Genomic DNA, 237,348 nt, shown 5'->3' on the forward strand with positions numbered 1-237,348 from the left:
GATCAGTGCAGTTGACAATAGTGGAGAAAAACAGTGGTCTGTGAGAAGAGTGGCCCAGGAGAGTAGTATCTAGTCTTCAGACCACCTCAGCTCCAGCTCCAGTCCCTGCCTGCCTGGGTTTACATCAGCGCTTTGAGATGGGCTCTGAACAAAAAGGGTATGAGAAACTGGGAAGCTAGATGGAACAGCTGGGAAAAGGATGTGCAAACTGGCTGACTCGGTGCTGTGCAAGGGAAAGAAAAGATGCAAAGCGACCCGTGGGGGTAATGTAGTTGACAGGATCTGCTGCAGTAGGCTGTTCAGTGTGAACTGCCTCCTCTATCACCCCTAAGTATCTTTGGAAAGCTTTGCTTCTCACACAGATGCTTTTGTGGGTCTGGGCTGTTAGTAGGGAGATTGAGGTGGGTGAAGAGACAGCTGACATCCCGAGTATACTCCATCTGTCTCCCGTCTGGTTTCCTAAAGAGCCCTGACTGGTTTTTGAGGTGACATTGTGTGCGTGCTTGCATGTTTGACCACATGTCCAATTGTGTAACCATGTCACGTGGCTGTTCTAATGTACATATTGAGAAAGCATGCATGTGTGGGGGAAATGTATTAATATGGTCTCTGTGTTTTCTGTGTGCTGACTGTGGAGGCTGAGGCCACCAGAACAGGTAGTTGTGTAAGAGGGAAGGGCCTGTGACAGTCTTTCTGTCAGGTAGATGCCTAATGTAACTCATCCTTCACGTTCTCTTTACTGTGTGATGTTAGATTGTGCTGTTTTCCCTCCTCCTTGATGATGGGCAGACTACTGTGTTTCCCTTCATTAGAGAAGGTAACACAGGAATGCTAACTCAGTTCTGAGGCATGCACCCTCATGCCTCCTTCTCCAAGGCTGCTTATTCTTAGAAATCGGCTCCCAAGTGGTAAGCAGGGGGATAGTGTAGTGGTGCAGAGGGTTAAGCTGCTGCTTGTTAAGGTGCATACAGTTTGTGCTTGTGCCTCTAATCGAGCTCTCTGCTAGCGTACCTGGGAGGCAGTGGAAAATGGCCCAAGCACTTGGGTTCCTGCCACACACGTGGGAGGCCAATTCCTGTCCCTTGGCTTTTGCTTGGTTCAATGCTGGCTGTTGTAGCATTTAGGGAGTAAACCAGTGACTCTATTTATGTCTCTTACTCTCTGTCACTATGATTTTTAGATGAATAAGTTTTTTCTTTCTTTTTGAAGCAAATCTGTAAGGAGGCTGCTAAAATTTGTCATTGTAACAGTTTTAACAGATGTGACCTGTAAAAAGTGATGAGATACAGGGAGCTCTGCTTGGATAAATGGATTAGTGCTGTTACTGCAGGGATGGATTAGCTATCATGCAATCTGGTTGTTACAAAGCTATTCTGGCCCTTCCTCTGCTTTGCTCTTTTACATACTTGCCTGCCCTTCTGCCCTGCTGCTGTGAGAGAATGCAACCCAAAAGCCCTCACCAACATAGCCTCTTTTTCTCTTGGTCTTCTAGCCTCCATCCAGAATCATGAACTAAATAATTTTGTGTTCAAAAGCTAAATAAATTTTTTTCCCATTATAACTTTCCCAGTCCATGATATTTTGTTGTGGCATCAGAAAATGGACTAAAACAGAGGCTAACCAGCTACTTGGAGAGGCCACTTGTCAGTGTCCTGGCTGAGAGCACAGCTGAGGGGCCAGTCACCAGCTGGCATCCACTGACACCATGCAAGGAGCCATCCCAGCCAAGGGTACATGGAGGAGAGAGTCAGTTCTTCCCTGCCAAGCTCTACCCAACCTGCTAAATAAATGATTATTTTTATTTTAAGCTACTAAGTTTGGCGATGCTTTGCTCTGCAGCAGTAGACAATCAGAACAGGGCCTGGGCTGTGTGTATAGTCCTGTGGCTCTGTGGGTGCCTGCAGGCAGGACATTTGCGTCAGATGTCTGCACATATGAATAGGTCTGGGCCAGAAGATGTTCCCCGAGACAGGGTCATGGTTCTTGGGCTTTGCTTTGGCCTCAGTGGGAAGCTGTTGGTGAGAATACTTTGAAGTCTTGTCTGTCTTCTGCATCTTTTCTTTTGAGTGCTTTTCCTTTGAACTGCAAAGTTCTGCTTAGCTGAGAACATATGCAGCTTTAATTTGCTGACCTTCTTCCCACTTAAGCCTCCTGGAGCTGTCAAGAGCTCCTAACAGGTGGGAGACCACTGTCTAGAGTCCTCACATTGCTTTCATAGGGTCTGTTTTTAAACTTTTTGTTTTATTTATTTTTCCATTTCTGCTTTTAGAGATGAGCCAGAGTCAGAGAAAAACACCCTCACTGTGGTCCTGGAAGTCTCTTGTGGTGGACAGACCCACAATTCTTTTTTTTTTTTTTAGACCCAGAATTCTTGACGGGTGCCAAGGAAACGGTTGATGCAGGCTTAGGTGTCCCTGGGTTTTTGGTCCCTGGACAGAAATCATCAGCTCTTGGCTGGGTCCAGGCTGTTACAGCGTACCCCATCTGAGGGCAGCCAGGCACCAGAGGGTCCTTGCTCAGAAGATGAACAATTTCCCTTGGCTCCTCTTAGATGCCCTTTAGCTTTTCTCTTCCTCCACATTGGCAGCTTGACTTAGCTTTTCTGGGAATGCTGCAAGCTCCAGCCTCACGTTCCTGCCTTTGCACAGGCTCCCGGGACCTCTAAAGCACTGTTGCCCCATACTGCCTTCTGTGTTGATGGAAATGTTCTCTAATCCTCACTGCCCAATATGCTAGACATTAGCCACATGCGGTGATTGTCTGGAAATATGGCTGGTGTGAACAAGCAGTTGAGCTTTAATTCTAATTAATTTAAATCTAAGTATTCATCCCCAGATTGGACAGCACAGCTCTGAAGAGTTCAGGGGGAAGAGTTTGTATCTATAAAAACAGGGATAAAAAACTACCCTGCCTATTTCACAGGCTTATCTGCAACAAACACGATGATGAATTTGAAAGGGCTTTGCTCACAAGAGGGATCTGGAAAGACAGCAATGTGAGCTGAGTGAGCCTATTCTTGTAGCTCTACATTAATATCTCTGTTTATGGGCATTGGCTGGGCTGTTCAGATTCGGGGTGCCTGCAGGCAGTGCATTTGTGGTCAGATGTTTGCCTACACAAGTCGGTATATAGCTGAAGATGCTTTTGGAGAGAGATTCACTTTGACCTTGGTAGAAATTTGTTTGGTTGAAGACATTTTGAAATGTCATCTGCCTTCATGGTCTCCCCTTTTAAGCATTTACATTTCTGTCTGTCCTATTTGACCCTGACCCCTGCATGGGTAAGAATCCAGTAGCACTGTTTCACAGCTTGTATTCACAGTGGCTGGCAGGCAGCTGGGGGCTCTGGTGATTAAAATGCTTTGGAGTCCAGGAGAGATTCTCAGCAGCAGGATGTGAGGTGCCTGGGGGGGCAAGCTGAGTGGGCAGGTAAGAAGAGGCAAGATGGTACAGTGGTGAGACAGAGAGCAGGGGCTCAGCCTGAGAGAGCATGGAGCAATTCCTGAATCCAAGAAAACTTTCACCTAGTAGTGCATGTGGTTGAGGGAGATGAACTGAGAAAGATTGACCACAGAAGGAATGATGCAATCAACACATTTCTGCCATGATGAGGAAGGCCACAACAGTTGTATAGAGTTCAGCCGCCCCACATTCTGGTGGCTGCTGCAGTCTCCTTTGATTTGATGGATGGTGGCCAGGTTGAAGGGGATTGCTCAGCCTTCCTTAAAGCTTGCAAATGGGGAGAGGGAGAGAGAAGCCAGAGCGTTCTTACTGAGTCACAAGGGGCAGATGGCTTTTTGGTGGTTGACTAGTTGAAAGGAAAATTCAAATTTGCATTTACTCAATTACAAGAGTGATGCAGGGCAACAAGGAAAACTTTCATGATCCCACCATTCACTCTGAGCCCTAGAGTCCCAACTTCATGTCCCTCCTTGTTGCGGGCCATGTCAGTAGAGCCTGCCTGCTTAGGCTCACACTGGCTTAAACAGCTTAGCAGGCTGAACTTTGAGAACTTTCTCCTCAGGAGAACTAGCTCTGAGTTTTGTATGTTTTTTTTCCCCCCACTACTGAAGCAAAAATATTTTAGACTCAGTAATTTACAAACAACAGAAATTTACTGCTCACAGCTCTAGAAGCCGAGAAATCCAAGGGTAAGGTGCTAACAGATTCACTGTCTGGTGATGGAATGTTTTCCTTTTTTAAATTAGATGGTGCCTTGTTGGAGCCTCACATGGCAGGAGGGGCCAGGCAGCTCTCAACCCCCTTTATAAAGACACTAGTCTTACTTTAGTTTTAATTTATTTTAAAGGCAGAGAGACAGGGAGATCTTTCATCCACTGGTTCACTTCCCAAATGGCCAGAGCTGGGCAAGGCCAAATCCAGAAGCCCAGAATTACAAACTATATCCAGGAATCCCACAGGGAGGCAGGGGTTAGAGTACTTGGATCATCTGCTGCTGCTTTCCCAGGGTGGAAAATTGCCCCACCTATCTACTCAAGACAAGGAATAAGACACAGGAAGTGCAATGAAAGTGAGACTATTGTTATTGGTCTTGTAAAATCTGGTGTCTGATGAGCTGACACTCCAGGAGCAGTTATAGAGAGCAGTTTTTGTATCCTAGAATGTAGATACTTCCCATAGTTCTTCATTGGCTGAATACTTTGGAATGTACAATCTTCCTGACCATCAGCTAAGTTACTAAATTACCTTCCTTCTTCCTTTTCTGTGTTTGTTTCTTCTTGTGATTTGGTTACTCCATAACTTCCTATTTGCCTAGCGAGCTTTGCCACCTGTTTACCTAGTGAGTTTTGCCACGTCTGTAAGTCAGCTCACAGTAATTTTCCATTCTGCATTGATAATGGATCACCAGACATTTTCTTACAAATCTCTCCTCTTTTTAATATCTTTTAGTCCCAGTTTTTCCAACCTAGTTTTGCTCTCAAATCATTACCCTTTCGATTCTCAAAGTACTCTTCCAGACAACCTGTAAAATGGTCATCAATTCCAACATTCTAAGATCATTTCTAGCTCGATTCTGTTTTCCCAGTCTATTTGACTAACAGCATTGAGCTGGCCAGCCTTTCCATGTGGAGCCTCAGGGGTCTATATTCAGGCACCGTTTTGCAGCCCCATCCCAGTTACCCTACTAAATTCCACAGCTTCCAATAGAGGGAGGAGTTGAAATCCTTTTTAAAGCCATTTTCAAGGGTCCTTTACATGGCTCACACACTTTGTATTGGTCCCTTCTCTTTGTTCCAGAGTTGATTTACTAGTCCTTGAACCCAAGTGTAACAGGCCTACCCTTTTTCTGCTGTTTGTATGGCTGATTCAGTAGTCAGAAACCTTGGTATAGGCCCTCCCAATGTATTGGGAGCCTGTCTTCCTCTCAGGTCTTAATTAGCACCAGGTTGCTATGTTAAAAGTGATTAACCATGAAATTGAAAGGCAGAGTTTGGGCAAGGATTCCTTGTGAACCTTAGGGATAATAAAATAGAGGATGTGGACAGAACATAGTTTTTTAGAAACTGATCTTTGGTTTCCATGGTCCTACCTAGGAGAGCCCATGTAAGAATTCACAGGGGAGGCCCGGCACAGTAGCTTGGTGGCTAAAGTCCTCGCCTTACACATGCTGGGATCCTGTATGGGTGCAGGTTCTAATCCCAGTGGCCCCACTTCCCATCCAGCTCCTTGCTTGTGGCCTGAGAAAGCATGGAGGACAGCCCAAACGCTTGGGACCCTGCACCCTCATGGGATACCCCGAAGAAGCTCCTGGCTTCAGATCAGTTCAGCTCTGGCTGTTGCGGCCACTTGGGGAGTGAATCATCGGGTGGAAGATCTTCCTCTCTCCTCCTCTATATATCTGACATGCCAATAAAAATTAAAATAAAATAAATAAATAAAATAATCCACAGGGAACAATGCCTCATTCCTCCTTGAAGCCATTTTGATCCTAAGGAGTGCTCTGAGGAGTCATTTTGTCTCCAAGATTAGTTTAGCAGTCCAATTTTTAAGAGGGAGGACACCTGGAAGTGTGGTCATCTCATTTAATATTTGAGCTTTCTATACCCCCTTCAGTACTGTTGATGTAAAATGACTCCCATCATCTGAATCAATATTATCTACAAGGACAAATCGAGGTATAATTTGTTCTAATTTTATCTTGACGATAGGTATATAGCAATGGCATTTAAGAGGGAGAAAGCTTTCACTGAGCTGGAAAAATGATCTATCATGAGCAAGAGTTTTAGTTTTTCCCCCTTAGGCATTTGTGTAAAGTCTATTTGGATAACTTTGAAATGACCTATGACAAGGAGGTCTTCTTCCTATGGTTTGTTTTTCTAATTACCTTTTTATTTATCCTTTGACAAGTTACACAACCTCCATGTTCCTGCATAGTCATGGTATAGATTCTCATACTCGTAGTCTCTAAGTATTGCATCACACATAATGTGGGGACACAGAGAATGTAACATGAACATGAATTCCCTCATCATGAGCTTACTTATCACTTTTCTCCCACCAGAGAGCACCAATTTTTCATCTTCAGTCTGAGTGGCCTCTATTCTGTGTTTTTTCCTCTGCAGTAAACAGGGCCTTATTGTTACTCTCGGGATGTGTAGTATTAGATTGAAGAATGTAATTCTTTCTTCAAGAGAGTGTTGCTTAACAGCTTAATCTGCAAGTCTGTTTCCTGTATCTTCAAGATACAAGAATTGATTTCCCCTTTGATGACCATATACATATATATTCCATTTCTGTTGGAAGTTAGAGGCATTCTAGAACTTGTTTCGTTAGGTTCCAATGTACCAGTTCATTTCCTCTGCTATTTTTTTAAAAGATTTATTTATTTTTATTACAAAGTCAGATATACAGAGAGGAGGAGAGAAAGAGAGGAAGATCTTCCACCCGCTGATTGACTCCCCAACTGACGGCAACAGCCAGAGCTGCACTGATCTGAAGCCAGGAACCAGGAGCTCTTCCAGTTTTCCCATGCGGGTGCAGGGTTCCAGGGCCTTGGGCTGTCCTCCACTGCTTTCCCAGGCCACAAGCATGGAGCTGGATGGGAAGCGGGGCCGCTGGGATTAGAACCTGCACCCATATGGGATCCCAGCACATTCAGGGTGAGGACTTTAGCCATAGGCCACCATGCGGGGCCTGTCCTCTGCTATTTATAAGGCTCATTTGTGTCCAGATGTCCCCCAAAGTATTTATTACCCCATACACATTTTTTTAAAGAATTATTCATTTTGATTATAAAGTCAGATATAAACAGAGGAGGAGAGACAGAGAGGAATATCTTCTGTTCACTGACTAACTCCCCAAGTGGCTGTAATGGCTGTAATTGAGCTGATTGGAAGCCAAGGGCCAGGAGCCAGGAGCTTCCTCTTCTGGGTCATCCACGCAGGTACAGGGTCCCAAGGTCTTGGTCCATCCTCGACTGCTTTCTGAAACCATAAGCAGGGAACTGGAAGGGAAGTGGAGTGGCTGGAAAATGAATCAGCATCCACATGGGATCTCGATGCGTGCAAGTCAAGGACTTTAGCCACTAGGCTACTGCACTGGGCCCCCATAAGCATATTTTAGAGTCCATTAATAGTGTCCCTTCTGTGTGCCTGTGGAGTTTTCAAGCTTCTTTGAGAGCACACAGTTCACAAGGCTAACCACCTGTGATGTGATTGTCCTCCCTCATATAAGGATTAGTTATTGCTATTGATGGTAGCATAACTTTTTTTTCTCTATCAATTACTTGGGATGAATTATCCCATCATGTAGTGGTGCTTCCCTGAAGTCTGGCCTGACCATTTTCTGGTGTTTGATAATATCTAAGCAGTGGTGTTTTGATGTTCCCTGACTCTCCTTTCCTTTGCATAAGGAACTGGATTCAGGCCTGTGTCTGCTATTTCTGACAATGTGGAGTGCTCATTGTCAGGGCCCCACCAGAGGCTAGTTTTCTGCTGCATCCCACTAACAGGGCAGTGGCAGCTGCTGCTTCCCTCGTTCCTCCCCACCTCTGGGTGAGTACCTTAAGAGCAGCACCTTGGTCTGTTGTTACCAACAGCAGGAGTGGCTTTTCAGAACGGACAGGAGTGGGGCTGCCATAATGGCCTCTTTTCAGTTTTCTATAGCTTGACTTCCTAATAGAAGAGGATCAGGTTATCACTCTAACAGCTTGTGATAGAGAGCCTCTGTCTCCTGAACCTAAGAATCAATCCACAATCTGCAATAACCGGTGGGTCTCCTAAGCTTTCTAAGCTCCCTTTTTGTTGTGGGCAAAGATAGACTCACTATCCCTGATGTCTTCTCTGGGTTGATTTTCTGCTTTCCTTCACTGATTTAATGTTCCAAGTATTTTACTTCTTTTTCTACAAACTATTAGAAAATCTACTTTAGCAGATTTGTTAACTTTTCTTTCCCAGAAAGTTAGAATGGTCTCTGACACTCCACTTCCCTTCTTTCCAGAGATAAGAAGATCATATACTATGGTAGCAACTGAGTTGCTTCAGAAACTTGGAGCTGTTCGAAGACTTTTCCCAACACTTCACCAAATGGACTTGGGACTACTGTCAGAACTCATGGTAACCCAGGCCAGTGGTGGCACTGTTTCCCTCCATTTTCTGGGTGTTCCCACTCAAAAACAAAATGATCTCTGCTTCCTTTGGCTCAAGGCACAAGCCCGAAATGCATGTTTTAAATCCACCACACCAAACCATTTGTGTTCATGTGGGATTTTACTGAAGAGGATATAAGGATTTGGCCTATGGTGTGTCAAGCCTGGACAACTTGATTCACAACTCTTATAAGTCCTATATTAGCCTGTAGGACCCATCAGGCTTCTTAACTGGGAGAAGGGAATATTGCACTGTGACATGCAAGATTCCAGTAATCCATCTCTGATCAACCTCTTCATTACTGGCTGTAAGCCCTTCTTTTCTTCAGTAGGAATGGGGTATAATCTATAAAATGTCTCTCTTGGTTGCTTAATTTCTAATGGCACAATGATAATCCCCATTATCCTTTCTTACCTGTACAGGGGATAAACCTTTTCTCTTCTCCCTCCTCAGTTAGGATAACCATTAGTACTTGTATTTGTCCCTTGTTTACTCCTAATCCTAAACCTAATTTCACAATCAGGTCTCATCCCAGGAGATTAATTTCTGCCTCAGATACCTATAAAAAGGACCCCTCAGTTTGTTCTGATTGCAGTCTGATTAGCATTAAAAAAAATACGTTGTTGGGCTGCTTCAAATGGCTCTCTCCCCTTCTCTTTCCACATTCCCCAGATATAGGAAGAAAAAAGGAGATTGGATGAAGTTCTCATCCATTTTCCCCCATTCCTCGATCCTCCCCATCCTAACCGGTGGTCCACATGGGTGTGCATCCCTCTCAACTATGTAAATGTCATCCAAAATAAAATGATTTATTATTAAAAATAAATCAATAAGTAAGATATTGGAACATGGAATCCCTTCCCCTTAACCCCCAATACTTTATATTTTCCCCTGGGGAATTCTGTGTCCTTGGGGTTGTTGTGTCAGGGAAGAAGGAGCAGCTCCTCTGTCAAGCAAAAATGTTGCCTCTTTCTTTCAGTCCCCACCACTCAGTTTACTACAGGATCCACTCAGAAAGAATGTCTGACCCCTAATCTTCACCAACCTTTATGAGGGGCTCAACCTGTCGTCTTTTTTTTTTTTCCTTCATTCTGGGCATTCTCTCTTGAGATGTCCAATCTGTTCACACCTGTAAGATTCACTTGCAGTTTTAGGAGCTCCCCCCTGCATTTCTATCCTTGCTGTTTATTGAAATTTGGGTTTTCCCCAACTGTTGTGAGGGGATTCTGATCCATTGTCTCTAACTATTTCTACATAGAAACTGGGACTTTTCCTTTTTGTTTTTGTTTTCTTCTTTTCTCTTAGACACTTTTTGTGCCTCCTTTAATAGTTCATAAGCTTCTCATTCCACCTGCAAACTTTTGCAATTTCTTTGTGATATCAGGCCAGTTTTTAATTACAAAATTATCTTTTAAAAGTCGTTGCCCCTCTGGATCCAGCTCAGAGTATTTCTTCTTTCAATCTCTAATCTCTGTAGAAAAGCATAGGGGGTTCCTCTTTCTTCATGTTGAGATTCAAATGCTTCAGAGGCATTGTGTGACTTGGGAGCAGATTCTTTGATTTCTTTCATTATTGGCTCTCCAATATCCTGCATTTGTGCTTGATACCTGGGGTCATTATTATTCCACTCAGGATCAACACTCTAGCATTTTTGTTCAGCTCTTTAGACCCCATGCCCAGGAGGCTCCTTTCTGCAGATGGCCATAGCTATCCTAATCATTTCTCCCTCCTCTGTAAACCTGATCTTCATTTTAGATATTGTTTCCATCCAAACAAAGAAACTGGGTCCTAACGAATGGTCAAGTTGGGTGTCTAGTCCCAAAGGATCCTCTAGGAGTGGTTATATTTCTCTTGAAATGTCTGGCCTGTGTATTAGTAAGGGATGGACTAACAGATCTGACTTCTCCTTGTTCTACAGAAACTTCCTGGAGAGGGAGGACATCCCCAAAGGACCTCAACATTTTCCCTACTGGACCTACCAGGGGGGATATCAGAAGCGGCCTCTTCACCTCCCTCTTCTCTAGGCTTAGAATTCTGATTTCCTATTTTGACTACTCTCTGTTGCTTGTATAGTTGTGCAATCAATCTTAAATAATGGAGAGTTCTTATGAGGTTTCTTGTCCACTCTGGGACCATTTTTTTCATCTTCTGCTATTTCCTTTCTGAGAGAATAGAACTGCAGATTGGGATTCAACATTCACTTCCTATCTTGGATCCATCTTGGTCACACATACTCAACCTCTGAAAATATCCAACCACCTGTGCAGTGCTTACACTACACATTTTTCAATCTTGGCTCCTGCACAAGGTTGCCTGTTTGCTGCAGTGCCTGCTTTTTTCTTGTCTTTGTCACCTCTGCTGTCTTCTGAATGACAATCTCTAGCTTTTCTGTAGGAAGTCAGGGTGCCCTGACAGGCAAGCCACCTGGATTCGAGTGCAAGGAGTCTCTCCTTCTGCCAAAGTCCTACTTGGTGCAGGTACACAGAACCCAGGTGAGCCTCCAAGTGTGGACTTAGGAAGTACAGTGAAAGCAAGACGTTACTATAGATCTTGCAGGACTGTTTATCTGATGAGCTGGCACACTGGCAGCAGTTATGGCAAGTGATGTATATTATAGAGTATAGGTCCCTTCCCTAATTCCTCAATGGCTGAGTACTGTGGGGTATGGAATCTTCCCAGATTTGCCTAAATTGCCTAAGTTACAAAGTTACTTTCTGCCTTTCTTCTCTGTTCTTTAATTCCCCTCTTGTGAGTTGGCTACTCTATAACATCTTGTATGCCTAATGCATTTTTGCTACATCTGCTAGTCAGCTAGCAGCACTTTTCTTTGTGTGCTGAACATGAGCCACCAGACATTTTGTTACAGCAGAGCACTAACAGGAAGCTAGATCAGAAATGGAGCAGCCAGGACTTTAAGCAGTACTCCGATACAGGATACAGGATGCCAGTGTCATAAACAGTGGCTTAACCTGCAATACTGGCTGTCACTAATCTTATAAGATGGAGGCTTCATGATGTAATAATTTCTCCAAAGGCCTTGTTAGTGCTATATTCATATTAATTTTAGGGAGACTCGAGCATTCAGATCACAGCAGGGTTATTCAAGGTCTGGGGACTAGAGGGCACAGGATATCCTTTCTCCAAGTAACCAGAGTGGTTAGATAAATCCTAAGGTGCCTATAGGTGTTGTCGGCTCAGTACTCCATTTCAATTTTCTTTTTGGCCCACAGATCTATTGATTCATTTCAAGATTTGAGATTATTCTTACTCTTATAGTAATTTATTCATATATATATTTAATACCTCATACCAGGGCTTGGTCACAATTTGTTAATTCTGTAATTTCTCACTCTTACAATAGATATTTATTGAGCATCTTATTACCCATATTTCTAGTATATAGTAGTCAGTGACACAGCTAGATTATAACATGCCCTGTTATTTACATGGGTCTCTGGGTTGTGAAATGGGAAGAATGAGCCATTCCCTATTCTGTCCCACTCCCAGTCCCCAGGGAGTGTTTTATCTAGAGCTTTCTCAAACTGTTTCCACTCACTCCACTATTGCCCAGGGACTTGTTGTTCCTCCCCAGGCGACCACTCATCTACGTGTGCCCAACAGCTGTGAAGTCAATTTCCCACCATAGTTAGGGAATCAAGAAGGTGAAGGTCCTGCTAGAAGCTCACCTAACTACCAGAAACAGAAAGGAACTGCAGATCTGGGATCTAAGCTAAGTGTGGTCTTGCAGGGAGGTTCTGGTTTCTGTTGCCCTCTACCCCCTCTGTCCACTTAGGAATGACCAGAAATTACCGTGTGGCTCTTTTCCTTCTAGGTAAGGGTGGAAAAGGGGAAAGAAAACAGCTCTTTCCAAGTACCAAATCTAGCTTGAGTTCTCAGTTCTTCCACTTCCCGACCATATGACCTTAATTTCTGTGAACCTCTGCTTCCCCAGTTAAAAAAGAGATGACAGTTCCCATCTTGGGAAATTATGCTAAGTAAATAGAGTGTATTTGCAGCACCTGGCACACACAAAATTAGCTATTCAGCAGTAGAGCTGAATTAGAACTGCAGGTGACCTTTTTTATTTTTAAAATAATTGGTTGTCAAAAACTTACACAATACTCGGGTATATACAGCGGGTGACACAGGTGGCCTACTTGGCTTGAGTCTCAATTGCTGTCCCAAACTGAGTCATAACAGCTTGATTTATTTTTACTCTCTATCTCGTCTGGCTTCTTTCTGAGGATTCTTCCTCTAGAAAGAAATTAGGCTGTTGGGAAATGGGAGAAGAAACTTGTAAATAAAACCAGGGTCATGGGGCCGTTCTTGGATTTCTCTTACTCTGGTGGACAGATACAAGGCGGGAAGGGGGTGGGGGACTGGTGCAACAGGTGGCAGCGGGGAAGGCAAAAGGGGCGGGGCTTAACAAAGGGGCGGGAGTAACAGCGCCTGGGGGCGCCAACGGAGCGAAGCGGCCGCCCATCCGGGCCAGCTGCCATTGGACGAGGCTGAGGCGACGTAATAGCCGCGCGCGCATGGGTCCGGACAGTCGCCACGGCGTCTGCGCACGGGGAAGCTGGTTGCCGCCGCGGCCGCCTGGAATTGTGGGGTTTGTGTTTGCCCCTCGGCTGCTTTGCGGGAGGCCCAAGGTAGGGGCTGTGAGGGCCACTCGGCCCTGGAACGGAGCGCGGGGCTCAGGGCGGCCTCGGCGCTTTCCCGACAGTGGTCCCGGGTTCTACACGCTCCCTTCTCGTGTCTCCAAAGCGGGACGTCCAAGTCAGCCGTGGTCTGTCAGCCCGAGGGCTGCCGTCTCCAAGTCGGTCTCCACTCACCCTTGCGTGTCCAGGAGATGAGGCTGTGGGAGTGCGAGCTCGGCTCCTGCTCCCCACGTCTGCTGGGGTGTCCTGTCTTGCCCCCTCCTCCCTCCTTCAGTTTCCGCACCTGCTTTGCGTTAAATCCCTGGGTGGTTGAGGTGTTGGTCTCTGACGCCCCCCCAGTGTTGACAGGCTGCCTGTCTTGGCCGTGAGGAGTTGTGTGCTCTCTGCTTTCGGCTTCTGTTTGGGCGTTTTGTGGCGGCCTTAGTCCTAGCAAGTCAGAGACTTCTGTGGGTCTCAGGTCATATGCCCCTCTCGGGGATTTTGGATAAAGTAATTATTAGCACCTGAGTTCTAAGACAGATGATTCTCATTTTGGTCCTGGGACTACCCATTTGAGAAGCTCTGCTTGATGAGGCAGGAGAGAAATGACTTGGAGGAGCACCTGGGAAGGGGTGCCATTTGGGAAGAGCCCAGCGGATGAGGGGGACAGCCAGCAGTCAGGAGCTGCTCAGCAGCTGAGAGGCCAGTGAGGCTTCCTTGGCACTGTTGGAAGTGGAGGGGCGTTTGTTGCCTTTTAAAATATACAACGTTACTCAAGGAAGATCAGTTTTCTAATAACTACATGCTTTTAAAGATTTGCTTATTATGAAAGGTAGAGTTAAAGAGGGAGGGGGCGTTTCTGTCTACTGGTTCACTCCCCAAATGACCTCAAGGCCAGTGCTAGGTCAGGTTGTAGTCAGGAGCTTGGAGTTTTATCCTGCAATTTCACAGGGATGGCAGGGGCCCAAGCACCTGGCCGTTTTCTGTTGTTTTCCCCGGGGTATAAGCAGGAAGCTGGATTGATAATGAAACACCCAGAGTTCCAACCAGGACTTGAACCAGGTGCTCACGTGGCATGATGGCATCGTAAGCAGTGGTTTAACCCATTGTGCCAATAAAGCTGACTCCCACTAATAAATATTGCCGGATGCTTGTCTTTGATTTATGCCCAGCTGGTTTTCTCAGTAAGACAAAACGAACTACTTTGAGAGAAGGAAATGATTAGATTAATCATGACTGGGTAGGCAGGAGAATATCAATATTTGCTATGGTAAACAGGTTCTTAAATACTGTGGGAAATATCCTCATCTGTCTACTCAAGAGATGGCCTTGGCCTCGTGAGATGCAGTAAAGTCAAGACTTGATTATCATTCCTGAGCCATCTAATGTCTGATGGTCAGGCACCCTGGGGGCAAGCAATTTATATACTAGCATGTAGATTCATTCCCTGGTTCCTCATTGGCTGAGTTCTATATGATATGCATCTTACCAGACTTGCCTATGCTGCCTAAGTTACAAAGTTTCTGCCTTCCTTCACTGTTCTTTAAATGCCTCTTCCGAGTTGGCTGCTCTCTAACACCTTACATGCCTAGTGAGTTTTGCTACATTGGTAGCAGTAATTTTCCTTCTGTGTTGAACATAGACTACCAGATATTTTCTTAACAATACTAACAGTATTTGTTTTAACAGAGGAAACTGTATTGTGTTGGGGATGGGTGGATGTGTGTGTGTGTGTGTGTGTGTCTGTGTGTTTTATTGTTGTTTTCACCCTACCCAAGCTTTTTTCTTTTCTGATAAAAGCTTAACCAGATTGGGAATTTCTTAAGCTTTTGCTGGTAGCCGTGGTATAACCAGGTTAGGATTGGTATTTGTATAACCTGAGTCAGAACTTGGCTTATGGTTTCAATTGAGAACATGGCCACCACACCAGGTTTATTTTAACTTTTCTTTCACATGTTTAGTGAATGTAATATGCTAATTGCTATGAATGCTGTTCTGATGAAGTTAGCAAGCAAAAAAGCTATTTGCCCTCATTTTCCAGATGATGGGAAAGGGGAAGATGTGAGGAGGCATGTGGCAGCTTTGGGGGAGGCAATGGGGAGGAGTACCTGCTTGCTACTTGGGTCCTGTTTTCCTCATTCCCGTTGTTAACTGGAAGGCCAGTTACTACTTCTCTACAGAGGCCAATTTTGAGCTTTAGTATGTTTCATTGGCAGAAAGAACAAATAAGTAAAAATGAAAAATACCAAAATTGACTTTAAAATAACAAATATGCTAGTACTTAACCCTCCAGTGAGAATTGTCCTTTGGAGTGATGTGTGATAGGAGTAGGAGGGGAGGTAAGAGTTTATAATAGCATCACCAAGGTGATACAACCGTTGTCGAAGGCAGATTTGGTTTTTGAACCATATGTGATATCAGTCTCAGTAATACATGGTACGATACAGTATTTTCACAAATGTCAAATGACATAGTTTGGCTAGTTATTTTCAGGTGCAAGTCATGAATTTTCGAGTGAGGTCTGATCTGTGTCTGATCAATGTGTCTGATCAGCCATGTGGCTTTGGAAAAGATGCTTTATCTCTTAGATTTTGCTGCATATAAATGGGAATAATACTTCCAAGAATTATTAAATGAGGTAATACCCATGAAAGCTCTTGGGATACGGGAAATCAGTGTTTTCAGTCTCAATGAATGAAGAATTTTGTGTCAATGAGATTATTCAAGAGAACATGGTGGTGTCTAAAGGAGAGTGTTCCTTTTAGCAAATGTGTTCATGCCTTCCGGTTCTCTTTCTCACGTTGGTGGATTTGTATTCTCACTCTGCCTCCTTATTCATTTCTGGTACTTCCTGGGTAAAGCTGTACGGCAGAGTCTGCCTGGCAGTCTCTTGGAATAAGCCTCTTTGCAGGAGAGCTAATCTCAACATTCTTAAAATGCTGGCTCCTGGTTGTCTGTTCCTGGGGATTTTTCTCTGGGGCCTTAGCTGGTGCTTAGAGCACGCTCTATAGCACAGGCATCTCTAACTCCTGGATTTGGTGTCAATTTGAATATCTGTCCTTGTGGAGCTAATCTTTTCCTCTTTGTGATGAGGATGAATACTTCATCCTTCTCTGAATCGGCCTTAAGCTGTGAGCTTTAGTCTTCTACAGCAGAGAGCTTTGTATTTTAATTATATGTGGTCTAAAGAGGGACTATCCTACCTTTCCTTTTCTGCATTTACTTTCTTTAAGGATTTTGGTGCTGAGTAGGGGGGAGGAGGAGGAGAGCCTGTTGCTGCTGTTTAGGTGAGACTGTGGGTAACTTTTAGCTCTCACATCAACACTGAGTTTGGGATAAAACTTGTGTTAAAAAATTCAAGCTGCTCAGACACATTTGGAGAACCCCATGGAATCTTCCTGACTTTTGGGGAGTTTACATTTGACTTTCTGAGTTGTTCCAATTTCTACCCTGGACACAGAATCCAGTGGCAACAGAACTATGTAATTCCTCCAGGTCTACTAAACCGCTCACAGACAAGGCTATGGTTGTACTGTCAGGCATGTCCACTTTGGTCTTCCTTAATACTATCCTGAGCTTTGGGGTTGAGAAGGAAGAGGCATAATTTATGCATGAGTAACGTTCTTTTGTCAAAGCCTTGGTGGAGGTCAGGGGCCAAGAGCTCTGAGCATAGGGCTGGGCAAATGGAAAATGCCAGTCATCTCAATTATGTTGCTGGGATCATTGTGAATTCCTCCTGGGCTAGTGTGAATTCCTCCTGATAGCTGCTATTCACGAAATGGGAATGTCTTCATGAAGCTCACCTGAAGAAAGGAGGCACATTTTTCCCAGAACAGAGGGATTTCCCAGGTGTGAGACTTTGGATCCCCCAAACCAGTAAAGTCCAGGGCAAACCAGGACGAGTTGTTCACTCTGCCCACAGTGCATGCAAATCAGTGGATACATTTTCCTTTGGGAACTGTGTCAGCCATTTAGGTCCATATAATCACTTGGACCTTCTCAGCCTTTTGTTCTTGACCACATTATGAGACCTTCTGTCTGCAATTATCTATTTCATAATGGGATTTTAATGCCACAGATGCACCCTTTACACAGAGACACCAAGTCCCAGGAATGTTTGACCCCCTTTGGGTGATATTGCATCCATTGAGAATGCTCGATCTCATTCTAGATCCTTTTTGTCATGTTGTCATCAAAGTTCATTTTCTAACTACAACTGTTTCAGTGCCTCAAATACCACACTGTAGAAATAGTGAATGTTATTTCATCTAATCCTAAGATCAAGTTTATAAGCTAATTCACTTGATTCTCTCTTACTGATAAAGCACAAGCTTTGTGAGCTTAAGTGACTTGACCAATATTTGATGCAACTGGGATTTAAAGCAAGCTCTGCAAAGTTTCATTGTGCCGTGTTGTCCTGCCACTGCCTCTTCCCCACACTCCATGAATCTGTAGTCATAAGCCGGACTTTGTACCAGAAAACTCACTTTTCTCCAGGCTTTATGAAAAATGTAGGAATGCCTGGCGATGTGGTAAAGTGGATAAAACCACTGCATAGATCCCATATGAGCTCTGGTTTGAGTTCAGGCTGTTCTACTTCTAAATAAATCCTTTACTGATATGCCTGGGAAAGCAACAGAGGATAGCCTATGTGCCTAGGCCCCTGTACCCAAGTGTAAGACCTGAAATAGGATCCTGGTTCTTGGCTTAAGACAAGCCCAGTAGCAGGCTAATCCACCTGTAGCACCAACTCCCACTCATGTCTCACTTCTGGCCTGGGGAAGCAATGAATGATGGTCCAAGTACTTGGGTCCCTATGCCCGTGTGGGAACACAGAAGAAGCTCCAGGCTCCACTTCAGGACCAGTCCAGCTCTGGCCTCAGCTGCCTTTTGTTGATTGAATCAGCTGGTGGAAAGTCTTTGTTTCTGTAACTCTGACTTCTAAGTAAAATAAATAAATCTATTTGGGAATGAACCAGAAGACGAAAGGTATCTTTCCCTGATTCTTCCTTTGAAATTAATAAATAAACCCTAGAAAAGAAAGGTGTGGGGGAGATGATGAACTGAAAAAGAGGTCCTGATATTGAGATTTTCACTGGGTTTTTCAAGGGGGTGAAGGCCTTAGGGTTAGTGGCTCTCTCCTATTTGTAGAATGTCCCTTCTGTTTGGGCCTCTTGTGAGATGGCTGGCTATAACTAGAATCATCATGGAAAGAGTTAAGCCCCTTGTGCCTGGCACAATGACTCAATTGGCTAAATCTTGACCTTGCAAGTGCTGGGATCCCGTATGGGCCCCAGTTCATGTCTCGGTTGCTCTACTTTCCATCCAGCTCCTGCTTGTGGCCTGGGAAAGCAGTCGAGGATGGCCCAAGGCCTTGGGACCCTATACCCGCGTGGGAGACCCGGAGGAAGTTCCAGGCTTCTGCCTTTGGATTGGCACAGCACAGGCTGTTGTGGTAATTTGGGGAGTGAATCATCGGACGGAAGATCTTCCTCAGTGTCTCTCCTCCTCTCTATATATCTGACTTTTCAATAATAATAAAAAAAAGAATTAAGCCCCGTGGCCTTTAGAAGCATTAGAACTGTGTATAGGTCTCTATTTGCTCCATATCCATCCAGCTGAACATGTTTCTTATCTCTGAACATGTTCCTACAGAATGTTGTCAAAAGGGTGTAGTAGGCCTGGGAAATTAGCCTTTTGATGCTTGTGAGCACAAGAGTTACTTTTTAAAATAAAAGTGCCTATTTGCTTCCATGGAGTTGGAAAGCAAAGTGAGAGAGAGACATGTTCCACCCCCTGGTCTATTTTCTAGATGCCTGCAATAACAAAGGCTGGGCCAGGTTGAACCAGATGCCTGGAACTTCATCGATATCCTGTGTGAGTGGCAGGGGCCCAAACATTTGAGCCATCATCTTCTGCATCCCAGGTTGCATGAGCAGTAAGTTAGATTGAAAGCAAAGTATTGGGGACTTGAACTAGGCACTCTACTGTGGGATGGAGTTGTTTCAAATGGCCACCTAACTTGCTGTGTCACAACACTTGCCCTGAACACATGGTTTAGTAAGGATATTTCTGCTTTATTCGCTGACATTAATACATTTGGAGCAGAAGTTGTGTATGTCTGAAGTTACTGCATATTGTCTTCCTCAAAGCCTGCACTGCTATAAGAGTTGGAGAAGAAAAGGATAGAGGATGAAGAAGCAAGAGGTGATTTCTACCTTTACTGCTCTAAAGAGAATGGAGTTATATTTATCCTTTACTTATTTGTTTTTGTCTTATAAATTTTGACCTTTTGAGGTGTCCTATTCATTGCTTCCCTGGTGTTTAGCGAACTCAACATTTTCATAGCTGTGTTGGTCCAGTTGTTCCCAGAGTGGACACTGGAACCTTTAGACAGTGTCTCATGTGGTACATTTCTTTCTTTTTTTTTTTTCTAAGATTTGTTTTTATGGAAAGGCAGATGTACAGAGAAGAGGAGAGACAGAGAGCAAGATCTTCCATCCGATGATTCACTCCCCAAATGGCTGCAACAGCTGGTGCTGCGCCGATCTGAAGCCAGGAACTTCCTTCTAGGTCTCCCACATGGGTTCAGGGTCCTAATACTCTGGGCCATCCTTGACTGCTTTCCCAGGCCAAAGCAGGGAGCTGGATGAGAAGTGGAGCTGCTGGGATTAGAACCGGCATTCATATGGGATCCTGGCATGTTAAAGGTGAGAGGACCTTAACCACTACGCTATCGCACCAGGCCCACATTTCTTATAAAGAACTGGGGAGGAGTACGTTTCTGAGATCTGTTTGTTGACTAGGGAACTTTTTGATCATGCCTTTGAATCACCAGTTCTAGTACAGACAAACATCCTGGCAGTTAGTGATGCTTATTGAACCTCTTTTCTATATAGTGTGCCATCTATTCTTGTGATGGCAGAAGGATTCTGTTAATTAAAAGAAGAATCTGAGATGCATTCAAAAGATCTGGTGAGGAAGGCTGATACCACTGAACTTCACCATTGGCCTTTGTCTCGTGATTTAATGCCTCTAATTTCTGTGAGACCCCCAAGGGGGCAGCAGCTGTCTGACCCAATACCAGAAAGTCAACACGCTTCAGTCCAGCAAGAGTAACATAAAGTAGGACAGTCAATAAGACAACTTTGATTGGTCATGGCTTGAGTCCAGTGCGTAGCAGATATTGAGAACTTAAGGGGCGAGCCCAAGCAAGTCATTCAAGATTGGATTTTTACCTCTTCTCCATCTCGTACTTAGGGTTGAATGGGTTTCTGAACTTGGACCCTGCTGCTGAAATCTCAGACCCTGGTTGTTTTGGGCTGGGAATGATCATCTTAGAGGTCTTTATTTCCTTGCAAACATCAGGACTGTATTTGGTTTAGCTCTAAGGAATGGTTGTTCCTTGGTGGCTCCTTGTGTCGACTGAAGTGTCTTGACAACTGCTTGTTCTGTCTGTACCATGCCTCAGTTTTACATTTGATGCGTTCTGATTTTGCTGCTGATAATACTGAGCCCCAGAGAAGTGGAGTAGGCCATCTGTCTGTTAGGACCATCTGTGTATTAGTAGACCTCTGGTTTAATGAGGGCTGGGTGAATAAGCAAAGGGGCTCCCCATGGGTGGCCGTAGAAATTGTTAAAGAGTTGTGTAAAGCATTATAAAGATACAAGATGTTTCTGGGTTAAAAATTCTGAGGAGAGGAGAAGATCTATTCTCGACTGAATGACTTCATAAATGACCTTAACTCTTAATTGTTGAGGGTTTTGGCTATTATGCCATTTTCTTCTATTCAGATTGAAGTGTTTCCTCCTGCACAGAGGAAACATATCTGAGAAATTTTGTTGTTGTTGTTATTTTTGTTTTATTTGAAAAGCAAAGTGTTAGAGAAAGATCTTCCATCTACTGTTTTACTTCCCACAGGCTTGTGGAGCCTAGACTTGAACCCAGGCACTCTGATATGCTCCAGGCAACATTTCCACTGCTGTCCAGCCAGGAAAGGATTCGAAGTCTTCCCTCTATTAGAAACAAATTGTGCTCATGCCAGACTTCTGTGTGATCAAAAAAAAAAAAAAAAACCAAAAAAAAAACCATTAGTGTATCCCTAGGAGAAAAGAGAAGAAATGACTCTGTCAGGTTGTTTATAAACACATGTTTGGAGTCAGGCTCAGTTGGGTTCATATTCCATCAGGTCATGGGCACTTAATTTACTTCTTTTGGGTTAGTTTCATGACCTGTAGAGTGGAAATAGTAGTACTTATAGTAATACTTATTATGGAAGTTCCTTAAGAATTCAGAGGTTATAAACAAGGTACTTCCTCTGGCAAAAGGGAATTTAGGGCTCTAAATTGTCAACAGTAGTGTCAATAGTAGTACTTTCTAGTTCTTGACCCAAGACTTAATTCAAAGAAAGGTTATGTTGACCAAGCAGACTTTCTCTTAACCATCACTTCAGTGTTATCTTTGAGGGTCAATTTATCATTCATATCAACATAGTTATAGGTTACTCATGCCGTGAAACTAAATTGTGAGTAGCAGGGAGCTTCATGGCTTCCCTACAGTCTCTTCCCTTCTTTTGTCCAGTTCTTGCCTTTCTCAGGCTCATGCTAACAGGATCCCAAGCTGGCTTGCCCTGTCTCCTGTTCAATGTCTGACTTGAGGATTTTATTGAAGCAGGGCTGCCTCTTTCTGCCAGGGGCCCTCTTGACACTCTCCTTTGGTTTCTGCTCTTCAGCTCAGTGTAAAGCAGTTAGCTCATTAGGGGAACTTTGACTTCTGTCATGGCTTTGCTCTGATTTGTATGCCCATTTCTGGGCCTTGTACAGGGTCAGGGAGACCCAGTCAAATACAGTGACTTGGATTTTGTGCTCAAATTGACTGCTTTTACCTTTTGATTTACAGCAGGTTCATTGCAGCAATGGGAATGGGTAGGGGAAATTGTCTCTGAAGCTACTCCCATGACATGAGCCTGAAGTTGAGCTTCTGAAACTTATGAATAATACAACTTTATAGCCTCTGCCTCTCTGAATGAAAGAAGTAAGGTGAAGGCTCAGTTTTTTGAATGAAGGCCAGTCTGCATTATAAAACAATTTAGAAACTAGAGGATTTTTAATGAATGAAAGTTTTGACAGCCTTCTGTCGTATTCCTTGCTGAGTCTTCCTGTTTTACCTGTTTTCTTTTACTTCTGAGTTACTACAGAAGCTCCCTCCTGTTGTTTTGCTTCTGTTTCTTTTTGGACTTTGTATACCAGTGCCCCTTTGGGACTTCCTGTATGCAGTCCTGATGAGAGAGAGACAGGGGGAGGGAGGGAGAAAGAGAGGTACGGATGGAAGGAAGGAGCAAGGGAAAACAGAAGAGAGAGTGGACCATCTTCCACTGCTTTCCCAGTGTCATTATCAGGGAACTCTGGGTCAGGAACCTCAGAGCAGCCAGGATTCAAACTGGCACTCATATGGGATGCCAACTTCCCAAACTGTGGCTTTACCTGCTATACCATGGTGCCAGTCCCTCCACCCTATTTTTTACATGAGCAAACATGAGCAAACATCTGTCTGCTTGCCTGGTTGGGATCCATTCTGCCCTCACAAGTGTGGGTTTCTCTACAAACTGGTTCTAGTCACTATAGTCCACCTTTTGGTTTTCAGTTTTGCCTCTCTGCTCCCAAGGAGCTAAAGGTATCTCTCCCAAGAATATTTGAAACAAATATCTGGCTGAAAGTGTGTTCAGTAGTTTGCTGTTTTCAAATTTTACTGCTTAATGTTTTCTGAGGGCTTTCAGATACATGATTTTAGACTATCCTGACAATATCCCCATTTTATGGTGGTCAAAAATTGGTCTTGGGAGAGTGCTGATGACTCCTTGAAGGCCATTAGGCCAGCCAGGCGAGTGCTATGGTCAATCCAGATACCTTTGCCTCATGTTCCTGTCCTTAGCTTACAGTTTGTTCTGGTAGTGAATAAGTCCTCTCTTTTGATTTCGTCTCAACTGGGACGAGAGCTGTTTCACCTGAGGCATTAGTAGGGCTGTGGTGTCCCTTTTTTCTCTTTTGGTTTTCCTTTCACTGCTTGGCAATCATAGTTCTGAGACTATTATCTGGAGTAAAGGAGTTGAGTAGGTCTCTGCATTTTGTTGGTTGGGTAAACGAAGGCGTGCTGGGGCTGTATTTTTCATAGAGCTTGAATTGACAGCTTGGTTTCCTATTCTTTGCTGAAAATTAGGCCCTCTGTTAGGCAGAGAAGGCTTTGTTTCCAGGTTACAAATCTTTTTAGCAAGGAAGTAAGTATGGAATAGAATTGGAAGGACACATGTAGTCCTTGGATTATAATTTAATGTGCCCCATCCCAAAGAGAGTAAACAATGTAAAATGTGCAAGATGGGCCTGGATTTATATCCTGACAGCATATGGCCTGGTCTGTAGCGTGTTCCTTGGAGACCCTTCTCACTACACACAGCCTGCCTTTGCCGGGTGGCCACTTCCCACAGGTCTTTGCAGCATCTGTCTTGCACCTGAGTGAATCATCAACTTTGAAAAAAAGCATTTTGTCTGATGGAGTCCCCATACAGGAGGCAAAATGAATAGATCTCCCAAGAAACAGCATGTTTTACTACTGCTTAGTGTCTTCTGAGTTGAGCCACCTTTTTAGGGGGGCACTGTCTGCTCTTCGCCTCTGATCTCTTGAGAGCATAACACTGCTGCCCTTGACATCACGGGATGTTCCAGGGTGCAGCAAGTGGCATGGATGGAAAGGCTCATTTATTCCCAAGGACCAAAAAGAGATTCTTGGCATGCACTTATATTGTTTCTACTTAAAGAGAATATAAAGCCTTCAGAGAGAACTCTGTGTATTATTGACACAGATCAAAGTAGGGGGAAGCTCCTTTGCCGCAGTCTTTCAAGAGATTGTTGTGAGCATATGGAAGTCATGTTTGGGTTTTTTCCTTACCCAATTTTAACCTGTAGTGTGCTCTTTGAGGTACCAGCTTATTCAGGGTCTCATTAGTGGGCAGCTTTACTGCTCTGAGAACTTGGCTAGTTCACACAAATTTAAGTTCCTGGGTGTTGTCTCAGGCACATGAAGTTTACGAGACAGTCGAGACACAGCTCCGGTTAGCTATATCCAGGAACCATGACCACTAAGTTGATTTGTGCTCATGGGTAAGAGCATTCTCTTGTCTGTAGGAAAGGCTAGTTGCAAGCTGGCTGTCCTCTGGAAAAAAAAAAAAAAAGAGTGGTAAAAAGGTTCCGGGTAATAGCATTAGATACACTCGGAGTTCAACCTGGACCAGGTGTGAGACTTCAAAGGTGCCATTTAACCTTTCTGTTACTATTTCCTTATCTGTAACCCCAGTCCTGGGGCTTTCAGATATATACACGCTAAGCAGTCAATTAAGTTTATTTTACTTGTTTCTGTCCTTTCTCTTTTCCTCCCCATCATCCTTACATAATGTGGCTATTTATGACCAAAATATACTTGTCAGCCTATGAAGACATCAGGTATTAGAGGCAGGTAAATGTACATTTATTCTCTAGATTTCCCTCCCTTTAAAATGAGAGAAAGAAAAAACACATGTATTTTTCAGTCATTGTATTAGAGTTGAACTCAGTCAGTCTCCATTGTGGTTGGCAGGTACATAAGTACTTGAACTATCACTAATACATCCTAGGGTGTGCAATAGCAGCAAGCTTGGACTGAAAGCAGAGCCAGGACTTGAACACAGACACTCTAAGTGGACATTGCTTAACTACTGTGCCAAATGCCTACCTACTTATTTTCATATTATTTGAAAGTGCACATGTGTGTGCAAGAGGAAGAATTTGGATGATTCAGAATGAGAGAAACGGATATGTGAGTTATATAGATAGATAAGTTTCATTCTCCAAAAGACTGAAGTAGATGAGGCTAGACCAGGCAGAACCCTGGAACTCCATTGAGGTCTTTGAAGTAGGCAGCAAGGTTGCAGCTACCCAGTCCATTACCGCTGTCTTTCAGGGTGTGCTTCAACAGGAAACTGGAATTGGATGTGGAACTGGAACTTGATGGGGAGTGCAGGCATCTCAAGTGGCATCACAGCTGCTATGCCAAGTATCAGCTCCTGTAGTTACCCTTTTATGAATCTCTGCAATCCTATAGATTATTACAGTGGGAACAGCTAGATCCCTACTCAGGGCAGTTGGTTCCAGCCTGAGGATCTCTTTGTGGTTACTGCTCAGTTCAGTTACTTGCTGAGTATCTAGCATGTGCTGGGTCCTGTGTGGCCATCTTGATGATAGTGGTGAAGGGGGCTGATGTCCTTACCCTCAGCACAGCTTCTCAAGAGCCCCTGCTTAGATGAGTGACTGCTGTGGATGGCTGGTCTTGTTCACTGTATGCTGCTTTATAGTCATTTCCTTTTGAGAGGGCAAACCTCCCTGGACTTAGGGGAAAATTCCTCTTTGTGCTGCATGGGCCTTGCCTGCTTGCTTATCTGCCCTTAAGTGATGACAGCAGTATGCTGAGGCTGAAGGAGAAGGCCCTATAGGCTACTTCTGCCTCAGCCACACATGTCCTAAGAGCCTGTGCTTGGCACTCCTGAATGCTGCTTTTCTCCTTGGACACAGATTATAGTGTTCACTGGTAATTTAAATTCAAATAACCTCTGTTCCCTCTCTGCCTTGAAAAAAACAAAAGCAAAACCCTATGTATTACATGATAGGGAACAAAACAGGCCAGCCCTGGTCTCTTGGTGTGGTTTGTTTTATCGTGTGTGTTCTTTATGTAGCTTCCCTATGGTTGCCTTCACATTAATGTGACTAATGTGTAATTCATTTGATTAATACTTTCTACTTTTGTTAGAACAAGGGCTTTGGCTAAGAAAAGTGGGACTTGCTTTTCTGCTTTGGGCTCTGGGCTACCTCCTGGCCAGTAGTGAGGAGTGGCCAGCAGTCAGAAAGGTGATTTTTGTCTCAGAGGAGTGGCTTGAGGGTAGCCTTCTGCTTCCCTTCCCTCCTTGCTGCTGATTTGGCAGCAGTTGCCAAAAAGTGTGTGTGTGTGTGTGGGCGAAGCAAGCTGAATGGCTCTCTGGGAGCCATTTATTTGAGAACTCCCAGTGGAGAAATGTATTTTCTTCTCCCTTTTCTCTTGCTGTGGTGTAGGTTCTTGTGATTTGGTACTGCTTGTATTTCTGCAATATTGTAACCTGTGGGTGACTCCTCTAGCTTTGTTGGGGGTTTGCATAGTGGTGTTTCCCACAAGTGTCATCACCTTGTTGGGAGGGTGGCAGAGTATATTAACAGTGAGGAGCCAGTTGAGCCATTGTTTCTGACGCTGTGGCCTCTGAAGGTGTGATGAGATGAGCTGCATTTCCTACTGGGTCTGGGACTGGGCAGTTGCTGCAGTTGTATTTAGCAGTAAGAGTCATACTAGAGGCTTGGTTGGAAAGGAGAGAGCACTGTGTAATTACTGCTTATGTACCGGTTAAACCTATCAGCCAACAGATGTCAAGTGCAAGAAAAAGTGCAGTAATGTTATTATAATGGTATAATAGTTATCATTATAATAATCAGCTGGCATAGCTTTTGATAAGAGGCAGATCCTGAGATGAGTACGGGGGAAGGGTTAACCTTGAACTGCAGCACAGTGAATGGATGCTTTAGCTTGAGATGATGCTCAGTAGATGTGATGATTCAGGTATGGAGCTGCTACCCTCTGCATAAAGTGTGGAGACTGCAGCTATGGAGTCGGCCCTGCAGGAAATGTGAAGGAGCATACCCTCATTTGGCTTAAGGTCTCAGAATTTTAGAATTACCACCCACTGCCCAGCAGCAGTGGATACTGGAACAGGTAGAGCCTTCGTCTGTGTGGGCTCACTTGGGATTGTCACATAGTCATCCAGTCATCCTCTAGCTGTAAATGCTGAATGCTGCTCCTCTTAGCTATCTGTGCCTAGGAAGTAGGGTTCATTTACTTTTGCACACAGGGGGTCGTTGTGGCTGTTCTCAGGGAAGACAGGCTTTTCTTTGCCTGAGACTTGCTGGGGGTGTCATTCCCAGTTCTGGTTTGAAGGTAATAGTGAAGGGTGAGGAGCAGATAGTAGGGGAAAAGAGTCTTTGGATTTGGTGTCTGCCCTGGGCATTAAGTGGCTGTTGGACAAGTGCTCATCTATGTCTCATTTGGTTTGCACTAACAATCTGTTTATAAGGTTTCTGGCACTGTGCCTGGCACCAATTTGTGCTCAGCAAATATTTCCACCTTCTCTCATTCTTCTTCCATTTGCTCAAAAGGACTGAAGGGTGGAGAGACGTTCCTCCTGCTTCTACAGGGGGAATTTGGGCTTCATGTATTTTATAAGGTCTTATTTATTTTAATTGCAAAGTCAGACATACAGAGAGAAGGAAAGACAGAGAGGAAGATCTTGCATCCGATGATTTACTTCCCAAGTGACTGCAACGGCCAGTGGGAACCTCCAGGTCTCCTATGTGGGTGCAGGGTCCCAAGGCTTTGGGCCGTCCTTGACGGCTTTCCCAGGCCACAAGCAGGGAGTTGGATGGGAAGTGGAGCTGCTGGGATTAGAACCGGTGCCCATATGGGATCCTGGTGTGTTCAAGACGAGGACTTTAGCCACTAGACCACACCGCCAGGCCTGAATTTTGGCTTCAATTAGAGCTTTATATGAACTTCTGTATGCACTAAGAACGCTTTTCTGAGCTGTGATCTATAGACCTCCTTTGAACCTGGGAAATTTTGAGGGTTAATGTTTGGATGCATCTCTTTTAAGAGAAAAATAGTATTTAAAATCCCTTACAGGGGGAACAAGGAGAATGGTTATTTGGGTTATCTGTTAGGATGCCCACATCCCATTCTGGAGTGCCTGAGTTTAATATGTGACTCTCAGCTTGTTGTTAATGCAGACCTTAGGCAGCAATAGTGATGACTCAAGTAACAGGAGTCCTGCCAATCACATAGAAAACATGGATTGAGTTCCTAACTCCAGGCTTTTACCTGGTATAGTCCTGACCGTCGTGGGCATTTAGGGAGTGAATGGGAACACCCACTTTCCCCTCCTTTCCATTCCCCTTCGCTACCCTCCTCCTATCTGTCTGTCTCATTAAAACAACAAAAAGAAAAAAATTCCTTGGGGCCAGTGTTGTAATGGCAGCAGGATAGACCGCTGCCTGCAATGCCAGTATCCCATAGGAGTGCTACTTTGAGTCCCTGCTGCTGCATTTATGATCCGACTCCCTGCTAGTGTGCAGGGGAAAGCAGCAGAAGATGGCCCAAGTTCTTGAGTTCTTGCACCCATGTGGGAGACCCAGTGGAGTTCCAAATTTTTGCTTTTAGCCTGGCCCAGTCCTGGCCATTGTGGCCATTTGGGCATTAAATCTGCTGATACAAGATTGTCTTTGTAACTACTTATCGAATAAAATAATTCAGCCTTAAAAGAAAAAAGCTTTAAGTCCTTACTTCTGCTTCAGACCCCTCCCCTTTTCCTTTGGGTGGGTCACTTGAGGGCACTGCCTACACAAGGATCACTCATTTCTGGCATGGGCTGCTGGCTGTTTGGTTCATTGTCTTTCCTAGCTACAGGTTTCTGTGTTAATATCTGGGTGGGTTTTTTGCTGTGGGCTTTTATTTTGAAAGCCTAGAGCCCTGACAGGGTGATATCTTTTTAGATTGTTTTTGGCAGTAGGCCAACTTATCACTATGACTACCACCTGCCTGCATATTGGTAGGACGTGGAAGGTAACTTCTATAAAGAATTTGGCCAACAGGGTGAGTGCAGGAGAAAGACTAGTTTGCCTTATGTTCACATGGAGAGAATAGCTTCTCTAAGTAGGACCTTTTGATTTGGACAGAGCCTCATTTCCCTTTCCTTTGAAATGTTGTTGTTTTAGCAAAATTTGTATGTAAATATATAACATTTTTGTATTCATATAAGGTATATTTTATAAATATATATTTATAAAAAGATGTAATTACATTCCAGAAACTGTCTAGGTTCAGATATGATTCCTGCTTAGAGTAAGTATATAGATACTTATAACCATCAAATTAGGATCACACCCATAAATGTAAAACTGCAGCTGTGATAAGTGGATAGAAAGGAATATGGTATAATGTACACATCAGACAGGGATTTGGCCTGGTCCTGGGGTTATTAGGGAGGCTTCCTGGAGGAAATGATGTTTGAGTTAAGTTGTGAAGAGCAAATAAATATTTATTGTGCAAGGCAACATGAGGTTGAAGAGCTTTTTAGCTCAGGGCCCAAGCTTTTTGCAAAGGTTTCAGGGGTGGACTTGGGCAGGAGTATGCTGATGGACTCAGTGTGTAGCTGGGACCTAGAAAATGCAGGGAGATGAGCTATGGGATCTCAAGAGGCTGAAAGGGTTAGCAAGGGCAGGTTTGGGCAGCCAGCCATGCCAGGGCCTGTTGTGCCTACTCGAAACACAGGGGAAGGCTCTAGAGAGTCATTGGTGGTTGCTGTGAATTTGCAGTAGTAGCAACACATAGTACATAGATGGGTTTTGGTGAGCGAGTGAGAATGATGATCAGAAAAGAAGCAGTAACAGATGGTTTGTTCTCCTTCAGTCAGTTGAGAGGTAATCTTAAGACTGACCCCCAGAAGTGTTGCCTAGCTCCTCCTGGTTTCTCACTCAGGGCCTGTCGTCAGTTTATTGTTAAGGCTGTTTGGCAACTCAGGAGCGACAGCCCAGGTTGTCAACATCTGGCATTTTCCACCTGCCTAGAAAGGGTCCTGGAGGTTTCAGGCTGGTCACTTGTTAATGTCCGACAGCTACAGAGCCCTTTCTAAATTGCCATGTCACCATCCCTCCAATATCTGTCCTGCTGAATGGGGGCTACCCCTTTGATCTTGGGCTGCTCAAATTGTTGACACTGGTGATTCAGTGGCCAAGTTAGCAAAGCCAGAGCCTATGATCTGTCTAACGTTAGGTTCTGGTTGCTGTAGGTATGCACATGTTCTGTCTTAGCAACAGCCAGTGTCCGTAGGGCTGGAGTTTTTCTTCCACTGTATAGCCAGAAACACTGAGTTCAAGAGGGATTAGGGCTAGAGTCTATGCTGTCAGTCCATGTGTTAGTGCTATTTCAGACTCTGTATCAGAGTGCAGCCTCAGTCAGTGGTACTATGGTTCCTTTCACGTATCTGTGGAAAGTCTTGCTGTGTAGCTGAAAGAAGCATGGCCTTTAGCTGGAGACTCAGCTTTACCAATTAGATGCTGTGTGAATTTTCACAAACCCCTAATTTTCTCAGCTCTAAATAGGAGATAATGATAATGCCATGGTCTTGAGTGTGTGTCTCCCCCAACCTTCACATTCACATATTAAATCCTAATCTCCACAGTAGTTGTATTAATTGGTAGAATCTTGGGGCTGGTGTTGTGGCACAGGGGGTGAAGCTGCTGCCTGTGATTCTTTTTTTTTTATTTATTTAAAGAGACTTATTGATTTTTTATTGCAAAGTCAGATATACAGAAAGGAGGAGAGACAGACAGGAAGATCTTCCATCTGATGATTCACTCCCCAAGTGACTGCAACGGCTGGTGCTGCACCGATTCAAAGTCAGGAGCCAGGAACCTCTTCCAGATCTCCCACATGGGTGCAGGGTACCAAGGCTTTTGGCTGTCCTTGACTGCCTTCCCAGGCCACAAATCAGGGAGTTGGATGGGAAATGGAACTGCCGGGATTAGAACCGGTGCCCATATGAGATCCTGTTGTGTGCAGGGTGAAAATTTTTAGTCACTAGGCTACCACGCTGGACCCCTGCATTCATTTTTAAGAGTGAATATTTTCAATTAGCAATAATCACCCCTCAAGTAAACCTTATTGGCTACGATACTGCCACTGCGCAAAGATAAGAGTGAATATTGAACTCTTTTAATTCTGTTAATATTTGCTTCATGGATTTTGATAGTCTGTTGTTAAATGTTTATAATTATTGTATACTGCTGTATTGATATTTTTACATATGATCTAAGCTAAAAGGCTGAGAAGCAATTTTTATCAATATGTAAGGTTCTCATTTATATCTTACTACTAAAAAACTTAAATCTATTTTGTCTGATTTTTTTTAAGATTATTTTTTGTTTGTTTGTTTCAGTTGGAAAGACAATATATATTGGGGAGGAGAGACAGAGAGGAAGATCTTCCATCTGATGGTTCATTCCCCAAGCGGCCACAATGGCTGGTGCTGAGCCAATCTAAAGCGAGGAGAGCCAGGAGCCTCCTCCAGGTCTCCCACGCGGGTTCAGGGTCCCAAAGCTTTGGGTCGTCCTTGACTGCTTTCCCAGGCCACAGGCAGGGAGCTGTATGGGAAGTGAAGCTGCCGGGATTAGAACTAGTTCCCATATGGGATCCCGGCGCATTCAAGGCGAGGACTTTAACTGCTGCACTATTGTGCTGGACTCTATTTTGTCTGATGTTAGTATAGCCACCCTACTTTCTTTTGGTTATCATTTGCTTGAAATAGCCTGTTTCGTTCTATAACTTTTGACCTGTTCATGTGTTTGTATCTAAAGTGAGTCTCTTTGCCAGTGTTGTGACAGTGAGTTAAGCTGTCATGTATGGCATTGGTACAGCAGCTGGTGCACTCATCCAGCTTCCTCCTCATATGCCTGGAAAAACAATAGAAGATGGCCCAAGTACTTGGGCAACTACCAGCTGGGTGTAGTTCCTGTTCTTAGTTCCTGACATTGCCTGGCCTAGCCCGTGTTGTTATTGCTGTTAGGGAAGAGAACCAGAAGATGGAAACTTCTTTTCTCCTTCTCTCCCTCCTCCCTCCTCCCTCCTCCTCTTCTCTCCTTTCCTCCCTCTTTCCCTCCCTCTCTGTTTCCCTCTGTCACTGTGCCTTTGAAATAGATTCTCACAGGCACATAGTTGGAGCTCCTTAAAAAATCCATTCTGCCTGTTTCTGTTTTTTGATAGGAGAGTTTAATACATTTACATTGAAAGTAATTACTGATAAGGAGGAAGTTACTTTTCTCATTTTGCAATGTGTTTTCTATATGACTTGTTTTTTCTTTCATTTGCTGTATTTTTGTGTTGTGTTCAGTTGATTTTTTTGTAGTGAAGCTTTTAAATTCCTTTCTCATTTTCTTTTGTGTATATTCTTTGTGATTCCATGGGGATTACTTTTAACATCCTAAAGTTATAGCACTGTGGTTTGAATTTATGCCATATTAACTTAATTGATACACAAAAGTGGCTCATTCAACAGCTGTTTCTCAATCCTTTCGGTTGTTGTTATAATATTACATCTTATATATCGTATGCCTAAAAGAATGCATTAGTCTCATAATCCATGTAGAAAACAAAATGTTATAAACCAAAATTACAATAATCCTAGCTTTTATGCTTTATCCTAGCCCGTGCATTTATCTTTACTGGTGTTGGTATTTCTTCATATAACTTCAGGTTACTCTACAGTGCCCTTTACTTTCAACCTATGCTGGGTAATAACCAACTTGTTAAGGTTTTGTTCATTTCTTCTTTGCTTTTTAAGGACAGTTTTCTAGATATAGGAATCGTGGTTGGCAGTTTTTGCTTTTAGCATTTTGAACATACTATCCTGCCGTCTTCTGGTTTCCAAAGTTTCTAATGAGAAATTTGCTTATGAGTTTACTGAGGATCCTTTGTAACATTTTGCTTCTTTCTTGCTCTTAAGATTCTGTCATTTAATTATAATATATTTTGGTGTGAATCTCTTTGAGTTCATCTTAGTTATAGTTTGTTTAGCATATTGGATACTTATATTGTATATCAACTTTGAGAAGTTTTTGAATGTTTTTTTTTAAAAAGATTTATTTATTCTTCTTCTTCTTTTTTTTTTTTTTTTTGCAAAGTCAGATACACAGAAAGGAGGAGAGACAGAAAGGAAGATCTTCCATCTGATGATTTACCCCCAAGTGACTGTAACAGCCAGAGCTGCGCCGATCTGAAGCCAGGGACCAGGAGCTCTTTTGGGCCTCCCACATGGGTGCAGGGTCCCAAGGCCTTGGGCTGTCCTTGACTGCCTTCCCAGGCCACAATCAGGGAGTTGGATGGGAAGTGGAACTGCCGGGATTAGAACCGGTGCCCATATGGGATTGTGATGCATGCAAGGTGTCCTTGGCTGTTATTTCTTAAGGTGTTTTCTGTCCCTTCTGTTTGCTTCTGTTTCTGTGACTATGGACCATGGATATTGGACTTTTTGCACAGATTCCTTAGTCTCTTTCATATTTGTTCAGTCTTTTTCTTAAACTTGATCATTTCCATTATTCTACCTTCAAGTTCACCGATTCTTCTGCCTGTCTAAATATGCCTTAGAAGTGTTTTAGTGAATTTTTCGTTTCAGTGATTGTACTTTTCAGACTCTGAATTTCTTTTTTTAAAAAATATTTATTTATTTATTTTTTTTACAATCTTGACATCATTAGGGTAAAAAAGTTCAGGCACTACAGGAAGATGCACAAGACAATTAGTTCTGTATTGTTTCCTTAATATATCTGATGTAAAAGGGGATTTTAAGGGAGAAGCCTCACCCAGTCTCCCACCCACCCCAGGTCCCCGATGTGGGGCTTGCTCCAAGGGTCCTGTTCAAATGGTTTTGATAGTTCAGTAGTTCTGAATTGCTGCCTGAATCTTAAATTTTATTTAAATTTAGATCGTTTCTTGGTTGATTTTTTCCACTTAAAAAACATTATTGATTTTCTGCATACATTTCTTTAATTCTTTGAGATCATCATCTTTCATACACCTGTCTTGAATTCTTTGTTCAGTAGACTTGCCATCAGGTACTTTCTTTCTTTTTTTTTTTTTAAATAAACTTACTTTTTTTTTTTTAAGATTTATTTTTATTTTTATTGGAAAGGCAGATATACAGAGAGGAGAGACAGAGAGGAAGATCTTCCGTCCGATGATTCACTCCCCAAGTGAGCGCAATGGCCGATGCTATGCCGATCCGAAGCCAGGAACTTCTTTTGGGTCTCCCATGCAGGTGCAGGGTCCCAAAGCTTTGAGCCGTCCTCAACTGCTTTCCTGGGCCATAGACAGGGAGCTGGAAGGGAAGCGGGGCTGCAGGGATCAGAACCGGCTCCCATATGGGATCCTGGTGTGTGCAAGGCAAGGGCGTTAGCTGCTAGGCTACGATGCTGGGCTCTATTTCCTGTTTTCTTATATGTTTTGGTTTTGTTGTTGGGAACAAAACATTTGAATCTCCTACAGGGCTAACTCTGGAAATCAGGTTATCTACCTTCTCCAGAGTTTGCCTTTTTAAAAATTGTTGTAGTCTGCCACTGCCTATTTTCTGGGGATCATCTGCAGGTATAAAATGAGGTTGTGTCATGTCTTTTTGAGCCCATACCTGGATATGTAAGATAACTTTGAGTTTTCCTTATATATATTTGCTTTGTGATCAGAAGTAGCAGTCGGTGATCATGTCACAGATCTCCAGTATTAGGAAGGTAGGATTCTATTTGCATGCCCTGGCTTTTACAAGCTATGTGCAAGCTGCCATAGTATGTATTGTATCTACCCTGCTATGAAGGCAGGGATGGATAACTGCTTATGTGTTAAGATTTGAGACTGACAGGAATTAACTGCAATTTACCATCCAAGCCTTATGCTAGAAGTTGCAAACCTCTGATAGCATCCAAATATCCAAAGTAGTTAAGTAAGACAGATTCTGTTTGGATAACTTATTTTGGTGGGGAGATCAATTCCTTGTACTTCCTGTTTTACAGTCTCCAATGCAGTTCCTTATTAACTTTTTAACCTTGTCTCAGTTCTGTGACTCAATTTCTTCATTGGAGTAAGAGTACTTTCTCCTGTCTTCACCCCCATCCCCCAAGATTTATTTATTTATTTGAAAGGCACAGTTACAGAGAGAAAAAGGGAAAGAGACATCTTCCATGTGCTGATTCCCTCTCAAATGATGTTAACAGAGCCAGGCCAGTCCAAAGCCAGGAGTTACAGGAGTTAAATGACAGTTTTGGCTCACCAAAGCCAGGAGTTCCTATCTGGGATGCTGGTACTAAATGGCTTGTAGGTTTACCTACCATGCCATAGTGCTGGCCCCAAGGGTGTTTTGATGCCCACTTCTTGGGGTTATTATAATGAAATGAAATAATACATGTCACGTGAATGACATGTTGTTGATACTCACTGAATGGTGAAGATTATGATGCCTTGAAAGAATACAGTTTCAGAGTGAGACGAATTTCAGAATGGACTGTAGGGGCTGCAATTGACCAAGAGCTTGGGACTGTGGGGTTGGGTTTGCCTTGTCAGGGAAGTTCCTTGGGGAATGTGTTTGCAGTTAAGATTCTCTCTGGGGAAGATGAGTAACTGCTTTGAGTGAAACCTTTGCTCTCCCTGGAGAGCTGTCATGTTTTTTCTCTTTCAGGGGGATGGTGATGTCCTTAAAGCAAAAGGACTGAGATCCTTGTATCTTTTTAGTTGGATAGATCTAGGTCCCAGTTCCAGCTCTGGCATATGTGTGTTCTGTGGCCTTGGAGAAGTTACTTCCCTTCTCTCTGACCTTTGAGGACCTTGTCTGTGAAGTGGAAATGACATCTACTCATAATATTGAGTGAGGATTAAATATAACAATGAATGCTAAGCAGCTAAGTGCCCTTCACATAGTGCATATTAAGAAACTGATAAACTGCTCTGAATGTCTATGACCTGATAACATTTTTGAAAAGCCACCATGTATGTTGGTGTAAATTATCATCTCCCTCAATAAGTTTCTAAGGAATCTGTCCTTTCCCTTCCTCCATCCTATGATGGCTCATTATCACACTTAGAATCGACCCAAGTGCCTTACCTGTTGTTGAGCTTACACGTTCTGATTCCTGCCTGCCTTCTTCTTAGCAGCCTCCTTTTTCTGCATTCTAACCCTTGCCTTCTATATTCTGGCCATTGGTTTTGTCTCTGTTTCTTGAACAGTGTGGGTTTGTTCTAATGTACCCTCTGCTGGACTTTTCTTTCCTGTTCTTCGTCATACACATCTCAGTGTTTTTCTGACTTACAAGGGAGGCCCTTGCTTTAGCCTGATGGAATGTGACTCTCTAAGTTACCATGACATAGTTGTCTTTGTTTTTTGTTGGTATTACAAAATACCTGAGACTGGGTAATTTATATAAGGCAGATATATTTATTTTGACTCATAGTTCATGAGGCAGCGAAGTCTGGAAGCTGCGGTGCTGGTTCCCAATGGTTTCTAGTGAGGCTGTTTCCCACATGGTGGAAAATAGAAGGTGCAAACAGGTGTGTGGGGGAGGGTGAGAACACAAGGGCTGCTGTGCTTTGTGCAACCCGCTCTTGGAGGAACTAACCCAGTCCTGTGAGAACTACATTAATTCATGAGGGTGATGCCCACCTGACCTAATTACCTCTTGAAGGTCCTACCCCCTTTCAGTACTGTTACATAAACAACCAAATTCCATTTATTTTTATTTTTTTTTAAGCAACCAAATTTTAAGAATATTGGTGTGGAAGAACTGTAGCACCATCTGATATTTTTCTTGTTTCATTGCTTCCTGTTGACTGTTTTTCCCTTTACTAGAATTCAATTTCTGTGAGTATAAGGATCATAAATATTTGTCACGTACACAGCTGTATTCCCAATATTAGGAATAGTCCCTGGAATATATGGGTTGTAGACAATCAAAAAACATTTGTTGGATGAATGAACTTGTGAATTAGAATGTGTGCTTTTATTACTCAGAACCTGGGAATACAGGTGTTCATATTCATACTGCTTTGTTTCCTAAATAAATATAATCAAGATAATTTTCTTTCTTGTCCATTATTTATTAAATGTCTCCCTCTCTTGCCCCTATTAATTGGAAACTTCTGAGGAGAGACTTTTCTTTGCTTCATTTTATGTAGTTCTTTTTCTTCTTGGCATTTTGTTATTGGAAAGGAGAGTTTGTGTTTTCTGGGCTTTGAGCATTGATTTTTAGGTTTTCTGTTATAAGGAAGCAAGCTGTAATGTGTTTGCTTGGAATAAAGCAAACACAAAAGCTCACTAAGACATGGTAAATTTATCTCACCCTGATTGCCTACTGACACTTTTTGCAATACTACCTAAGTTCTTAGGCAAGATCATTAGACAAGAATTGACAAATTGACAGTGGCCAGATAGAAACAAATTCACAGAATGTGAGTGGGTGACAGGGTGAGACTGGAGCGGTGAAAGGGGATTGTGCTTCTCTACCTAATAGTGGCCTGGCTTCTTCATGGCCAGTGTTGGCTGCTTCATTGAGACTGAATCACTGTTATCCTTTCACAGGACCTATTTCCTTGCTGCATTTGGTAAGGGGCTGCTCAGTGCCCTTATGCCCACCTGGTAATGCCTAGGCAATCCTTTTTCTTTGATTGTCTTTAAATGTATCTTTAAATGTGTCTATGAGTGCACTTTGGTGAAACATCTACTTTATTTTCTTTTCTGTTTTTAAAATTTTTTATTTTTGATGTTTACATTGTTGATCAGGGTGGGAAAAATTGAGGGTTAGGGACAAATGAGTGAAATCATTGTTTACAAATTTTCTGGTTTTTTTTTTTTTCTTGTTTCTCGGGGAAGGGGAGAGGTAAAGAGAGAAGTCACACATAGCCTTCCAAGTGTCCCAGGACCTAGGAATAGGGAACCACCACCCAAAATGAACCTAGGGTCCTGATGTGGTGCATGTTCCAAGGTTTCTTCCCAAGTAGTTCAGATAGTTCTGAAATGCTGTTGATTTCACCAATAATTTCTCCCAATGTCCATTGGCTGACATAGTCAACCTGAAGTCTCTGTTTACCCAGATTTTTGCTGTCGTCGTTTGGCTGGGCTAGTTGTCCAATTTGTTCTGTTGTTCTGGTATGGTACCCAATGGGCTGCCATATTCTCCATGTGCATCAGGGTCTGCATCCACTGCTTCGCCTATTTCACTGAGGAGGACGTACTCTTGCAGGTGGGTCCAAGGACCTGTGCCAGGCAACCTGAATCCTGCCGGACCCCCTGCCCCTGGGGCTCACGAACCTGGCTCCTACTGACCTCAGGCTGGCATGATTTGCCTCACCTCAGTATCCTCTATCGTGCTGTGCAGCTTAGCTCAGTCCAGACTACCCTGAGTTCCAGCTCCTACTGATGGGTGCTGTAGCCTAGCCCAGCCCAGCCAAATCTCTGTCCCAGTCTTAATGTGAACTGGCTGGTGTTGTGGCCTGACCTGGCCCTTCCTGCACTCTGTACTGATTTTCAGATCTGTGAGTGAATATTATGAACTGACCCAGCCTGGTCTGTACCCAGACCTGACCCACATGTATGCCGGCAGATACTGTAACCTGGCATGGTCTGGGCTGCTCCTTATCTTGGTTTTTGCATTCACAAAGGAATTTGCCAAACTCCTCTCTATTGGGTCTCTTCTCAGTGGCAGATCTCACACACACCAGTGGGTCCTTGCCCCTCTCTTCACGTGTACATCTGACAGAGTAATAGACTGCTATGGAAATAGCTTCCAGAGCATACATACGCACATGCATGAACACAGCTTTGTTCTAAGGAAGACTCTCCTCCAAGAGCAACTCATCCTTGTTCATGAAAGTGCCCTCCATTGCGGCAACATTCTGCAGACTGAAAGAGGTAGAATTACTGATTCCTTTATTTTTTTAAGAGACCTCAAAGCTCTTAAAATAAATCTTAAAAAAAATCTGATACTCAGAGCTTCAGCTCTAAAAGCAGACAAATTGCAAAGCTGGTGCTGCAAGACTTTGCTTTTCTCCTCTGATCTTTTCCCGTTTTTTTCTCTCAATTTATTTTAACATCCCCTTTCATGGTCTCACCTCTGAGAAACTTGATCCAAGCCTTCTTTGCCAGCTCCTGGCAGAAACAGCAGGACTCGTGGCCCTAAATTATGATTTATATTTCTCCTCCTTCCCCTGCCCTAGTTCTTCCCTTCCCCTTATCCTGTTCGTCCTGCTCCATCAGAAAGGACATCATCATGTAGTGACGTGTGCCTTTGGGATTTCATGGCAGGGATAGCTTTCTGATCTGGCCACTGTCAATGAACCTGCTTTGTGCATGTGTTGCTATATGAGGAGTTGGCAGCTTTCTCATTCTTTTTTAAGTAACTTTTTTTAAAAGTACTGATTTTCCTTTCCCCAGTCCCCTATCCTCCATGAATCCTGTTGCCAGAATTGGAGATTTCTTGACCATGCTTAATTCTTGGATATTATCCCCATGAAGTTAACAATGTAGCATTTTTGTAGAGCAAGAAGTCAGGGAGTCTCCCTGCAATTCCCAGGGATCAACTTGACCTTTCAGTTATATTGTTTCAACATCTTTGGGGGCTCATTGGAAGAGAACTAAGGCAATAATTAAGACTAAGCAAAGAAAATTAACGTGGAGCCAGACTGTTTTAATAAGCAGCTTAAAAAAGTGGAAGCTGGGCACGGCGTGGTGGCCTAGCAGCTAACGTCCTCTCCTTGAATGCACCGGGATCCCACATTGGTGCGGGTTCTAATCCCAGCTGCTCCACTTCCCATCCAGCTCCCTGCCTGTGGCTTGGGAAGGCAGTTGAGGATGGCCCAAAGCCTTGGGACCCTGCACCCACGTGGGAGACCTGGAAGAAATTCTCTACTCCTGGCTTTGGATCGGTGCAGCACCGGCTGTTGCGGGCACTTGGGGAGTGAATCATCGGATGGAAGATCTTCCTCTCTGTCTCTCCTCCTCTCTGTATATCTGACTTTGTGATTAAAAAAAAAAAGTGGAATCTATTGATACAGAAAGAATAGGAATTTGAACTCTGTGCTTTTGTTACTTATTCCTTCTGTTTCTGCACTATTTGTTGATTTTCTTTCCCAGGCCACAGGCCCTTCTAATCTTTCCATGGGATGAGGTTCTTGCTGGTGACAGCCTGCTGGGATTTAGACAGGTAGAGCGAACAGGGGAAGACTGCTTCCAGGTGCTGGTAAATCTGGGGATTTGGGTTATCTCTGGAAGGGGTAAGCATACATTCATTTCTATGTCCATTTGTCTCCTGCTTCTTCCAAAGATTTCTATATATTTATTGTATTTTTCAGATAATTCTTTCTGAGGATGTAGGAATGGAAGATTCAAATACATATATGGAAGATACACACACACACAACAGATATATATTTTCTCTTTTGAGTGGCTTAGAGATTTTCCACTCACAATTACCAGTTAATTTAGGGGATAAATAATTCAGTATTGCACTTGAAAGCCTGGAGTCTGGCATGCTAGTTCTGGCTGTGCCATGGATTAGCTTTGTGATCTTGGGAAGGTGGTTTAACCTCTTTGAGCCTCAAATGTTTCTTGTGTAATATGAGGATAATAATGGTATTTATGACATCTGTTGGTTGTGAGCACAGTGCTTGGGAAGTAAATATTCTTTGAATGTTAGCAGTAATGGCTGTTTGAAATTCTGATGGGCACATTAGATTGAACTTTGTTACGGTTTGAAAACCCAAATTTAGTGTAAGGAAACTTAATCTTCAGGGCAACAGTGTTGAGAGGGGGCCTTTACTTGGTGGTTAATACTGTTATTACAGTGGTAGGTTTCAGATCAAAGGACGAATTTGGCCTCCTCCTCTCCCTGTTTCCTTCTTACCCATGTGGTGCTGCCTTCCCTGTGTGACAACACATGAAGGTCCTCACCAGATCTGGGATTTCCTAACCTCTGGGAATGTTTTCTTTTTCTTTTTAATATATATAAAATTTTCAGTCTTGGTTATTCAGTTAATAAGCACAAATGGACTAGAATCAACCCTCTAGGCAGAATAAAAGTAGACAACTGTTTGCTAGAACCTTGAAGGAGGACATAGAGTTGGAGAATAAAAATATTGCAAAATGAAAAGTAGAAGAGGTCTGTGTACTTTAATGAATTATCTATAATCTTCCTAGGTTAATAAATTCCTAATTTCCTCCTTTGCTAATCCCTGGATCTGATTGTTCTCCTCAGAACATGAAACTGATTCAACTGACTCCTCAGCAAAGGTCAATATCCTTAGAAGCCACAGCATCACCCATTACCAAGACATCCTTGTTATTACAAAACATATTGTTGTGTTTGGCCACCAGTACTTTGAAGTGCACTAAATAAAGCTGAGTTGTACTTGACAGAAGAGATTGAAAAAGTGCATTTGGGGTTGCTATACCTTTATCCTGACAAAATGTTTTTTTTCCTTGCTTATTAATTCTGGGGTTGGTTAGTCTGAGGCTCTGTGCCAGCCGGCTAACACCGATACTCAACCTCAGAGCTTTAAGAGAGGGACTCAGGGTGGCTTGTTCATTTACCCAGTACCTCAAGGCAGTCATAAAATGGTGATCAGTAGCAGCACTTGTCAAGGACCAGAGGGCAGACTGAGCGGCTTGCTACTCCCTATGTTTTTCTGTGTAGCAAAGAATAAATCATGAGCTGGTTATAGCAGAGTGGCAGAGATTGGAAGCAGTTAAGTGCAGACAAATAAATTAGTTGAAAACCTTTGTTAGTTTTGCTTTCTCATAAAGATGCTGTATTCTAGGCTGTTACCACACCTGATAAGTAGAATACTAAGAAGTCTGTTCAGCCTTGGAGAAGCTTTTGCTGTCATGGTAAGGAAGGAATGAGGGACAGTCATTTGAAGCCTCCACAGCAGAGGAGCTGTCAGTGCCGGTGATTTCTTGGTGAGATCCCCTGTCAGTTGGTGTGGAGGCTGACTGGAAAGGCTGTGTGCAGGAAAGGAGCAAGGCATGGAGTGCAGGAGTGCAGACCTGAAGGCACAAGGGCTGGAGTTCAAAGCTTGGCTTTGCCACCACTACCTGAGTATATTGGTTTTCTGTGGTTTCTGTAACAAGCTGACAAAAACTTGTGACTTAAAACAGTGCAAACTTATTCTCTCTCAGTCCTGGAGGTTAGTAGTCTGAGATCAGTATCACTGTACTGAAATCAAGGTATTGCAGAGCTTTCCTTCCTCTACAGGCTTTAGGGCACAGTCTGTTGCTTCTTCCAGCTTCCCGGGCCTATCAGCATTCCTTGACTTGTGACTACATCATTCTAACCTTCAAGGCTATAGCACCCAAATCGCTGTGTTCTGTCTTGATACTGTCTTTTTCCATGTCTGTTTTCCTACTCCCTCCTCCTTATAAGGGCTCTTGTGATTGTATTCAGGGCCTATTTAAATAATTCAAGTTAATTAATTTAAGATCCACATCTGCAAAGATACTAATATTCGTGTTTTTAATTTGAAAGGCAGATTTACAGACAGATCTTTCCCGCTATTTCACTCCCCAAATGGCAGCAACAGCTGGAACTGAGCCAATCTAAAGCTATGACCCAGGGACCTGGAGCCTCTTCCAGGTCTTCCTTATGGATACAGGGGCCTGAGGGCTTGAGCTTTCCTCTGCTGCTTTTCCATACCATTAGCAGGAAACTGGATCAGAAGTGTAGCATCTGGGACATGAACTAGAACCTATTTGGGATGCCAGGTGGAAGATTGACCTGGTACATCACCACACTGCCCCCAAAGATCTTTTTTCCTCGTAATGAAACATTTATAGGTTCCAGGGATTAAGAATATATATAGATACCCTGCCGGCTCTACCTTCACACCAGAGATGGTCTTCCCAAGAAACCATTGAACTTATCTGGACAATTAGATGTTGGACTCTATGCTTGGTATATGCTCGCAATGGAAGAATCTCAACTGATCTTGAACTGTGGTAATGCAAGAAGGTGGAGGAATCCAGCGGTGGGGAGGGTTTGGGGAGAGGTGTGGGGGAATATCCCAGAGCCTATAAAACTGTCACATAGTGCAATGTAATTAAATAAATTAAAAAAAAAAAAGAAACTGTTAACTATATCTTGACAATAGGATGCTGAACTCTTTGCCATTGTGCATGCCCATAATGATGGACATACGACTTTGATGAAGAACTATATTGTAGTATAACATAGGGGAATTTAGTGGGGGATCTTAGGGAGGGAGTAAGGAAAATCTCAGGGCCTATGAAAATGTATCGTAAAATGATAATAAAAATTAAATAAAACCATGAATCAAAAAAAAATGTATAGAATATGTAAGAAATATACATGGCTATATATTACTATATATATGTAATTATATATATATGTATATATATATATAAAGTGAGAAAGTTTTCTTTTTGCTAATATTAGCACTAGATAACTTTCAATAGTTATTCTGCCTTCCATCTGTCAACCATCCTGAGTGATCTTGGATGCAAATCACCAATGTTCCTTATTTGTAAAATAAAAATGGTAATAGTATCTTCTAAGTGGAATTGCTATAAGATTTAAAGGATACCTTTGGTGCTAAACATGTGTTGAAGTGCTAGATAAGGGGCCTGGTGTATTTGTGTAGCTGGTCAAGGTGTCATTTGCAATGCCAGTATTCCATACTGGAGTATCAGTTTGAGTCCTGGCTGCTCCACTTCCAGTCCTTCTGCTGTTGTGCCTGGGAAGGTAGTGGAATATGGACCCAGTATTTGGGCTCCTGCCTGCACATTGGACACCTGGATGCAGTTCCTGGCTCCTGGCTTTGGGTTGGCCCAGACTTGGTTATTGTGGTCATCTGGGAAATGAACCAGTAGATGATACTCTTACTCTATAACTCTGTCTTCCAAGTAAATAATTAAAAAAAAAAATCATGCCACATTGTTGCCTAGTACTCAGTAAATTTTAGAGAGTGTGTGTATGTATGTATGTGTGTATATATACATATATGTTACAATTTTATTCTTGTTATTTAGTCATCTTTCATGAAAGGGAGTGGGGTCATTTCTTATGAGTTTATTTGTTTTGGGACAATTCCACATCTTCCCACTTGGTCCCTTTTGCTCTGAGACCTTTGTTCCTTACCCTGCACAGTATCCCCAATGGTCCTGTTTTACCCAGTCATCTGTTTTCCTTTCTCATGGATGAAGTGGTGCTTGGGAATGGATACTCCCCTTAAGGGGTTGGTATGGCCTGTGTGTATCCCTACCACAATGAAATGTTGAGATCTTAACCCTCACGTGTGGTTATATTGGAGTAATGAAGATCAAGTGAGTCAGTGAGGTCCTTTAACCTCTTCCTTCCCTTTTCCCCTTCCTGTGTGTTACACTTAGAAAAGACTGTGCCGGGATGTTGCGAGAGGTCAGCTGTTTGTGAGCTAGGGTGACAGTCCTCACCAGAAGCTGAATTGGCTATAACCTTGATCTTGAATTTTTAATTGTCTAGAATTGTGACAAAATTAAATACTGTTGTTTAAGCCTCTAGATTGTGATATTTGTGGTATTAGTGCAAGCAGATAAGTACAAGGGCTATAACCAGAGTCCTACTCAGCTTTGCCCAGCCACTTAGGAATACGCTTGGACTTGGAATTGTTCCCAATTACCATTCAGAATAGTTTGCTGTGTTGCTGCCCTCCCACGGATAATTGTTACTCCATAATGAAGGATGGAAGAATGTTATTTTTACAATGGTAGTTAGTATCTGATAGCTATTAGCCAAAAGGTATGTGTCCCCAGCGAGGTACTGTAAATACATTTTATCTGTCCTATTACCTGCTGTTTTGCGAACACATCCCTGAAGCATTTTAATCTTGTTTTTCATACTTGTCTTCAAGTGAGGAATTGTTCTGATTTGCAACTTTGGGGGATAATTACCATGTTCATTAATTTCTGCTCTTTTCTTCTCCTCCATTTATTTCTGGTTCCTTGAGAAAAAATTTTCCTTAAATCTACACTAACAGTAGACAAGTCTCTTGATTAAATTAACAACATTGGATTCTCTGGCCCTCTTGGCACAGTGGTGGGAGGGCTGTGTGAGCATCTGCTATGCTGGGGTAAAGTTCCCTGGTCTTGGCTTATAGTCCAATCTCAGGCTATATTGCATGTTTTTTTGCACAGGAATATTCCTGGGTAAGGGGCAAGAGAGGCTTACCTACTATCATTGCCATCAGTCATGGATGTTAATTGGCTGTGTGCTATACTTAGTAATCTGCATTGTGGTAGCCATGATTCTTAGTTAACAGAGATTGTTACGTATATTCTGTGTAAATGCAGATATTTTATAAATGCAAAATGATCATTCAAGACAGTTGAAGGAAGAGGTGTAAGCCTCATCACTGGACAAGTTGGTTCAGGATAAAGCAGGGGTAGGGGTGTGGTGTGTAAGATTGAGGTGTCTTGGAAAGAAACTGAAGAAGGTAAGACAGCAGAAACTAGAAAGGATTTGAATTTTGAATTAATCTGGAACAGAGTGGGAGCTCATCTTGGAGAAGTCTGATCTGGCTAGATACCAGGGAAAGAACTCAGGAAGGATTTCTGTTCTGTTTGAACGAGGAGGACAGAGAGTAGATAGTTCAAAGTAGTGAGGAAGAAGAACACTGGGAAGAATGGCTGACCTCTAAGGTCCCTTCTTTGTACCTCCTACCATACTATGGATATGTAAAGATGTCTGTTTATATTGTTCTCAAAGGCAAGAGAAAGAATTCAGTCATCTTTTTGCCATCATTCTTAACCCTGTGTCCATCACATGGCTGGTAACAGATGACTTATGAACATGCTTAAGGTTAAGGTCTGAACAAGCCATTGATCAAGGACTGAACTGAAGGATTGTGTCAGAGGTTGGTTTACAAGTACCTAACTGGTTTGTGGTGGGGGATATGGGGAAGAGAGTGAATCCGTTTAGAATTGGGAAAGGAGCTTGACAACAACTCTAAATCATCCTTCAAGAATGTATTTTAACATCTTTTCTGCATCAATGTCAAGCTAGATGGGACTGTTTCACATGCTCTATGTAGACGCAGCATGAATGAGGTCCCTGTCCTTAGCAGGTGTAAGGTGTTGTAGGGGATAGGAGAACTATGAAAGAAGGCAGAATAAATGCTGTGTTCAGGCAGGTTAGGGTGCTCTGGTATCACCACATTTGATGTCCTGGGAAGGGATTGGAAGGCCTCCAAGAGAAATACTCACTTAAACCAAAGCCGTTAGGATGAGTAGGAATTTGTCAGAGGTGGGGAAATGGCATTCCAAGCAGAGGGAATGACATGCAAAAGCCTGGAGGCTTGACAAGATGTCTGAGTGTTGGAAAAAGTTTGTATAAGACCAACTACAGTCAGGGAGAGGAAGGAATTGAAATGGATATTGGCTGAATGGAGCATTTGGCTATGGAATTTGACTTTTTTTTTTAAGATTTATTTTTATTATTTTTTTTTATTGGAAAGGCAGATATACAGAGAGGAGAGACTTTTACAGTCAGAGTTTGGGAGGAAGAAACAAAACCAAAAAAGTTTCAGGCAAATCATGCTCTGGTTAAAGAATTAGTCCCTTGCAACTTAACTAAGATGTTTATTATTTGCTGGTCCTGATACCTGTGGAGCCTTTAACATTGCAGTGAATTCTGCCCATTTTCTTCAAATGACTGTCTCAGCATGGGATCCAAAATGAGGGAGAGTGTGTCTGCCATAGGCTCAGTCCCTGGTGTTTGATCTGAGACCCACAGTCTAAGGTCATGTTGCTGAGTCTGTGGGGTTCAGGGATTCAGAGATTCTGCTCGCCTTCTTCTGCAGCTCTGTCCAGTTTTGCATCTGAGCCCCTGCATAGCAGCTTAAAATTCTGGACGCTTGTGGTTTTGCTGTGTGCATGCCACAGATTGAAAATCTGTATGACAATGTCAAATCAATGGGAAAAGTTTTGAAAAGTAAGACGGAGAAATAAAGACCCTTTTACCTTTTCTCCTGGCAAGGGAATTTGAAAAATACAGAAACTCTTAAGTTATATGTTAGATATCCTTGGGGTTTCCTTTCCTTCTCTTTTGAAAGTTTTTTCCATTAACCAAAAATCCGATGGAGATGCTTGTGGGAAGATAATTCCTTTTGACTGGAGCTTAATCTCCACATTGTGAGCTTTTTAATTTTCTTTAATCCCTGGCGGGTTGGGACCCAACTGTGCAGTACTCATCCTGTTGCTGGGTGAGGTATCTGTGAATCTGTATGTTTTCCTCTAGTACCTACCTAATGAGAGCCAAATTAAATCAATTTTTAATCAAGAAGAAGAATGATGGGTTATTGCTTTGAAAAGAAACCATGAGGCCCCAAAGTAGTGGATACAATAAAAAGTGATGTTTTTATTTGTGTCTGTGCCGTTAGGCATGGTTTTCATGTCAGGAAAACAGGAGATGCTATTAAGGAGACATCGGAAAGTTGCCATTCCAGGAAAGTGCAGGATGCTGATTTCCTTGCCCTTTCACTGTCCATGCACAAGAGTGTTAGTATGTTTTCAGAACTTTGCACAGTTACATAGTACCATAGGGGGTGCTTGGAGATGTCAGAATAAATCAAAAGATAGCTTTTAAAAGCAACAATTACTTATTAATTGAAAGGCAGAGAGAAGCTGTCATTCAAGGACTGAGCCACCCCTCAAATGTCTGCAAAGCTGAGTCTGGATCAGGACAAAGCCGGAGCTAGAACTCTGTCTCAATCTATCACATGTTTGGCAAGAATCCAAGAGCTTGAGCCATCATCTGTTTGCTGCTTCCCAGCACATTAATAGGAATCTGGAATCAGAAGCAAAACTGGGACTGAAACTCATTTAGGGGATATATGTGTGTCAAGTGGTGTCTTAGCTTCTGTGCCAGATGCCTTCCCTAAAAAGATAAAGGTTTTGTGTGGGGTTTTGTTTCTCTCTTGATGTCCTTTCCTCTGTTTCCTTAGTATGCCATTTGCTTAATTTTTTCACCCATTTGTTCATTTACTCAACATGAATTTATTCCTTCTGGATTGGTGTGAAGGCTTATAGTAGGGAATGAAGGAAAGGAAACACTTCCATTTAGTTGGAGCTGGAAAGCACAGCCAGAATTTTTCTTTTTTCTCTTTCTGAACCTTATTATTAGTTTTTTAAATTTTAATTTGGAAAGTGGATTTCCAAGGTGCTATCAACACTAACATCCTCCTCCTAAAGATTGCCTACTTTTACCTGCTTTGGTAAAAACAAATGGTTCTACCAAATGGTTTTCCTTATGGTGAAAGAGGCTGGTGATGGGAGTTGGGATAAAAATTTTAGCTTAGTAGCTATCTCTGCATTTGATCTCCATAGATTGATTAGAGTAGGGCTATGGGTAGCAAATCTGGCCTTGCTTAGATTTGATTCCTTTAACTATACGTGTGTCTTCAGGCTCTAGACTCCCAAAACATTGTTTCCAGAAGATTGTTCTAGGCACCAAACATTTTCCACAGCCTGCCCTCCAGCTTTTTGCTGTTAAGTGGAGCCTGTGTTAATGCTTTTCATAATTGCATGAGGAAAAGATCCACTTAGGTTACAGATTGGGAGGCGGAAGGGCATGACAGTAGCCACAGCAGGATTCTGGGAAGGGTCTCTTGGCATTGACATAATGACAGTGATCAGTGCAAGAGGCAGATAGGAAGCAGAGACTGGGTTCCTGTGCATCAGTCCCATGCCCTCAGTGACTTGATGAACTTCTAATAGGCCTTATCTCTTAAGCAGTATTGGAGGCCAACAAGTGAACCTTTTATGGAACACAAACTATATCTAAACTTTAATGATGTCTCTTAAAAAAATAAGATTTATATTTGAAAGGCAGAGATATAGGGAGAGAAGGAGAGAGAGAGAAGAATGAATGAATGAAGGAAGGAAGGAATGATTGTCTTCCACAACAGCTGCAGCAGAGCTGGCCCAAAGCCAGGAACTTTTTTCAGGTCTTCCATGTCAGTGTCAGGGGAGTGGAAGGATCTAAGGATATAGACCATCTTCTGCTTTCCCAGGCACATTAGCATGGAATTGGATCAGAAGTGGAGTGGTCAGGACTCAAACTGGTGCTAATATGAGATGCTGGCATCATAGCTGGAGGCTTAACCTACTATACCATGGCGCTGGACCCTGTTGTACCTCTCTATTTGAAGAGGAAAAAAATGGCTTTTATGGAGAGTCTTTCCAAGCGCCTCAGGAGATAAGGTCTTAGGAAATCCAGGGGCCCAGGAAATAAAAGATTCATCAAAGCTGTGTACTTTTTGATTTGTAATTCTATGATTTTGCATGAATCTGGCCTGGTTGAAAACCTGTGAAGGTCACCCTCAGCTGAGAAGTATGTGAATAACAGCCAGGAGACGAGAGATGTTTTGTAGAACAAATTGGTAATATTTGAAGATAGAAGAGAAGGGTAGATGATAAAGAGAAGAAAGTATTGAGAGCCTCTGAGTCTTGTGCTTGGGGATCAGGCGTTTGGAGGGATGAGCAGGAGCTTTGCTTTGGCCTGGTCGAGGGTGAGACACCCAAGAGGAGAAGATAGTAGGCACACCCCTTAGCCAGAGGTGGCTGACCCAGGTGTTGTGTCTCAGGCTGCTTTCCTATTCTAATTTTCCACTTGGCCCTCAGATGAGCGGTTCACTGTGGGTGAATAATGCAGCTCAACTCCAGATTCCCTTTGGTAGCTCCTTTTGTTGACAAAAATAGATGTTGAGAGTTGACAAAACCCAACAAACCACTGAATGACAAGGCAAAGGGAGGAGTTCATGACCTGAGTCTGTAAACTGTGGTTACACTCTTATCCATATGGCAGGCTTATAGCAGACTTCTTTCTTCTCTTGGTTCTCCCTTACCACAGGACAGTTCTGAGCAACAGGTAGATTGCAGTGGTTTACTAAGATGATTTCTGTGTCTGAAACGTATTAATCTTGTTTGGCAAAGACGGTTGTTATGAATTACATTGTTAATCTCTAATAACCTTTGATCCAGTAGATATTTGTTGAAATAAATGCATCGCTCTAGTTGCTCACTTGCATGTTGCCTTGTTTTAATTTTTATTTATTTTTTTGAAATTTATTCATTTAACTTGATAAAGTTAGAAACAGATACAGAGAGATCTTCCCATTGCTGGTTCACCTCTGGCCTGCTCCCCAAATGGCTCAAATCAGTACCCGTATGTGATATGATATAGGCACTGCAAGCAGAAAATTAGCTTGCTATACCACTGCCAGCTATGTCCTGCATGCCTTTGAAAAGCACTTTGGCCTCTGCCTAGGATGCATTTCTTATTATCTTTGGCTAACTCCTTCTCCTCTTTTTTTAAAAAATTTTTAATTGTAAGATTTAGAGAGAAGGGGAAACAGAATGATCCTCTGTCCACTGGTTCACTCCCCAAGTAGCCACAATGGCTGGATCTGAGCAAATCTGAAGCCAGGAGCTTCTTCCAGGTCTTCCCAATCGGTGCAGGGTCCCAAGACTTTGGGCTGTTCTTGACTGCTTTCCTAGCCCACAAGCAGGGAGCTTGATAGGAAATGGAGCTGCCGGAGTACAAACTGATGTCCATATGGGATCCTGGTGCATGCAAGCTGAGAACTTTAGTCACCAGGCTACCACACTGGGCCCCATTTTCTGCTCTTAATCTTAATAGCTCACCTCTTTTGGAAACTCCTGCTTGACTCCATTAGTTATCCTTGTGGATATGTTTGTTCTCTCTTGTTGCAGAGCAATCTGTGATAGTCTCTCTCTCTCTTTTTTTAAAGGTGTATTTATTTTTATTGGAAAATCAGTTGAGATATATGGAGAGAAGGAGAGACAGGAAGATCCTCCATCTGCTGGTTCACTTTCCATATGGCTGCAACAGCTTGAACTGAATCGGTCAGAAACCAGGAGCTTCTTCCAGGTCTCCCATGAAGGTGCAGAGTCCCAGACTTTGACCTGGGTCTGGCATGATGGCTCAGTGGCTGGAGCCTTGCCTTGCACACACCAGGATTCCATATGGGTACCAGTTTGTGTTCCAACTGCTCCACTTCCCATTCAGCTCCCTGACTGTCGCCTAGGAAAGCAGTCAAGGACGGGCCAAAGCCTTGGGACCCTGCGCCTGTGTGCGTGACCTGGAAGAAGCTCCTGGCTCTAGGCTTCAGATCAGCTCAACTCTGGCCATTGCAGTCACTTGGGGGCTGAACCTGCAGATGGAAAATCTTTCTTTTTGTCTCTCCTTCTCTCTGCAAATCTGCCTTTCCAATAAAAAAAACAAAAAAAACAAAATAAGGTTTTGGACCATCCTCTGTTGCTTTCCCAGGCCATAAACAGTGAATTGGATGGAAAGTGAAGCAGCCAGGACACAAACCTGTGTACATATGGGATTTCTGTGCTTGCAAGATGAGAATTTAGCCAACTGAGGCAAAGCACCAGCAACAGAGCTCTTTCAACTCAGTACTCAACTGTATTATTGATTTACTTGTTTCCCTATTGCCTGTCTGGAAGGTCTGGGAAGACAAGACCCTATTTACCTGTTCTTTGTGTCTCTTGCACTTGACACCTGCATATTGAATGATTAATTGAAGTGCAGATTTTGGTCCGTTTGGTAGATCTTCTGTATGGGAAAGTGAATGAGGTCTTTGGAAAAATGTTTCTTTTTTTCTGGATTGATATGACTGTTAACTGCTTATCTGGGGTTTAAATGCCTTTGGCGTGGGTGGAACCACAGGTAGTAAGTAAACAGCATGTCTGGGCTGCGTGGGCACAGCACTCTCTGGATGCTCTCCACGTTTTCATGAACAGCAACCCAAACATCTGGCTTTTCTGGAACCAAGGTTTGCATTTCGTTTGTGGGAGTGGTTGCTATTCACGGTGAGAGATTGTAATGTTAACCAGGCTTCTCTGCTGCCCAGTGTTTGTGCTGGCCTTACCAGGGGCTGCAGAGGCTGTCTTAAGGAGAGCTGTCACAAGAGGGGTCCTTGAGAGTCAAGATGAGAGAATTGGAAGGAACTGCCTTTGGCTTTGCTGGCAGGAAGGCATTGAGGCCAGATGTGGGAAAGTACAGGGAAGGAGGAGAGGCTGAGTAACAGAGGTAAAAGGTGGTAGCTTGAGGAAAGTAGAATAAACTGGTCCCTGCAGAGACAGTGAGCAGGGCAGGGCCACTTGGTGTCTCTGACTCCCTCATTGCTGTTAAAATGATGTTATTGTACTGTGAGCCAGTGAGATTGGTATCAGAGCATTTGTTGCCCTGAATGTAAGCGCCAGAGGATTCCTGATGTTTGGCTGAATGTGCTGGCCTGGAGGAAGTTAGTGAGGTTGTTTCCAGGATATGTTTACTTGAGCAGGTAACTGGCATGTTCTTCCTGTTCAGCACTTCTGGGAAGGCTAGCTGGCAAGCTGTTCCTGTGGAGGCTACTGCTGCAGGCGAGACTTCCTGGGGTCCTCTGGCATATCAGCTCACTCAACTGGAACCCAGAGCCCCTTTGTGACTTCCAGTCTAGGATGCTGCGGTTGGCTGAGCTGTACCCTTGTCAGTTGCAGGCTGGTGACTCCTGGCAGGTTGGGATTTGGTTGTTGGCATTTTGCAGGGCCCCTTCCGACCCTACCTGCTGTCACAAATCCTGTTGTGTGTCCCTCGTACACAAATTTGAATGTTTCGTGATATACCACTCTGTAGAAGAGCAGATACCAGATGGGAAAAGTAACTCTCTTGGGTTTGTGGTTAAAAAAAAAACACACACACAACATTTAAAAAATGAATTGTAGCCCAATTTGACACTTTTCCATGCTCAGAATGTGTTTATTTGTCATGTTCTGCTGCCTTGTGGAGACTAGCAGAGCTGTGAAGAGAAACCACCTCATTAGGAGACTCAGGAAGAAAACCAGGGCTCTCCTGACACTTCCCAGAGGTGCAGTCCCCTCCTCTTCAACAGCCACGCAGTACCAGGGCCTAGGAGCAGCTCCCGGAGCAGTGTGCTCTATGTCAGTGTCCAAGCACCTTAAGAAGTTTAATTAGGCACCTAATAGAAGAGGGGATGTTTCAAGTTAAAATGTGATTTTTGTTGACTTTAAACACAGTTATTTAAGTATCAGCTAATTAGTGCTTTTTAATATTGCTTCTTGAACTCGAGTTTGGTTATTGCAGTTGACAGATACTTGACAAACCCAAGTTCAGTGTGGAGGCGTGGGGCACAGTTGAATGTTGGACTTACAGGAGGGGAAGTGAGAACACATAATTTACAGCTGCTGAAGTACTTCAGCTGTTTCCTTTGCTGATTGCTCTCCTCTGTACTGCTGACGCGGTGAATTGTTAATGGAATGGGCTTTTGCTGTGCCAATCAGGGATGGGATGAGGCCATTTTGATTGTTAGGAGTAAACACTGAGATTGGGAAGAATATGTTGAGTTAGAAACTAATGTCACATTCCGTGTTAACCTTGGCTTAGGATCTAAATATCAGGGTCTGTTGTGGTATGAGTGCTGCATCTAGTGGGTGAAAGTGGGCCCTGAGTTGTTGACTGGGTAGAGAGGAATGCAGGGAGCTGAAAGTCTCCAGATAGGGTTCTGCTTACAGGGCTGTAGGCTCACTGACTTGTCCACAGACAGAGCAGGCATCTCTGTGTGTAGGGAGTGGTGACCATGCCCCAAAAGATCTGCACCTGAAAAGAGCTGCTCTGCACACTTGTCAGTGCTCTGGGGGTAAAGTGTTGATCTGCTTACCTGTTCATCTCTTAACTCAGCCATTCATAACTTAAACTTGTTCATCAGCCATGCTTTAGGTGCTTGTTCTCTGTTGCATGGTACCTTAGCCACAAATAGGGTAGTAATGAGAAAGGAGCCCAACTCTCAGGGATTTCATATTTATAGTGCAACTTGGTGGATCTTAGGAGAGTTACACAGAGAAATATGAGAGAACACATGAAAGAACAACAAAATATGTCCCAAAAAATCCAGTAGTATATAAAAGTGATAATCTGACCAAGTTGAGCTTATCCCAAGAATTTGAGGGTGATTTTTTTTTTATTCTTAATTTTTTCCTTTTAAGATTTTTACATAATTAGGGTGATAAGGGCCAAGGGCTACAGGAAGGTGGGTGAGACCATTATTTCCACATTCTCTTTTTTTTTTTCCCTTCTTGTATTTGGGGAAAAAAGAGAATAAAGGGAGAAGCCACACCCAGCTTCCCAAACACATCTGTAGCCTGGGATGGAGGACAGCCACCTGACACCTAAGGGTACCCGCTGTGGGACATGCTCTGAGGGTCCTGCTCAAGAGGTTTTGATAGTTGAACAGTTCTGATGTCCTTTGACTTCTATTCTGGTACCAAATGTCCTCTGCAGACCCTAATGTACTGACATATCTTCCATGTGAACCTGGATATGCTATACATTGCTCCATCTAAGCCACTGAGGAGGCCTAGCTCTGACATATACACTCGACGGTCAGATCATGGAAGCTGCAATTACCTGCATGGTTGGAATTCTGAGTCCAGTGGTTCAATTTGGGGGATCCCCATAGAAACTTTGTCTGAGGTGATCCCAGACCTGAATCTTGTGTGTGCATGCCAATACAAAGTCTGGCAAGGATCCTTGTCCAAATCGACCTACATACACAATTGCAGTTGCTGGGTCAGTTGTCTCCAGCCCTGTCTTCTACACAAATTAGTGGGTGTTACAGTCCAGGCCAACCACTGCACACTCAGCCTCCATGTAAACCAATGGGAGCTACAGCCTAGTTGGAGTGACCTGCAATAACCCCCACCAGGCCCACCCCCTGCCCTGGTTCCTAGCTTGCCAGTATGTACAGCAGACTGGTTCTATCTGTCCCACATCTAATCCAGCTCCTACACATGTCATGGCCATTGAAGCCTAGTTCAACCCAACTAGCCCCACTATCCAATGCACACACATGGCGGTGGGCTCCACTCTGTCTAGCCATACCTACCCCAGTCCTGGTTCTCATGTTCACCAGTTGGAGTGGCAACCCAACAGGAAGTGCCTACTATTTCTCTACTGGGCCCACTCCTGTATCTTGTACTCTCCAGGTGGTACTGCAGTTTAGCTTGACAGTTTTCCCCTGTACCAGCATTTGCTAACTGATACTGTAGCAAAGCTAATCTAACTCACACCCTCTCTGGCTTACACATGCACAAGTAGAGACAGTCACTCCAGTCTGACTTTCCCCAGTTAGAGTTCACATGAGGCCAACAGGTATTGTAATCCTGCCTGGCTGGGCTGCCCCCATTCCAATTTAGACACTCACCAGTGGGAGGGGTGGTCCAGCAGGGGAGCCCCATGCGGCCCCCATTCTGGGTTTACCCTCCTCATCACCGCTGGGTCTCACGTGTGCTGATTGGCTGCTGCGTCCCAATCTGGAACAGTTGGCCTCACCTTGGCATTTGCCAGTGGGTGGTATAGCCTAGCTGATCCCAGCCCACCCCCAGTTCTAGCTCATGCTGGCAGGGGCTACAGCCTAGCCAGCCCAGCTCAGCCAGCCTCTGATCCCAGTCCATTCTGGCTCTCACATTTACCATTGGGTGATATAAACTGGCCCAGCCTGTTTCGCCCCAGACCTGAACCCAAAGGTAAGCCAGTAGGTACCATAATGTCGCTTGGTCTGGACTGCTCTCTTTCTTGGTTCTTGTGTTCACGTGGAGGGACTGTGTCTCAACAGAGGAGTTGCCAAGCTGTACCATCACAGCCTCTCCTAGTGCCAGATTTTGTACATACTGCTGGGTTCATGGGCCAGCTCTATTTAGTCCACATCCTGTCCTAGCAGGAACAGTGGCCTTTCCTGACCAGTGGCCCATTCCTTTTTTTTTTTTAAATGCTGGTGGAGGTTTTATGCTGGGCTATTGGATTTTACAGCCTAGACAAGCCTGGTCCAAACCCAGACACAGCTCACATATGGGTCAGCAGGGGCAGAGACCTAACCCCCAGTCTATCCTACACCTACCCTGGTTTTCATGAGCACCAGTGGTTGCTAGAGTCTATCCCAGTCTAGCGCACTCCAGATCCAGTCTACACTTGTGACAAGGGAGATTGCATCCATGTCCAGATGAGATCGCAGCTCCCACTCTGGCCCCTGCACACACTGGTGGGAACCACAACCCAGCCAGGGCATCTCCTTAGCTTCCCAACCAGGCCTGATCCCAGCCATAGATCTCGCACATGTCAGTGGTTGCTCTGACCCAGCTTGGCATAGCCCCTTCCCTGTTGGCCTTTGCCTTTGGATGCTGCAGCCTGGCCTGACCCAGCTGGCCCCCAGTCCCAACTCTTGCTGGCAGGTGCTGCAACCTGACCCTACTCAGTCTGCTCTCATCCCTGGCTCATGCAAACCAGTAAGTGTGGCAGCCTATCCCAGCATCACCTACACTCCATCCTGGTTTCTGCATTTGCCAGTAGGCTATTGTTCACTCGGCCCTGCCTGGTTGGTCCCCTTCCAAAACCAACTCATGCACTTGCCAATGGATAGAGCTACCCTGCCCAGCCTGCCCATTACCCAGGCTTGTATCACATGCTCACCAGAGGTATGACCCATTAGGGGAGTTTTCTAGGTTCCCCTGCTCAGGACACTCCCAGACCCAGCTCTCACACATGCTAGTGGGTGCTAGGTTCTTACCCGACATGCCCTGTCGCACCCATCCCAGCCTTTGTATGAGCTGGTATGCCCTGGCCTGCTCATACTAGTGCTCATGCTAGTGCTACAGCCTGAATCTGGACCGCTTGTTCCCAGCTCCAGTACTGATGAGCATCAGTGAATTCCATGGTCGTGCCTAGCTCAGCCCATCATCATCCCAACTCTCAAACCAACTAGCGCGACTTGTAGTTCCATAGGGTTGGGCCCATATACCCCCTCACAGAATCCAATACTGGTCCTGGTTCTCTTGCGTGATGTTTGGTGTCATGGCCCAGTCTAATGTAACCCATCCCCTGATCCAACCCTCACTGTTAGATACTAGGATCTAGCCCTGTCAGACAGGCCCCCAGTGTGTGCCCTGGTCAGCCATGTGGTCAGCCATGTTCTATGCTAACAAGCCTAACCAAGGACTTCCATGTGGGCTAGTGCATCAGTCTGACCCATAAACATCTTCAGGTCTCTTCCCTCCAGACCATCATGTCTCAGTTCCCCCTGTACTTGCAAGTACAGAGGAACTGTCATTGGGTGTCCCTCAGGATTCATTCCTCACCTACATGTAGAGTGGCCTTATCCATGGATGTCCCCGGGCAGTAATTCCATATCGTAAGAGCCCAGAGCTCACTGCTAGGTGCCCAGCAGGCAGGAGTCTGGTGCCAGTTGACATTCTGGCCACCTGCAAGCCCAGGATTGGTTTACTGCTTGGCAGCAAGCAAGGAAGCCTGGCCTGGCCCAATTCTCCCAGCCACAGTCACGTGGCTGGGAGAGTAAGGTACCTGGTCACTGCTCAGACTAACTTGGACTCCGCCCACCAACATGGCAGTGGTGGGCGGATATTGAGAGTTTTTATCATGAAAGGCTAATGGGTTTTGGTTTTGACAAATGCTTATGTTATATCAATTGATATGAATATGTATTTTTCCTTTTATTGATGTTACATAGTTTTTTATATGTTGAACCAGCTTTGTACAAACATACATTTAAGAAGTTTATGGAAAATGAAATGAAAAGGTAAGTTTGTTTTGTGTAAAAAAAATTGTGAAATCTATAGATAGTCTTTTCAGAATATTTCCCGCTTTTTTGAAGACTACATTCCTCTGATAAATGCAGTTTGATTGTGTTGGGTACTCTTCTTAATATGCTACTGATTTGGCTTGCTAGTGTTTTATTAATGATGTTGGCATGTATATTCATAAGACATATATTGGGCAATTCTTTTCTTGTAGTGTTTTTTTGTCTGCTTTTGGTATCAGCATAATGATGCCCTTATAGAATAAAATAAGAAGTGTTCGTTTTTGTGGGGTTTTTTTTCTATTTTTGTTTTTGGAAGAATGTGAGAAGGATTGGTGAGCTGCTGTTCTTTGTAATATGCAGCTGATATGTTCTCAGCTCTCTGGCATGGGATGTGTATTTGAAGCTCCAGTCATAGATCTTGGCCAGGTCAGCTTTTTTATGTCTGTCTGTCTTTCTCTCTTTCTTATAATCGTTACATAGTTGATTAGGGCACAAAGGGTCAAGGGCTACAGGAAAGTGGGTTAAACCATTGTTTCCACGTATTATTTGTTTCCTGTATCTGGGGTAAGGGGAGCTGTACAGGGAGAAGCCCCACCCAGCTTCCAGCCCATCCCACGTCCCCGGCATGGGGCATGCTCCAAGGGTCCTGCTCAAGTGGTTTTGATAGTTCAATAGTTCTGAATTGCTGCCAATGTTGCTATTTTAGGCATGATGAAATGTCTCCAGAATCCACTGGCTGACATAGCTCACCTTAGAGTCTCCATTTGCCTAGATTTTCACTGCCAATATGTGGCTGGGGTAGATGATCAATTTTCATGTTTTTCTGTCTCCATTTGGCCACCTGTTCAGGGAGTCAGTCAGTCCTATTGCTGACACTTATGGAAACTGCCCAGGTACACAGGATTAAGTTGGTAATTTGGCCTCTAAGACCTTAGCTTTTTCTGTGTGTTCTCTGTTTCCTTTGGCGGGTGCATTAGGGCTCTCATTTGAAGCTTACAGAATAAAAATGAGACCTCTAAGCTAGTTAAGGGTTCAGCACAAGGCAGCTGATGAGGGAATATGTTCTGTGTTGAAAATAACAAATGTTTTCTGAGGTGTCTGGCATTTCAGGATAAAGTACTCCATTTAGTCCAGCTTTGTATGATTCTGAGTTCACATCTAATAACATAGAGATACCCACCCATAATTTATCCTGTGTAGTAATTCGTATGTGTGTACTGTTATTCTCTGTTGCTTCTGTGCAACAATATTGTATGATCTGTTTTCATGTGTCACCTCAGTCCATATTTTTACCTATTTTCAGTGATGTTTTCTATTGTGCTATTCTGTATAACTCCCCTCCCCCATCAAATGTTGATCCCATTCAATCAACAGATACTTTTTTTTTTTTTGAGTCTCAGGCACATTGTTGGTCAGTGAAAACAAAGCAGTGAATTTAAGCAGTCAATTGTCTCTTCCGTTGTTGATTTCCTAGTCAGGTGGATTGTGGTTGTTACAGACCTGAGAAATCAGACTTGACTACCAGCCTTTGAGAGGATGAGGTGCTTGTGTGATCCCTAGCTCTGGTTCTTGTTGCTGCCTTTTCAGATGCAAACCTTGGCAGCACAATGGCTACTGTGTATCTAACTGGGCTCTAAGCAAAGCCCAGGATGGAGAGCACTAGAAATGTGGCAGAGGTGGCTCTGAAGTAGGGTTGCCACAGCAGGAAAGGCTGCTGTTTCCTAGGCAATATTCTGCTTAACATTTTTAGTGCATGGTCACGACAGCACTAAATGTGGTTTCTGATCTCAAATTGGTAATAAATGTAGACATATTTAGAGTCAGAAACAATACATTTAAAATCTTCGGCTCCTTAATTGTCGTGCCAAGTGCTGAGTTTAGATTTCTTTGTTTCTTGGCTACCTACCCAGCCTCCCACTATCTCTTAGAGCTGGCTCCCTGATTTTCTTTGGGCGTTAGGTGGGATTGTGAAACCCGTGAGTTATGGCTCTCTGAGCTGTGTTGAGAAGCATTTGATTTTTGTGTTTCTGCCCACATATGTAAATGTGTACACTTTAGAATTCATGTCCCTTTCAAGATTTTAAGGATCTGGTATTATAAATAGTCTTAGGAACTCAGACGTGTTAGAAACAAAATAAAATATAATGGTTCAGCCACTGATACACCTGGGAGACATGTTCATTGCTAGTGTGGTGTTGGTGTGTTCCTGGCTTGGTGACCCATCCTTGCATTACCACTAAGTTTTCTGTATGTAAATATTTCTTCTTGGGGCTACACAGTTAGTTTAAGGAGAACCCTAGTTGTTACTTCATCATTATGAAGTTGAAATTTATGTTTCAAGTTACCCAGAACAGTATTCATTTTCTCATGGAACACTCCTTTGGGGGGCTTTATGTTTAATAATTGTACTGAGACTCAGATGGAGATGGCTACCTTACCTACTGCTTTTGAATAGGACATCAACTACCTGAGGGCAGTGGTGGTATCCGCTGTGTGTTCTCTCTTCTGGGCTGGTGCCCAGTGTGCACAGGGGGCTGAGGTGCATCTGGAAATGGCTTTGTGTGGTGCTTGTTTCCAAAGTATGACTTTCGCTGAATGCTTATTACCCATCATGTTACAGAATAAAGAACTGGGTGCTTACTGATTGGTAGGATGTCCTTTTGGATCTCTGGACTGGAAGTCCTTTGCTTCTTCCCTGTTTGATTCTCAGTAAGGTGTGATGTTCTCTGGGAGCTTAGAGACAGCAGAGGAGAGAAGTAAGCTGTGATCCTTTTCTGTCCTGACTGTGGTGGAAGGATGAGTAAGTGAACTCTCCTGGTTTTCTTTGGGAGCAGGCTATAGAAAAAGCCCTTTATGCCTCCTGTTCAGGAATCCAATTGTCGTTTTAAAAGGGATGGGAAAAAGTCCTGGGACTCATACTCCTGTTGCCTGCTGCCTTTGTCTAGGGTGATCTCAGAGCCTAGGCCTGCTTTACTTTGGCTGCCCCTGCCCTCCTTCACCACTCCCCTTGTAGGTGGGAGAGCAGTGGCAGGAATTTGGAAACAGGTCTGACTCATCAGGAAGTTGGGCTCTGAAGTGTCTGGTTTTGGTCAGCTTTCACAGATACAGAGCCAGCTAGCTTTGCGTAACGGTTTTAGTGGAAATGTGTTTGTAGCCACCCAGAGTGTTGTCCAGGTGTGTGGGCAGGCTTGTGGCTCTGAGAAGCTGGGCTCTAAGGAAGGGCTTGGCTGTCAAAACAGAAGACAGTTTTGTGTGGAGATTAAGCCCTCACTGCTTCTGCTTGTCCTATCCTTTACTCAGCATTTTCTCTAATAATAGCAACAAGTGCTTCAAGCTTCTTAAGCCCTCATTTTGTGTGAAGCATTGTACTGCTTGTTCTATATGAATTTGTTTGATATGGATAATTATACTGTAGAATAGTTAACTCTTGAGCCCTTTTATAGATGACAGAATTGTGATGCAGACAGGTTAAACATCTAGGCCAAAGTCACACAGCTAGCTGGGGAGATATGGTTGAAGTCTGCTACAGTGGAATGGAATGGTGCCTCTGATAACCTTGGTTGTTGCCATCAGACACAGGCTGATTACTCTGTTTCTCAGGGAGCTTTATGGTATAGTGTCTAATGGAAAGTACACTGACCAGTAGTTCACATGGTCACTTGCTGATTTGTTTAGTCAAGCCCCGCTCACTGTTTGAGTTTTTTTCATTTGCTATAAAGAAACATCATTAGGATTGGCATTGTAATACAGTCAGTTAAGCTGTCGCTTGTGATGCCAGTATCTCAGAGTGCTGGTTTGGGTCCCAGCTGATCCACTTTCAATCCAGCTTCCTGTTAATGTACCTGGGAAGGTAATTGATAATGGTCTAAATTTTTGGATCCCTGCCACTTTTAAGAGACCTGGATAGGGTTTCTGGCCCAGTCCCAGTTGTGGTCATTTAGAGAATGAATGGGATCTCAAAAATCAATCAATCTGTCATCACCATGAGGGTGCAGGGTCCCAAAGCTTTGGGCCATCCTCAACTGCTTTCCCAGGCCACAGGCAGGGAGCTGGATGGGAAGCGGGGCTGCTAGGATTAGAACCGGCGCCCATATGGGATCCCGGGCGTTTAAGGTGAGGACCTTAACCACTGTGCCATCGCACTGGGCCCTCATGTATTTATTTTTAAATTTTGACAGGGAGACAAAGAGAACTGTTTCCCCAAAGAGAACTATTTGGGCCAGTTTATTGCCCAAAGCCTGCAACAATTTTTGATTGAGTCAAACTCTATAGCTAGGAAATGTAGGTTTCCCATGTTGCGGAACAGGGATCTAAATACTTAAGCCATCATCTGCTACCTCCAGAAAGCCAAAATCAAGAACAGTGCTGGAATGTGAGCCCAGGAACTTGGACAGGGAGCACAGGTACCCCAAGTGACATCTTAGATGAATGCCTGCCCAGCTATCTCCTAGGAGATCTACACTCTTACCCACTGCGTCAAAGGAGGGTAGCTCTGTCTCCCACCTCTTGGAGTATTAAGAATCAGAAATCCTGTCTCACCCCTAACTGCCTTTCCTCTTTCATCCTATTCCTGTTGTTCTCCTTCCAGGGTCGCAGTCCTAGCTGGGCCTGTGGAGGAACCCTTCTTGACTCCCAGTGCTTTCCGGTAGGACCAGCACCTGCCCCTGTACTGTTATCAGAAAGGCTTCTCCTTGAGCTCTCTCTTGCAGAGAGGTAGAGTGGATAGATTTTGGCCTTGTAGCTCTATAGACAGGTTGAGGCTTTGGTTCATTGTGAACCTTCTGCCTTTAATAGTCTCCTCTAATCTTTTTTTATCTTGGATACGTTGGGTTTGAGCCCATTTTCTTGACTGGAAGCATGACTTCGGTACTTAGAAGACAAATACTGTCTTACCTGCACAGTTGACCAGTGGTTCAGTGAATTTTTAGTCTAGCCTCCTTGCCAGATAGGACTGGGCTGCAATTAGAAACCACTTATTGTTTGCTATTCAGAGGCTTTTTCCATTTATTTGCTGTCTACCTCTTGACTTTCTGTTTAGTTTGTGTCTTATAGGGAAGAGGTCTGTTTGCCTGACCACTGTTTCTCTTGTCCTTCACATTATTCGTTAAAATTCCAGTTCTTTTCCCAAGCCTCTGCACATTGTTCTCCCTTGCTGTGCTGTCCTTTCAGTGTCCTCTCTGCATTGTTTCTTCAGCTTCATATTTATCTACTTAAATTAGGCGGTGAGCTTCTGTTTGTGCAGAGGTGAGTGACTGTGTGTATGAGTTTGTGCAGCCCATAAATAATAATGAATGTGTGTCTATGAAAAGAGTTTATCCTCTAACCTTCAGTTTGCAAGGCAGGGGATTGTGTTACAGCTGTTCATGCAGCTGGCAGTTATGCATACTGCGTGTCTGTCTCTGGTTGCCATTATGCTGGGGAAAGCACTAAGTGGACTGGGTCTGCTCTGGGACTCAGAAAACTGGCTGGGGAATATTCGCTTCCAGTTTTGGGTGTACTCCTTGAAGATCAATTTCCTTTATCTCCTGGGAGTAATTACTCAACAAAAGACTTTGGTCTAAGTTGGAGGCACTGGGCCAACTGGAGAGCATGTTGATCTGGTAGGGATGAATTCTGGAGAATGACTGCAAGATGCCCGGCCTGGTTCTGGATGGCTATGGCTATTATAATAGGCACTTTCCTTGTCCTGCTTTATATAATCTTCCATTCTGCTCTTTGAAGTAGGAGCTCTCATTGTGCCCATTTTACAGGTTGGCAGATCCAAGATTTGTTGTTACATCTGTCTGCCTCTAAATCCATGTGATGTACTTTCTCCCTGATGTTTTTGTGTTTTTGTTTCAATTTCTTCCTTATAAAATGGAAGTAGGAATTTTTTCCTTTTTACTTTTCCAGAAGACTTGGTAGAACAATATAGATAAAGCTAATGTTTCACAAGGCAGAGCTCTAAGGGCCTTTCCTTTGCTTTCCTTTCTGCAATTCAATAGCAGCCACCGTTCCTGGGGTCTGCCAGTGCTGAGTAGCTGCCTAAGGCCCAGTGGTCTCCTCCTCCCTTCTCTATTGGCTTCTTGCCATTCACATGACATTCTTCTGTTTTCTTCTCTGAAGAGAAGATGGAAGGTATAGAGGATGTCGTATTTCCATGGGTCCAAGGCACTCCCCCAATTGTGTCCGAGTTGAGGGGCAGCCATGCAAGGTGAAGGAGCAACAGGGTGTAGGTGCCTCCTCCCACCTGCTCCCCAGACATCCACTCTGGCCACAGTAGGCTGGGAAATACAGATTGTGGAGAGCATCCAGCCTCTGTTTAAGTAGAGGTACAGTATACAGGCATTTTTGTTAGAAAAATGAGTGTTTCAAGTACCTTATCCCTTTCTTCTGAAACCCAAGAATACTTAAGGAGTTACTGGTGGAACACTGAAGTACATTTTCCTTTCTGGACTGTGTGATGATGTTGTAAGTCACAACAAGGCATAAAAGTGAAGATGCAGGGTTGTCCTCAGTTGGGAGTCCAGAATGATGGGAACGTTTACTCTGCAGGGTGCTGATGCTCCAGTGAACAGTTTGTGGATGGTAAGTGGTATGAGGAGGGCATCGGCTTTAGTCCAGGAGTGCCTGAAGTGGATGCTCCAAGTTGGGTGGTGACTGAGGTTTTCTTTACTGCTGATGCTTTCTTGGTCCAACTTGATAGTGTCTCAACTTGGCAGGATGAAGCTGGGTGTTGCTGCTCCTTTCCTTCTCTCTCTCCCTCAGCTTGAGCAGGGCCAAATCTGTTTCTCCTCATACTACTCTTTTAAAAAAGATATTTATTCATTTATTTTTAAAAGAGTTACAGGCCCAGAAGGCAGAAAAAAGAGATCTCCATCAGCTGGTTCATTGCCCCAGATGGCTGTATTAGGCAAGAGCCAGGAGCTTTATTCAGGTCTCCCATTTGGATGACAGAGGCTGAAGCAGTTGGGCCATCTTTCATTGCTTTTCCTAAGCCATTATCAGGGACCTAGATTGGAATTTGGGCAGCTGGAATCAAAGTGGAGCAGCTGGAACATGAACTGGTATCCATATGGGATGTAGGCATATCGGCTATTGCCTTTATCTGCCATGCCACATGCCAACCCCACCTGTTACTTCTTAAGGACCAAAGGCTGGAGACATGGTTATAGGACAGACCTTAAGTGGACAGAGGACACTGTGCCTGTGTCTGAGTACTGCACTGTGTATCTATTCTCTGGATGCCCCTGGGGATCATGGAAGCTGTTCCACATGCTTTTCTCAGCCTGACTTTACCTAGATGTCTTCTTAGTTCCAGTTCTCTCTCCCACTCTCTACCCCTCTTCCCAATTTTATTTTGTGAAAGATTATATGGATGCAATAAACAGGTCTGGTGTGCAGTCCATGTGGAGTCATTGGAAGAGATGAGAGATCTATTTGTGAATTAATCTCATCCTAAGTGTTGGCAGAAAATGCTTCTATTGGTGTTAGTCTGTGCATGCTAGAGGTGGAGGCTGCCAGGAGCCCTGTGGGCTACCTTTTTCTCAGCCTCCACTCCCTTTCCACTCCTGGAGGTAGGGAAGCTGCTGTTTATGCATCTGCTCCCCTGACCTCTTCTGCCTCAGTCCTTCTGGACCTGTTCATTCTGCACATTTGTCTTACTTGCCCTTCACATCTTCCTGTTTGTTTATCTCTTCCTGTTCCTTTTCCCTCATCACTAAGTTTTGGTGTTTGTCCCTGGCTGTGAGAAGAGATTTGCCTCTGTGTGTGTATTCACTGACACACAAACCCTCTTTTGGTGGGGAAGGGAGGCCTGTTGCTTGCAGAGTTATGTCATGTTATATTGTGCTGCCATCTAGACAATGCTGTTGAGTCCCCCACTTCTATTCCTTTCCTCCAGCAAACCAAGGCTGTAGAAGTATGGGGGCTCACAGCATTAGAGGAAGCTCCAGTGATGTGCCTGCTTGAAGCAACCTCTGACGAGGCCTCCCTATCCTCTCCCTCCTGATGTGGCAACCTCTGTCTCTTGTTCAACCTCATGCAGCCTGGCCCTTCGCATGCTCACACTCACACGTGGTCAGGCACCTGTCCAGAATCTGGTGCGGTACTGTGAACTTCCTGCCTTTCCATGTGATTGGTGCCCTCAGGGAGCCAGGTTGCTGGGGAAGCTTCTGTGGCGCTCAGCTGTTCCATTTTGTTGACAGAAAGGGGGTGGGGAGGGGCTGGCAGAAAGCAAAGGCTTTTGCTGCTGGGTGAGTGTAGCAGCTATTTTTAGCACCCAAGCCTTTGCTTTCCCATTTGGCTGTGCTTTTTTAGCACAGTGCGGGCCAGCAGGGCTGTTTCTCTTTGTGGCTGCAGATGTCCTTAGGGAAAGTTTCTTTCTGCTCTTGAGAAGGTGTGTGCTGAGGCGAGGCAGCCTCTGAGAGTGGATTCAGACAAGGCTTTGGGCCCCACTGCAGTCTTACCCCAAGACTGATTTATTGAGATGGAACAGGGACGAGACAGGCAGAAGTAGGAGAGGGAAGGTAAACAGTACACTCTTCAGAGATGCCTCCCTGTAATTAATTCAGCATTAAAATTCGTACTGAGTAAACTGCAGAATGATATGTATTACAGCTGAGAACCTTTGGTGAGGTTGAGGGCTAAAAGCACATTTTGAATTTTTGTAAGAGTCTTGTTTCGTTATCTCCTACCTTGGCTTATTTTACTTTTTCTTCTTCCCTAGATTATTTGCCTGTTTGGATTGGTTTCTTGGTTGCCACTCACTTACTGATCACAGTCTTTCCATTACTGTCAAGCTTTATTTAACAATGGGAACATGCTCTGAGAGATGTGTTGTTAGTTATTGCTTAGTTGTGTGTACATCATAGCATGTGCAACCCAAACCTGGATGGCAGAGGTCAGCTATGCAGTCTGGCTGCTCGATGCAGCCTGGAGACACATGAAATGTGTGTGGTTGCTGTCACCATAACACAGCTGACTGCTTTACAGTCAACTCCTTTGTTTACTAAGTAGATGGAGTACACTCTAAGAATAAAAACATCAATAGAGTGTGTATAATCCTCTTATGCAGTTGACAGTGTGGTGGGTGGGTTGATTTACACAAGTGTTGTCACAGATGTGTAAAGTGTTGCGCTATGACATTGTGGTGTTTGTGAGGTCACTTGGTCATAGAATTGACCAATATAGTCTCACAGGATGATGGTTGTACATGTGTTCTATTATTCAGCAAATGACTATCCTCGTGAGAAATTCTGTACCTGTTGTGACTGTTGTTATCAATATTACTGTCCCCTCGTTCTAAAACAACCTCTAGTTTACTTTGTTTTTGAAACAAATTTTGATTTCTAATGTACTTATATGAGTGGAACCATAGAATATCCATCCTTTTGTATCTGGCTTCTTTTAGTGTGGTGTTTTTGATGTTCATTCATGTTGTGGCAATATGTGGTATCATGATTTGATTCCTTTCATGGTTCAGTGGTATTCCATTGTGTGTGGGTAATACATTTTTTGGTACATTCATCTCTGGACAGGCACTTGGGTTGTTTCCACGTTTTGGCTATTGTAAATGATGCTGTGTTGGGTATGGATGTACAAATATTTGAGTCTTCTATTCATTTCTTTCTGGTGTATATCCATGAGTATAATTGCTTAGACATACAGTATTTCTCTAATTTGTTTTTGAATGAATTACCCAACTGTATTCTATAGTGACTACACCATTTTATTTCTACTGGTAATGTGTAACCATCAAATACTTGTTATTTTACTTTTTAAAAATTATAGCTGACCTTGTAGGTGTGGAGTGGCTCATCTTTGTGGTTCTGATTTACATTTCCCTAATGGTTAATGGTGTTGAGATTCTTTCATGTTCCCATTGGCCATTGCTATATTTTCTTTGGAGAAGTGTGTATTCACATCCTTTAATTTGGGTTGCCTATTTTTGTTTATTGTTAAGATCTAGGGGTTCTTTATACTTAGCAGATATGTGAATTACAAATATTTTCTGCCTTTTTCTGTGTTGTCTTTTCACTTTGTTAATAAATCCTTTGAGATACAAAACTTTTTAACTCTGATGAAGTTCAATTCATTTTTTTGTGTGTTTTGCTATCCAAAATTCATGTGCCTGAAAATTCCGCCATATTTTCTGTTTTATGGTTAGCTCTTTGAATCACTTTGAGTGCATTTTATTTGTGGTGTAAGGGAAGGGTCAGCTTTACTCTTTCACATATGAATACCTGCTGTACAACACTGTTTATTGAAGACACCTTTCCCCATTGAAGTGTCTTAGCATCTTTGTTAGAAATTAATTGACCATATAGGTGATTATTTTGGAGTTCTTCATTCTATTCCAATGATTTATAATGTAATACCATGTTTCTAATTACCATAGCTCTGTAATAAGTTCTGAAATCAGGAAATATAAGACTTATAACATTTTTAAAAATTGTTTTGAATATTATACACCTCTTGAAATTTCATTTAAATTCCAGGGTGAGTTTCTTCGTTTCTGAGGATTTTGATAGAGCTTGCACTGAATCTGAATATTCATTGAGTAGCATTGAATAGTACTATCATCTTAAGTATCTAATCAATGAACATGGAATGACCTTCTTATGTCTTCTTTGGTTTGTTTAGACATTCAGAAAATGTTGTGGAAGATTTTCAACTTGGGAATATTGAAGTTTGCTGGCTTGGGGGGTACTATGTCATCTGTCTTCAAATATAATTGGTGTGGTTTAAGAATTGATAAGTACAAAGGTTTATGTACACTTAGATCAGTTGGTTAGTTTCCATCTCACAATCTGATACTTTGTTAGTGGGGAAATGGGGGACCAGGGGTGTTATATAGCTCATGCAGGAGTCTTGGTTTGTTATATGATCTAACCAGGATATATTTTCCCTTGCATACCTGGACTTGTTATGGGAGATAGAGGCTTCAGATTTATCTAGAAGTGGTAGAAGATCCATACAGGAAATTTCTGATGTATGTTTACTGAGTGTTGTTGTAGGAATCATAGAGGAATCAGGGGTCAGATTTTTATAACAAGCCATTTTCTATATGTGTACCCTCAGGTCTCTTAACTATGGCCTCCCAGAACCTGCCACCATCTAAGATGGCTCCTCTGGGCATGCTGTTTGGGTTGCTGATGGCCTCCTGTTTCACCTTCTGTCTCAGTCGTCAAAACCTGGTAAGTGTCTTACATCAGATAGGAAAGCTCTTTGATAAGTTCTGAGAAACCCTCCATTTTGTCAGGGTTGCTAAAGGAGGAGGCAGGCTCGCTGCTTCCTCTCTCTTCCCCCATTTCCTCCCTCCTGTTCCATTCCCTCCTCTCCCTTTTCTCCCTCCTCTCCCTCCTCTTCTTTCTTTCAAGATTTATTTATTTGAAAAAATGAGGCAGAAAGGGAAGAAGAGGAGGCGGGAGCAAATGAGAGAGAAATATTTTCCATTTGCTGGTTCACTCCCCAAATGGAACGTGGAAATCTGTTCTTATCTCCCATATTGGGTGGCGGGGGGGACCCAGGGACTTGGTGTGTTTTCAAATGCCCCCGCTTTTTTTTAAATTGATGTGTTTAATTCATTATTCTAGTTCTTTTTTTTAAAAAATTAATTACATTGTATTATGCGACACAGTTTCAAAGGCTTTGGGATTCCCCCAATTCCTCCCCATACCCTCCCCCCATGGTGGATTCCTCCACCTTGTTGCAGTATTACAGATCAAATTCTGTTGAGATTCTTTCATTGTAAGCATATACGAAGCAGAGAGTCCAGCATTTAATTGTCCAGATACATTCAACGGTTTCTTGGGGAGACCATCTCTGCTCTGAAGGTAGAGCTGGCAGAATATCTTCCCGATCAATTAAAAGCTCCAACATAACATCAACAACAATTTACAACATTATGGAATTAATTAACATGGTATTGAGTAACCAATATGTTACAAGATGCAAGTTATTTTTTTAAGGTTTATTTTATTTTTATTGGAAAGGCGGATATACGGAGAGGAGAGACAGAGAGGAAGATCTCTATCCGATGATTCACTCCCCAGGTGGCCGCAATGGCTGGAGCTGAGCCAATCCAAAGCCAGGAGCCTCCTTCCAGGTCTCCCACGCAGGTGCAGGGTCCCAAGGCTTTGGGCCATCCTCGACTGCTTTCCCGGGCCACAGGCAGGGACTGCCGGGATTAGAATTGGTGCACATATGAGATTCCAGGCATGCAAGGCGAAGACCTTAACGACTGCGCCATCGTGCCGGGCCCAAGATGCAAGTTCTTAACCACATTCTGTGACTATTTCATAGACTTTTTTTTTTTTTTTAAAGATTTATTTTTATTATTATTTATTGGAAAGGCGGATATACAGAGAGGAGAGACAGAGAGGAAGATCTTCCGTCCGATGATTCACTCCCCAAGTGAGCGCAACGGGCCGATACTATGCCGATCCAAAGCCAGGAGCCTCTTCCGGGTCTCCCACGCGGGTGCAGGGTCCCAAAGCTTTGGGCCGTCCTCGACTGCTTTCCCAGGCCACAGGCAGGGAGCTGGAAAGGAAGCGGGGCTGCCGGGATTAGAACCGGCGCCCATATGGGATCCCGGGCGTGCAAGGCGAGGACCTTTAACCACTTGCGCCACCGCGCCGGGCCCTATTTCATAGACTTTTTGATTCTAGTTTATATACAACTAGCTTCTATACATCTTAAAATGGCTAGAGGGTATTATTCAGCTGTCTCGTGTCTATCCTCATTTTAGTATTTAGCAGTCTATAGTGTTGAAGCATAATTCTACGGAACTTGGCAGATTTTAGGATAGTCTAAACTGGCTTATAACTCTAGCAAGGCGTATGTTAACAGCTGAGGTGTAGAACTGTTTTAGGAGGGGTGTGCAGGGAAATCTTCCATTTTCCAGTGAGGAGTATCTAATCTCTGTCCTACCTGGTAAGGTATATGTGAATTTCTCACTGACCGTTTCCTGTCTGGTTCTAAACTTTCCTTGTTCTCTGTCTATTCTGATTTTGTTTGTTTGTTTGCTAGGAGCCCTGAGCAGTCTGTAGACACAGAAGCACAGCAAACTTCCTTCAGGACTAGGGAGAGGAGCTTTCTCTGGTCCTTACTTAGTTCCAACTTTGAATCCCCATCCTCTCTGGCAATGAGCATCACGGTCGCTCCGGAGCCCCCCTCAAAACAAACAAACACAAACAATCAAATGCCCATTTTTTTTTAAAAAGATGTATTTATTTTTATTGGAAAGTTAGATTTAGAGTTGGAGTTGAGCTGATCCCAAGTAAGAGCCAGGAACATCTTCTGGGTCTCCCACATGGATACAGGGTCCCAAAGTGTTGGGTCATCTGCTACTGCTTTCAGAGGCCACAAACGGAGCTGGATGGGAAGTGGAGTAGTTGGGATGTTAACTGGTGCCCAAATGGAATCGTGGCATATGCAAGACAAGATTTAGCCACCAGGCTATCATGCAGGACACCTTCCAGTGCTTTCACAAACTCATTAGGCTGGATTGCAAGCAGAGTGGCTGGACTCAAACTGGTGCCCAAATGGAATGCTGTCATTCTAGGCAGTGGCTCAGCTGGCTGTATCACTTTCAAGCCCCTATTTGTCTTTTTCTTTTCTTTAATGTAAATTTCATTTTTTAATAATGATTACATGGTGTATCGGGGGAAAGGATTGAGATTTAGGGGAAATTGAATGTACTCTTTGTCTCTCCCCTTCCCCAGAAAGAATAAGAAATAGCAAAGGGAGGAACTACTTGTGACTTTTCACATGTCCCAGGTACCCAGGGATGCGGAGCTGGCACCTCATATCAACCCAGATTCTCAATGTGTGCATATCCTGAGGGTTCTGTCCAGTTGGCTTTGATCGTTCTGAAATGCTGCCAATTTCACTGATCTGAGGATGATGTCACTCTCCCAATGTCCATTGGCTCCATTTGCCTAGATTTTTTGCTGTCATCAACGGTTTGGTTGGTCGGTTAGTTCTGTCCTGCTACAGCACCAAATGAGCTGCCATATTCTCCTTTTACAATAGGACCTGTATCCACTGCTCCACCTTTTTTATTAAGTAGGACATGTTCTTGCAGGCAAGTACAAAGACCCAGGACAGGCATCCCAAGCATCGCCAGATCTCCCACCCCTGGGACTCATGAACCACTACCCACCTAGTGTGTGGGCCTCCGGACCCGGGCGAGGTTACCCAAGCCATGTCAGATTCCCCCAACCCTTGGGTTCAGTGAACTAACATCCACTTGGCCCAGGCTGGCATGACTTGCCTCACCTCAGCATCCATAGTTTTATTGCACAGTCTGGCCTAGTCTAGTCTGCCCCTGTTCCAGCTCCTACTATTGGGTGTTGCAGCCTGTCCCAGCCCAGTCTGATTGTTGTCCCAGTCTTAATGTGAACTGGCTGGTGTTGCAGCCTAATCTGACTCCTCCTGCCCCCTGCTTGGTTCTCAGGTCTGCCAATGGGTGTTATGTCCTAGCCCAGAATGGTCTGTCCCCAGACATGACCCATATGCATGCTGGAGAATACTGTAACCTGGCGTTGTTTGGGCTGCTCCTTGCCTTACTTCTTGCACTCACCTGCAGGGACTGTGTCCTGATGAAGAAGTTTCCCAAACTCCTCTATCAAGTCTCCTCCCAGTGGCAATTCTTGCGCACACCAGTGGATCATTTGTTTACCTCCTGCCCTGCCAAGAACAATGGCTTTGCTCAACGAGCTGCACCTATTCTGGTTCTTGTTGGTTGTTGCAGCTCAGCGATACCTGGTCTCCCAGACACAGCTTTCACATAGTTCAGTGGGAGTCGACCTTAGGCTGGCCTGTTCTACACCCAACCTGGCTCTCAGGAGTACCAGCATATCTCCTGGCCAAGCTTTGCTACTTGTTCCTGGGTCTGTGAATGTGCTAAGGTAGACTTGGTTAAGCAATAGTCCTTAGAAAGATTTTCTCAACCCTGGAACAATGAAACTAACCTTCTCAGAACTATCAAAATCACTCCAGTAACATCCTTATAACACTTCCCCATATTGGGGTCTATAGGGCATCATCAAATGACTGTTCTCATCCCTGGGTGCTAATGTAGTTTGACAGCAAGGAGTGCCCTCTCTTCCCCAGCAGACACAGGGGAAAAAAAAAACAACCTGAAACATAGGTCTCACCCATCTTCCTCCATACCTGACCCTCCCCATCCTAATTAGAGGCCCACATGGACATGCGTCCCTCTCAACTATGTAAACAGTATTAAAAATACAGCAAAAGGTATTTCAAAGTGGGATACTTGCTCCAAGAAGATCAAATGTATATAAACTGTCCTAATTTTCAGGCTATATAATTGGTATAGGAAAGGCAAATATACACAGTTTACTGTTACTGAAAAAAGGCTTTATAAATGTGTGTAGGTGTTTATCAAATTTCATATAGATTGAATATATGTGAATATATATGTGGCAGTGGTAGCTTTCCAAATGAATGGGAAGATATGGAATCCAGATGAATGAAAAAACAGTGTTGAAAAAAATTATTCAATATCGTTGTCAAAGTCACACAGTCAGATTTCCCCCAGGAACTGGGTGCTGGGTGGTAAGCATCAGTTCCAAGTAAGACTGCTACTTCCTCTACTCCTCCTCTCTGTGTTCTCAGTCTGTCTTTGTTCTCCTTCCCTCTGTCATTTTATTCCTATTCTTTCCATACCTCTCTTCATTAACCTAGACCTCATTTATTGCTTGGGGCTTCCGTCATTGACACAGGCTGGAGGAGAATGTCCAAGAAGGTCCAGAGCCTGACCTGGCTGCAGCACAAGGCTTCTGGCCCTGTTTCCCCAGCCTGTGCCAGCAGCAGCCTGCCCTTGACCAGCTCCCAGTGCCCTCCTTGTCCTCCCCCTCAAGAAGCTCTAACTGTCAGCTCTGACAGTTTCATCCTCCCCTGGCCATGTTCTTCAACCCCCAGGGTTTCCACTAAATGTTGTGCAAAGCACTGGAGGCTTTGGAGCCAGAAGCTCTTGAAGTGCAAATGACAATTGTGATAAATTTAATAACAATCTAGCTCAGCAGAGGTTCACCTCTGGCTCATGGCAAGCTTCCTCTTCTCTCTGAAGTCATTTGTTTTTTCTCTGCCTTTTCCCCCACTTTGTGGAGCAGGAGAGAATGTACAGTTAGGAGTCACGAATCCTTTTGAGCCTTTAATGTTCTCCTAGATCTGTTGGTGCTGACTTTTGGCTGTTTCTTCAAGGACAATGTGAAGGGGATCCCAGGGGTCCCTGAAGGTGTGACTGGCTGCAGCATGAGGTTGGGGCTGTCTCTGGCATGGTTTGGCAGTAGAATGGGCCAGAAAAGCACCCAAGAGTCTTGAGAGATCAGGATTGTGTCCCCTTCCAAACTAGCAGTGCATGAGAATCCCTGGGCTCCCCATGGTGAGCTTTATCAGATGCACAGTTCGCAAAAGCATGCTGATGAATTTACTTAAGAACTGTGTGTTAGTAAGTCCCTTTTGGATAATAGTCCAACTAGATAGATGAGCTTTCAGAGCCATAATTATGCTGGCCCATTTATATTAGCTCTGTTGAGCCTAGTCTCAGAAAAATGTTAATACTGACTTTCATCAACAGAAGCTGCTTTTATCCTTATGTCTGTTCTTAAGCTGCAGCCATTTGTCATAATCTTTCATCATGTGGTAAGCACAAGTAGGAGCTGAAGCATCTTTTCTTTCATACCACAAAAATTACTGCCCTGATGGTACGTAAAATCCAAATTATATAGTTAACAATACTCCCAACGTGAAAATGTATTAGAGGTGGGAGTGGTTATATTCCAGAGCCTGGATGATAGGCAGGTGCTCCTGATGACCTGGAAATGCCCCATGCAATGCTTGTGTCACAGAGTGTCTGCTCAGGAAAGATTGGCTATGTGTGTTGGAGAATGATCTTGAGCCAGCTTCATCCTGTCTGTGGCACTCCCTGGGATGTCACATGGTGAAGTGGAGAAGCTGATGGATGTGTGTTACTGGCCTTCACAGAATTGCTGAGTGGTGGGCAATGGTAGAGCAGTGAAGATGCCATTTGGGATTGCCCAAATCTCATATCAGAGTGCCTGGGTCAAGTCCTGGTTATGATATTGTTGACCTAGCTCCCTGCTAATGTGCACCCTGGGGTGCGTTTGGGGGGTGGAGTGGTGGGTACAGCAGGTGATGGTTCAAGTACTTGAGGCTATCAAAGTTTTAGTGTGCATTACGTGTCTGTGTGTGTATATATATGTACTGTGTATATGTGTGTGGTATGTATATATATACACATGTATGTGTATACACACACACACATACACACATACTGTGGTCAGTAAATATCAGTTGTTTATAGTGTTGCTGCTTTGTTTAACTTAGACTGTGCCAGAATGGTTCCTGTTCCCAAATGGTCCCTGGCATTCTTTATCATTATTTGTCAGCTTGCCAGTACAGGTGCATTAATTCTGTTGTGTCTTGAAGGCTTTTTTTTTTTTAATGATTATATAATTGATTAGGGTGGGAAGGATCTAGGGTTAGGAAGAAGTGGGTGTGATCATTGTTTCCAAACATTGTGTTTCTTTCCATTTCTGGAGGAAAGGGGAGGAGATAAGGGGATAGGCCATATCCAGTCTCCCAACTATCCCTGTACGTGAGGATTAGGAAAGGGCCACCTGACATCAACCCAGGGTCACAATTTGGTACATGCTCCAAGAGTTCTGCCTAGGTGGATGCGATAGTAATGAAATGGATGAGGAATCCCTTCCAATGTCCATTGGCTGCCTAGATATTTGCTGTCATCCTCTGGCTGGCTGAGGTAATTGTCCATATGTTCTGTTCTCCATTCTCTGTTATGGTACCAGATGTCCTCTGCAGGCCCCAGTGGGCTACCATGTCCTGTACGTGCACCATGGCCTGTCATCCAGCACTCCATCCTTTACACTAAGGAGGACCAGTTATCCTAGGTGAGCTCATGGACCTGGGCCAGGCAACCCAGGCCCCACAGGACTCCTTACCCCTGGGGCTCACGGACTCAGCAACCACTATACAAGTGAGCCAGGTGACTTCTGGAGGAGACCCAGAACCTTCTGTATCCCTACCCTGGGACTCATGGATTCAGCATCCACTGCACAGGCAGGGCTGATTTACCAGGGATTGGTGACCTGGGCCAGGAGACCCAGGCCCTTCTGGACCCCACCAATTCCTGGGGCTCATGGATCCGTTCCCCATCACACACATAGGCCCAAGGTCCTGGACCATGTAACCTGGGACCCACTGGACTCCTCACCCCCAGGACTCATGGACCCAGCACCCACCATGCAGATAGGGCCAGGAAACCCAGGCCCTGATGGACCCCCCACCGCAGGGGCTCACAGATCCCATACCCAGCATGCAGGTAGACCTGGACCAGGTGATCCAAGCCCCACCAGACCCACACTCCTGGGGCTCATGGATCCAGCACCCACCTTGCAGGTGGGCCAAAAGGACTCTCTGTCTCTGGGACTCACAAACCTGGTACCCACTGTCTGTCTCCAGACTGGCATGACTCATCTCACCTCGGCATCTACACCTTCTGGCCCCAGTGTGAACTGGCTAGTGATGTGGCCCAACTCACCCTTGCTGCACCCCATCTGGTTCTCAGATCTGCCAGTGGGTGTTATGAACTGGCCCAGCCTGGCCCAACCCCAGACCTGACTTACAAGTATGCTGGCGCATACTGTAACCTGGCCTTGTTTGGGTTGCTTTTTGTTTTGGTTCTTGCGCTTACTTGCAGGGGCTGCGATCTGACAAAGGAGTTCACTAAGCTCCTCTATCCCATCTCCGTCCAATGGCAGAACTTGTACACACCAGTGGGTCCCTGGCCCAGGTTGACTTTGTCTACCTGTTGTCCTGGCAGGGACTGTGTCCTTGCCCAATCATTCTATACCCTTTCTGGTATTTACTGTTGGGTGTTGAAGCCCATCCACACCTAGTTCATGCCCAGACACAGCTCTCACATGATTTAGTGAGAGCTGAGACCTAGCCCAGCCTGTTCTATACCCAGCCCGACTCTCGTGAGTACCAGTATGTGCTGGAGTCTAGCCCAGCTCGCTAGACACAGTCCATATCCTTGCCAAGGGAGATTGCAGCCATGTTCAGCCCAGCACAATGCCCTGATTCTGTCTCTTGCACTTACCAGTAAGAATTCCAGCCCAGCCAGGATAACCCCTTAGCTCCCCAACCAGGCCTGATTCCAGCCAGAGAACTTGTGCATGTCAACCGAGGTAGCAGTTCCACATGGGTGAACCCACATACTTCCCCACAGATTTTACCCCCAAATCTGATTCACTCACGCATTTGTCAGCTTCATACTCCAGCTTCATAATACCCATTCCCTTTTCTGACACTCTGGTGGGTTCCATATTGTAGCCCTTCAAGTAGAGTGGCGTTGTCCATGGGAGTCCCGGAGAAGTCATTCCTCACCAGAGCATGAACCCTCAGGTTCCTGTTCATCTGCACTTGTGCCATTCCCCAAGATTCCCTGTAACCCCACACTCTCAAGTTCTCAGAGTGCAATTCCAGGCAGCCTGAGGACTTCACCCAGCATCATTGGCACCTTGGCTGCCTGGTCTGTGTTCCCCCAGCTAAAACTATGCAGCTGGGAGAGTGAGGACCTGTGCCTCCAGCCCAGATTTACTTGGGATCTGCCCACAGTATGGTGATGGTGGATGGAGCCATGATCCTGAGCATGCCCTGCTCAGGATCTACCCTTAGCATGGTAGCCATGGACGGAGAAAATTAGAGCCTCAAGCCCAGACTAGATCAGTGTCTGTGCACTGTATGACAGTAGTGGATGGAGCTAGGATCCCAAGCCTCAAGCCTCAAGCCTGGCCCGGCTCAAGTTCCCCCAGCTGCAGCCATGCAGCTTGGAGAGTAAGCACCCATGCCTTCAGCTCAGATCTAATTGGGATCTGTCTCAAGGATTTGACTTTGGTTTTTAATACTTTTATTCAAAAGTGTGATATAGTAAGCTGTTGTCAGCTAACACCTTAGCTGGCATTTTTTACTCATCAGTTGAGAGGAAATTGATATTTGGAGTTGTGGCAGGAGAAGGAAGTGCTGGGGACCAACTGAGAGAGCACGAAAGCTTGGGATCTGCCTCAGAGCTGACCAGGATCTGGTTTGCCTCTCACTTCTTGGTCTTTCTCTCTAGTTCAAGAACTACCTGGGAGAGAGGCTAGTTTTACTTATCCTTTGTCTGAGACTGTGGCATCTCATCTGGCTGATGGCAGTTTTTGCTTGGTAGGTATGCTAAGGCAGTTTCAGGGCCCCCAGGCTTATTCTCTCAGCCCTAGGTACAACTATTAGGATACCTGACCATGAAGACACATACAGTTGAGTTAAACTTTGTTCATGAATATTGGAGCCAGGCAGGGCTGGATTCAAATCTGCTTTGCTTTTGTGAGCAGTGTGATTTTGAGCAGACCATGCATGAAAATGGGAATAATAGGATCTGCTTCACAGGTGAGACTCAGTGGATTGAGGCATGTAAGCCACCTAGTGCCTAATGAGGGCTTAATAAATTATAGCTGCTGTGATCATTGTAGCCATGTCCTTATAGTGTCATTTTTCTTCAAAGTCTTTTCTGGAATCTTCCTCATCTTTTGAGTGCATTGTCCATCTTGGGGAATGTTCCTATCATTGAGTCTGAATCAGTGCATCTGAGTCATTAGCCTTTGAGGATAGGCAGATGTTATCTGGGCAAAGCATCTGAAGTCACCTAGAACTAGTGGAGAAGGGGAGCTTTTCAAACAGGGGAGCACCAGCTTTATATGCCCTATAACTCAAAACTGAGTTGTAATAACAGCTTGATTTGTATACTAAAATTGGATTCAATAATGATATCAAGAGAAGACATGACAAGCATGGGATTGTTATTCAAGCGTTTGGCCACCCTGCAGCTTGAAGCTTGAAACTTGTGGCTGAGTGGTCTTACTCTAGTCTTTCTTAAACCTGCTCTGTAAATTTTGGTAGTAAAATCTTAAAAAAAAAAAAAAAGAGGCGCTGCTAGCCCCTGCCTGAAGGATGAACAGTAGGCCTGCCTCCAATCTTCCCATCATCACTGTACACTCTTTCTGCTTCTCATATAATGAAATGTCATTGTTTGCTTATAGCCACACCTGTGTGGCTAATATATCCATTAAAACATGAGTTGCAGTTTGAAGCTTAGATGTGTTTGGTTTGACCCACTTACTGTTTTAAAAAAGAGCATTTTATGTAAAAAAGGAAATGCATTTTCTTTTCTCTTGAAGTTGAATGACTGTGTGTGTGACAGCAGAGGATCTGCTGAGTAGCAGCTGTTTTCCTTTGTGCTGGCAGGAGGGCTCCAGTCCCCACAGTTCTACCACCCCCTGTGTTTATCTAGCTCACCTTACTTCTTACATCCATTTCACATCTTCACTCCTACCCTGCCCCTGAGGTCTTTGCACAACACATTTTAGGTTAATTTGATCACAGCTCTCCTAATCCTACAAGTCAGTGCTTCTACCAGGGGTTGGCCAACAAGGCTAAACTATAGGTACTTATTAGGCATGGTGATCTATATTCTTGGATATGGGTCTCATGCCTGGCCTTAGCAGACTCCCCAAAGGCAGTACTTTAGGTTTCTCCAGCCTTACGGCCTCCAAAAAATACCCAGCCTTGAGAAGGGTTGTTCAGTCACTTATTCAGCCCTGAGCTGAGTGTGGGGATACAATGATGAAAGGGATTGACATGATGCCTGGCCCCAGAAAGCAGAGCTTTTGGGAGTCCTTGATGTCCATATCTTCAGAGTAAGGGGTGATTCTTGCCCGTCTTTTTTCTGTAGCCTCCCAAGCATGCCTTCTTCTCTGCTCCAATTCTTTGAGCTCAAGTCTGCGCAGGCTAGAAGTTGAAGCGATAGGAGGAGTTTGTTTTGTTTGTTTGTTTTTCAATTCAGCGGTTTCTTGGGGAGACCATCTCTGGTCTGAAGGTAGAGCTGCTAGAATATCATTCCGATCAATTAAAAGCCCCAACATAACATCAACAACAATTTAAAACATGATGTGGTTTTGAGTAAGCAATATGTTAAAAAATGCAAGTTCTCAACCACATCCTGTGACTACTTCATTGACATTTCGATTTTAGTTTATATACAACCAGCTTCTATACATCTTAAAATGGCTAGAGGGTATTATTCAGCTGTCTCGTGTCTATCCTCATTTTAGTATTTAGCAGTCTATAGCGTTGAAGCATAATTCTACTGAACTTGGCAGATTTTAGGATAGCCTAAACTGGCTTATAACTCTAGCAAGGCGTATGTTAACAGCTGAGGTGTAGAACTGTTTTAGGAAGGGTGTGCAGAGAAATCTTCCATATCCTAGTGAGGAGTAACTAATCTCTGTCCTACCTGGTAAAGTATATGTGAATTTCTCACTGACCGACCGTTTCCTGTCTGGTTCTAAGATTTCCTTGTTGATCTGTGTCTATTCTGATTTTGTTTGTTTGTTTGTTTTTTTGGGAAGGATCTGGAGCGACCCTAATGGTCATTGCCAGAGAGGATGGGTATCCAAAGTTGGAACTAAGTAAGGACCAGAGAAAGCTCCTCTCCCTAGTCCTGAAGGGAGTTTACTGTTCTTCTGTTTCTGCGGACCGCTCAGGGATCCTGGCTGTTGTACCAACGGCCTTGGATCCTGCAAGGAAGGATTTGGGGTTCTTCCATCCCATGTGGTAGATCCAAACTGGGGTGGATGCCCTCAGAGTTCTCGGCCTCCGAAGGCACTGATAGGAGGAGTTTGAGGGTCCAGGTTGCACCCCTGTCTGACCTGCCTGAATGATGCTGTATTGTATGGGCACTGTTGGATGACAGCACAGATTCATCTGACTTGGAATCTGTGACTGTCTTTGTCAGTAATAATCATGACATCTACCAGGCTAGTAGTTTATAAAATAGTCCTTCATATAGTATATGAGTTGAATATTGTTTTTATCACTACTTTACATATGTGGAAACTAAGGCTTCAAATATAGAGCAATTTTGTCAGAGTCAGAAGAAATTGGGATTCAAATATTTTGTCTCCTGACATAGAGCCCGAGTTTTTAACTCCTGTACAGAAATGAATGCTTTTTATAGCTCCTTAACCTGGAACATGCTTTGTAGGCCTCTTTTTGACAAAGATATTTTTCTTGCTGATCTTTAACAAGGTCTATAATTCTTTCATCTGCATTTATTATTTTCTTTAAGATTTATTTATTTGAACAGCAAAGTTAGAGAGATGTTCTGCTGGTTCACTTCCAAAATGGCTACAATGTTCAGGGCTGGGCCAAGCCAAGAGCCAGAAATTGCATCTGGATCTCCCATGGGGGTCAGGGGCCCAAGGCACTTAGGACATCTCCCACTGCTTTTCCAGGCGTGTTATCAGGGAACTGGATCAAAATTGTAGCAGCAAGGATCCAAGTCAGTGCTCATATAAGGTTCTGCTATCATAGATAGCAGCTTAACCCACTGCCCCATGATGCTGATTCCTATTTCATGCTTTTATCTCTTGTTAGTGAAAATTCTTGGAAGAGCTTGACATTGTCATTACCAGCACCATTGCACCTTAGTCATTTCTCTGATAACAGGAAAGATCAGACCTCAGGGTACCCCAGCAGGTGGGTACCTGTATCTGGAGCTGGGACACTACTTGAAAACAAGCGTGCATTTATAATGGCTCCCAGGTAGGATTAGAATTGGTAAGACCAAAAAGATCTTTGTAAAATAGTAGGGACATATTTGGGCCCATAGGAGGAATCATAGAATAGTTCTTCCTGTGATGGTAGACACTGGGAGGGGGAGAAGGGTGGTGACTGGGAGGAGGGAGGACTGGAAATAACTTCTCCATGTGCTAGCATGTGTTGTCCTTGTTCCCCCAAGTATGGTTTCCAGAGTTCCCGAATCCTTCCTAAAAGCAAGGCCCTATTGTTTTTAGATGAAAAGAGGTTTTGGCGTGGGATTGGGAGATTGGGAGGAGGGAATGAATGAAACTTTGTGCCATTTCATTTCATCCTGTGTGTCTGTCTCATGAGCTCATGTACTACACAGCCACCATCACATCTGTCCTGTACTCTCTCTTTGGATTAGGGGAGAACAGGTTGAAGGAACTGGCTTCTAATCTGGGCACCTTCTCCCCTCAGTCTCACCAGACCTCTGCCTTCTCACTTGCACCCTTTCCTGCCTGGTGTGAAATGTACCAGGAAGCATTTGTGCCCTACAAGCTCCCCCCACCCCCACTAGAGAGTTACCAGAATTGTGCTTGCCCTAGTGGACTGCTTGGGAAACACTGTGGCTTCAGCTGCTGGCCTGTGTACATCTGTGGTAATTATTTGCATGTGTGCTGCTTTTGTATACTGTCTATTTTTTTATTGTGAAAGTAATGTGAATGTTAAATATCTAATAGTATATATAAATATGGCATATATATATATTCTCTCTCTCTTTCTCTCTCTCTCTCTCTCTCTCTCTCTCTCTCTCTATATATATATATATATAAGCATTCCAAGTGAAAAAGTGGCTTGAGACAGCCATTGTGGTGCTGCAGGTTAAATCTCTGCCTGTTCCACTTATGATCCAGCTCCCTTCTAAAGCACCTAAGAAAGCAATGGAAGAGATCCCAAGTACTTGGGTTCCTGCCTTTCATGTAGGAGATCAGGATGGAGTTCCAGATTCCTGGCTTCAGCCTTGGCCTAGCTGCAGTTGTTGTGGCCATTTACTGAGTGAATAGTGGATTGAAGGTTAATCTCTGTCTTTTCCTCTATCACTCTCTTTCAAATACATTTTTTTTTTAAGTATAGAGATCTTACTGTACCCTTTTGCCAACCCTCTCCCAAGTCAGTTTGCTTAACTCCCTCAAGTTAGTATGAAATCCTTAGGCTTCTATAGAAGTGCCCCATGCACGTGTCAACAGGCTATGTTCACTTGTTTCTGTGGTTGTGAGGCTGACTTTGTGAAAAGAATTGCAGGGATCCAAATGTGCCTGGAGAGAGGCAAGGAGGCAAAGAAAGTGCCCATCTTACCATTTTTCTTTTGCTTCCTAGAACTCATTGTGGCAGTTCATACTCTGTGTTTTGTTTTCCCAGAAGTCATTTGCACTGACCAACCCAGAGAAGAGTAGTACCCAAGATACGGAAAGAAAAGAAACCAAGATAGAAGAAGAGCTGGACACTGAGGTCTTGGAGGTGTTTCACCCAACCAACGAATGGCAGGCCCTTCGACCAGGTACCTGGCTCTGCCCTGTCCCCATGCGATGCCCTTGAATTGAGGCTGTATATGTCATTTGTCTCCATAGAGCTGCTTGGCAGGGGCAGTCTCCCTCTGGCCTGCAGGAGAGAAGTGGTGTGGCAGGTTGGTAGCTGCTGCAGCAGGGCTCAGAGGCCTTCATTTTTTCTGCAGAGTGAGATTGGAGCATCTTAGTGCCCTGGAAGGGAAGGCAGGTGGTGGGTGGCCATGCTTTCTGAACAAGTGATTGAAAACTGTCTCTCCTTGCACTTCTGAAGCACAGGAGAGGCAGTGACATGTGCCTTGCTCTGCAGATGCTATTTTTGGCTCTGCTACTAGACTCAGTGCTGCTGAAAGATTGTTCATGGGAGAGTCCTGAGTGTTGGCGCAGGGCAGGAGTGTTCTCTTGTTTAAGGAACCTGGGGCAGGAATTGGGCTGGTCCTGGCCTGGTTTTTAAGTGGGGCATTCTCAGAAGGAGTAGCTTTCTAACCCTTCTGTGAACCTTAAAATAATAATGCAAGTGGTCTACAATAGCAGAGGGTTTGCAATATTCTAGTACCATGTGGGGTGCCTCACATATGTAATCTTGTTCAGTCTTCACAACAATAGATTGTTGTTATCTTTATTTTCAGATGAACATATTGAAGCTTAGAGAGGTTAAGTAATTTTGTTCAGTGTCATCCAACTGACTTATCCTCTGTCACTGACCCTAGAGCATGAACACACTCACCTCCCACTTGTCCTTCCTAGTCCCAGCTGTACTTGGCTGGAGCCCACTGTGCTGATGCTTGGGACTGTTCTCAGGAGGAAGCTGTTTGCATTCTACACTGCGTCAAGGTGGATGGCAAACGCTGGCAGCTGCCAAGGCTGGTTTCATCAGCTCCTTGCCGGCATTCATCACCATGTCCTCACTGCCCCCATTGCTGCTGTGCTGGCAGGGACAGCATTTGCTGTGCCAGCCAGCTCTCTGGTAGCAATATCACTCCTGCTGGGCTTGCATACGGGTGGTTGCTGCCATGGAAGAGTGATGAAGCACCGAGGCAGCCAAGTGGGAGCTAGTCGTGTGGGAGCAGAGGAAGATTTTAGGAATAAAGGCTCTGGGTTTAGCAGATCCAACCTCTGGCTGTCTTCACCCTGCTTCCCTGGAGGCTGAGCCTCCCTGGCCCCTGGAGACTGAAACTACAGGGACTCTTGGGCAGGAAATGGAAGGTGGGGGCTTTCCCCACTGGTTTTATGATATTGTTAGTGTCATTTTTAACTAGGCAAGTGCCAGGTGCAAGTGGCTATTGTTCTGTGGCCTCCACTTTTTACCTTATCTGTCCTGTGGTTGAGTAAATTGTTCCCTTCTAGGTTTTGGGCCACATTGCAGTCGGACCAAGGCTGATGGTTCTGACCCTGGCCCCTCGAGGCAATTGCACTGCTGTTAATGGTCAAAATGGGCCCTCTGTGCATTGTGGAAGGGATAGCTGAGTTTGTATAATGAGAGCAGGCTGTGGGCTTCCAGAAAGGTGAAACAGAGCATGGATTTTTACATTTCACCAGATGCCCTGTTGACCTTACCCTCTGCCTTGTAGTTTCTTTAGAGTCCCTTGTGAAGTCTCCTGCACAGAATTCCCTGACAGTTGAGCGTAGACAGAGTCCTGCAGCTAAAAAGGCAGAGCAACCTTGGTTGCAGTCGTGTTGGCTGTACGCCCAGAGGGTTTCTCTTAAGTCTTATCCCCAAATCAGGACAGGAGTAAGAGGTCAAGTGGGGTCCTATTTTGGCCTCTGTCACAGACATGGGGTAATTTCAGATCTGGCACAGAATTAGCCCTATGGAAGCAGATGAGACATTGTCAGGACTCAGCACAGGACTGAGGTTTTGCATATGTTAGGAGGCTGGTTTCTTGGGGGTCTAAGTGGGTAGCTGGCCCACCAGACTATGTTTAATTCACATTTTAATGCTGCATGGGGCTTCTTGAACAGCTATCTAGCAGCCTGTCTAGGGATCTTTTCTGATGGGTAGGTAATGGGGAGGAAGAATAATTAAGTGCTCAGAGGATAGACGTTGGACTCAGCCAGCACTGGGTTCAAATCCCGACTTTACTATCAAGGGAGTAGGAAGACAATTTTCCTGATGTGGGGTTTGAGGGGGCAATTGCAAAGCCCTTTGCCAAGTTCCTAATCAAGGATATCAACCTGGTACAAAGTTGGTCTAACTTTCAATGATAACTTCTTCATTGACATCATCCTTTCAAATTAGTTAGGGAGTTGAATCCCAGTGAGGGGGCCAGGAGCATGTTGCCTTCTGTTCCTCTGGCCTTCAGAGGGAGAGGGATTTCAGGCTATGAAGGAGACTTCTATGCTCCTGACATATTTTCTCTGCCCCTTTCAATATGGATGCTGGTGAGGAAGTAGGGTTTAGGGTGAGCAGTGGGTTGCCAGAAGAATGTTTCTAGTTTGAGATCCAGGGACATGGCACAGGAATATGGGTGAATTGCTTTTGGGGACTTATAGAAAGCAGATGTATTAAATTTACAGTACTTGTGGTGGTTCAGTACCTTCTGTCCCCTCAAGTCTTCTTGAGCCTTCAAGTAGGGGATCCTAGGGCACATGAGCTGTTTTGGTTCTGGATTAGGCTCATTTAAAGGTAGCTTTCTGGACTGTCACCACACGGAACACCAAGGGCCCAATCAGTGACTTGAATGATCTTCCTGCTAGGCCAGAAGGGAGTGGACCCTTACTGCTCAGCTTTGTGAGCAGCTGCAGATCACTCTCCTGAAGCCTGCCTGCCTCTGTGTCATTACTGTCAGTGTTCTTACTGGGAATTGCTTGTTCCTGGAAGTGATTTTCCTGTCTCCCTTTCTTCTGGTTTATTTTGGGATCTGCCTCACCTTACGGAAATACAGCAAGCTTCTGAGAGTAGATTTAGCATCAGCTGTTCACAAGCAAGCTGAGGAAAACTGTTGGCTGAAAGGTCTCATGGGTTCTGGGCAAAGAACTCGGAGATTTGTCTTGGGGCTGAATACCCCTAAACACCAGGACTTAGTGCCTTTGCATTTGTTACAGAATGTCCATCATAGCCAGATTCACTTGGGTATTTCCCAAGCTCTGACTTTGTGCCAGGCACTGTACTTGTAGCCAGAGATGGAGATAATGCATTTACTGAACATCAGTGCTGCCAAGCATCCTTGGAGGGTAGATGCTATCATCACTCTGATTTTTGCATTCAAAGCTGAGTGATAGATCTCAAATCTAGCTTTGATTGGTTCTAAATCCCAGTTTGTAACAACTGTGCTATACTATTCTCCCACTCTTGAGTAGCTTGTAGACTCACAGAGGCTGCAGAGAAAGCAAAGAAACCCACCCATGTGGGTCTTAGTGTCCTGATGGAGCTGATGTGGTCTCATTGAAGGCAACAAGGATGATGTAGTAAGGCCTTAACATTTTCAGTTAGGGCAGTTTGTTCCCTTTTTAAAGTATGTGGTTTAAGTTGTTTTGCTTAGAATGTCTGAACTTTATTACTTTCCTTATGTGAAAACAGAGATAGAAATGAGTACTTTATAGAGCTGGTAGTGAGAAGGAAATAAGATTAATACATAGCACATGTTTGCTCAGGGTATGGCACATGGAACATAATCAATAAGTAGCTATAGTATCATTTCAAAAAATATACCTTTGCTACCTTCCTGTCTTATAAGACCTGATGGAGGGAGTGGAGGTAGGGCAAAGATCCCCCTTAAACTACTCAGTCCCATGCTGGTCCCATGCAGGCGCAGGGAAGCATAGCCAGGCTGAAACATAGGGCTTATTGACCTGATCTGACTTCAGGCGGCTGTGAGAGTCTGAAATATTGGCGTTAGCACAAAGAGCCCACTCGATGGGAGCACACAGGAAGCCTGTGCAGGAACACGTTCATGTGAGGGAGAGGAAAAAAAATCCAAATCATCAACAACTGATGAGAGCAATCCAAGAATTATAGAGCACTAGCCATCTGGTCAGATCATTTCGGATCTGCACGAGCAATAAGAGGGAATTGAATTTTAAAAACCTCATTTATAGTAGACCAACTACTCTGGTTTCAAGTATTTAAGAGAGGAGTCTGATTTCCTGCTGGTCCTGGACATCTGTCTGAAGGAGCACCTGACTCTGGCTAGGTGACCCTGAGGACGATCTTGGCAGGGCCTTTGACCCTTTATGGCTTTAGATGTACTGTGTGGTTGTCCAGTCCTCTGACACCAACTGAATCACCGATTTGATTCTGTTATGATACTTCATATAGGGATTCATATCAGATCCCAGAAGTTAAAGAACAGAGTCACATAAGACTGCCCCTTTTCAGATGCCAGTTCTGTCTTGGGCCACCTCTACTTCTGACTGGGCAGTTACAAATCAAGGACTCCCATAGCCTTGTGCTTAGATTTGCTTATATCCCTCAAAGAACTCAGGAAAGGACATTTACTGATTACAATAAAGGATGCAACTTGGGGATAGCCAAAGGGAAGAAGTACATGGGGTGATCTGTTGGGGTAATTGTGGGACCTGGTATGCACAGCTTTTATTTGCTGTGTGCAGGTGCTTCATGCTGCCAGCACTTCCATGTTGACCAACCCTCAAACTCAAGAGGAGTTCAGACATCTCTGGGGACCCCAGTGTTTATGAGGTTTCTTTATCTGGGCCTGGCTGATTAAAGCATGGGCCCAGTGGTCACTGAACTCCTCCCAACTTCCCTCTCACTCTCCCCAGAGATTAGAGTTGGGGAAGTAGGGATGGGACTGAAAGTTCCTGGCATGTAATCCAGGGTTGGTATTTCCAGGACCTTGTCCCCATCCTCATGCTACCTGGAAGTCCCACCACAAGTCACGTGGTAAACATTAACTCAGGTGTTGTCTCAAAAATATCCCTGTCACTTAAGATATTCCTAGGGTTTTTGGACCACTGTGCCAGGAACAAAGACTTTCAAAAACTTTATGGACAATGGAATTAAAATATGTTTTGAATTGTGCACAGAAATTTTTTGTAGGCTCTTTGTTTGAACTATATACAAGTTTAATTGAGGAGGGATCAAAACAAAGAGTTCCTGTGCCTTCTGTCCCCTCCCTAGCTCTTCTTTGGAAGGCAAGTGTTTCTCTTAGGCTAGAGAGATCTTCCTTACTAGTCAGTGAATCCCAGAGTAGTCCCCAGGAATGGGATCTTCTCTGTCTACTCTTTCACATGAGTGAAACACATGTACATGCTCTCTCCCAGGAGGAGTGTGTGGGAGCTGGGTTGGTAGTTAAGGGCAGCTCATACCTAAGTGCCTGGGATTCATCAAAGTGGTACTGTAAGACTTAGGTTGGGCCCGGTGCAATGGCGCAGTGGTTAAGGTCCTCACCTTGCACACCCGGGATCCCATATGGGCTCCGGTTCTAATACTGGCAGCCCACTTCCCATCCAGCTCCCTGCCTGTGGCCCGGGAAAGCAGTCAAGGACAGCCCAAAGCTTTGGGACCCTGCACCCGCCTGGGAGACCCGGAAGATGCTCCTGGCTTCGGATTGGCTCAGCTCCAGCCGTTGCAGCCGCCTGGGGAGTGAATCATTGGATGGAAGTTCTTCCTCTCTGTCTCTCCTCTCTGTATATCCGCCTTTCCAATAAAAATAAAATAAATCTTTAAAAAAAAAAGACTTAGGTCTCACCAGGAGGAGCTGGCCTGAGAATGGCTGATGTCTCTCTGATGCAAAGACAATGCTGGAAAAGTGGGATGGGAGCTGGCTGGAGCAGCCAGTGTCATGTTGCATAGTGATCTATCTACTGTCCCCAGAAAGTTGTTTTTTTCTTGCAAGATGTTCAGAACTTATCCGTATTGGTGTCACCCTCTGCATTCTGCTTTCCTTCTTGCTTGAGAGCCTTTTAATTCTCTGAAATTCTCAGGATTTCCTGAGAACTTTGTTTCTTTGCTACTACTTTTTGCCTATTTCTCCCTCCACTGTCACTCTCCCAGCCTTTGTTAAATGTTCTACTCTCTGATCATGTGGTTTTCTCTGGGGTAGTGTCAAGTTTATCAGGGGAACCACCTGCAGGGTAGTAGGATGTGAAGTTAATTGCAGCCCTGTAAGAACAATTTCTGGGGCTTCTCATTACCCTATCAGAAGAAAAAGGATGAAGACTAGAACACATGAAGATCTAGCAGTTCCATGGGAGCAATGCAGATCTCTTCATCTCATTTCTTATATCAGGCGGTCTTTTCACAAGCCTCCTAGAGTGACTGACCACCGTTGCCAGCAGCCAAATCCTGCATGTCCCAGGGAGCAGGTGAAGCCAAGGGCAAGAAGGCCTGTGGTCTTTGTGGCTGCCATTGCCAAGGCCAAGGCCACAGCCACTTTATAGCCAGCTGGCTGAACTCTTTGTTGGCATCAGACACCAGCACATCTTTGCTCAAGGGTTGGTCTTCATTACCTGATGGCATAAGCCAGGGTCCACTTTGCATTCTGCAGGTTTGGGTATTGATAGAGAGCAGCTGTTGGCTATCCTCATGTCACAACTATTTGTATGCTTAATTTTCACTCCAAGAACCTTATCCTCCCTGCCTCTTTTTCTACCCACCTGTTCTCTTTGAGGTGTAATCAAAAATACTTAACAGAGTGGAAGAGCCTCATCTTTCAAAAGTCAGTACACGTCATCCATAGTGGATGACTTGGAAAACTTAGACCACGTAATGATATTGGAAAATTCTGCAAACCCATGCTAACCATCAGGCCAACATCTTGGCTGTAGTTTAAAATTCATGGATTATGCATAGCTCTGACTTGCCTTCTGTCTCTAGTATTGGATTCACCTTCTGGCCAAGACAGTCCAGGTCATCTCAAAAGGTTTGGACTAATCAGGACTAGGAATGGTGCTTCAGGGCTTCCATGGAGCTGAAATGAGAAACCCTTTATTAGAAACTGCTACATTCTTAGTTTGGTTAGAGGACTGAGAATTGACCTGAAACTTAAATGGAGGTAATATATGACTAGAGACAAAGTCAATGTGGGAAGCAAGAGGGCTAGGGGAATGACAGTGACCTGAAAGGAGGGGAGGATGTCTACTTGGCTGGAGTGTTGGGAATGTGTGGGAGATTAGTGGGACATTGGCAGTGGGCAACATCTACTCTATCAGAGATGTAGGACAAGGAGTGAAAAGGTGATAAAGAAAAGAACAAACAAAACAGTAGATTGTAAAATGTGAATTTAAGTACTACCCATAAGCCTGCCATGAAGTCCAGCCAGGGGCTATGCTGGGAGATGAGGAAATGAGGAAAGATGATGTGAACTCCTGGGTTCAAGCAGTCAGAGTCAGTCAAGGAGAGAACTTAAATGGTATTGGCAGATAGCTGCATCAAAAGCCTCATTTATTCTGTGTTCCTGTAGCATTCCAAGTATGGTGCTCTCTGCTGGGGATACTGTAATGGATGTGACAGGAGTCTGCCCACAAAGGCCTAGATTGTAGGAGGACCCCTGGACATAGGAAAGGCTTTCCATTCGCAGTGTCATTGAGGCTGGATGGATAGAGTCTGTTTGTCTGATACGGCAAAGTTGTTTATGGAAGATGAAAGGTCTTACCCTCATGAATGGGATGAGGCTTGAAAATGAAAAAGCAAAGACCAGAAAGAACATGGAAAGATGGGAGAGATAAAGAGGAAAACTGAGAAAGCCTGCATTGGACATCTTCAGTTTTCTAAGCAAACTTGAGGGTAGGATTCTGCCTTGGACAATGAAAAAGGACTTGATTGGGGGCTTGAGAAAAGAAGGTTGGGAAGAATCACTGTGGGGAAAGTGCTTTGACAACCAAGAGGCCAGAATTAAACATTATCTAGCCTTGGACTGGACCCACTGGACATCTGACAACCTGATTTGGCAATGGGCTAGGACTTTGGTGACTTTCTAAAGCAGTCTGTGTGCTGGGCAGTGTTTAGGTAGACAGAAGGGTAGATGGAATGATGGGCCGCTCATTCCAGGCCCTGTTGGGTTGTGTGTCACATTGTTGACGGAGACCTTTGTCTTCACTGTCTGTAGGGCTTTATGGGAAAGAAGCCAGGTTTCTGGCAAGTTGGAGAGCTTTATGGAAGTTGTTTGGAACCTGCTCCAACCTTCTGTTTTTTGAAGACATGAATGTATAGGGTAGCAATCTCTGAGACCCCTAGCAAATCTTAGGATTAGGATGGGGATACACCCCATTAGTCAGTGATCTTGCAGGCCTGGAAAGCAGCCAAGAGAAGCAGGGTTTGGTTTGCAGGAGCCTTGCAAGCCTTCTGTTGTTTATGCTCTGATCAGACTGTCTTTCTTTCTCCTCCTGTTGGGGTTTGGTTTTGTTATCCTTCATGTACTCATAGGTTATTGGTCTTGCCTTATTTCCCATAATATGTTGATTTGGGCAAACAAAGATTGAATTTTATTTTAATTTCTTTAATTCCCAGAATAGTCTGTTTATGGCTTGTGTAATGCAGTTGTTTAGAAGGACAGAACCATTTCTTTGGATTAAAAAGTTTTCAGATTTAATTACCTGTGGCCATAATCAGTTTATTTGGGCAGAGGTGAGTTTTTATGGAATAGTAATAAGAGGATACTGTATTTGTAAAGTTATTTTTGCCTAGGGAAGAAAGGAAGACTACCCCTTCTCCCTGGCTCTGCAGCCTTCCAAATATTGCATAAACAGCATTTTGTTCATCTCTATTCCATTGTCTGTTAGTTTTGCCAACTCAGGCTTTTAGACAGAGAGTGAGGGAGTTCTCCTGGACTTGTGGGCAGGACTGGCACAGGGAAACATGATAGTTGGGCAGGGAAGGAAGAAATTAGCATCTTTTGGGAAGTCCCCTTGTGCTGGTCCTGTATGTATAGTAATGAACCCTCAAGATAGCCCAAGAGGGTGTGGCTATGTTTTCTCCTTGTCCCTTATGGAAATCTCTTTTTCAGATTTCATTGCTTTTCCTGGAATTTCCTTCCTTCCTTTTTTTTTTTTTTTAATTAGAGTAGAAATTACAGTGTTATTACCTGAAAGCAGTGTTGTTTGAAGCCTGTGTCAGAACGAAATAATAGGAGTGTTGGAGAATGAATGTTTACATTAAGTGGTAGAAATTATTCAAGTGGGTACAGAGAGTATTCAAGCTGCCCATTTTGGTTTCCCAGGTAAGATCTGAGAAATAGATCCAGATGTCCTTAAACATGGTAGCAACCCCAGTGTTCTAGGTGATGGGAGGACTGTTAGCTGGCTTTAGATCCCACTGGGTTAGGTTGCAGATGAAGAGGCTGGGCAAACTGTTCCCTAAAGACTGTTAACCTTTCAACTTCCAGTATGTGATCAAAAAAGCTGGTAGGGAATACCTTGGAGTAAGGTGTAGCATTGTTGATTTCAGAGGGGAGGGGCTCATTCTTTTACAAATCTGATAGTAATGGGGGTAATCAGATGACATGTTTGGTTTAAGTCTCTCTTAGTGACAGTGTCTGGTGGGAAGGTTGGGGCAGCAGTTAACACTTTAGGAACAAAGAGAAGTAAGAGGAAGACAAATCAAAGGAGCTGAGACTTTTCTTCCTTTGTGTTGGCATTATCTGGCCCTGCTCATGTATGTCATGTTTATTTTTTAAACAAAATGTGCTCTCTGCTTTCTGTCTTCCCCATTTCCATGCCTTTAGCCCTTCTCTTGTTTCCCTTCTCTTGTAGTCTATCTTCTCTGCTTTGTCTCTTTCCAGGCTTTCATGGCTTCTACCTGTAACTGAATGGCATGTGACAGTATGGATAGAAAGCGGAGGGAGGGAGAGAAGGGGGTATAGCTGTGGGAATATTTTCTCCATTCTGCCAGCATCAAAGAAATGACTTCCAAGCCAGTCCTTCCAGCCACGTATTCCGCTGATCAGTCAAAATGAGAAGAAAAACACATTAGCATTGCCAGAGATGGGATTTGGGGAAAATCAAGTCTGTGAAACTGAGTGATCTGAAGTCAGAAGCATTAAAAACAAGCCCCAGAGTGCAGCTGTTCTTCCCAGCCAGTCTCTCATAGCCCAGTCCCTGCACACACACCCTGTGCTGTGGCTTGTGTCTTGCTTTCCCTAAGCACCGAGTGCTAAAAAGAAGGTGCCAGCTTGTATTGCCCATCGTTGCCTATCTCTGGATGTGGCACAGAAAGGGTGGGATCCTAGAGGGGGAAATTTTCTTCTTTTTTTTTTTAACTGCAACCATATATCTGTGTACACTTGATGACAGCCTTGGGGCACTTGAGTTAAACTCACTGTGCACTCACGTGTTTTGTTCCTGCTTAGGACCAGTTTAGAGTGAGGCCTCAGTAGAACATTGGCCCTCTTCTTTTTCCTTAGGCTGAGACATACCTCTTATTAGAAGGAAGAAGTATTTTTGTTATATGGACAAAATGTCTAAAGTGAGCAATTTGTGTATTCCTCAGATAAAAAGAAAAAACCTGATATGCCTGTTTGTCAATGATATATGCTTTTCAGAGGGAATAACCAGAGGTCCAGGCCCAGGCTGTAGTTCGGCATTTGGTGGTGGTTGTAGTGCCTGCTGTATCTAATAGCAGGTGGCACAGTGTTGTAGGGTCAGGCTGCCTGGGATCCCTCTTGCAGCTGTTTTTGTAATTGTTTTAATAAGTTAATGGCTTTCAGCAAGTTACTTAATTCCACTAAGATTTTTCTTAAAGATTATTTTCTTTGAAAGACGGAGAGCTTATCCATCTACTGCTTTCATTCCGCAAATGCCCATAACAGCCAGGACTGGGCTAGGCTGAAACCAGAAGCCAAGAACTCCTTCTGATTCTTTCACGTGAGTGGCAGGAACCCCGGTACTTAGGCCATCATTGACTGCTTCCTGGGTACATTAGCAAGCAACTGGTGTGAAAGTTCAGAGTAGCTATAGTCAGGACTGGAACTAACATTTCATTATGGGATAATAGTGTTTCAAATTGCACCACAACACTCATCCCAGTTCCAGTAAGGTTTAATGAACTATCCCCTCCTGTGAAGTAAGGCTATTTCAGAGGGTTGTTTTGAGTATTAAGGTAAATATGAATCATTTTGCATAGTGCCATATGTATAGTAGTATCTTAGTAAATTTTAACTGCTGTTGTTTGTTGCATTAAAAATACCACACCCATACTGAGATGTAATCTACCCTACCAGTGGTTATCAAGTGCATTCAAGTTAAGAAGGACAAAGACTGAGGAACTGTCACAGATTGGAGAAGGCTGAGGAAACATGGCAGTGAATACATTGTGGCAGCCTAGATGCAATTCAGAAGCAGAGGAACAATAGTAGAAAAATTGATGAAATTTGAAGTAATAGTTTAGTAGGTACAGAGATATCAATGTTAATTTCTTATTTTTACTAATTGTTTGAAAGTTTGTAAGATATTAATACCAGGGGACTCTGTTAACGAGTATAGAGCACTTGACTTTTTTGAGCAACGTTTTTGTAAGTCTGAAGTTATTTCAGGGGCTGGTGTTTGGACACAGTACTTTACATGTCACTTAGGATGTCCTGCTTTCAAGTCTCAGCTCTACTTCTATTACCAGCTTCCTGCTAATGTGCACCCTGGGCCACAGCAGATGTTCTTGCTCCCCACATAGGAGACCCAGATTGAATTCCTAGCTCCTGTCTTCAGCCTGGCCCAGCCCAGGCTTTGGTGGGTACTTGGGGAAGTTTGGACTGACTATTTCTGTGTCTTTGCCTTTCAAAAAATGAAAATAAATAATTAATAAAAGTTACACAGTAAATAAGTAAAAATAGTTTAGAATAAATATATAAAATAAGTGCACTTCAAGTGGCCTATTAGGGTAAAGGAGAAGCTGACTGGGGATTAGCAGTTCCCCTGGCACAGCAAGTAGTACCTGATTTCCTCTCACCTTTATCAGCATGAAGGCTCTTACTGAATGGCCTCTGTTCATACACATCAGTATCACAGAGGAGTAAGGTCTGCTATAAGCCAATGATTGGTCAGGTGGCAGTGCAGATACCCAGCCTGGGTCTGGTCCTGCAGTTGTGCCATACTGCAACTCAGGAGAAGGCATTCACTTGGTACTAGGAGTCTGCAGGGCTGAGTGATCAGAGTTCTTGTTTCTGTCCCTTGGATAATAAATGGAATCCTATCTGTTTTATCCCTCTATCTCTGCAGCAGTCACTATGGCAATGTTTGTGGATTGTGATGCCTACCTCTACGCTCACTGTTTGATCATCCAGAAGAAAGAAAAATAGGTTCCAACCTAGCTTTGCAATAGTTTATTATTTTCTTTCTTGCTTTAAGTACCTTGTTTTTGCACAAAGCAGGCATTTTTGCCTGCTTTTCTTGAGTGTAAAGGATACATGTACTTTTCTTATGACTGATGTGGCCATCCCTGTCATGCTAATAGCAAGGTTTGTAGAAGAAAGCCATCATTGTCATTGAGAGAATGCGGGTTGTGAGTTTTTAGTTGTGATCTGAGGTCAGCTGTCGGGTGGGGGGGTTTGGAAAGTATAATATCTTTCATTCTGGCATATAACTCCCTTACAAGTATTTACCCTTGAATCCCATATTTTCTAAGTTAAAAAAAAAATTAATGCTAAAAAATGTCCTTTGTGTTTTAACTCAGTGGCTAAGGTGTACTGCTTTTTGCTATTGATTTACAAATTTCTTGTCAGACCCTTGGAATACATGTGGATTACTCAATACTGTGACAAATGGCTGGACTCTGAATTATGTATTGTATTACAAGTGAGTTCATAACTATATTTTTCTGTAGATTATTTTAGTTCTCTTTTAGTTACACATGACCAAAAAAAAAAAAGAGGGGTTGTTGATGGTGGGAACAGTATCTGGCTCACATGGGGACAGTAAGTTACCCTTGAAGGTTTGTACATGCAGAGGCTCTGAGTGCACAGACCTTACGTATGGACAAGGAGGATTAAGAACACATGGGTTTAAAACAAAACAAAACAACAACACCTAGGTTAGAAGAGAGAGCATCTGATAGAAACCAAGTCTTTGCTACCTCTTTGCTCAGGTTCTAACCCCAGAGGAAAGATGACCAGCTGACTTATCATGGGACTTCTGAGGTTCAAGAGTGCTTCCCTGTTCAGCCTTCCATCCTCCCGCCTCCCTCTGCCTGCACAGCCACTTGTGTTGATGGATATATAAACCCTTTACAGACGGTCTAGCACCGCCTGGTTTGCAGAGATCATCTGTCTCTTTTGAATGAGCAACTATGTTTGCAGCTCCTTCTCCCTGCACAGAGATAAATTACCTTGTGCTGGCTTTTGCCTTCTGATGGAAATGTTTACCTTCCCTAGGGAAAGGCACTATTCTTTGGGGGTAATGTCTGCCTGTGCTGCCCACCCCTCCTGGGAGTAAGTCTGTGCTCCAGGGTGGACGGGAGGAGGCGGCCAGTGGAGCGTGCAGGATTGCCACCGGGACAGCCATCTGCCAGTGTTGCGGCTCACAGCCTGCCTCTGAGCAGGCCACCGAGAGGGAGTGTCTGCACACCAGGGCCTGCATGCATTATGCGCAGTTCATTCCCTAAATGAGCTTTCTAAGTGTATATAGCTCCTTTCTACCCTATTCTTGTATGGCCTGCCTCAGGGTACTGTTCAGAATCTCCCCTAATTATGCTTCTGGTACTGAACATTTAGAGTTCCTGGTAATAGCTGATTTTTTAAAATAGATTTCTAAAATTGCACCGAGTGATTGATTTATGATTATGGGAAGATTTGCTTCTTACAGGGAAATTATCAACACTGCAGTGATACAGTTGCATGGTGATAGTGTTATGACTCTACCCAGAGCCACAGTTGGTACCCTCTGGTCTGCCCAGCTTTTCTCCAGAATGGGTCCCTCATGATTTGAGGAAGCTGTTGTAGCATTAGAATGAAATCTGTGCTTCCGATTGCAGACCACCACTCCCCCCACACGCCGTTCTCTCCACTTCACCTTCTCTTCCTGAGATGAGGGAGTTTTGTACGTGTTACTTAGAAAAAGAAAATTCATACCATGATTCAGTCGTCGCCCACGGAGCTAGGATGCCTGCCATCCAGTAAATGTTGGCAGGCAGTGCATGTGCATTAAGAGCATGTCCTGCCTCAATGTCCCTGTGCTGGTCCCCTTGTTGTGTATATCTTTGGGTGGAGTTTCAGGTAGCCAGCCTCTTGTGTTTTCTGCTTTTCTTCCCAATCCTTAATTCTCCTTGAACGGTATCCTGTATGTCTGTGAAGAAAAGAAGACAGTCACTAATATCCCTGAGAATTCCTGGAGACACCTGGGAAGAGTTCAAATCCAAAGGTTGGTGCTTCAATACTTGTCATGTGCCTGTCAAGTATTGAGCATGGCAGGATGCCTCTACCTTACCGCCACAAACCAGCTGGGGATTCATTCAAACAGAAAGCTTCAGTCCCACAACCCTCTCACAGCATCTAGATTACTGTCCTTGCAGTGTTGACATTTCAGGATCATCCAGGCTTGTTTTTTTGTGCCCTGGTGGTCAAGAAAGGGAGCATTTACTTCTAGATAGGCTCATTAGGTTCTAGAAAATCATTGGTTATGAGGTCTTGGTTAAATTTTGTTGTCTTTTCACCTATACTTAAGTAAGTTGAAAGAACCCAGAACAACAGAGTAAGAGGTATAGAATTTTGGGAAAGAAGGCAATGAGAAAGCTGCAGGAAGAGAGAGGGATCTCCGTGGCCCATCAATCCATTAGAACAAGAGGAGTGCCTTTCTCATTTCAGCTAGACAGGGAGACAGTGCTTGATGAACTTTTGGCACAGTTTAGGAGGGAGCCATGAGGCCCCTGAACTGTGTTCCCTAAGGATGGTATTGCCTTATGTTCCCTCCTTATGTAGCTACACAGCTGTAGGAATGCCCAGAGATCTTGTTTGGCTGCTGTAGCAAGGAGACCAAGACTTAGGACACATCTTGACAAGACCAGTTGTGGCTTTGTTGGGGCCTGGCCAGGGGAAAACACTTGTTTCAGGAGCCCTTCCTGTGTAGATATGTTGGAACTGAGCCTCCCCATTCCAGTCTGGTCTTGGTGGAATTCCCTCCCCATTTGTGGTTTGTGGCATCTGCCAGTTGACTTGTCAGCAGGTTCTGGAGTCTCCCCAAGCCTGCAGAAAACAAGCTTGGCAATGTAAGATCTGTTGTAGGGCTGCATTTGTAATATGTCTTACAAAGCTAACTTGCATATAGACCTCAAGTGCCTCACAGGAGTCTCTTTGAGGGTCCTGGCTTCCCTTGAACTTCAAGTTTGTGCTGACTCCCACGCACATTCCTGAGCTTTTTCATTTTAACATGGTTGGTGATGAATTGGGGGAGGGTAAGGATTTGCTTTCCTCTGCAGGAGAAGTACAGTGCTGCTAATTTCATTCTTCACATTTTGTCTTTGAGATGAGCAGGGTCCTCTGTGCCTGTATTTAGTACTGCTGTGTTGCTGGACTCTCCTGGCAAAAATTAGGCTAATGTCTCCGACGACTGCATTAGCCACTGAAATGAGGTTCTAAATTGAAGGTACTACACCAAGTCTCTCTCCAAGGTATCGCCTTGTTCTGGCGTTTATTATTCAAATTCATTCTCTCAATGATTCTCTGCAGACTGGCACACTTTTTCAGTGCACTGCTGCATTGTGCTAGCTGAAAGGCAAGATCACCTTTTAAGAAGAGAAAGAAAGGAAAGGGGGAAGAAAAGGCAAAGGATGAATGCCATGGTGCAGAGAGTCAGCAGTTTATCTGTTTTAAGAGCTGCCTGTGTGATGCCCCACCTTAACAAAAAAAAAAAAAAAAAAAAGATAGCAGTCCTGGAGTAGGGAGGAGGATAGGTGAATGATACCACTACATTAGTGGCATCTGGGCCTTACAAGGCCCTGCAGCTTCTTGCTTACCCTTCATTTTTACTGAGTACTTACTGTCTACAGCAAGAAAATGAAGACAACTCTTAGAATAGAAGCCTTCCTTTGAGCTCTTGGTTTTGTAGTTTTATTGGTTTTCTTTCTTGCTTGCTTATATGCATGGTGGAGGTGGGAGGGGCTGAGGAGAGGGTTATCTCTTAGGGCTCTTGCATTGTGCATTGAAGTAAGAGCGCCTTAGCAGGTACCAGGTGCCTACACGGTTGAAAACAGATCTGTGAGAACAAGTTTGCTTGTAAAAGGGTTTTCATTTGTTTTGTTTTTTGGCTTGGTGACAAAGTAATATGTTTTTAAAGCAGAAATCTTGGAAAACATAGAAAATTACAAAGGGAAATAACAACAAGAATAAAAACAAAATCACCCATATTTTACAGATGTAAAATTCACATTATAACTCTGTTCTTCCAGTTGTTTTTACAAAAGTGCTGCCATTACTGTTCATACTATCTTGAGACTGACACTTTCCATTTAGAATTGGAGCATTTAAAAAGTTGGAGCTTTTGACATATAATTAGGCGTTCAGTCGGTGAACATTTTCTAGGTGCTGATCTTTAATGTGTCCAATTGTGTGAAAATACCAAATTATACCTGGTGGATTATTATTGTTTAACTTTTAAATGGTTTTCAGTTTTCTACGGTTGTAAATGATTCTTCAGTAAACGTCTTTGAATTGTTACAGCTTTCTCTGTTCTTAGAAAGGATGTGATGTGTCTCTTCTGATTATCTTGCCCTGCCTCTCAGGCCATTTGGGTAGCACCAGAGATTCGGGTATCACTCACCCCTGCTGTTTATCACACATTAGGTGCCCTGGATTTTCCTTTCCATGTGGTGCCTACTACTTCTCCTTAGACCAGGAAATAATTGTATTCAGGTTAGGAAGGGCAGCAAGGGCAGATCACATGTTTTTACTGTTACATGCTGAGATGGTAAGGTCCCCAGGAACAGGGATATTGTTATCAGCTTCTTTGACAGTGACCAGCTGTTGTGTGCCTTCCTCCCTGTGTCTAACCCGGTACCCAAAGAGATGCCTGCCCTCAAGGAGTCTGCTGAAGGATAACAGAATTGAATGAAGCAACCACACAACTTTCGTTGGGTACTTGGTTCAGGCTCTTATTGAGGGGGACTGGGAAGAGGCTATTTTGCTGTTTTTCTGGAAGGAACCTTTGTTACTTATAGGTTACAATTAACTAGCCTCAAAAGCCAGTAGCTGATTAGTACTGAGTAGTATAAACAGTAGGTCATTCTGAGTCAGAGGAATTGATTTGTTTCCAAGAGAAGATAGGATATTAGGTAGGGCTTTATATTGATGAGGCAATTCAGAGGATTGGCCAGGTCTGAGGAACAGCTTGCAAAGGGGAGGTGGCAATAATGACTGTCTTCTGAAAGTGACCAGTATAGGACAGTACAAGAGCAGATGGGGGTAGGGAGTTGCAAAGAGATGAGGGAGAATTAAGGTTACATGTCATGAATCCTGAGAGTAGTGGGACCCTGAACAATATTCTATTTTACTGCTCATGAGAAAAATTTGGCTAAATTTTCCTGCGATTGAAGGGCAGATAAGAAAGTCTTGAAGTTCCTGTAACTTCCCTAAGTTAATTTCGGCTCTGTCCTTTCAGTTGTTCAGAACAAAGTCCTTGCAGCCAGTCTTGCTTGACTCCTGTCTTTTTCCAACACCTAAATCATATGCTGTGTTTGACTACTGCTTATCACTCCCACAGCTACCATAATGTCTGGTCTGGGATATTGTTGTAGTAGGTTCCTCATTGACCTCCCTCCTTTGCTCTTAGCACCTGCAGTTTATTCTCAACAGTTTCCAGTGCCCCTTTTATCATGTCTGCCTATGCTCAGAGTATCTCTTGATATTCCTTCTCACATAAAGAAAAAACCTCTTCTGTAGCCTTCATAAGCCTGTGAAGTGGCTCACTGTCCATTAGTAATTTCCTTTGCTGCTCTCCTGCACGTTCCCTCTCCTTTGTGCCCCTGGCCTCCATCATGTTCCTTAGCTCATCATAACTTGGGCTCAGAATACTTTTAACCTGGAGAACGTTGTGATTCCCCTATATTTTTCCCTTAGGGAAGTAACCTCTTCCTTATGGTCAGAGCCGAAGGATTTCATCAACAAAGTGAGTAAAATGGCATTGATTATAACTTGATGTAGAAAATAAATACACATGACTCTAAGCTCATTAAGCAAATGATAGAATAAATAGAAAATGATAAATGTGTGAATTGAACTTAGTGACTTACTTAGAGAGAGGGGAACAGTAATTTCATGGTGGAGAAGCCTGGTAAGAACAACATGTGATCAAGGCTGGCACCAGCAGTGTTGTCACATGGATGTACTGTGGTTTGATAGGATGAGAAAACACAGGCATTTCACCTCTGCTCTGCTATTCCTCAAACCCAGTAACTCCAGTCTCATTGTGAGAAACTATCAGACAAACCCAATTTGAAGGACATTCTATAAAATACCTGACTAGTACTCTTCAAACTGTCATGGTGGTTATAAATAAGGAAAGAAACTGTCACAGATCAGAGAAGACATGACATCTAAATGTAGTTATTCCCTTTTATCCCCTTAATTTATTTTAGAGGTAGGGCTGGGGGGTGGGGTGGGGAAGACAGACAAGCAGAAAAAGAGCTCTTACCGCTTACTCACTAGATCAATGCTCGCAGTGACTGGGAGTGGGCTGGAATTGGAATCAGGAGCCAGGAACAAAAATGAGGTCTCCTGTACGAATATCAGAGACCAATGACTAGAATCGTCCTCTACTGCCTCTTATGATCTGTAATGGCAGAAAGCTGGAATTGGAGCTGGAGATGGGAGTTGGACCCAGGCATTTGTGAAGGGACACATATATTTCAACTGCTCGCTAAAATGCCTGCTTCTGTGTGGAAGAAATCACCTTGCATGTGTCACAATCCCATATGGGCACCGGTTCTAATCGCGGCGGCCCTGCTTCCCGTACAGCTCCCTGCTTGTGGCCTGGGAAAACAGTTGAGGACAGCCTAGGCACTCTGCACCCGTGTGGGCAACCTGGATGAGGCTCCTGGCTTTGGTTACTTGGGGAGTGAATCATCAGATGGAAGATCTTCCTCTCTGTCTTTTCTTCTCTCTGTATATATCTGACTTTGCAATAAAAATAAATAAATCTTTTTAAAAATTCTGAATTGGATGCTCGAGCAGAGACATTAATACAAAAATAGTTGAATTATGAGGAATCTGGAGTTCAGTCAGGAATTTTGTGGTAGTGTTGTTTTCTTGTACCATGGTAATGTAAGATGATAATGGTAGGAGAACCAAATTGGCCAAGTGTGTCCTGGGATTGTGGGAACTCTACTAACTTTCTAAGTTCCCTATAAATTTGAAACAATTTTAAAAAGGCAAAAGTGACTTTTTCATCAAAGCCCTCCTTGATAGCCCTCTCAAAAAGCTTTGTTCCTTCTTGTCATTTCCTGTTTCCTGCACTATTTCGTTCCTTAGCATTTTACCATCCAATATGATACATTTACATTGTATTTTGTTTGATGCCATACTTGTATACAAACTCTTAAGAAGGGAAATCGGTTTGTTTGTTTGTTTTGCTTGCATCTAAATCTTACGGCCTAGAATCTTCCTGGTTCATAACAAGTTGGGCTTTTAAAAAAAGATTTATTGATTTTTTTTATTGGAAAGTCAGATTTATAGACAAAGTAAGACAGATCTTCCATCCGCTGATTCATTCCCTAAATGACTGCAGTGGCCAGAGCTGACCAATTGACCCAAAGCTAGGAGCCAGGAACAACTTCTGGGTCCCCAATGCAAGTTCAGGATCCCAAGGCTTTGGACTATCTTCTACTGTTTTACTAAGCCATAATCAGGGGGCTGAATCAGAAGCAGAGGAGCTAGGCCACAAACTGGTGCCTATATAGGATCCTGGTACTTGAAGGTGTGGGGTTAGCCCATTGAACCACAAAAACAGCCCCATCATAAGAAGTTGTTAATAAATATTTACTCATGAATGAAAGATTAAATTATACTACCCTTCTTTTTTTTTAATATTTATTTATGTTTATTGGAAAGTCAGATACACAAAGAGGAGGAGACACAGAGAGGAAGATCTTCTTTCTGTTGATTCACTTCCCAAGCGGACACAATGGCCAGAGCTGAGCCAATCCAAAGCCAGGAGCTAGGAGTCTTTTGGATCTCCCATGCAGCTGCAGGGTCCCAAGTCTTTGGGCCATCCTCTACTGCTTTCCCAGGCCACAAGCAGGGAGCTGTATGGAAAATGGAACCACCAGGATTAGAACTGGCACCCATGAACTGGGATCCTGGCACATGCAAGGCAAGAACTTCAGCAACTAGGCCACCGTGCCAGGCCCTATAATACCCTCCCCCCCCTTTTTTTTTTTTAAGATTTATTTATTTTTATTGGAAAAGCAGATAGAGAGGAGGAGAAACAGAGAGGAAGATCTTCCATCTGACACTCCCCAAGAGGCTGTAATGGCTGGATCTGAGCCATTCTGAAGCCAGGGGGCAGGAGCTTCTTCCGGGTCTCCCATGCGGTGCAGGGTCCCAAGGCTTTGGGTCATCCTTAACTGCTATCACAGACTATAAGCAGGAGCTGGATGGGAAGCAGGGCCACCGGGATTAGAACTGGTGCCATTATGGGATCCCGGCAAGTTCAAGGTGAGGACTTTAGTTGCTATGCTATCGTATTGGACCCTATATAACCCTTCCATGTGTAAGTAACCTTGAGGTTTTTTTCTGGGGCCTTCCTTGCACTTGTGACATTTCCAGTATTTCCATTTCAATGAGGGAAATGACTCCTGTTGTTTCTTTTCTACTTATACTCAGCATGAAAATGAGTGGTGTTGTGGGTAGGTTGTCCAGTGTGTTCTCCTCACCAACACATGATGCCGTTTATTACTTTCCTGTCAGAGATTTTTCTTCCCTAGCTGAGGGCTGGATTATGAAGACCAATCCTTGCCTAGTCATATTTAAAAATGTGGTCTGGGATTGGCTGTCTCAGAGGAAGGACACTCTCCCTTGTCTGATTCACACAGGACAGAATATGGAATGTGCATTGATGTGAGAACAGTGAGGGAGGTATAAGACCCTTTAATCTAGAAAATTAAAGTCAGAGAAGGAAAATGTATTTAATTTCTATACCTAGCTTCTGTGTGTGCCATGGACTAAACACTTGCGGGGTGAGGAGAGCAGGAATGTAGACTGGTGCAGCACATCTGGGTATGAGAACCGGATAGTGCCATGTCGTCTCAGGAGAAGTAATTTACAATAAGCCAAAGAGAACGTGCCTCACATGGTGAGCGTCAAGTGCACAGTTAAAGGTACAGATTGAAAACAACCCTGGCAAAATGCAAGCATAGTGTGACATTTGAAAACTTTGCTGAAACGTCACAGAGACCCCATCTCTGCCACTGTTACTGTTCCTGCCTGAAGATCCTGTGGGTTCCATGTTCTTTTCTTTTCCTTTTTTTCTTTCATTACTTTGCTTTGCTTTTTCTTTTTTAATGTTTCATTTATTTTTCTTTGAAAGGCAGAGGTAGAGAGAGGTCTTTTATCTGCTGACTCCCTGAATCACTGCAGCAGCTGTAACTGGGCCAGTCCAAAGGCAGGAGTTTCTTCTGAGTCTCTCACATAGGTGCAGGGAGCATCTTCTGCTTCTTTCCCAGGCACATTAGCAGGGAGTTTGATCAAAAGTGGAACAGCCAGGGCTTGAACCCGTATTAGATGCTTGCACTGAAGGCTGAGGCTTAACCTGATAAGCCAACCACCAGCCCTTTCAATGATTTTGATGGAGGTAGTATTGAGTAGATTTTTATTGTGGGCACCTTGTCAGATGCAGGAGGTAACTTAATATAGGGAGAGATAGAGAGCTAAGTGAACTCTGAAGGACTTTGGGCAGTGTCGATTCAGTTGCACCTATTTTCATGTTTGGGTTTTTTTTTTTTTTAATCCCTTGTGTTGGAACTTGATTTGCTGCGTAATTTATTTTAAAGCTTACATAGACTGTATTTCCCAAAGATGTAGTCATACTGATCTGAGGTGTGAACAAAGACATTCAGCGCAACACAACTGTGAGATGAAAGCATTTCCCTTGTGCCTGACAGTCTCCGACTCCTGTTACTTTTTTGTTTCCTTGGCCTAGAGCGGATAGGAGCCACAGATACTTTTTGGTGTTGGTGCTCTGCAGTACTTTCATACCTGTGGTGCTCTCTGAACTAAGACTGGCTCCCTACTGGGGGCAGAGTTTGGCCTGGGCCTGGGGCTGTTCCTTCTGGGGAGAAATAAGCTGGGCTTCTTGTATCCTCTTTCATTTTGCTTATCTGCTGAAGGAAGAGGCCTAGAGTCCCTCCATTTATAAGTAGGACATGTTGCACTTTCTTTCTTTTTTCCTAAAGATTTACTTGTTATTTATTGGAAAATCAGATATACAAAGAGGAGGAAAGACAGAGAGGAAGATCTTCTTTCCATGGATTCACTCCCCAAGTGTCAGCAATGGTTCAAGCTAAGCCAATCCAAAGCCAGGAGCTTCTTCCAGGTCTCCTATGTGGATGCAGGGTCCCAAGGCTTTGGGCCATCCTCGACTGTTTTCCCAGGCCACAAGCAGGGAGCTGAAGGGAAGGAAAGCATCATGGATATGAACCCGCACCCATAGGGAATCCTGGCACATGCAAGGTAAGACCTTTGGCTACTAGGCTACCATGCTGGGCTCATGATGTGCTTTCTTAAAACCATTGAAATACCACAGCTGGGTTCAAGGATCTGCAGAAATACTTAAAGAAAAACTTATAAAGAAATCTGTACCAAACCACAGGCTACTTTTTTGTCAAAGGTTTTTTCCCTTTCTTTTTCAAGACTATACAGTTGAAAGTATGACTGTTCATGGAAAAGAAGAAATAAAGTAAAAGAAAGAAGAGGTATTTGCAGATTCTCAAGGATAAAACTGGTCTCCATGACCGTCTGCTCTTCACCAACAGTGCTGAAGTCTCGGGCTTCCTTCTGCTCCTTGGCTTCCCTTCCCTTCCCCTCCAACACAGTTGGTCGAGGATAGCCCCAGATCCTCACCTCTTTCCAGGCACTGCCTGCAGGGCTCACACAGCTCACCTCTGGGCTTTGGTGTGAACCCCTTTCCACTTCTTTAGGGCTACTTTAAATTACAGCCACAGAGCAAATTATCACAGCTTAGTGCCTTCAAACACCACATCACTGCCTCTTGGTTTTATGTAGGGCAAGACCAGAAGCACTGGTTACCCTGGTTTCCTGCTCCAGGTCTCAGCCTAAAATGGGATGTTAGTCAGTTTGTGTTTATTTTGGGAGGCTCCGGGGAAGAATCAGCTTCTATCATTCAGATTTTTTTCCAGTATTTATTTTTTAAAAAAATTTTTATTTTTCTGGGCCCTGCACAGTAGCCTAGTGGTTAAAGTCCCAGCATGTGCTGGGATTCCCTATGGGTGCGGGTTTGTATCCAGGAAGTTCTACTTCCCTTTCAGCTCCCTGCTTGTGACCTGGGAAAGCAATAAAGGACGGCCCAAAACCTTGGGACTCTGCATCCACATGGGAGACCTGGAAGAAACTTCTGGCTCCTGGCTTTGGATTGGCTCAGTTCAGGCTGTTGTGGCCACTTGGGGTGTGAATATGTTTCTGTCTCACCTCTTCTCTGTAAATATGACTTTCCAATATAAATAAGGGAATCTGTTTAAAAATCGAATGTTCTTTTTATTATTATTTACACAAATTAGAAGGATGCATGCCCATGTGGGCTTCTGATTAGGGTGGGTAGATTCAGGTTCCAGGGAACATTGATGATATATATGTTTCAGGGTTGGTTTTTTTTCCCCCTTCTCCTATGTTTATAAGGGGTGGGGGAAAGGGAGCTGCTCCTTGCCATCAAATTACTTCAGCACTTGGGGATGGGGTGGCAGTCTTTTGATAATGCCCTGGACATCACAATGTGGGGAAGAGTGTCCCGAGGGTGTTACTGGAGTGGTTTTGATAGTTCTGAGAAGTTGTTGGTTTTGTTGCTCATGGTTGAGAAATATTTTCCCAAGGTCTATTGTTTGACCAAGTCTATCTTAGTGTATCCAGAAGCCCAGGAACATGCTACAAAGCTTGGCCAGGAGAATTGTCAGCTTGTTCTGCTTCCCATCCTCTGATGAGTCAGTTGACATCCCCTGCTTGCCTAGATGAGTTGTGTCCTCCGTGTGCATCTAGCTGTGCTCTCCCATACAGGCATCAGTAACTGAGGATTGCTAGTGCTTCTTTGCATTCAATTCTTAGAGTAAGATTTGTGGGTCGAAGAGTAAATGTAGTTATAATTTTATTAAGATGTTACTGAGGGCTCAGCACACTGGTGCAATGGCTAAGTCCTCACTTTGGAAGCACTAGGATCCCATATGGGCACTGGTTGTGTCCCGGCTGCTCTGCTTCTGATTCTGCTTCTGTTTAATGTGCCTGAGGAGACAGTGAAAGATGGCCCAAGTACTTGGGCCCCTGTTGCCCACAAGAGAGACCAGGATGGAGTTGCTGGCTCCAGGCTTTGGCCTGACCCACACCTGCTACAGCCACTTGAAGAATGAATCAGTGGATGGAAATGGAAGCTCCGTTCATCCCTTATCCTCTCCCACCCATCTCTGCTTCCCTTTTTGCTTTGCCTAAACAGATAGATAGGTGAGTACATCTTGCAAAAAGTCTTGTAGCTGGTCCTGGTGCAATGACTCAAAGTGACTAAATCCTCACCTTATTCGTGCCAATTTCATGTATGAGCACCAGTTCATGCCGTGGCTGCTCTGCTTCCCATCCAGCTTCTTGTTTGTGAAAGCAGTTGAGGATGGCCCAAAACTTTGGGATGCTGCACACTGGTGTGGGAGACCAGGAAGAAGCTCCTGGCTCCTGTCTCCTGTCTTTGAATCGGCTCGGCTTTGGCTGTTGCGGCTACTTGAGGAATGAACCAGCAGGTTCATTTTTTTTTTTCTCTCCGCGACCTTGTTCACTGTCACCATGGTAGCTGGTAGCTTTCTCTTTGTCTTTCCTTCTTTCTGTAAATCTGCATTTCTAATAAAATAAATACATCTTTAAGACAGTTTTCTTTTAAAAAATTCATTTGGCTATTTTTGTTTTAACAGTTTTATTTGTTTGTGAGGCATAATTACACAGAGAGGAAGAAACAGAGAGAAATATTCCATCCAGTAATTTACTACCAGATAACACAACAGCTAGAGCTGGACCAGACCAAAGCCAGGAACCAGGAGCTCCTTTCAGATCCAGGCACCCATGCATTTGGGCCATCCTCTGCTGCTTTTTCAGGTGCCTTAGCAAGGAGCTGGTTTCGAAGTGGAACAGCCAGGATTTGAACTGATGTCTATTTGGGATGCTGCCAGTGGCTTAGCTAGCTATACCTCAGTGCTGACCTCTTGGTATCTAATAGTAAAAAAATAATTTAAGTGTAACTACTTTTCCCAGTTTGTTCTTTTATCCTTTGCTTATTGTACTATTTTGTGTGTTTCAGATTTTAATAAATTGAAAATATTTTTGTTAAGCTTCTGGATTTCAAGTTATAATTTGAAAGTTTTTTTTCTTTTTTCAAATTCAAGCATACTTACCATGATACAGTTTTGTAGATATAGAGATTTTTCCCTCTCCTCCCCTTGCTGCTTACCCTTTTTCTTCTCCCGCCCATTTTCCTTGAGTTACCACAGTAGTATAGTCCCTTAAAAACAGCTACAAGGTTAGCTTTCTGCTATTTAACTGTATTGTGACATGGCGGGTATAGGCAAAGGTATATTTTAGTGGAACATCTACTTTTATTCAAGATAGAGGTGTGTATTGTAAAATAATTACTTCCCATTATGCTAGTATCTGTCACACAGTTCATCTTTGACAATATATGTATGTATTTGATTACCTATATCTATTTATTTTATACTTTGTCTAGCGGCTATCTTATATCAGGGAGAACATATGATTTTGTGGTTTTCGGACTGGTTTATTTCACTAAGCATAATGATCTCCCACTGGAGACATTTTGTTGCAAATGGTAGGATTTCATTCGTCTTTATTGTATTCTATAAAGTAGATGTACCAAAGTTTCTTTATCCATTCATCTTTTGATGGGTATATTGACTCAGTTGGTTGTTTTCAGGTCTTTGCTATTGCAAATTGTGTTGCTATAGGATACTACTACGGAAGTAGAGGATTGACTTACAATACTACTGTGTCAACCCCATGATTTTATTATTAATATTTTTTAAAGATTTTTTAAAAATTTATTTTATTGAAAAGGCAGATATACAGAGAGGAGGAGATACAGAGAGGAAGATCTTCCTTCTGTTGATTCACTCCCCATGTGACCACAATGGCTCGTTTGTGGCAGTCCGAAGCCAGGAGCCAAGAACTTCCTCCAGGTCTCCCACGTGGATGCAGGGGCCCAAGGCTTTGGGCTGTCCTTGACTGCTTTCCCAGGCCACAAGCTGGATGAGAAGTGGAACTGCCAGAATTAGAACCAGTGCCCATATGGGATCCTGGCATGTTCAAGGCAAGGACTTTAGCCACTAGGCTATTGTACCGGGTCCTATTATTAACATTTTAAAACCTGCTTTATTTGGAATTTATCCAGATGTTTAGAAGCAAGGGATAGTTAGTCTTATATTTCTAAACTTATTTTTAAATATTTTTTATTTTAAAGGCAGAATTAGAAGGAGAGAGAAGGGAAAAAGAGGTTGATATCAGTCTTTTATCTGCTGGATCCCCAAATGACTACAGTGGCCAGAGCTGAACAGATCAGACACCAGGAGCCACAAGCCTCCTCTGCTTTCACCATGCAGGTTCAGAGATCCAAGGACTTGGGCTATCCTCTACTCCTTTCCCACTCCATAAGTGGGGAGCTACATCAAAAATAGACCAGCCAGGACATGAAATTAGCACCCATATGGGATGTCAGTGCCATAGGTAGAAGCTTAGCCTACTATATCATTGGCACCAGCCCTAATTTTATCTTTTTAACATGACTGTCAAATTATTTAATGCCTAGTACAGTAGCCTACCAGCTAAAGTCCTCGCCTTGCACACCCTGGGATCCCAAATGGGCACTGGTTCTAATGCTGGCAGTCCTGCCTCCTATCTGGCTCCCTGCTTGTGGCCTGGGAAAGCAGTCGAGGATGGCCTAGGGCCTTGGGACCCTGCACCCACGTGGGAGACCTGAAAGGGGCTCCTGGCTCTTGGCTTTGGATTGGCGCAGCTCCTGCCCTTATGGCCACTAGGGGAGTGAATCAACAGACAGAAGACCTTCCTCTCTCTCTATTCCTGTTTGTATATCTGCCTTTCCAATAAAAATAAAAATAAATAAATCTTTAAGAAATTTTTTCAACACTTATTGAGAAGTATATCCTTTTCTCACATATTTATGATGCTGCTGTTATTGTATATTGACTTTCCATATGTGGTTGTGTCTATTGTAAATTTTCTTTTCTATCAATAATTCTATCTATTCATGTGCCAGTAACGATCCTATTTAATTATTGTAGCTTTGTGAATGTGTTTTACTATCCAAAGGTCATCTAAGTTTCATCTCTGTAGTCTTCTTTCTCTATGAGTGTGTGTGTATGTGTGGAGGAAGGTACATGGCAGCTGCAGACAAAAGAACTTCGGTTAACTATTAAAGTGCAGGTAGAAGACCTGAAGTTGGCAAAGGAGAAACTTAGAGGGGGGCTGAGGAGCTTGTTTTTTTGGCACATGCCTTGTGGATTTTTGAACATTATTCATGGACATACAAAATTGTCTACTTAAAAATCAGCCTGCTGTGTAGATTGATTGGATTTTGAGTGTTGTGTACATTTGCCTTGGCAGGACACATGATTTTTTGGCCGTTGTAAGACTCAGGGTCTGGACACTTTTCACCCCCAAGAGTCTAGACTTAGCAGAGCTAATCAGAAGTCACAAGGAAGTTTCAAGGAAATCAGGGCAGGGCACCACATGACTCAGATTCTGATCTCAGATGCTGCCAGAATATTTCATGAAGTGAAATAGTGAGGAGTTAAGCATCATGATGCTCTATCACTCAGTGGGAATTGAGTGGAAATGGCTTTGGAGAGCTCCCACATTTAGCCGTTTTAAAGTGAGCAGTTCAGTAGTAACTGTTAGGCCAACACCACTGGTGTCTGTTACATCCTAAAACACTTTTTTTTTTCTCCTCACAAGAATCCCCACCCCATTAAGCATTTTCTTCTCATTCCCTAATCCCCTAGCCTCTGCCATCCACCACTCCTTTCTACATTTATGGATTTACCTTCTTTGGATGTTTCATCTAAATGGAGTTATACAATATGTGACCTTTTTCATGTGGCTTCTTTCCCTTAATGTAATATTTTTGAAGTTCATCCTTTTTGCAGAATGTATTGATACTTCATTCCTTTTTGTGGCTGAATAGTAGTCCAACATACAGATACACCATTATCTGGGCAAATGTGTATATATCTTCATCTGCTAATGGACTTTTTATGTGTTTTTAAACCAAGAAGAAGCTGGAGAGCACATAAAATACTGGTGGAAGACTGTTACACAGAAACAAATGTAAGATTGAACAGTAAGGATGGGTAGAAAGGCTTCTTAGAAAGACAGACTGTAGCCATTTGGATGTGAGAAACGGAAAATGCCATCTGACAGCTTCTTCTTGCTCTATCATGTAGATGGCCAGGGCTCCATGAAGACTGGCTAGGCACAGGCTCAAAGGTAGGTTAACTGAAAGAGTGAGGAGAGGAGGAAAATGTGTTAACTACAGACTGTGGTTATGATGGTGTACACTGTTTATTTCAGTTTGTAAAGTGTTTGTGTGTGTGTCAAAATGCTTAGATTTTTAGGACCTGTGCATTGCCCCTTCAGCACCAAGCTGCCCCAGAGGTCCTGACTTCAAGCAAATGAGGCAGTGTCAGATTTGAAAACTGTGGGCTGCCTGCTGACCAAAAGTGGGTCTTGCCTTGAAGAAGGGGATCTGGGCACATCTGCCATAGAAGAGGCTGTCTGGTCGGGAGCTAGCTGGAATAGCTGAGTCCAGGCCAGCAGGAAGTAGGAAGAAGGTCTGTGGCCATCATTTCCTCTGTAATTGGTTCTGGACACTGAGCTTATGCATGAGAACTGGGTGGGCTGGTGGAGGGGGCTTAAAGTACATCCTGTGCCTCAGGTGGAATGAGTGGAGCCCTGGCATTTGAGGACAGAGTCATTGTTCCCAAGGGGTGTGAAGTCTCACTTATTACAGAAGCTTTATCCTCAACCAGTCAACTGATCAAGAAAGGTTTGGATTTGAAAATGTGTCATGATGTTTTTGACTTGACTATTCTTTGTTGGAGAAATGACAAAAAAGGAAAGGCCACCCAGTAAGTAGTCCTTACAATGTTTGCTGAATGAGTGAATGAAAGGCGTGTTGTGGCTAGAGCCACAGTAGGCAGCCGAGAGTCAGTATATTTACCATCTTTCAGAGGAGCCTGGGTTGCAGCACTGCAGCTCGACAGACATTTGAATTACTCAGTTTGGAGAGAGGGAGTGCAAGATAGAAACTGGAACAGAGACTATGTTCCAGAGCAGGGCAGGGAGGTGATCAAAGTGCTAGAGATATGGGTGTCAATTGCCTCCGCTGATTTGCAGCAAAGTGGAGTAAATGAATGGTTGGTGGTGCAGGAGTGGCTGAATGTGTGCCACATGTAGCTGCTTGGGTCTTGGATGGGCTGGGCTGGTAACTTTCTTCGAAGCGTTTCCTCTTTTCATTGTTTCAGAACTTTGGTGCAAGGAAGAATGTTTACTCATTAACCTGATTCCTCCTGTATCAGAGTTTGTACCCACTACCCACCCTGTGATCTTCCCTAGCTGCCTCCTGTTGCCTCACAGCCCTACCTCATCCTCACCTAAAGCAGTGTGATTTCTACCCAACTCTGGTGCACTAATTATATCTAGATCCCATGGGCTGATTGCTTTCATGGAACCAGACCTTTGGCCTATCAGCCCCTATTGTGATTCATTTTCCTGTGGTCTCATGACACCTCTTGTTTTCAGAGCCTTACTGCCAGTCCCTTGAGTTCCTCATGTTGTCATTTGGGGAAAGTGGTCACAACAGAACCAGATGGTGGGTTAAGAATAAGGAAATGGGAGCCTAGAGAGATAGCCTAGTGGCTGAATTCTCACCTTGCATCTGCTGGGATCCCATTGGGTGCCAGTTCTTGTCCTGTTTGTTCCGCTTCTCTTCAAGCTCGCTGCTTGTGGCCTTGGGAAATAGTAGAGTGGCCCAAAGCCTTGGGACTCTGTACCAGTGTGAGAGACCTGGAGGAAACTCCTGCCTCCTAACTTCAGATCAGCTGAGTTCCAGTTGTTGCAGCCACTTGGGGAGTGAACCAGTGGATGTATCTTTCTATCTCTCCTTCTCTCTGGAAATCTCCATTTCCAATTAAAAATAAATCTTTAAAAAAGGAAAAAAGAATCAGGAGATGGCTCCCAAGTCGAAAGTAGAGGCCTGGGATATGGGGTGGTGATGATATGTGAATGTTAACCTTAGGACCCATGAGGTACTGGGAGAGGGGGGAGGTAGATAGACATACACTAATTTATTGTTTTAATAACTCATTTATGTAGAAGTCATATTTGGCAAATTACTTTTACATCTGCAGTTTCACTGGAGTACGATCTTACCTCTTTCCCGATGTCTTTCTTCTACTTTTCACATGTAGCCAATTAAAAATTCTGTTGTAAATATCTATTCTCTCTTCACATTCTACCTCAGAAATTTCTGGCCTATAGCCCTCATTGCCATGCAGAGGACTCCCAAGCTGATGTTTTCAGCTTCTACTTCACCCTCTGAACCCCAGCCAGTGTTTTTAGCTGCCTGATGGGTGTCTGCCAGTCCCATTGGTGGGTACTAAGCAATCCATTAAACCAAACTGAAAATAATTGCCCTTGCCCCTGGCCCCAGCCAGCCCACTGATAACATCGTTATTTTCTGAGTCACTTGCCCTTGAAACTAGTGTATCCGTCATTCCTTTCCCCCAGGCCAGTCACATCAGTCACCTGACTTTGCCATGTCCCATCATTATTTCCAGTCCCACTGTTACTCCATGACTTCTTTCTGAGCTATGGCATTAGCTCCTTACCCAATTCCCCCTATTCTAGGCATAGCTTAACATGAATTACCCTTGATGTCCTTATTCTGACCAGATTTTTCTTGAAGACAAGGAAATGGTTCTCTATTGCCAGTGAAGGCTAGATATTTTAGCTTGATTTGTGGGCCTATTGCCTCTTCCATGTCCCCCATGATTCTATATACACAATCCTCCTTTTCTAGGCATAGGACTGCTCCTGCTGCTTCCCTGCATTCTAGACTCGCCCCTCCCCACACCTTTCTTAGGCTATTTTTCATCCTTTAGCTGCTTCTTCACTTCTGTGCTTCTCTACTTTGTCCTTTCACCTGCTTTAATTCTATCTGTTAAAACCATATGGAGGGCCAGTGTTGTGGTGCAGCATATTAAGCAGCCACTTGAGATGCTGGCATCCCATATTTGTGTGCCAATTCAAACCCTCGCTGCCTGGCTTCTGGTCTGACGTCTTGCTAATGTACCAGGGAAGGCAGTAAGGTTATGGCCTAGGTACTTGGACCCCTCCACTAAGGTACTTGGACCCATCTCATGTGAAAGATGTAGATGGAGTTCCAGGCTCCTGGATTGTGGCTCTCTGAGGAGTGAACCAGTTGATAATAGATCTCTTCTCTTACTCTGCTTCTCTCTGTCACTTTGCCTTTGATATAAATACAAAAATTCTTCTGGAAAATTAAGTGCTTAAAAATACCATATTTATTTATGTCTGCTGTAGAAGAATGCTGTGACCCTGTTGAGAAATCAGGTAGAGGTGTCCTGCCATAAAATTATACTCAAAGTGTACTGTCTGATAATAAAAACCATGTTTTGAGACTAATATTATAGCACATCAGGTTAATTGACTTGAAACGCAAGCATCTGGGACTTGTCCTGAATAAAACGGACATTCCTTACCAAAAAGAAAGAAAGAAATGCAAGCATTTGAAATTGGAGCACCAATTCAAGTCTTGGGATATGTGCTTCCAGTGCAGGTTCCTGGGTTCATATCCTTCTCCCCTCTACATCACCTTGCTTGAAGTCTACCTCAAGCCTCAGATTACAGTAATTCATAGATTTGCCTAGTCCACCCCATCTTGCTCTGAATGAGATGTATTTGGTGTGTTTAGAATCCCTGAGGACCTGCAGGCCTGACTTGGTTCCTATGCTCAGTGACCATTCCATCAGTGTTTGTTGCGCTGGGCTGCTGTCTTCCAGGCATCCTTGGGTGTCTGGGACCTTGATGCTCTTATAACTTGGGAGACAGTGAAGGCTCTGCTCTCTCATGGTCAAAGCTGTGTGACTGATGGAGCTTATTGATTGGCCTTTAATTCATTACCACCTTTCTGCCTACTATCCCATTGATTATGATTGATAAAAATGTTATTGGAAATCTCATGTGTGTTCGTACTGATCCCTAGAGGAATCCATTCCCACATAGTAAGTTTGGCCCTAACCTAGCATTCAATAAATTCAATTCTGTAGTCCATCAAGACATAAAGTAATTAAAGTATGGATTAGTGCCTGCCAAGACTGGCAGGAGAAATGACAGAAGGATTTTTTCCCAAGAGTCTGAACTGGCCGGCCTCTAGAGAATTCATTATTTCATCAGCCCCCACTGGTACCTCTGCTGAGCCTGTCTGCTTCAAAGGATTGGAGTGTAGATTCTGGACTTGATACCAAATGACTTGATTCACGCAGAGATGTTCTGATTGGGCCTCAGGCAGCCTCTGGGGTGGGGTTGATGGGGTGGAGTTGGGAGGGGAGAAACTGACAGCTGGTTGGGATCTGATTATTCCTGAGGTGCTGCTAGACTCAACATGTTCTCAGCTTGGTAAAGGCACAGAGGAGAGAACATGTCAGTATTGGGAAAATTGCCTTTTTTTCCCTTTTTGTTCCTCCCCTCCCTTCCCTTTTACTCTTCCCCCTTTGCTTCTTTTTTCTTTTTAAGTTTATTTGCTTTTATTAGAAAGGCAGAATTAGAGAGAGAGAGAAGGGAGAGAGATATTCTATCTACTGGTTCATTCCTCAAATGGTGTCAATGACTAGAGCTGGATCAGTCTGAAACCAGAAACTTCCTCCAGGTTTCCCATATGTGTGCAGGACCCAAGCACTTGGGTCTTCCTCTGCTGCTTTCTCAGGCTATTAGCAGGGAGCTGGATAGGAAGTGGAGTAGCTGGGACTCAAATTGGTGCCCATATGGGTTCCTGGCACTACAGGTGGAGGCTTGCTTCTTTTTTCTTTTTTATTTTCCCTCTTCTCTGGTCTTTTTTTCTTCTTCTTCTCTTTCCTTCCCTTTTCCCTTTTTTTTTAAAAAAAAAATTTATTTCTTTTTATTGGAAAGTCAGATATGCAGACAGGAGGAAAGGCAGAGAGAAAGATCATCTGTTTGCTGGCTCACTCTCCAAGCAGTCTCAGCAGCCGAAACTGAGCCGATCTGAAGCTAGGAGCCAGGAGCCTCTTCCAGGTCTCCCATATGGATGCAGGGTCCCAAGGATTCTGGGCCATCCATAACTGCTTTCCCAGGCCATAAGCATGGAGCTGGATGGGAAGTGGAGCCACTGGTATTAGAACTGTCACCCATATGGGATCCCAGCATGTGCAAGGCGAGGACTTTAACCACTAGGCTACTGCCATGGGCCCTACTTAACCTTCCCCTTTCCTTTTCCCTTTTTTCCATTTTTCTGTTTTCCCATTCTTCCTTCTTCCTTTCCTTTTACCTTACCTTTCCTTCCCCTTCTCCTTTCCTTTCTTTTCCTTCTCTCAGATTAATTTCTTTACATGAAGGTCAAAGTTACAGAGAGAGGGAAAGAGAGATCTTTCATCCTCTACTTCACTCCCCAAATGGCCATACCAGTCTGGCCCAGGCCAAAGCTGGGAGCTTCACGTGAGTCTCTCATGTAGGTATTAGGGGTCAGGCAGAGACACGGATTAGAAGCGAAGCAATGGGGACTCAAACTGGTTCCCATAAGATATGCTGGCACTGTAGGCAGCAGCAATCTTAACCCCATGCCACAGTGCTGACCCAGGAAGAATTACATTTGAAGTCGTACCTGGATAGAAGCATATTTCTACCCCCATTCTGAAGGCTGTTCTGGGCAGGGACTTGTGTAGGGTACAGGACCTAAGGTCACTTGGGGTTTGGTAAACATTGGTTCAATTAAACTAGTTTAATCTTATCTGTAAAATAAAGATACCTACTTCGTATAATTGTTGCAAAAATTAAGATTGTATAGTAGCAATTCTAGTATCTAGCACCAAGAGACAATTGGCATCTATTTGTTTTCTTGGTTCTACACCCTTACCCATTCTGTCCTTAAAGATTGAAAATCTTGGACCTGTTTTACTCATTTAGGAGGCTGCTGGAGAATTACTTAGGCTGGTTTCACAACTTAACAGGTGTCGGGCTCAGGCTGGTCTTCCGTGGTTCTTACAGCCATCCACGGGGTCTGTGGAGACTCCACTGGCAGCAGGGGCTCACAGCACAGCAGTATGGTGCCGCAGTTCCTAGAACTAGGGAAGGGTTACTTGAATCCTGTCATCTATTTTTTTTTTTTTTTAACTGTAGAGAAGTCTTTCTTGCCCTGAGAGGTATGGTGATGGCTGTCATTTTCCCCACATTATTTCTGAGGGCTGCTGTGTTTGACTTTCCCATTGCTCTCCCTGTACGCATTTCACTTCCCACAAGAGCCTGATTTTTTACAGAAATTCTTCTGGTAGACCACCATGGACACCATGTTGTGATTCAGAGGTTAAGGCTATGCTTATCCCATTTTTTTGTAATGTTGGCTGCTAATAAAAAGGATATTAGGCAGCTTTCAAAGACACAACTATAAGAAACTGTTTGAACACAAATAAAACCAGTTCAACTCTCTGGGTGGGTAGTTGCAGGAAAACAAACAAAGCAACCATCTTTGCTACTTCCAGTATAGGTCTTTTGCACTAACTGCAGTTCTGAATGTTCTGAGAGCAAGATGCTAAAGAGCAAAGTGGTGATGAATTACATAATTGTCATCAAATAAAAAAGCTAATTGGTATATTGGTTGTCAGCTCAGAAAGAAGCCTTTTCGTGTTATTAGAGCTGATCTAAAAGCTTTTTTTTAAATAATAGGTATTAAACATGTATTGGACAATGTCAATAGCAAGCTTGTTTCAGGAAATGTAGAAATGCTTTTTGGGGGATCTGTTCCATGTATATAATGCAGGGTTCCATGCTTTTGTTTTCTGAGGGAACAAATCCAATGGATATTCTCTTCTCCCTTTTGCATATGGTGTTAGATGTAGTGTAGAATCTTCTTAGCTGAATGGATAGAGACTCAGCCTTCCTTAAATACCTGTTCTGCCAGGCTTGTTTTTTTGGCAGGGACTGAACAAGTAGCCAAATGAAGATGGAAAACTCTAGCTAGGACTTGGCATACTCCAGCTGGCCAGTGTTTCACCTTGTAAGACAACCTCAGCCACAGTTCCTCATAAGGAGTGATGCTTCATGTTGGTATTACATGTATTTTGTCAATGTGCAAAGGAACACATTTAGGCTTTTTATTTAAAATCTAATAATTTGCTTTATGGTTTTCATTAGTGTTTCCAATGAGTGGTACAATCTATCCAGCAAGTTTTATGTTTATATATTGCTTTAATTGCAAAAAAAAAAAAGGATACTTATTCTGTATCTTTTGCCAAGTGCAATAATGTATGTCAGCTTTCCCACCGGACATGATGGCCTTCAATTACTGAAGAAATTCTTTTGATCAGAAATATAGCTTGCTGAGATGTGTTAGCTGTGACTATAGGAAAGAAAGTTGAATTCCCAGGCTTTCATATGCTTGTCTTTGGTTTTTTGTAGACTTTTTGAGATTGGGCATGGAGAATAAAACATTCTTGGAAAATGTCAATGTAGCTAGTATGCATTTGCTTTGGGAACACATCCTTCAGATCTGAGAAGTAGAGGGAAACTGTAAGGCTGTATACGAATGAAGTGACTTTCTTTGCTAAACCTTTTGGTTTCAGTTCTGTAAAAACGCTATTCATCGGAGTTTAGATTTCCATTTTGCTTTTTTTGGCTACTTCTTGAATTCAAAAATCCAGGGCAGTCCATTGTCCTTTGCCCTTCATTAGTAAGTTGTTTTCTAGCCTGTACCCCTCCATCTCTGTAAAGGTTCTCTGAATTGTTTGGGAGAGCAGGGCATTCTGTACTTGAGTTTATCCATTATTTATGTTTTGCATTCAATTATACTGAGTCTTCCTTTCAATTATGAAGATGGCCCTTGAGCATTCTTGTTTCTGGGAGTGGGTATCTGTTATAACAGTTAGCTCTGGAGAGAGGGGAATTACCCATAATTCTTGTCCTCAGAAGGAATGTAGTGCTAATGGGTCCCTGGTCTCTTCTCTGAGTTCTCTGAAGAGCCCTGCTCTTGTTTGCTCCTTGGCTCAGGCTCTCCTGAGTTGGAACCAACAACTGCTCCTAATGCAGATTTGAGTCCCTCAGAAGGGCCTCTGCTACAGGGCCCTGGGATGGAAGCTTATGTTTGTGCTGCCCGTTATGCCTCAAAACCTTCTTTTGTCCGGTGGGCTTTGCTGGTATTCCAGGCACATGCTATTTGTAAAATGAAGATCTACTTCTGTGCTGTCTGATACAGTAGTCACTAGTTACTTATAATGATCTTAAAACAGGATGCAGTTCCTTAGTGTCATTAGTTAAATTTCAGATGCTCTATTTCCATGTGGTCAAGGGTTACTGTAATTTCAGTGCACATGCAAACACTTGGTAATTACAGAAAGTTATTTTGGATGGAGCTGGTCTAGAAATTAGATGGCTGATGCTAGTCGACCTTCATTGACTGCTGACAAAGAAAAGCAACTCCCCTTCTCAATCTCTCTCTTTTTTTTTTTAAAAGATTTATTTTTATTATTTTTTATTGGAAAGGCGGATATACAGAGAGGAAGATCTTCTGCCCAATGATTCACTCCCCAAGTGAGCACAACGGCCGATACTATGCCGAGCCGAAGCCAGGAGCCTCTTCCGAGTCTCCCACGCGGGTGCAGGGTCCCAAGGCTTTGGGCCGTCCCAAGTCCTTTGGGCTTTCCCGGGCCACAGGCAGGGAGCTGGAAGGGAAGTGGGGCTGCCAGGATTAGAACTGGCGTCCATATGGGATCCCAGGCGTGCAAGGTGAGGACCTTAACCACTGCGCCACTGCGCCGGGCCCCCTCCTCAATCTCTTAACTAGTTGCTGAGTGATCATCACTATTTTGATCCTTATTAATTGAAAGTCATTGCGTGAAAAGTGCTAGGTATTTCTAGCTAAATCCATTGGCAACGATACCATGTTCTGTGCCTTTTGTAGCCTGGCATTGTATGTGTGTGTTAGATAGTGGTGGTTTCCCATTGTTTACAGATGTGAGGAGTAAATATTCAGGTTGTGACACTGAATTACTTGGCAGAGAAGGTGCTCCTGATCATGTAGTTGGCCGCTGCAGGGGAGTCATACTTTTCCAGCTGTTCTAACTCTTCTCAGCAGGAAGGCATGGAGAAAATGAACCTGGTGGAATGTGCAGGCTCTGCTGGCATTTTGCTTGGCTTTCAGAGAGTTGGAAAAATCAAGTCCAAAGACTTCAGATAGTTAAAATGATTTCAGAAATGAAGATGTTTTTTTCTAGAAACCTTAATGAGCGATTCAGAAGAATTTTTGTCAGTTATAATTTAATTATAATTATTGATAGTTTCATTAGAAAGTTTTTATTCATTTGTTATTAAAAGTGAAACAAACAAACACAAAATAAACAGGGCTTGGCACCGTGGCCTAGAGGCTGAAGTCCTCACCTTGAATGCACCGGGATCCCATATGGGCACTGGTTCTAATCCCGGCAGTCCCACTTCTCATCCAGCTCCCTGCTTGTGGCCTGGGAAAGCAGTCAAGGACGGCCCAAAGCCTTGGGACCCTGCACCCGCGTGGGAGAGCCAGAAGAGGTTCCTGGCTCCTGGTGTTGGATCGGCACAGCACCAGCTGTTGCGGTCCCTTGGGAAATGAATCATCGGACAGATCTTCTTCTCTGTCTCTCCTCCTCTCTGTATATCTGACTTTGCAATAAAAATAAATTTAAAAAAAGAAGACTTTCTGTCTCAAAGAGAGAGAAAGGGAGAGAGAAGAGAGAGAAGAGAGAGAAGAAATATCCCATTTGCTGCTTTACTCTCCAAATACCTAGAACTGTTGGGGCCAGGCTGAAGCCAGAAGTCTGGAACTCAGTCTGGACTGGCCACTTGGGTGGCAGGTACCTAATTACTTGAAACATCACTCATTTCTTCCCTCGGTACACATTTGTAGGAAGCTAGAATTGGAAGCAGAGCTGGGATTTGAACCCAGACACCCTGTTTTGGAATGCCAGTGTTCCAAGTAGTATCTTAACTCAGATCAACTCATGATAATCTTTTATCAGGTAAGGTAGGGCTGGTCAAATATTAAAAGCATAAGAGTATATAGAAAAACAATGATTGTTTATTTTTAAAAATTATTTTGTTAGTGTTTTTGTTGTTTATTTTTTATACCCAGGAATGTGAATGTAAGATTTGTTTTTATTGGAACAAAAAATAGCCACTTTGCACAAGTGACCCTGCCACATCCTAAATATTCCCATCTCCTGTAGGTTCCTTGATAAATACTTTTATCTGGAATGTGTGTAGGGAAATGAGGATGGTAGGAAAGCAGTCCTCACACCCTTATTGTCCCAAGGTACACTAAAGCATATGATGCATCCTAGTAGCAGGTGAAGATTTGATCAGTGGATTTTTGGGATAAGTGTTGGGAATATCCAGTGTTTCATAATCCCTCAGATCCCAAAACCTAAGGGATTGTAATGCCTCTGCCTAGTTCTTTGCTTGCTGTTTTGCCCTTTCCAGGTAAGTACATGGTTATCCAGAGAAGTGGCTCTGTAAAAAGATCCTGACCTGTAAAATGAAGCCTTCATTTTTGGGCTCAGGAGGTGTAGTGGTGGCTGCTGGGAAAAGGAGGATTAAACAGTAAATTTCCAGAGAGAATTAAAAAGGTTGCATGAGTGGAATGCTAATCCACACAAAAACAGTTTAGGGAGATGGGATTTTGTTGTAGATTGGGTCACTAAAAGCATGAAATAATAGGGAAATATTGGGATTGATAATAGAAATATGGTGGAAATTGAAATGTATTTACAGTTTTATACTGTCATTTTGAAATGAATTATTTTGAAACCTAAAGAGGAAATGTGTGGTTTGTTCATAAAGGTATAATGTGCAGCATGAAATCCCAGAAAATTTTTGGCAAAAGCTTGTTTTTGGTTGAATGTGGGGGAGAGGGGGTAGTTAAAGAACTAGAATTAGCCCAGAGGGTGGGAATAGCTCTTTTATTTCTTTCTGGTAACACTCTATGTTCAGTTTGGGTCACAATGGTCTTTGGGTGAAGAGTGGCCATTTGCTGTATCAATTGAAGGGAAATTGGTTTCTTAGTCTACTGTGCTGTGAAATAATGGTGGTGGGGGGGTTTATAAATCTGACCTTTCTGACATTTTGTGCTCAGCTCTTTGTATGTCCATCCACCTGTCACAAGCCTTAGGAACAATCATTTATTCTTCTAAATGGAGGAATTCTGAGGAGTTGTAGCCTAGAGATTGATTGTGGGATGGAGCAATGTGCAAATGACTGTATTAGTATCAAGCTCTTGTTGTTCCCAAGGTCTATATATTCAGCTGTTTTAGTGGCTTTGCATGTAATGCATTTGACTTTTAGCTTCTGTTGCTAAAGTAATGGTAGCATATTCTGTTTTCCATTTGTTTATTTATGGTCTTGTTTTCTACCCTTGCAAAACTTGATATAGGTACAAAGCTCCAGAAATGTACACATACCAGAGTAATAGATAACTCTGATTTTGTTACAAGGCAATAATTTAAGTTGACAGGTTTAGCTGATAACATAAAACACAAGAGAGAAATAGGATCAGTTTATAAATGTCAGCAGAACCCCTGAGAGTGAGTTGCTGCCTTGGAGCTGACTCCAGTACCGTTGTTTTGTCTAATATATTATAAAGTGAAATAAACTGATGGTTGTGGAAATCTGGCTGACCAAGATTAAAAAAATAGGGCTGTAAATTAGCTTCTTCCTTTATGTCACTTTAAGCAACTTTCAGAAGTGATTAAATGACAGGACATTAGGATGCTTGGAAAGGACATGGAGGTTCATCTCTGGAAGGACAAGAGGATGAAGGGGCTGCTTGTGGCAGATCCTTCTGGGAAGCATAACTTGTCAACTTGCTTCCAATGCCCCACTATGCCTCTGTGCTGGGACAATGTAAGCTTACCATGAAGAAGATTGTGAAGTCTGTGTCTGGACTAAAACTTGTGGAAGGTCATTGCAGGTTCTTTTCCTCTGACAGCTGTAGCTACCTAAAATGATGATGGTGAGATACTGTAGTGATTTGACAAAACTAAAATCAATTCAGTATAATGGGGCATTGACACACAAGATCGCCATCTTCCACGTGGAAAATAAATATTCCTGCTTTACTTTGACATTTATTCCCAGTAAATGCACTACCTAGCATTTATGTAGCATTATCTTATGATGGTGTTTTATTCTCTGTGACGTGCTGTTATTGATGTCTGCGGAGCTGGGAAAGTGGCAGGAACTGCTTGGGCCATCCAAGAGCCATTGAGTTTTAGGGAATTAGTTTCACTTCTGCATAGTTAGTTACAGTGAAAATAAAAACTAAGCGTTCATATTGTTTTCATGTATCTGTGTGCCTGGTACATGCTCATAAAAGTCCTTGGGTTATTGCTTTTCCTCTACAGAGCAGTTTGGCCTGATGTCCTTGTTTTGAAATACCTCATACTGCAGAGGGAAAATAAAGTTCTCAAGGATGGGAATTTTTTTTAATGTCATGCTTTGATCCGTCTACCTCAAGGCAGAACTGCACTGGCCCCTGTCAAGGTGATTAGGACACCCTCCTTCCAGAGGTATCTGAAGAATGTGTGTATGCTCTGGTTGGTGATTTATGCTTTTCTGTCATAATAGATGTTTAACATTCAACATAACTCAGAGATGCTTAGCTCCAATTGTAAAAGAGGAGGAAAGGAAACAGTTAAAAAAAAACTATTGAATCAGGAGCTAGTGTTGTGCTATAGTGTCAGCATGGTGGGTTAGTGCTAGTCTGTCTTGACTGCTCCTTTTCTTTTTCTTCCTTCCTTTTTCTTTTGCATTTTTTAAAAATTATGTTTTATATTTACATAGTTCAGAAGGATATATGCCCATGTGGACCACTAATTAGTATGAGAGACTCTAGGAATAAGGGAAAGTGGATGAGACCATTGTTTGTAGTTTTCTTTTTTTTTCTCTTCTTGTGTCTGGGGGAAGAAGGGAAAGAAGGGAAGAAACCCCACTCAACATCCTAACCACTTCAGTACCCAGGGATGGGAGATGGCTACCTGATGTCGTCACATGGTCCCTAATCTGGAGCATCCTCCAAGGATTCTGCTTAAGTGTTTTTGATGGTTCTGGAATGCTGTCAATCTTGCCACTGGAAGGATGAGGAAATCCTTCCAAGGCCCATTGGCTGACATAGTCTACCTTAGAGTCTCCATTCTCTGAGATAACTTGTTGTCAGTGCCTGGCTAGGAGACATGTTGGATTTGGTGCTTGGCCTAGACTGACTTGGCCCACTTCCTGTCCGGTTACCACAACCTTGCCCAACTGACCCATACCCATTCAGGCTCTTACTATTGGGTGTTACAGGTCAGCCACATCTGGTCCATGCCAAGACCCAGCTCTTGCATGGTTCAGTGGGTGCCAAGATGTAGTCCAGCCTGTCCTACACTCACCCTGACTCTCATGAACACCAGCAGGAGCCTAGCACAATGAGGCACATCCCAGACTTAACCCACTCCCATGCTGAGGGATACTACAGTCATGTCCAGCTGTTCCTGTTCTGGCTCTGTGCTCACCAGTGGAAACCACAGCCCAGCTGGGGTGTCCACTTAACTCACCAACCAGGCCTGCTCCCAGCCACAGATCTTGCATTGCTGGTGGTTGTTCTGAACCAGCCTGGCATAGCCCATCCCCTGTCTTGGCTTTTGACATTGGATGCTGCAGCCTGGCCTAGTCCAGCCCACCCAGTCCCAACTCTCGCTGGTGGGTGCTGCTGTAAAGCCCTACCCAGCCTACCCCTATGACTGACTTTCATGAAGACTGGTAGGTGTGATAGCTTAGCCCAGCATGGCCTGCACTCCAACCTGGCTCCTGCACATGCTGGTGTACTAAGGTTTGGTCTGATCCTACCCAGTTGGGTCCCTCCAACTCCCAAAACAGCCCACATACTTGCTGACAAGTGGAACAGCCTTGCCCGGCCTTACCAACACCCAGCCCTACTCAAATGCTTACCAGTGGGAGCTACAGCCCACCAAGAAAGTTCCCCAAGTTTCCCCACCAGGCCCATTCCCAGACCCAGATCTCACGTGTGCCACTGGGTGCTAGTCTTTACCCAATATCATCTGCCTCCCTCTGTTTCACCTTCTGTGTATCCTAGTGGATGTTGTGGCCCAGTCCAACCACAGTCTATTCTTGGGTGCGCCTATGGGTGCTGCAGCCTGGACCAGTCTAGCCTGTTCTCAACCTCACAACCCATGAGTGTCTTGGGGTCTGTGGTCATGCTTAGCTCAGCCAGCCAAACCCCACCAATGAAGCTCTTGAGCAAACCAGTAGATATTACAGTTTCACAGGAGTGAGTCCACTATCCCCATGCGTCCAGACCTGGTTCTCTTGCATGTTGGTGTCATGGCCCAGCCTAATATTACCCTGTTCTAATATCACTGGCGGGTACTGTGCTCTAGCGCTGCCAGGTAGGCCTCCAGTTCTAACTGTAGTATGCACTGGTGGGTGATGGATGATGGTGTTCAGTGCTAACTGTGAATTACAGGTTCTCTCTCTCCACACTTCCCATTCCCCTTCCTCCCCTTCTGTCTTCTCCCTTTCTCTTGCTCCCTTCTCTTTTCCCCCCCTTCTCCTCTCCCATATCTCACCCCCTCCTCATCTCCTTCCCTTCTTCTGTTTCTCTCTGTGGGTCTGCCTTTCAAGTAAATAAAACAAACAAAAACCCTTTTGAATCCCCTGCCAACATGGGAGCAAGCCCTCCCAGAGTGTCTGTGCTCTTCACTCTGGCTTTTTTTTTTTTTTTTTGCTTAAGCCTTGAAGGATAGATTGGTTTGTCTGGACAGAACTCTTTTCAAAGTTGCTTGAGAATAAATGCGTTGAAGGTCATACATAGCAGCTTTTGGATTTGGGTTTGAAAAAAATTTTTTTGTGGATTTTTGGAGCATATCTTTGAAAACCTGTAACTTGAAAACTACCTATTAGGTACTTAATTTTTCTTTTAAAGATTTATTTATTTTATTGGAATGGCAGGTATAAAGAAAGGAGGAGACAGAGAGGAAGATCTTCATCTGATGGATCACTCCCCAAGCAGCTGCAGTGGTTGGAGCCGAGCCATTCCGAAGCCAGGAGCCAGGACCTTCTTCCAGGTCTCCCATGTGGGTGCAGAGTCCCAAGGCCTTAGGCCATTCCTGACTGCTTTCTCAGGCCACGAGCAGGGAGCTGTATGGGAAGTGGGGCTGCTGAGATTGGAACCAGCACCCATATGGGATCCTGGCATGTGCAAGGTGTGGACTTTAGCTGCTAGGCCTGGCCCGCTCCATGACTTTTATAAAAAGATTCATCCCTTCATATACTATTTCATTACACTTCACAAAAGAAAGATGGGATAAATATTTTTCTCCTTTTATACCAGCTTGCAAAATAATGAGTTGATTCCTTGTGATTGCCTGAAAAGTATCAATTAAGCTTTTTTCCTCTTTTATTAACCCCTGATTTTACATATTTCTAAGGTTTAATCTATGCAACTCTTATTTTTATTAAAGCTCAGATTGTCCTACCTTTGGTCAGTTGAGGTTTTTCAAGTAAGTCCTTTGATGTATCTCTGATTGTCTTTGATAACTTCTTGACTGTCTGCTGTGACAAGCTATTCAAGGCTCATCTTGTACATTTCCTTTCCATTTCTTTGCAAAGCTCTGACTTCTTTTAGTAGAAAATGATATTTTGAAACTACATTTCAATTATTATTAGAGTTTCTCTGCTATTGTGTTGATCAAATGTTTTAGCCTTTTTCTGTTGACTACAGATAGGAAATGCAAATATGTAGGCTAATGTAACCTAATGTATTCAAATGGATAGTGCCTGTCTGTATTCAGGACTACAGGACTATCCCAGGCTGAAACCAGGAACCAGAACCTGCATCCTGGTCTCCTATATGAGTGGCAGGGACACCTGTACTTAGACCAAATTCTACTGCCTTCTCAGATGCATTATTAGGGAGTTTGATGAGTGTCCAGAACTTAGATTGGCACTCTAATTTGGAATGCTGTCATCATAGGCATTGGCTTCACCTGCTCTGCCACAATGCCACTGACTCTATAGTTCTTACCTAACTATACTGCATTTGTAGTATAGGATCATATAGCCATTGAATACTTTTTCCATTTTCAATCATATTTGCTCTTATTTCTTTTTTTTAAAGATTTATTTTTATTATTTTTTAATTGGAAAGGCGGATATACAGAGAGGAGAGACAGAGAGGAAGATCTTCTGTCCGATGATTCACTCCCCAAGTGAGCGCAACAGCCGATGCTATGCCGGTCCGAAGCTGGGAGCCTCTTCTGGGTCTCCCACGCGGGTGCAGGGTCCCAAAGCTTTGGGCCGTCCTCGACTGCTTTCCCGGGCCACAGGCAGGGAGCTGGAAGGGAAGCGGGGCTGCCGGGATTAGAACCGGCACCCATATGGGATCCCAGGCGTGCAAGGTGAGGACCTTAACCACTGCGCCACCGCGCCGGGCCCTTGCTCTTATTTCTATAAATAACTACATATAATGTTCCCCATCAGTCTTAGTTATCTTGGTTGTCTAATAAAAATTCTTGAAAGGCTCATGGAAATAGCACTCTCTTTGTTCCTGAGTGTTAATTGTGTTACTGGTGTTTACATTCCATGATCACTAAGATAGGATATAAAATTCTATACCTTTCTTTAGAAGTTCATCTTTCCTTTGCTTTCTAGAAAAAGGGTACTATATTTTTTTAAGATGTACCTATTTACTTAAAAGAGTGTCAGAGGAGGGGCAACAGATATTTTCCACCTGCTGGCTTACCCCCAAAATGCCCACAAGAGCTGAGCCAGGTCAAAGTCAGGAGCCAGGAACTTGACCCAGGTCTCCCACATAGGTGCCAGGAAACTCAACTACTTAAGCCCTTATTGTGCCTCCTGGCTCCTTAACAGGAAGTTGGCCCAGGAGCATTGAATAGCAAGAAATCAAACCAGGCACTCTGATACAGTATGCTTCTGTCCCAAGTATCTGCTTAACCCGCTCCTGAGTATCCCATCTTCTAGGAGTAGGCTTTGCTTTAAAATGAAAACAAAGCAAGACAAAACAAAACAAAAGTGATGACAACCCAATTTTCTTTCTAAACCACTTGCTGCTTTTTGCTTAGATGTTACAGTGATCTGTCCTTTCTTTTCCTAGCAGGCAAGCCCAGGAAACATTTGCTCTGCTTATTTGAAAGTCAGGGTTACGGAGAGAAAAGGAACAATAGAGATCTTCAACTGCTGGTCATTCCCCAGATGGCTGTATGGGCCAGAGCTGGGCAAGGCTAAAGCCAGGAGCTTCTTCCCAGTCTTCCACATGGACAGTAGGGGTCCAGGTACTTGGACCATCTTCTATTGCTTTTCCCAGGCTGTTAATGGGGAGCTGGATTGGAAGTGGAGTATCCGGAACTTAACTGCTGCATGTGTGGGATGTTAACATAGAAGGTAATGACTTTGCCAGCTATGCTGTATCACTAACCTAAAATAGTGTTTGCTAGAATATATTCTATTGTTCATTCCTGATTAATATTCTCAGCTACAAAGTGTGTTCTATGAGTATTAATTCTTATATTTTAGGAAACTATTCTTGAATTGCTATACTGTTTTTGGCTCATTTTTAGAGATAGTAGATCCTGTGAACTTTTTTTTTATATTTTATTATTTTTTTTTTTCTTATTAGAAAGGCAGATATACAGAGAGGAGAGACAGAGAGGAAGATCTTCTGTCCGATGATTCACTCCCCAAGTGAGCGCAACGGCTGATGCTATGCCGAGCCGAAGCCAGGAGCCTCTTCGGAGTCTCCCACCTGGGTGCAGGGTCCCAAGGCTTTGGGTCGTCCTCGACTGCTTTCCCGGGCCACAGGCAGGGAGCTAGAAGGGAAGCGGGGCTGCCAGGATAGAACTGGCGCCCATATGGGATCCCGGGGCATTCAAGGTGAGGACCTTAACCACTTGCGCCACTGCGCTGGGCCCGATCCTGTGAACTTTTAGAATGCGGCATAGGGCTGGCATTTTAATGCATTGAATTAAGCTGCCAATTATGAAGGTAGTATCCCATTTCAGAGTATTGTTTCAAGTCTTGGCTGCTCTGCTTTTCATCCAAGTCCCTGCTAATGTGCCTGGAAAAGCAATGGAAGATGGCCCAAGTGATCGGGTCCCTGCCTGCCATCCACATGGGAAATCAGGATAGAGTTCCTGGTTCCTGGTTTCGGTCTGCCAAGCTGGGCCAAAGCAACCATTTTTGGAGCGGCCAGCAGATGGAAGATCTCTCTTTGTCTCTCACTCTACCTTTCAGATAGATAAATAAATCGAAAGGAAGGGGAGGGAGGATGGCTGTGTTCTCTTGTTTAGTTTTGTACTAGAACTTCTTTGTGCTCATTATTTATCACCCTCTTACGAATAGCAATTTTTAGGGTTTCTGTAATGTAGTGGTTATTACATTTGCCTTATACAAATCTTGATTTTCTTTTTTTCTTTTTTTCCCCATTTTCTTTCTTTGTATCTAATATAAAGCATATTGTTGTGATTTTATTTTATTTATCATTTTCTCTTTAGTTCTGGTACCTCATTTGTGATTTTTGTTCATGAATTTCTTGTGTTATATAAAGAATGTCTTTTGCCTATTTTGAAAATAGAAGGCTACACTTTTGACATGTTTGTGTTGGTATCTGTATGTTTTGATTGTTTTGTAGGGACTGTTTTTCTTTGCTGTATACATTTTTCTTATAATTTTATTGTAACTGCAGGTTTATACATCAGTACTTTTACATTTGTTTTTGTGTGAAATTAGATTTCTTGAACTCAAGAAGGAACCATGGCTTTAATAACCTTTTCTATAATTCATAGTGCTCCCTCTTCTGTTGTGTTCCTGTAGTGTAGGAAAGTGGCAACTTGCTGTGGGAGGGTTTCTGCTCTGTTTTTCCTCCCCTACCTTCATCTGAACTTTCTGTTTCCCTTCATTCTGTTGTTCGAATGTACTCAGTTTTGATTCCACGTACAGCAGTGTCTTCTGTGTGGTGTCTTGTTCTGCAAGCACTAATTGATTCATTCTGAAGAATGTAGTGGGATCAGACAGCTGTACCCCCTTAGAATGTTACACTGGGCCTCGTGCCAGTTGGACAGAGGAAGTTTTCTCCTGGATTCATTTGCTGTTCTGATGTTTCAGTTTGGGTTTTGTTTGTTTTTAGTGAAACCCTAGTTTGATTTTTGTTATTGTTTTCTTGCTGTTGTTCTTAGGTTCTTCAGATACCTTCTTCAAATAATTTTGATATAAATTTGACTTATGGGTTGGGTTTCACTATCTGGTCACCACTCTTGTTTTGTTTCTGAGATTTATTTATTTATTTGAAAGAGTTACAGAGAGAGGGAAAGATAGAGATCTTCCATCTGCTTTACTCCCTAGATGACTGCAACAGCTAGGACTGGACCAGGTAAAGCCAAGAATTTCATCTTGGTCTCCCATGTGAGTGAGTGACAGGGGTCCCAGCACTTGGACCATCTTTCGCTACTTTTCCCAGCTGATAAGCAGGAAGCTGGATTGGAAGCAAAACAGCCAGGATGTAAACTGGTGAGTTGCTGACATCACAGGCAGTGTCTTAGCCAGTTATGCCACAGTGGCAGCTTGCCAACTATGCTATGTGAAGATTGGATATATTTCTTAAAAATTATGGTTCTTAGTTAATGTATATGTTCATTGAATAAATGAAATCACGTATAGTATTTGCAACTTTTTGATTAGTTTTAGTCATCTTAGAAATGTATTTTCAAGTATTTATTTGCCTCTCACTAACATAGGGAAAGAGAGAGAGAGAGAGAGAGAGAGAGAGAGAGAGAGAGAGAGACTGACTCTTCCCCCAAAGAGATTTTTCACGAAAAGCTGCAACAGCTAGATCCGGTCCAGGTCAAGCTGAAGGCAAAGTTTGGTCAGACCAAACTCCATCTAGTTTTCCAAATTGGTACAGGACTCAAGCATTCTGACATCTTCTACTGCTTTTTCAGGAACATTACAAAGGAGTTAGATTGGAATTGGAGTAGCTGGGACTAGAAACAGCAATCTAATATGGGATGCCAGCTATAGTTTCTGTGTCACAATAGCAGCCCCTTACTTTTTTTTTTTTAAGAAGAATAATGTATTTGAAAAAGAAAAATTTTCCATCTGTAGGTTCATTTCCTAGATGCCTACAATTTCTAGAGCTGGGAGAGGGCCAAACCGAGGAGTGAGGAATTCAGGCCAGGTCTCCCATGTGACTGTCAGGCACTAGAGCCGTCTCCACTTTGTCCTAGGGCTTGGGTTGGCAGGAAGCTATAGTCTGAGGAGCTAGAGCTGCCATTTGAGCTGTAGTACCCCAACATTGAGCTCATGGCGCTAGAGGCTTTCCAAGGTAGGGGTCTTTGTATGTATGTTTGGGGCATAGTTTATAGTATTTGATAAGAATCCAGCAAAAAGTGCCTTCTGGAAAATATGATATTTTGTGATTGAAACTTTCACATATAGCTTCAGAGGGCTTTACCAGCTAGTATCTGCTAATATGGTTCTCGTTGCTTCTACTTAATGGATTTTGGTACACTTGGATGTTTAAGAATAAAAGACATGTGACCGAGGGCAGTTATAGAGATGTTACCAGTAATAATTCATACCCCAGGTCCTGTAATGAGAGATGATAATACACTGGAGTCTACAGGAAAGTTGATCTAACCCACACTTCTCTCCCATTCTGTTTCTGTCTCAATTCTGTTTCAATCTCCTGCCCACTGTCTCTGCCTTCCCAGATCTCAGTGTTCCCCTCTTCTGTTTCCCTTGTGGATTAAGGAATTATACTGTGGAATTAAAAAGCATTTGCAAATGTATGCTGTGTTTATTAAATCAAGTTCCATTTTCCCCTATTCCCAATTAAAGGCTGTTTTTGCAATAAAATATTCCTCCATCGACATTTCAGAAAGAGGAAATTGTTTGCTTTTTTTCCCATAAACTCATACATCCCTGTTTCAGAACACATCCACAGTGGGTCTTCACTAGTCCCAAACATTCTGTTTAGAAATGTAAGGAATATAAAGATGTTCTGACTTCACTGAGCAGATAACCTGTGGGAGAAAATTTGACAAGTACAATTATTATGGATTTGTTTTCCTTACTAGACAAGTGGTCTCCTCCAGCTTAGAGAGGCCATACTTCATCCTTGATTTCCGTAAAACCTAGTACATAGTAGGTGATCTGTAATGTCTGTTTAACAGATCACAAGAATCCCAATGACTATGAAAAAAATACATAAAGGAAGTGTCATGAGAAAGGATAGTTTGCTGGGAGGTAACTTCTGTCAAAAGTGATGCAGATCAGAAGTGTTTAGAAGGGCCCACGTCTGAGTAGAAAGGAGCATCAGGACTGCAATTGGCACGTACTGCCTGGGTACTTATAGAGGACTAGAGATTAGAGAATGGATGCAATGTGTATAATCATGTGATAGCTCACCAACCAGCTCACATCATATGTTGTGGATTGATGGTCTAGGAAGGTGCCTTTGATGCGGCATCAGCTAGTGGCATGTGGGTAGACATGTGAAGCAGGCTTCTGGTCATTAAGTGTGCCTATCACAGGATGCTTAAGGACTACCCTGTGCTCATTGGCCCACACTTTCAGGCCTCCTATCCCATGCTTGGGTGTGTACCCACCAGCAGAGCCCTCTGAGGAGCACAAAGCCAGAGCCAGGCAGCTGCATTTATAAACTCTTTTGTACGTTGTTGCAACACTGGCATAGGTTTGTGCTTGAGCTAAATGTACTGGGAAACCTAAAACCCTTCCCTATTATTGCTGATTGCCAGTCATTCTCACTTAATATTTGCACAAGTTATATTGCTAGATATGGACTTTGTGATTTCTGTTATCTTGCAGAGTGGAATAGAGAGATTGGCTCATCTTGAATGGGTCCAATGGCCTGCAGGTAGCCCAAGCCAACTAGAGCTCTAACAGCTGTTTTCAATGTGGAACAGGCCTGGTTTCATCAGCTGATTTGCAGCTTTTCTTTTTTTCTTTTTAATTTTTTTTAAATAATAATTGTTTTTATTTTGTCAATCTTTACATAGTTAATTTGGGCAAAAAGGGTCAAGGGCTACAGGAAAGTGACAAATGGGACATCCTGCAGTCTTCAGTGTTACTGATTTTTTTTTTCAGCCTCCATTAGACTTACATGAAAATCCTACCAAAGAATTACTTACTCACAAATTTTCTAGAGTTCAATCCAGTGTTATTTGAGAGCTAGCAATAATTACATTGAGTATCTGTAATGGTGCTGATCTGTTTCACAGCTGTGAAAACCAAGTCAGAGATGCAAGAGCCAGGTAAAGACCATTATTGAAGGCTCTCTCTGATGTCAGCCCTAAGCATCGTTTATCTATTACCTCTCACTCACAGACGATCCCATAAACCCCAGGAAATGGGCTCTGTGATGCCTATTCTGCAGATTGTTATGAAAGCTATTTGCCCAGGGCTTCAGTATTATTAAGTAATGGAATGAGACCTGGAACCAGTTTGCTGAGGCACAACAACTGCACTAGTCACTCCGATGCTAGAGGCTGCAGCTCCATCCAGGGAAACTAGCACAGCTGATGAACAAGGCTAAGTGAAAACCAGGTTAGCAGGTCTTTGAAAACCGATGACTCAAAACCATCATCACTCTGAGAGGTCAAAAAAGGCTCATGTGATTGATTCATTTTTGTAATTCAGGTTGCTTGTGTTTATGGGTGGCCCTCTCATGATGAGGTAGGAGACAAGTGTGGCCAGTTGCTGTCACTGCCTTCTCTCCACTGTGCCTATTACACTTTTTGCTATTTTCTGACTCTGATTTATTTTGTGTCCCCTACAACCCCACTCCCCGCAAAAGTCTCATACGTTAGAGATGATCTGGAGAAAATTATATCCTAAGGACTTTGTTCCAGTGTTCCCCATGGATTTCTTGTTTGCACTTATGGAAGTGTTTAAGCTGAGGGATTTTTCTGGCAGGCACTGAGAAAATGTAGAGGTCAGGAGTAGCTGATAGTGTTTTGAAATAATTCATAGAACTGTGTTTGGTGTGGAGGTAGTAACAGGTGTTGTAAAGTAGAACAAATAAAGCCAATTATGATGTCAGGATCCCTGGGGCCTGAAGGGGTGAGTAGAATGATTAAAAAGAAACCGCAGTATCTTGGCACTTGCTCTTTTAACCCCATTATTAAATCATGACTTCTGTTGGAGGAAAATAAATGAGAACAAATAGTATATTTGGGATACAATCTTTGTGCTTTAAATTTGACTAATGAGTGGTTTCAGTGCTTTCATTTGGTTCTCAGTCAACCTGTGTACAAAAGTGTCAATTAACCAATAAATATGAAAAACAAGAGTCAGGAATGGTTGCACCACTCCTGCTAATGAACTGCTAATGAAATTGTGGCTGGGTGGGAAATGCAGGCCCTCGAGAATATTTAGGTCTTCTCCAGTGAATGAGGAGTGGTGGAGCTGAAGCCCTGACCCTTGGAAAATGGACACATTTAACTCCTCTCAAGCTCATTGCTAGTATCTCGTGGTTAACCTCAGTTATGGTGAGAAATGCATTTTTATTTGACTCAATTGCTAAATGGGTTCTGAGAGCTAGAATGGCTGCAGTGTAGCTGTGAAGCCATTTATTTCCAACTACCTGACCTTCAGTCTCTTAGCTATTCCCGTTCTCTTCCAATTTTCTTGAGTCTTTTTTCACTCTCTCACGCCATCTCTCTCCCCCTCCCTCACCCACCTCCACACAATTGTGAATGAAGTAAAGTCCACCTATGTTCATTTTTGTAGGGGTAAGGGAACAAAAAGTAGGTGAGAAATGTACCTTAAAAAGAGAGATGTGTCTTTGTGCAATGAAGCTGACAACATCTCAGCACTATCAAAACCACTTGGATAACAACTTTGGAACATTCTTCTCCACATTGGGGTCTCTAAGGTTTCATCAAATGACTATCCCCCATCCCCAGCTGCTGAAGTAGGTTGAAGCAAGGAATGGCACCCTCCCCTACCACCATCAGTGAACACAGGAGAAAAAAAAAGAACTGAAACATTTGTCCCACTCACCTACCTTCATACATTGACCCTCCCCACCATAATCAGAAGCCCACATAGATTTACATCCCTCTCAAATGGGAAAAAATATTAAAAATAAGACATGTGGAGAGCACTAGTGAACCATAGCAGTCAACAGGATTGTTGGAAGCCAGAATCCCAGCATGAATGTGTAACCCTGGATGCTCTGATTAAAGGGCTATGCTATGGCAATTAGTCTCACTTTCTGGGGCTTCCTCTGAGCTAAAGAGGAACATGGGACATGTTGAAGGTTAGGCTAGAAGGGAGCAAAGGCTGTCAACTAGCTGGTTAATAGAGATTGCTCTTCAGGGGTAGGAGGATTAAGGTGGTGCTGCTGCCCCTCTCCTTGTTGTCTTTTACTCCATCTGTGGATTTTTTTTACTTTTTGGTCCTGTTATTGGTCCTCTGGGCTGAGTCAACTGTACATATGTAAAGGTCTGATGCTTTTGTGGGGAGCAGGGTTGACAGCACCAGGATACAATCTGTGCTTTTTCTGGTGATTATGCTGTCATCTCTTGCTACTGGCTCAGTTTTCCCAATTTTCCTCCATTCCCCTGGTTCAGGCTTGATGTTGTCTGATTAGGATAATTATAGCAGCCTGCCAATTGGCCTCTCTGCTTTTTGTCTTCCTGTGTTATGTGCTAAGCTCCAAATGCTTCCAGTGAAGTTACTAACTGCTTGTTGAAAGCTGTTCTCTTGTGCCTTGACTTCTAGTTCTGAATGGTAGGGCTTGGTCTTGTGCATGATGGTATGCTTCCCACTGCCCAACACGGCTCATGACCCCTGTAAGTTATGGTAGAAAGGGTGCCTAGAAAATAGCTAGCTTTGCTTTGTCCTCAGCCAAAATACTCAGTGGCCAATCAGTATGCACAGAGCACTAGTGTGTCCCCCACGTGGTTAGTTTAAGCCCTTGTCCATGAAAAAGTTCTAGGTGCCTCTCCTAATTGTAAGCAGGGAGTATTCTGAGAAGTGTTGCTGGTCTTTGGAGAGCATTGTTCTTGTGAACTCTGTTTAGAGATTTGTGACCAGCTATTGTCTGTTCTGCTTGAGGCCTGGAATAGATAGATTGGTTAGATTGCAGCAGATATAATTTCATGGGATCTTTCTGGGGACATGATTGCTGCTCCCTAGGGAGACCATAGAGCCTTTTTGTTCTAGAGGTCTCTAATGCAGGGTCAGGATTACTACTCTTGCCAGAAAGACATACCAGAGAATTCCTCCATGGCCCTTCCTCGATTCTAGATTCAGTAACTCAGATGAAAAACTACTTTGGAGAGTATTTTTGTTTTTCTGTTTGTCATTTCATAGTTCTTCAGAAGCTTGTAAATATGTCTACACTCCAGAAATGCTCATTATATGTTTTTCCGGTTAAAGAAAAGGGCTGTATTTGTATTCCCTTAGAAGACAGCATTAAGCATTGGTTCAGGGTTCAGCACCCTGCAGAGGTTCATGCACATGTTTTTCTTACTGGTTCAATTCAAGTCCTGCCTCGGAGACAGGATAGATGCTCATTTGTGTGAGGCAGGGATCTTGCCAGGACTTGTTTGGAGGATTTTGAATAAAAAAGCAAGAGGATAGGGCTGTAGTAGTCATGGCAACGGGGCCTGTAGTCTGGCTGTAACCAGCCCTCATTAGGAGCTCCAGGCTGCAGGGAGGTGAGTGGCATTGCTTCCGTTCATGTGTGCTCTTTTTGCCTTTTGGTCTGAGGAAGGGGCATCTGGTATCCAGGCTGACCTTTCTGAAGCCCTGATCCATGCCTTGAACTGAGCCTGAACTCTGGGAACAAATAATTAGTCCCTGCCCTTCGGAAACTCAGCATAATGGGGAATTTTTACTCTGAGCACATATAGGTATCTGCAGGACTTGACAAATAAAAAGTCTTTGTTCTAGCTGCGGTGACATTTACCTTCTTGGAAATATTTTTGGGGCTGCTTTTTCTGCAGCACTTTTTACTTCTGAGGACCAACATGGTTCTCTCCCTACCTGTTTTTCACAACAACCCAGCACATTAAGGAAACTGGATGTGTGATAAATTCTTTTCACTTGACAGCTGGTGGAAGGAAGATCCAGAAAGATAAGAGAATTTGGCTATATTCAGTGAGCTATCAGTGAATAAGTTGAGTGGGGGCCAACTTCCAGCTGTCATGGTGACATGGACAGCCAGGTATCCTGCGCTTTGTGCCATTGTATTCAGGTTTGACTGGAAGTCCTGCAGTGGGAAGTTTCCAGACAGTACTCTATTGAGGACATCCGATACATCGGTCTGCTTTGGAGGTTACAGAGCACACAGAACATTTGGTGTTGAGGTAAACACTTTACCACTGTGGCATACATGCCTGTTGGCCCTGTTCCCAGAAGCAGGACAGCTAACCTCCCTGCAGCCTCTCTAGTAGCTGCCTGACGGGGCAGGGTTCTTGTCACTGAGCCTAGGGTGAGTTAGAATAAGACCAAGTTAGACAAACTTCATTAGTAGGAATGGCTGACCTTTTCTCTTAGTCAGAAATGGACTGTTTGTAGGTTAGATTTGGAAAACAGATTCTTTTTATTTTCCTTAAATGTTGAACTTTAGAGAATCAAGATGGCGGAATAGGGAAAGGACATGTTTAAACGAAAGAAGAAACTTTAGCCAGTGTGAAACAAAAAGGGCACATTCCAGAAAATAGAAGAGGACAGAACAACAGCATGACAAAGATGAACTCCCAATGACGCTCTTTACTATATCTTGACAATGGGATGCTGGACTCTGCCATTGTCTATACCTGCAAGGGTGGACGTATGATTGTGTATGAAGAAGTAAACTATAGTAATGATATAGGGGAACTCAGTGAGGGGGAAGGGAACTGGGGAGGGGATAAGGGAAATCCCATGATCTATGGAACTATATCATGAAACGATAATAATAAAAAGAATTTTTTTAAAAAAAATGAACTTTAGATGCTTTTAGAAGACATATTTTTCAGTCTTTGTTCTCTTTTTTCTCACATGGCCTTTCTTCCTGTTTTCCAAACTACCTGTCTTCTGTGGGAGTTTGAATTGGCTCCTGCCTTTTGAGTCTCTGTGTCTTAACTCTTCTTCCCAGGGTTTCTCCTGCCTAGATGATTTGCGGCCTCAAGCTTGTTTGACCCACTTGCCTATCACTGCTCCTGCCAGATCTGCATATGGGCACTGAACCTGGCCGTTTATCCAGACCCTTTGAATTACGTATCACATTTGCGCTGCATTGTGTAGACTAATTGCTGTTTAGGAATTCAAAGACACTACAGATTTATTTAAATCAGTTAGAGTTTTGTTGAGATACAGTTTATGCACTATCACATTTATTAAAGTGAACGTTAGAAATAATTTTAGAATATCCTGGGGAAGATTGACAGATTAGAGGAGTGGTTTCCCTAGTATTTCATGAACTAGAAAGATTTTCCTAATTAAATAAGAGAAAAAAAAAAAAGAAAGATAAAACTTCTGTAATTGAAAAGCAGAGTAACAGTGAATGGGAGAAATAGAGAATGAGCTTCCATCTGCTGGTTCTCTCCCCAGATGGCTGGAATACCTGTCCTAGTCTTGGCTGAAGGTAGCAACCTGCAACTCAATCCAGATCTCTCACATAATGACAGGGACCCAGGTACTGAAGCTATCTTCTGTTGCTTTCCAAGCAGCATTAGCAGCAAGCACCCTGAAAATTAACATGCACTCTAATATGAGATAGTTTATCATAGGCAGTAGTTTAACTTGGTAAACTGCAACACTGGCCCCAAATCAGAAAACCTTTAAAAGAAAAAACAAAATGGACTTAACTTCATGGCCTGTCTCATATCTGAGTGCCTAGGTTTGATACTTGACTCTTGCTTCTGATCCATTTCTGTTAATGTAGACTGTAGGAAGCAGTTATAATTGCTCGAGTAATTGGGTTCCTACCATCCTTGTGGCAGGCTGGATTGTTGTATTCCTGAATCCTAGTTTTTTTTATGCCAGCCCTACTGTGGATGTAATGGATGTTTGCTGAATGAGCCAATGGATGGGAACTCTTTTTCTTGATCTTTCTCCTTGTCTTTTTCTGGTGACTTCAAATAACAAGAATTTATTTTTATGTAGCTCTTGTTCTTAAAATTCTATTTTGTAATAGTTCATCTATCCATCTGCCCCCAAATAAGTGGGCTAATCAGGATGTGGAGGGGTGGACAATAGAGAATGGAATGTAGAGACTAACAGATGAACCATGTACAGTCCTGCCTTGATTCGTAGGTACCCAAGGCCCTTATGTAAAGAAATCCTATTTGTCTGGAACTTACACTTCTCTTCCCATAGGCGGAAGTTACCTCTGGGTTACCTGCACGGCCTGGTACAGTGTGAACATGTAGAGGAAACAATGATGAGGAAAGAGTTCTGTATATACCCAGCATAGATGTAGGCTTTGAATATTTTCCATATGTGGTTAGTTCAAACCGAGAGTACAGAGACTGCAGGTACTGAGAACCAGCTATGTGAGAGATTAATTGATTACATGGACCATGCAACTAAAAGAGATTTATTCTTGTAAAAAAATTCTGATATGCATAGGATTTCGGGTGTGTGTGTGTGTGTGTGTATCTGTGAACTTTTTGAAGCCTCCTCATACTACAAATTAATAATATAACCCTACTGAAGTGATGGAAAAAACTAAGGTGCTTTATAAAGCAGAATCTTGACCAGACAGTGTAAAAGGAAGAACTACAGAACCACAGAGGAACTACACCAACACTGTAATCCAGTTTGGTAAATGTATTTCTCACAGGGCTATGGGTTAGTATTAGGAAAAAAAAATGTTTTAATTTAGGTACTTGTGGTACAATGGGTTAAGCTGCTGCTTGTGAGGCTAGCATTTTATATTAAAATTCTAGTTTAAATCCTAGTTGCTCTGCTTCTGATCTTGCTCTCTGAGAAAGTAAAAGATGATAGCCCAAGTACTTGAGTCCCTGCCACAATGTGGGAGACCAGGATGGAGTTTTGGGCGCCTGTATTCAGCCTGACCCAGATCTGGATATTATGACCATTTCAGGAATGTACCAATGGAAGGTCCCTCCTCCTCCTATCCCTTTTTACTCTGTCCTTATGCCTTTAAAAAAATTATATAAAATTTTTTAAAAATTATTTTCATTTTATCTGAAAAGTAGACAGATAAGAAATCATCTATTTCCTCACTCAGTAGGTAGGAACCTATCTACCTTTGCCTCCTTTCGCTGTCTCCCACTATGCACATTAGCAAGAAGTTGAATCGAAAGTGGAGCCAAAACTTGAACCCTGGCACTATGACAGAGAATGTGGGCATCTCAAGTGATGTCTTAACTGTTGTGCTTATCATCTGTCCCTGGGTTAGCAGTTTTGAAACTACTATATGTGTATACTAGAATTGAACAATGAGTGAATACATTATGGAAAATAAGAGCCAAGTTTCTCACTTTCAGAGAAAGAATTTATAAATAAGGAAAGTAGGAAGACAAATGTACCTGTGGTGTTAGATTGGTATCAGTATAAACTTGTAGTTTAAAAATGTTTATGCAAATGAGTGGATACAGAATGTGTAGGTGTGTAAGCATGGCACTCTTGTAGTACTGAGCATACCAGATCTTGCTTTCTAAATGCTGTTTTCTAACGTACTAGGGCTTTGAGAGGTAACTGATTCCAGGGGTAGGGAGAGAAAAATAACACAGTATACCTGAAACATCTTATAGAACTACAATGTATTTCATTACTTTAAACAAAGAATGTGATGGAAAGAAAGGATCAAATGAACAGAAGGACTGGCCTGACAAAGTTGTTAATTGCTAATGCTAAAACAGCTTAAACAAGATAAATTGGAGTCTGTGCACATATAAATAATTAAATGAGTGGAGGAGTCACTGTTTCTCCTGAAATGTAATTCCAAGATGTAAATGTGTAAGGAAGGAGGGAAATAGCAGATTGCCATGAGCCAGTCACTGGAGTGGTAATTGTGGCAAACAGGTTCCACTCATTGTGTGCAAAGGCTTGAAGGGGATTTGTGTAAACTGGAAGTAGTTCCCCTACATTTTTAGTTTTTAGGAGTGATGCAGCATTTTTAAAAAGTATGTCCACAGTCATGTAATTATTAGTGCTGTCTTAAGTTCCGAGCATTGTCATTACCCCAAAAGGCTACCTCATGCCCATTTCTACCTTGCCAAGCCTCTGATAGCCACCATTCTACTGTTTCTGTGCATTTGCCTCTTCTAGGCATTTTGTGTAATAGTAATTTTATGATATGTGGCTTTGTGTGTGTACCTTTCACTTAATGTTTTCAATTTTCTCCCTGTTGAAGATAGGTTGAAGGTACTTGAAAAAATTGTGGCTTAAAAGAAAATCAGACTGGCATGATTCGATCATGCACAGCTGTTCTTTGCAGCAGTGGGCATCTGTGTGGCTTCTCTCCCACTCAAGTGAGAGCTACCATGCTGTGAAAGATTTGACGGACATGGATGAACCCCCTGAGGCCCTAGAACTGTCTTTTGGTTGTGAACTAAAAGTCAACAATGACTGTCACTTTTGAGTGGACATTAATGAGAATGACCACCAGTTATCTTTAAGACTGGTCAGTTAGGTGCTGATGCAAAGGAAAAATTGCACATTGTTGAAGCAGAGGCAATGAATTATAAAGGCAGCCCAATTAAAATTACACTGGCACCTGGAAATATCTGTACAGCCAACACTTTCCCTTGGGGCTTTGAAATAATACCACCTATGATCTTAAAGTTGAAGTATGTTTCAGGGCCTATGCATATTAGTAAACAGTACCTGGTAGTTGTGGAGGAAAATCCGAATCAAAAGAGGAGGAAGATATAAACTTACTAAGTATATCTGGAATGTTATCTTCCCCTGGAAATGATAGCAAGGTATCACAGAGAAATGTAAGCATTACTGCTAATTAAGATGATAAAGGAGAAGTTGGTGATGAAGATGATCATTTTAACAATTAAGAATCTAAGGAAACAGCTCAAATGAAGAAATACGTATGAGATGCCACAGCCAAAAGTGAACAGGAATCAAACCTTAATGGAAAAAAAATCAAAACCATTAATATTAATATTAAAAGGTCAAGAATCCTTCAAAACACAGCAAGGAAAAAAACCCAACCTTCTAAAAACACTGAAAAGGGCCCATAGTAGTGTAGAAGACTTTAAAGCAAAAATGCAAACAAGTATCAAAAAATGTTGTTTTGCTCCCCAAATGGAACCCAGGTTCATCAGTTATGTAAAGAATTTCTTTGGAATGACTGACCAGCAGGCTGTTCACTGCTTTGGTAGAGGAGGGAGTATCCTTAAAAAAATAGTTTGTTAAACAGTTTGTTAAAATTTTCCATCTGACATCATTTCTGTAACAGTTGATATCTGGCTGTTCTTTTTATAATGCAGCGTGAGAACTTTCCCTACCGTGTTTGATAAATGTTGTCCACGTTCCATTGCCAAGAATGTGTTGTCCAAAATGCCTGTTCAGTTGTTAAAGACAGAACCCTGTGCTTGGTTTTACATCTATATGGATGTTGATGATAAGACACAGTAGTAGTGGTTGTCAGACATGGAAATGGTGGGGAGATGAAAATAAACATGTAGGGGAATGGCATAGCAGGCTAAGCTGATGCCTTGGACATTGGCATCCCATGGGGCACTGGTTCATGTCCCAGTTGCTCCATTTCCCATCTTCCTCCCTGCTAATGTCCAGGGAAAAGCATCAGAAGATGATCCAAGTGTTTGGGATCCTGCTACCCCATAGGAGATTCAGCAGTAATTTCTGGCTCATGGCAGCCTAGCCCAGCCCCGCCCCAGCCATCTAAGAAGTGAAACAGTGGATAGAATATGGAATATCCTTCTCCCTTCCTCTTTCCCTCCCTCTCAATCTTACTTTCAAATAATTTTAAGCTCACACACACACAACAGTAGTAGTGCAGCAACTTAAACTTCTGCTGTGATAGCCGTTACTTGTGTCATAATACCAGTATACTGATCTGGCTCCCTGCTAATAAGCCTAAGAAAGCAGTAAGAAGGTGGCACAAGTGGTTGTGCTTCTGCCACTCGCTGGGAAGATCACAATGGAATTTCTGGCTCCTAGATTTGGCTTGACCAATTCCCATCTGTTGCCAACACTGAATGGAAAAAAAATCTCTCTTTCTCTCTCTCCTCTCTGTTTCCCTCTCTCTCCTCTCTTTCTCTATCTCTCTTCCCCTCCTCCTCCCTCCCCACCCCACATACACTGTGTTGCTCTCCACCTCTATCTCTGTCACTCTGCCTTTCAAATAAAATAAAGTGAAATATTTTTGAGTATTTGTCTGAAAGGCAGAATGAGAGAGAGTTGATTGATTTTTAATCCACTAGGTCACTCCCCAAATAATCACGATAGCTAGTGCTGGTCCAGGCTGAAGTCAGGATCCCAAAACTCCATCCAGGTTTCCCACGTGGGTGGCAGGGGCCCAAACACTTGTATTATCTTTTTTAAAAAAGATTTATTGATTTTTGTTGGAAAGTCAGATACACAGACAGGAGGAGAGACAGAAAGACCTTGCATCCAGTGATTCACTCCCAAAATAGCTGTAGTGGCTGGAGCTGAGCCAATCAGAAGCCAGGAACCCAGAGCCTCTTCCCCGTCTCCCACATGGGTGTAGGGTCCCAAGGCTTTGGGCCATCCTCGAATGCTTTCCCAGGTCACAAGCAGGGAGGTAGATGGGAAATGGGGCTGCTGGTATTAGAACCGGTACCCATATGGAATCCCAGTACATTCAAGGCAAGGAGTTTAGCCTCTGGGCTACCACGCCAGGCCCATACTTGTGCTATCTTGTGCTGCCTTCCCAGGCACATTAGCAAAGAGCTGGATCAGAAGTGGAACAGCCAGGACTTCAATGAAATACTTCAACTCACTGCATTGTAACACTGGCAAAATAGATCTTTCAAACAGATATGCACATTTGGATTATATTCAGCAGTCCACTAAAATTAAAAAAAAATTTCTCGTGGAAAACAAAATGAAAAGATTATTTTGATATATTTTTTAAATCCCATGAATAGTTTTTTAATAGCCTACATTTCCATAAACTTTTTGAAGAGCCCTGTGTTTGTATTTCTCATGTCTTTAATGGTTAAGTAATACGTAATTATATGGACATATTTATCTCTTAACAGACATCTATGTTAGAAGATTTTAGCTTGTGATAAATGTATAAGTTCACTTTGGGCAAGCACATGTTGTTTTATTGGGTCTACAGCTGACTGTGGAATTGGTGGCTTAATAAGGTAAATCTAACTTTTGAGACACCATCAAACTGTTTTTTACAGTTTGGCCGATTTTCAGTGTTTTTGCTTGTCGCAGTGCAAGAACTTAGCTGACCTGACCTTTTTTGGTTGATCTAGACATGCTGGTTCCACACTGATAGGACACCCTGAGAAGTCCATGGTCTCACTTCTGTGCTGTTTCCTCCAGGGATAGCTGGCCTCAGTTTCATTGTGAGAAAACTTGCCCTTTGTCTTGAATCGCTTCCCATTATCTTAGGGGCATCAGGGTGATGAGACAAAACGGGAGACTAAGAAACTGCTGCATATCATGGGAGAATAGGGAGAAAGTCCTGCTGGGATCCAGGCACATAAAAGACATTAATGGAAACACTGAAAGGATCTTTAGTTTGGTTAATGATATTGTTAATTTTCCAGTTCTCATCATATTGTGTGAGGGACATATTAAAAGTTTATATATTATTTTTGGAAATTGTGTGTAAAGGGAGTTCAAATTTTTAAAAAGCAAAAAAACGCAAAAAAAAAAAATCCCAGAAAACTTAGAAAGAAATCCATTTGTCCTTGTTTACATGTCTGCAGGCTGGCTACACTGACAGACTGCTGCCAGATTACGTGATGCTCACCAGGGCTCTGTCGAGATCCACAGTTGCATCCAGCTCTGTTGTGGGTCTCCTTACAGAAGGCTAGTAATGGCAAGTCCTTTTTTTCTCATGGTGGTGACAGAATCCCAGGACTATCCAGTTGCAAATGCATGTTTGGTATATGTGTTTGGTACATTTGCTGGTATCCCGTGGCTCAGATTGTGTCACAAGCCAGGTCCAAAATCAAGAGGCAGGAAGGTACCACTTATCTGTGACTGATGAGAGGATCTGCCAAGTTTCATGGCAAAGGGTATAACTGGCAGGGAGAAAGAGAACTGGTGATAATAGTATATTCTACCACAGATCCCCCTGACCCCTGGGGAAACGTGGATTTTTTTTTTTAACCTGTTGTGATGGGAGTAATTGAAGTCAGTGACAGTCTGCATAGAAGTCAGAACTCATATGTGCGGTGGCCTTATTTACTGTGCAAAGGATTTCCCCAGGCTGGGACACTCGGCCTTGGGATTGGCCTCTGAGGAGCCAGCGGTGAACACACTGGCCCTGAGGGTTTTGTGGTGGTCAGTTGGCTTCTCTGGGGGCTTCTGTTCTTCTCTGCCTGTGCCTTTCCTCCCTTCCCTCCTCAGTTCCCTAACTCCCCCTGTGGCCTTTTCCTGACTTATCTTTGCCTTTGGCGCTTTCCTGGTGTTATTCCCAGTACTTTTGTTGCTTCTTGGAGACCCTTGCAGGTCAGATCACATTTTCTTTCTAAGTTGGCCTTTTTCCCAGTGGGGTGGAAATACTTAAAATACTGCATGCTCATTTGCCTCTGCCAAGACTGCTGCCATGACTACTTTTTTATATTTTAAATGAGCACAACCTGTATTTTCAGTTAATACTATTGTGGTTGCTCTTGCCCCCTGCGGCAGCTTATGTGAAGGGAGCAATTTTGGAATTTTCCCCAAATAAAATAAATTGATTCAGATAAGATCCCAGTCTCCTCTTTGCCAGCCTAGCAGGGTGCATAACCTGTTATGTCTGGGGCTTCTAAATGCTTGTGCTTTTTTTTTTTTCATTTCTGTGGCCAGGCAGAAGTCTGAAAACTCAAAATATTGTTATTACTTGTGTAATAAACTATTAACATGAGTAGTTGTTAGGATTATACCTGTTTCATGAAAACCCTTTCAATCTCTTCATATACCTACAGAATTGCCTGTATTTCCTCTCTTACTAAAAATTTCATTGAAGAGACAATTTTGAGTTTACCATGAATAGGCCCCTATACTACCAGCTACATTTTTTTTATAAAGATTTATTTATGTGGAAAGCAAATTTATTTAGAAGGCCGGTTGTCTCTCCAAGTGTCCAAGCCTGAGGCAAGCCAAAGCCAGGAGCCAGACTGTGTGAAAGGCAGGAGCTCAAGCACTTGTGCCACGTTTCACTGCCTTCCTGGGCACATACACAGGGAGTTAACTGCACATAAACAGCCAGGACTCAAACCAGCACTTATATGTGATATCATAGATAGATATAATAGATATCATATACAGATACAGTTTATGCACCTATCGCACCAAAATAGTTTATTATGATAGAAAGATAACTACTGATTGTGTTATATGCTGAGAAGGGTTCGTGGTGCTATGAAAGCCTTAGGAATGGATAGGTCAGATTTGAGGAAGTAAGAATGCTTCTCAGAAGAATTGACCCTGAGCTGGATTGGAGTGATTAGGAGATGGACGCTGAGATTGGAAAGAACATTGTGGGCCAAAAGAGTAGCAGGTGACTGATCCCCTGGTAGGGGATAAAGGTAGGCACAGTATAAAGGTAGGCACAGACCAGATGCTGCAAGGCTTCACTGACCGCAGGTCGCAGTCCTGTCTGTCCAGTAATAGACTGGAATGGTGAGGCTAGAAGTAATGGAATGGTAGAAATTCTTATTTTTAAAAAAAAATGAAGAAAAAGGAAATGAAAAAGATCCTTTATGAAGAGCAGTTGAGTAAGAGGTGGCAATAGACTTAGGTAGGGGACCAGTTGGAAGGCTAATAAGGTGTCCACATGACAGATGATGATAGTCTCACAAAAACAAATGCAGAAGGATGGAAAGAAGGACTGGAATTTGAGACAAGTTTTGCAGGAGAAATCAACGCATGTGGGCGGCAGATGCAGTGAGAGGACAGTGAAGTGGAGAGGATCCTCAGTGGGACCTGTCTGGCATTCACCTGGGAAGGGCCCTTTCTGTATTCAGCTTGGGGTCTTCAGGTGAGGCAGACCCTCCCCTTTGTAGATTCAGGGATGAAATCAATGCTTAGGAAGTTGACTCCACCCCTTTCCCATAGAAACAGCATAGAGGTCACTAATTTTATGCTGTTCTTGCTTGTGAGAACTCCTCTCAGAATCTTCTCAGCCATTAATTCAGTTTCTCCTGACAAAACCAGCACAGGCCTCTTGAAGCTGCAGCAGGTCCGCATTCCCCACAGTCCTCCCAGTTGTGCCTGCTTGACTTACTCCGTAGCTCGTGGGACCTGCTGGTTTCTGTGCCTGGCCCTGCCATATGAGGTTTCCACCACTAAGGTTTCCCTTCCTTGCCCAACCTGGGCCTCACATTTTGCTTCATTTGACATCCAACACCCTCATGAAGAAACCTCTCCAGAGAAGCGTATCTTCACTGTGATTTATTTTTACTTACTTAATTAATTTAGTCTTTGTAACGCCTTAGTTGATCTTAGAGATTGCTGTGCACACAGGCTCGTGTACTATCAGTTCTTCTATGTTTTAGCTAAAGATGCAGTAAATTCTTCCAAGAGCTGTCTAACTCACTAGTCTTTTCTTGGCTTTCAGGTCAAGCTGTCCCTGCTGGATCCCATGTGAGGCTAAATCTTCAGACTGGAGCAAGAGAAGTGAAACTACAGTATGAAGACAAGTTTCAGAATAATTTGAAAGGCTTGAAAAAAGGCAAAAGGTATATAATCAACTGTAGGGCCCAGGAGGCTAAGTAATGACATTGATTTTCTATTACGAAAAGTGATATCCAACTTTGTGTGACTTGTTAGTTATCTTTAATTTGAAATTTAATAGCATAAAATTTGTGATAAATTTGTCAGAGTTATGGAATTTTGTTTCAATTGTCTTTGAAAAAAAAATAGTTTGAAAAGCAAACGGATACTTCAAAAAAGACTATAAGGAGAATGCTTAACCTGCTTTAAAAATGAAGCTATTTTTCCTAGTACTTTAAGAGCACCCATTTGAATCCCAACAATTAATGCACTGATTACAGATGAGTCATCTATTCATTAAAACAAGGCCTGTTAGGCCTTCTGCTTTGCAGTAATACTTCCTTGGTGAACAATAAAATTGCATTTTAAAGTCTTTAATTCAGGCTAACTTTTCTTCTTGTTAGTATTAAACCAGGCTTCTTTGTAGTATAAGAGTAGAATTACTGCAAGTCTGTAGTGGATAGAGTTTGTCTTAATTTTTTAAAAGTCAGTTTAGATTTATTTGATTTTAAAGATTTCACATTATTTTTTATTTGTTGCCTTGCATTTAACATGCTTTTTGTTCATTTTTGCTTTGGTCTTTTCTGAATGAGGGCAAAGGATGTTGAGGAATGGGCTTGCAAGGATTGCTAGAATTTTGCAGTCTGACACCTCAAAATAAATATCAGCCATAAAACTGTAACACATGGACTAGTACATTATGGCCTGTGGGCCATATTGGGAATGTTGTCTGTTTTGGCTGGCTGACAAGCTAAGCTGATTTTTACATTTTTTCATGGTTGAGAAAAAATTGAAAAGAATATTTCATGACTCATGAAATTTATATGCAATTCATGGTTCAATGTCCATAAATAAAATTTTATGGGAACATACTCATGCTCATTTTTTAACATATTGTCTATAGATTCCTTCTTACCACAGTGTCAGAGCTAATTGGTTGGGGACAGAGAACCTAAGGGTCACAACATCTACAGTATTATCTGCTGTTTTGTTTTTAAAGATCTGTTTATTTGAAAGAAGGAGTTACAGAGAAAAAGATCTTCATCTACTGGCTCATTCTCCAAATGCCTGCCACTTCCAGGATCTGAAAAGTCCAAAGCTAGGGCCTAGAGTTGGTTTGTTTGTTTGTTCGTTTTTGTTGTTTTGTTTTTAAGATTTTATTTTTATTGCAAAGTCAGATCTACAGAGAGGAAGACAGACAGAGAGAAAGATCTTCCATCCGATGACTCACTCCCCAAGTGACCACAAGGGCTGATGCTACTCCAATCCGAAGCCAGGAGCCAGGAACTTCTTCCAGGTTTCCCATACAGATGCAGTGTCCCAAGGCCCTGGGCCATCCTCAACTGCTTTCCCAGGCCACAGTCAGGAAGCTGGATGGGAAGTGGGGCTGCCGGTATTAGAACTGGAGCCCATATGGGATCCCGGCACATTTAAGGCAAGGACTTTAATCACTAGGGCACTGGGCCTAGAACTTTTTCCGGGTCTCTACACGAGTACAATGGCCCAAGTACTTAGACCATCTGTTGCTGCTTTTCCAGGTGCATTAGCAGGGAACTAGATAGGAAATGTAGCAGTTGGGACTCAAACAACTGGAACTTATACACCACCCAGGCATTGGCTTCTGGCCCCATTACTTGCTCCTTACAGGTGGTTTTGCTGACCCCTGTTTTAAATCATGTAGCTGGACCCAGTGTGATGGCTCAATGGTTAAATCCTCACCTTGCAAGCTCCAGGATCCTATATGGGCACTGGCTCATGTCCCGGATACCCAACTTCTGACCTAGTTCCCTGCATATGGCATGGGAAAATAGTAGAGGACAGCTCAAAGCCTTGGGACCCTGTACCCACATGGGAAATCCAGAGAAGTTCCTGCCTTATATTGGCTCAGCTCTGGCTGTTGTGGCCATTTGGTGAGTGAACCAGTGGATGGGAGATCTTTCTCTCTGTCTATCCTTCTCTCTGTAAATCTGAACTTCCTTTCCAATAAAAATAAATAAATATTTAAAAGTAAAGAAATAATTATTATAGTTGGCAGAAGCCAGGAGCTTGTAACAGGTCTCCAACATGGGTACAGAGTCTTAAGGCTTTGGGCCACTTTCTACTGCTTTCCCAGGCCACAGGCAGAGAGCTGAATGGAAAGTAGAGCAGCCAGGACATGAACCAGTGCCCATATGGGATTCTGATGCCACCGAACCATAGTACTGGACTCAAAAATTATGGGAAGAGACTGTATCTGAGAGCTCTGGAGAGTTTGTGGTCTTTTGACAGTTGCCCGAAGAGTAACCCTGATGTCCTTGATTCTGTTCTTGCTCTAAAACATACTTTGAACTTAAGGTTTTGCTAGTACAAAAATGCACATTAAAAAAATAAAAACTTTTATTTGGAAGAGTTACAGACAGAGTGGAGAGAAATTCTATCTGCTGGTTTACTCCTCAGGTGGCCACAGTGAACACAGTGACCACAGCTCAGCCAGGGCAAAGCCAGGAGCTTCTTCCCAGTTTTTCAAATATATTTAGGGGCCTAAGCAATTGGACCATATTCTGCTGCTTTTCCCAGGCCATTAGCAGGAAGCTGAATTGGAAGTGGAGCAGACAGTTAATGCGTAGAGCCAATGATTAGAAGATGAGGAAGTTCATGACGATGATTTTTATTGTCTCACTAAAAAACAAATTGAGAACATACCAGCTTACTGTGTGTGTGTGTGTGTCTGTCTCTGTGTAGGGTAATGGGGACTGTTTGGTGATGAAGGATGATCACCTAGGACATTGGGAAATAGGGCAATAGACAGAGATGGGAGTTAAATTGGGTTTGATCCTGGCCAAATGTTAAGGGTTGGAGGAGGTAAGCTGTCAAGCTGTCACTCTTGATTCCTTACCTGTCTCTTAGGTAGGGTACAGGTCAGTGACCTGTCAAGCAGTTGACAGGGACAGTGCTCCATGGAAAGAGAGATTGTGAACTTACCCTTACTTTGTAGGATTGTGTTAAGTCTTTGAGTGAAATATTACTTTTAAGAGATTGGCACACTATCTGACACATAATGAAGTGCTCAATAAATGGAAATGACTAGCTATTACTAGTGTAGGAGGACTGAGGTTGGAGAAAGCACATGCATTCCTCAAGACCCTAGTGCATCTCTAGGAAGAATCAAAGACAGAATGATCCAGACTCCTAGTACGTGGCCCTTTCCTTACAACTAACTCCTGCTGGGTTCTTGAACAATATGATTGATGCTTTTCTCTTGCCTAAAATAGAGCAAGCCATCAGCCCCTTTGCTCTTGCCCCACCTCTGAAATTTTCTGAGTTTTCCTTAACTCAGCCATAGCTACACAGCCTTAACACAGTCATACTCCACACTTACCTTTGTGCACACCAGCCTTGTGCTTGCTTCTGTTCAGTGAACTGAAATGAGTGCTAGTGTATGAACCTGTGACCCTCCATGCATACCTTTTTCTCCAGTCACAACAAAGAATTGGGGCTTGGATCAGCTCTAGTGGTCTTCTCCTTCTCCTTAGAAGTTGGCTTTGGGAAGTGACTGGCCTTGTTTCCTCACCTCTATATCTCAAATCACTTCTTTTGTCAGGCTACTGAACATCACCTACCTCTCCAAGCTCAAAGATTAATCTTACAATGTGAATCTATCCAGGCTGTTTTTGTGAAGACAGGAAGACTTAGTGAACCAATTCAGGCACACTCTGGGATTTGAATCTCTGTCCTCCCCTTTGCTGGAAGAATATAAGTGGAGATGGATGTTCTCCATGTGTCTGTGCCCACTGTCCTCCATGATATTCTGCCTTGTCATAAGCTGAGAGCAGCATCACACTTTCCAGGCTTGTGTTACCTGAGCAATGGAGTTAGAGCTCTGTCTCCAGGCATTTTCTGTCTGTCTGTCTCAGGGCATTTTCTCCTGTCATGTAATAGCCACACCTGCAGTTACATTTTTCCTCCTCTGGCTTCAAAGTAAAGTTGTTGTGTCTGACACCTGGTTGCCTGAAGGTAAAGGTCTGATATTGCACTCAGAATTAGAACTGGACTGGTGCTGCCTACCTTAGCATGCCAGCCATCCAGGGGCATTGTCTTTCTCAGGGAATGTGAGAGCTTCTGCCTGACTCTGCTTCTCTTTGGACAGACTGGACATCAACACCAATACCTACACATCTGAGGAACTCAAGAGTGCTCTGGCAAAATTCAAGGAGGGAACAGACATGGAGAGCTCAAAGGAAGACCAGGTATGTTATATTCTTTCTGGTTAGTATAAGCCTGCAACATAGATGTCTGGTCTTTTACAAAATAATCATTTTCTGGAAGAGTTTTCAATAAACATGGGGCAATAAAATGCTAAAACAATTTAAAGAGCTGTTCATAACAATAAGAATCCTCCATAGGCTATTTTAAGAAATTGTGGGAGCATTTTTGCCATCATTTAGATTTAGATTATCATCCAACTTTCCATTTCCTGTTTGGAGAAATTGATACAACAGAGGTGTCTGTCCATAGACTTAGGTGGGGTAAACAGAGAGCAACCCAAATTTTCTATATCCCTTTGCCCTTACCACCCCCTTTCTCCCATTCTGTCCCTCCCTGTGTCACTGCTTTTTAAATACATTTTAAAAAGTTTTTATTTGAAAAGAAGGCTTACAGAGAGAAAGAGCGAGACAGAGAAGGCTCTTCCATCTGCTGGTTCACTCCCCAAATGGCCACAACCCCAGAACTGAGCCTATCTGAAGCCGGGTATTTTTTTTTTTTTTGACAATCTTTACATAGTTAATTAGGGTAAAAAGGTTCAAGGGCTGGGCCCGGCATGATGGCGCAAGTGGTTAAGGTCCTCACCTTGCATGCCCGGGATCCCATATGGGAGCTGGTTCTAATCCTGGCAGCCCCGCTTCCCGTCCAGCTCCCTGCCTGTGGCCCGGGAAAGCAGTCGAGGACGGCCCAAAGCTTTGGGACCCTGCACCCGCATGGGAGACCCGGAAGAGGCTCCTGGCTTCGGATTGGCATAGCATCGGCCGTTGCGCTCACTTGGGAAGTGAATCATCGGAAGGAAGATCTTCCTCTCTGTCTCTCCTCTCTGTATATCTGCCTTTCCAATAAAAATAAATAAATCTTTAAAAAGGGTTCAAGGGCTATAGAAAGTGGGTAAGACTAGTATTTTTTCCATATTGTTTTCTTCATGTTTAAAGGGGGGTATTAAGGGAGAAGGCCCACCTAATTTCCCACCCTCCCTAGGTCTCGGATGTAGGGTACCCTCTGAGGTTCTTGCTCAAGTGGTTTTGATATTTCAACAGTTATGAGTCGCTGCCAATCTTGCCACTCCAAGCACTATGAGGTCCTTGAAGAATCCACTGATTGACATAGTCCATCATAGCTGAGATGATTGGTTGACCTGTTCTGTCTTCTCTCTTCTTGGTTAGGGTTCTGAGTCCAGCATTGTGATTGGGAGATCTCCAAAGAAACTTTGTCTGAGGTGTGCTCAAACCAGATTCTTGTATGTGCTAGCAAGTACAGGGCCAAGCTGGGCATTTTTTCCAGGTCCTCCATGTGGTACAGGGTTCCAAGTGGACCATCCTCTACTGCTTTCCCAGGCCATAAGCTGGGGACTGTATAGGAAGCAGAGCAGCTGGAACATGAACCAGTGCCCCTATGGGATGCTGGTGCTTGGAGGTAGAGGATTAGTCAGTTAGTCAATGTGCTAGCCCCTAAATAAATAAATCTAAAGAAAGCAAATACGTAACATGGGGCTGCAATAAGTGGATGAGTAAGGTTTGCTCCTACTCTAAATTTCATTACAAGCTAAAGGCATGGGAGGGAAAGGAGGATGAATCACAACTCCTTGGTCATATCTCATTTCCAGGAGGCCTTAGAGGTGTAAGACCTGTCCCTATAAGCAATCTTCCTCATAGAAGGATCATGTGCTCCTGCCACAGCCAGAGATCTGTCAGTTTTTGAAAGGTGTGAGTTCTTCTTCTTCTCATAGTCCCCCTGGCCCTTTTTGTCTCTCTGCCCTCCCTGAAGATCCTAGCAGTTTCACAGAAGGGCAGCGCTAGGGTCTATGTAAGTGAAAGAAGCTGTAGGTCCTTCATATTCTTCAGGACAAATTATTTCTGAGGCAAATAAAACTTTCCTTTAGGGAGAAAGGCTGGTGTTGACCTATTTAAGCTGTGTTAATAGGCAGATCCAGCCACTGATCTTACTGAAGTCACATGTCCTGCATATAGAGGATGTGTGGTGAGGGAGGGTCAGGAGCAGGCTAGCTGCAGCTAGTAAAGGAAGGTGATGCATGAGATCCCATGCCATTGTGGGTGTATAAGCAAATCTACCTGTTGGAAGTAGGGTACAAGAAAAGAGTATGTCTGCCAGGTGCCCAAGGTGGGAATTGGTATTCCAGTGACCAAAAGCTTTGGTTCTTACTGTTTATTAACCCCTAACTATGAGCTCCATGTGAGGACTCTTAGGAGCATGAATATCACTTCCTGTTTGCTGCCTTGGGGCTGCAGGTGGAAGACCCACTTTTCCACTCTTTCTTCTCTCTCTGAGTGCGATTGGATTTTCTTTTCTCAGGTAGTAACACTTCTCTGCATGACTCATTTAGTGTAGAAAAGCATAAATGTTTACAAAAATATTTGAAAAATATAAAATGGAGAAATTATTTTAAAGTTTTCAGTTACTGGGTTTTGCTATTAAAAATAATCTTCCCTCTAGCATGGGTATCTCAATACTAGCACCGAAGCGCAAGATCCCAATCCTGGCTGATTTGAGTTCCTGACTGCCTGTGAAGTTTGGCAGCCACTCTATATGCTTCAACTGTTTCCTAGCTCCTTCACTGGGGGCTGGGTGTGGGCCTTTCTCCTGCTGTCATTTGGAGTCTGTCTGGACTGACTGAGCTCATTGCTCATGTGTTGTCAGAAGTACCTCTGGGAATGTTGAATAAGTTGACCTGAAATAGGTTAAGTAGTTTGTTACATGTCTTAGACCCCTGGCTACAGAGTCCATGATACTTTGTAGTTATTAATCTTTAAACATAGCCTGAGTGGTACACTGCAGGTACAGGATGGTGCTTTTGCTGTTTATAGGAATAGTTCTGGCTATATCTTCTCAGTTAAATTACTTCGGAATTTATTTGAAGTCGTGGCAGTTGTGGAGAAAGACATCAATTCCATTATCTCCGTGGACACCTTAGTAAATCTAAGCTAATCAATCCTTTCCAGCACTTCTTGATACTCAGAAAAGCAGTGTTTCACCCAAAAGATGAATGTTATTGTTGACTCTTACTGATTTATTCTTCTGTTACTATACAAATTGTTTGATGCTTTGTTTCTTTTTAGTTATGTCAGCTGTTGTTCATTTCTAGTCTACAAATTGCTAGCTTTTTTAAGATTTATTTTTATCTGAAAAGCAGAACTGTAGAGAGGAGGAAAGACACATAAACATACATACATAGAAAGTATTTCCATCAGTTGGTTCACTCCCCAAATGGCAACAATGGTCAGATCTGGTCCAGGATGTAGTCAAGAACCAGGAACCTGAAGCATCCTCCAGGTGTTGTTCATGGGTACAGGGCGTTTGAGCCATCCTCCACTGCTTTCTCAGGTTTATCAGCAGGGAGCTGCCTTGGAAGTGGAGCAGCCTGGACATGAAACAGTGCCCATATGGAATACTGGTGCTGCGGGTGAAGGTTTAGTCTACTGAGCCATGGTACTGGCTCCTAAATTGTTATTTTTAAAAATATGATGTTCTGAGGGCCAGTGCGGTGGCCTAACAGCTAAAGTCCTCACCTTGAATGTGCCAGGATCCCAAGTGCGTGCTGGTTCTAATCCTGGCAGCTCCGCTTCCCATCCAGCTCCCTGACCGTGGCCTGGGAAAGCAGTAGAGGATGGCCCAAAGCCTTAGGATCCTGCACCTGTGTGGAGGGAGACCCAGAAGAGCTCCGGGCTCCTGGGTTCAGATTGGCGTAGCTCTGGCCATTGCAGTCACTTTGTTGGTGAATCATTGGACAGAAGATCTTCCTCTGTCTCTCCCCCTCTCTGTATATCTGACTTTGCAATAAAAATAAATAAATCTTTTTTTAAAAATATGTTCTGAACCTTTTGATTCTGCACAAGATGTAATAGACTCATTTTCCTTACTTCTTCATTAAACATTACTAGAAATTCTGAAGGTGATGCTAAAAGGCAATATAGAAAAACTCTTACAGGTGGTAAGAAGGTAGTAGATTGCCTGGGTGTCTTGAAACTTGAGAAATGACATGGCCTTGAGTTCCCTAGGTTTTCTTCTTGTCCTGTATATTTCACAAATGGACTCTGGAGTTAAGCCATATTCTGTAAATACCATCAGGCACATACTTTTAAAAATTCTAAGAAAAACGGGGCCCGGGGCAGTGCCTTAGCGGCTAAAGTCCTCGCCTTGAACACGCCAGGATCCCATGTAGGCCCCGGTTCTGATACCGGCAGCTCTGCTTCCCATCCAGCTCCCTGCTTGTGGCCTGGCCAGGCAGTCAAGGATGGCCCAGGGACACTGCACCGTATGGGAGAGCTGGAGGAATTTCCTGTCTCCTGGCTTTGGATTCGCAGAGCACCAGTCATTGCGGTCACTTGGGGGGTGAATCATTGGACCGAGGATCTTCCTCTCTGTCTCTCCACCTCTCTGTATATCTGACTTTGCAATAAAAATAAATAAATCTTAAAAAAAAAAAAACTCTAAGAAAAACCTACTCTTTCTAGATAGAGGACTGAGAAAAGGATATAAACAGGACAAAGAATATTTTTGACCATAGCTGTCCTGCTCTAGTCATAAGCCACAAAAAACCTCTACCCCTGCAGTTAGTGCCAATAAAAGTGAAATGGCAGTTCTTGGACTCCACCTTCTGCTTGTCAGTGATAACAGGCTGTACCAAAGTCCCAAATTTGCAGAAACCACGTAGGGAGCCTGAAGTTACCCCTCCCCAAAGTAGCATGATATAAGGTAGTGCTCTGCTTCATCCAGTAAGATGGCCTAACCTGGTGACAGTAAGGAAGCATCCTTCCTCCCCTTTAGGGCCGGTGAGGAGTGTGAACACTATCCTTCAGTCAGCAGTGATGAGCCAGGGCTTCAATTCCCCCACTAAGATGGTGTCATCAGAGGCCGAGGGCAGAGCCTAGATCTGATCCCAGTGTCCAGCATTCCTTGGTGACAGGCATTGCTCCTCTGACCCCCATAATGAGAGTGCCATAGGACTTTGGAGACAAGGGAGCTGGATGCCTATGAAATTCTGAAAACATCCCGTGATGAACCATGTAAAACACTGACCAGAATTAGCATTTTAGCAGGCTCCAGAGCTCAGCCGCTAGCATAAAATGCTGCTCAGGTCTTCATGCTGGCCTCTGTGGCATGCAAAGGAAACAAACCAGAACAGTATTGAAAGGCTCTAAAAATGAAGTTAGTCTTGGAGCCACTGCCCAAAGAAGTAAGGGAAAATAAGTGTTAACAAATTTCAACAGAGTGACAGCCTTCTGAAAGATCAAGTAGGATCCAAAGTCTCATAATAACCAACATGTCCAGAATACAAGTGTAAACCAACCACCTGTCATCCAAAGAACCAGGAATATCACAACCCTGGTTAGGAAAGGTAGTTCTAGATGTATAAAAATAGATTATTTTTGTGTCTCCCCAAAGATGTATGTTGAAACCTAGTCCCTAATAATATTATGTGGGGGCAGGGGAGCTGTGAGAGGTAATGGGGTTTTAGATGAGGTTATGAAAGTGGAGCCCCATGAAACAATAGGTGTAAGAAGAGGAAGGAGAGATAGCTGTGTGAAGACAACTTGAGAGTAACTCTGGAAGACAGAAGGAGCCTCTGCACCAGGAACCACATTACTGAGCCCTTGGTCTTACACTGACCAGTCTCCAGAACTCTGAGAAATAAATATCCGTTGTTTGAGCCACCCGTCTGTGGTATTTAATTATAGCAACCGGAGCTAACTAAGGCAGATGCCAACACCAAATGACTCACAAGTTGGAATTATCTAACAAGTTTAAAGCAGCTATCATAGAATTGCAACAAGCAATTGTGAACACCCTTGAAACAAATGAAGACTTCACCAAGGAAAAGAAAGGTACAAAACGATTTGGAACTAAAGATCACAAAAGTAAGATTTTAAAGGTGACTGGCTAGCCTCAGTGGCAGACTAGCGATAACAGGAATCTGTGAACATAAAGATGAATAAGTAAAATTATAAAATTTGAACAGAGAAAATAGATTGAAATAAATACATAGAATTAGAGACCTGCGAGATTGGAACAAATGATCTAACATTTGTGTCATTGAAAGCCTTGAAGAAAGGAAAAAGAATATTGTATTTAAAAAAATAATGGATGCAGCAGTGGCTAACAAATCTCCAAACCTGGTGAAGGGCAGAAACTCCAAGATTCAAGAAGCCAAATAAACTGTAGGTAACCTCAGCTCAACCCAATACCAAGATGTAAAGCACAAATTTCAGAGATCTAAAAGCAGAAAAAAAAAATCTTGAAACAGAGAAGAACAAAAGTGTCTTTAAAGGGAAACAATGATTGGATGATAGTGAAATTTTCATTTGCAACCGCAAAGGCACCAATATGTTGCACATTTTTCAAGTACTTAAAAAATGAACTATATACTCAACTTTATGTAGTTCATGGGTATCCTTCAGTTAGTGAAAAGGAGATGAAAACATGTAGCAAAGGAAAATTGAGGCATTTGTTACTAGTAGATATACACTAAAGAGTAGCTAATGTATGTTACAGAACTAGAAAGGAAAAATTGTAAAAGGAATCGTGGAATATTAAGAACAAGACTAAAGAAATTATTTTTTAAATTTTCCTTCTTTTTATTATTGCTTTAAGATATAGTTCCATAGATCATGGGATTTCCCTTATCCCCTCCCCAGTTCCCTTCCCCCTCACTGAGTTCCCCTATATCATTACTATAGTTTACTTCTTCATACACAATCATACGTCCACCACTGCAGGTATGGACAATGGCAGAGTCCAGCATCCCATTGTCAAGATATAGTATACAGTGTCATTGGGAGTTCATCTTTGTCTGGAAGTAGAGATACATTCTGCAGTGTATCCTCACATCTGGATATGATAGTCTCCATTACACAGTTACTATACATCCCCTTAAATGAAAAGCCACAATACAAAATCAGTAACAGGAAAAAAAAAAAAAGAAATTAACAACACCATGAACATGCTACTGAATGACTAACGTGTTGCTGAAGAAATGAAAATCAAGAACCTTCTTGCAGAAAATGATGCTACTGTATAATCTATGAGTTAGTGAAGAATTTAATGAGAAAAAAAGTGCTTTGAAGAGATGAATCTATCTAACAAAAATCAAAATCCATGAGATACAGTTTCCTCTGATCTTTGTTGATGAAATGTGTCTCCTATAGGCAACAAGCAGATGGATTTTATTTTTTAATCCAGTCTGCTAGACTGTGACATTTGATTGATGTGTTTAAGCTGTTTACATTCAGGGTTAACACAAATAGGTGGTAATTTGGTCCTGTCACTTTAGCGATGGGTTGTTCATTGGTTTAGTCTTCTGTTGTCATTTTACTGGGATGTGCTTCACATTTGCCTTCGGTTTTGTTTGGTACTATTCCTCTTCTCTGTCAAGAGAACATCTTGAAGTATCATTTGTAGGGCAGGTTTGGTAGAGGCAAATTCTTTTAACTTTTCTTTATTGTGAAAGAATTTTATTTCATTTTCAAGGACAAAGGAAAGCTTTGCTAGGTACATTATCCTCAGCTGATAATTTTTTTCCTTTAGAACCTGAAATTTGTCACTCCATTCTCTTCTGGCCTGTAGGGTGTCCTGTGAGAGATCTCCTGTGAATTTATTTGGCATTCCATTATATGTCACTTGATTTTTTTCACATTCACATTTCAGGATCTTTTCCTTATGTTCAATTGAAGAGAGTTTGATCATCATGTGTCTTGGTGAAGATCACTTACGGTCAGGCCTGTTGGAAATTGTGTGCCCTTCCTGGATGTTGTTTCCCAATTCTTTCTCTAGATTAGGGAAATTTTCCCTTATAGTTTCATTGAATACATTTGTAAACCCTGCTTCTCTTTCTGCACCTTCTGCAACTCCCATAACTCTTATATTAGGCCTCTTAATAGTGTCTTTCCATTCTTGAATTTTTTTGGGCCTGATCCAGTTCTGCTTCCAGCTTTTTGGTTGTTTTCCCTTGATGACAGGAAATATCTTCCAATTCTGGGATTCTTTCTTCTGCTTGCTTCATTCTATTTTGGAGACTGTCCACTGTGCTTTTACTTTGCTCCACTGTATTCTTCTTTTCTGATATATCAGCTTTCATTTGATTCATTTCCAGTGTGACATATTCCTTGAATTCCTTGAATGCCTGCAATACGTGCTTCTTATTGTTGATCAGAAGTTTTATAACAAGTGTTTTGAATTGTGTGTCTCCCATTTTCTCATTGTCTTCCTCAAAGAACTCTGAGGTTGGCATAGGGCTTTTGGTCCTTTGCAGGGGAAGAGTCTTCAGTAATATTCATTGTGCCTTTGTCTCTTTTTTTGCCCTGGGTCATTGTACTTCTGGTTATCAGATTCTTGTCCTTGGGGCAGTTTTCTAAGCTCTGTCACCCACAGGTCAATGATTTGATTTTACTTATTGTGGTTGGCACATGGTTCTTTGTTTGCAGTCACTTGTGCCATTCCCTCCAGTGAGTTCCAAGTCTGGGTTCTGATGTTAGACTTCTACCATGGTCTCCGTAGCCTTAGCTCCTGACTCACCAGTCTCCACTTCCTGTGATATCATACCGTGTTGAGGCTGCACCATTGTCTATACAACCTTTCTCCCGTTTCCAGTTGGAGCAGATCCCCGGATTAGGGAGACATCAAGTGTCCTATATAGCTAGTTTGTTGTTGGTGCTGATCTTGCCAGAACCTGTTGGCCGTTAAGTCAGAGGGCCACACTGACCTATTTTGACCCTCTTTGGTACAATACCATAGTTGGTATTATTTTCCTGTTATCCCTGTAGTCTTAAATTCTTTTCCACACCGTAGGAAAAATGGTGCCTGTTGTGCCACTACTAGAGTTCTTGATCTGCTGGCCATCAGGTCTGAGGGCTGCCTGGACCTGTCTTGGGTGGAACCTGTAGGATGTCACATTGTTGCAGTTCACTGAGCCAGAAATGGGTTCACTCCCAGCTCTGTGCATGTGCAGTACTGTCCACAGCCCTTGCCTCCTTAAACAAAATGGTGCCTGATAAGGCTCTAGGGGGCTGACTGGGCTGTGAAATCCACCCTCTGTTTCCACACTGCTTGTCTGGGACCTGCTGTTCTGTCTCTTCTCCTGGTCAAATCAAACAGACCAGCAGGATGGACAGTTCTTTTTCTGGGCTCACCACCTGAGCTCCTGGTAGACGTCCCTTCCCACCTGGTTGCTGGTGTAGCTCTGGCTGCTGGTGGAGTTCAGATTCAGCTGCTTGCTGAATGCTGCTGGTTTATCAGTCACTGCAACACCATACCACACTGTTGTGTCTGCTGCTTTTGTGTGTCTGTCCATCTCCAGGTACCCCTCTTTTCCCTATTCTGCCATCTTGATTCTCCTGAGATCTGAAATGAATTTTAAGAATCCAGAAAATACAAGTCTTTTTTGAGTTTTAAAAATTATATGATAGTGAAAGCAAAATTATGTATCTGTTCTATTTTTCTACATAAAGAAAATTTTTATGACAGGTATAAAGGGGAATGGTTTATAGGACATAATTGGTAGTTTCTGATTCCATATAAAGTGATAAAATATTGATATCAGTAGATTAGAGTATAAGTAACTTTATATATATTGGAGGAATCAGTATGAAGTTATATAAATACATGTTCTGATACTATAGATAAAGAGAAATAACAGAACAAACAGAAAATAAAAGTAAAATAGCATACTTAATATTTAACTTAGCAATAATGATACTAAAATGTATATAATTCAAATATGTCATTGAGGAAACCTATTGTTATGATAGGTTTTTTTTTAAATATATCTTTTTAGTTGAAAGACAGATTTTAGAGAGAACATAAAACAGAAAGGAAGATGTCTTCATCCCATCCACTGGTTCAGTCCCCGATGTCTGCAATAGCCAGAGCTGAGCTGTTCCAAACTGGGATCCTAGAGTTTCCGGGTCTCCCACATAATTATAGGTGCTCTATGCCTTGCACCATGCTCTGCTGCTTTCCCAGACCATGAACAGAGTGTTGGATCGAAAGTAGAACAGCCAGAACAGAAATAGGCACCCATGTGGAATGCCAGTGCTAATAGGTGAGAGGATTAGCTTGGTACACTACTCTGCTTGCTTATGCAATGGATTTTTAAAAAATTACCCCAGTAAATGCTTTCTATGTTAAGCTGAAATATAAATACAAAGTGGGTATGTTAAAAGCAAAAATAATAGGAAGCGTATCACAGAAGTATTAATTTCAAAACTTGAAGTTGAGGCCTTCATTGTGACAGTGCAGGTAATGCTGCACCTGCAACACCAGCATCCCATAGGTGTAGCAGTTTAAATCTTGGCAGTTCCAGCTCTGATCTAGCTCCTTGCTAATGGATTGGAAAGTATTGGAATATGACACAAGTGTTTGGACTGCCACCCACATGCAAGATCTGGATAAAGCTCCTGACTTCAGCTTAATTCAGCTTTGCCCATTGAAAAGTGAACCAGTGCATGGAAGATCTCTCTGTCTCTGTGTCGCTCACTCTGACTTTTAAATGAATAAACAAATGAATCTTAATAAAACAAAAGTTTATTTCAGAGCATAGGAAATGATCACCAACAAAGAGAAATATTACATAATGATAGAAGGATCAGTCTACTAAAATATGTAATAATCCCAAATGTGTATGCACCAAAGTTTTACTATTTATATGAAAATACCTGAAGCCAAATCTGGTAAAACTGAAGGAGAGACAGATCCACAGTTTAACTGGGGACATCAATGCTCCTCTCTCAGAATTGCTAAGACCATTACCAGACCAAAGGTAGCAAGCATATGAAAGAGCTAACACTGTCATCCAGAAAGATGTAATTAGCATTTATAGAATATTCCATCTAATGTCAGGACATATATTCTTTTTCAAATATTTTATAGAATGTGCTCCAAGGTAGATTATATTCAGGGTTATAAAAGACTTGAAACTATGGGGTATATTCTGTGATAAAAAGAAATCAAACTAGAAAATCAGTCAGAGAAAGCAGTAAAGTCTCTGGATGTTTGTGTCAAGGAAAGTTTTAAAAAAGTATATTGAACTGGGCCCGGCAGCATGGCCTAGCGGCTAAAGTGCTCTCCTTGAACGCCCCGGGATCCCATATGGGCATTGGTTCTAATCCCGGCAGCTCCACTTCCCATCCAGCTCCCTGCTTGTGGCCTGGGAAAGCAGTCGAGGATGGCCCAAAACCTTGGGAGCCTGCATACACGTGGGAGACCTGGAAGAGGTTCCTGGTTCCCCGCTTCATATTGGTGCAGTTCCAGCCGTTGCGCTCTCTTGGGGAGTGAATCATCGGATGGAAGGCCTTCGTCTCTGTCTCTCCTCCTCTCTGTATATCTGACCTTGTAATGAAAAATAAATAAATCTTTTAAAAAAAAAAGTATATTGAACTAAATAATGAAATTCCAGCTTATTGAATTTGTAGGCTATAACTGAAGCTCAAAGGAAATTTATAATTTGAAATGCTTATGTTAGGGAAGTAAGAGATCAAGTTTAAACTTAAGGACAGAAAAAGATTATCGAAAACTCAAAGCAAATAATAGCAGGAATCAATGAAATTTAAAACATAAATACAGAGATAATCAGCAAAACCAAAGGGAGATTAGCCTTTTACCAGACCAATAAAATTAAAAATCAGTGAGATGCAAATAATATCAGGAATTAAATTACACTACAGATCTTGCCATATGATAAAGGTAAAATAATTCTAAAATAACTCTCCTCACCTAAATTTGAAAGCTTACATGAAATAATTCAGAAGCATATGCTATCTATCCAGATTTATGCAGTATGTAGTAATCTGAATATTCTTCTAACCATTAATCTAAATTTGTAGTAAAAAAAAAAATTAACATCAATTCTACAATTTCACCCAGAAAAAAATTGAGCAGTACTCCAAACTTAACTTATGATGCTAGATTTATGCTGATACCTAAGTCGAACTGCAAAGAAAGAAATAAACAAAAATCACAAAACAACAACAAGGCTCAGTGTGGTAGCCTAGCAGGTAAAGTCCTCACCTTGCATGCAGCAAAATCCCATATGAGCACTGTTTCATGTCCTAGCTGCCCCAGTTCCCATCTAGCTCCCTGCTAGAGGCTTGGGAAAGCAGTCGAGGGCAGCCCAAAGTCTTGGGACCCTGCACTCATGTGGGAAACCCAGAGGAGGCTCCAGGCTCTTGGGTTTGGATCAGCTCAGCTCTGGCTGTTGCGGCCACTTGAGGAGTGAATCATTGGATGGAAGGTCTTCCTCTTTGTCTCTCCTCCTCTCTAACTTTCAAAAAAAAAAAAAGAGTCAACAATTAACAAATCTTTAAAAAAAAAAACCAAAACCAAAAAATGAACAAAAGCCTCCCTGTAGATCAATATCCCTTGTTGGTGTAGATGCAGAAATCCTTAGGAAAGCATTAACACATCCAATCTACTAATTATGTATAATTATTATAAATTGCAATCAAATGGAGTTTATTGCTGAAATGCAAGGCTGGTTTAATACACAAAAATCAGTTACTATCAGCAGGCTAAAGAAAAATTGCATCATGTATTAGTTGATAAACAAACACCATTTAACAGAATTTAACATCCATTCTCATAAAACCTCAGAAATCTAGGGATGTAATCCTTTTTCTAACTTCATAAAAAGCATCTGCCAAGACAAATGATGTGAGGCTGAACATTTGCCACTGCACTCAGGAAAAAGACAAGGACTTTCCCTCTCACTGTTCGTCCAGCACAGTCCTTACCAGTGTAGTAAGAGAAGACAATGAAATTCCAAAAAAATATGGATTAGAAAGGAAGAAATAAAACTAGCATTATTTCTAGATAACATGGCTATCTCTGTATAATTCTCTAAGAGCACCAACTACCCCAGAACGTCTGGAATTAATAATTAAGTTCAGGAAAGTCAAAGAATTTTTTTAAATGCACTAATCAGTTACATTTTCATATACTGGCAATTAATATGTGGAAATTGCAATTAAAAACATGTAGTGAGGTAGACATTTGATGTGGCTGCTGTATTGCCGTTGAGGATGCCTACATCCCATTTGGAGTTCCTGAGTCAAATCTTGGGCTCCACTTCCAACTCAGCTTTCTGTATGTGTACAGCCTGGGAGCAAAAGTATCCAAGTCCTTGCCACACATGTGAGAACCCAGATTGAGTTTTGGGCTCCTGATTTTGGCTATTTCTGGACATTTGGAGGACAAACAAACGGATGGAAAAATTTCTTTCTGCCTTTCCAGTAAGATTTATTTATTTCTATTGGAAAGTCAGATACACAGAGAAGAAGAGAGACAGAGATCTTCCATCCGATGATTCACTCCCCAAGTGGTCACAATGGCTGGAGCTAAGCCAGTCCCAAAGCCAGGAGCCAGGAGCTTCCTCTGGGTCTCCCATATGGCTGATGGGTCCCAATGCCTTGGCCATCCTTGACTGCCTTCCCAGGTCACAAGCTGGGAGCTGAATGGGAAGTGGAGCTGCTGGGATTAGAACCAGTGCCCATATGGGATTCCAGCAAGTGCAAGGTGAGGACTTTAGCCACCAGGCTATTGTGCCCGGCCCAGAAATACGTATTTTTGAAAATCACCAATGCCATTTACAGTTGCTTTCTTAAAAATGAAATATTTAGGAATAAATCCAACAAGACATGTACAAGATCTATGTGCTAACAATTACAAAAGTTGGTGAAACACAATGAGGATATTTAATTGAAAATTTAAGCAAATGGAAAGACACAGAGTGTCAATGATTTCAAAACCTTAGTATAGTAAAAATGTCAGTTTTTCCAAAATTGATCTAGATTTCTTGCAATTCCTATCAAATACTAGCAAGACTTTTTATAGGCTTAGATAAGCTTTTCTACAGTTTATATAGAAAGATGAAGGGACTAGACTAAATCAATTTTGACAAAGAATCATAAAGTAGGAGAATTACTGTACCAGATTTTAAGACTTACTCTGTAGCTACAGTAATCAAAACAATGTGATAAATATAGCTAATGGAACAGTGCTGTAGATGTAGTGTCCCTCTCTCTCTCTGTGCGTCTGCTGCCTTTCTTCTATTTCTTTCAAATAAATAGAAAATAATTACATTTAAAAATATAAAATCATAAATCTAAATGTAAAATATGCAAAAAGCTTTTAGAACTTAATGTAGGCAATTAAGACCACCCCTGCATCATATCTGAATGGATGTATAAGCTAAGGCTGTGGCAAGATATACTTAATCCAAGGAAAAGTTATGATTGTTCCATGACTTTAACAATTTTTGCTGAACATTTTAAAAACTATATTTTGGTTTACAAATGTGTACAGAGATGAGAAATAGCAGCACTAATTTAGTTAGTACACAGATTTAAAACATTTAACACATTGTGAATTATAATTTTATATTTTTGTGTAAAACTTACCAAGGAATAGTTTGAACAGTGCTAGTTTCTCATTGTAAGATTTATGGATTCATGGGCCTGGTGGCGTGGCCTAGCGGCTAAAGTCCTCACCTTGAACGCGCGCCGGGATCCCATATGGGTGCCGGTTCTGGCAGCTCCACTTCCCATCCAGCTCCGTGCTTGTGGCCTGGGAAAGCAGTTGAGGATGGCCCAAAGCTTTGGGACCCTGCACCCACGTGGAACATCTGGAGGAAGAGGCTCCTGGATCCTGGCTTTAGATCGGCATAGCATTGGCCATTGCGCTCTCTTGGGAAGTGAATCATCAGATGGAAGATCTTCGTCTCTGTCTTTCCTCCTCTCAGTATATCTGACTTTCCAACAAATAAATAAATCTTTTAAGAAAAAAGAGAGAATGTATTTATTAATTGAAAGACACAATAACCCAGAGAGAGATCTTCTGTTAACGCTCTAAAATGGCTATAACAGATGGGTTTGGGCCAGGCTAAAACCAGAAACCCAGAATCCCATATTGATTTTGCACTGAAGTGTCAGCAACCCGAATACTTGCACCATCTTTCACTCTCTTCCCAAGCAATTAGCTAGGGAGATGTATCAGAAATGGAGCAGCTGGTAGTTGTCAAATGGAAGCACTCCCTGTATTTATCTCTATTTTTCAAATAAATAGGTAATTAAAGACTTAGAAAGGAAATTTGGCAATAGGGCTGCTGCAGTGGCACTAGAGGCTAATCCTCTGCCTGCAACACCAGCATCCCATTCGAGTGCCAGTTTGTGTCTTGGCTGCTCCACTTCCAATCCAAATCCCTGCATATGGCCTGTATGGCTTGTGAAAGCAGCATAGCATGGCCTAAGTCTTTGGGCCCTGGACCCACGAGGAAGACAGGAAAGATGCTCCTGACTTCTGGTTAGCTCAGCTGTAGCCTTTGCAGGCATTTGGGAAGTAAACTAGCTGATGGTTCTCCCTGCCTCCCTGTTTCTCTTTGTAAATCTTTCTTTAAAATAAAATAAAAAATGAATCTTTTAAAAAATTGGCAATAAAAATCAATTTATTTAGAAAGTGGACAAAGTGCACATATACTCACCCAAGAAGATACATGGGTAATATGAAAAGATGGTTAGTATCATTAGCCACTATAACAATGCTTATTAAATCAACAATGCTATATCACTATCTGTATCAATGCCTAAAATTTTAAAATGGTGACAATATTAAATACAGGCAAGGATATATAGAGAGAAAAAAACTGAATCATTCATACATTGTTGACGTGAATATAAAATGGTACAGCCACTCTGGGAAATAGTTCAAAAGTTTATTACAAAATAAAACATGCTTGTCATATAATTGAGGCAATGCACTCTTGGGCATTTATCCCAGGGTAGTAAGAACTTATGGGTAAATATGGGTGCAACTGTTAGTAGTAATTTTATTTTAATTTATTTAATTTATTTTAATTTTTTATTTTAATTTTATGTTATTCGTAATGGCCAAAACTGAGAGACAGCTCATATGTTCTTCGACAGTGGTAAAATATACTTTGTATATCTGTATCATAGACTACTACTATGCCAGGAAATGAGATGAATTGCTGATATTTATGGTTATGTAAATAAATCTCAAAGCATCATGTTTTTTGCAGAATTCAAATCTTCAAAGGTTATATATTTGTGATTCTGTTTGTATTATTCTCCATGTGTCAGAATTGTAGGCAAGGAAAACAAATTAGTAGTTGCCATTGCATAGGTATGGGAGGGGATAGAATTGGAAGATGAGTGTTTGCAGTTGGTGGAATATTTCGTTATTTTTTTTAAAGATTTATTTGTTTTTATTGGAAAGGCAGATTTTGCAGAGAGAAGGAGAGACAGATTTTTCCATCTGCTGGTTCACTCCCCAAATAGCTGCAACAACTGGGGCCGGACCAGGCTGAAGCCAGAAACCAGGAGCTTCTTCCATGTCAGCCACATGGTGCAGCGTCCCAAGGCTTTGGGCCATCTTGCTGCTTTCCCAGGCCACAAGCAGGGAGCTGGAAGGGAAGTAGAGCAGCCAGGACATGAACTGGTGTCCATAAGGAACCTGGTACATACATGGCAAGAATTTAGTCTCTAAACTATATCACCAGGTCTAGTTGGTGGAACATTTCTACTCTTGATCATCCTGGTAGCTACCCAAGTGTGTATCCTGGAAAAAATTATATTTCTACATACATACAAATAAATACATGTAAGAGATGATGGAATCTGAATAAAAGTTTACAATCAGTTAATGTATTGTGTCTATATTCTTCTCTTAGTTTTGATATTATCTTATGTTTGTGAGGTGTTGCTATTAAAGAAAGCCAAATGAAGCGTGTATTGTACTTGGTACTACTCTTTTGTAATTTTAAATAAGTGTGTAGCTCTTTCAAAATCAGAAACATTCTGAAGGCTTTCTTGAGGGACAGACACATATGATGTTGTGAGGTAGAAGTTACTATTTTCTGATGTGCCCCCTTGCCTGCCATCCCTTCACTCTAGAAAGGGTTCAGCCCTCCAGGCCTCCTTCCAGATCCTCTAGTTGGGTGCTGAGGAAGGAGTTGCCGCGGGAGCCTGGAGAATCAGAATGTGGCTCCCTGCAGATGTGATTGCTTTGCCAGGAGATTGGTCTTTTCAGAGAGGCTGATTCATTGCTGTGGTTGGTGTTTCTATGGAGTGCTTGTAACTGGGGAGAGAAAATCCACAGGTAATGGATGAGCAATTTGGAGCTGACAGCTGCTCATCATCCTGCTTTTTATAAATATCTGTGCCTTTTAATTTTTCTTGGAAGATAGATGCATCAACCACAGTGACCTTCAAACTCATTCCATAAACGCTATCCACTAAAATTGGGACAAAAACAGGGAAGACCACATGTATAAAATATCCAATTAAAGTCTTTTATTCTCTTCCAATATAACTTTATCTAAAAAAATCTTTATATATGTGTGGGGTGGGCAGGGAATGAGAGAAAATTGTTTGAGATTTGAGTATAGTACATACAGTAATTTAGCCATTTCAAATCGTTGAACAAATTGTACACCTGTGGTTGGATTGACAGTAATGACAGTGATTTAATTTGCATCAGCAAATTACTCCTGTTCTGACAGCTTCTACTCAGAATTTCTGATGTCTGGATTTCCCTAAAATGTTGCTGCAGTGGGCAGGGCAAAGCCAAGACAGTCTATAATTGTGGAAGGTAGAGAACCAGGGTGTGGAGTATTTTACCTGTGAGTTCATCCATCACATATGAAGCTAGAGGTTGAAAGTGAGCTTGCTTGATTTTCTCCAACCTACAAAACTTTCTGTTCTTGTTAAATGGTTGAAGATGGGCTTGAATAAGTGAACCTTTTATGTCCTTGTGATTTTGGAGCAGAGGCCAGTCCTAGGTAAGCCCTGAGGATTTTCTTCTCTGGGCTACTTAGAAAATAATCGGATTTTTTATAATGGAGATAAGAATCTATTTTGAATCTTAGAGCAGCAGTTTTTTGAGGATGGGCACCTTTAGTAGACTGAGCCATCATGGGTGAGTGACTCGAGCTGTTTGGATTAATCTTCTGTTTGTTGCTCTCCTCAGGCAAGGCAGGCTGAGGTGAAGAGGCTGTTCCGCCCCATTGAGGAGCTGAAGAAGGAGTTCAGTGAGTTGAATGTTGTCATTGAGACTGATATGCAGATCATGGTACGACTGATCAACAAGTTCAATAGTTCCAGCTCCAGCCTGGAAGAGAAGATCGCTGCACTCTTTGATCTCGAGTATTATGTCCATCAGGTACTGTATTTCATTGTCCTTGAGTCTAACTTTTAACAACTCCAAAAATAAATGCCTATGCTAAATCTTAAGAAAATGACATCGGCATGTTTTACTTCTCTCCCAGAGCATAGAGAATTTTTTTTTAAGATTTATTTTTATTATTTTTTTATTGGAAAGGCAGATATACAGAGAGGAGAGACAGAGAGGAAGATCTTCCGTCCGATGACTCACTTCCCAAGTGAGTGCAACGGCCGATACCATGCTGGTCCGAAGCCAGGAGCCTCTTCAGGGTCTCCCACCTGGGTGCAGGGTCCCAAAGCTTTGGGCCGTCCTTGACTGCTTTCCCGGGCCACAGGCAGGGAGCTGGAAGGGAAGCGGGGCTGCCGGGATAAAACCGGCTCCCATATGGGATCCCGGGCGTGCAAGGCGAGGACCTTAACCACTGTGCCACCGCGCCGGGCCCAAGCATAGAGAATTTTAAATGTAGGTCCACATAGTAAGTCATAGTAAGATAAACACCGAGAACCTTGAGCCAACCCCCTTTTTGCCTGGAGTGCTACCTCTTCAGTCTTGTTTCAACATTAAAGGTACAGCAGAAGTAAAATAGACACAGACCCTGCCCGTAGAGCTACCAGTCTGAAAGATGAAGCCATTAAATAAACTAAGAAGTCATGAGATATTTAAGGTTTTGTTAAGATATTCAGAATGATATAGGAGTATATAACAGGAATTTAGAGCCTAGTCAGAGACAGTAAGGGGGTTTCTCAAATGTGCTATTCAACCTGGGCATTAAAGCACAATTAGGGGCTATATAAATAAAGAGGGGAACCAAAAGAGGGGATGGCGAGCAATGGCTTAGTAGCCAATTCTGGTCCAGTGCCTGTTTTTCTAAAGTTTTATTGGGACACAGCCACTCCTACTCATTTATGTGTAGTTTGTGCTGTTTTTATGCTACGGTAGCTGAGTTGCGTATTTGTGACAAAGAACTTATGGCCCAAGAAGTAAAAAAAAACAAGCAAAAATGTTACTACGAGGTAGGTACTTTAGAACAGGTTTGTCAATCCCTGGATTAGAACATCCACACTGAGTAAAAATCATGCGGGCAGAGAAGAGCTTGGTGAGGTTGAGGTCCTGGGAAAGATTGGAATAACTAAAACACAGCAGCTGGGGGAGGGACATTATAGATGGTATGGGAAGTTGTAGGGGTTTCAGAGATAGCCTTGGGAATACCATGGTGTATGTGATTTTAGCTTTGATCGTAAGAATTGTCAACAAATTAAAGCAGGGAAACAGCCAATTAGATAGTTATAAATAAATAGTGTTTACTGAGTGGTATGTACTTGGCACTGCTCTTGCTTAATATTCACTTACTTCTTATACTGCTACTGTGAGTAGTAACCATTATTACTCTCATTTTTGTTTTTTGAAGACTTTTCTATTTATTTGAAATGTATAGGAAAAGAGAGAGAGAGAAAGAGAAACCATAGGATCTTCCATTAACTGATTTACTCCCCAAATCACACAACATCCAGGTCAAGGCCAGGCTGGAGCCAGGAACCAGAAACTCATTCTGGATCTTCTACATGTATGACAAGGCCCCACACACTAGACATTATGTACTTCTTTCCTAGACACATTAACAGGAAACTCAATCAGAAGCAGAGTCCAGAACTCCAACCAGTGCCCTGAAATGGGATGTTGTCATCGCAAGTGACAGTGTTTAACTTGCAGTGCCTGAAAGCAAGCTCCTATTTTTATTATTTTTTAAGAATTGTTTTGTTTGTTTATGTGAACGAAAAAAATAACAGAGAGGGAAACAAACATGGAAGAGATCTGATATTTCTTTTTATTATTATTAATATCATTTTATGATACAGTTCCATAGGCTCCAGGTATTTCCCTTATCCCTGCCCCAATTTCCCCCCCCCACACACATAATTCCTCCATATCATTACTATAGTTCTTCATACACAGTCATATGTCTGTCACTGCAGGCATGGACAATGGCAGAGAGTCCAGCATCCTAGTGTCAAGATATAGTAAACAGTTTCATTTAAGTCCATCTTTATCTGGAAGTGGAGATGCATACTACATTGTAACTCACGGCTGGATATGTTAGTCTCCATTTCACAGCTACTGTACATCCACTCAAATGAAAAATCATAATACAAAATTAACTATAGAAAGAAAAATAGAAATTTACAATGCCATGATGTTAAATAATATGGTACTAGATATGACAGCCTCCATTATACAGCTACTATACATCCGCTTAAATGAAAAGCCACAATACAAAATCAACATCAGGATGAAAAAAGAAATTAACAACACCATGAAGTTAAATAATATGCTACTGCATGACTAACATGTAGCTGAAGAAATGAAAATCAAGAACCTTCTTGCAGAAATGATGCTACTGTATGATCTATGAGTTAGTGAAGAATTTCATGAGAAAAAAGTGCTTTGAAGAGATGAAACTAACAGAAAACATCAAAACCCATGTGATAATTTCTGCTGATTTTTGTTGGTGAAATGTGTCTCTTCTAGACAACAAATAGATGGATTTTATTTTTTAATCCAGTCGACTGATTTGTGATGTTTGATTGAGTTTAAGCCACGTACGTTCAGGGTTAATATGTGTATGGGTAGTACTTTGGTTCTGTCATTTTAGCGATGGGTTGTTCATTGGTTTAGTCTTCTGTTGTCATTTTACTGGGATGTGCTTCACATTTGCCTTTGGTTTTGTTTGGTACTATTCCTCTTCTCTGTCAAGAGAACATCTTGAAGTATCATTTGTAGGGCAGGTTTGGTAGAGGCAAATTCTTTTAACTTTTCTTTATTGTGAAAGAATTTTATTTCATTTTCAAGGACAAAGGAAAGCTTTGCTAGGTACATTATCCTCAGCTGATAATTTTTTTCCTTTAGAACCTGAAATATGTCACTCCATTCTCTTCTGGCCTGTAGGGTGTCCTGTGAGAGATCTCCTGTGAGTTTATTTGGCATTCCATTATATGTCACTTGATTTTTTTCACATTCACATTTCAGGATCTTTTCCTTATGTTCAATTGAAGAGAGTTTGATCATCATGTGTCTTGGTGAAGATCACTTATGGTCAGGCCTGTTGGAAATTGTGTGCCCTTCCTGGATGTTGTTTCCCAATTCTTTCTCTAGATTAGGGAAATTTTCCCTTATAATTTCATTGAATACATTTGTAAACCCTGCTTCTCTTTCTGCACCTTCTGCAACTCCCATAACTCTTATATTAGGCCTCTTAATAGTGTCTTTCCATTCTTGAATTTTTTTGGGCCTGATCCAGTTCTGCTTCCAGCTTTTTGGTTGTTTTCCCTTGATGACAGGAAATATCTTCCAATTCTGGGATTCTTTCTTCTGCTTGCTTCATTCTATTTTGGAGACTGTCCACTGTGCTTTTACTTTGCTCCACTGTGTTCTTAATTTCTGATGTATCAGCCTTGATTTTCTTTATTGCTCCTATTGCTTGTGTAAAATATTCCTTAAATTCTTTGAACTCTTGTATGTGCTTCTCATTGTTGATCAGAAGCTTTAAAATGAGCTTTCTGAATTGTGTGTCCCCCGTATTCTCGATGTCTTCTTCAGTAAACTCAGACGTTGGCATAGGGCTTTGCTCCTTTACAAGAGAGTTTTCAGTAATACTCATTGTGCCTTTGTCTCTTCTTTTGCTCTTGGTCATTTACTTCTGGTTAGCTGAGTCTTCTCCTTGGGGCAGGTTTCTAAACATTGTCACCCACATGTCTACAGTTCTATTTTACTTATTGTTGTTGGCACAAGGCTCTTTGCTTGCAGTCACTTGTGCCATTCCCTCCAGCGTGTTCCAGGACTGGGTTCTTATTGTTAGATTTCCACAAAGAACTCCATAGCCCCAGCTCCTGACTCACCACTCTACCTCCTGTGATACCGTGCTGAGGCTGCACCGTTGTCTCTACAACCTTTCTCCCACTTTCGGTTGGAGCAGATCTCCGGATTAGGGAGACATCAAGTGTCCTATATAGCTAGGTTGTTGGTGATGCTGATCTTGCTGGAACCTGTTGGACATTAGGTCTGGGTGCCACACGTACCTATTTTCACCTGTACAGTGCCACAGTCCGTATTATTTTCCTATGGGACCAGTGCATTTCAAGAACTTAGTGAGCTCTCACCCAGCTCAGCACATGCACAGTTCCCTATTGTCCACTGCAGTCCTTAAGCTTTGGCCACACAGTGTACATAATGGCACCTGTCGTACCACTACTAGAGTTCTTGATCTGCTGGCTGTCAAATTTGAGGGCTGCCTGGACCTGTCTTGGGTGGAACCTGTAGAATGCCATGTTGATGCAGTTCCCTGAGTCAGAAATAAGTTCACTCCCAGCTCAGTTTATGCTCAGTCCTTTCCCTTGCTCTTTCCTCCTTAAGCCAAATGGTACCCAATAAGGCTCTAGGGGGCTGACTGGGCTGTGAAATCCACCCTGTTCTCGCACTGCCCATCTGAGATCTGCTGCTCTGTCTCTGCTTGTGGTCAAGTCAAACAGACCAGCAGGATGGACAGTTCTTTGTCTGGGCTCACCACCTGAGCTCCTGGTAGACGTCCCTTCCCACCTGGTTGCTGGTGTAGCTCTGGCTGCTGGTGGAGTTCAGATTCAGCTGCTTGCTGAATGCTGCTGGTTTATCAGTCACTGCAACACCATACCACGCTCTTGTGTCTGCTGCTTTCGTGTGTCTGTCAGTCTCCAGGTACTCCTTTGCTGTTGTTCTTTCCTCTCCTATTTCCTGGAATGTGTCCTCTCTGCTTCATCCTGATGAAATGTTTCTCTGTCCGTTTAAACATGTCCTTACTCTATTCCACCATCTTGATTCTCCCGAGATCTGATATTTCATCTGTTCACTTCCTAAATGTCTGAGATAGTCAAGGCTGGACCAGGCTGTGTTTTCCACATGAGTGGCAAGGATCCAGATACTTGAGCAATTATCCACTGCCTTCTCAGGCAGTTCAGCAGGAAATTGAAATGACAGTGGAGCTCCTGGAACTTAAACTGTCACTCTGATACAGGATGTAGTCAACCTGCTGTGCCATAAAATACCTCCCTGTCACTCTAATTTTTTTTAAAGATTTATTTTTATTATTTTTTATTGGAAAGGCGGATATACAGAGAGGAGAGACAGAGAGGAAGATCTTCCGTCTGATGACTCATTCCCCAAGTGAGCGCAATGGCCGATGCTATGCCAATCCAAAGCCAGGAGACTCTTCCGGGTCTCCCACACGGGTGCAGGTTCCCAAAGCTTTGAGCCGTCCTCGACTGCTTTCCCGGGCCACAGGCAGGGAGCTGGAAGGGAAGCGGGGCTGCCGGGATAGAACCGGCTCCCATATGGGATCCCGGGCGTGCAAGGCGAGGACCTTAACCACTTGCGCCACCACGCCGGGCCCTGTCACTCCATTTTTTAAAACTGGCTAGGTAGAGAGACAGAGATGGACAGATGGATAGGCAGAAGTCTTATCTACGGGTTCACTTCCTATATGCCCACAACAGTGGAGGCTGGACCAATTTGAAGTCAGGAGCCAGGAACCCAGTCCAGGCCTCCCATATATGACAAAAATCCAACTGCTTGAGCAGCAAAAGGAAGGGTACTTCCTCCCAAAGTACCCATTAACAGAAAGCTGGAATTGGGAGAAGAGCTAGAATTTGAACTCAGGTGTTCCAATATCGGTAGTGAACATCCCAGATGGTGCCTTAACCAATGTGCCAAACACCCACCCAAAATCTTATTTTTTCCCATAATATCATTTTTTGACTGAAGCAAATGAGACGTTGTTCTCATGATTATGTGATTATTTGCAGTCACTCAGCTAGTGAATGGCAGGCCTGGATCTATAGCATAGTCTCTGTGACCATGAACTCTGTGCTCTTAAACTTCTGACCAATCTGCTTCTCGTTGGAAATTGGTACAGGGGGAAAAAAGAAGATTTATTTATTTTCCTTTGAAAGGGAAATTTTACAGAGAAAAGAGACAGAAAAAGATATCTTCCATCCTCTGGTTCAGTTTCCCAAACAGCTGCAATAGCCAGAGCTCAGCTGATCTGAAGCCAGGGGCTTCCTCCAGGGCTCCCACGTGGGTGTCAGGGTTCCAAGGATTTGGTTCATCATCTTCTGCTTGTCCAGACCATAAGCAGATAGCTGGATTGGAAGGGGAACAGCCAGGACATGAACTGGTGCCCATGTAGGATGCTGGTGCCACAGGGCAGAGGATTAGCTTGATACACCACTGTGCCAGTCCCAAAAACTGATACCTTCTGAATGAATGTCAAAACAGGATATGAAACTCAAGAAAAGAAACCCAGAGAAGCCATTTATTTAATCCATGAACAAATTTGCAGAGTGCTTTAGCCAACACCGTTCCAAGGCATTGGAAATATACCTAAGTATAGTACAGGCATAAAGGCAAACATAACAAATACCTTATAAAGACTATTTAAAGGGGTAGATATTGTGGACCACAAGGAAGCAGAGCAGGTTGACTCTTGGCAGTTCTGAGAAGGATGTCTCAAGCATTAGGAACAGTGAGTACAGGAGCCCTGAGCTGGCATAATGGAGGAGCCATGGGGAGGCTGGACAAGTGCAGCAATGAGGAGGAGAAGCAGAAGCAGAAGCAGATTCAGTCCTGAGATGAGGGAAAGTCAATCATGAAAGGTCTTGAGGGCCATGGGAACAAGAAACACTGGGTATTAGTGGGCATTGCTGAGCTGAAGAGCGCTGTGATCTGCCTTTCTCTTAAAGCGGTCACAGCAGGGGCTGCTGTTGCAGTCCAGTGTGGTAAACCACTGCTTTCATTTGATGTGAACATGGGTTCAAGTCCTGCTGCTTAGCTTCTGATCCAGCTCCCTGCTCATGGAGCTGGGAAAGCAGCAGAAGACGCCCTGAGCATTGAGAGCATTGAGGTCCCTCCCACCCACATGGGAGACTTGGGGAGAGTTCTAAGCTCCTGGCTTTGTCCTGGCCTAGCCTTGGCCATTGTGGCTACTTAAGTAGTGAATCATCAAATGGAAGATCTCTGTCTCTCTCTCGCTCTAACTCTACCTTTCAAAAAAAAAAAATAAATCTTTATAAACCGATCAGTCTTTCTATCCTTCTTTCTGTTGTGCCGGATTTTTGAAATCCCCAGATAATCATCAAGTCTGAAGTCGGTGCTAAGGCAAAAAGGTGGTTTATTCAGGTTAGCCTAGGTAACCCAGCCCATGCTGGGCTGGGGGAGGGGCAGCCGCTGCCGAGGCTGCAAGGATCCACAGGGAGGACAAAAAGAAGCGTGAGCCAGAAGAGAGAGCGAGAGCCCAAGCCCCTAGTTCTTATACATTTCAGGCTATTCATTATACAGTCATGATTTAGCAGGCTTCTATTGGTGGGTTTGAAACAAGCAACTTTGAAAAAGTACAAATCGATGAGCTATTGGGCTGTGAATCTTATCAAATACCAGGTACCTCCTTCCTGAGGAGTGGTCTGCCTATATGACCTGCCAGGTGTCCTGCCGGGTGTCACGGGTGTCACGTAGGCTATCAGGCCTGAGGTTCACACAGCCCCCATCCAGGCCATTAAGGCAGAATCACAAAAGGCAGAAAATGCCTAGGTTCTTCATTTCTATCCTATCCTATCCATCCTTGCTTCCAGCTGTTATATTGTTGATTAGAGATATTGAGTCTGGAGTGGAAACAGAGAACCAGACTGAAGGATACTGCATGATCCAGACTAGGGACAGTGATGTCACGGGGGCTGTGAAATTGTAATCAAAGGCTCATAAAAGTGCCTCATCAAGACACATCCTCTGTCCTCCCATGCATGATCGCCTTCTTGTTTTCTGCAAACCAGACTAACACAGTTTTTCTGTCTTTAGGGTTTGCCAGCTTCTGTGGGGGAGAGGATGAGTGTGAAAGTGTCTGCAGAAATTGTGGAACTGGGTTCTTCATCTTCTTTTGCTGCTCATAACTCTTTCTTAAGCCTCAGACAGCAGGGTTGTGATCTCTTAGAGGGAAAAAAAAAAAAAAGAACCTGTATTCTCCTTTCTAATCTTTGTATCCAGGGTGAAAAACAAAAACTCAAACAGCTTTTCTACTGGAGATATTTAAAGGATAAAGAATCCTAGGAGTTGTTGGCCCATTCAGTCCTGCTTTGATGTTGACAGTTTTTATTCTTTTGCATCCTAGCATATGTGGGTGGATCTTTAGGTGTCAGGTTTCTATAGGCTCTTGCTTTAGTTGCACATGAAAAGCCAAGATGACTGGAGAACTTACCACAACCAGCAGGTACTGAGTGTACAGGAAGCTTGCATGAGCTCTGGTTTGGCAAGGTTTCTTTTTTTTTTTTTTCTTGTGCCCTTTTTCCTCTGGTCACCTGGCAGTATCATCCCTAAGGTACCATCCCATTCTGCTTTTACAGTTCACTGGAGAGGGCAAACAGTTCTTAGACATCAGCAGGCTCAGCCTGAGAAACCAGCCCCCTTCTGGTGCCCAATTCGCTCTGCCGGCAGCAAGTTGGAAGTATTCTTGCTCACTGGCATTTGAGTAGAAACGTAAGGCCCATGGTTTAGGCCAGCATGTCAGGCTGATGGGTGTGTATCAAGGTATGATTTGACGAAATCAGCGTGGCTGCTGTTTTCAGCTATAATGGAGAGTTTGGGTAATGCGGTGCTTAGCTTGGGAGGAGATAGGACTTTTCTGGCTTAGAACTTGCCCATTCCATTCCTGTTTCAGATTTACTGAATGGAGGTTTGAGGAGTTGGGCATCAAGAACCCAAGCTGGGTCTGCCTCAGGAGTCCTCACAGCATATTTAAAATATTAAACAGGGAATGTGAAAGGCAAAACCCTGTGTGCGGAAGACTGTGTGTTGGTTATTTATAAGGAGCAGTCTCCATCTGCCCCACCTGTGGCAAAGCTTTGCCTTCCTTGAAATGGCTCCTTGGTTACTTATTCCTATTTCTCACGTTCTCTGCTCTCCAGTGGACGTGTCAGAATTCCAGTTCTTTCTTTTCCTCTGGAGGATAGACACAGCTCCCTTCCTAATATGCTCCAGCTCTGGAATGCTCTTTGCCTGTCCCACCCTGTTCTAGTGACAGCCTGAGAAATGCTGTTGTGTCTCAAACTACTTCTTGGTGGCACTGAAGAGGGCCCAGCTTTGGATGCACAGTGGGCAGAATGCACCTTGTGCTCCCTTCTGCCAGTGAAATAAAAAATGAGAGAACATCATAAAGAAGAAGAACATCATAAAGAAGCTGAAGTGCTTAGGTCAATATCAGTATCCGTGTCACACTGATTCAGAGATAAACTGAATCTGTATCTGTGACTGTGAATTGTATTTTTGGGGGCCCACAGTGGCAGCTCCTCTACTAGCTTTGATAGGTGGATGCTTCAGGCACGAAGGGACAGGATTCCAAATCCTTGTTTAGTATCTGGAAAAACCTAGGACAAAAAAAGAGACCAGGGTAGGAATAAATTCATATATTTAAAAACCAGAGCCGGGTTTATACCAGAAAAGTGCTGTTGTCTACAAAGCCCCCAATTCTGAGTCTCCCTGGAGAGCCTGACTATGACTCAGTGGCCACCCCTCCTCACCAGGACAATTTGAGTTAGAAAAATCCTAGCCTTGGCCTAGAACCATAAGAAATAGCAGACTCCATGTTATGCACGACCTGGATTGTCCATTTTTCCAGGTCTTTGGTTCCAGGTGCCCATCCCTTTTGTTGGCCCAGATGCTCCAGATTACCGTTTTAAATCTCACACTGGAGTTTTATCCCAGGAGCATTCTTTTTTCCTACTCAAATTCATGTTCGTGAGTTCACTGATTATTTATTGAGCATCACATTGTAAGCACTGTTCTAGTCATTGGAATTATAACAGTAGATGGACAAAAAACACCTGGTCTTATAGACATCCTGTCAAAATATGTAAGAATGATGTTGCAAGTGGTGAAGAATAACAAACTAGGCTTGCCCCAAATTATTGGTGGAGTCAGATACTGTTCTTTACCTTTCGTTTCTCTGTAAGAGCCGTCTTTCAGCTGGTGGGAAATGGCCCAGTATAATCTGGAGGAGATGGGTAGGGAACAGTTGTGTTGTTATTGGGGTCTCGCTTTCCAAGTATTCCTAATAGTTTATAAGGTGTAATCAGCATGTGGGTAAGAGGCAGCTTTTGTAAGAACAAAGAATACTTCAATTGATCCTGTAACTACTATATGCAGAAGACTGGATCCAGGACCCTTCTGAGGAAGTTGAGTCTTGTACCAGGATACTAGTGAGTCTTAGCTGAAATAATGTAGACAGATGCTATCTATTACAACTTTATGTGATGGAAACATTTGCTTTGAGAGTGATTCTTGGTGCAGATATGGTCATGAATGACCTTAGATTCAGTCAACCTTAGATGGAAAAGAAGGGTATTATTGTTACTCCTTTCCTAGCACTCTTATAGCACTCTCTCCCTACCCCCACCTCCTCTGTCAACAGGGGTTCTTTTATAGTCTCAGACTTCTAATTGAAAATCACTTTTTTTTTCTTCCATGTCAGTTGCTTCCACTGTCCCCATTGGGATTGGACATCAACAGGAAGCATGTCACCATTTTGTGGTGCTGATGACGAAAGATTCTTTGTTAACAGCTTGTGTGTTAGGAGTAAGCTTTGTGACTCATTATGGTATTAGAATTTTCCAAGACATGTTTGGCATAAGCAAAAGCAAGGTGCTATTTCCGCTGATTCCCACGCAGGTGCTTAAAAATCATGTTAGATGAAGTAGGAATTCTCAACTTCAAGGTTATTTCAAAATTTGATTTGTTTTTACATATCCTTTTCTAGTTATTCAGAAAAGCCACTCTTGCTTTGTAGTTGGCTTTTGATTTTGTTTTGGATAGTCACCAAAAGAACGAGTGTAGGAAGAACTCTGCTTCCTCTGGTGTCTGTGCTGGACTAAGTAGTACCTTTGTTGCAGATGGATAATGCGCAAGACCTGCTTTCCTTTGGAGGCCTTCAGGTGGTGATCAATGGGCTGAACAGCACAGAGCCTCTGGTGAAGGAGTATGCTGCGTTTGTGCTGGGGGCTGCTTTTTCCAGGTGAGCACATTGGACCCATGTCCCATTGGCCAAGATTATTTTGCCTTACTTGCATTGGAAAGAGATTACACTTAAACTTGTGCGTGCTTGGATCTTACTGGAGGAAGAATATGATTCTGCCATTATTCCCTGTGCATGTGAATTTTCACTGATCTTGTTAACTGTCTATGACTGTTTTCTCATCTTTTGTGTATGGACATTTAAATAACACATCTTAGGTCACTTTTATCCAAAGCTAGTTAGTCAACAGTAAGACAATCTACAGATAGTAGAAAACTGATGGTTAATCCCTTTGGCATCTAGTGATGAGTGAATGATGACCCTGACCAAGGAATGCCTTTCCTGGGAATGTGTCTTCCCCTCTCTCTTTTACTCAGGATTTTTTTTAAAAAAACTTACTTATTTTTAATGGAAAACCAAATTTATAGAGATAAGGAGAGATAGATATATCTTTCATCCACTGGTTCACTTCCCAAGAGGTTGCAAAAGCTGTAACTGAGCCAGTCTAATCCAATCAGGAAACAGGAACCTCTTCCTGGATCTCCTACATGAGTGCAGGGTTCCAAGGTTTGGGACTATCCTCAGCTGTTTTCCCAGGCCACCAACAGGAGCTAAGTAGAACATGGAGCAGCGTAGATGTGCCTATATGGAATCCCAGCGCATGATGGGAAGAATCAGCCTATTTAACCACTGCACTGTGCCCAGGGCAATGTGCTAGAAAACTGGCCAGCCAAGAGTTGTTCAGAAGCAACATCTAAAAACAGTTGTTGCAGAAATAAATCTTGAAAAAAAAAAGAAAGGAAGTGGGTATCACATCATCTGATAAAAGGTCAGGGTGCCTTCATGCTGCATTTGACCCATTGGAATTCGATATTTCCACTTTTGTGTAGAAATCTGACTTCAGAACATTTGTATCATTAAAACAGGAACAAATACTCTTAATTCCTGTTGCAAGGGCCTGAGTATGGCTGTTTGGCTGATTTGCGTAAAAGTAGGGGTTGTAATGTACCGAGGAGAGGCTATTCTCAGCACACTTTCTAAACTTTGAACAGGTTTCCTTTTCCTTTTATCTGTCCTCATCTTTGTTTAATCAGAATCACAGTCTGATGCCTTTTGTGGTAAGTTGAGGGGCAGAGCTGCACAGCTGGAGGAGAGACAGAGCATTGCAGGCCTGTGCCTTGTCACCATACTGCCTTGTTCTGCAAGCCCTTTTGGCCTGTGGTTGTGTCACTGAAGACAAGGCCCTGACCTTCAGGGTGACACCATTTCCTTTGGTCTCACTGTCCAGAACTAGAGTCTACAAGGAAACCCAAGGAGATCTTCTGAGCGCCGATGAAAAGTGGGGTGAGTCAGTGACGTCCCTAGTAGCAATGTTCTCAACCTGGGGCACTCAGGCTCTTCTCTTCACAAGGCTTCGGAGACAAGAGAATTTTGCTAATCTCACTTTTTCCTTGCTGAGCAGGAGAAAGCTGAATGAAACATTGTTAATCTCTCTGTCCAGAACAATTGTTGATTCCATTATGTTATTTCTTGTTACATTATTTCTGCCTTCAGTGTGAACACATCCATTGCCATTGCTTCTAAAAATCTCTCTCAGTCCAGCGCTGTAGCCTAGTGGCTAAAGTCATTTCCTTGCACATACTGGGATCCCATATAGGCACCAGTACTAATCCCGGCTGCCCCACTTGCCATCCAGCTCCTCACTTCCCAGACCAGCTTGTCACCTGGGAAAGCAATCGGGGACAACCCAAAGCCTTGAGTCTGCACCCACATGGGAGACCTGGAAGAAGTTCCTGGCTCCCGGCTTCAGACTGGCTCAGCTCCAGCCATTGTGGCCACTGGTGGAGTGAATCAACAGATGGAAGATTTTTCTCTCTGTCTTTCCTCCTCTCTGTGTATGTGACTTTCCCATAAAATTTAAAAAAAATTATCTCTGGAAGGAAACTATAGAATTTTCATGTCATATTCCTAATTAATGGAGATTAACTGGTGGCATGAGAAGCATGCATTAAAAGTGTGTACACTATAACTTACTCAGGTGCTATGCCAATATTTGTTATTAAGATTTTTCCACAATTGTGTTAGCACAAGACTATGTTAAATTTATGCAGCATCGCTGAAACTTAAATAGAGATAAATATGAAATATTGCAATTCAGTGGCTTGATGGCCTACAGATTGCTATATTCAAAATGTTCTAGCTGGGTTTCTGATGGCTCACTGGAGGGCTGTTACAGTGACGGCGTGGTATGGTGCCAGTGCTTTCAGAAGCCAAAGGCAGACTCCCAAACACCATGAAGTGTCAATATTTATGCAGAGAGGAGCTTGATGCATGGTAAGACTGTTTCTATGCAGAGAGGCAGGCTTCAGGGCTCTGGTCAGATCATATTATTTACTCTTGAAGTCCTAAGTATTGGCTCTGCACTTCCCTCACTGTGCCTGTGTAATGGAGTATACACACCCCATGCACACACACACATACACAGCAATGAGATGAGCTTTCTCTTTGTCACAAGGACAGCTGAGGAATTGTGAGCACCCTGGAATCATGGAATCCCAGGACTGTGGCTATTAGCTAGAGGTCATTCCTCCTGATGGCAAGAATCCTGTTCAGTCAGCATGGACAATTAGGCTACTCACCTGGAGTTAGAAAAGAAGAGTTCGTATCTGTTCTTTCCCATTCCTGTATGTGTGCCCGTAGGCAACTCTTCTGAACCTCACCTTTTTCATTTGTTGGTAGGTAGCGATGATAGGTGCTTTGTGTGTTTCATAAAGTTAAGTGAGTGTCAAGTACCACAGTATCCAGTAAGTTCCCGAAGACAGTGGTGTTACGATGGTAACTGTATCATCATCACCCTCACCATGAGGTGCCCTTTGTACTATGAGTTTTCAATCTAAGGACATGCTTGTTTCCTGTGTTTCTGCAGCACAAACCTTTATCCTTCTCATTTTCTCACCTGTTAAGGTGGTTGGATTCTGTCATGGATCTCTTGATACCAGTCTTGCTGCTTGGTGAGAGGGATTTTTGCCTACCTGGGCTAATTGCTCAGTGAGGCGCCACACATATTTTTGTGAAAGAAGAGATCTTTTCCCTGGTGTTAAACATGTAGCAATTATTTCAAGATCTGGAAGAGCAAATTGATATAAGTGTAATTGACTTGGGTATTGACTGTTACATGTCATCTGAAATAAAATTTGTTCCTTCAGATCATTAACAGTATATGTTATCAAACAACACATACCAGTAATTTATTTTTAATATTTATTTTTTACTTATTTGAAAGGCAGAATTACTGAAAGGCTGAATATGTTTCATTTGCTAGATCATTCGCAAATGGCTATAATGGCTAGGGCTGAACCAGGCCAAAGCCAAGAGCCAGGAGCTTCTCTGGTTCTCTCATAGAGGTGTGAGGGACCCAAGCACTTGGACCATCTTCCGCTGCATTAACAGGGAGTTGAATTAGAAGTGGAGCATTTGAGACGTGAACTGCTGCCCATGTTGGATGTCAGCACTGAAGGCTGCAGCTTCTGCAGCTTTACTCTCTATTCCTCAGCACCAACCCCGATATTTTGTTTGCAAATGAGACTCATAAATGCATTGTTTGCTACTGTTGCCCATGGTAAGGCAGGGCAGCTCCTTATATGCAGGGATGGAGAGGTGATGATTTTAATAGCTACATTCTTTCATTTTTTTTTTAAAGAAAAAGTCCTTTTTCTCCTTGTTCAAATAAGTTATTTTCCTTTGCCTTTCCATGACCTAGTTTCCACCCACAATGGCACCTGTGTCTGTCTGCAGTCTGCCCTCACAGGATTCTCTGGAGTCCCAGACACATCATTTGTTTTTTTTTTTTTTTTCATGGGGAAAGTCTGAGAAAGGCCTTAATAATTGCAAGGCGCAGTGTGGTAGCTTAGTAGATAAAATCTTCAGCTGGTATGTACCAGGATCCCATATGAGTACTGGTTCTAATCCTGGCTGCCCCACTTCCCATCTAGCTCCCTGCTTGTGGCTTGGGAAAGCAGACAAGGATAGCCCAAAACCTTGGGACCCTGCAACCACATGGGAGACCTGGAAGAGGCTCCAGGCTCCTCGCTTCATATCGGCACAGTTTTGGCCATTGCAGTCACTTGGGGAATGAATCATTGGATGGAAGGTCCTTCTCTCTGTCTCTCCTCCTCTCTGTATATCTGACTTTTCAATTAAAAAAAAAAAATGTAGCGACCACACAGTTTTCTGTACCCTGGTTTTGGTTTTATTTCTCAGCAAGCCGGCTGCTGCTTTTTGTTTTATCTCCCTTGCTATATAGCCTTTACCTTTTGGGTGCCGGGAGTTAAACATTAGGAAACAGTGTGCCTGTCCCAGGTAGCACTGACTTCCGTTTTCATGCACCTGCTTCAGCCATTTTTGGCATCCTCCCTCGCTCATTAATAACCCACATCTGTGCATGTATAAATTGTGCAATTACATATGCTTATAAATGTCCATGTATGCAGTACATACACAGTTTGTAGGAGGTCATGGAACTGAGCCCAGAATTAACAAAGATGTGTGCATGCCATTGGTCATGGGGAGGTTGTGTTCTCGTCAGGTGGGTCTCAGCAACAGAATTCTGTTCTGCCCACTCCTTGCTTGATGTCTGCCTTGGAACTACTGAGGCAGATTTTGGATTATATACATCCCTTTGTATGGATGTGCTACCCTCCCCCACCTCATGCTCTCTCACCCATGCTCAGGTTTCCCAGAGTATGCACCTGCCTCTGAGGTTTAACCAATTAATTTAAGCCTTTGGCCATTAGCGTGTCACATGTACCATTTCTATTGACCTTCAACTTATAGGGTTTTTTCCCCCCTCTGCCCATTGATGAGTTACAGGGATCATTTGCATGTTCTCACTTCTTTTTCTTGGTAGCTTTTGTGAGCTTACTGGGGACCGCATATTCTCAGTTTACACCATGGAACTCATTTTCCATTTTCCCAACATTTAATGTAACTGATAACCTTCAATATCTCTTCTCACTGTTATGTCTCCCCTTGGTTTTTGTCCTCCCTCCTGCTTTCCCTGTCACCATCAGTGTCCTCCCTAGTTTCTGCAGCCTGCAGATGTACTCAGGTTAACTCTTCACTGTCCCTGGCCCACCACCAACTTGTCCATCTCCTCCAACTTTCCACCCTGTGTTCTCCTTCACACCTTCCGGAGACAGTAGATAAAAACAGATATAAATGAGTAAACATGAACCTTCTGTTAAATACTCGGTATTACTGTTTTGACAGTCTGGTTACTGTCCCCATGAGGCCCAATTTTTAAAATATTCATTTATTCTACTTGGAAGTTAGAGTGAGAGAGCTGTTCTGTCTGCCAGTTCGTTCAACAAACAGCCATGATGGCTAGAGCTGGGCTGTTCTATAGCCTGGATCCAGAAACTTCTTCCATGTCTCCCACGTGAATGCAAGGGTCCAAGGCTTTGGTTCATTCTCTGCTGCTTTTACAAGACCATCAGCAAGGAGCTGGATCAGAAGCAGAGCAAGTGGGATTTGAACCAGTGCCTATTTGGCATGCCAGCACTGCCATCAGAGGATGAGTGTGCTCTGCCACTTCACTGTTCCCTGCCTAAATATTTTCAGAAGTACTTTGGCATCATTGACTTCTCTGAAGTGGTCAACAGTGCTAGCTGCTACTTTCCCCTGGAAGCTTTTCTTCTTGGCTGCAGTGTCATTTGGGTTTAGAATGTCTGAATTAACCATTCATTCGGCTTTTGCCCTGGGGCCACAGCGCCGTCTTACTGACATCTGTGTATAAGTAATCCCCATCATTCTTCCAGCCTCCTCCCTTTTCTTTCTTTCCTTTTTCTCCTTCTGAGGGTTCTAATCTATTCCTGTAGTTTTGTATCCTGCCTCGCTCCTGTGTCTACAGTTCAAGCCCACCCTTTCTATTGACATCTCACCCTGCATTTCTGTCATCAGATTTGCACCTGCAATGCCAGAATAACCAAGTGAAGCTCATCATTGTCTCCCTCATAAGCCAGCTCTTCCCGCCTACATTCTCCGTATCTGCTATTGGCCCTCTGATTATTGAAGTTACCCAACCTTGAGACTTTTGTCTGATATTTAAGGCTCTTTCTCCCTTTATTTTCTCAGTAAGTTAGTGAAAAGTCCTGTGGATTTTTATTTGCACAGTTGCTGTCTACTGAGCAGCAGTTTCCCCTTCTCCACCTACTTAACGAATCTCCTTATTGTAGGGCAGCGACCTCTCTGAATCTTGTGACTATCTATGGGTCTAGCAGTAAATTGAATGCTCAGGAAATAATAATTGAATGACTTAATGAAAAATGAATGAATAATTGGTGAATAGTAAATGAATAACTGATGTTGTGCTACAGTTGGTTAAGCTGCTGCCAGCAGTGCAGGTGTACCAGATAGGCACTGTTTTGAGTCCCATCTGCTCCACTTGTGATGCAGAATATGGCCCAAATGTTTAGGTTCTTATACACATCCACATTGGAGATCAGATGAAGCTCCTGTCCTCTGGCTTCAGATTGGCCTAGACGTGACCGTTGTGGTCAGTGAATAGGGAGTGAACCAACAAATGGAACATTTTTTCTCTCTCTCTGTAGCTCTGCCTTTCAAATAAATTAACTGAAGAAAGAAAGGAATAAGTTGTTATTCAGAGAATGAATTTTTGTGGTTTTTTTCTTTTCTTCCAGATGTGGTGACATTTTATTGTTAATGATGTAATACTTAGTAGATGATTCAGTTATCACACCTTGACCTTTTAAAATCTAAAGTCATGGAAATAAATGTGTAGTCCCATTGGCTGGAGGCCCAGAAAATAGAAGGTTAGAGATTGGGATGAGGTCAGACATTGGAGATGCCAGCATTTAAATAAAAGTTCAAGTGTGACCCCTGGGACTAGTTTGACCTCTTGTCTCCAGTTGCTAACTTTTCTACACTCCTCCAGGGGCAATGACCATGCTCAGACCATTTATATCTTATAAAATTGATGAGCATATTAACCAAAATTGGCTTTGGCAATTGGATAGCCCTAGCCCTTAAACTGTGTTCAAAATCTGATGATTTTTTTCAAATAGCAATTAATGACAAATGGCAAATGAGCTTTAAGCCTGACCAGCTGCCTCAAGTACTGCAGGAATTGAGACTTCATTTTGGGGAGGGAGGCATCACTTTGTTAATGAACTTGTCCCTTCATTTCTTCTGAATCCATCTCTGAGATGTGCCTGTTCCTCCTCCACATCCTCCACACAGCTGCTCTCAGATTTTTTCACTGCTGACTCCATTTTAATTCTTTGCCTGTCTGACGCCAGTCCACAAAGTTTCTTTATGTTCAACTTAATAGCATTTGTTGTCTGGACTCACAGCTAACTACTAACACCTCTTTGCTATAGGCCAGTTCTTCCATCCAGTTCTCCAGTAAATTCAAAAACTTATTAAAAGTAGAAACTGGTACTCAAAGACCCTTACGGAAAAGAAACCAATAGCCACGGGCCCTTTATTTTCTCTATTTCTTTGTGTTTGAAAAGTACTTCAATATAATCAAGAATATTGTGCTGTGTTTCCAGGTATATCATTAAATGTAGAAAAAGTATGCATCAAATGTTAGTAATTAAAAGCAATTGAAAGGTAAATGAATATTATGGAGAGAGGAACTTTCCAGTAAGTATGCATTACTGTTTAACAAAATTTTAAGCAATAAGTAACAAAGCAAGCCAAAATGAACTAGGAGGTTTGTATCTAGCAAACAGTAGTTTATATTTCCCTGGAAGCACTGTTGGTTCAGAGAACCTGAAGGTGCTTGATTAAACATTGAAATGTTTCCTTAAGTGCTTGATTTCATAGAAAAAGAAACTGTAGCACCACTGCTCTGCACAACTGTTACATTCTTTTATGTGTTGGCCCTTCAAGAAAGGAAGAGAATCCTAAAGCCAAATTTAATCACAAAGGTCAAATCCTAGGAGGCTTGGAACACTGGAGCTGACAGCTGTCTTAGGGACATTGACCATTCCCTAGGAGCAGAGAGCTTTTGCTTTCAACAAGCTTTAAAATGGTGGCTCATGAGGTGAGAATATTAAAAAAAAATGAAAATTGTTTATTCAAAAGTAGTTATTATGGCAATTTTGTTTTTAGTTAGGGGAAAAAAAATTTCACCTACAGTTCTTTATTCAAACCAGACTGAGAGTGCATTTGGGATGGCTACCGTACTCCTCTGTAGCCTGAAAGTCCCCAAGAGAATTAGTTTAAAATGACCAGAAAAAAAAATTGAAAAAAAGCAGAGATTGGAAACAGTATCAGAGTTACAGCATTAATATTTCTAGTATTAATATCAAAAAATAGAGAACATAGTAACAACCCTGCAGAAATAGGCATGGAATAATTTATGGAATTAAGGTAATGCAGGTGTCTTAACTATATAGAAGAGTGGTCAACCCTGCTCCTGTGAAGAGAAAGACTACCTAAATTAGCCACACTGAGATATTATTGCTCACCTCCCACACCAGCACAAGTACAAAGGTTGACAGCATCATCTGTCAGTGAAGTAGTGAAATTATAGGATAGCATTCTTATAGAGATCAGAAAATAATAATAATAAAACAAAAAGATAGGGCCCAGCGCATTAGCCTAGTGACCAAAAGTCATTGCTTTTCATGTGCCAGGATCCCATATGGGCGCTTGTTTTAATCCCAGTAGCCCTATTTCCTATCCAGCTTCCTGCCTGTGGCCTGGGAAAGCAGTGGAGGGTGGACCAAAGCTTTGGAACCCTGCATTCATGTGGGAGACCTGAAGGAAGATCCTGGCCTCTGATTGGCTCAGCTCCAATCATTGATGCCACTTGGGGAGTGAACCAGCAGATGGAAAATCTTTCTCTCTTTATCTCCTTCTCTCTATATCTGCCTTTCCAATAAAAATTAATAAATCTTTTAAAAAAAAGTAGACTGGGAGCATAAGTTCAATTTCAAAGGACACATTGTCTATTGTCAGTTTCCCTTTGATAAAGAAATGCCATCTCTTAAAAAAAAAAAAGATTTTTTTATTGGAAAGGCAGATTTAGGAAGAGAAGGAGAGATAAAGATCTCCCGTTTGATAGCTTACTCCCCAAGTGGCTGCAATGGCCTGAACTAAGCTGATCCGATCTGAAATCAGGAGCCAGGAGCTTGTTCCAGGTCTCCCACATACATGCAGGGTCCCAAGGTCTTTGACCATTTGCTACTGCTTTCCAGGCCACAAGCAGGGAACTAGATGGGAAGTGGAGCAACTGGGACACAAACCCACACACTTGCAAGGTGAGGATTTAGGCATTGATTCATTGTGCCAGGCCTCAGACTGTACGTTCAAACAGCATTGATGAAAATTGGAAACAACTTATGTGCCCAAAGTCATTTATGATAACACTATTTACCAGCATAAGGCAGGAAACAACTCGAACATCCATCAGTACAGAAATGATAGAATGAATTACCTAATTTCTTCTATAGAGTACAATATTTTAAAAATTGAAATCTTTCAGTGTAATAAAGAATATTGCAATATATCACAGGATACATTATTAAATGAAAAATGCAAAAAAGTATGGAGTAATTTTATAAATATGCTTACATCTTTAAAAAATAATTGAAAGGTAAATGCTATGAAGAGAGGAATTTGCAACCACACAAATATTTTAAATATTTAAAATATTTAACACTTACAAATATCTAAAGCAAGACAAAGCAAATCTGTGACATAGACATACAAGGAAAAAATATTTTGTCTGGTTTCAAGCCAAGGACCAAAACCTGCAAAAGAAGCCCAATTGTTCACAGTAGCATTGCTGTTGTTATTCTAAGATTGTTGTATGTGTGGTGAATAAAATGGATGATAATTATGCTGGGTCTCTGAGAACCAGGACATTCAGTGTGACAGAAAGGAAGATACTGATTTCAAAACACAGAGACTGGGTTAAATCCTCCATTGTCCTGAAGCTGAATTGGAATCATGGGTATGAAGTCATAATGAGTTTTTTTTAAATGTATTTATTTTTGTTGAAAGGCACATCTACAGAGAGAAGGAGAGAAAGAAAGGTGTTCTATCAATGGTTCACTCCCCAAATGACTGCAGTGGTTACAGCTGATCTGATCTGAAGCCAGAAGCCAGAAAGTTTCTTCTGGGTCTCCCACATGGGTATAGGGTCCCAAGGCTTTGGGGCATCTTCTACTGCTTTCTAAAGACAGAACCAGAAAGCTAGGCACTTTAGCTTCACGTGACCACCATTCTGTACTTCTGTGGACTGTCCACTTCTATGAGGTCTATTTGTTTTTTTAAGATTACAAATTAGAATGAGATCTTAACATTACTTGTCTTTCTGTGCCTGGTTTATTTCCATATCAGCAGTGCCTGCAGGTTCATCCATGTGGCTGCGCCTGATGGGATTTCCTTCTTTTTTTATGGTCAAATAGCAGTCCATTGTGTGTGCATACATTTTCTTTACCCACTTGTCTGTTGATGGATATTTAGGTTGATTTGCAGATGAAACTTCTAGAACTGTCTAATTTAATAACTGCTGTTAGAAATTAAGTAGACAAAATGATACTTCAACCGTATCCGAGGAATTATTTAAAAAAAAAAAAAACCTGAAATACAAAATTGCAATGAAAGTTCATCATGGAGAGTCTGATGGAAACATTAAAAAAGAAAAGGTTGTGACTAGCAAGGTAGCCTAGTGGCTAAAGTCTTCACCTGGCACTCGCCAGGAACCCATGGATGCTGGTCCTAATCCCTAATCCCTGTGGCCCTGCTTCCCATCCAGCTCCCTGCTTTTGGACTGGGAAAGCAGTCAAGGATGGCCCAAAGCCTTGGGACCCTGCACCTGCGTGGGAGACCCAGAACAGGCTCCAGGGTCCTGGCTTCGTATTGGTGCAGTTCCAGCTGTTGAGGCCACTTGAGGAGTGAATCAATGAATGGAAGATCCTCCTCTCTCCTCCTCTCTATATGTCTGAGTTTCCAATAAAAATAAATAACTCTCTAGAAAAAAAAAAAAGGAAAACATTATGAAATGTGGAAAACAGAATAAAAAGATCTAACATGAATTTTAGAGGGATAAAGAAAATGTGGATGGGCTGTATGTACAAAGGTTTGGTTACTGTCTTTTTAGAATTGATGAGACAGGGCTCGGAGCATTAGTGTAGTGGTTTAGGTCCTCACCTTGAGCGTGCAGGGATCCCATATGGTTGCTGGTTCTAATCCCGGCCAACCCGCTTCCCATTCAGTTCCCTGCTTGTGGCCTAGGAAAGTGGTTGAGGACAGGCCCAAAGCCTTGGGACCCTGCACCCACATGGAAGACCTGGAAGAAGCTCCTAGCTCTTGGCTTTGGATTGGCTCAGCTTCACCTGTTGTGGCCACTTGGGGAGTGAACCATCGAACGGAAGGTCTTCCTCTCGGTCTCTCCTCCTATATGTATATCTGACTTTCCAAATAAAAATAAATCTTAAAAAAAAATTATTGAGACACATTAATTCTGGTTCTAGAATGTCATTGAATCTTAAGCAGTATGATTAAGAAGTAACCCTTTGCTGCAAAACTGTGAAACTATTGAAAGATAAGCTATAAATGAAGGCTGGAGGGACCAGTGCAATGGCCTGTTGGCTAAGTCATCCTCTTGCATGCACTGGGATCCTGAATGGTGCTGGTTCTTGTTTCAGCTGCTCTATTTCCCTTCAGCTCCCTGCTTGTGGCCTGGAAAGGCAGTGGAGGATGGGTCCTGCACCTGTGTGCAAGACCTGAAAGTAGTTTCTGGCTTCTGCTCAGCTAAACTCCAGCAGTTGCAGCCACTTGGGGAGTGAACCAGCAGAGGAAAGATCTTTCTGTCTCTCCTCTTTGTACATCTGCCTTTACAATAAAATAAATCTTTAAAAAAAGAGGGGTGGGAGGGCTTGCACAATAGCCAGGAGCCAAGAACTTCCTCCAGGTCTCCCTCTTCGACCTCTTCCCCAGGCCACAAGCAGGGAGCTGGATGGGAAGTGGAACTGCCGGGATTAGAACCAGTGCTTATATGGGATCCTGGCGAGTTCAAGGCAAGGACTATAGTCCCTAGGCCACACCGCCAGGCCTGGGCTTCTCTTATTGTCACCCAAATCCTTTCTTTCTTTTGTCCTTCTAGGCCTGAGTAGGAGATAAGGGCTTTTTTCTATCCTCCCCACTTTCTGTTTTTAAAGCCTTATGATTTTGTGCAGAATGATCCTTGCTGTGATGAAATACTGGGAAGAGAAAAGAGAGACCACCTTCTGGCTGACTATGAAGGGCTCTGTTGACCCTCTACTCCCCTGGGAAACTGGTGAAAATTATCCTTTCCAAAGAGCTTCTAGGAATATTTCTATTGGCAAATGGAAAATGAAGAAACATCTGTCCAAGGAATTATGAAATTTGATGTGAGATGTGAGGCTTTGTGTTGTAGATGCAGGACAGCTCCCCTTGCCAGGCCTCCCAGAAGAGCAGACTCTATTACTGACCACTGCTGGCAAGGACCTGCGGCTCCCCTCCTTCAGTTTCTTGTTAGAGAGCTTTCTCTGCAGGAGCACAAGGTTAGCCTTTCCCTATTTGCCCCAGACTACCTGTTGCTGAGGCTGAGTGCATTTAAATGCATTTATGAATTTGACTGGAGACTCTTCTTGGGTGTGGGCCCTGACTGGCTTCATCCCGGCTCCTGAGGTGCGCGTTTAATGCCCAGAGGGAAAGGCTTCCAGGTTTTGTAGGTTCCTCAACCTATTGAGCATTCAAGCTTCTGGAGTTGGGGCATCCCTCAGAGACAGGCTTATCATTGTACCTAGCTTCAAAGTCCTAAATCAGAGGGTTTCCTGGGAAGAAGTAGACCATAAAAAACATGGCTACTAATCTCTTCCCAGAGTAACTCACTTCATTTACAACAGAGCATGCTGATGTTCAAATCCAGGGGCACTCTGAAGAACAGTTGAGGTTGTGATGAAAAGCAACTGGGAAAGAGTTCATGGATTTACTTTCAACATAAGCTACAGAGAGGGGCTCATCTGCAGGAGGGAGTCAGGTTTGTGGAATGGTTTGTGCCTCATGACATTATTGAAAGTAACAGTGTTCTTTTTGAAGTTTGCGTTTCTCTTTAACCTTATTTTTATGACACTTTGCATGTAGAAGTTAGATATGCTTATTAGAGAATGCTACTAATCTATTTCATGATTTTTTTTATTTAAAAGGTAGAGTTACAGATTGGGAGAGGAGGGAGGAAGAGAGAGGGTTAGTGGTGGGAGAGAGAGAGAGAGAAAGAGAGAAAGAGAAAGAGAGAGATTGCTGATTCACTCCCCAGATGGCTGCAATGGCCAGGGCCTGGCCAGGCTGAAGCCAGGAGCTCTTCCAGGGTCTCCCATGTGGGTGCAGGATCCCAAGACTTTGGGCTGTCCTCAACTGCTTTTCCAGGCCACAAGTGTGGCATTTGATGGGAGGTAGAGCTGCCGGGATTAGAACCGGTGCCCATATGGGATCCTGGCATGTTCAAGGCGAGAACTTTAGCTGCTAAGCTATCACACCGGACCCTAAAAATATCTTCTTAAGCTTGTTTATTTTAAAAATCTAGTTCAGTCTGTGGAAATGAGATTTGGTTAATTGACTTAAAAATATTGCTAACTGTCTTACTCAAATGTCTGTATTTTAATAATTTTTTATTTTATTCTATTTTTATAGTGATAATGCCTGAGAATAATAATACCTTTTTTCTTTCTCACTAATGACATTGATATTTATTCTTGATAAGAATTCTATGGTCTTTCATGATTATGCCTGATGCTAGTATTTTGTGTTTGTGGATATATCCATTTCTGTATGTGTGTTTTTGTGTTCATTAGGTAGGTTTACTAAATATTTTTCTACAATTTTTTTTTCCAAGAGCCTCTTAGGTATTTATTCTTTCCTTCTAAGATACTTAATATACTTCTCTTGTGATTTCTCTTTTGGTGAAATTTATTTATATATCCTATATTACTGAGTCATCTTTACATTTCTATAATTTTCTTGATTACTGTATTAGTTATGTATTACCATAATAAATTACTACAGATATAGTGCCTTAGAAATGGCACACCCCTGATTATGCCAGAGTTCCTAGGAATCAGAAGTCCAAGCCTGACTTTGCTGAAGTCCAAGGTGTCAGTCATAGCTAGAGTCCAAAATGGGGCCTGACTGGGAAGAGTCTCCTGCTAAGCTCATTTGGTCATTGATAGAACTCAGTTCTCTGCAGCTTGTTGCATTGGATGTCTTGGTTTCTGGCTGGCTGGAGTCAGCTGTCACTTCTTTCCCATGTGGAGATCCCCCTAAGAAGATCTCCACATAGTAGCTTGCTTCTTCAGCATCAGCAGGGAAGTTTCTTAGTAAAACAGATGTAATAGTCCCATGTAGCACGATCACATCCATGTAGTCTTGTTCATCCTGTCACCTTTGCTGTATGCTGGTGGTTACAGAATACAAGATGCACTTCCACAGTCGGGAGGAAGTGATTAGATGACAGAATGTGTCTAATTTTGGTTGAGACTTTGTGAGTTTGGCTACAAACAGAAAATGGCATAAAGAAGGTAAAAGTTTGTTTCTCTGTGATGTGAGCATAAATTGGTTAAGATTGGCAGCTTACGGCTAGTGTGGCAGCCCTGCTCTGGATAGGTCCTAAGGTCTTGAGTTCTTTCCAGTCGCATCATAATGTCATCCCTAAAGAATTAATCTGTCCTCATTAGCCCACATGGTAGCGTCTACACTGTAGACAGCAGAATGAAGAAGGGATCTAGAAGAGGAGGCAAAAGCCATGTAAGTCTTCTAAGGGACCAGTGTTTTGGTGCAGTGGGTTAAGCCATTGCTTCCAATGGTGGCAGCCTGTATCAGACTGGTAGTTGGAAACCCAGCTACTGTGCTTCCCATCCAGTTTCTTGCTCATGCACCTGGGAAGGTAGTGGAAGATGGCCCAAACACTTGGGCCCCTGATATCCATGTTGGAGACCAGGATGGAGTTCCTGGCTTCTATCTCTAGTCTGGTCCAGCCCTGGCTGTTATGGCCAATTGGAGAGTGAATCAACAAGTGGAGGCTCATAGCTCTTGTGCTCTCACTCTCTCTGTTGCTCTCACTCATTCCCTTTGCCTTTCTAATATATTGATCTTTAAAAAGATTGAAAGTATCTTAAAATGCATCCTAAAGATGTCAGTTGTGCTTCGTTTACAGTTCATTGACTAAACGGGTCTGTGGCCTGCGTCACTACAACAAACTGAAAGATAAGGGAAGATGTTTCATATACTGGTTCACTCCCTGAATGCCCACAACAGCCTGCCTGAACCAGGCCAAACCTAAGAGCTTGGAATTCACATTGGGTCCCCCGTATGGCTGGCAGAGACCCAAGGATGCAAAATAGCAGGAAGTTGGGTTGGCAGCAGAAGTGTCACTCAAACCAAGGCATTCTTATATGGGATACAGGCCTCTCAATGGGGTGCCTTAACTAACACACTAAACAACTGCTTCCTATAAGGCATGGAGTAAGTAATGACATTCTGACTTTGGAGAGGAAGGTACTTGCCTAAGGGCATTCCCAGAATTTACGGGAGGATTACTCTTTAATCCCAGAGCTTTGATGTCAAAACTCATGTTCTTTCTATAGTTTGACAAGTTAATGAACTCTCCAAGAAAGAGCCTCTTTTCTGAGGGTCTTGAATGGGGCCCTTGGTGTCTGTCTGCATTAATCACACAGCTCTCAACTTAGATATTTGGAGGTTGTAAGGAATGCTGTGGGAAGGGAGCAGCTGAGATTTATGGATAGTCTCTCTTTTCAGGCTAGCTCCTGTAAGTGAAGTAGCATTCAAGGCAAGGCTTGCTAAGCTCATTCTGTTTCTTCCTTTCTTTCCATGTTCACTTCTGCATGAGGAGCTGTCCTGTGGCACCTGGACATTACCACCGGGTTGTGACTTGTTAGGAATCTGATATCCACAGACTGCTTCTACCCCACTGGCAGCAAACCGTGAAAACAGTTCTCATCCTGTTCAGAAATAGCACTTTTTTAAATAAAGATTTTACATTTTTACTGGAAAGGCAGATATGCAGAGAGAATAGACAAAGATCTTCCATCTACTGGTTTACTCCCCAAATGGCTGCAATAGCCAGAGCTGAGCTGATACAAAGCCAGGAGCTAAGAGCTTCTTCCAGGTCTCCAACACAGGCACAGGGTCCCAAAGTTTTGGGGTGTCCTCCCAGGTCACAAACAGGGAGCTGGAAGGGAAGTGAAGCAGCCAATACACGAACCAGAACCCATACTGGATCCTGGCGCATGCAAGGCAAGGATTTAGCCACTAAGCTATCACAATGTGCACCAAAATTAGCATTTTCTTAACCACAGCATGTGAGGTTTTTTTAGTTGGTTTTGTTTTGTTTTGCTGGAAAGTCAGATACAGAGAGGAGAGACATAGAGGAAAATCTTCCATCTGCTGATTGACTTCCCAAACAGCCACAACAGCCAGAACTGAGCCAATACAAAGCCAGGAGCCAGGCACCTCCTCTGGGTCTCCCATGTAGGTGCAGGGTCTCAAGGCTTTGGGCCGACCTCCTTTGCTTCCACAGGCCACAAGCAGGGAGCTGGATGGGAAGTAGAGCTGCCAGGACATGAACAGATGCTCATATGGGATCCCAGTGTGTGCAAGGTGAGGACTTTAGCCACTAGGCTACTGTGCTGAGCCCAGCATATGAGTTTTCAGCCTCTCCTGTTCTGGTTTGTCTTAACTAGTCTAGCTCCTTCTGAAAGGTTTTCTGAGATATTTGTTGCAATGCAATGTATACGGCATCTTCTGTTGCTCAATTAATGCTTTTGATTGTTTTGCTAATTGAATTTTGATCAGTTTGACATTTTTTTCTTCTACTAGTTATGGAAGTCCATTATTGAGAGAGAAACATGCATCAAGACTGGAGGAAGGGCACTAAGTGAAAGACGGCAGAAAGCATAGACCCTGTGCCCTGCTAATGGTAGCCTGCCTGGGTAGCGGCCAGGATAGGAGACTTGATGGGGGCAGCTTGGGGCTTTTGCAGGGCATGGGCTGCATCCCATTATGTCAAAATGTGTGTGTTTAATGAACAGCACTGAGGAAGAGAGGCCTGCTGTGCTTCAGAAGGATTTCCTCGTATTGCACAGCCCTTAATCCTTTTGTCTCAGGGAAATCTCTGAAACTGACTTTCTAGGTTGCCTCCCCACCCCCACTGCATTTCTCCTGCAGACACAACCCTGAGACTTTAAAGCTCATTTATTTCTATCCCATTTTCTCTGAGCTGGTATTCTACTTTGAATCCATTGTCTTGGTCCCACTGCTACTTAAGCCAGGCTGCAGGGAAAAGGTTGTGGTAGGATCTGGTACCCCAGTCTCCATCTAGTGCCTTCCACCAGTGTGTCAGAAAGCAGTGTCTCGGGGTCCCTTTGTTCCTCAGGAGCAGGCATGTGATGGGTTACACTGTGGAGCTTCCCTTTTGTAGAACACCCAGTAAATGAAAAGGGCAGAAAGGACTGAAGATGTTTTAGAAAGCCCATAGGAGCACATGTGAAAAATAAAATGAAAACCATCAGGTCAGCTCCCAGGATTCCATCCCATCTCCAACCCCATCCAATTACCTGTGTGTTCCTAGTCATTCAGACTTGTGACAGAAATGGAGACTATGTACTTCTCTCATAGGGTTCTGCTTGGCCTTATATTTGGCATGTAGGGGAGCATCTGGAGGGACTTCTGCCTCTGTCTCAGTCCTTAGAACAAATATTTTTTCACAGCCCTCTCAGGAGAGGAAGCAGTTTAGGGTCGGTGATGGTGTGGGCCAAGCAGGAAGTGGAGCTAGAGCTGGGGCCTGTGCACAGATCCCTCCCTCACAGAGGCTCTTGTCTTAGAGCTCCAGGGAGAGGGCTGGAGCTGCAGGGAGGCAGATCACTGAGGGCAAATCACTGTGGGCCTCTGCTGAGGACATGACTTGGAGTTCAGAACCAGCTGGCAGCCAGTGTGAGTAGATGGGTCCCATGTTCTTGAGTTTTGAAGCCCAAATGGCTACCTTCTCTGAAGTAACATGTTCCTGAGAGGATCACCAAAAGTCCCCTCTCTAGCCTGTGCACTTTGACTACGTGACTTGCCATTTCCACATTTTTACTGAGTACCAGCCTGCCTTTCAGCCTCACCTTCCTGCCTTCCCTCCTATTTCCTCTGCCTCCTTTGCTGCTCTGGCCAGGGGAGTGCTTGGGGTGCCACACTGCTGCTTCGCTGCTTCGATGGCTAATCTTGGCTCTGTGCTCTAGGGGTCAGCATGCAAAGATTTTTTAAAACTGTAGGGCCAAGAGCTATGTGAGGAATTGTTTGCCACATAGAACATGATCAGTCTTCTCTGTATTTTAGTAAATGCCCAATCAGTGTCTAGAATGTGGTTTACTTAAATTTTATGTCTTCAGCTTTGATTTGGTAAGATAATCACGTGGCTCAAAACTCAAAGGGTACAAATGCTGTGATAAAAATTTCTTCCTCCCACCTAGCCCTTGTTTTACCCTGCCTCTCTTCCTCAGGGCAACCACTGTTGCCTGTTTCCTCTAGAGCTATTCATGAACATTTAAATAAACAGCCATGTGTTGTTTCCTCCCTGTTTTTATACATAAATAGTTTAGTTACAGGATCTACTGTTTACTTTTCCTATTAAGCAATATCTTGAGTATCATTCTCTATCAGTTCATAAAGAGCTTCACGGGAGACATTTTTTGTTTTTAATAATTATAGGATGACTCAGGTGAAAGCTTTTGGGAAAATGCTTGCATTGACCTATGTTTAGAAATGACAGTATTCCAATTAATTACACTTATTACTAGGCATAATGTATTATTTAAATAAAGGCAGTATCTGTTGTGTCTATGAAGTGATTACTGATGGCTTTTTAGAGCTAGTATGACTCACAAGACATCTTTGATGTTAAGTTTGGAATGACTGTGTCATTAGTTCTGATTAAGTCTGTGTGATTCAAAGTGCTAGTTTAGAATCTATTAGGCTAGAAGAAGCCATGTGACTGGTCTCCTTGGCTGCAATGTCTCCCCTCTACCATGCCAAAGAGCCAGGTACAAGGATTATGCAGGATGTGCCATGGCCACCAGGAGCTTTGGACTCTGGAGAGGCACAAATGCTTTCACCTTTCAGCTGTGAAAAACAGAAATTAAAAGCTCAGCTCTTTGTATTTTCCCTACTGAATCCTGCTGACAAGTTGGAAATGCTTCCAGACCCAGGTGGCCAGCTGGTTGGACCATAGACCTATTCGTGGACATGTTCCTGGTAGAACTCTCCTTAAAGACCTGTGGGGGAGATGGGATGGATACAAGGGCAGCTCCATCTTGAGTATTTGCCAGTGTAGCCTTTTTGTTGCTTATGGGAAAGCCAGCTATTTATAGGAGACTGAAGCCTGTTCCTTGCCCTCTAGACTCCTTAGAGTCAGCTGAAGACAGCCAGAGATCTTGAGTACTGGAAGGTCTATGGAGCCTGTTTTCTCTTCCCTCCCTCCTCTCTGCAATAAGAATGCAAAAGAAAAATAGTTGTAGATTGTAGAATAAATCTACTGTCAGATACCAAACTGACTAGGTTGTAATCAAGACATTTTTTGGGTACCCATGCAGTTTTTGCCTAAGGACAAATTGAGTTTCTGTTGTATGATTTCATATTGAGCATTTATGCTTCTATGGAACTGCCTTCTCAGGATTTGGGTAGCAGGAGTTGTCTTACAATGTCAGAAATTCAGAAGTTAAAAAAAGACTTTCTTTTGTTTATTTAAAAATACCTTTATCTGAACTAAACATAAAAATAGCACTGAAATTCTCCTTCAAGAAACACATTTTCTTTTTGAGTGCTCTGTGATGAAATCAGTCTTAATTTCTGTTCAACCAGTGTGTGAAAACACACAGTGAGTGATTATTAGTCCCCAAAGGAAGCAAGACAGATGGAACACAGAATGGAATTGGCTTTATGATTAATTGAATCCTCAAAGATTTGAATAGAGTTAGAGCTGACTCGGCCTGATCGGTGCCTTAAGATGCTGGTGCTGTCCTGAGCTGGGAGAGGAAGGGTCACCGTAGCCCAGATTTATCCTCTATTAAAACAGATTGGATATATTCACCAGACGGTTCCCATTTTTAAACCATTGATGCAGGATAATTGGAATGGAAGCAAACAAGATTAGGACTAGATTACAGGTATTTGTGTACGTTGCCTCCTAAATCAGCATCCATGATTTGTTCCGAGGGTGCATTATCATTAGAGTGCATTGTGGAGGTTTGGAAACACATCTGGAGGCTCATAGCAAGGAGGGGAAGAGGGTGGGTGGTGGCAGTGCCGAGAGCTGCTTAGAGTTGGGAGCTACTACAGCTCCAGAGTGCCATTCTATCTTTTGGACAGAAGTCTTCCAGAGAGAATTTTAATTTGCTCTTTTTTCTCTCCAGCATGGATGCATAATGCATAGGTTTGAGATGACTGCCTCTTCTCCATGGTGAGCAATAGATGTGTTCTTTTTTAATGTTTGAGTCAAATGGTCACCTAAGGCAGCTGCTGCCTGTGGGGATCCTGTAATGTAGGGAGAGGGAAAGGAGAGGGCTGGTATTGTGGGAAACTAAAGTCACGTTTGTGATCAGGTCCATTAGAGTCGTGGGTACCTGATGCCTGGGATAGTTCCTCTACTGTAAAACATCATCCGTGGATCCAGAGAGCTTAAGATTTGCTGATGGCTACACTTCCCATACCAGGGGCTAAAGAAGAACACCAGGTTCTCCCTGACCCTCCACTAGCATCTGTCCCTAGTCCTGGCCTTGGGATGGGGTATAACTCTGATGAGGTCCTACACTGGACCTTCTTGGGTCCATAGGCACTGATGTTGAAGTCATCATCTAGTTCTGTGGGACTTGAAGTCCTTCAGGATAAAAGCAAGAGGACAGATAGCCAGGGTTCTTTCTGGCTTGAGAAGTGTACCATTTTTGTTTCCCTTTCTGAGTGGTCTTCCAGGTTCTGGTGTCTATGCCAGGTCCCTGGAGGCAAGGTGGGTGAAGGCCAGAGAAGCCTCATTTGATAAATGAACTCTGTGCTTCTTTTCCGTTTCAAGCTCCTGTGAGTCAGTCATGCTCCAGGCAGCTTATTTGCATGGGAGTCAGCCAGCAGGAATGCAGCTTGAAGTCTACTTTCATTTTTCTATGAGAGGTATTTTCCTGCTGTATTGCTAACCAGGCAAGTCAAAGAGACTCATTAGGGGTTCTCCCTTTTCCCTAGATGGAAACCAGTGCAGCTGAGCATCTCAGAAAGGGGCAAAAAGACAAAAACACTCCTTTGATGACATTTCCCAACTCTGACGCTCTCCAAATGGAACATACTTGAAAGACCCTGTCCCCGAGAGAAGGAGGTGAAGGTTCTTAGTCCCACATCACAGTTGGTGGAACCAGGGCTCATCTGTATACTTTCAGGCCAGAACTTAGTCTCCTCTTCTTTCCACCTCCCGTCTGCTGGTTCTGCCATGACATTGGCCCCTATCAACTGCTCTGGCCATTGTTTCCAGTGTCACCCTTGTGTCAGAAACAGAGGAATTTAATGTGTCTGTTTTGCTGGTGTCCCCTTTGTGAGGCATAGCACCAAGAAGTGTCTGATCCACACTTTGCTCTTGTTAGGAACCTCTTCTCTTTTCCCAGATCAGGCTCAGCTGGACACTTTTCCACATCCTGGACTGGGCTCCCAAGAGCATGTGATGTGGAGGTTTTCCTTCCTGCTTTGGTCTGGGTGTGAGGGCATGGGAGGGAGGATGGAAGTTCTGTTCAAACTATGTGATTTCCTGGAGCTCAGAGACCTTGCGAATGATGGGAGAGGAAAAGTCAGCCTTGCTTAAGACAAGTATCACTTGGCATCCAGGATCTGAGCTGCCTGCATTGTGCATTGATTATGCCTTTCATCTGATCTTGCATTGTTTCTGTGGGAGTCCTGGAAATAGAGGTGTTCTGCCCCATGGCAAAAGGATGCACTAAACACCTAACCCTGCTGATTATGTAAGGGAGTTCTTACTCAGTGTCTGCCTTTGTCTTTCATTTTCCATGTTGGTTGGAACCTGTCCTCTAAGTCTATGGAATAACCTAGCCACTTTTGTTAATCCCCCATCATAGCCCAGTGTGATTGGCAGCTCTTGATTTTAGTCCTTAGGATGACACGCTGCTTGGGTGTCCTGTGTCTTCCCACTCTCCCCCACCCCTACCCCAATGCTCTGTCCATTGTGTATATCTGTGCAGGCACAAATCAGAGAGCTGGCATATCTGTTCCCAACAGTTGGAATTTGTGGCCTTCATGTGGTTAAATGTGTTTCAGGAAGAAGCAAGTCAGCTAGGCTCGTATCTCAGAGTCTGTTTGAGCATCACTGTTGTTTGGGTATCACTGTTGTTTACATTCACAATTTCTGCCAGGCCTCCCTGTTTCTCTTCTGTTGGGAACAAGGTTTTCTGGGTGACTGAAGTGGATGGACAACCTCTTGTGGGAGAAGGACTGGAGCCTAGGAGACATGCTTGGCTAAGATAGGTAGTTGTAGGACACGCATTTGTTTGGACAGTCATCTCCCATATAGAATGAGAATGGACCTATCTTAGCCCTGCTGCTCTCTCTCTGTGGAATCCTGTGGTCCCTGGACTACTAAGAAAATGTTATTTTTATGATAAGCAGGAATGGGACTTATAAACCCAGAAGTGGCCATGGCCAAGGGCATCCCACCTACAAGGATGCTTTGTAGAGTGGTGCCACCATCCCATGGGTCATTCATTTGAAGGTGACCTTGTCTGTTAAATAATCCCTGAAGAATCACACTGGGAAAATCCTATAGGCAGCAGAGACACTATCCAAGGGTACAGAGGTCCCAAAGGCTAGTCATGCACAATAATGTTGGACAAACCCCTTGGCATCTCATGTCCTTACCTAGAAGTAGGGAAAGTACTCCAGGGCCATAATGAGACAGAAAAGATTGTCCCTATGAAATGCTCTGATTGTCTTGGAAGAAGAATGTTGTATCTCTGCCAGTTGTTGTTATTAATAGTGACACTTGAAAATCAATAGGGCAGCACTCTGAGGAGTTGCATATGCTGCCCACGCCTGTATTGTTTTCCAGTTTGTTCTCACCTTTACCTAATGAAGGGAGTGGCGGATGCTGCCTGCCCTGCACACCTTGCTGGTGGTTGGGAGGATTAATCTCACAGTATTGAGCCAAACGGGGCTCCTGAGCTGGACAAATGCATGTGGCAACTGTGCTTATTGCCCATGGGCAAGAGGCACAGGAAAGCCAGCTCATCCGACAAATGTTTAGTGAGTTTCAATCCTGCTGTGCTCCTAGGTGATAGATACATTTGGTGTGGTTACTGCCCTCAAAATGTTTAATATCTAGACCTAGTCATGAAGAATGCTTAGAAATAAGAGTATGTGGCACTACCAGGCACTAAGCTGAAAGATTCACTACATTTGCTCCTTGAATCTGACCAAATCAGTATTATTAAGTAATTACAATGGTTATTTCCATTTTATGAGTGAGAAACAGACTTGGGGAGGCTAAGTCCTTGCCCAGGTTCACACAGCTGGACTGTTAGAGCCAAGATGTAAAACCCAATCATGGGGACTTGAAAGGCAAACCCTTAGCCACTGTGCCTGCTAAGTGGTGATAAAAGCAGAGAGAGGAGGAATCTTTCTTCCAGAATCGGGGGAAGAATTTTGGACATTGGAACAAAACTCAAACTGTACCCCTTGCTTACCACTAGGCTGCAAGCAATCTGAGTTCCTGTTGTTTTTTCTACCCTTGAGTCAGAATCAGTCTAATTCTTGACTTTTATTTCAATTTGCTGCAGTCAGAACCATTCTTGGGAGAAAAATCATGAGGTGTGTGTGTCAGGAGTGAGCAGTGGATAAGAACTTGTGGTGTCTCTGTAGTCCTGCCAAATGACCCTGTCAGACTCTACCATGAAGAAAGGACCCTCTTTCCTGGGCGGATGGTCTGTGATTTATGCCCTCCTCTTTTGAAGACATTGGGTTGCACTACTGCTGTAGCTGAATTCTCCAGTAAAGTTTTTCATTAACCTACCCCCTGATCCCCAAGGGTTCTGTTGAGGATCATTGAGAATCTGAGTATCCTCTGAGGCCTGAGGGCTGTCTCAGTGCCCATCTTGGTTTGTGGCCCTGGTCCATTTGCTTTTCACCAGCATTCTCTTTGCTACTGGAGAAGGGACCCAGTATAAACCCCTGTGATATGAACATGAAGCTGCCATGGTGGTATTTGGTTTACTCCGCTGTGGGGAGAGCCTGCTTGTCACCAAGCACTGGAGAGGGACTCTGCCACTGGAGAGAGGGTCAAGCACAGTATTTTTAGCAAGCAATTCTTTATCATTTATTCAGCCAATTCAAAAATAGATACCACCCGTTCTTTCTAATTGGCACCATTTGTCATCCTCTGTCCTTGCTTTTCACACACTGAACTGTTCATGAATATTTATTTACTCTCCCAGAGGCAATGCCATATATGTGTGGGTGCACGCACACACGCATGTGCCTCTGAAGTTCACTCTATCCTTTGTCCTTTCTGTCACAAAAAGTGACATCGTAGAACATGAGGTGTGCAAGGGCAGAGATGCTTTCTTGTCTTTGAATGCTTTTCTTTGATGCTGAAGGTAAGTTCTCACCACTCAGTTCTAGACCCCTGCCTGCCACTTAGGTTGCCTCTGCCCCTGCCCTGGCACTCAGACTGTCTCTCTACCTTTTCAGATATCCACCAACCTTGAGAGCTCCTAGTTTACCTCCAGCTTCCTCACTGGCTTGTGTGTTGCTTTCCTTTAGGGGTCAAGTTCAGGATCCTTCAGGGTTCCTTTAATGATGCACCCTGGCCTGCAGGTTCAGCTCTTCAGATGTTTTTGCTGCTGCTGTAATTAACAAAATCTCCCTGAGGGAAATAAACAGTCAAGTTCCACCTTTTCTTTCTTAGTGAAACTTCTACCTGGAATTAGCACGTGGCACAAGTCCCCGCTTAGGATGCCCAGGCTTTTATTGTGGTGCCTAGTTTAAGTCCCAACTACTCCATTTCTGATGCAGCTTCTTGTTAATATACCTGGGTGTCATCAAATGATGGCTTAGGTGCTTGGGTTTCTGCCACTTCTGGAAGAGTTCTTACCTACTGGCTTCAGCCTGGAGCAGGCCTGGCTATTGTGGACATTTGGGGAGTAAACCAGCAGATAGAAGATGTATGTGCATAATGTGTGTGTACACATGTGTCTATGTTTAATCTCCTTCTTTTTGTGCCTTTTCATTAATTAATTAAACTTGGGAGGTATAACCCAGTTAGTGGTGAAATATAAATGGACAGCCATCCAGTGATGCTATGAGAAAGCACTTTATACTCTCTAGGATGGCCATTAGAGAGCCAGAGCCTCATACACTACTAGTGGGAGTGTCGAATGATCCACTCACTTAAAAATGCTGTATTAGTTCCCCAAACTATTACAGAGTTTATATGAAACCCAGAAATTCCTCTCTTCAATGTTTGCCAGAGAAGTGGAAGCATATTCCACATGTACCTGAGTATGTATGTAGCATTGTTCATAATAGCAAAAAAGTAAAAGCAACTGGGGTGTCTGGGTTGCTTATATGATAACCAGGTTAATGTGTATTAATATTTGTCCAGTGGTGAATTATTGGACAGTAAAACAAATGAAACATGGATGTTTGCTACCCACAGATGAAATATTTGCAAATGCTGAGTGACAGAAGCTAGTCACAAGTGACTACATGTTGTATTATTCCATTTGTATAAAATAGTCAGAATACACAAATCCATACAGCAAGAAAATAGACTGTTGATTGCCTAGTGCTGGGTTTGAAGGCACATGGGATAACTGGCAAGTGACTGCTAAGAGATAGGAGATTTTTGAAGAGGAAAGCCAGAGATGAAAATGTTTCTTAAATTATGGTAAGCAGCCAGAGTTGTAAGTTAAAGGATTAAACCACAGCCTGCAACACCGACATCTTATATTGGAATGTTGATTTGAGTCCCAGTTGCTCTATTTTAGATCTGGCTTCCTGCTAATGTGTTTGATGTGGTAATGGGGGTGTGTGTAGAGATGGTGCCACCTGCATGTGTTTCTCAATGGACGTAGCTGCCTTCATTATAACAGGCTCAGGGCAATGTTGGGGTTGTCTCTGGTCATGGTCCTCTGGCTGTAAGATGCCACCTCCACCAGCTAGCAGCATCCTCACTCCCTTCCTCTGTGAGTAAATGCTATCTCCAGAGTAGGCTACACAGGGTGCTGTATATTTAAGTCCTACATACTAGTGGCAGTGTTGAAAGAAGCTTTCTTTTGGCTCCAGGTAGCTCTGATGAGGGTGTGATGTGATTTAGTAGAATATGTATGACTTGGATTTGAATCTGGAGTTTGTGACTAGACAGCTCTAGAACCTTGGGCAAATTTATTAAATCTGTTTCTTCATCTGTAAAGTGGGAGGATAGCAACACCTGCCAGGGTTGGTTCTTGTGGAAATTAAATGTATTAATACACATCAGGTATTAGAAAGTGGCAACAGGCAGCTCCCAGGGGAAGTTGACTGCTGCTCTCATCCTGTCTGTGTTCATCCTGATATTTTCTCAAAGAATTGGCACAGGGTGGAAGGGCATGGAAAGGTGGAGGATGGCAGTGAGCTATTAGAATTTTGCTTGTTCTGCAGATTCTTTAAAATTTCATATGACTGTTTCCTCTAACTGTATCAGTAATGCATGTTCAATGAAATCTTCTTTTCCTTTTTAAAGATTTATTTATTTTTATTCAAAAGGTAGATATACAGAGTGAAGGCGATACAGAGAGAAAGATCTTTTATTCGGTAGTTCACTCCCCAGCTGGCTGCAATGAGCTGATCTGAAGCCAGAAACCAGGAGCGTTTACAGGTCTCTCAAATGGGTGCAGGGTCCCAAGGCTTTGGGCTGTCCTTGACTGCTTTCCCAGGCCACAGGTAGGGAGCTGGATGGGAAGTGGAGCAGCCAGGATTAGAACCAGCACCCATATGAGATCCTGGGCATATAAGGCAGGGACTTTAGCCACTAGGCTACCATGCCGGACCTGTAACCTTTTCAAGCATTAAAGTAATATGTAAGACAGAAGTTGAAATGATGTCAAAGGAATGTAGATTGGCTACAGAGAACAACATGATGTATTTTCTTCACTCATACGACAAATGTTTATTGAAGGTGTGCTGGGTGTTTCCTCTGAGGGTTCCTTCCAATGAGGTAGATAAAGTAACAAGATCATCGATCCCATGCTAGACCCTCAGTAAGTGCGCAGTAATGGTGGGTTATTACTGTCATCTTACTGGAAGCAGAAGTGCGGGCAGTAATATTTGCTGAAAGCACTTTGTTGACTAGAGAACTGGACAGTGAAGATTAGTGTATTCTCTTACATGCTTTTCTGGGTGTCAGGGCCCTTGCCAGGCCTTTTGATGCCCTGGCACCAGATTCAGTTCTCCTGTGGACACCTCAATGGCAGGTAGTAATGCTGGGGTGCATCTTGCTCAGTTTCCTTCTTGTCCAGCTCATTAGCTGTACAAAAATTTAGTCTTCACCTTTAGAGGGTTAAAGCCACCATGATCCTTTGTTATTTGTCAGTTTCAGGGTCAGGAATTTGGAAGTGAAGTCAAGCTGTTGTCTGCAGCTGGGGCTGGAAGCTCTACTTCCAATTCACATGCCAGCTGCTGGTGAGACACCTCAGTTCTTGCCAGGGTGAACCTGTGTGGGGCTGTTCAGACACCCCGTATCTTCTTCCTGAGGAAACCAAGATAGCAAGCTCCAGGGGCCTCTGTGACTGACCCCAGAAATCAGCACTGACAACTCCCCTTCAGTCTTTTGGTCAAACTGATTGGCCTCAATTGTTATGGGAGGTGACTCTTCAAAGGCATAATTACAAGAAGATGAACAACTGGGGGCTGGCTGCTTTGAAACTGGCTCCCACTCCAGGTGTGCAAAGGTTGTGTCGTAGGTGCTGTGGCTGCACTATGCCTTCCCACTCTGGTCATACAACGTGTGGCTGCCCAGCTTGGGAACTGCCTCCTGGCTGAAGTAGTGGCTCAGCACAGGGAGGACAGTGTATGATCGAGCTCTATCTGAAGCGACTGACGGAAGATTACACACTTTTGGCTGTCTGCCGACAGCTTGAGCACCTAGCCTCAACTGAGCCCTCTATTCCTGCAGGCTTCTGGTTCACCTTGCTGAGGAGGGGCCATTTGGGTTACATTGAAATCCAGTCATTTCAACAAGAGGATGAATAGAATTATACTAAAAAAAGTGAAGGTGGGATGTGCTATGTTTTCCTTGAGTTCAACGTGTTCTGTAGGGAAGATGCTTCCTTTCAAAGAGGTAGAGAAAACTTGGGTGGTGGAAGAGCTCTTTTAGTTAAGAGTGTGGGTGCTGGACAGACAGTTGGCACTATGCATCCTTGGGCAAGTTGCTTAGTCCCTTTGTCCCACCTCCCCCCAAGCCATGGCTTAGGGGAGAGGGAGAAGGAGAGGACAAAGCAGAGCTCTCGTGAGGACTAGAGGAGCTAATGTGTGGGTGGTGTATTATAAGTGCCTAGTGCAGTCAGGCAAGTGATGAGGAAATGCAGTGAGAGCTGTCACCAGGGCTGATGTTCACTGAGACTGAGAGTGGGACAATGACTTAGCAAGCCTCACAAAGGAACTGTGGCCTGGGAACAAGCTCACCTTCCTTCTTCCAGCATTCATATTTTCCATCCTAACTGCTATTCCATGTGATACATGAGCTACAAATAGAAGTTTGGGCAACTCCCAATTATCCCTAGTGTGAATAATTCACTCTGAGATAATCTGTGTGCCTGGCTGGCTTCCCGAATCAGCTGAGTGGATTATTCTCCTGTTTCAATTATTCAACAGCACAAGTAATTGGGAGTTGGCATTAGGAAGTGAAGGCCGCAAGGTCATCTCATGGTGTTCCTAGCTGCTCAGTCCTGCCTGTGGTAAGGTTGATGAAGGACATATAGGCAGTAACACTGAGCCCAAGAGAAGAGAGAGAGGTGGCAACAGGCCCGATGGGAAAAATCAATGACCCTGGCATGAGGAGCATGGAGGCCAGGCTGCTCTGCAGGGCCAGAGTGCCAGAAACCACAGACTAAAAAGGCTGCCTTTCCTGTCCCCTGGGCCAGAGGAATACCACTTGTTGAAGCCAGCTTCGGGCCTCTCTGAGGAGCTCCTCTGTGGTGATTCTGCAATATGAGATCTTCCTGGCTTCTTTCATAGCAGGATGGTCCTCCCTTCTTCCCTTCCATTTGCTCCTCTTTTGGTGTTGAGGAACTGTATTGTGAAACCAGAGGGATGGCAGGTTTGCATTGGCCGCAACTTGGTTGTGAGCCATTGACCTAAAGGTGGAACATGTCAAGATTTGTAAGTGTTCTTTTGCTTCATTTGTATTTTAATTCAAATTTTGTAGAATGAGAGTATATGAGAAAAGGGACTTTCCTTACGAGTTGGCTCCCTTCTGTGCTGCTTGTGTTTTTGTTTGTTTGTTTCCTTTTTTCTTGTTTTTTTCACTCTGAATTTATTTTATATTTAAATTATCTACCAGTCACCACATAGAAGTTCCTACTGGACTCCACTCAGCTCTGCTTCGTCTCTTGGGCTGCCTCTGGTCTGTGGTGTGCAGTAGCCGGATGTGCCTTACACAGCTGTTCATTGGTGTCTGTTCTGAAACAAACCCAGTGATCTGTCCAGGTCCCTTTTGCCAGGGGGCTGAGTAGACATGACTCCAGAATGTGATGGCCAGGCTGGTCGCAGAGTTGTACTGCCCTGCTGTGGTTAGCCTAGCCCTTTGGCACACCTTGCCCACACCCTGTCCTGAGGCCACAATCTTTCTGCACTTGACTCTTGTTTCGAAGAAGACTCAGGGATTGTTTATTCTGAATGGACTGAACCTCAGGTTACCCTTAAAAGGACCTACCTAGTCCTCTCTCTGCCATTGAGGAGAAGGATTAAACTCTCCATTCAGATTCTGTTTTGATGTATTCAGTTTGCCAAGTTTGTTAGTTTTAAAAGGATAAAAAGGTTAATTGCTTTTTGAATGGTTGCTTGTACATTGATTAGTTTGTAGCTCAGGAAGCATTGTTTGAACTCAGTTTAGAATTCCTAGCAGTAGAGGTACAATCTAGGTTCTGGCTGGTTATGGACTCTAGCCTGTGCTTAGAAAGGAACAGGGAACAGTAGGAGGCAGGAGCCTTCTTGTCTCTGGAGCTCATAGCAGCAGTAGCAGCAGATTGTGCATGGGGAGAGCAGGAGTAGAGCCAACTCAGAGAGCTCCAGGCCAGAGGGCCTCATCCGCAGGCAAGCTGCTTTCAGTCTGGCTCCAGATTCTTACATCTGGACCCAGCATGGCTTCATTTAACCACACCTTCCAAACATGGCTCCAGGTACCAGGCATAGCCAGAGCATTTAACTCTTCCATATGGGAGCTGAGCTATACTTCTAGGCAAGGCCTCATCAGACAGGCAGGTGGTGGCAGAGAGAAACTAGTCTGTAGATGTTGGCAAGTTGGCATCAGGATGAGTGGCAAAGTAGACTGAACCATTAGTAAAGTGCAGAGTTCAGGGGCAGCAGCTTAATGATGCTCCTACTAGATGAGGCTTCTGAGGGGATCCCTGGCCTCCTCACCCCAGCTGGCTCTGGAACAAAGAGGCCTCCTAAGGGTGTCTCAGCTTTCACAAGCAGCCCAACAGCCCATTCTGGGCTCTTGGAGCTATCATCTGTATAACCTGAAAGAGGTCTAAATTTCCAGAAATCCTTGAGAGAGGAAGCTCTAGCTGAAGTCTGATGGCAGAGCTAGAGATGTATACAGTGGACCCTGGAATGGCAGAAGAAGACCAGAGAACTCTCTCCTTTCAGGCCAGGTTGCAGAGAGAGCCCCTACTATGAGCTGCTTATGCTAGTCCCTAAGTATAGTTGTGGCTTTTGTGGCCATGGTGGATTTTCTACATAGGTGGGTGAAATGCCCAGCCTCCCAAGCTCTACCCTTTGGAACCTCTGATATTAATGGGCCATTCCTGCCCTTGGCACCCTATCAAAGGTGCAGAGGTTTCCAGGGTATAGTTTTTTCTCCATGGCTGGTTCTTTGGAATGGACATTTAAATTATGTTATGGAAGCTCCACAGTAAGCTGGCTGCTCCAGGGGTGGAGGGCTGCTTGCTGCACCTAAGGATCGTATAGGTTTGATGTCTACTAGGTCCTATGCCTGCGCTCTGGCAAGTTTGTGAGGATGGACTGCTGTAAAAGGGACAGCAACAGTGTGTTAGATTGCTTATGTCTTATGAGTGTGTCAGATTGCTGTAGTTAAACCAGATTCCTGCAGGCACAACCCTAGACAAACTGTGACAGATCTGGCCTCATATCCAGGCTAGTCCCCAGCAGCTAATTATTATCTAATACTTTGACTTAAGATGGCATGAAACAATGTGATAAGCTCTTGATTTCTGTTGCTTTGGTCCCTCCTTTTGAAAACAGCACTTCCTTTCCATTGGATATGTCTTCACCACCACCACATGGTCCAGTGAGGTGTTGTTCTTTGTGCCCTGCCAGTTCCCTTTCCAGTTAGGGCTGGCCATAAGACACAGACTAGTCCATTCATAGTATCACTGCTTCTGAATATTGATCCAAGAATGGGCATGTAACACAGGCAGGACCAATCAAAGTCCTTCCGTGGAATTCTTTGCCACTTGGGAAGGAGCATTTCCCCCTCTGCTGGGGTTAGTGAGTACAGGGGCTACCAATGGCCATCAGACTCATTCCTGCATGGAGAAAGCAGACTGATCCAGAGAGGGAAGCCAAGGTAGAGCAGCTGTCTGAGGGCAGGCCCTTGCATGTTTCTTGAGCCAGCTTGTTCATTTGTCATCTATCTCCACGATGGAACCCCACTGGCTCTCTTTACTTACATGAATCACTTGAAGACAGAGTCCTGACTAGCACAAAATGACTTCCAGCCAGTTTCTTTTTTTTTAAAGATTTATTTTTATTATTATTTTTTTTATTGGAAAGGCGGATATACAGAGAGGAGAGACAGAGAGGAAGATCTTCCGTCCGATGATTCACTCCCCAAGTGAGCCGCAACGGCCGATACTATGCCGATCCAAAGCCAGGAGCCTCTTCCGGGTCTCCCACGTGGGTGCAGGTTCCCAAAGCTTTGGGCCGTCCTCGACTGCTTTCCCAGGCCACAGGCAGGGAGCTGGAAGGGAAGCGGGGCTGCCGGGATTAGAACCGGCGCCCATATGGGATCCCGGGCGTGCAAGGCGAGGACTTAACCACTTGCGCCTCCGCGCCGGGCCCCAGCCAGTTTCTTTGTTTCTCCGTAGCTGATGCCCTGTCCAGGAAGGCCCATCCTTAGCACACTACTCTGCCTAACACTACTGTGCACACACTGGTGCTTGCTAGCTTCACATCTAAGTAGCAAGTACATACTTACCACATGCTGCTGCTGTGATTTGGATACAGTTAAGTGTGAGCCCCAAAGGTCCATGTGCTGGAAGCTTTGTCTCCAGGATGATGGCGTGGAGATAGGAAAATCTTAAAGAGGTGGGGCTTGATGCAGAGTATTCAGGTCATGGAAACAATGCCTTCAGTTGGTGTTAACATAGTTATAAGACCCCCCGACCCTATGACTGTTGGATGCCATTGTTTTGGTGCTTACAATGCTGACATGCTATATTGAAGCACCTATTTTATTTTATTATTTATTTTGATTTTTTATTCTATTTTATTTTTAATATTATTTATGTAGTTGAAAAGGATGCCTGTGTAGGTCTCTAGCTAGGGTGGGGGAGGGTCCAGGTGTAGAGGTAGGTGGGTGAGATAAATGTTTCAGTTCTCTCTCTTTTTTTTTTTTTTCTTTCTTCCTCCCATGTCTGGTTGGGGTTGGTGGGGTGAAGGGAGTCTGCTCCTTGCAGTTCACTTATTTCAGCACCTGGGTATAGACACAATTATTTGAATGTTGCATTATAGACCCCAGTGTGGGAAAAAAATGTTCTGAGGGTGCTCCTTAAATAGTTTTGATAGTTCTGAGATGTTGTCAGCTTTGTTGCATCAGGGTTAAGAAAATCTTTCTAAGGTCTGTTAGCTGATAGGTCTTCTTTGGTGTGTCCACAGACCTAGACATTTGCTGCCAAACCTGGCCAGGAGTGTTGTTTAACCTGTTCAGTTACCCATCTTATTTTTTTAAGATCTACTTATTTTTATTAGAAAGGCAGATTTACAGAGGGAAGGAGAGACAGAGAGGAATATGTTCCCAATGGTTCACTCCCTTAAATGGCCGTGATGGCCAAAGCTGAGCTGATCCAAAGCCAGGAGCCAAGAGCTTCTTCCAGGTCTCCCACATCCATGCAGGATCCCAAGGCTTTGAGTAATTCTCTACCACTTTCCCAAGCCATAAGCAAAGAGCTGGAAGAGAAGTGGAATAGCTGGGACATGAATTGATGCCCATATGGCATCCCAGTGCTTGAAGTCTTAAGATTAGCCAGTTGGTCCTACATGCTAGTTCTTTCCATCTTTTGATGGCTAAGATGAAATGGCTATCATATTTTTCATGTACATCTGGGTATATTCTCTATCGCATGGATGTCAGCAACTGAGGAGGCCCAGTCCTGATACCTGTACTCCAAAGTTAGACCACATTAATTTTTTATTTTCCCTGAGGTTTGAGTCCCGTAGTCTAGTTGGTGAGTCCTCCATGAAGCCTCACCTGGGGAGTCCTCAGACTTGACTTGTGTGTACTGTCATCTGAACCAGCCAACACACATACCAGTGGATGCAGCTGCTTGGTCATTTCCACTCCTAGCCCTCAGACAAACCAGCAGATGCTGCAGCATAGCATAGCCCATCCCACATCCTATTCAGCTCTCATGCACACCCACAAGAACTATAGCTTAACTCGATCCGGCCTACCCCCAGACCTGGCCCACACTCATGCCAAAAGGTCCTGGAGCCTTATCCAACCTGGCCCAACTCAGGCCTTGGCTCTTGCGGAATATCAATTCTTGAGTCCTAGCTATTCCACTTCTTCTGATTCAGCTTTCCACTAATATATCTGGGAAGGCAGTGAACGGTGGCCAAAGTAAGTGGGCTCCTGCCATTCACATGGTAGAGCTTGATGGAGTTTCCTGGTGCAGTTCTCTATGTTGTAGATAGAATTGTGTCTCTCTGATCTCTGTTGCTCTTCCTTTCAAATAAGAAAAAAATCTTAAATAATAAAACAACACAAAATGGAAGACCCTGATCAGCCATGGACTACTAGTTTTATGTTGTTACCAACAGAGCAAGCCTGTCCACTGAATCTCTCTGGCTGTGTTCTGTCATGGGAGTGTTCAGTGTTCTCTGCAACAAGTGTTCCTATGCTGGTATCTATGCAGTGTTGTGATGTAGCCAGAATGCCTTCACTGGAGCCGAGCTGTAACTGGTGTCAGGATCTTGAATCTCGAGAACTATGGGTTAAATAAGCCTCTTTCTTTACAAAGTACTAAGTTGCAGCTATTTTAGCAACAGAAAAAAAAGACTGAGAAAGCCACCATCCTTTGGTGGAAGAGTGAACCTGTCATCTGTGCATGCATTTTTGGTCTTCCTTCTCTCCCTGTGCTTCTACAAAGATAAGTCTGTCTGTCTGACTTTGCTGAGACCTCACCCACCACACCAGTGTGTAGGGGAGTTTATCAGTCTACCCCAGGCTGCCATCTTCCAGATGTAGGCTAGAGACTGTGCTCGCACAACCTAGCACTGTTTGCAGCCTCAGGTCTGATTGGCTCCTTCTGAAATCAGGCTGTCCCCTGGTGCCCAGCTTGAGCTGGTGCTGAATTAATTGTGTCAAAAACATCAAGGCTGTGTTGAAGGTTCCTTGCCCACTGCTTATTTCCCAGGCTGCTTGTGCCAGCTGCAGGGCCCTCATGAGGCTGTTAGGTGTCTCTCGGTGGCAGATTCATTGTTCCATATTTTTATTTAATTACTTACTTTTACAGCTCTTAGAATAAATCTAATTATCCATCTGTTATGCTACATTATGCCACTGCAGTTCATGCAATTCTTTCTCATTGTATGGTATTTGTCAACTTGACCTTGCCCTCTTCCAACGTTCTTGCTCCTCTGTGTGGCTCTGTGCCACTTTTCAGCAGATTCCTGGCACCAGCTGATCTTTTCAAACTACCAAGCAGAGCTGGCTGAGTGGCTTGTAGCTGGAGCAGTGGTAACTGGAGCTTTGAGTGCTATAGGAAGAAGGTGGTAGCTGAGGAGCTACCTCTGAGGCCTTGCTGATATATAGGTCTGGAAAGTTGGATTGATATTGAAGTGGCAGAAAAGAAGGCAGAAAGACTGTGGTCAGGGCAAAGTCAGGCTGAAGGGAGTTGACACTAACCACCTGTGGGCTTATTGCCCCTCCTGGCAAATTGGTGCCCCTGTTTGATATTGATCTTGGATGTGTCAGAGGCAAACACTGCCTGTTGGAAATGATGTCAAGAACCATGTGGAGTTCCATGGCCCTCACATCTTTTTCTCCTTCTGCTGCCTGAAATAACAGATATCATTGAGAAATAATTTCTTGGCTTTACCCATCTGTTCTTCCTCTATGTATGTGTTGAATGTCATCCTAGAAGTAGTCCCCCAGGGTCCATTGAGCACCTTTGCTGTACCTTTTGTCAAGCCGGCAGGGAATACATTGCGGTGGGATCACCTGAGGGAATCGTCAAGGAAACTACCCTGGAGAGAAGGGGTGAGAAGACACAGTTGAGGACACTGGCAGGGACCAGCAGTCCAGGCCACGCGTCCCAGCAGGGAAAGAGCAGAGCCTCATCTCTTCAGGCATCTCCTGCCTGGGCCACAAGGCACAAATCCTCAAGGACTTGGTGGCTTCTCAAAAGAAACATTTTGTTCAGGTCTGTTGACAGGTTTGTAGAGAACATGTGCCCGGGAATGCAGAGCAGGGGCCCTAGGAGGATCAAGTGGCCAGCAAGTGTTCACCTAAGGAAATAGAGATTGGGGTACTGCTTGTGGGTTAGGGACTAGCCAGCCAAAGACAGGGCTGAGGGGCAGAGGGCTGCGGAAAGGTATCCCAGCAGAGGTAGCAGAGGGCACTTATGTCTGTGTGTAGGATGATACCCATCCCCCTACCCACCCATCCACTGTCATTACTGGTCCTGACAGAAGATCACTTCTAGCAATTTCCTGAGCCAAAGTACAGAGCAGCCATTCTTGCAGCATCCATGGCACGCAGCCTCAAGGTCAGGGCAGGACCCATATGTATTGAGCAGACACTTTGGTCACAGCCATGCTCTCTGCCACATCCTCTGAGGGGTCCATGGAGCCCACAGCAGGGCCTACCCCACCCAGCTAAAGCCTCTGGCCAAAGCCCACATTAAACCTTCCAGCTTGGATGTGGGTCCAGGCTCAAACTTGTTATAGCCTCGTGGCCAGTCCCTTCATTTGCCCACCAGGTTGCAGGCATCAAAGACTACAGAATACCCACAGGCCATCTTCCTTAATGATCACATGCCTGCCTGGCTGCATGGGCTCTGTGGCTGAGCACTTCCCACCATAGCCTCTGGTGGCTTTGAATGAGTGTCCCCTCATGCGACCAGGCAGGAATCAGTGACTAATTGCTAACATTCTTCCTTCAAGGCTATTTATATGGGCTGGCATGCTGAAGGTGGGGAGAGTGGGCACTAGGTCTGGGTGGGGTGTGGGGGACGCTGCCATTCCCTGCTATTGCCATCGTTAGATGGAGGCCCGTGTGGCATTGATGTCCGTACTTTGTCTTTTATTCTTGCATTTTTTCTGTCATGTCGGCATTTGGCTCTTTGAACATCTAACATCCCTTTTATGTTTCTCATCTCCCACAGAAGATTGTTGTATTTTGTCCCCCACCGAAACTGCATTTTCCTCTTGTCAGATTTCTCACTTTCTTCTTGATTGTATTTTGATCAGTGTGGCTGTGTATATCTGGGTTTTATAGGGAGCTTTTCATCTTCCTGGCAGTGGCCTTCTATGGCCTGGGTCTTCTTGCAAAAGCTGGGTCTTCCACAGGTCTCTGAGGGGGCCTATCCTGGTGAGGTCAAGAGAGGGAGCAGCTTGTCTCTGGATAGTCCAGTGGTTTCTAAGCTCTGGCATACTTCAAACACACTCAGGAGACTAGTTAAAATGCAAAGGGCCAGGTGTCTTCCCTGAACTTCCTGATTGGATATGGCCGGGCTGCGACCTGAAGATGTGCATTTCCAAATATCCCCCAGGGATGAGAATGTTCTCAAGAACTTGTGGGAAAATAGAGTTAGAAGATAATGTGGTAGGCTGGCACCGTGATGTTACAAGCTAATCCTCTGCCCTTTAGTGCTGGCATCCCCTATGGGTGCCAGTTCATAGCCTGGCTGCTCCACTTCCAATTAAGCCCCCTGCTTATGGCCTGGGAAAGCAGCAGAGGAAGGCCCAAGTCCTTGGGATCCAGCACCTATGTGGGACACCCAGAGGAGGCTCCTGGCTCCTGACCTTTTTTTTTTTTGAAGAATATATATATTTAATTGGAAAGGCAGATTTACAGATAGAAGGAGACAGTGAAAGATCTTCCATCTGCTGGTTCACTCTCTGAGTGGCTACAATGGCAAGAGCTTGAGTTGATCCGAGCTTTTTCTGGATCTCCCATTGGAGTGCAGGGCCTAGACATTGGGCTAACCTCCACTGCTTTCCCAGGCCACAAGCAAGAGCTGGATGGGAAGTAGAACAACTGGGATATGAATCTGCTCCCGTATGGGATGCTGGCACATGTAAACCCAGGATTTAGCCACTAGGCTATCATACCAACTCTGGCTCCTGACTTTGGATCAGCTCAGCTCTGGCTGTTGTGGCCATTTGTGGGGGTGAACCAACAGATGAGAGACCTTCTCTCCCCCTTCTTCTCTGCCTTTTAATTAAAAATAGTTACATCTTTTTAAAAAATAAGGAAGTTAATGTGTTGGTGGGCTTTGGCTGAGTGGTTAAGACACTGCTAGGGACACCCACATCCCATGCTGGAGGACCTGGCTTTGAGTCCCAGCTCTGCTCCTAACTCCAGCTTCCTGCTAAAACACACCCTGGGAAGCAGCAGATGAGCGCTCAAGTACTTGATCCCTGCCACTCATTCAGTTCCAGACTCCTGACTTCAGTCTGGCCCAACCCCAGCTTTTACAGGCCTTTGAAAAGTGAATTAGCAGGTGGAAGATCTCTTTTAGCCTTTATTCACTCACAGATGAATGAATAGTTTTCATGAACTTTTTGAAACCCTTCATGTTGTCGGTGCTGCTGGCCCATGATTCAGACTTTGAAAACCACATCCTTAGCAGTTCCTCCTTCACCCCAGTGCTAGGGTAAGCAAGGAAAGAAGCGGGGGGGGGCGGGGGGGGGGGGCAAATTCCTTCCTCTCTACCTTGGGTCCAGCTCAATAAAGCCCAGTGATGGGAGTGTGGGCAGTTACACCACCATGTTAGACAGTCCCATGATGGTTGTACTTGCCAGTGTCATTTGATACCACAGATCCTTTGGTTAAGCAGCAAAGCGTCTTGTCAAATAATTGCAGTAAAGCTTAGGTCATCTAAGAACCCCTCTGGCCATCCCAGCTCATAGCTTTTGGTTCCCAAAAGCACCAAGGTCTCTGGGCTCCTATTTTAGAATTTCCGTGACTACGCCACTTACACACTTGTAACCCTGGGGAAAATGAGTTAGCTTTCTGCGACTTAGTTTATCTGTGGAGTTGGGGGGTGATAATGTCTGCCTGCTAGGTTTGTTCTAAGGATTACATTTGTTAACATTTGAAGAGCACTTGAGAGCCTATTTAAAGGTAGCTTTCCAGAAGCCATTCTCCTGGTGAATATGAGGGACTGCCCTTGTTTCTGTTAATGTCACAAGGAACCTGGGGCAGTGTACCATTTCTCTAGCAAGCAGAATGACTGAGATGTCAAAATGAGGCTCAGTTACTTTGGAAAACCCCTTCTGCCCTTGGCCCACTCTGAGGGAGATGACATTTATATCCAGGAATCGAAGGTTAAGCAGCTGCTGACAGTGGGCCAGGAGAGGCTATAGGAGAATGTGGTGGCTGGCGTGTGTGATCTCCTCCGCAGGAGCGGCTGCAGTCAAGGACCTCCCTGTGCTGAGCTCTGTTGAGACCCACAGAAGGTCAGTTAGGAGGACGATGAACCTGGTTGTCCCTACCATTGCTTGTCCCTTCCTGTCTTTCCTCCACCTCTGATTAAAGCATTTCCGGAAGCAACTAGGGATGTTTCTGATCGTGTTTATGGTATGGAACCTGTTGTACAAGGTGCTGTTACAGTTGGTTTCTCATTTCATCCTCCCAGCAACCTTACAGAAGCATCCTCACTTGACAGATGAGGAAACTTGAGCAAGGATAGGTTAATTTACTTACCTCAAGGTCATGCATGAGGAAAGGAGGTGTAGGATTCTGACCCAGATCTGTCAGACCCAGAGCCCAGGTCTTTTCCACTGTTGAGCTGCTGTAATGTTGCCCCCCTGGGGTGCCATCTTCTCTCTCTGCAGGTGTCTAGCCTTGGCCTGATCCCAGGATCACTGTGTTCCTCAGCTTGGGTCCAGGTCTGAGAACCATGAATGTGTTATATTCACCTTTGTAACTTACAGAAACCCTACCACAAGTCCTTAAAAGGGAAAATCATGTGTTCTGTTTGTCTTTAGTCCCAGTACAGTAATTAACAGTGGCCCCTTTCTCTCTTAACAGTGTCCCAGTGTGGAGAATAAATTACGTGGTCACTGTGCCTGCATGTGACTACTATTCCTTACAACCTTGGGGCAATGGCATTTTAATAGCGGACTCTGAAAGAATTGTCTAAATCTCTAAAAAATGAATTCCAGATGGTGATGCTTTAAGCACTTTTATGGCCCACTGGGCAAGGAAACCAAAGTTTCTTGCTCAGCAGCCCCACTGCCCTCCCAGAAAAAACTGTTTCCACAAGCAGACTTTAGAGCTGCAGGGTCATCAGACCTATACAGTTGGGAGGGCAGGAATCCTGCTGTGTGGCTCATGTGAGCATCCAACAGACAAGACCAGGGAAGTGGAAGAAGAGTGCAAAGCTGTTGCTTCTCCAGCTCCCCAGGCAGGAGCCAGACCCTGCCAGCAGTTGAGTCTTCTAAAACTCCAGCCTTCTGGTAGTAGCAAGCTCATTGGGGTTAACCCTTGGCAGATAACCCCTCTCAACTTTGCAGGGACCTCAGCTGTCCAGTGGTTTCTTGTTCAGAGCTTTTTTGACTTCAGGTCCTGCTCCACTATACTGCATATAGGCCTGTGTTTAGGGGTAGACCAAGGTCTGTTCAGCCAGGGGTGTGTGCAGCCCATTCCAGGCTGTGTCTTTGCCCCATTTGCAGGCAGCTGAAAATGGCTGTGCATATATCAGTTCACACTTGAACTGGTTTAAAGTTTTTTCTTTTAAGTTGCAATCTAAAATTCATCCAGATAGACTGTAATGAGCACTAAATCGTCAAGCCTTTTGTTTTCTTCCCTATTCAAGCCAAGGAGATTTCATGTTTGATTCGGCAACAATTGCTGAATCTTAAACAAACCATTTACATTTTGACATTAACTATTTTGTGAGTGTAACTTTTTCTTTGGCATTAGAGTGCTTCCAGCAGAACCAGAGTTTAAAAGGCCCACGGAAGGTGATTCTTAATACTTTTTTCGTGGGGGAGGGGACTGTGTTTTTGTGCAACTTAAGTTAGGGAATGCATTCAAAATTTTAGAGTTTCTGCTCCCATCTTTTTACTTGAGATTTTGCCATGTCCATCCTTCTTGACCAAGCATCTCTTGCAGCAGCCCAGGTAACTAGAAGTCTCTGTCCAACTCTGTAGGTTCTCAGTTTTATCTGATGGAAGAAGTAACTGGTTTTATCCTCACTCTGACCTTACAAGGCTTGGCTGAGCACCCAGTATGTGTTGGTCTCCATCAGTGTCTGCTGACCAACTGACTAGACCAAAAGCCTCAGATAGTGTGTTCACAGAGTAGCCTGTCATTCTACCCCATAAAGCTGTCAGCAATTGAGACTTTCCTCCAGTGCATCCGCAGAATGGGATGTCACAGCTTTCCCTTTAAATTCCATTCAAGCATCTGTAATTTGGGCCCAAGGGCATCGAGCAAAGTCAGGCCTTCCAGCTGTGCTCCTGTGCTCTGGAGGGAGACACAATGAGCCCTGAACCTAGCTAGGACTCAGCGCATATCCTCAACCCAAGTCCCTCCTTATGACACCATGAGAGAAGTGGCTGGGGGCAGGAAGTCTTAGCCAGGGATTTGGGGAGACAATTGATGCTGACTTTAAGAAGTAGGCTGGCCAAGGAGGCCATGTTGACCTGCCCTATGGAAAACCAGCAGCTGGGGTGTTCCACTTGCCTCTTAGAACTAGAACTAATTGTTCATAAAGATCTTTCCAAAGACCAATGATGCGAAATATTTGGATGGCTCACCATATTGTTCACCATATTTAAACTGTCATAAACCTTAAATATCTGAGCAGAACCTCAGCAAACAAAGGATATTTTGGGGACTTGTTATGTATGTTGCACAGCAGAGAAATTTGTAGTCTATACGACTTCCAAATCCTGTAAATGAAGCATTTCAGTGTTGTCATTCTCAGCTATAGACCATCCCACGATCACTGCCTTTTTTTTGCTGCTGAGAGATGGCTCATTCATCAACATTTCTATGGTTATGTGGCAACCGCAACTGTTTGATTCAATTGGCTCTGACTAAGGAGATGATGCTTCCCACCATGTGGTTCACTACGTTTGTCAAGTTCATTAGAGAATGCAGAGGGCAAGGGTGAAGAGGTCAGAAGGAATGCCACTGAATTCCCAGCATACAGCTCAGAAGTCCTGAGAGCATGATCTGGGTGATGGAGGAAGGTTGTGGCAGAACCACACAGGCCTACTGCCAAGTCTATAGCTCTGGCTTAAAGTGAGAATTAGCCACTGAGTGACCCCTGGAGTCCCAGCCCTGTGGGATCCAGCCCACTCCCAATCCCTATCCCCCTGTCCCTGTGTTCTGTAATGAAATTGTAAGTCTCATTGTACAAGAAATCTCCCATATGTTTTAGCCTAAATTTTCTTCTGCTTAACCTTGTTACTATGCCTTGTCTCCCTCAGACTGCCTGAGACAATTACTTGGAGACATTACTTGAATAATTATAGGCCACAGATAATTCTCTTTAGTTATCTCTCTTCCCATTCCCTACCCTGTAGTCTCTCTTTAACCAGTTCTAATTAGCTTCTTTGATCCTTCCTCCCAGCCTCTCCCTCTTGCTTATTAATTACATTTCTCCCCCATGAATTCTTTCTGTTCTGGATTTGTCTATCCAGCCAAAAGAGCTGAGGATGGGGATCCAGGGGCCATATGATGTGAGACAGTGCCTTCTTCTGTGCCCTATCATGGTCATCTCCCACCATTTCTTTTTGTTGTTATTGGTGGTGGTGATAGTGATTTTAAGGGTTTCTTTATTGAAAAGTACAGAGAGTGAGTCACAGAGAGAAATCTGTTGGCTCACTCCCCAGATGGTCACCAGACCTAGGGCTGAGACAGGCCTGGCATAGATGTGCACTGTGTTCCCCATCTTGTAGAAGAGGCTGTCTGAATTGAAATGACAGAACTGGCAAGAGTATACTGGAGCAGCACTGACTGGAGTGGCCACCCCAGCAGCTGGAGAGCTCCGTTTGCAAGAAAACAGGTTATGATAAATCCTTGACTTGTGTTATTCTGCACCTAATTTTCTGACAGTTGTGTCTCTCAGAATGCTAAAGAAGCAATAATCATTCACTGGGCAGCAAGGGTTTGTTTGAGGAAGTTGAACTTTTAGGAACCAGAGCAGATTTTGGAGAAGTCAAGGGGAATGCAAAACTCTGTGCCTTGGAGTTTAGGGAAAGCAGAATTCAGAGCATCCAGGGAAAAGCAGAATTGATGTCTAAACAACAGTTTCAAAAGGATGGATGCCTCAGGGACCCGGCACGATAGTGCAGTGGTTAGGGTCCTTGCCTTGAACCCGCCGGGATCCCATGTGGTCGCCAGCTCTAGTCCCAGCGGCCCTGCTTCCCATCCAGTTCCCTGCTTGTGGCCTGGGAAGGCGATTGAGGAAGGTCCAGGGCCTTGGGACCCTGTGCCCATGTGGGAGACCTGGAGGAGCTCTTGTCTTCAGATTGGCTCGGCTCCGGCCGTTGCGGTCACTTGTCAGACGGAAGATCTTCCTCTCTGTCTCTCCTCTTCTGTATATCTGCCTTCCCAATAAAAGTAAATAAATCTTTAAAATTTAAAAAAAAAACAGGTCTTTAAGAAAAAAAAAGAATGGGATGCCTCATAATCTACAAACTGAAATGTGTTTGGTGGAGTCATGAGTGATTACTGCAGGGAACATGGGAGGGGCCACCTAAAGGGAACAGAGGCAATGTGGGAACCAGGTGAGGAGGGGAATGGCAGCCTCAGAGGACACTGCCAAGAACACCAGATATGGGAGATCTGGGACAAAAGAACTGACACATTAGTAGTCACAGAGAGACAAATAGCCAGGAAAGCTTCAGGCCACCTGCCTCAGTCAGGTGACTCAGTGGAGCAGGTAAAAGGCGGCTTCTCTGTCCTTGCTGCTTCCGTGGTGTTGCCTCTGCCTCCCCTTTAAAAGGACCAGATTCCTGCTGGGATGAGTAAACCAAGCACGGTTAACCGGAACTGAGACCAAAAGTATGAAGAAGACATGAGTTACTTATGTCTTAGCAGTGAGTTAGGACCTGGGAGATCACATGCATAGTGAAAACCTACAGCAGTCATTTCTGGGACCTGTGTGTGCCCAGGTCTCTGCCAGGTCTCTGCCATTCTGGGAGTTCAGAGGGGAAACAGACAAAATGATGAGCAGCTTTGATTTTCAAAATAACAGAGTAAGTTTTGCAGGTGTGATTTGCAGGTATTTCTGAAGAGAAGAGGTGATTCAGAGCTAACATGAATTTTGTAAAAACAAGTTTTACCATGCTTCCCACATACTAAAAAACATATCTCTTAATGCATGCTACTTGAGATACTGAAAAGGAATATACACTGTTAAAAACTGCACCATGTCAAGAAATAAAGCATTGTCAGTACTCCAAGAATGCTCCCTCAGTTTTAGCTTCTTTTTCTGGAGCAATGAAGCTGATTTAGTTACAGACACAGAAGAAGCCCACCTCTCTCAGGAGAGGACGTGTGTCATAATCTCATGATAACTCCAGAGAGAATGGACACATGAACCTACAGCAACTTGCTTGTTGACCACAATGCAGAGACAGGTTGTGCGCTGTGCTGTAAGCAGAGCCTCTGCAGCAGGCATGTGCCAGAGAACTCGCCAACCGCTCTCCTGTCCACCCTGCATCTGCTTCCAAGGGGAAGCCATTAAAGTGGGTGACAAAGATCAGGAAGGGGTTACCAGCATTGTGAATGCATGATGGAGGGCCCTACTGGCCAATCGAGGTTCTTTGATTTGTTGTTATGAGAAATAGTATTTTTTGAAAAACAGTTTTTAAAGTAACCTTTACGCTCTATGTAATGTTCTTTTTTCATAATCTCACCACCCAACAATAAATATAATGATGTTAGACCACCCACAACATTGTTATTGTACTTTGCAAAAATGTTTAACCTCAATATAACCATGAGAACACATCAGGGAAAATCCAGATGGGGATTTTGGAACATTCTGCAGCTGGCCTGCACACAGAAGTGGCAAAGTCATTAAGACAATGATAGACCAAGGAGGGCAGTTATACAAATGAAAGGAACCTGAGTCCTTGTGGGTCTGTAAAGTGGGCCTGTGACCAAAAGTGTTTGTCTAAAAATGATGTTACTTAGGACAGTTGATAAAATCTGAACATCTGTAGGTCATTGTGTCTGTGTTCATTTTATTTTCCACATGCAGACTTGGAGAGGCCAGTGTGATGCCACCATATCAAGGGAGTTAGATGCTCATGTTCCAGCCAGATAGATGGCTTGTTCCTTTTGGATCTTCACTTCCATATGGAAACATCATGTATAATAATAATCTAGGAGAAAGGGGGAGATTCTGTTCTCCTGGCTGATAGTTGTGTCTTCACTGATTGTGTAGCTCCATCCGTCCACAGGTGGCAGATGACTAGATCCCTGGGAGGGCTTCCTTTCAATCCTGATTTAAAGTTGGCCCTGAGCAGGATTTCTTTGCGTAGCCACTGAGCTTGCATACCCCTGGGGCCTGCAACCCTGCAGTGGCCCAGATCCCCATGGCGGGAAAGGCCAGGACCTGATCTCATGCTCGCTCTCGCTGTCTTGAAACCCCTAACTACTTCTAAACAAGTCCCCCACCCCATTTATAGTGCAGCTGGGTCCTGGATGCTGGTGGTGGGGAAAGGTGGCCGCCTCTGTAGTCCCTGACCCTGCACTGCGGTTGTCCCTGAGATCAGCCTCCCTCCCCAAGACACTTGCCCAGCTTTCTTCAGCTAAAATATGACACCTGAGCCTTAACAGATTTCCCACCTTGCCATCACCCTGCCCCAAACATTGGTTTCTGCATATGCAGTTGTTTCCATTTCTGCCACCTACCCATGTTTGCCAGTCTCCCCAAGCCCAACAGGCTTTAGCAGCTGCTGTCGTCCCTCCGCACACAGACAGCTGACTTGTCTGCTGATTGTGAACCTCCCAGTAATCCAAGTGCTAATGGTATTTATTCAGTCCAGCCGCCTTAGACCTGAACAAGGTTTATTCTCATTTATAGCGTTACAGGCGAGCTGCATCCTTAATATCCTTCTGTTGACTTTGTCCACATCAGAGCCACTGATGTCACTGAGAGGCAAGCCAGGTTCCTGCCCATTTAACTTCCTGAAATCCCAGACATCCACCTTTGTTCTGGAACAGCCCCTCCAGGCCTGGACCACAGCTTTGGTCCAGGGTCCCTAGGCTGGATGGGGATGGTGTTGGCCTGGGTGTGCTTGGCTGAGTAGAGCCACATCCTCAGGGTCTGGTCTGGCCTCTTTGGTAACACCTGCTACAGTTGTCGTCTTTTGGCACCAGTTCATTGACTGGCATTTTTGCATTCATTAGCTATTTTCTAAAAAAAAATGATCTATTTACTTAAAGTCAGAGTCACAGGAAGGGAGAGATTGAGGTCTTCCATTTCCTGATTTACTCCTCAGATAGCTGTAACGGCTGTGACTGGGGCAGGCCAAAGCCAGGAGCTTCTTCTGGGTCTCCCACATAGGTGGCAGGTCCCAAGCATTTGTGATGTGTTCTAGTGCCTTTTCCCTCCCATTAACAGTGGTGCTATGCTATCTTTGATGAAAGGCAGTTTTAGTAGTATATACTCTGCCTCACAGAAGTGAATGATGGCCTTGCACACTCTCGACCTCACTCAGAGTTCTTTAGCCTGATACCTCCCAGAGCATGCACTGTGAGTGTTCAGAGCCTATGGCTGAGCTGCCAGGGGGACCCCTATCCAAATTACACCCAGTGCTGCTGTCCCTGGCCAGATAGACCATGGGGCACCAGGGAGCACAGGCCTGCTCTCCTCTTGCCTCTAGGTTGGGCTTTTAGGAGGAACTAACCTGTGCTAGGAGGCTGTTTTGTGGGTGTCCCAAAGAGTCAGCGTGGGTGCATCATTCTAGCCAGGCAGGGCATGGCCCAGGCCACCCTCTCCCATGGTTCTGCTTGATCAGCAGTGCCGCCATCTCTGTCCAGGCCCTTCAGCATCTTGCTGCTGGCTGAAAAGTACATTTGTCATCTAGAGTGATGGCGGCAACATGCTAGAAGCCTCTAGGCTTTGCTTCTACCCTGGCTGACTTCCCTGCCCTGGACACCTTCTCCTGAAGGCAGGGTGGCAGCAATACAGGCATATGGGTCTATCCCAACTTGGGATGAGGGGTGGGGTATGGCTCACAACAGCCTGCGCCTGGAAGGGGAATGTGTCTGAGTTACTCCAGTGCAGAAACCTAGCAGACTGTGGATGCTGGGTCAACCAGTCAGCTGGAGCTATGCTGCTTGGCCTAGGCAACAACATACTGTGTGGGCTGTCTGTGGGGCCACCTGCCTCTGTGGCTTAGACTGTTGGGGACTGGCATTGTAGCAGGTCTTACAAAGAAAGCAGCACTGGCTCTTGTGAGTGTGTCATTGTGGCCATTTTGCCTTCCTGCCACTGCCTGCCGTGGATGAACACTGTCCAACATGTGCTGGCAAAGACAGGTCCAATTAGCTCAGCTTCGATGAAGTGGCCACCTTGGCAAGTCGGAGCAAGGGCTGCACATGGGCTGAGCTCCAGACCCCCTGCTCAGTACTCACCTGTGTTGCAGGAGAGGAGCTGTCAGCCAGACTTCCCTGGGGGCCTTGCACTGTCTCCAGGCTGTTTCTTGGACAGGAGGCCAATGCTGTGGCAGACAAGTCAGCACACCCTTGTGGTTTCTCTCCAGCCAGGAGGAAGCATGGAAGGAACCAGAGGGAGCTCCCTGTTGTCAACAGGGAGCTTGGCTTCTGTGCTAGGTCTGCCATGAGCATGGTTCTGGCAGGAACAGAAGGGGTAGCCATCTTCTAGGGCTGCCCTGGTCCCTGGTATCTTTAGGTTTGGCCAGCTATTGGGAAGTACCTGCTATGAGCCAGGCCCGTGTGTGTGTGTGTTTACCTGCCTCTATTTTTTTTTTTTTTTCCCCAATAGATTTTGCACCAGAAAGCAACTCCTTCCTATTTTTCTGGGCTCTCCTCCACTCTGCTGTCTGTCTAGGATTTGGTGGGGCCTCCCCTGGTTAGGGGGGTTGGAGTTAGGAGGAACAGGTGCTTTTTGGGTCTCCTTGGAGCTTATCTCCAAATTAAGATAAGGTGGCCAGAAATACTAAGAGACTTTGGGAGACTTTGGTGTCCTGTGTGGGTGGGTGGGACATCCCTATGTGACCTCTGGCCTGGCCTCTCCACTTGCCCCTTGGCCACAGGCTTTGTGTATGCTTTTGCTTTTGGGTTCCCTTGGGCGCTGTGAGTGGCTGGGGACCAGGTGTGTGTGTATAGTGGTGAGTGTAGAGGGGAGGGAGGAAGGGAAATCACCTTCCCGGGGCCTGACAGTGAGGACTACTGTGCTGAGACCTTGACCCTTGCCTGATCACTTGTAGGCCTAGATGCCAGGAGCCAGCAAAAAAGCATGTACTGCCAGGTCCCAGCTCTGTCTCCTGCCCAGTATCCTGCCCTGTGGAGAGCCCCCACCCACCCCATGCTTGCATTGCAGGGTGGGGTTTGTGTCTGTGGAATGTGGGTCCACACTGCTGCTTAGAATGAGCAGAGGTGTGGCGGGTGTGGGCCAGGCTGAGTGTTGCCTGTTGGCTAGTGGCCACTCTCTGGTGGCATGCAGATGTGGTTGGATGCTCTGTGCCAGAGAAAATCCCCACAGCTGCTCTCGCAGAGTGAGTGTCCACCGGCAGCACTTGGCTGGGCCTGTTTCAGGACTCCCCCCCCTGCCATGTGTTCAGGTTCTCCCAGGGCTGTATGCTCTCTGTCTGCCTTCCTCTCACAGGCGATTTCTCTATGCTGTTAGAGCAGGAGGCATGGGGAGAGGAATGGACTCCTGGCCCTGGCTCTGAGAAACTCCATACCAGAGGGCTACACACAGGGTGTGGTGTGGGTGGGATGGTGGAGAAGGGTGCCTTCAGAGCCAGCCTGGGGGAGGCTTCATATGGATGATGATAAACTGGCACCTTGCCATGAGCCTGGGCTTAGAGATGGAGGCAAGTCCCCCAGCCTGGGCCAGTGCTGCCAGCAGTTGGTTGCTGACAGGTAAGCCCTGGCCTTGGCTTTGGCCTCGGCCTGTCCTCTGTGCCATGGGCATCTGTACTCAGGGGAACCCCACTAGTTAGTCTTTGTTCCCCTAAATGTTTTCTAGCTTGTCCTGATCAGGGACTACCCTCGGTTTCCTGTCTGTCCAGGAATGGCTGCTGGCTGGGCTGGGCAGGGTAGTCATGCTTCCTTGTGCTTCCTTCCACAGCAACCCAAAGGTTCAAGTGGAGGCCATTGAAGGGGGAGCCCTTCAGAAGCTGCTGGTCATCCTGGCCACGGAGCAGCCTCTCACTGCAAAGAAGAAGGTGAGTCTGTGCCCTTCTTTCTACCAAGTTCCAGCCGCTGTGCAACCTGGAAAGACAGGGTCTCTTCCCAGACTGTGCATGTCCCGCTGTGTCCTGAGTGTCATCTGCTGAGGCACAAGAGAGAGGTCACACAGTCTGTCAAAGTAGGTGGCAGCTGTTAAGGTGCCTGAGGCCTGGGTGAGCTCCAGAGGTGCAGTCTTGGGCCTCACCTGCAGCTGCCTACCTGCCTCCATTTACATTCTGTCTGCCATCTGGTGAGACTGAAGGTGTCTGATGTCTCCTGGTTCTCACAGTCCTGGGTTCTAGGACACGGCTGTACCCCAGGGTGGTGGGGAGGCTGCCTCTCCTGAGTCCCAGGGGTAGGTGTATTCACTTGTTGCTGGGTCTGCTCCACCTCCCCAGGTCCTGTTTGCACTGTGCTCCCTGCTGCGTCACTTCCCCTATGCCCAGCAGCAGTTCCTGAAGCTCGGCGGGCTGCAGGTCCTGAGGAGTCTGGTGCAGGAGAAGAGTACGGAGGTGTTGGCCGTGCGCGTGGTCACCTTGCTCTACGACTTGGTCACCGAGAAGGTCCGTGCTCTGACTGCCTGTGCCCCTCGCTGACTCCCCCTGCGTGATTTTACCTTGTTTGTGGCCTTTTTCTCCAGGCTCCCTCCCAAATCTCCTGTGTCTTAGCTGGCCAGATGGGTGGAAGTGACTTAGGGCATCAAGGAGGGTGTCCCATGAGATGTGACAATTAAACTGACATCTGAGGGCTGGGGACCAGGGTTGGAGGAATGAGACTCAGTGCCAGGATCAGATCCTTTTTGGAATGAATGGTGTGTGTGTGTGCTGGGGTAGCTGAACCTGGAAGCCAGGAGACCAAAGAATGGGGGTTGGCATGGAAGCCGATGATCCTGCAAGCCTGGATGAGGTTCTCTGGGGATAGAAGCTCAGAAACACAGCCCTTGAGAGCCCTGGAGACCCCTTGCTTGGCACCTAAGAGGAGATGTGGCACTCATCCCCCTTGGGTCTTTGCAAGCCTGAGAAGCATCTTAATTAAGAAGGAGAGAGGAAACCAGCCAAGCCTGGCTTTCCGACTCAGCTGCTGCAGAGCTTGGCAGGGTTCTCTTGGTTGCTTCTCCTGGGCCTCACGCTCTCAGAACAGCCTGCTGCTGATTGGTGGATCAGAGCTGAGTGTTGGCGGCTGAGGGCCCACCCCTCTCTCTGGCCTTCACCAGCTCTGTCACCTCCCCGCCCCCAACCACTCTGGCAGGGCTGGGCTGCCCATGGTAGCCTCTGTGTCACTCAGTCTTCTCTCTCCCATCCTTTCCCCTCTTCTCTGCCTGACTTGCTTGTCTGCCTGCTTCTCTCTGCCTGGCTTGGTCTAAGCTGCAGGAATCCAATTTCTCAGAGCAGCCAGTAGCCATGCAGTGCTCAGATCTAGTTAATCAGGCCTGGGCACAGTTGATGTCCTGGGGGCTAGCTGGCCTGGAGGAGCCCATACTTTGTGCCCAAGGGGACCTGATCTCTCTCGTGGCTTGTGTGTCTGCTGCCCCCAGCCTGGCATCACAGGTGCTGGGGCATCGCCCATCATTGGCATGCCACCACCAGGTACCTGGGGTGTAATCCTTGCTTATTGAGTATGTGCTGTGTGTTGGGCACTGACTATACCTTCATCAGTCCCCATGTCCTCCTGGTGGGTCCTGGACACTTCCCTGAAATGGGGCTGCCCAGGGTCTGAGGGAGGCCAAGTGCCAGCTCAGGGGCATTTCATTCCCGAAGTTGTTAGTGGTGCAGGAATGTTAACCCAGCCTGTGTGGCCATGATTGCATGTTGGGTTAAACTCTGCGTGCTATTAAGGAGTTGCCCTGGTTTCTATAACTCGTCTGCTAGGTCCAGCAGCCCTAGAGAACTGGGACCCCTCCCCACCTTGGTTTCTCCAGCAGCTGGCACAATGTACAGGTGTTTTGATGAGAGACGGATGGATGAGAGAGGAGGAGGTATATGTACAGGGAGCAGGGGACGTGTAGGAAGCTTTTAGTGTAAGGTCCTCTGAGGCCCAAGGGTGTGGAGGAAGAGCCTCATGGCTCGCCATGGCCTTGGCATGTGAAGGGCAGGGCTGACTGTGCTCTGTATTTCTGCTCCTCCTTCTCTGGCTCCTGGCTGTGCGGAGGGCAGATGTTTGCTGAAGAGGAGGCTGAACTGACCAAGGACACATCCCCGGAGAAGCTGCAGCAGTACCGTCAGGTGCACCTGCTGCCAGGCCTGCGGGAACAGGGCTGGTGTGAGATCACAGCACGCCTCCTAGCGCTGCCTGAGCATGATGCCCGTGAGAAGGTGCTGCAGACCCTGGGCGCCCTCCTGGTCACCTGCCGGGACCACTACCGTCAGGACCTCCAGCTCAGCAGGACACTGGCCAACCTGCAGGCTGAGTACCGGGCACTGGCTGCCCTGGAGCTACAGGAGGGTGAAGATGAGGGCTACTTCCGGGAGCTGCTGGGTTCCATTGACAGCCTGCTGAAGGAGCTGAGATGAGGCTGCCCTGACACCAGGGCAGCCTGGGCGGGGGGCACTGCTCCTGAGGCTTGGGGTCACGCCTTGGAGTAGGTTTTGCAAGGCACATCTCACAGGAAGGCATATTTCCCACCTGGGGCATGGGTACCATCTGGGCAATATGGAGTGACTATTAAATGAAGCTGTGAAGGCTATTGTCTACTGAGTCTAAGCACACTGGGCAGAGCTCTGTGCCTGGGCACTGCATCTGGAATGTCTGGGGGGTCTGTCAGGGGTGTGAGTGGGTGATGGGCTGGCTGAACAGCACAGAGTGTCCATCAACAGGTTCTGTGGGAAGGATGTTGGGTCAGGGGTTGGAAACTTCTGGCTGTATGCCTGCAATTGTGCTGTGACCTTGAGAAGTCATTTAACTTCTCTGAGCTTCTTTCCTCTGTCAGAAGGAGTGCCATGGAAGGACAACATTTACCTAAGACGCTGCGCCAGATGTGTATGCCTGACGAGCTGGTTCCTCCCCACACGGGCAGGAGGGAAGGTCTAGGCAGTCACTCACTGTCCTCCTCCCCACGCCCAGCCTTGGCTCTGGGGAAGCCCAGGCAGCTGCTGGAGCCCAAGATGGGTGGTCCTTGGGAAAAGAGTGATCTCCATGGAGTTGCTGGGGACAGGAGGAGGGGGACAGGCACAGGACCCTCCAGACCTTGCCCCAGCCTATGTACAGCAAGGTACCCCACCCTGGGTAAGACGTCTCACCATCAGGGCATCCGAGCCTGGTGCGTCCTGGCCCCCACCCTGAGAGGCTGGGCTTAGGCTGGGAGCCTGCCACAGGTTGCCATGGTAACCCAGGCTCTGGGCTTTCCTGATTTGGATTCTGGTACATTTGTTTTTCAGCCTTCCTCAATGCACCAGAGGCTAGCTCCTGCTGGTGCAGACTCCCCGCCTGGCTCCCGGCGGTGAAGATGGGAAGTCTGGTGTGGGGCGTGCCTGTGCTTTCCTGACCATGCCCAGCTTATGGCCATCTTGCTCCTACTGAGCCAGAGGACCCCACGGAGCCAGGAGACCCTGAGACGCAGCACTGCATGGGAGAAGCAGGCACCCTACTCTTCAGCCCTTGTCCTGCCCGCCTCCCACCAAAGCAGAGCTGTGGCCAGTGCAGAACCCTTCTGAGGGGTAGGGATGGGGTGCAGGTGAAAGCCAGCACCCCTTCCTGTCCTCTGCTGTTTCCCCAGCAGAGACCTTGCGGTTCTGGCATTGGGAATACCTGACAGGCAATTACCCAGCACATTGGCTGCCTGCTGCCTTACAGCTCTTAGAGACTTCGAAGGGTTTCTCAGGGAGAACAGGCCTGGGACAGGCTGTGCCACTATGATCTGGCACAGAGAGCTCAGATGTTTCCTCAAAAGGTAGGAAGCCACAGCAGAACAGGGTAGCACTTGGGCCACTTCAGAGATGAGGTTAGCAGGTGGTCTGGGTGGACGTGAGGACACGAGTGTGCAGCTTGGGGCCAAGCCCCTTCTCTCTGCCCCTCTCCCCCTCCCCTGCAAGCCCAGGCCCTCGTAGGGAGCTGAGTCTATAGCTGGTTTCTTCATGGCCTCATCCCAGTACCCCCAGGCTTCTGAGCAGAACTGCAGGGACATGCTAGCAGCTAGCAGGGGACCCAGGCAGCGGGGCGGGGGGGAGGGGGCAGGTTCTGGCTGCATCCCCAGTTCCTCAGTGACTACTGTCTGCAGGGAGTGGCCCCTTCTGGGCCTTCTCTCTGGGGTCCACCCCGGGAACCTAGCAGCTGCTCTCCTTGCAGCTCTATTGCATTGCACTGTGGCCACAGGCTAGAATGGAACCATACCCAGGGGCTGGTATTCTGCTACCTGGTGGGCCTGGCAGGATGGTTGGGGGCAGCAGATCTTGCTCACCCTCAGCAGATGTGGGGGCCCTGGGTTTACTGCTGCATTAATATTCACTCAGTGTTGTGTGTTGAGCTGTAGTGGATGCTAAGCCTCCAGGCTCACGGAAGGCCATGAGCCCAGCTGCCAAGCAGCTCTGGCTGCTGGGGAGTACACAGGCCAGGATGACGAGGCCCTAGCTCATGCAGGGCTCCAGACAGCTTTGTGGAGGCAATGATTCCCAGCTGAGATGCACGTCCTGTGTCAGGAACCAGGAGATCCAGGCTCGGAGGGGCTTCAGGCACGGAGGGGCTTCAGCCCCAAGAAGCATAAGGCTGAGATCTGGGTCCCCCGGAGGACCTGTGCATGTGGCAATGCTGCTGACAAGAAGCCTCAGCCTCCCACCTTGTTGGCCTGGCCCCAACAGTGCCTTCACCCAGTGCTGCCACCACTCCTTTTCTCGGCTGGACCCCAACTAAGCCAGCAAGTGGGCAACAAAGGCAAGACAAGGGCAGAGCCTGACAGCAGGATGCTGCTGAGTGCCATGCTTACCAGGTAAGTGCTGCGTCAAGGAGTGGGAGTGTTGCCATGACATGCAGAAGGCCTCTGAGGAAGTGCTTTGGCCATGTCCATACAGGCAACTGGGCAAGTGCTTTGTGGGCCAAGATGTCCAGGTCCTCAGGCAGGACAGGGCAGGGAGATTTCAGAGCAGCCCCCATTACCAGCACCATGGAATCAGTATCAACAAGTAGGGGCTGGGAAGTGCACTGGGGACTTGAGCTTCCCGTGGTTGCTGGGGAGGAGGGAGAATGAGAGGGTGCAGCTCCTTCCCATGGCATGGAAGTGATTTCAGGAAAAGGATGTGGATGTTTTTGGGTAGCTGTTACTCAGCCACCTCAAAGCACAAACTTCTAGATCCCCTCAACTGTGATTAGATGGGGTAGGTGCTGGTGTAGTAGTTTAAGCCATGGTCTATATCCTATATCAATGCACCAGTTCGAGACCCAGCTGCTCTGCTTCTGATCTAACTTTCTGAAAGTGCGTCTGGGAAGCAGCTCAGTGCTTGAGCCTGTGCTGCCATATGGGAGACCCAGATTGATTTCTGGGCTCCAAGGTTTGCCTGGCCTAGCCTTGACTGTTGTGGTCATTTGGGAAATGAACCAGCAGATGGAAATGTTGCCCTCTCCTCTCTCCACTTTCTTTCCTCTCCCTTCAAATAGGTGAAACTAGATACATAAACATGATATACCTGGGAATTGAGTAAAGAATAAGCAGATCACCTGTGTGGTCCTATAAACTGTTCCAAGAAAATTCTACACCCAGGTGTTTCCATTAGCAAGTTCTGGAGTATTCAAAGTCCCCATCATTTCTTCCAGAGATGAGAAGACCTGTCTAAATTTAGGTCATTTGTGGTGCCAGTGTTACTCTGAGAGGGAAAGCTAAGGAAGCTCCTGGAGGGCAGTCTCCCTCAGCAGCGGAGAAGTCAGAGGGAAGAAGGCAGGCGGTGAACGGCCTGGTCAGAGCGTGGGCAGGGTTGTCCTCTACAAAACAGCAACACTAGGAGCCCCACACAGAGGCGCTCTTCCGCTGGGGAGCTGGAGGCTCCGGCACCAGATGCGCTGTGTGCAGAGCCATTGGGTGTGGCACTACCCGTGTCTCCATGGATGGGGAGAAGAGTTTGCTGGGGTGCAGCATCCAGTCACAGCACAAACTTGGTGATTCAGTTGGAGGAGGGAAACCACCTAGAAGCCCACAGCTAATGTTGCCCTAATGGTCAGCGGAGATAAGAGTGAGACAAGGCAAGCATGCCTTTTCTCAGAGCTGCTTTTCAGGATTGTGTTGGTGGTCCTGAGGGGTGTGCTCATGCGAGCAAGTGGAATACCAAGTGTGGGAATGGACATGGAAGACAGGAAGCTGGCTCTACTCCTGGAGGACATGATTGTCAACACAAAAAAATCCCATGGAGGTTTGAAGAACTTCCCAGAACTAACAGACAAACCTAGGAAAGCCATAGGCTAGAAGGTCATTGTGCAAAAATCAACTATTTCTAAATGCCAGGAGAGAGCAGTGAGAAGTTAAATTTTAAAAAGGGTGCCATTTATAATGGCCCTAGAAAATGAAATATGTGTAAGATTTTATGCTGATCCACAATAGGTACTGAATTTGATGTTGGAAATGACAA

General features: G+C 43.9%; 1 protein-coding gene, 1 non-coding gene and 1 pseudogene across 2 annotated transcripts; 2 read left to right on the forward strand and 1 right to left on the reverse strand.

The window, feature by feature from the left end:
- The first annotated feature begins 13,146 nt into the window (after window positions 1–13,146).
- Window positions 13,147–234,202, forward strand: SIL1 (SIL1 nucleotide exchange factor). The gene is made up of 10 exons (XM_040977777.1): window positions 13,147–13,257; window positions 68,654–68,769; window positions 82,685–82,823; window positions 147,988–148,108; window positions 152,269–152,368; window positions 170,376–170,567; window positions 181,526–181,647; window positions 230,703–230,799; window positions 231,202–231,366; window positions 232,957–234,202. Exons 2-10 carry the CDS (start codon window positions 68,665–68,667, stop codon window positions 233,311–233,313), a joined length of 1,398 nt encoding a protein of 465 aa, XP_040833711.1. The 5' UTR covers window positions 13,147–13,257; window positions 68,654–68,664; the 3' UTR covers window positions 233,314–234,202.
- Window positions 30,948–31,093, reverse strand: LOC121154478. Its single transcript, XR_005883527.1, has one exon. It is a non-coding gene; the product is annotated as a U4 spliceosomal RNA (small nuclear RNA).
- LOC121144505 lies at window positions 141,556–142,707 on the forward strand (annotated as a pseudogene).
- Window positions 234,203–237,348: the final 3,146 nt, after the last annotated feature.

Source organism: Ochotona curzoniae, unplaced genomic scaffold, assembly GCF_017591425.1.
Source record: "Ochotona curzoniae isolate NIBS_2020 unplaced genomic scaffold, NIBS_Ocur_1.0 contig_1, whole genome shotgun sequence".
NCBI lineage: Eukaryota > Metazoa > Chordata > Mammalia > Lagomorpha > Ochotonidae > Ochotona > Ochotona curzoniae.

Excerpts from the sequence above, each read along its gene's own strand:
- SIL1 (XM_040977777.1), top strand. The coding sequence starts at position 68,665 with ATGGCCTCCCAGAACCTGCCACCATCTAAGATGGCTCCTCTGGGCATG. Across the intron at positions 148,109-152,268 it reads GGCTTGAAAAAAGGCAAAAG|ACTGGACATCAACACCAATA; the intron begins GTATATAATCAA and ends CTCTTTGGACAG. Across the intron at positions 230,800-231,201 it reads CTCTCACTGCAAAGAAGAAG|GTCCTGTTTGCACTGTGCTC; the intron begins GTGAGTCTGTGC and ends CCACCTCCCCAG.